The sequence below is a fragment of the Xenopus tropicalis genome, chromosome 5 (assembly GCF_000004195.4).
Source record: "Xenopus tropicalis strain Nigerian chromosome 5, UCB_Xtro_10.0, whole genome shotgun sequence".
Classification (NCBI taxonomy): Eukaryota; Metazoa; Chordata; class Amphibia; order Anura; family Pipidae; genus Xenopus; species Xenopus tropicalis.
In genome coordinates this window covers 50685054-50973411 of record NC_030681.2, presented here as the reverse complement: position 1 = coordinate 50973411, position 288358 = coordinate 50685054, and the positions used below count along the sequence as shown (strand labels likewise).

General features: G+C 38.1%; 8 protein-coding genes across 20 annotated transcripts; 4 read left to right on the top strand and 4 right to left on the bottom strand.

The window, feature by feature from the left end:
* The first annotated feature begins 29143 nt into the window (after window positions 1-29143).
* On the top strand, window positions 29144-34236 carry MGC107884 (protein). 2 transcript variants are annotated; one of them, XM_012962950.3, is made up of 4 exons: window positions 29144-29225; window positions 29356-29574; window positions 31699-31906; window positions 32776-33926. In XM_012962950.3, exons 2-4 carry the CDS (start codon window positions 29436-29438, stop codon window positions 33209-33211), a joined length of 783 nt encoding a protein of 260 aa, XP_012818404.1. In that variant the 5' UTR covers window positions 29144-29225; window positions 29356-29435; the 3' UTR covers window positions 33212-33926. The 2 variants fall into 2 exon arrangements, with proteins under 2 accessions (XP_012818404.1, NP_001015730.1); NM_001015730.1 differs by lacking the exon at window positions 29144-29225 and having other exon boundaries at window positions 29417-29574; window positions 32776-34236.
* Window positions 34237-59415: 25179 nt separating this feature from the next.
* On the bottom strand, window positions 59416-152921 carry wdr27 (WD repeat domain 27). 3 transcript variants are annotated; one of them, XM_002931515.5, is made up of 25 exons: window positions 152634-152921; window positions 150737-150918; window positions 146988-147129; window positions 145625-145749; window positions 144656-144769; window positions 144466-144517; window positions 143634-143704; window positions 138670-138790; window positions 136125-136254; window positions 135593-135696; window positions 134428-134492; window positions 125631-125764; window positions 124653-124723; window positions 119765-119843; window positions 117004-117075; window positions 116669-116775; window positions 111861-111950; window positions 102013-102134; window positions 92704-92837; window positions 91884-91981; window positions 91562-91683; window positions 89724-89821; window positions 82860-82962; window positions 80404-80502; window positions 59416-60477 (listed from the first exon to the last, which is right to left on the bottom strand). In XM_002931515.5, the coding sequence occupies exons 2-25, from the start codon at window positions 150908-150910 to the stop codon at window positions 60430-60432; spliced, it is 2475 nt and encodes an 824-aa protein (XP_002931561.2). In that variant the 5' UTR covers window positions 150911-150918; window positions 152634-152921; the 3' UTR covers window positions 59416-60429. The 3 variants fall into 3 exon arrangements, with proteins under 3 accessions (XP_002931561.2, XP_017949681.1, XP_031758219.1); XM_018094192.1 differs by lacking the exon at window positions 134428-134492 and having other exon boundaries at window positions 125631-125715; XM_031902359.1 differs by lacking the exons at window positions 80404-80502; window positions 82860-82962 and having other exon boundaries at window positions 60407-60477.
* A 12-nt stretch (window positions 152922-152933) lies between these two features.
* Window positions 152934-156696, top strand: c6orf120 (chromosome 6 open reading frame 120). Of its 3 annotated transcripts, none has more exons than XM_012962884.3 (2): window positions 152934-153044; window positions 155159-156696. In XM_012962884.3, the coding sequence occupies exon 2, from the start codon at window positions 155186-155188 to the stop codon at window positions 155747-155749; it is 564 nt and encodes a 187-aa protein (XP_012818338.1). In that variant the 5' UTR covers window positions 152934-153044; window positions 155159-155185; the 3' UTR covers window positions 155750-156696. The 3 variants fall into 3 exon arrangements, with proteins under 3 accessions (XP_012818338.1, XP_012818339.1, NP_001004942.1); XM_012962885.3 differs by lacking the exon at window positions 152934-153044 and adding an exon at window positions 153242-153387; NM_001004942.1 differs by lacking the exon at window positions 152934-153044 and adding an exon at window positions 153272-153323 and having other exon boundaries at window positions 155159-156611.
* A 1983-nt stretch (window positions 156697-158679) lies between these two features.
* phf10 (PHD finger protein 10) lies at window positions 158680-196181 on the bottom strand. Of its 5 annotated transcripts, none has more exons than XM_012963078.3 (13): window positions 196022-196178; window positions 189257-189381; window positions 187825-187955; window positions 187128-187211; window positions 183395-183528; window positions 180801-180854; window positions 180562-180711; window positions 178645-178754; window positions 177843-178002; window positions 177071-177226; window positions 164849-164957; window positions 161097-161285; window positions 158680-159445 (listed from the first exon to the last, which is right to left on the bottom strand). In XM_012963078.3, the coding sequence occupies exons 1-13, from the start codon at window positions 196157-196159 to the stop codon at window positions 159360-159362; spliced, it is 1626 nt and encodes a 541-aa protein (XP_012818532.1). In that variant the 5' UTR covers window positions 196160-196178; the 3' UTR covers window positions 158680-159359. The 5 variants fall into 5 exon arrangements, with proteins under 5 accessions (XP_012818532.1, XP_012818533.1, XP_012818534.1 ...); XM_012963079.3 differs by having other exon boundaries at window positions 180828-180854; NM_001030472.1 differs by having other exon boundaries at window positions 159101-159445; window positions 196022-196054.
* A 22327-nt stretch (window positions 196182-218508) lies between these two features.
* Window positions 218509-243628, bottom strand: ermard (ER membrane-associated RNA degradation). Of its 3 annotated transcripts, none has more exons than XM_012963739.3 (18): window positions 243522-243627; window positions 241458-241626; window positions 238646-238785; window positions 238394-238495; window positions 237269-237358; window positions 235950-236047; window positions 233475-233611; window positions 232705-232819; window positions 231470-231572; window positions 230794-230823; window positions 230296-230364; window positions 229519-229689; window positions 227703-227789; window positions 225894-225970; window positions 223388-223516; window positions 222081-222299; window positions 220314-220427; window positions 218509-219014 (listed from the first exon to the last, which is right to left on the bottom strand). In XM_012963739.3, exons 2-18 carry the CDS (start codon window positions 241624-241626, stop codon window positions 218846-218848), a joined length of 2019 nt encoding a protein of 672 aa, XP_012819193.2. In that variant the 5' UTR covers window positions 243522-243627; the 3' UTR covers window positions 218509-218845. The 3 variants fall into 3 exon arrangements, with proteins under 3 accessions (XP_012819193.2, XP_002931563.3, XP_031758125.1); XM_002931517.5 differs by having other exon boundaries at window positions 243526-243627; XM_031902265.1 differs by lacking the exon at window positions 223388-223516 and having other exon boundaries at window positions 243526-243628.
* Window positions 243629-243645: 17 nt separating this feature from the next.
* On the top strand, window positions 243646-250458 carry pdcd2 (programmed cell death 2). Its single transcript, XM_002931489.5, has 6 exons — window positions 243646-244007; window positions 245673-245918; window positions 247324-247479; window positions 247851-247972; window positions 248891-249004; window positions 249222-250458. Exons 1-6 carry the CDS (start codon window positions 243698-243700, stop codon window positions 249381-249383), a joined length of 1110 nt encoding a protein of 369 aa, XP_002931535.1. The 5' UTR covers window positions 243646-243697; the 3' UTR covers window positions 249384-250458.
* A 5258-nt stretch (window positions 250459-255716) lies between these two features.
* tbp (TATA-box binding protein) lies at window positions 255717-267964 on the bottom strand. Of its 2 annotated transcripts, XM_012962993.3 has the most exons (8): window positions 267842-267964; window positions 265590-265730; window positions 264645-264964; window positions 263400-263487; window positions 260042-260133; window positions 258667-258834; window positions 258227-258321; window positions 255717-256484 (listed from the first exon to the last, which is right to left on the bottom strand). In XM_012962993.3, exons 2-8 carry the CDS (start codon window positions 265638-265640, stop codon window positions 256405-256407), a joined length of 894 nt encoding a protein of 297 aa, XP_012818447.1. In that variant the 5' UTR covers window positions 265641-265730; window positions 267842-267964; the 3' UTR covers window positions 255717-256404. The 2 variants fall into 2 exon arrangements, with proteins under 2 accessions (XP_012818447.1, NP_001016339.1); NM_001016339.3 differs by lacking the exon at window positions 267842-267964 and having other exon boundaries at window positions 255731-256484; window positions 265590-265731.
* Window positions 267965-280415: 12451 nt separating this feature from the next.
* Window positions 280416-285799, top strand: psmb1 (proteasome subunit beta 1). Its single transcript, NM_203662.1, is given in 6 exon segments — window positions 280416-280585; window positions 282170-282277; window positions 282813-282894; window positions 282991-283120; window positions 283883-283989; window positions 285509-285799. Coding segments are annotated over 6 exon segments (720 nt in total). The 5' UTR covers window positions 280416-280478; the 3' UTR covers window positions 285695-285799.
* The last annotated feature ends 2559 nt before the right edge of the window (window positions 285800-288358 follow it).

The window sequence follows — 288358 nt, the reverse complement described above, 5'->3', positions numbered from 1 at the left end:
CATGAAACTTAATAGCATTACCAGCATATTTGTACTAACTTCGGCAACACCCAACACAGTGCCTCAGGCCAAAAATTACAGTGTGGCTAAAAATACAATTTTTAATGAAAGAGCGGGATTTTAAGACCTACAGCATACCACCAGCACACAGATGAACACATGCAGAATGAAATGTAATACACAGCTGTATGCTCAAAATCCATATGGTGCATATAGAATAGACTACACAAGTTATTCCAAGCATAGTTTTATATGTTGAACAAATAACAAAATCCTACAATAAAGATACACTTCCAAAGCAAACTGTGGAAATTTTTATGCATGAACCTATATTTACGATGATGTGAAAAAAAGTATAACTTTGCAATATTAGATTCAGCTGAACTTGAAATTGCCATTTGGGTCATCAGTAGCTGTTGGTTAGTAGTATGACTGCAGTATTAGAAGGAATATGTGGTTTATGGTTTGCTGTTAGTACAATCTAGGCTATCTTTTAACTAGGAGTTTCTGAAAGCTAACTGGAAGGAATAACAAATCCATTTACATAATCTTTGATCTTTGTCATAGAAATTTTAGATACACTTAAGCCCTGGTGTAAATGCGCACCCAGATTTATAATTTGCAGCTGTGGAATTCACTAAAAAATCAAACATTTCCAAATGGCTCATCTTTGGCCTTCCCTTTAGTCAAGGGATATAGGTCTGAAAAATCTTTCTGTATTGACAACACTGGTCTAATGTGTGACACATTACATAATTATACAAAGACATCAGAAGTTAAAAAAAACTCATGGCATCAAAGGCGTGGTTCGCCTTCAAGTTAACTTTTACTATGTTACAGACTGGCCTATTCTTAACAACTTTTCAATTGGTCTTCATTTTAAATTTTTTATTGCTTTTGAGTCATTTGCCTTTCATTTCTGACTCTTTCCAGCTTTCAAATGGGGATCCCAAGCAGCCAAAAAACTGTTGCTCTGTGAGGCTACAATTTTATTGTTATTGTTGCTTTTTATTACTTATCGTTCTATTTAGGCCCTCCCCAATTCATATTTCTGTCCCTTTGTCCAACCACTGACTGGTTGCTAAGTTAAATTGGACCCTATCAACCAGATAGCTGATAAAATTCCAAACTGGAGAGCTGCTGAACAAAAAGCTAAATAAGTCAAAACGGCAAATAGTAAATAGTGAAGGTCAATTTCAAAGTGTCTCAATAGTGTCTCGAAGTGTCTCCCCTTTAATGTAAGTGACCATACAGAAAATTTATTTTAATACTTTTTTGTGGTCCCACCAATTCAAAAGCATTTCAGTGCTTTTACCACTTTTTTCTGCTTTTTCCACCAAAATTCTGGCCTGGTTTTCCTACTAATCGCCATTTGTCCTCTGTGAATGTTATTTTGAAATTAAGTCACACATGATGAATTCTCGGCCTGAGGATAAACCCAGGCTGACTATCTGCCGTTACGCTCCTAAAAGCTTCTTTATGTACTTGTTGCTGGAGCCATTGCCTCGGCCCGGGTACAGACATAGAGAGTGGATTTTGACATGAAACTGCAAACTGCGTTGATTCACAGACCAAGAATCCGCCATGTGTGGCAGTAGCCTTATTGTGAAACTAAGCAGTTTAAATACTAACCACATGGATATCTTGTCCTGGATTCTTATGTAGAGAAATCACACAAATTTTTGAGATTCAAGTTATTCGAATGAGCTATTTATAAAGGGCAATTATATAAGAGCAGCAAGGGGCCCCAGCATTCTGGTGGCACCTGGGTCTCATCCTACCCACAACAGGGACTAGTAGGGACATTCAACCAGCTGTCAAATATTCCCCAGTTAGGGTTGCCACCAGGTCATTATTTTAATAACCTCATTGGTAAAAAAATGTTGCTTTTAATTGTGACTTGGAGATAAAAACATATTAAGGATTTTTATTTTTGAGAAAAGGGTCATCAAATGTGGAGATCAGTTGATCATACTAAAAGTTAATGTAAATATAAACTACCCCTTTAGCTAAATACAACTATTTTATCACTGTCCTCAATGTCACAGCTACCACTGAATAATTCATGTGTTCATCTAGGGAAATCCCTGAAGTCTGGGCTGTATACTGTCACTGAGCCTTGTAGTGAAAAAAGTTGAACCACATAATCTTTTTCTGGTAATGGTGCCAGCACAGCTTACTTTGGAACTGTGACTGCCCTAAAGCAGCCAACAAAATCTGTCACATGACAGGCTATGAGTAATATTAATAATAATTACAGTAATAGTAATAAAAATATAAGACTTTTGAAGCCAATGACAAGTCTTTACAGATTTTTTATAGGGCTGTACACTTCAGACACCAAGGCCTTAACAGACAAGAATATAAGCATATCTATGTAACTGTACCCAAATCACCTGACATTAATAAAATATAAAATTGTTGCCATTATTTTGCAGATACCTCTGTCTATTACAAGGCTTTATATGTTGGGCCTACAGGGGTGTCTGGGTCAGTGTCTTTTAGGGTAAAGAAAGCAGTTCCAGAAGTTGCTCTCTTAAAGGCAAGTGCCTGCAGTTTATTCTGTTACACAACCTTCGTTAACAAGCACAAAATGAAAACAAGAAAATGAACCCTTGCACCAAGCGCTGGCAAAACACAGTTAGCAGTCTAACTACAGTTGGGTGGCTTTTCTAACTCCAACTTAACTAAAGAAAACAAAATCATTACAATCACAGATTATCAGCCCCCACTGGAGTCTTCCTAAAAGACTAGGTCATCTTCAGCAAATACCAGGAGCTTCTCTCATCACAGTTGTGCTACCACAATGATGCCAAAATGGTGTGTGCACTTTGTCACAAATTGGGTGCAATTGCATCAAATATTTTATGCCTGGTATCTGGTATTCGGCATGTGAGTGACCTGTGCACCCTATTATTTTGGTGCAACTCAAGTGCAGCAAGTGATGCAGGGTGCTGAGGGAACCCTGGAGCTGCTGCATGGTCAGGAGGTGGCGGTTGCTCCCCTGCATCTGTAGGTGCAGTAGCACCTGATTTGGAATGGAAGGCAGAAAGGACTGAGCAGCAAGGAGCAAGTACAAGGAGTGCATTTTGACACCTTTATTGAAAAGTGGTTTCATGTGCAACTGACTGCAGGGAAATTGTGAGGACCACATTTTTATAACATTTTTATAGGTTTCATCTTAATTGGTTTTATACAGTGTGAACAGTAAACAAACTAAAAAACAAAATATACAAGTAAAGGATCCCTTATCCAAAAACAACTCATCCAGTAAGCTCAAAATCACAAAAAAAACCCATCAGGTAAGCCTCTGATCAAATATGTACATTTATACAATCCAGCTGCCTGTTGACTAGTGACTTCAAATTCCTGAGGGAAGGAGATAATGGACATATCCAGCATATTGCAATCATTTTTTAGCATAGAATAGCAGCAATCTCATTAGGCCTCTTATTGTTTGTAGGCTGTAGGACAATAGGCTCAAGAACCTGTGGAAGTGCTTTTGATTTTAGACCATTCCCACATCCAATGTTTCAACTGATCCCACTGCTTCGCTGCATCTAATAAAGTTATCATGATTGAACACGGGCAGGTTAGTTGCCTGCGATAAATCTGCTCAACCTAAAATGCTTTCCCACTGGCAGTAATGTAAATCATTGGTAGTAAAACATGGGTGACAGATCTCCCTTAGGGATGCAGTCATTTAAAATGTATGAAACGTTCTCTAGCACTGTTAATTTGTACATCTCAGTCATCATTCATCCTTTAATACAATAAATCATATGTAGTAAAATAACATTAAGCTGCTCTGGATACCTGGAGAAATGAACTACAGTGACATGTTTTATATATTGTAAATATGATTTGCTTCTGCTTTATTCATATCTTTTTTCCAGCTTGAATGCAGTTTAGAAAGAGCTTCTGCTGTAGGTTACAAGTTCAAAAGCTCAGAAAAAACAACTGTGTGAACTCTGAAAATGTTTAGTCATCTGCACGATTAATAAAATAAATATTTGGCGGGTTTGTGGGGAAATGATTTCAAAATGCTGTAAACTGTTAATAGAGTGAGATCTACCAACAGGTGTACTCATTTAAGTTTCAAACAGTCAAGGAAATTTGGCAGTTTCTAGCCCATTTGTTAAATGCAAATGGTATTTTCCTAATTTGTAAGCACAGCATTAGAACCTCATATAAATTCTCCACGTGATAAAGGATTAGGTATTGCAACACAAGATATGTGGAAACACATTAGTGATCCATTGAAAGTAAAGTTGAGAAAAGGACAATTTGGATAATTTGTGGCTTAAAATGAAACCATGCAGTTTATTTCTGGCGATTTTGAGAGTCCACTTATACATGGCAAGGGTTAATAAAAACCTTCAAATGGTTCATTAGTTTGTACTCACAGGGCCGCAGGTAAGTGCCCAGTGCAGATGGATAGCATCAGGTTGCGTTCATCTGCGTTCAACACTTGTGCCCCAGTGAGTACAAACTAATAGGAAATATAGGGCTGCCTTTAAAGGTATAGTGCACCTTTCACTGAAATTGTCCTGACAATACATCTCTGTTCTACATATGAAAATCAAAAGCTGCACAAAGAATTGTGGGATGTCACCTGTCTTACACTTCTTTATAGCAAGGTGACATACAGAGGGACTGTGAACTTGCTGAGAGTCATTGCATATTTGTGTTGTTGTTGTTGCACAGAGTATATGGAGACCCTTTAAGCACAAAAAATATTCAGTTTAAAAAGGTGACAATTTTGCTTTAGCTCAATACTGATATGTGGGCTGTGTTGGCAGTGTAATTAAGTGTGCCTTCAAAATCAATATCTCAGCAGTGATCACATTCCGTTACAAATGATCAGCACACTGCTGGGGAGTGGGAATCACCTCCATCTGAGAGACAGCCAAGTAAAATATAAGTCACTTTGTCCTTGCTTGCCCCTTTCTTTGCTTTGCATTAAGTTATATCTGAAATTCAGAACAGCCCAAGGTTACCAGATGGTCTTATTATTCGGGGAAGCTTATAAAATCCAGTTACAGTAAGGAGGCTCTAGCATCTGTCCAAGTGTTTAATTCCTCATGCCAAGTGTAAGTTTGTTAGGATTTGGACACATTTGTAAATTGATTGGTAGTGAAGTGAACAAAGTGATATTTTGTTTACCAAGGATTAACCATCATTACTGTTTGGTAAAAAAAAGAGGTGGAGGATGAGGATGAAACGCAAGTGCTAGACAACCAAGAGGAGCAATTTTGTTAACAAAGGCAGCACTGTATTGATCCAGAAAGCGCAGGTCCTTCAGGTCCATTATGGAGTTCATTTAACTAAACTTTGGGTTCTCACAGCATGGCAGTGTGCAAAGCGTGAAAAAATATGATGCCTTGGACCTATTTCACTATTGCTCCTTGCCTCACTCTTGTAAATTAACCTTTATCAATCTGACTGGTTCTTGGATCAGCAGTACAGTGCAGCGGCAGTGACATTATCTGACTTGCTAGACCAAGTCATCACCATGCAGACAATCAGAACTAAATTACAGGGAAGTCTGTTGTCATGTGTATATAGAGTACATTGTTGATGCCCTGTAAGCCTGAAAGGGTAACTGATGTCTCCAGTACAATGGTGATTAAGCAGCATACCTGATTAAGCATACAGCATACAATGCAAATTATTATTAACATTATTGGAGTCCATTACACTAGATTCATTAAGAGTAGAACACTTTATCAGTGATATACGATTCTTTCTGAGCAGAACATATAGTTAATGTAGAGAAATGCTGAATTTCTGAGCAGGGGTTACATTTTGCACTGAAGGGGGACTTTGCAACTCTCAGTTGAACTTTCTGGCAATAAAACTGAGGAGCGTCTATTCTCAGAGAACCATTGTAACTAAACAAGGCAGACTGGTTAGTCAGTGCTTGCTTGTGAGCCCAGAACTAATTCCTTGTTCATCTGTTTCCTATTAGCTTCATAGCAGTAGCAGTATGAAATGCAACACAGCCATCTCTTGCTATGAACACTGACATTACACTAAGGTTGCCAAAGTGAACAAAGAGCAACTTAGATATTTTAACCATGTTAATGGCAAATCAAACCCCAGCTTTGAAAATCAGTTTGATGGAAACTTTTTGGAATATAATTATTTGGGCATTTGTACTAGAGGTTTTGTTGTTGCTGCTCTTGCGCTTTTTTTTAAAGCCAGAACTCTTTGGGCTCTTCATATGAGCTAAGAGACAATATCCTAGATGCCAGGACAAGTGGAACCTTGTTATAAAGAATAGGAAAAGAAACATAGAAAACAACAAGATGTGCAGAAACGGATACATTTCCATTAGGAGAGTGTGTTTTATATCTGCCATCACCATTCTTTGGAATCCACCACTGTAGGAACAAAAAAATCTGTTATTTTATTCCAGCTCTTTCCTATAATTCTGGTCCTTATAGAATTTGTAAATGGAAAAAAATGAAAGTATTAAATTATGAAAAGGCCATCTGCCATAGACTCCATTATAGGAAAATAATTTTAATGTTATAAAGTTATTTACTTTTTCCTGTAATAATAAAACACTACCTTGCACTTGATCCCAATTAAGACATAATTACTCCTTCTTGGAGGCAAAACAACCTTATTCGGTTTAATTAAAGTTCAAATGATATTTTAGCAGACTTAAGGTATGGAGATCCAAACTATGGAAAGACCTCTCATCTGGAAAACCCCAGGTCCTGAATATTCTGGATAACAGATCCCATACCTGTATTTTGATAATAACGGGTGAACAAATTTGCCACACGTCCAAATTATTGCTTATAAATTGCTTTTAGATTAGCTTTTTGAATTCTTACCTGTGCAGCATGTATGCAGTGTTTTGGGTGGGTACTAAATCATGCATCATTTGGGAAAACTCACTACACGTTGTTAATGCTTTTAATTTAATGTTCAATGAATTTAAGATGAATTATATTATGTTAATATGCACATTTCACCTCTGTGTGCACTAGAATTTGTGCTATAGCGTCACAACATGTGGACAGGTACAAATCTCATCACACAGATCATATATAAAAGAAAAATACACAGGCAGTTGGTGTTAAAGGACATGTAATGCTGATTAAGGCTGATGCCACACGTGGCGTTTTTACGCTGCGTTTTTTCTCAGCCTAAAAACGCCGCACAAGCCACACATGGCGTTTTTCAGCCTAGTACTGGTGACGTAAGCAAATCCCGTTGCCATGGTGCTAATAGTGTGAAATAGCAAAAAACGCCGCGTATTTCCGCTAGGTCTGGCAGCTGCCTTTGCGTATCCATAGGAATAGCTTGCTTTGCAAGTACTGGCGTATTTCAGCCAACGCTTGAAAAATCCGTGCTTAGGCGTTTTCTAGCGTATTTCTGCTTTGTGTGGTTTGCTGCGCGTCTTTTCAAGCTATTTCTATGGATGATGATATCAGGCGTTTTTCAGCCGCCGAGAGAATTAGAAAATACGCAGCGTAAAAACGCCACGTGTGGCATCAGCCTTACATAGAGACTCTGCTCTAGCTGTCTGCTCCTATTTTTTTCTCTTAACCTCCTCTCCTGAGCTCAGCTTAAGCATTACAGTGCTCAATCAAAGCAAGACTTTTTATCAGTAGGTTCTGCCTGTGTAAGCCTGCATTCTTCAGTGCATGAACTTTTACAACTGTAAATATCTCAGAGGGAAAATGGTTGCCAGGTGAAAGCGGCTATTTGTTTTAGGAAAATGTGATGGTGCTGGTGAATGGATGGTATATATACAGTACAAATGGTGCCATTTAGGTGGGGGGATGTGCAGGAGATATACAAGTTAAAAGAATGTAGGCTACATGTCCTCTAATGTGTCATCTGCTTAGCCTAACATTAACCCTTTCACTTGCAGTAACATCTATGTTGTAGTCAAAAAAGTTACAGAGTACCAATAATGTAGGTGATGCATTTCTGCATTCCATGCAAATAAATGTAAAAACCAAACTGCTCAGCAACACTGGTTAAATAACCTTTATATTACTGCAGTAATGCATCTCTGCTGGAATATTTTTATGTTCAGTTTTGCTTTTAGAAAATGAATGCGATTTCAAATTGAATTAGAAAAAAAAGCCTGTAACCAAATGCAGCGTGTATAAACATATGAATAACCGTTAGCATAGTTTTCCCAGCTGTTCTCTTCTGTAGCGCAGGGAAGAAGCCTTGGCTTGGGGTCCCTGGGTACAGAGGGTGCTTTATCCTGTGTTTTGTATCCTGGATTGAAGGTTGCTGACAGTATATTAGTGGAAGTTCAAGACTACCAGTGACCCTCAAATGGACTTCCAAATGCACTTCCAAAACATTTTTTTTCCTGTTCATTGGTCCCATGTTTTACATTAACCCTTTGACTGCTATGCTGAGCTCACACTGTACATATAAACAAAAAAAGCACCTGCCTTGTAAATTGTAAATAATGAGAATGTTATAAATTAGATGGAGATATGTCTGTGTGTTTGTCTGTGTGTTATCTGTATTTTACTGGTATGGTATTTTTATTACCCAAAAATATTTGCTTTGTCCTGATGGCTAGATGCACAGACAGGCTGATTATTATGCCACAAACTCAGCTATTCCTATTCACTATGAGTGGAATGGACAAGTGGTTAAGCCTGAAACAGACTACAGTCATACTACAAATTACAACTACAGAATACATTTTGGAAATGTGAAACACCCTGTAATTTGCTGGTGAACAAAATAATGTAGTTTCCGTTGCTGTCTCAAGGACAGGATTACACTGCAATATAAATACACAGGGCTCTTAAACACAGACAAACTGTGAACCCTCTGGCAGTGTTGGGCTGGCCCTCTGGAATACGAGGCAAACTCCCAGTGAGCCTAAGGGGCACATTTACTAATCCTCGAATCCGAATCCCGGATGGGAAAAAAACTGATTGGAAAATAAAATTTTGCCATTTTTTTGTTGCCGCCGCGATTGTTTCGTATTTTGCGTGACTTTTTTGTCGCGGTCACGACTTTATCGTATTTTGCGCAATTTTTTTGTATTGAGCAATTGTAAACAGCGGAAAAACCTATCCGAATTTTTTGCGACGGCGACGAAAAAGTCACGGAAAATATACGATAAAGTTGTAACGGCGCCGCAAAAATTGCGCAAAATACGAAACAATCGCGACGGCGGCGAAAAAAAATCGCAAAAATACTGATCATTACGAAAAAATGCATTCGGACGCTTTCGGACGTTTGTGGATTAGTAAATGTGCCCCTAGTGTCAGTAAGCCCTCCTATTATATTATATATGGCCTATTTCATGGTCAGTCAGATTGGAGAGTGGGTCTATAGTCTAAGTTTTTCGGGGGGGGGGGGGAACCTGGCTTCACAATGCAACACTGCCCTCTAGAATAAACTTGATTATAGGCAGGAAACTGCTACAATGAGGCAAGATAAGAAACCTGCCTCAGACAGCAGTGTCCCACAAGTTGCTACAGGGTGGCAAAAAGCTGCTCCTTATTAACTTTAAGAGGCCAAATACCAGTTTTAAAAGTTTTAAGTAATTTTCTTCTATTGCATACAGCGCAATTGTGATCCCTGCACTAGAGATGGCAGCATCCAGAAAGCCTCTTAAGGGCAGCCATGGGCCAAGGAATTCCTCTTTCTTGGATTGCAAAGGATAAATCTTTGGTAGGAAATTAGAAATACACTCCAGTATACTATAACCATACATTTGAATGAAATGTATACGGATTCAAGGATTAAAATATACATGCTTACATGCCAATATGTGTACATTTTAAGTTTTTCTATTTCATTTTGTGCTTATAAATTGTTTTTTTATTTTATTAAATATAGTTGTAGTTATGTTATCCTGATTACCCTGTAAATCCTCTGGATATTGAGCTTTTTTCTGTCATGTTACAATATACAAGGCTGAGCATTAAGTTCTAGCAAATAACTAGTGATGAGCGCGCAGCTATTGTTTCGTCGCCCGCGGCTATTATTTTGTCGTGCGGCTATTGTTTCGTCGCCCGCGGCTATTATTTTGTCGCATGGCTATTGTTTCGTCGCCCGTGGCTATTATTTTGTTGCGCGGCTATTGTTCCGTCGCCCGCGGCTATTGTTTTGTTGCGCGGCTATTGTTCCTTCACCCGCGGCTATTGTTTTGTTGCGCCACTATTATTTTGTCGCCCGCGGCTATTATTTTGTCGCGTGGCTATTGTTTCGTCGCTCGTGGCTATTATTTTGTCGCCCGCAACAATTTTTGGACGTGCGGCAAATTTTTCCGTGGCGAAATTTTTCATCCGTTTCGCGAAACAATCCGCCAATGGTGAAACGCGGAAATACGCCGCGAATCCATGCCTGGCGAAACTTTTCGCCCATCGCTACAAATAACTAGAACATCTAGACTTTCTCATAAAATAAGCATTCACTTGTCTAATCATTTACTTTCAGTTACTTAATAACTCAATGCAAATTACAGAGGAAAACATTTGCACTATTTACTTCAAAACACTGTACAATTATTATTTCCCTACCCTAAGCAACTCAGTATTACTGAAGTTTGTTTACCTAAAATAATTCTGAAAGGAAAAATGCAGGCTTTACAGTGTAACTAATTGATAATTCACTTTCCGTATCATGCGTCTGTACTGAAAACTTTTGGAAAAAAACTGTTTTAAACAGTTTTAAAGGGGTGATTTGAAACAATGAGCAGTGTATTAAGAGAGCCAGAACACAGCAGCCCCGTTGCTATGGATTGGATGTATGTACCCTGGTTTACATACAAATATTACAGTGACTACATGAAAGGGATCTTTTGGATCTTTGCAAAAGCTTTCCTGGATGACTGAGGATAATAAAATGTCTATTGTAGATCTGAGTTCTCCACATAAAAGATTAGAAGCACTTAGTTACTATATTTCACAGGATTTCATACCTACATCTTTATCCTCCAAGAGCAATATGCACAATTTGAATGCAGATCACCATTTTCCCCACAATAAAAGGAAAGGTTTTTCCCAGAATTCTGGTATATTAGCATGTCTTCCGTATGTGTAAGTACCGACTTTAGTGCGAAATAGTATAGGTTTTTTTCAAAACACCTACAAGTTGCAGCGAGTAGGTTTTTTTACTGTTCTTTTATGTGAATGGTGTCACTGCCAGGGATAGAATAATGGCATTAATGTCCAGTTAAGTTAATAAATAAAGTTGGACACAGGGTGATCATAGAGTGTATGTTATGTATTATGAAGTCAAACCATAGCACTGTACAGGAATGTCCTCTAGTGTCCAAAAGAGGAAAAATTACCATTTAAATATATATTCTTGCACAGATTTAGAGTTACAAAATATTTGTTTATTTCATTGGGATTTTGTAACTCTACATCTGTGCAAGAATAGATAATTTAATGGTCATTGCTAATCTGCTAAGGTAACCTAATTTCAGGGTTCCCTTCTAGTCATATTCACAATTTGTTGGAGCAGGTCGGGTAGAAGAAAAGAATGAACTGATACAAGTACCTTTTGCATCAATTTCAGCAATTTGCAGTTGCGCTTATGTTCATAAATAAGTCCTGCACGCGCTTCTACCAGAAGTAAAGGGTGCTTCATTGCTTTTTAATGAGCATACCATTTGTACTCCAGGATCAGATTCAAGCACTCAAGGCAGATCCTTGCTTATAACTGATGAACCCCAGTGGTATCGCAATACTCCAATTACTTTTTCATGAACTGCTGTATCTGGTTGAGTCAAACAGTAATGGATACATAATCACTGCAGGAGACTTTTGTGCAATTATGCTCATGCAGTCAATTGCACAAAAAATTCATTCATTCAAAGGTGCTTGTGTCAAAATTCACTTTTGTATAACTGCGCTCGGTGCCTCTGCCCTCCTCCTGTCTCCTGTTCAAATTGAGCGCAGTTGCATCCATTGACATAGGTTACCGTAGCTACGCTGGAGCACCAGCACCTCCAGACCAGGTGGTAGCTCTAGGGTTCCCACAGCGGCCTGCATAAATAGGTGGACCACAGATGCACCAAAAGAATTAGGCACACATGTCACTTAATCTTAAAGGAGAAGGAAAGGCTTAGTCACTTGGGGATGCCAAAATGTTAGGAACCCAAAGTAACTTTAATCGCTTACCTTGTACCCCGGGCTGGTGCCCCTGTTGAGAGAACAGCACCAGCCGGGGTAGCTGCAAGCGGCTCTTCTTCCTTGTTCGCGCGCTTGCACATGTGCAGTAGAGTGAAAACCCAAACTTTAACAAAAAAGTCAGCTTTTCACTCTACTGTGCATGCGCCGGCCCAGTGATTTTGCCGGCAGAAGGAACAAGTAAGGAGGAAGCGATCACTACAAGTACCCCGGGCTGGTGCGGTTTTCTCCTAACAGGGGCACCAGCCCGGGGTACAAGTAGCGATTAAAGTCACTTGGGGGTGCCTAACATTTTGGCTTTTCCTTCTCCTTTAAACTGCATCCACTGCAGCACAGTAAGTAAATGGCCCCAGGGGCTGATTTATGATTGCTTGAGCCTCCAGACTTGAGTAATCAGTTACTGAAATCGTGTGGGAGTTCCTAAATACCTGCATGGTTTCTGTAACCAATTACCTTAGCTTTATGCCAAATGTATTTTTTCTCCCTAAACGGATTTTTGGAAACACAAACTCGGCAGGTTCAGGATGTCCTACATGTTTTCAGTAAGTGAGCCTGAAAGCTTGTGCAATCATAAATCAACTCCCTAGTGACTAATAATAACTAGTAGTAATAAGTCTAAAGCACCTCAGCTTTTGAATAGTCTTTTCAAGTCATTTGTATGAGTGCTGCAACATTTTCAAGATTAAGTCCAGTCACTTTAGGATAAAGGGGTTGTTCACCTTTAAATTAACTTTTAATATGATGTAGACCAGGGATCCTCAAACTTTTTTAGCAAGTGGCCGGTTCATGGTCCCTCAAACTGTTGGGGGGCCAGACTATACTCCCCCCAACCCTCCTCTGCTCCAGCTCCCCCCTGCGGGGTCAAACTATGGCCCATCCTCCCTCTCCCTGCTCACCTCCCTGCTCACCCCTCTAGCTCCCCACTGTGACCTTTCTCTTCCAGCTCCCCCTCTCCATCCGTCCTCCCTCTCCCAGCTCCTCCCTAACGCTTCCCACTGAGTCTTCTCTCTTTCAGCTCCCCCTCTCCGTCCGTCCTCCCTCTCCCAGCTCCTCCCTAACGCTTCCCACTGAGTCTTCTCTCTTTCAGCTCCCCCTCTCCGTCCGTCCTCCCTCTCCCAGCTCCTCCCTAACGCTTCCCACTGAGTCTTCTCTCTTTCAGCTCCCCCTCTCCGTCCGTCCTCCCTCTCCCAGCTCCTCCCTAACGCTTCCCAATGAGTCTTCTCTCTTTCAGCTCCCCCTCTCCGTCCGTCCTCCCTCTCCCAGCTCCTCCCTAATGCTTCCCACTGAGTCTTCTCTCTTTCAGCTCCCCCCACATCGTCCATCCTCCCTCTCCCAGCTCCCCCCTCTCACTCCCCACTGTGTCCTCTCTCTTCCAGCTCCCCAAACAACAAATGGGAATATGAATAGTATAGGGCCTGCATAGAAAGATACGTAATAAAAAATAACAACAAGGACAAAATTGTAGCCATACAGAGCAATAGTTTTTTGGCTGCCGGGGTTAGTGACCCCCATTTGAAAGTTGGAAAGCAGCAGGAGAGAAGGGCAAATAATTTAAAAACTATAAAAAATAAACAATGAAAACCAGTATTTTACATTAAGTCCAAAATTATGCATAAATAATATAAATCTGAAGATGATTGACTTGATCTCATGTCAAATTTACAAACTACCAACTGGCAAAATGTACATTTCTCAATAAACAGAGATCTACCCTTCATATTAAGAGGAACTGGAGATGCCTAGCCTCCACACTCAGTATCCTTTACTTACCCCAAAACATCATGAAGAAAGAAAGTAGCAGATGGAAGTCACCAAAACAAAAAAATATTTACAAACAAGCAAATCTCTGAAACCATATGGGTCTATATTACAAAAATATATACTGACATATTAGTGCCTAAGCTAATAAAAACACATTTAAACAGGGATTGTTTGTCCATACATTGCAATATACTTCAAGCTGGCCAACTCTGTCAAAGTCACCCCTGGTCTGGCCAGTCCTACACTCAATTTCATCTGATTCATTAAGAATTCTACATACAGTTTTGATAGGGACTGAGTATTACCTGCAACTTGCTTTTTATTGTCCACCACTGGGATCATCTGACTGTAGCTATGGATGATGGGAGCTGCATTAGGGAGCTGGCCACTGAACTATAATAAAAATGTATAGCATAAGAAAGTTGCTCTCATCACTTAACATTTATAAGCACTAGGAGGGGGTGCAAGGAGCCTGCAACCACAAAATTCTCACAGACAGAGACAAGTGTTCCTCGAAAATTCAAGGTATTCAATTTTTTTTACCACATTAATAAATTAGCGAGCATTCGATATGCAAGTCTTTTCAATTTAGATAAGCAATCTCAAATTCACAAACTTGAAAATTGATAAATAAGCCATAAGACATTTTGTGCATTGTCTGTCCTTTTCCTGCTTGCATTGCACTTTAGAGAAATAGCCTATTTGTACATTTTTCTTATATTCCATCCAAAACTTCTTTATTACATTATTACACAAAACAGGTGTAAATCTTTTCCTTGCAAGTTACAGATTTAATTCTCTTAATTATTGTCTTTGTCCTTCTCTGAACTTTTTCTGTTTACATGTGTTTATGTTAGTACATGGCCTGCCAAATTTGTAACCTTTCACAAGGTTTGGTTTAGTGAATGATTTATACAAAGGCATAATAATGTTAGTATTTTTATGCATTCTGAAATTTTATTAAAGGAAAACTATACCTTCAGAGTGACTACGTAGCCAACAGATGTGGGAATGTGGGAGTAAAAGATAGAACCTAAGACCTAAGAAGACCTAACATGTATGGGTGGCCTTGGTTTGTTTGTGCGCACTTTGAATTGTATGATCCCAGGGGTGGCCCTTAGTACTTAAAATGCTAGTTTGATATTTAGGAGTAATCAACAGCACATACTACTAAAAAAATTATATTTTTATAAAAATGTATGTATGTATGTATGTGTACATACGCAGCGCTGCACAATCTTACAATATACCAAATTACACACAGGGAGGACAAGTGTTATAATAAATACAATAAATATATATATATATTGTGGTAGAATGGCCCAACAAATGAGAGAAAAGGTGAGTTTTCCCTTCAAGTTCTCCATAGTGGGAGATGTAATCTCTAAGGAAGAGGATGATAAACAGAGAAGGTTTAAAAGTGTGTGCTGTCTGGCCCTGAAAGCTATAGGGTTCTGGATAGAACAAGCAGATCAGGCGATCCATTCCAGTAGTCCAGCTCACCTATTGGAGCTTACTTTTCACAGGAAGGCTGTCCTGTGGAAAGGTACATTATTGTATAGGCAGGTGTGAGAGGGTCTCTCAGAGCAGGGCACAGAGCAGGAAGGATACCTCTCTGTGTTAGGACTCCCAGAGGGGCTGGGGGGCTGCCTGCCACTGCCAGAAGCAGAGGGAGCCCAGACTTGAGAAAGCTGCCAAGAGACTGAGGATCTAAGGAGCTGAAAGGAAAGCCAGGAGGCTGAGCTAATCCCCCAGAAGTGTTGTGAGTACAGGGGTGACCCCAACATTTGTGTTTTCCCACTGGTAGTCCACAAGGGGCCCAGGTTAGTGAGGGGACTAATCTAATGTGTGAAGGTAGCGCCCAGAGGGCAGGATTTATTTTTATGATTTGTTTTGTATGCTGAAATGGGCACCCCTGTATAAATAAAATGCCTTAAAGCCAAGAAAGTGTCTGTCCTGGATCCCGCTAGTTTACAATATATATATATATAAATACACACGGAGTAAGTGCCATGTGGTATGAGACACAGTAGGAAGGAGGTACCTGCCCCATAGAGCTTACAATCTAAAAATGGTTTATTTAGACAGCAGTTTAACATATGAGCTGCTTTATGTGATATATTATTATAGAGCCCTACACTGTTTGGGGTATAGGTTTCCTTTTCCTGTTTCACATTCTGCCTTGTGCATAGCCAGCTGTAGCCAAGCCAGATAAACACTATGGGGCCGATTCACTAAAGGTAGATAAAACGAGCGCTATTTATAGCATGCTTTAAAAATATTATCACTTCTTATTTTTTGCAAGTTAACGATCGATTCACTAAAAGGACACTTGTCTGAATTAAGAAGCGATGTTCTTGGCATTATTTATCTGCCGATGAGAGATTTTAAGTGATGCTGCGTGCAATATTTTTAGCCGCACCTGATATTAGCGCACGCTATTACGCACGTAGCAGTTACTTTCTGAAAACTACTTTTCTGAAAATTTCCCTGAAAACACAAGCATGCATCACTCTAGGACGATCACATACTTGAAAAAAATCCGACTGCAAACTCCATCTTGTCACCACAGACAATCACCAGCTGCAATTTTGTTCAGTAACGCCTACTCCTGGGAGGCGTTAAGTAACAGTAATTATTGCCAAATTTTACACGTTTAACGCTTCATATGTGTTTGTGAATCATGTGTTAGTATTCTTTCTATGCGATAATTACTGCAATGTGATAAAAATAACGCATTGCGATATTGCGCTTCTTGACTCATGCGATATGAGTGATAACGCATGCAAAATTACGTTGCTGAATCGGTACTTATTTATTGCACACTTTTTATAGCAAAAAAGTATGCGATAAGCGTTAACGACCTTTACTGAATTGGCCCCTATTACTCTTTTACATTTAGAAGGTGGGTTATTCATTTTCAAGTTTCTTTTGTAAAAACTACCATTTGAAGACAAAAAATTGCAACTAGAGTTTTTTGTCTTAACTGCAATCATATTTATGTATGTTAAATCTTTAAAAAAAACACCTTGAATATCAATTGCCTGTATGCGTAAAAAAATCAAATATCTTCTCAATCACAGTTTTTTTTTCACCACAAAATGAACCTCAACTGCCATTACAAATGAGCAAGCTTTGTAGGCTCTGTAGGGAAATCTTTGAATTGTCATTTCTAGGTGGAATGAGAAAAAAATGACTGAATAACCCTTCCAAAACTTTCCCGTCTTGCCTCTGACCCAAATTTCAACACCCAATACTAAAAAATTGCAAACAGCACAGGAATGAATACTGTATGACCACTGCATTTGGTTCTCTACATGCTTAGAAAGGTAATACAAAACACAGAGGTTTTTCTGATACCATATTCACAGTTTTACTATGAACAAAACAGAATTTCAAAACTTTACCATTGAGTTTTATCTTAATGTCTGTGTAGAAGCATATATATATATATATATATATATATATATATATATATTTATGTAGCAAAAAAAGGGAAAGTTGTGCTCAACCACTAAATTTTAAACCATTAGGCGGGGGTGCAATGAGGTTGTGACCACAAAATACATACAAACAAAGGTTTGATAAAGGTCCTAATGAGGACCGAAACGTTGGTTTTTAAACAATGAGTTTTCAATAAAAAATTTTTTTTGAATTTTAAGGGTGTGCCGGCCATGGATTATTTCATGCTATATATATATATTTATGTAGCAAAAAAAGGGAAAGTTGTGCTCAACCACTAACTTATAAACCATTAGGCGGGGGTGCAATGAGGTTGTGACCACAAAATACATACAAACAACAACAAGAGATCCTCTGCACTCACCCATTATCAATATATATAGGACATTAAGTGATTCTGTGCATTAAGCTACTAAGAAATGCCCTTCCCTTTAAGCAAAACAGGGATTGTTTGTCCATATATTGCAATATACTTCAAGCTGGCCAACTGCGTCAAAGTCATCCCTTCCCCATTTGGGGGTTTTAACCTTGAAAGCAAGTAAGTTGCAGGTAAAACTTAGTCCCTTTGTTAAATGTATATTGAAGCAGTAGAATTCTTAATGAATCGTCACTGTAGGACTGGCCAGAAGGGATGACTTTGACACAGTTGGCCAGCTTGAAGTACAGGGTATATTGCAATGTATGGACAAACAATCCCTGTTTTGCTTAAAGGGGAGGGCATTTCTTAGTAGCTTAATGCACAGAATCACTTAATGTCCTATATATATTGATAATGGGTGAGTGCAGAGGATCTCTTGTTGTTGTTTGTATGTATTTTGTGGTCACAACCTCATTGCACCCTCACCTAATGGTTTATAAGTTAGTGGTTGAGCACAACTTTCCCCTTTTTTTGCTATAGCTTATACAGGAGCAGTGGCCAGCTTTATGTTGTAGCTCCCACCCTTCCCAGCTGCAGTCAGGTGATCCCAGTGGAGCCAATAAAAGGGCAACCAGATGGGGGTTTTAACCTTGAAAGCAAGAAAGTTGCAGGTAAAACTTAGTCCCTTGGCTAAATGTATATTGAAGCAGTAGAATTCCTAATGAATCGCTTAAGTCAGTGTAGGAACTGGTCAGAAGGGATGACTTTGACGCAGCTGGCCAGCTTGAAGTGTATTGCAATATATGGACAAACAATCCCTGTTTTGTTTAAAGGGAAGGGCATTTCTTAGTAACTTAATGCACCGAATGTCTTAATGTCCTATATATATTGATAATGGGTGAGTGCAGAGGATCTCTTGTTGTTGTTTGTAGATATATATATATCGTTTGTCCTGAAGAAGGCTTGAGTCTAAGCCAAAATGTTGAATTAGACACCATTTTGTTGCGTCAAACAAGTCCTGTGAGTGTGGTTTGTTTGTGCTGACTAATTATGTTATTTTAACCATGCACCCAGGCAGTACCTGGAGTTTTCTGTGTGCACCATTCCAGGACTTTTAAAATATATATATATATATATATATATATATATATATATATATATACATATACTAAAATGTGGTGCAGTAGTTTTCCCTTATAAACCTTGTCCCTACAAACAGTATTCTGTGCATTGTTGCATTCTAATGAAATTGTTTCTAAAACAATGTTCTCAGTTTATGTACAGTGTTGTAAATGACAGTATGTCTAAAATAATGTATGAAAGCTGTTTGAGACTGGCTGGATCCTGGGTTACATGAGGATATCCTACAGATGTCACAACTGTGCAGGCTTGGAAAATGCTGTAACTTCAAGGGTGATTATCTTTAGCTTCAAGTTCAATTTTGCAAACTGACTGTTTTTTCTTTTAGAAAACTGTTGTGGGCAAATACTTATTGACCAGATTGATATATCATTTTAGCATGGGGATGTGTTTCACCATCACTGCTCACTGAGAATAATGTTGTATGTAGAACACATTTATTTTATTTGTAGATTTTCCAGTTCCGCCACATCAAGACTTATCTTGATACAATGTGTCTCTTATACCAGCCCTTCATTTAACAGCATCCACTCACAAATGTCTGCAACCTGTTCCCAGGGCCGGAACTAGGGTTAGGCAGAAGAGATAAATACCTACGGTGCAACGCTGGGGGGACACTAGCCACATACCACTTCTACTTCCCTACTCCGTGCCCTCATCTGCCCACTGCTGGTCCATTGCTGGTCCTGGACTCCTGGCGTTTAGCACTTGTCCTGGCACATAGCGCTCCGAGCCCTCGCCCGCAAGGGAAGGAACACCCACATGTGTGTGCTGACTGTGGGGGGGGGAGCACAACAGAAGAGGTGGCCAGCCACATCACCTAGGCCATTTGATAAATACGCTTTTAAAAATCCCATAGGAATGAATAGAATTTAGGTAACTTTTTATATATTAAACTTTAAACTCAAATCTTGATAAACCAGGCCCTATATATTGCCTATTTACATCTTTATTTTTAAGAAAATGGTTTATTTAGATGAAGCAGGGTTTCCCACATTACATACTGAGCTGTTTTATAGGATTTATTTTCATAGAGACCTCCACAGTGTTGGACTGAGATGCCAGGGGCCCACCAGAAAACCTCAAACCACGGGCCCATTCTCCAAACTATTTTTCCTCCTCTTCTCATTTAACCTATTTGTCCCACTAGTCTATTTTCTTTACATACTATAATCTATTCTTCAATCTCTGTTTCCAAGCAAAAAAAGGGAATGGCCATGAAAGACCAAATGGTAAGAGGCAGGAGGGCCCATTGACACCTGGGCCCACCGAGAGTTCTCCTGGTATGCCTGTGGGCCAGTCCGACACTGGACCTACATTGTTTAGGGGTAAATTCCCAGTGCAGGGGGTGCAGTCTGGTGCGAACAATGCAGGGGGTGAACAATACAGGGACTAAAAGGTGTGAACAGTACAGGGAATACATGCTTAATCAATACAGGGAGATTACAGCCTAAATCAGAGGTGTGAGCAATGCAGGGGGCCAGTTCATCTCAGTACTGATATTATTTAAATCTTACACAAAGGTAAGCAGTCACAGCAGCCAGAAAGGTGGGGGCCACACTGAGGGGGGCCGTGGGCCGGATGCAGACCATGGGCTGACAGTTGGACAGCACTGCCTTAGGCCAATGTTACATTCTGTTGAATGGGAAAAATGCTGCCTGTTATCTACAATGGGAAGTTCCATGTTTGTGCAGATAGGGACCTAATTAGTAACAATGTGAGCATTTCTGACCAGTAGTGGATCCAATGCTGCAACTTTGATAGTAGGCAATATAAGCAGACGGCTGCAGTCATTCGTTTTTGACCCCCTAATGCATGCTTGTGAAGCCCAAAAGTATTCCTTTTAAGGGCTATAATTTTATTATTATTGATACCTTTCAGCAGATGTCTGGTTGCTAGGGTACTGTTACCAGTTACGCCAATCCATAGAAGGCGGGGGAGGCACATGAATGTAAGGGTGTGTCTTAATATCACTCTTCCACATTTGAATGTGAAATCCCTACAGTGACCATCACCCATTTGGGTTTTTGTTGTGCAACCACCATTAATGTGGGTATGGTCTTAAAAACTCTTGTGATAATATTGGTGTGGTTTTAAGTGGGTGTGGTTTTAAAAAGGGGAGTGGTCAAAAGTGGCTTCCATTAGCAGCCCTCCACTATGCAGGCCAGAAAAATTTTGGCCCTTGGTACCACAGAAGTTGGACAGCGCTGACCCAGGGCACCCAGCCGGCTAGGCCCGGCACTGTTTCAATATACACCAGCTGTGCAATGCAATTCTATATAGTGCCGAAAGCAAAAAATCTGTATAATGGGCAATGCCAGTGGTTACAGTTGTGTTTATGTGTTCAGTGGTCTATGTCCTCTCATTCTGGTAATTTCTGATGCCCAACTCTATAAATGACTGATTTCCAGTGATGGAAATGCAATTTTGTAGCAGTTTTAACCCATTTCTTGTACAATGTAAAACCAAGGGCTAAGGCTGACAGGATTATGGGGGAACAGGATCATCTGTGCTCAATACTTAGCATATAAGCCTGGGGGCAGTATAGGACACTATGGAAAAAATCAAACAATAATAGTGACTTATGCACAGTTAAAAATATAGAGCAACTACAATAATAATCCATGTATCTATCCTATGTTGGTGTAGCCCACCAGGAAGTGATAGTAGGAAAGACTAAGGGGCTGATTTACTAACCCACGAATCCGACCCGAATTGGAAAAGTTCCGACTTGAAAACGAACATTTTGCGACTTTTTCGTATTTGTTGCGATTTTTTCGGCTTCTTTACGAATTTTTCGTTACCAATACGATTTTTGCGTAAAAACGCGAGTTTTTCGTAGCCATTACGAAAGTTGCGTAAAAAGTTGCGCTTTTTTCGTAGCGTTAAAACTTACGCGAAAAGTTGCGCCTTTTTCGTAGCGTTAAAACTTAAAAGGTGCAAAGTTTCGCGTAAGTTTTAACGCTACGAAAAAAGCGCAACTTTTTGCGCAAGTTTTAACGCTACGAAAAATCGACAGATTTTACGCAACTTTCGTAATGGCTACGAAAAACTCGCGTTTTTGCGCAAAAATCGTATTGGTAACGAAAAATACGTAAAGAAGCCAAAAAAATCGCAAAAAATACGAAAAAATCGCAAAATACCGATCATTACGAAAAAAACGCAATCGGACTCATTTCGACCCATTCGTGGGTTAGTAAATGTGCCCCCAAGGGTAATTCATGGGTGACTTTAGATGCCCATTGTAGCACTGCATACACTGTCTTATACAGTATGGCTGGAGGCTTGTGGGCATGTGTGGCTGGTATTTTAGCTCAAATGGCCATCCTGCAGGCTCAGTTGTATTTTACAGGTCACTTAGTGACAAGTAGTGAAAAGTAGTGTCTTAGTCTGGTCATGTGTATTGCAAACCCATAGGTTGTAAGCCACTCACAAAAGGCATTCCATGGGGCCCTAGTCTAGCCGATGACTACTAACCAGATGAAAGATTTTCCCACTGTGATTTAATGATACATCCAAATTAGTCTGACATAACAGCTCTGGTTTCACAAGCTTTACATTTCCATTATATTAGAGCATCAACCACAGTTGGTATTCCATGCCACTTTAGGGAAAACATAATGGTGATCTAATGGTACATTTTTTGTGGGTTTAGAACAAATATCAGCTGCTTTTAAAGGGGGGGATGAAATGAAATGAAATGAAACCTACCGGTTTTTAAACTCCATTGTTTACAACCAAAGGGATCAAAGATAGATTTGGATTTGGCTGCATTTTAATTTTTTTTTTATGCTCTTAGTTCTTTTTAGTGTTTTAAGCTATGTATTTGTCATATTTTGGATATATGCTGTATGCTTATTTATATAATATTATATGTATAGGATAAATATAGATATTTAAATGTGTACAATAACTATTTTCGATTTATTATTTTTTAAATTACTGTACACTCTTTGGTATTGGTTTTCATGGTAATGATCCAGTGTTGTTTTGTGCAATGCACTTTGCCTGTATACGTCGCTGGGTACTTATTATATATGGGTACTATATTGTAAGTATATATATATATTTATAATTATTATATAGAACAGAGGCTTGAAGTGCAGAACTGATACCTGAAAGCAACCTGCCATTATGAGACAATTCAATGCTTGGTCAATCTCACATGTGACCAGGGAAACCAATGAGTAGCCTTTATGGGTAACACATAATTATGCTGGAGTAGCAATTAAGTATTTATGCTGTCTACCCTCCTGAGGAAGTGTGGTGGACCATGTGATACATGTAAAGGATGAGGATAGCTCTCCAAATGGAGTTTTGACTGCCTCTATTGTACAGTGCTAATTTATTTTCATATTCTGTCAGTATTATTGATCAGGGCATTTTATTCCAAATAAAAGCTGTGTTTCATTATTTTGCATTTCTCCTCTTTGGCTTATTAAAGAAGAGGTTTGATTAAATTTGACTCCTATTTATTCTGCACTTGTAATTAGCTGTGGGGGTGAACTAAGCCCTGTGACTGAAACCAATGCCCAGGTCAGGAAACACTTATCCCAAGAAATGCTACCATGCAGGGGACGACCAGAGGTAAATAGTTAGGATCACCATATGGGGTTTACCATGACATGGTATGGTGGATTACCAATTTTATGATCAGAATTTTGTAACTAAAAACCCCTGCTTTATGAAAATACATGCACTAGCATAGATACTAAATTACTTATAAAACAGGGGACCAGGGAATGTGCATTGGTCAATCCCCCTTTCTCTTTTGTATGTTTGTAATTAGGTGTTCTTACCATTGTGGCACAAGAAATTGTTTTCTGAGCTTCCCTGCAAAGATTATAAGTGTATATATGTATATATATATATATATATATATATATATATATATATATAACCAGGAAATCACCAGAACAGGGCTAGGAAGGGCACTTGAACTCAAGAACAAGGAACTAGGAGGAGACTCTGAGACTAGGAACCAGACAGAATCATGGAACACAGGAGGGCAAGATTATGGCTTAACAGCTTAATGATCAAGCCAGAAGCAATGATAAGGGTCAGGCTTATAAAGAGTCTAAATTGATACTAATATCTAATAATAATTGATAATAGACTGCACATGGCGATAATGAGGTAGGCAGAGAAATGGAGCAGAAGGTTAGAATACAACACCTCCAGTGGCTCAGCAAGTAAATGCACCAGCAGTCCATGGATCAATCCCAGCAATTTCTGACATATATATACATATATTTCCTGCATAGGAGTACATGCAAAATAGAGATGTAGCTGAGAATGAAGGCTAGTTGATTTACACTAGTTTTGTAGCTAAATCAGCAGTAGAATAATGAAAGCTTTTGTCGGTTACCATTGCTACACACACCTGATGGTATTTGCATGCAATGTGAGCCTACTCAGGTACATCTGTACCTGAGATGTCTCGCCCCAACCTCTTCTTCTGAGTTATTTTCATTCATGCCGCTTATTAAGCCTCTCTGTAGCACACGTCACCTCAGTACTGCCATGGAGGATTGGACTGAGTTCATCTTTATGCATGGGGCTTTTGGTATAGTTTCCATCATTCCTACTGCAGGTCTGCCTGTCCACTTAAGACACAATCTTGGACACCACTCCAGATGCTTTAGCTTTAGCAGATGCTGCATCATGAAGGAGACAGGTAGATGTTTATAACAAGGTTAAGGGCTCTGGCACATGGGGAGATTAGTCGCCCGCGAATAGGGTGATTTGTCATGGGCGACTAATCTCCCTGTGTGCCAGAGCCCTTAAGATTTAAGTCAAATTGCATTCCATGTCTAATAAGCCCTGTGCATTTGCAGAGACTGTGGCTGTTTTGTTAAAGGGGAGGTTCACCTTTAAGTTAACTTTTAGTATATTATAGAATTGCCTAGTCTAAGCAACTTTTCATTGGGTCTTTCTTATTTATTTCTTAAAGTTTTTGATCTATTTGCCTATTTCTGTGCCCACAGCATACCTTTATCATATGATCTGCCAGCCAGTTCATCAGTACTATAGCAGAAATGGCTTTATTAAAAATATGGTTTGTGCTGATGAAAATGCTAAGCATACAATGAACAGTGAAATAAATCACCAATAAAACGGTTTGACATATATCTCTTTTATACCATTTGTCAAATGGTATAAGAACATTTGTGACCCATACAGTGCAATGTATTATATGACATGTTTATAGTGTATGCTACTATCATTTTTATATATTTAGGCAAATCTAGCTTATTCTGGAGCCTCTTGTTCTGTGGCACTGAGTAGAATTGAAATGCTGCAATCTGGATGGGTTTCATTTTACATTTATATGAATATATTACAATGGTCTTTTTATGTATTAATCATGGAAAACTGACATTTCTAATCAAAGTTTAACCGCAAGCAGTGTTAATCAGTTCACATTCAGCATTCAAATGTACCTGACACAGAGAGAAAATAAAGGCTTAAAAGCTTAGATTTATTGCGCACAAGGTAACTCTAGAAGAAATGACATCCACTCTTCCTTATTTTCATCCAGACCGTATATTTTAGTTGTCAACTTCTTCAGCCGTTTCCAATTACTGAGATTGGTTCTTTGACCATAGATACCAGACTATTGTTGGAGACTCTGATATAGGAAATAAATAAAACTTCTCAGCAGCTTTGTGTAGTGTTGCAATTAGGAAGCAGAGCAAAATTCCAGGTTTTATCATAGACTGAACAGTCTATCAAAAAAACACAAGGGGATGATTGCATTTCTAGAACCTGTAACTCTTTAGAAGGTACATTGCAATGTAATGCATCTCAGTGACAGCCAGGCATGCTGGATATGTATTATGAAGCATAAGATACTGGTGACAGTCGACTGTAAATATATTGAGGTAAAAATGTACTCTTTATATCGCCATACATAACAGTAGCTGTTGATAATTCTATCTAGAGCTTAGCTAAAATGCCAACACGGTGCTTGCAATTGTTGTGGTAATGGCTTCTTCTGTTGAGCCTGGTTGAAAACATTTCCATACAGTAAATTATGTGAAGGACAGCAGACAGCCAGAAGAGGAATGCTGGTAGACTGGCGTATGCTGACATATTTATAGCATCAACCTTACTGCTAGGTAACTCTTGACAAATGTTCTATATGGCAGCTTTGGTCAAATGGGGATTCAGGGAATTTGATACTAGCAGAATAGGCTTCAGTGCTGTGGAGCTTTATACAACCTGTACTTTCAGAGAAAGAAAGAACAACATTTTATGCAATAAACAAGATTAATATAAAATGTACTCATTAAATATTGCTTAAAATTTATGCCCCATCAGTTACCGCTCAATGTGTGCCGCTGCCCACACGCACTTGGCCAGCATCAGTTTGGATGCCATATACAGCAATAACCAGGAAGCATTGAGGTGGAAGATGAGTAGTGAAGAGCATATTAGGAACCTGTGTTATGCTGGCAAACAAAAGAAGAAAGCTGGCTTTCCATTGGTGTGGGGTAAGAAGGAAGACAGATGAGTACAATAAAAGGTCCTGCATAGGATAACTATGACCTTTGTTTAGCTGTACTTACTGTATGTGGACCTTTCCTTTCTTCGCCCCTTTCTATTTTTTTTTTCTAGAAGCAGTTTATCCCAAAAAAGCATACTGTTGAAATTTAGTTCTGGAAAAGTATTATGTGCCTTAAATAATTTCTTTAATTTAAAACCTGTGTGCAAACGTTCACCATTTGTCGTTTGGGGTTGAAATATAATATCTTTTCCAGGATGTAACTGTATTTTCAAATATTTTCTGTAGAAGAAATGAATGATCACAGTGGAAAAAGGAGCCTCAATGTTGTACACAGACAACATCAAACGTGTAGCGGTTTTTAGTGCTCTAAAGTACAGATTCCAATAGCCACATTATGGGATAAACAAGAAGCAAAAACAGCTGATTTCCAGCATTTTAATTATTTTGAACAAAATAAAATGTATTATGAATTCTGTGCATGAAATGTGTTAAGATGTTCACTAAACTGGACAACAGCACATTCACACATGAAGTTAGTCAATAGGTGTAAGGAGACAACATTTGTTGCAGTTATATAGCCAGAGAAGGCATCAGAAAATGGGCATCTTCCTGGCTAAACTGATCCAAACTCAGATGAATAGGAGTGGGACTAATTAGATAAGTAATAGACTGTAAGAATGACAGAGCAATAGTTTTTGAATACAGGGCAGTGTCTCCATCTTAAAGCAAGAGAATTAAAGAGCTTATCTAAAATAAAGACCAAATAAAGAACTCTGCATGGGATTAAACTGACACAGAATGGCCATATTTGTGCCTCCGTATTGCCATATCTTGTTTGGTCTTCTGTTTGATAAATCATTTGACTCTTCTTCCAATAATCTCTGCTTCACAGACTAAGTTGTTTGTAAAGTGTGCACATTGGGTATTGGGTATACCTCACTTCACTGCCTCTATGGACTTTACTAATTCTATGGGAGACTACATTTTCTTAATTCAGTGATTTGTGGATTATGGGTTTCCTGATAAGGATCCCATATCTGTACCATATTCTTCGTTCTCAACATTTATAGGCAAAGATATTTGTTTCATCTTCTATAGGCCTGAGTGCAAATTCTTTCCAATGCAGATATCCTATGTGCTTTCCATAAAATGCCATGTTCCTAAGCAGAAGGAACTCAAGCTTCGAGAGGCAGATGAAGACTAGGTATATTGAATGATATTTTCTTTTCCTCTAATAAAATCCAGCCATCAACCCTAGCTCAACTTTTAGCAGTAGTCCAAAAGCATATCGTATTTTCTGCATTTCTTGGTCTAAGGAATGTAATGGAACAGAAACAGAGAAAGAGAAAAGGAAGGTTTTGTACTTGTCTTGTAGCCAAATGTGTCTCATCACTGGATCATATTTATTTCTAAGTATTGCAAATGTTTGTTTTGTGCAAAGCATCATCTATTCAAAGTCAGGGGGAGCATGAAATTAGTGGAAAATGCTGCACTTTCAGAACCTTTCTGTGCTATTTGATCCATGAATACTGTATGCAGCAAGAGGGAAGACAAAAAGAGAAATAGATATTACCAAAAAAAGGATCATGATTCATATATAAACAATTGTTTGTTCGGTACCCAATAGACACTAATGCATATTAAGCACCTTTTCTTGGAATCATATATATTAGTACCTTCTACTTGAACAATATGTTACATACAGCACTGTGTTTCAGTACTACTTGTGAGTAAGTTACTACACCTGACCTTGGGCTTCTCTAGGACTCTACAGATCTGACTTTAAAATACAACATCATACAGTGATAGATGTATATGTAGTGATGTTATGAAAGTAAAATAATAATATAATAACGTTCAAACTATGTACACTGCTTAAAGAACAAGGAAAGATCACTTGGGGTGCCAAGTTGTCGGGAATCCCCATTAATTTTAGTCATTCTCTTGAAGCCCCACACCACTCACTTCCAGACTCGACACATTCTCCCATCGTTCACCGCAGATGCCACGGTGCTGCAAGCTCCACTCCCCCATCCCCACTGCCGAAAGCAAGCAATAGGAACTTTCTAGATTTTCCCACTGGAATAGCACTCCCCCCTCAAGTTGCTCCCTAGGCACTTGCCTGCCCTGACTAGCACTAGTTCCATCCATGATTGGCAGAGGCAGCAGCAGCAGCAATTTATAAAAACAAGAAGGTGGTGTGAAAAGCATGAAAGAAAATGGCTGATTGTTGCCTTTTTAGCACTTTGCACACTGCCTTCTGTTAGGTAGATGATCCCTATGGTCTCAGATAACAATATATATATTTTAAACATGATTTGCCAGTAGGTAAATCTTACTGGTTGGAAAGGTACAGCTGACCATCCTTTCTTCAGGGCTCATGAGGACAGTCAACCCACCATCACCCAATCAGCTGCAAAAACATATAAAATTAACCTAGTCTAGCAGACGAGCCTTTATTGTATAATGATCTCCAGTATTATCATTATTGGGGTGTGTTTAACAGGGTAAGATAAGTATTGGCTTTTATTTTTCTAGGTTTAGGAAATGAGAGTCTTAAGATGAGCAACGTAAAGGCTCTAACAGAACCTTTGCCCATGATGCTTTAGGCTGACGTAAGTTGGAGTGCGAGAGACCATTACAATGAGTCTTAGGAGCTCCACAAATTGTTCTTATTCATGAAAAAATTGGCAGCGTTTAGTATTCAGTTTACTGTGTAACACAAAGAATCAGTGGTTTAAGGCTGGGGTCAAAGTATCTGGCAGGTGAGAGAATCATTTCAGACACACTGCAGTTTATCTTTTTCAGGTCCTGAAATCATTTCCTTCAATATCACAGGCTTTTTCAGGTGAGCAAAGGACAGATCTGTTAGTTGTAACTCTCTGTTCGCCTTCTGTGCCACTGACCTGTTTCAGTCAGTCCATTAACCTGTGCTTTATTTTAAATAAATCATTAACTTGGCCATCTTTTCTCTCTAGACATTCGGAGGCCTCAATATTGCAGTTCCCTTTCAAACTGTCTGTTGCAGCTTGTAACATAGACTAGATTAGCCGGCAGAATGAGTTTCACTGGAGGGGAAAGGTACCAGTCCAAGTTTGATCCAAAAGCATATTTAGCTTCTTTTTGCAGTCTAGGAAAAGGAAGAGATAAAATAATGAATTTCCGCTTTCAGAAGTGTTTTGAAACATTTGGACCAGGTATGTACATTAGTAACTTATCTCCTTTTAAAGGGTATAAATGCGGCTTTTCAATCTGCCTTTTAACTACTTTGGGGGATGCCATCTCATGGCCTGGACATTCTTACACTCATTCTTACACACAGGACATATTTTAGTCTTCTTTCTCCTTCAGCATAAAATTAACATTTGCTATAATGAAGACAATGAGGTTCTGAGACACTGTACTACTTTTTTTTAGTATTTAGCTTATCTTACCATTTTGACTCTCTACTAGTAATCTTCAATTTTACCATTTAAACCATTTGGGACCTACCAACGAGGATTTATTCAGAATAAAAATCTAAATAATCCAAAAACTACAAATAAATTAAGATCAATTAGAATTGTCTTAGTACAACATTGTGTATTAGAGTAATGTAAGGTGAACTGCCCATTTTATTATTAAAGCCTACTTATTTTGATCACCTAAGCTGTAACTGTAGCTCAAGACAATCCTACAATACAGAGATTTATTATTTACTAAATACAAAAAAATGTTAGTGTTGTTCCTAATCTAAATCCAGGGCTAGGTGTCATCTTACTGGGAACTTTATGAAAAATAATTTATACCTCCATGTAAATAAAGGATTATAATTAGCATATCGACCATTTTGTCATCATCAAGGATGAGTGGGTGTCATCTATCAACACTGGGCAACTTTGCTCATGGGAAGTAACCAATGGCAACCAAATCAAATTGCTTCTATGGGTTACTGCCCATGGGCAGTTGTCCTTCTGTCCTACTTTCCATCTTAATATTCTAATGGGGTTTCTACAGTGAGACTTGTGAAGCTGTGTAATTCTCTTGCTGAAGTTGTTGTACTGCCTGAAACATTAGATAGCTTCAAGAAGAGGTTGGATGGCTTTTTAGCAAGTGAAGAAATACAAGGTTTCTGAAATTAGCTCTTAGTACAAGTTTAACCAGGGAATGGTTTGACTGCTATTGTGAAATCAGGAAGAAATTTACCACAAATTTTCCAGCACATGGGAAAGGCTTCTGTTGTTTTTTTTATTTGTTCCTTCCTCATTAGGAACAGCTAACAGTTAGGCAAGTTTCATTTAGATATAAAAGTTTAAACTCAATTGATGTGTGTCTTTTTTAACCTATGTTACTATATTCCAAAGTAAACATAAGCTACAAAGTTATTATTTGCTACTTCCCCACAATAGTGAGGTTCAGTAACCTTCTTTATCCCACTGAGGTATAGTCACCCAAGACAGACCGTAATGCAACTGTCAAGGCATTGCAACATCCGTACCTTAGTAACTTAGGTTAAAAAAAGACATGTCCATAAACTTCAACCTTTTATATATTTTTTTTCAACCTTTTATATTACATAGCTGTAGGTAGAATGACCTTTAATTCTTACAGTTTTGTCCTACTTCCACTGGAGAAAAAAAATATATTTGAAGTATATCTTATCTACCCCGTACATCTTACACTTTTATATTACAACTGTGCATCATTCAGGACAACCAGGTCCTGTATACTTCTGTGCCCCCCCCCCCCCTGTACCTGGGTCTAATGTCTATTCTTACATCTCTACATGCGCCTTATCAAGGAAGAAAAAGTGTTGATTGTGATAAGTTAAACAGAACACAGCCATTTTAGAATATGCAAACTAAGTTATTATTCACTTGTTTGTTAACAAAATGAGTAGATCATTTCCAGATTTGGCCACCCATGTGGAAGGCCACATTGAGCTGATCTAATAGTTTGGCCTCCAGAGTCTGGTTAGGATGTCCTTTTAACCATCTATTTGTGCCGATACACTACTGACTTGGTCAGCAGACCATGGTGTCTCTGAATTGCAGGGACCAAATCTGCAACCCACTACTATATAAATAAATAATACAAGAGCCATGAGTATCCTGTAAATTATATCCTTATAAATTGTGCTTAGTAATGTCATGAGTTATAATTGGTGCTTAGTGATGTAATTTGTCACATGACTCACTGATACGTATGTATTATAATAAATAATGTACCCCTTGTTGTAAAATATGAGGATATAAGGAGTTACATGACCTGTATAAAAGCTAAAAGATACAGTGAACATTAATTTAATCTACATTATTTTCATTTTACATCTCACTCACTAGGTGGTATCAGAGGAGACACCTTGATTGATATAGGCACTGGTCCTTCAATCTACCAACTGGTTTCGGCATGTGAATCTTTCAAAAATATAATTGCCACAGATTTCACTGACAGTAATCGTCAAGAATTCCAAAAATGGCTGAAAAGTGAGCCAGGGTCATTTGATTGGTCAGAAACTCTGAAGACTGTTTGTGAGATAGAAGGTAACAGGTATGCAAGTAAGATGTATAAAGTCATTTTAAAAATGTAAAAAAAATGGAGCTAATAGATGGCCACAACACACTGTTAAGAAATAACATTAGTTTCCCTGTCTGTATCTCCTTCGCTACAACCAAAAGTGCAGTTTCTTAAACTGCACCGCTCCAACCAGTCAGTAAATTGTTTACAATGAATGACCTATTCCTAGGCAATGATACAATAGTGTGAAAATTGCTTGTCATGCAGTGTAACACTGTTCATTCCTTTCAACGAAGTACTAATATCCAAATAAGTTTCTCAGTAGCAAGCTGGAACTAACTACTGCTTTTGATAAATAATACATTGTTTAAAAATCTAATGTGCACGACAGCTTACTCACTGTTTAACATTCCCTTTCCAAATGCTCATTTATATCATATCACCCATGAAAAAAAGGTAACATGCCTTTGTTTGTTTAATATGACAGGTTCATGTGCACAATATGTATATTTAAATTCAAACATTCAAGAGGTTTCAGTAGCAGCAATGCATGCCAAGAAGTTCTTAGAGAGAGAGGCCAACATCTTTTACTTATTTGAAAGGTGTGCATAGTTGCACAGTGTCTGTATATAGAGATGTATTGTTAATGTTTGGGAACATGATGAGGTTAATGGAAGGTAAGGGATAAACCAAAGTGCAGGGTAACACCAAGAAAAGGCAGCCATTTTTACATTACCTTCTAAGCACCTGCAGTTTCAATACAAATAGTTTTAATAACAATCCCATTATCTTATGTAACACACATGCTAGATTTGTTCATGGTCCTCTATATTTCAGTTTTTCTAGTAGCTTTAATGTATTTATTTCTTTATCTCTGTGTTTGTCTTTTTATGGTTAAACAGAGAAAATTGGAGAGAAAAAGAAAATAAGCTACGAGCCACTATCAAAAAAGTTCTAAAATGTGATGTGACAAACAGTAACCCACTGCATCCAGAGGTTCTGCCCAAAGCTGATTGTTTGATCACTGCGTTGTGCTTGGAAACAGCTTGCAAAGACATTGATGCTTATAAGGATGCAATGAGAAACATAACCACACTGTTAAAACCAGGAGGCCATCTGGTAGTTATTGGCGTACTTGGGGATAGTTTTTACAAGGTTGGCAAACAGAAGTTTTTCTGCTTGCCATTGGATGAGGAGACAGTCAGAAATACTGTGTTAAATGCTGGCTATACAATTAAAGAACTAGATGTATTTCCTATTGATAATATGTCATTACATGCTGACATTACTGATAGCTATGCTAATTTTTTTCTGGTAGCCAAGAAAAACCTAACATAAATATAAATCAATGACAAAATGTTGAACAAGCAATATATAGATACCTGCCTTGCCTCACAACTAAAAGCAACCCAAATGAACTTTATTTTGTGCCACATTTTAGGACCAGTAAGCCTATAGGGCTGGATTAGACTTCATCTTTAATTGTAATTCTAATTTTGGATAGCGGCATTGTCTTTGTTTTTGAATTAGCTTGTAATAACCCAGAAATAAATGCAAAATGTGTGATCCAGTCATGGAGTTGTTACACGTGTCAGTGTCTGGCAGAACTGTTTGCACTCCCTGACTAGAACGTAATGGGTTGTACCTATACTTTTATGCATAATGAAGAGCTGGCACATGAAAAGTATATGAGTGTACAATGCACACAAGCAGCTTCAGAAACGGTGTACATTAGGCTTTCTGCTTATTGTATTAGCCCAGCAATACAACATTCCATCTTTCCATGTATGGTCTAAGGAGCAGCCCATCTTTATTCTCAGCATGGATCAACTCACAATATATTGAGAAGAAATTAAGTTTATATTTGTCAAATGTAAGGACAAGCAACAGGTTTGTGCAAAGATAGCAAGTAATTCCCTTCACTGCTAGTAGAGGTGCCAACTTTTCTTGTAAAAATTACAATATTAGTACTATTGATATAAGTATTGTATATAATTAAACTGCAAGCTTTTGTGAACCTAATTGTGCCTGATAAACTTTACGATGAACGACACTGCTTCAGAAAGTGTATACTGGTTAGCATTCCTAAATTGCAACGCTGGGGTTCTGGGTTTGTTCCAGCCAAGTACTACCTGCAATGAGTTTGTATGTATTGCCATGTGTCTTTGTGGGTTTTCTCTGGTTGATTGGCTTTTGATAAAACTGCCCCTTACTTTTATAGGGGTAGGAACTTATGTGAAAGATATTCAAATCTTCAAATAAAGCCCCCCAAAAAATATCAGCACCATATAAATATATATATATCACAAAAAATAACCGTTACCGCACTCACAGGTCTTATTAAAGAAATATTTATTCAAAAATTGTGTCTAACGTTTCGGCTGCCACTGCAGCCTTTCTCAAAGGCATCCTTGATTTTTGATTTGTCGAGAGTGCCTGTTACCATATTCTGTAAATATATATATATATATATATATATATATATACATACACATATACATATAAAATGTGTGTTTTAATATTAGATGCCTATTTTTTCTGTCCTCTGAAAATACTATTTCTGTTTGTTTTGCAGAGAAAATATACAGTATATACTGTATATGCATGTATATAGCTATATATGTTTTTTTTCACAGTTTGCCCAGTGGTGCTGGAGTATTTAGATGTATTTTAATGCTTATTACAGGGCTAGGATATCTTTTATTTCTGGCCAAATCTAAAACATGGGAAGAAAGTACCATCTCTTAATAAATTACCACATCAAGTTATCATCATAATTACTTTCAGGGTCGGACTGGGCTGCTGGGATACCTGGAAAAAACCCGGTGGGCCAGCAGCCCAGACCTGATCCTTGTTGCAGCTTCCCCTGGCCGCCGATGTCCTCCCCAGACGCGTGGGGGGCACCTTCGGGGGTGCGGGGCCCCAATGCGGAAGCCCCAGTGGGCACTGCACCCCCCAGTCTGACTCTGGTTACTTTACATAGAAAAAATACACAACCCTTTTTTATGTATTAACATAATGAAATATACTGTATATAATATACAGCATGTAATTAGCTATTTATAGAATATACACAAAAAAATAGGAACATAAACACAAAAAGCAATAATAATAATATAATATATACATATATATATACACACACACACACACACGTCCACAAAGTCACACAATAAAGACCAGGCATACATCAGAATAAGGCATACACTAAATTTAAAAGAACTACAATGAATTCTGTTTATTAAAACTCTGTCTTCAATGACTTGATATTCCTGGTTTTCAAAAGGGCAGCCTGAAATAATGGACTTATAGTTTTTAATAAAAAACAGCTGTTTGATGGTGAAATGGCTGCTGGACTGTGCCAGACTCTTACCTTTGTCTTGAGTCCACATTCCCTATTCAACATTAGGATCCAAAAGAAAATTGGATCAGCATTCACAAAATACCACATCATTTCTCTTATCTGTAGAATGTGACTTAGATTAAGTTGGGTTTATTTTAAGAGACAAAGCTGATAAAGGTTATGGAAGGTCTCATCTACGAAGAAAGGCTGGCAAAAACATTGATAAGAAGAAGTTAAAGGACAAGAAAAGTAGAAGTCGAATAATATTTTAAATGAATTAAATAATTAGTATTACACAAAAATGCCAATAGGCACAGCAAGCCAGTAACATTTTCTATTAGAAATGCAGGTTACTTTAGCACTGTTCCTGCATGGGTCATATGACCTACAAGGTGTCATGGTTGACCTTGTCCTGTCAGACTGTATTCAGCCGTTGCCAGAACACTGTGTTGTTACAATGGAGGCTGATTTTCTACTGAGTACTCTGGTCTTATGAACATTATAGTGTGCCATTTCACCACAGTTTGCATTCAATAAAACTGTGAGTGGTTAAACAACGCGCATGCAGAGATATCCCAACCAGAAGAGTAAAATGAATTAAAGATGGCAGCTGCTATCTCCATGTTTAGCTATAACTTCACAATGCAGAGAATAGTTGGCGTTTCAGGAGAGCATCATGTTCCCTACAATTTGACAGCAGGTTTAACATAAGACTTTACTTTTCCGTTTAAGCGGGTTATGATAGCTATGTATAAATAAACAATGTAAAAGAGCACCATACATTAAACTCTTTGGTACTTTATTCACTAGTAGATCCTTTCACAAATCACATGGGGCATCCATTGGCATTAGAAGAATGGAGGCTTCATCCTAAGATGCAAAACTTACAGAATAAAAACATATTTCTCCTCATCCGAGCTGCTACAGGCATTATCAAATGGGTCAGGACCGAAAAAATAATCCCTTTGCTATTTAGTGTGGGTCTTCATGATCCCCTATAAGGTATGGGATCTCTAATCTAGAAACCCAAAATCCAGAAAGCTCTAAATTACAGGAACACAATCTTTCCTAGAGGATATGTTAATTAATTAATTTTAATTTTTAAAATTTAATAATAGTAATAATACTATCAAGTACAATACACTGTTTTTACTAAGCTTCATAAATCCATATTGATGGCAAAACAATCTTATTGGGTTTATTTAATGTTTAAATGTTTTTTAAAAGACAGTACGGAAATCCAAAAATGGAAAACTATGTATCCAGAAAACCTTAGGTCCCAAACATTCCAGATTTTAGATCCCTTAACTGTAATAGGAAATTAGATTACATTAGATTAGATTCAACTTTATTGTCATTACACATGTACACGTACAAGGCAACGAAATGCAGTTTAGGTCTAACCAGAAGTGCAATTAGCAGAAAGTACAGGATAAAGGTATAAGTTCTAAGTGCATTTAAAGGCATATGTGCAGGGAGAAGCTATGGGTACTTATTACAGAAGATTCATTAGTGAGCATATATACAGATTACTAGTAACCATGCTTATGAATTTACAATGGATGAACCGTATATACAAATATTATTAACTGTAGTCAGGAATTTGCAGATAGATATGAACATAATGTACAGGATATTATGTAAGCTTAGTATACAGATGCAAGTAACTATAATTATAAGTTTACAGTGTATGAACAATATATACAAGTTGCTGTTAGCTATAGTTAGGAATTTGCAATTAGCAAATAGATATGAAAATAATCTATTTGCAAATTGCAAATGTTATTTCCTATAATAGAAACACCCATATCTGGTTCTGAACCATGTTTTGGGTTGCAGAGCTGATTTTGAGAGACCCAGAGTTCAAGGTTCAGGATAGATATGTGGTAAAGCAGTTTCTGGAGCTGTAGCCCAAGTTAAAATATTAAACTGCATACATTGTTTATATAAATACAGTTCCACTGTAAATGAAACATCTAACCTGGTTCTGGTAACCTTTTCAAGATAAAGGTGAAGCCTGTTAGATTTTAGATAAGCAGTGAGGTGTGATACACAACGTATATAAACATTTTCTTGGTCTCTATTAGGAATAGAAAGGCCAATAGTTCATAAACTAAACTCAATATAAAAAATGAAGACCAATTGAAAAGTTGCTTAGAACAGGTCCACCAAAACATAATGTGTAGCCCAATACTGTTATCATCTGTTGTTAACTAATTATGATATTTAAGGTACATTTTCTTACATTTGTATCAATTAAAGTTCTAGTTGCTATGTATGAGTAAAAGAAGAAGGGATTGGGAAAGAGATTTTGAGATATTTCTTAATACAAGCATACCAAACACATATCACAGTGATGTATAGGGTGTGAGTATATCTTATTTTAGCTCCATCCACCTTTTAAATTATGATGGGTGAATTGGTCAAAAATGTAAATCCATGATCACCAACACTTCAAAACACATCGAAAGCACAACTTTTATTCTTCAGCACAAAAGAGAAAGACCACCCTGCTGAGCAATAACACATGCCTACTCTACATATTTTGGCAGAAGCAAAAACAGGGAGATAGCAGCCAAGGAACTCAGAAGCCTGACAACAGGAGAAGGGAGTTAGAAAGAATGCACATTGGACTCTGAAAAGAAATCTGACCCCATCTCTTCTTGGATGTCAGGAGTCCAGTTTTAGTAATGCACAAAAACAGGCAAGATTCAACAAAGGCAGTAAAACAAAGAAGCATATAATAAGTACTGACACCACACTCAGACAGATGCTTTTGCTAGGGTAGCCCTATAAACAAACTCAGTCAATAGTGTTGGCACTGTAACTAAAAAGCCATTGGAAGATGAGTACAACTCGACTCAACTGTCTGATTGAGACAGAGCAGATGTGGAGAAGAACAAGGTCTTTGTTCACTGGCTTGAAAACCAGTAAAGGTGTTGGGACTGATTAGTCACCACATGTGGGGTGGGGCTTGGAATGAGCTCTGTCCAGGAAGTGGGAGGAAAGGCTGCAGCAGCTGGAAGAGCAGAAGAGAAACACTCAAAAGACCCCAGTGAAATATTTGCATTTACTGGATTGAGTTTCCCTGTTAGTGGCACTAGTAAAGAGCAAGTTTCCAGTGGACCAGTCTGTTCTGGTATCAGAAGAATAACCTTTAAATTGTTTTTTTGCATATGTTGTGTGTGAAATTACAAAGTGCCTTGTCTTCTGCTGTGCATTAAACACAGGCATTGACCTGTCTGAAGTTACACTAGGGGGCAGATTTACTAATCCACGAATCCGAATCCCGAAAGGGAAAAAATCGTATTGGAAATGAAAATTTAGCGACTTTTTCGTATTTGTTGCGACTTTTTCGTCGCCGTCGATTTTTTCGCGACGGCGACGAAAACGCCACGGAAAATTTACGAAAAAGTCGCAAAAATACCGATCATTGCAAAAAAACTTTCGGACCGTTCGTGGATTAGTAAATCTGCCCCTAGGTGTCTCTGTCTCTTCATTAGAAAGAGACCACTTCTGCCAAATAGTTGCATCTATGCACATTAACAAAGAAGCACAAACTGCAATAGAACAATGGAATCATTTTATGTGAGTACAGATGAGTATTTATATTCCAGAACCAAAACATAATAAAGTTGCACCAAGAGTATTTCTCTTAAACTATATGCTAGATCAGTGATCGCCAACCAGTGGCTCAGGGCAACATGTTGCTCACCAACCCCTTGGATGTTGCTCCCAGTGGCCTTAGAGCGTGTGCTTATTTTTGAATTCTTGACTTGAAGGCATGTTTTGGTTGCCAATCAATATAGGTAACCAATATAGGCTGACAATCAATATAGAGGCTAAAAAATAGCCAATAACAGCCCTTATTTGGCACCCTAAGAACTTTTTTATGATTGTGCTGCTCTCTAACTCTTTTTACATTTGAATGTGGCTCAAGGTACAAATAATGCATACCCATTTGAGCATATATACAACCAAACATAACAGACTGGTATTGACCCATTAACGCTTCTATATTTATATTGTTTGAAGTCACCTGTCTTTATATACCCAGCAAGGATGGGGCAAGAAACATGATCTGGGAAGGACAGGGTGTTTGGGACAGAAAGGTTGTTGTTGGGCTGAGATTCATGTAATGTTGGCATCATGTGTTTTTGTTGAGATCTGTCTGTATCTGTTGAATCAAGAGTAAAACTAAAGGTTAAGACTTGCTTGAAGGGTGCGTTAACCGCTGACCTAAACTCTATTCCTATGCCTACCATTCCTAATTCTCCCACAAAAGATAGCTAAACAAGGACAGGGTCATAAAGTGTACAAGACCAATAGGAAGGAACTGAAAGGAACTAAAAGAATTATACACTTCACTCCCAGTTATGCTTGCCTTGGAATGGTTCAATACCCTAGGGGTCCCCAGAAGGCAGTTGGCTAATAGCCGAGGCCCTGGGCCCTTCCAGCTAAGAAGGATGTGGACCTATTATTGGGACCTTGGACAGATGTGTTCATATATTTACTTCCAGCAAGAGGATTTTTACATTAACCTGCCCTATATGTCTTGCTTTTATGTGAAATATGAGGTCATCAAATAACTTACATGGCTGATTGAAAGAAATTGATATTGAGTAACACAATATCACAATAACTTCACAGGACCAGATGAAGCTATTAAAACAGTAACATGGCAATTTTCCATGTTTGGAATTTATCACCTATATACACATTAATCTATCAGAGAAGCTCTTCCAATGCTGAACTTTGTTTGTTTTTATGGTATAGGGTATTTTAACCTTAGAGGTATATAAATAAAATGTACATTATATTTTATGTTTTGTTGCACATAGTTAATTACTATGCTGAGATACTTGGGACCTGCTGGAATATAGTCTTTAGTTGGTGTGGTGGGTTAAGGATATAGTTACCCCTTGGACGGGGGCCATATTTTGTTAACAAATGATGGGGTAAATCATACTCAGTGGTCAGGAATAAATCAAAATCATTATTCATGTGACTTTGTTCCTCCATTGGTGTGGGACATTTCCAGTAACATTCAATCATGAAGACTAATGCCTGATTTAAAAGCCACCCACCCATGTGGACTTCTGTGTTAATTGTAATAATTGGCAGAAACAGGTTAGTACTGTGGTCCATAGATTCATTGGTGGTCTGGTAATGAAATAACAAGTTCTGTTATGCCTGTTGGCCATGTAGGAAACTATATGGCCCTTACTTTTTAAGGCTGAGAAACTTGATTAAGTCAGTGTTCACTGAGATATCAAAGAACATTTTAATATGATAGGTCTGGATAGTTTTTAAATGTATTTCCAAATGTGGGGTAATCTTGGTTTGCCTGTAGTAGCAGGCATAATAGTGAGTTATATACAACACTGCTATGCAAATGATGAAAAGTCCTTAGTCCTGTATTATTGTGCATTGCTTTTTCTAAAGGTGGAAGATTTAGGAAAGTGATTGTTTGGATGGCGTAAATATTCTTATGAGGAGTGTTTATTGCACTTGGCTACGTCCTGTAAACAAAATGAGTAACTTGTTATGATGAAGATGACCTGACCCGTTTGATGGGCATTCAATAATAATTTGAAGGCTCTGTTTACGTTTGGAATATCTGACTACTCCAGTAGGAATCCTGTGATATTGTAGGAGATTATCCAGCCGCAAGCAAATTTGCCTCATCACTGTCAGGCTGCTAATATGATTCTAATCAAAAGCATTTTCATGCACATGTTTGAAGGCTCAGAACTCCCAAAATCAAAATTTTACTTTCTGATTCCAGATTTTACCCTTTTATATAAACTGAAGTCCTGACAGAAAGTACCAAACAGTCAAGCAGAGGACAAAAGTTTCATGACGTTTTAAATTGGCAAAAACAATATATTTGTATGCCAAAAAAAATGAATCCTTTTGGCATCTATAGCCGACAATCCTATCATGTAGCATTACTACATTGTACTTTCTTAAACATCAATCAGTGAAATTGATTTCTGGGTATATAAAACCCTGCATTTTTTTAGATTATATATAATGTAATTTAGAATACAAATATTTACTGGGCATGGAGTGAGGGTAAGGGACACAAACCCCCCTTCCCTAATTACAGCTGTCACATATGTTACTCCCACTTGTGTTTTTGTGTTTGACTACAATAGGTCCAATAAATAACTAAACTTGTTTATTCATTTGCAGGTTTGCAGTCTATAACTTCACCACTCAAACCTCACTGCTGCTAAACTGGCTGATGACCAGCTCTTAAGTTTTCATGACAATGCCAGCCTATATTTCATTTGACAGTATGGAGAGTTCACATTACTCTTTCTGGGCACTTTGGTGGCCATTTACTAATGGTTGGATTTTTTCTCAATTTTTAGTGCTAAAAGTAGCTGAAAAAATAGTTGCAACTTTTTTGAGATTTACTATGCAACAAAACTGCAACAATTCCGAATCCAAAAATACTTCATATAAAACTTGTCAAGTCACAACTTTTTCTCACACATGCTTTTAAAGTTCAGATTTTTGATATCAGACATTTGTGGAAATGAGTTGACTGAGATCAATTTGACTATGATCAATCTTTCAACACTAAAATGACTAAGGAAAGCCCCTCTCTCCTCATTGGATGTGCGACTGACCAATACCAGCTGAACACTTAAAGAGGGAGAAGAGTTCAGTTCAGTTAGTGTAGGAATGCCGATCTAGGCTGCAGGGAGTTCAAACTGGGGTAAATGGGGAGGGCTGTAAAGGTGAGAATAGAAGATTGAAGGAGAGATCAACATGAGATATGAGGAAAGGAGGAGCTATTGCACATGAGGGAAGAAGGAAACTGAAGCAAAACATTACCCAATTGGGGAACAGGAAGGAGGAGAGAATGGCACATAGTGAGTTGGGCAGGGAGTAGACAATGGCAGATAGGGAAAGGGGATTAGGATAAAGGATAGGCACCTGGGGGGGAAATGCACATGTGGAGACTAGTAAAAACGAAGAATGGTATAAGGAAGAATAAGAATAACTTGCTTCACAAGATGAAGTTAGGAAAGGGACACCAAAAGAAAATTACACATTGGAGCAAGGTGGCAAAGGGTGAGCAAGAGAGAAAAGAGGCAGAAAGAGACCATGATAAGCTCAGTGGAAAAGTGGACATAGAGAAAGGCTATATATAACTCAAGCAAAAAAAGTGCAGGAAATGCAAAGGTGAATGGGGAAGGACCAGACATAAAGGCTGGAATGGAAGGTAAATCAGATCTGAAATGATTTATACATGGATATAAGAACGGCAGGGTTGGCACTAAGGGCAACAGCAGCACCAAATATAACACACTAAAATATTTATTTTTATTTTATTAAATGAAACTTTGTGGTAATGGCCTTGAGTTGGTATGGTCAAGGGCGATTGAGCAAAAATAGGACTAGGCAAGATATACATTTCTTTGCATGCTAGGCATTGATAGGCGATTTCACTTTAAAAATCTCATTGTAACATTATTACAGTTGTGCTCTGTATTAGTCCAAAGGAATGTTGCATGATGGGATACAGTGTTAACAATTTCAGTGGGTGGTTACACTGTCAGTGGCAGAGGGCTCTATACCAACTACTGTATGTTTGCTGCTCCTTAAAGAAGAAGGAAAGGTAAAAACTAAGTAAGCTTTATCAGAAAGGTCTATGTAAATACAGCCATAAGCACTCACAGAAACGCTGCACTGAGTCCTCTATCAAAAGAAACAGGATTTTTTGTCTCCTTTTTTGTAAACATGTTGTTCGGGTGTCTGACTTCCTCTCTCAGAAAAATCCTTCAATCCCTGGGCCAGAGTCTGCACGGTTCTCTCCTCTCTCCTGTTCCCTACTCCCATAAGAATGCTCCCTTAGGAATCTGTGATCTGAGCCCCAGACATGTACACATTCAGACACCTTTACAGTTCTGTCCATAATGTGGCACCATTGCATCTTTAATCGACCCGATGGGGGTGTGGACTTGGGTAGTTAAACACTGGCTATGAATAGAAAAGGGTTCACAGTACATTTATGAACAGTCACTGAAATTAACCTAAAAAATATGGGGTAAAGTGCAGAAAACCTAACAGTATTTGCATCTGAGCACAATTAGACTGAAAAAAGTCTTTTTACTTTACACACCCCCTGTGAGAGGACTTTCCCTAGTTACACAGAAAGCAGTGCAGATGAATGCAGTTAGTTGCTTTTATTTTATTTAATTCCCATTCCCATTGCCTTTACTGGAACTTGAAACAGTTTCTTAAATTAGATGCCAGTAATTAAGCCATTGGGCTAACACCTAGGAATCAAGTGCTTACACATGGGATGTGTAAAAATCCTAGTAGGATAGAACAGAGAAGCTCATGTTAATTGGCCTGAATGAAATCAGCATTAAATGTAAGGCTCCAGTAAGTTTATCCCTTTTGGCTTCTGAGAACATCATTTTCTTTGTAGAATGGAATGACACCATAACCACAAACTAAGCACGCTGTGCGATGTTATCTATTGTAGTCAGATTTATGCAGGCTGCTTTATATGTTCCCTATTAAAAGTCGGTAAGACTATGCTTTTATTTTCCACTTCTGAGAATTAATTCAAATGCTCATCTAACGTTAATAAAATATACATCAATTATCAGAGGCATTTCTCCTTTATGAGCATTCCCCTTCTTATTATCTAAATGCACGAGCAGGAAATTGCTGCTTTCAAGGTTTGACTTGTTCCTTACATGGACATGTGTACAGTATATATATTATTGCTCTCTGTACAAAGGGTTAGGATTGGGTCAGCAGAAGTATTGTTACTGGTAATTTAATGCTTTAACAGAACAATAAATTATAAGGGCCATGTGTCAGCTGGCTTGGCTATTACGTGTGCCTGAACAGCTGAACTACAGAGAGACAGTGACCCGACTTTCTACTGTAGAACTTCTGCAAAAGGGCACCTGAAGATAATCCCAGGCCTCCCAATCATGCAGGCTGTGGGGACCCCATACAGCTTTATTCAAGCAGAAAATTACACTGAAAAGTTCTATCATAGTAACTGTAAAAAAAAAGAGGCCCGGCATGCATAGATGAGCTCCTCAAATCATTCTTACCACTGAAAAGTTCCACATCCTCGCAAAAAGAAGAGACATTTTTAGAGATTTTCAGACTGGACAGGATGCTTAGATAGTCTGTCAGATCTGACTGTTACCAAACAAATGTATCTTTGCCTGATGTGGCCACTCACCAGAAGAGGCGCCTATGCAGGCTGTTGGTAGAGGATTCCATCAACTTGCCAAGGTGGTCCTTGCCACAATGGGATTTTTAAACCTGTCCAATAGATGTCTGGCCAATTTTCAGATAGGCTAGTGGATAGTGCCTATACATGGGCAGAAAAGCTTAAAAAATATTTTTACTAATTTACCAGTATTCTGTACCACCATAGAAATCTGATATTTGCATATCATTCTTCATATTTCCTTGGCTTCCCTATAGTCATCTTGCCATAAACGATACCCCAAAGGTGAGCATATTATGATCAGTACCTAAGTTTCACATAAATATGGTACAATTTGTTTTATATAGAACCCAAATAGGCATATTTTACACTAAATTGTGTACTTGTTGTGGCAAAAAGTTATAATTCAGTATGTGTCATGTACAGTATACAGCCTGCATGAAGGAAATGAGGATTTTAAAAATAGTAGAAATGTTCCTATAATACTGTATATATTTCTGATAGGAATTTCCTCAATCTTGATTTTTGGGTGGCTGATCAGGGAAGAACTGATCCAGATTTTATTTTTCTCAGTTTGGTTCATTTAGGCCAACAGGTTATTAGGAAATCCTGCATGAGAGGACAGATAGTTGGGAAGTATTTGCCATTCAGATTTGAAACCAATGAAGGATTCAAATCCTGGGATGGGAGGGGGGCAGTGGGTTGCGCAGCGGTCGAGGTGGCCAGCTGGGTTGCCTAGGACATCCGGCCAGCTACTGTACTAGTAGCTTGGTGATATCAACGTGTTTACGGAAGTGGTGGTGAGTTTTATTGGAAAACTAACGGATGACACCGTACAAAAAACGATCATCCGAACGTTTCCCAATCAGAAGCCGTGGGTGGACACAACAATCCGCGAAGCTCTAAGATCTCGCACCGCTGCCTACAACGTGGGTCTTGCATCGGGGGACATGGACTTGTACAAAATCGCCTCTTACAACGTTCGGAAGGCGGTGAAAGAGGCAAAGCAACGCTATGGGAGGAAACTTGAGTCACAGCTCCAACAGAGTGACTCTAGGAGCCTCTGGCGGAGCTTAAGGTTAATAACTGACTACAAGGCACCAACATCTGGTATGAAGATTGCGAATGGGACCCTGGCAGATGAGCTGAACACATTCTATGCTCGCTTCGAGTCTGCAGCTAAAGTCGGTAGCGATGCTAATGCATATGGTATAATGCATACTGACGACTCTGGCTGCAGACAGGAAGAATCTGTCAGCACCGGTAACACGTTCATCATCTCCGAGCACGATGTGAGAAGAGCTTTCAAGAGAGTGAACCCCAGGAAAGTGGCAGGACCAGATGGCATATCAGGTAGAGTCCTTAGAGCCTGTGCAGATCAATTGGCACCTGTATTCACAGAGATATTCAACATTTCCTTATCTCAGTCAGTGATTCCCACATGCTTTAAGGAGTCTATTATTGTCCCTGTTCCAAAGAAACCCATTCCTACTTCCCTCAATGACTATCGTCCTGTAGCCCTCACCTCAGTAGTGATGAAGTGCTTTGAACGTCTGGTCAGGGACTTCATCATTTCTTCATTACCCAACTCACTGGATCCACTGCAGTTTGCATACCGCTCGAACCGCTCTACGGATGATGCCATCTCTCATCTTCTCCACACAACGCTATCTCACCTGGACACTAGGGGGGGGAATTATGTGAAAATGCTCTTCATTGACTACAGCTCTGCATTTAATACCATAATTCCCTCCACACTCACCACTAAACTGGAGTACTTAGGTCTGAGCCCATCTCTGTGTCAGTGGATCTTCGATTTCCTAACTGGAAGACCACAGGCAGTAAGGATGGGGGGTCAGGTCTCAGCCTCCCTTACTCTCAACACTGGTGCCCCTCAAGGCTGTGTTCTAAGCCCCCTGTTGTACTCTCTGTACACCTTCGACTGCGTAGCCACCACAAACTCCACATCCATCATTAAGTTCACTGATGATACTGTTGTGGTGGGCCTGATCTCTGATAATGACGAGACGGCCTACCTGGAGGAGGTTGGAAATCTGGTGAACTGGTGCCAGAGGAATAATCTTCTTCTGAATGTCAGTAAGACAAAGGAGTTGATAGTGGATTTTAGCACTAAGCAGGTGAGGAATTACCAGACCCCCATCATCAACAAGAGCCCAGTGGAGAGAGTAGATAGCTTTCGATACCTCAGTGTTCACATCACACAGGACCTGTCATGGTCATGTCACATCAATACCGTGGTGAGAAAGGCGAGGCAGCGTCTCTACCATCTTAGACGCCTGAGAGGCTTCAGGCTGCCCTCTAGGGTGCTTAGGAACTTCTACTCCTGCACCATAGAGAGCATCCTGACAGGAAACATCTCAACCTGGTTTGGGAACAGTAACATGAAGGACAGACAAGCCCTACAGAGGGTAGTACGATTAGCTGAACGTATCATCTGTATCAAGCTCCCTGACCTTCAATCGATCTACAATAAACGTTGCTGGACCAAGGCCAGGAAGATAATGAAAGACCTCAGTCATCCTGACAATGGACTGTTCTGTCTATTGCGGTCAGGAAGGCGCTTCTGCTCACTGAAAGCCAATACAGAGAGATTGAGAAGGAGCTTCTTCCCGCAGGCCATACGAGCTCTCAATCATAACAACATCACATGGATCTAGGAACCATTGGGAGCTTCTGTCAAGGATTAAGTCTCTTTTATTTTGCACACGTGGGACAATTGCACATTGCACTTTTCGCACACTGCGAGGTTGAACTGTAACTCTTGCACATTATCATGCCAACTATTTGGCCATGGTTCTACATTGCACTACATACATTTCAATTATTGCATTATTGTGTTCATTTATTTTATTTTATTCTATTCTTTTTATTCTTAACTTCTTATATTCTATATTATTCTAATTTTGAGGTCATTAATAGTAGTCGTCTAAGCATTTCACTGCATATCATAATTGTATGACTGTGTATGTGACAAATAAAATTTGAATTTGAATTTGTTAGCTGCTGTTAAATAGGTTGTATTTGATTAGCTTCAAAACAATGAAAATGTCTGACGCATGGACCTAAGCAAATGCTAAGATGCTGTGAATATGCATGCAGTACCATAAGATAGACAAATCTGCGATATTGTAATGCCAGTGTTACTGGACCAGATGACTGAGCCATGTGGCTATGGGTGCGGGCCATATGGACGGACTATGGGCGCGGGCCCCGGTGGGCCCTTCACCCCCCAGTCCGACCCTGAGCGCAAATGATTGTAAATCTTGCAAATTCATGTAGAAGTCAATTTGAGTTGCCCTTGGTAAAATGTAAGTAATTTTTTCAATTCAAATTTTCCATATTTTTGAAAGTTTGTAGACCCATTGAAAATGATTAATAGAATATAAATTTGATGCATTTGAGAAATACGCAAACATTCTAGTTTGGAAAAATTTCAAGCTTTTTAATAGATAAGCTTCCCCACCCATAGTCCCATCTACACTGATTACATACATAATGTTTCTCTTTGAGTTGCAACCCTTTTAAACAGCTCTTGAGCTTCAGTAACAATCTTGCAACTTGTTACCTTTTGTATCCCTTTAGTACAAATTCACTACATACATGTTAACTATTTAAAATGTAATTTTTCAGTCAGATTTACTTGTGAAAAGATGTGAAAAGTTGAACTGCCGATACTTCAAATAATCCATAGAAATAGAAAACACATTTTTTTCATTCACATATTTCTGTATCTTAAAGTAAGAACCAAGTGCAGTACAGATGAAAAACACATGCACAGCCTAGGACTTGGCAAAAAGATCAAGCACATGAACAGGAAGGGGAAGGTTATACTGTATATACGCCTGCCAGTATATTCAACTGTCCATTAGAATATCAGTCATGCTATTTCAGAAGGTTTAAGAACTCACGAGACCAGGTTTGCAACCCATTTGTTCTCATGTCAAAATGATGCTGGCAAATTATATTGGTAAACCTCTTTCTTTGAATTAATCTGTATAAACATGGCCTTTTCATTAAAACCAAACAATATATAAATATATATATCAGTCTTTCTAGTGTCTGCACTCTTATGCTAAAACATCCCGTTGTGCGATGTGCTCACAATAAAGACACTGAATTTTATTAAGTTATTATTACGTTGTGCCGATCTGAAAATACATTTTGTATATATATATTGTATATAGTATTCCGCCATGTATGCAGATTCTTAACAATTAAAAAATCTAATTATACAAACATGATGTTAACGAAAAATACTGTATTATGATAACCGCTGTAACAAGAACTTTGATTATCAATCAATAAAAACAATGATAAAAAAAAAATCTAATTATATGAATCCTAAAGGAGGACCTTTCTTGAAGTAAATCTGTATAAAAGATGGCCTTTTAAAATAAACCATTAAACAGTCCATACAGTACCTCCCAACTGTCCCAATTTTCCCGGGACAGTCCCTCTTTTGACAGCTCAACCCACAGTCCCGGATTCTTACTGAAAAGTCCCTCATTTCCCTTTGATCTTCTGCACTGAAGCTAAAAAAGATACAAATTTAATTAAAAGTGGCGTTTGGCAGAGAGCCCAGAAATCTTAACGAGCGTCACTTGCACTTAGATACATTGTTTCTCACTTTTAATTAAATAAGTGGCTTTTGACAGAAAGCCCAGAAAGGTAAAAATCCCCCCCCCCCCCCCCCCCCCCCCCGCTGCATTGAGATACAATTGTAACTAATTAACTAAACAGGTCTCTTGGGGGAACTGAGACTCATAGCTTAAAGGACAATTTCACCTTTTTCAGCAAAACTGTAATAACACATAAAACAAGACCCCAAAACCCCCAGAAATGTGTTCAAACTTTAAATAACCTGTCAAATTTAGGCAAATCGGAGTGGTATTTAAGGGGATGTGATCGCAAAAATGGGTGCAACATTTGTTTTTGTCCCTCTTTCTGTCTTCAAAATGTTGGGAGGTATGCAGTATAGTGTGTACAGAGTTCCCCCGTGTATGCAGAGTCTTCACAATCAAAAAAATCAATGTATATGAATCCTAATGGAGAACAAAGAAGTAAGTGAGAAATACTGTACATTTCTGTACCAGCCCAAGGCAGCCACAGCCCTTTAGCAGGAAGATCTGTGCCTCTGAAGATGCCCCAGTAGCCCCCCCATCTTATGTATGCATAATACATTTCCCTGAATTTTAAACCCTGAAAACTTAAAAGGGGATTCTACAGTATTTGTTTTAAGGGTTTAGCTCTCCTTTAGGCTGATAATTTATTTTATCTGCATTTAACAACCACACAAGAAGTCATTTCATGCCATGCAGTCTTAAAATAGAAACCTCACTTCAATTATGTGACTATATTGTTCATACCACATTGATTTAATGTGTTTTTTGTTTCTGTGTTTTCATTAGCAATGTTAAAGGACTCAAAATAGCAGCCTAAGCATTCTACTCTGACATGGGAGCTATAAATCAAGGAGTCCTGGAATTAGTGGGGGTACATCAATTTATCATTTGCCAGAGCAATAATAAACTATGGCGCAGAGCCTTTCTAATTTTCTTGTAAAAAGCAAATGATCTGTGATACACTAGAGACCAACACCAGCGATATTAAAAAGTTCTCTTCTATGCCGAATAAAAGGAACGCATCTGTAATGTTCATTAGGGTTTCAGGAAAAAATAAACAGAACAAAAATAAACAGGGGTTTATCCTTTGTACACAATAGCAAATCTATGCAGTTTGTGGGAGCAATGTAAAAAAAAAGATTGGGCACAGATTTAAGTGTAAGACACTTACCATACGTGGCAAGAAGTCCATATTGGCATAGGGCAGTGTAAAAGCATTTGTCCATATTTAAACAGCTATAATGCCAGATCACTGTTGATGCCAAAGCACTAAAAAAGAGCAACAACAGCATAAATGAAGTTCTGTCTGTTTCTTCTATGGATAATTATTGCAAAATGACTGCTTTTGACCTCAGGTGCTATTAAAGGACAAGGAAAGGCTAAATCACTGGGTGGTGCCAAATGGTAGGCACCTCCCCCCTTACCTGAAACCCCTGCCGGTGTTCCTGTTACTAGAAAATTGCACTGGCCAGGAGTTAATGCAGGCAAATGATCCTCTTCCTTCCTTCTCCTTTAGACGAGATTCCGGGGCCCGCGCATGCACAGTTGAGCAAAGCCGGCTTTTTTTGTTCACTTTTCAATCTACTGCACGTGCGCGAAGACCAAAGAAGGAAGAGCATTGCTTTGTTGCATACGCCCAGTTGGGGGGGTACCTAACATTTTTGCACCCCCCCCTCACCTAACAAACACTTTCATTGCTGGAAATTGCTGCACGGTGTTCCTCACACAGGATTTTCAGGAGGCACAGGCCAGACTTGCTTTTACCACCTGCCATAGAGAAGGTTAGGCAGTAAGGACACGGCCTTGTATCCTGCTACTCCTACTGCCTACACACTTTCTCTCTCTTGCCCCCAGCAATTTGTATGAAACACAGTATTTGCTGTACACTAAAAAAACAGCAACCTGCTTTGTCAGGTCTGTCCTTAGAAAATAATCCCTGAAAACATGGGTATAATTATATTTTTTCTCAAGCTCTTTTTTATTGTGGGCTTTACTTTTTTACATGGGCGATATGAGGTTCCCCTTCGTCTAGATTTATGTTCCGTGTGACAAATTTAGCTATCTAGTTGCTAATTATTATTATTTAACACCCAGGGTAACATTCAGCAGCCATGCACCTATGTTTTATTTACAGCAGGGTTTCCAAAAAACAAGGCACATTCCATTTTAATAAGCAATATGCAAACAAATATGCAAACTGATCCAATATCTGCTTTATCTTGTCCTTCGGCTACTATTAGGTAACTGAAACCTAATAAAGGAAAGTAATACACACTCTGTTTCCCTGGTTCCTACTTCCTGCACAGAAATCATCCTCACAGCCCCTACCCTCTTCTACGCGTGATCCTGGCTTTTCCAGCCTCAGCAACCCACCCATAGGAGTACACCTGGAACATGGTAGGTCAGGTACAGAGTCTCTCCCTATTCCACCATGGATTGATACACCAACATGGTGAGAGCCACAGTAGGAGTTTAATACTGTGAGAAGTGCCAGAGAGGGTTCCAATAGGGTTATACTTGATACATTTGCATAATATTCCGCATTAGACAGAGTTGTAAAGAAAGCACCAAAGATTAGAATTCTTTTCAGATCTTTTTCTTTAGGCATCTTATTTACTTAATAAAAGCACTCTGCCTGTGTCCTTGTGCTTTTTATATCATAATGGTGGAAATCCTTGGTGATTACTAATATCCCTATATTTTTAAAACAGATGGTATACTGTTCTCTATATAATACATAATAACTATGAATAGCCAGTAAACTGTAAATTGTATTTAGTGGTCAACATTTATAAACATGCTACTGATGTCAATTATGTCACATGACTCACAGAAACTTGCATTTATAACAAATAATGTATCCCCCACTTTAGACGTCAACCCCACCACCTGCCATAAAGTATATTTTACATGAAATAATTATGGAACTATGAGGTGACTTCTAATATCCTTATATTAAACAGTATGGGGTATATTAGTCCTTGGTCAAATCTGTAAGTTATTAATTCTTGACATTTTTATTCGCTTTATAAATAAATGTTTCAAATAAGATTGTAGATAATCATATTATTGTCTTATGTTCACAGTTAAGGTTTAAGGAAGTTAGTACAGTACACTAAAGCAGGCAATAGTCTGTCAATAACCAAAAAGATATGGTATTTATTTGCAGATTATATCAGTACTAGCATATACTATAGCTACATATAGGCAGAAATAAAACAATTCATGTGGTTCTTTGATGTAAGCAGAGAGACTTTCATATGGTGTTCCTGTTATGCAGGGATCAAAACCTCTTTGAAATGTATTCTGCTAACATACTTTATTTGTGCATTAATAGCATTCACTATTATATCAGTCCTTGCGGAATGCATAAACTGTAGCAACATTTTATGACACTGATTTAATGTCAGTTTGTCAATAGCAAATGAAATCCAGAGCATCTGCTCTCTTTCTAAGGTTCTAAGGGTTTAACTGAGAATAAGGTGAGAACTGACAAACCTGCGCAACTCTACCGAGTACTTATTAATGACCCATAGCAACCAGTCAGCAATTAGCTCTAATCAGCCAATTACAGCAAGGCATATTTACATACAACTGCAAGTTGGACGCCTGTAGTGGAAAAGTTACTTAAAGAAGAAGAAAGGTTTAATGAAATGTTGGGCACCCCCCAATGATTGTAATCACTTACCTGATAACCGTGACAAGTGCTCCTGTTAGCAGAAAACTGCAATGGCCTGGGGCACTTGTGAGGAATGATCCTCTCCCTGCTTCTTTTGGCTTTGAGTGGTTGTGCTTGCGCAGTAGCACTCTCTCACAAGTTCCCCAGGTCAGTGCAGTTTTTTGCAAAAAGAAGCACCAGCCCAGGGTATCGGGTAAGTGATTACAATCACTGGGGGGTCCCTTACATTTATCACCCCTCCAGTGCTTGAACCTTTCCTTCTCCTTTAAAGGTTTGAGAAGATCACATTTATATTCTGGAGAATGGCATTATAAGTAGTAATCAGATCTGATTAAACAAGTGTCAGATGGATTATTACCATAAATGCATGGTAATGCACTTGATTGAGAAATTTATAACATACATTTTATTTTTGCATTAACTGGTATGGGCATACGGGGCTTTCTCGGTCAGTTGTATTTTTACTTGTGTTGGCAATGGCAGGTGTGGCTTGTATAGCCAATTCCAATAATTAGAAGGGGTATCCATATACCTTTAGCCATTTAATGTAAAACAATAAAAGTGCCTATGTTTGCTGCTGAATTAGAAAACACAACAACAAGTAATATTTATGAAAAGAGAAACTAGAATACTGTATATTATATATTCATTTAATTTAGCATAAAACTAAACAAATTTGGCAGGAATGCACACTTTAAAATAAGTTTAGATTTGTCTAAATAACTAGACTTGTTAGTGACTGACTAAAAAGAAATGAATACATTACTGATATATCTTGTCATACAGAGAATACTTTTCACTCCATAAGACATGCATAATACATTCAAAACATTTTCCTGAAGAAACCAGCAGATTTTCTATATTTAAACTGCATGACTATGCTGGAGAAATTCCCAAATCCCTGCGTGTAAAATTTTTCACCTAACATGAACTCCTGACAGATAATTTTCCTCTAGGAATATAGCTGGCATTCCTAAATCTAAATTAGTCTATGGTACAATTGTTTTTTTTCCTTTGGCAGTGTCCCAGATATGAGATAACAATTACTTGCAACAAAGGGTGTATTCAAAAAGCACAGACTTATAGAATTTAAACACTTTTTTTATTCCTCTTTCATTTTAACTGCCAAGTTGTCACTAGCAGCAGAGCATCAATATCGCATTATTGTATGCAGGCATATTTTATGTCTGCTAATAGGATCAATACTAAAATGAATTTTTGGAAGTTTGCAAGTTGAAGTGGGGACATTCACAAGCAATTAAAGCCAAACACACACAACTTTTTTGATCTTTTATGCCACCCTACACAAATCCGTTGAGCCTCCTCCTGTCACAGTGCCAGCTTGTTGACCCATGGCCCCATCTTGTCTCCTATATTAGTAAAAAACAACAAAATGATTCATTGAACCTCCCAACACACTTCAACAATTCAAATCAAAATATAAAATGTATTAGTTCTTTTAAGAGTAAAGTGAGTCAGCCTCCCTAGCCCTAAAGGTGGCCATACACGTAGCAATTTTCGATTTTTTAATCGACCATTGGTCGCCCAAAAGATCATTCCCACCCTCCACTGATGTTCAGGCCTGAATCGTCAGATATGGAGGTAGAAACAATAGAAATTCTACCTCCTTCTTTCGATTCAGCCCTGAACGTAGACTTTTCTTAATCTTTTAACCTGGCTGATCAACGAGTCGACCGTTATCGGTCGCCTCTCAAGCCGCCATACATGCACCGAATAGCGTATGAAGCGAGGTTTCTTACGGTATCATTGGAGCATGTATGGCCGGCTTAAGGATCTTTGGCTTGTTCACGAATCTGGGCCTGATCTACAATAACCCCAACTCTTCTCCTGACTTTATCTTCTTCTACTATCTTCTTTTGGCCACACTCCCTTTTATTCACATTCAGTAAAACCCATGCAGTAAAATCTATGTTCTCTTATTTGCCAAATGTAACCCCCTTGCTGTAAATGAAATCTGGCTTCCCATAACAAATACTGCCTGCTGCCCTTTCACATTTGGCAGTGGTAAGAATATGAGGGGTCATTCACACTTGCCTAACACCTATGCCCAGTTACAAGGAAGGAGGAATCCATCTATATCCTCATTCCTCATTGACTCCTTCCTCATTCATTATTTAGTCATCATTTGCCTGAGTTAGCACTGTGGTGGGTTTTACCATCAGCCAGTAGAGGGTATTACTTGATTTATGGGACATAATTTTCAAAAAGTGAAAGTAGAGCTTGTCACAGCTTGTCAATAGGGAAATTCCACTATTCTCTGTTTGTTTCTATGGGAATTTTGGAGGTGTATTTAAAGGTGATCTCTCAATTTTACTCTGATAAATATACCTCTCAAAAACCCCGTAGAAAAGCAGACTTTAACTCTGGTGAGCTCTGCTTTTACTCTTTGATAAATATGCCCCGAGGTGTCAACCATGTAGGCTAGAGACTAAAATCAATCATAAACGTAAAACTGTTCTGTACTACAAGCACACAGAATAACACCTTAATGGAACAGTAACACCAAAAAAAAAAATTAAAGTGCATCAAAGTAATTAAAATATAATGTACAGTTGCCCTGCACTTGTAAAAGTTGTGTGTTTGCTTCAGAAACCCTACTATAGTTTATATAAACAAACTGCTATGTAACAATGGAGGCTGTTGAAACAGGCCTAAATGGCACAGGTTAAATAGTGGATAACAGATTAAACCATTATAATCTACAGTAGTTTATCTACTATCTATCTATTATCTGCTATGTAGCCTAAGCAATTTCTCCTTTAAATTGCTGCCCCTACAGCTAGGCAGCAGCTTATTTATATAATACTATATACCAATAGTAGTGTTTCTAAAGCACACCAGTTATACCAGCACAGGGCAATAGTACATTATATTTTATTATTTTAAAAGACTCATTTTATGGTGTTACTGTTTCTTTAAGTTCTAATCAGTGTGATTTCAAGAACAAAACATGGGGTCAGAAGTGAAATTCTGAACTAGCTGCAGCTCTACTCACTACAGTGTCAGCATATATCTCCTGAGTATGCATGCTAACCTACAGAAGAACTGGGCCATTATCTGCCATTAGAGAGCTATTAAAGGAGAAAGAAAGGTAAAAACTAAGTAAGCTTTATCAGAAAGGTCTATGTAAATACAGCCATAAGCACTCACAGAAATGCTGCACTGAGTTCTCTGTAAAAAGTTGTGTCTGTAATTCCTGTGCCAGAGACACACAGCTTTCTGCTCTCTCCTGCTCCCCCCTCCCTCAAGAATGCTAAGAACTCACTCCCCCCCCTTAGGAATGTGGATCTGAGCCAATCAGCAGGAAGCTGACTCATAGTCTTGCTAACTGAGCATGTTCACTTGGTCTGTGTGTCTGTGCAGGAGTGAGGCATTATGGGAACTTTCTTTACACAGCTCAGTGTTTTTTCTTCCTGTTGGCTTCTGATCTTCTGAACAGGAGAAATATGGGGAGACTTAAGGGCACTATTGAAACAACTGAAGGTATGCCCCCAGATTGAGATTAATTCTTTATTAGCCTTTCCTTCTCCTTTAAAGCACATGAAAAGCAAAGCAAAGCAATAGGCAGGCAACAGGGGTTTTGTTATAAGAGGTACTAAGTTTGCCCAAGAGCAGCATTCAATAAGCAGGCAGCATTTACTGGTCACCTGTTTAAAAGCAAACATCTTATTGGTTGCTATGGGTTACTGTTTCTGGGCATAAGTGCTTTTTATTAGGGATGAACCGAATCCAGGGTTCGGTTTGGGATTCAGCTGACATTCAAATGCAAATTAGGATTCAGATTTGGTTCAGTATTCGTCCGAATCTTTCACGAAGGAATTGGAGTTCAGCTGAATCTGAAAACAGCGCATTCGGAGCATCCCGACTTTTTATTACATATGGCGGCTAGCCCTCAAACACTATAACAATATCTACATTGCTTTGTTTCTTTCTTACAGAATAATTGGTACCTGCATCCTTACCTGCATGCAAAAAGATTTTTTGTAGCTAAAAAGAACAGCAGAGCCTACTATGCCCAGTTCTAGTAATTTAACTACTGACGCATGGGTCACTAGGGAGGAAATTCAAAGGAGACTTGAACATGTAAAGGTAAACAAAGGTCCAGGGCCGGATGGGATTCATCCCAGGGTATTAAATGAGCTGAGTGCTGTGATTGCCAAACCTCTTCACTTAATTTTTCAGGATTCATTGAGGTCTGGCATGGTGCCGAGAGACTGGCGGATTGCTAATGTGGTGCCGTTATTTAAAAAGGGATCCTGTTCTCAGCCTGAAAACTATAGGCCTGTTAGTCTGACATCAGTAGTAGGAAAACTTTTGGAAGGGGTAATAAGGGATAGGGTACTTGAATACATTGCAGTTCACAATACTATTAGTTTGTGCCAGCATGGTTTTATGCGTAACAGATCTTGCCAGACTAATTTAGTCGCCTTTTATGAGGAGGTGAGTAGGAACCTCGATGCTGGAATGGCAGTTGATGTCATCTACTTGGACTTTGCTAAAGCGTTTGATACAGTACCTCACAGAAGGTTAATGATCAAATTAAGGAGTATTGGCCTAGAACATAATATTTGTAATTGGATAGAGAACTGGCTGAAAGATAGAGTACAAAGATTGGTGGTAAATGGAACATTTTCTAATTGGACCAGTGTGGTTAGTGGAGTACCGCAGGGGTCAGTCCTTGGTCCTTTGCTTTTTAACTTGTTTATTAATGACCTGGAGGAGGGCATAGAGAGTACTGTATCTATTTTTGCTGATGACACAAAATTGTGCAAAACTATAAGTTCCATGCAGGATGCTGCCGCTTTGCAGAGCGATTTGACAAAATTAGAAAACTGGGCAGCAAACTGGAAAATGAGGTTCAATGTTGATAAGTGCAAAGTTATGCATTTTGGTAGAAATAATATAAACGCTAACTATCTACTGAATGGTAGTGTGTTGGGGGTATCCTTAATGGAGAAGGATCTAGGGGTTTTTGTTGATAACAAGTTGTCTAATTCCAGGCAGTGTCATTCTGTGGCTACTAAAGCAAATAAAGTGCTGTCTTGTATAAAAAAGGGCATTGACTCAAGGGATGAAAACATAATTTTGCCCCTTTATAGGTCCCTGGTAAGGCCTCACCTTGAGTATGCAGTGCAGTTTTGGGCTCCAGTCCTTAAGAGGGATATTAATGAGCTGGAGAGAGTGCAGAGACGTGCAACTAAACTGGTAAAGGGGATGGAAGATTGAAACTATGAGGTGAGACTGTCGAGGTTGAGGTTGTTTTCTCTGGAAAAGAGGCGCTTGCGAGGGGACATGATTACTCTGTATAAGTACATTAGAGGGGATTATAGGCAGATGGGGGATGTTCTTTTTTCCCATAAAAAAAATCAACGCACCAGAGGTCACCCCTTTAGATTAGAGGAACAGAGCTTCCATTTGAAGCAGCGTAGGTGGTTTTTCCCGGTGAGGGCAGTGAGGTTGTGGAATGCCCTTCCTAGTGATGTGGTAATGGCAGATTCTGTTAATGCCTTTAAGAGGGGCCTAGATGAGTTCTTGAGCAATCAGAATATCCAAGGCTATTGTGATACTGATATCTACAGTTAGTACTAGTGGTTGTGTTTATAGTTTGTGTATGTGGGTGTATAGGTTGGTGGGTGTGGGTTAGGTGTGCTGGGTTTACTTGGATGGGTTGAACTTGATGGACACTGGTCTTTTTTCAACCCTATGTAACTATGTAACTATGTACTATTTCTATTGGGGATTCGGTTTGGATTTCTACCCGAAATAGTAAATTTGGTGTATGTTCTGCAAAACGTGGTCCCAAATTTACTGGAGCTTTTCAAATAGTAGCTCAAATCAAATCTGTTACTTACCATCTTGAATTGCCAGCAAGTCTAAAGATTCATCCAGTCTTTTCATGTTGCACTACTTAAACCTTTTGTTCATAGTCCGTTTCATGCACAAGACTCTTCTTCTCCACCCAGTGCCGGGCCAAGCTGTTTGGGCGTCCAAGGCAACCTGGTCGGTTTGGCCCGCTCCAACCAGCACCCTAGGGCACACCCCCATTGTTGCGCCCTAGGCAGGTGCCTCTTCTGCCTACCTGGATGGCGTAGGTGAATTTATTGAGAAGAAATAAGTGACTCTCAACTTTGCAGAGGTATCAGCTGAGTTCCATTGCCAACATCATGATAACCTTGCTTAATGGCCCCCAGACCTTGTAAGTTGTGTCTGCACCAAATAGGTGCCATCAGAAAAAATGTATAGGATCCCTGTGACTGCATTTCTTTGCCAGTTTTTGTGTGGGTGGTTCTGATTCTGTGTTTCCATAAAACTGTCTTGGCGTGTAGTTCAGCCATTTTCCCCCTCTCCTTAGCAGCTTGCAGGATGCAGGTAATTCTACGTTTCAGTGTCAGCTAATGCTTTGCCTGCCTAGATTAATATATAATACTTGTCCTCATTTCTTGTACTTATGTTCCTGCCATACTTTGAATAAGGGAATAATCACCTTTCTTTTCACTTTGTATTTGCAGGTCTCAGCCATTTGGATATAATTATTGTTACCCCTTATAAACATATGCTTGTGCATATCCAAACATTTCTTTTACATTTCTTTTCTCCAGTTGTTTCATACTATTAGATGTAGGTCTGCTCCAAACACTCAATACACAAGTTTCCTTTATTTTTAAGGGAAAAACATTTCATACCATAGTGACAAAATTATCAGAAAAACATAACTTAAATAATATAATTGTGAAATACACACCTGTAAAATCAGGTACAGAAAACATGTTTGACAAAAAGCATGCACTAGAGTGGAATCTAGGTGATACACTCAGAAACTAAATAACTGAAAGAATGCACCAAGGTGGACAATGTTATTAGCATATTAAGAAATAAAGGCACATAATAAAATCTAACAGAAACCTGCTTTGAAATCCAGGAATGCATTACCAAATTAAGCAGTCTAGATTCCACTTTTATCTCCTAGTCTGCACTTTAATCTCCACACAGTGATGTGTGCTCTGTCAGGGGAGGTTTATAGGGTAAGTTCATCTTTACATTAATGTTTAGTTAATAGCAGTTACATCTTGATGGGCCTCTTCTAAGCAACTTTTCATTTGATCTTCATTAATCATATTTTATGGTGTTTGTAAACCATTCTAATATGGCTTATGATTTAATAATCAACCCTGCAGCAGCTTAACGATAACTACGCTGTACTTGTACTTGATGGTAACTAAGCTGCATGAATCCATATTGGTGGCAAAACCATCCTGTTGGGTTTATTTAACAATTAAATGTTTTTTTAGCAGACTTAAGGTTTAGTGATCAAAATAATGGAAACGTCCCTAATCTGGAGGAACCTGAACATTCTGGATAGTAGATCCTATCCCTGTTGTTGGATTAAATATGCTATAATTTATGTACCTCTCTTAGTCATTTTCCACTTTAACATAAAACCACAACCTAGTTGCTATTGTGATGTTAATTCTAGAAACCTTATATCAAAAAGTTAAAAATGTCAGAAATAAAAAAACATCTAAAAATTGTCCATATAATTACCATCTTCCATGTTAATAACAGTTGCTATCTAAGTGAACTCCTTTCCATGCAGCTCTTTCTCTGCAAAATGTAGAACACTGAGTATGACAATGACAAAAATAACATTTGTCAAGAAACAAATATTTGGAGTTTTCCATCCAAGGTAGCAGTGGTTAACTAAAAGTTAATAGAAAAAAAACACATTAAAAAAAGTTTTCAACATTAAGAAATCAAAGCAAGACAAATGCATTGTGCAAAAAGCATTAAGTGTATAAAACATGATAAATATCATATTAATAAAAAAAACAACAATCCATTATATAAACAAATTTTGAAACTGTGCCATATACATGTCCACCCTATGTACTGCCACAGTGAATTAAATGTAGAAACTTTTCAGAAAAGAGATTAAAATTTTACTGAATCAAATGATACCTTTTTTGGGTATATACGCCTTAATATTTTACAATAATAGCACACAGCCATAGGTATAGGTATGCATATAATCTAAGAAAAAGAAACTTCATGGTAATTAAAGTATTGTACAATGAGGTAGTTGCTTGCTTTGCAAGTTATAACAGATACACTGATGTGACCAAACTTGAGGTTTGTTCATTTGACATGTGCTGCCAAGCTTATGCCACAGCTATTTTCCATTGCTGTTTTACTTTGGAGGGTTTCAGGACTCTGGTCTCTTTTCCACAATGCATACCTTATAGGATGTAAATCATTTTGCCTGACAAGCTTAAGACTCCTGAATTCTCACTGTGCCTCAAAGAACTCTATGGCAGCACATTTTGGGTTACTATATTTCTACAGGAAAATGTGCTGGTCCAAAGACATTTTTTTCATGCTGACTGGATATTTCTATACTCTAAAGGTTGTTCATCAGTCATTAAAGGAACACTATACCCCCAGAATGAATTCCTAACCAGTTTATAATATGTTAAGTGACCTTTTAAGAATCTTGCCAAACTGGAAAATATATATATATATATATATATATATATATATATATATATATACATATATATATATATACATATATATATATACATATATATATATACATATATATATATACATATATATATATACATATATATATACATATATATATATATATATATATATATATATATATATATGAGTAAATATATATATATGTATATATATATATGTATATATATATATGTATATATATATATGTATATATATATATATATATATATATATATATATATATATATTTTCCAGTTTGGCAAGATTCTTAAAAGGTCACTATATATATATATATGAGTAAATATTGCCCTCTGACATCCTTTCCCTTGATCCACCATTTAGTGATGGGCTGTGTGCTCCCTCAGAAATAATGCAGCTCTAATTGTAACTGAAAGAATTGGCTGATGTGGCTAAATATACTCCCTCCTACATGTTTAAGTGATACTGACTAGATACTCTAGAAAATATTATTGTACATTAAAAGTTACCTATAGGTCATTGTTTTTCACTCATAGGGCTGCTTTTGTAAGTAATTGTTAGTTGAAGTTCCTAAACCTGACTGTTTTGCCAACCCGACTTTCCCTTCTCAAACTGTCAGTTATAGCTTCTAATGCTAACAGACTACTGCTGCACAAATATGGCAGCCCCCTCATAGAGGAACATGGGGGATCAGATAGGTAATATAAAAGCGTCGGGGAAATACTTTTATGGCAAAATTATGAGTAGCATGCAAAGACAATATTAAGACAGATGTAAAAAAAAAAAAGATTTATTTCTGGTGTCAGTATCTCTTTAATGGATAAAATGGTGTGGCTCATAAGCAGTTAATTCCTTCATCCATATGTTCATCTTTCCATTGCATTGGTAGAGTTTTAAGCTTTTGTAAGCATGCGATTGTAATGCATTCATGCCATAGGGAGTGCAGAGTTTGTTCTTATCAGTAATGGCCAAATGCAAAATACACCAGTATTCATGTTGATATATGTAGGTTCAGTGCTGGAATTGGGGAGGAATACAAAGGGATGTCATCCCTCAACTTCTTTATTTCAGTAAAATAGCATCTCCTCAGGGGGTTACAAGAGTTTTAAATCCCAGAACTTTTTTATTGTAATACTGCAGCATTCATTTGCTCATCTCCACTTCTTTGTCCAAATAATGGTGCAAGGAAAAAAAGCATATAGGTTATAAAAAGGGAGAGAAGTGGAGATGAGATAGAGATATGTTATACAGATAAAGAAGGTAGAATAAATGAGGGAGGGAGAATAAATGAGAAGCAGAAAATAGGGGAAAAACAAAGAAAAAATGATGCTACATATTAAATAATAAGGGGTTATTTTATAGAATATGCTGTGCTATGACACATAATACGCAGGCAGGGTGCTGTGTTTCTGTAAGCTGATTTGCCAGCTAAGAAAAGTCATGTGCACAATTTTCATTTTTGGGGTCCCTAGATATTATAGATCTATGCATACTGAGTATCAACTGTTCAGCAAAAGGAAATAGCAAAATACCTTTGCCATGCTACGCTATGCACAGTGGACATAGCATCCTCCACTTTTTCCACCTCAGTTCAAGCATTACAACACTTAGGGGCCCATTTATCAAAGTACGATTGGGTATGATTAGAAAATGTTTTTATTTTTTCTAAGTTTTAGAACTGTGCGTATTTTCTACGATATTTTCGTTCATTTGTGCGACTTTTTCGTACTTTGTGCAACAATTTGTGCAATCTAAAACCACGAAAATAAGAATGTTGATAAATCTGCCTCCACAGGGCAGATTTACATAATGTTAGAGCTCACAGAGAAAATTTCACCCACCTCTATGCATTCCTATGGGATATTTAGTAGGTTATTTATCAAATGGTGATATCTAACTTTCACTTTTAAAAAACCCATAGGAAAGAATAGAAAGTGGGTATGTTTCTCTGTAGTGAGCTCTAATGTCCTATTTTGATAAAGCTGCCCTTAAGCTTTTTTTCTACCACAGCTAAACTTACTTTTTAAAAAAGCTGAATGCCTCCACATTTTAAAAAAAATATATGATTACAAAAAGCATGAATACGTGTTTCGATCCCCACAGGATCGTCATCAGTATCTATATATAGCCAAAAATGTAAGCCTATTATACCTTATTGTAAAAAAAAAAAAATACATGAAACCTACATAATTGCCACATTTCTCTACCAATTACCAAGGTGAAACATTTACCACTGAGGAAAGAAAAATAATCCCAACAGTACAGGTATGGAATGCATTTTCTATAATAGTTGGCATCTGGGACTTCTGGATAAAGGGTATTTCCATTATTTGGATCACCATACCTTAAGGCTACAAAAGAAAAACATTTAAAAAGTAAATAAACAGGATTGTTTTGCCACCAATATGGACCCATGCAGCTTAGTTATCAAGTACAAGGCACTGTTTTATTATTACATAAAAAATGCTGAAACGGGTCAAAAATGGCATGACTATATTTTTGAGCTTTCTGAATAATGGGTTTCCTTTAAATACATCCCATAGCTCTATAAATGAACCATATGCATTGCTCAATTCTATACTGTTGGAGTGCTCCTTTGCGGATGAAGCACTGGGTTATCAAAGCCATATGCTACCAATGTGTTCCTTTTGCTACTGAGACTTATATATATAAAGATAGGCACATTTTCCCTTGAGACACAAGAGAGGTATGAGGTTTCCATTCAAACAACATCTTGTTTGGGTTTAATCTGCAGTTATCAAATGACTGTGTTGAAATATTTCCTGTTTAAGAAAGAAAGAGTGGAAAAAAAATCTTTGAATTGGATTAGTGAAATATACTAAACCTGCTGTATTCTCTGACTGCTGTGATCCCATATACAGCAGAAACACATGATCAATTCCACATTTACTTCATGTTGCTGATACAACATTCACATACCTTAACTGCTACACAAGGAAAACTGAGATGATCTATAAGAAACAGTAGAGGGAATCAGTCCTCAAATATTTTTGGAATGTGCAGAAAGGCTAACGTTCTATGTTAGAAGTGCACAGAGAGCAAGTTTAAAAACATATGTTTAATGGTAAACAATATTTTTCATTAGTTACCTATTTCATTTATCATGAGGGTAAAATACAAAATAATTCCCATAATATTTACTGTAAAATTGACTCTTAACCAAATCCATTTAAAGCGGAATTAAGAATAAAATCTTTGGAGGATAATTTGTAGTTTATTGACACTTCAAGTGCAGTGTTTATGTACAGCCCACAACATGACTCAAAAACCACTATATAAAACAAAAACTACTGTGAAACCTTAACAGCCTCTATCTCCCTTGAGTAATAAAATGCATAAAATACACCCAGGTGCAGTAAGCCATAGCAGATTTTTGCTTGTAAATGTTTCTCAGCTTCTCCGTTTCTCTCCGCCTACTGCCTGCTCACTGGATCCTATGCCCTCATCACTACTAAAACAGTGTGCCCCTGCCCTTACTCCAGCTCTTACTCATATTCAATTGCTCTCTGGCTTCTGGTACTTTTCCCTCTCTATTCAAACAAGCATGTGTAAAAACCCATTCTTAAAAATGCTACACTGGGCCCATCCTGCCAAACTAACTATCTTCCGGTCTCTCTCCTGCTCCTTAAATAGGTAGCTTTTGGCAGAGAGCCCAAAAAAGTTAACAAGCAACACCTGCACATTGATAAAATAGTAACTAATAAGCTAAACAAGCCTCTTGATGGAACGGAGACTTGCAGCTTAAAAGGGAAATATCTTTTTTAGCAAAACTGTAATAACACATAAAACAAGACCCCAAAACCCCCAGATGTTGGGAGATATGATATCACCCCCACTCAACCAGCAGCCGAGCATGACAATGCTAAAAATGCTTCTATGCCCCAGCTAGTGGTAGATATCAGACTAGTACTTAATAGTTCAATTCCCAAATCCAGCCATGACTCCTCCAGTTACTTTGAGTAGGAGAAACAATAGGTTATCTGAAAGCAGTTGCATTGTGAAGTTCTAGATCTTTCAGGATCAGGAACAATGACCTGAGATGGCTGCCTATACACTAAAATTGCAACTAAAATTAAAAGGGTTCGAAAATAAAATTTTAAATGGTTGAATGAATTATTTTGCAATGTACACAGTGTTATTTAGTAATAAAAACTACACCATGACAAGCATGACAGAATGGCTTTAAATTTCTCAGAATATGTTCTCTGCTTCACAAAGAACAATCACTTGAATTAGATTAAAACAAAATATATCACCTTATAGCAGTAGCAAATACATTCCAGTTGCAGGAGTCGATTTCTTAATATAACAGTAATGGGTTTTTCTGCCAAAGGCCCTTCTGAAGCACAACGAGTAAAGATGTTTGTCTGAACAGACAGACTTGTGGTCTGGAAATGAGCCACGTCCTGATCCTCTGTTACACAAAATGTCTTTCTTGTCATCAGTCTAACTCTCTGTTATAACAGCCACAAAGGCTATCAGTATCTGTGCATGTACCAACCTCTGGATTACAAACACATATATTCTCGGTCCTTGTGGTAAAGCAAAATGTAAAATTAGGACAAAGTTAAAATTAGGACAGAGCTTTTTTCAATAAAAATGGTCCTAAGCAAGGGGATGAATTTTTTGCTAACTTTTAATGCATGATTATTGAGGACAACTTCCTTTGTATACACTTTAATATTGCCCTCTGGTTGGGTACACCATCAAATAAACATTTTTCATTGCTTCATTTTTATTCCAATTGAGAGTAAAATTATAGAATCAAATGCCTACATAGTATCAGTGTTTTGAAACAAGGACAAATTACAGGAAAGGTTATGAGGGTGCCCAAGTTGTTTGTGATTTTTATCATGGTGTCCAAACTTCATAGATATGACTAGGCTACCTGCCACAAAAGCTCAATATTTCAGACGGATATTTGTTGTACTCATCTTATTTAAGGGTTTTTTTTATTAACCAAAGGATAGCTATAATCAAGTATGCACAGTTGTTTGAACCTATTTATTTTATTGGGAAATGTATTATTTATCCCCAGGGTTTACTGGAACGTGAGAGGAATGGATACATTTCATAAGTGCATGTAGTTGTTCTACTAGGTTTAAGCAATAGAAAAGTCCCACCGAATATATTAAGGAACAAAGCATGTTGCACCATCTGCAGCAGAAAGCAGGGTAAACTGAAGATACATTCTTGTTACTCTTTTAATTAGGAAATACAATATCCTGAACTTGTATTCAAGCCTATATTGAGGACACCTGCATTACAAAGAACACAATTCATCCACTCTGTTTAAATACCCGCCTATGATAGCCCGTGCCACCTTAAGAGACAGTAAGGTTATTGCTTGCTGTCCTCTGCCTTTACAAGATATTAGAGTGGCATTCTTAAAGTGCCCCTCCTATGCTTTTATTGGCATACCTGGCTCCACACACACACTGTTTAGCGCCATACTGCAGTCCTCTTATTGCTTCTTATCAGTTCACTGATTGAATGTAAATTATTATGCGTGACTACTTTATACGACCATTGTTCAATTTTAAACAACATTTTTTTTATAACTTTACTGAATTACCAGAAATGTCTCTTAGTTAAAGCGAGTTACATTAAAACAGATATATTTAAAAAATTGTTAAGCATATGTGAATAGAACTAACATTCAACTAATGTTGAACGTTAAGAAATGATTAAGAAATACAAGTAATAGGAAATTAGAAATAAGTGAGAGAGGAGAAACAAAAAGAAGTAAATATACAGCCTAACAATTGTGTCCAGGGTATGTCACCAATCCGTACTGCAGAGCATATGACTAAAACAATTTAGGCTATGGTTTTATGTATGTTAGCTAGCTGGCATTTGCTGCAACCCAAGAAGGGTGAAACTGTTCTGTAGTTTGGAATCTTTTGCTTTAAAGACCCAGTGGGTGAGATTTAGCCTAAAGGATAAACCCATGTAAATTAGATTTTCAAGATGATTAGTGAATCTTGCATTCTGAGAGTATTCTATATTATTTTCCATCATGTATAACAAAAGTGCTCCACCTGGGTGTGTTAGCACAGAGTTTTGAAATTCCATATTGTTTTACTGAGTAGGTGTGGCAGTCTCAATCTCCATAAGCTGGAGAAAGCTTTCTTTCAATTGTGGAAAGGTCCTCTAAACATTAAATAATGTTCTGAGATAGTATTAATACAGCTTTGTAAAGGGAGATCTTGAGGTAGGTACTTTGTATTTAAAACTAACTAGAGGTGTTCTAGGGGAAACCAACCAAAATGTCCTCATGTTCTCCTGTTTCTAAATCTAGCTACTTTTTGTAGAATGTTGTAGAATTTGCATCCAATTGAGGTTTTTAATAATGAAGCTCTATAATAACACTGCAGATGTGATATTCTAAACCCTCTAGTAGATATGGGTTGTTGTAAGATCTTAGTATTAACTTGTGATTTCTTGCCTGCCCAAATAAAAGAATTTATCTGTGTTTGTAACATTGTGTTGCATTCCGGGTTCCTAAAATGTGTGACATTATCATTCTCCACAATGGGGTGTTGGGGAATAATCCATGGTACTGTTTAATGGCTAATGCAGCATTCCAGAGATACTTCATTTAAAACAACATTTTTTTTGTACAAGAATATTCAAGGCCAATACATACATTTGTTAAATGCCAGGTGAAAAGAGGCTATTTACTGATGCAGAGGAAAGATAATGATACATTCTTTGGTCAGATATACATGAGCTGAATTCCTTTCTAGCATGGTATTTGTAATAAAAAATGTTCAGTACATAATTTATTGGCTCATGACCTAATTCAAATTCAAATTATAAATGTTTATAGGTTGAAACAGGCTGTGGTGTACAACACTGGGTTATATCTGTTCATTAAGAAGAAATTTACTTTAAGCAGTGGGTGTTTGAATCCCAACTACAAGTAGTATTGATCAAGTAGCTTTTGTGTGAATCATATCAGTGCTACATTTAATTCATTCTAAAGTAAAATTTGAAATTAAAAACAAAACAATTAGAGGTATCGATCTTACAGCTATATTTCCTGGTATAATCTTAAAGCACTGATAATCACCTTGCATATTGCTTATATTAAAAGCATAACAGTCACAACAAATGGGTAAAGGGAGAGTGCTGTATTCCAGTAATTATCTGCCTCAAAAGAATCATGGAGCAGCTTCAGTTTCCTTGTTTGTCTTGTTTAGTTAAATAAAAGTATAGGAAAAAAGTTATGTTCAGCACAAATCCTATCCATAAATATTCATCAGCGCCTAAATTGCAATGATATAATATACAGTAACTGGAAATATGCTTTTAACAATTTGATAGTCTTGGTTTCCAGATACAAAAGAAGTTTATTCAGAGAATAATCTGGTACAAATATACTTGTGTACCACAAAACAATATTTATTGGAATTATAATAATCTATATAATAATCTATGAAGCCCTGCTGAAGAGAATAAAAATAATGAGCCTATTACTACCCAGACATAATCCAGAGATCACCTTCAATCAGTGTAATTTCATATTTTGTTATAATGGGAAGCATTCCAGATGCCATTAATAATCTTTTAGAAATGTAAGATTTCAGATTGATTTAAGAGAAATGTGTCTTGGCTCAGTTCTTCCTAAGTACAAAAAGTTCTTGACAGAAAATGAGGGGAAAATCCAATATATAATCCCAACTAAATATAAATTTCCAGGTAGTACATTTTCAGAAAAGGATTAACTGTTACCCAAGTCTGTACAAATCTTTGCTTAAAGGTGGAGAATGTAATTCCTTTAATCATATTACATCAAACAATCTTATAAGTTAATACTGTCCATTACTTTTAACAAAATATGGTCCAAACTGTGTTTTCCGATAAGTGGTGATAACATGTTACTGTTTATGGAAACTACAATACTGTATAAGCAATGGGAATATAGCATATGAAGAGCAAGGAGTATATTACAAATGAAATGAGTTAACCAACTATGCTCAAACCAAATCAGTCTAGCACCCCTTAAGGGTAATTTTATGTTTTGCTTATTTTTTTTTTTTTTAACTAAATATATATATTTGCTCTAGAACTCTGCTGGTCCATAGGGCACTGAGGTGAATGTTTACAAACACCTTAAATTGGTTTGTATGGGCAACATCACTGGTGATATTTATTTCCAGTTTTAGTAAACATGCCAAAAGCACAACTACTGCCTTCAGTTCCACATCTGTGGGCAGACCACAAAGTCCTGGGCCTAGGGCAGCATGCCGCCCGCTGACAGAATCTGCACTGGGGACTGGACTTGAGATTATTACAGCTGTTTGATTTTCCCACCTGCCCAGTCCCCAGTGCAGCCAATTGGTTGAATGGCAGCAGCAGTAGCAGCGAAGCGGACTATGTAAGGAAGGTACAAGTGGGTGGGGGTGTGTGTTGGGGATGTGAGCAGCCTAGGGGTGCACCAGGCTTAAATCCGACCCTGATTAACTTCAATAGGATTAAGAAATGTATAGGATATATGGGATTGCACTATGAATTGCACGTGTTTAAGCAAAAGGTTATGAGAACGTGGTTCTGATGGAATACACTCTCATGCTTAGTTAAAGGTTATCAGATTTTTAAATCCAGGAGAAGCTGTGGTGGCATGGTGTGCTAAGCTCACTGTACAAAGTTATATATAGGCTATGCCTACATTTGAACTACAGATCCCAGTACCCTCTGACAACAGTGTTAGGTGGTGATAGGAGCTGTAATTAAAAACAGATGGATCACAATGACACATTATAAGGATAATTTACAACATAGACTTTGCACTGAGCATAGTTCCAGAATTTCTGTGTTGTTGCAGTCACAAATGGGGAACTGAAGCTGATATAAATCACAAGCAATTGAAATTAAAGTTTTTCAAGTCCAGTAGACAGTGTTTCTGGTGTTAGCATGAGAGTGATGTGTACACTCTATTTTTTTAGACACACGGCACAGTGCCAATAGCTCCAAGGTTCCTCTGTATCAACAGGTGCAACTGCGCTCAAATCGGAACAGGATGCAGGAAGCAACACAGAGAGCACTGAGGGTATTAAAATAATAACACCTATATGGTGATAAAAGTATGGCAAAAAAGATTGATTAAATAAATAAAATTGTTTTTATACACATATGGACTAAGTGAACAAATCTGTATCCAAAGACACACCTAAGAAAATAACCTGGTTATCACTCCAAGTTAACAATTACGTTATTTAATGAACACCGGTGTTATTATATGTATACATATGTATGGGTTGTTAACTTATTGTAATTGTGAATGTTTTAAACATAAGGGAGATCTTTTTGCACATTGAATTGTCAGTAAGGTATTATTTGGTGGACATCATAGAAACTGAGGCCTTGGTTGGTGAATCTTAGAAATTTTTTATTCACTTTTTGCATTAATTATTTATTCATTTATGCTTCTACTATATTGGGTATGGCTGAAGTGAGCCACTTAATAGGAACTCTGATATTGTTATTGCCATCTAAAGAGTGGTCATTTGTTAAATTTTGTTAAAAAAGGGCACTCTCATTATGAGTTGATTTGGTTGCTTACCTTGCTGATGCTTGATTGGCCACTGAAAGTAGAGGTATAGCGGGTATTCTACGCATTTCTTCTGAAACTTACTGGATTATTTTGCCTACTTGCTGTTCTGGACCCCCTTTCTTTCCTCTTTACACATAATCTACCATCCCACTGTATCTTTAACAGTAAGGCAAAACAAACGCTAAAGTACAGACAAACTGGTCATCATCTGTCACCTAAGAAGTATATAAAATGTTCTTTCCTTTGTTATGAAATGATGACAACTCTGTTCCAAATTTAATGTAAGCTTACATATGATACACTGAAAGAAATAAACCCCCCCTTCTGCCACAGTGACTTGATGAAAACTATACAGCTGGGTACAAAAAACTGGAATTTACTGACACTGAAATGTGTTACTGCTAGCTCACAAAAAGCAACATTTTCCTAGATGTGACTCGCTTATAATATGAACTCATTTTTCCATAGGCGGATTTTCATGAAGGAGCCTCCCCAAACCTAAGTCCTTAGTAAATTTACCTGAACTTGTTTGCAATATAATGCTGTACAAGTTTCTAACTGAAAATGGAACGTAAGGGAGGTTGCAGGTTAAGATCAGACATCAGCGTATCACTAGCAGGGCTGTGTGGGGACAGGAGGGTTGTGATGTGAAGAGGTGCAAGTATAAGGCAATAATAATCCAGCCTTAATGTATGCCACCTTTCAGGCTAGTTTCTGGTCATAGTCTGCTACTCTTCCCTGCCATCCTACCCAATCTAACATTAGCAGCACGGAGTGGCTACAAGGAGCTGAAATTACTGAGGGAAAGCAATGCAGAGAGCTGGAGAAGGTGCTTCTTTACCTTATTAGTAAGATAAGCACACATATATTCCTTTATATATTATTATTATTATTATAATATATATTATTTTTATAGTCTTGTACTATATCAGAACTGAAGGAGTGCTGGCAAAGTTTTACATAGCTGCAATAGATCTAATGTTGAGCTCATATAAAGTAGAAGTACACCCAAGAGTTAAGTCTGAGGTGGAAACTGATTCTTTTGGGGCTATATAGATTAATCTTACTATGAAATGATAGGGAGTTATAAAGGATTGGGCTGCTAGACATATAAACTCTGTTAAGGCTTATGGGAGAAATGCTGAGCTGGAATTGGTTATTGTGGGGGGCTTAAGTTTTGGAACTGGAGATATTAAGCTGATAATGGTTGGACTGGCTCGTAGTTGACAGAAAAATGCAAGAGACAATCTGTAGAACTTAAAAATGAATGCTGCCACACTCACTGCCCAGTGCCATACTTGTGTTGATGGGGGGGACCCAGTAACTTGTATGGGGCCCCAAAGTTTCTGATGGCAGCCCTAATAAAAAAGTCTCTTATGTTCTGGCACTTCCCACTGATTGGCAGCTCTGTTCCTGTTTGCCCATCCTGTTTCTAAACTATCTACCATTATGTCTGTCAATATACACATTTATAAAGCAGAAACCATACATGATGTAAGAGTGGCCAGCCAGCCTTCTATGAAAAGTCTTTTATATAACCCACATCAGGCTTTATTGGGTCCAGCTTGAATAGCCATACAAGCACCTGCTTTCAGGTCAAACACTTTTCAAATAGATGTTGTGCCTATTTTTATGTTATGAATAGTGCAGCACAGTTTTCAGATTCATTCTCTCTACTTATTTAACAGGCCCCCAACTCATACAGGTCTTGGTGCTAGCAGTCGGCTTTAACCCTGCATGTTTTGTTCACACAGTTATGGAACTGAACAGAGTTAAAAAAAATTTCAGCTGTAAAGGACTAATGCCACAAAAAATTAATGATTTTTTTTCCTGTTACCCTAACTGCTCCAAACTGCATTTTTACTTCAGTATTTTAAAGTTGTCAACATACTGTATGTGTGTGACAAAATTTTTTAAAAAATTGTTCATGGCTCTTACAGACAAATGTTTTTCCCTGCGTTTCCCTGTGCTGGATCTTTCATGTGTTTCAGCACAGGAAGAAATTCAGGCCTATATACCCTAGTAGGCTGTACTCTTTGCGGCACAGGTAAACACAGCAAGTTGCATTCCACCTGCATTCAACGCTTGCCTTTGCCACAATGACTACAGTCATCTAGGAAATACAGGCCTGCGTTTCTTTTTGTGTTCCCCTGTGCTGAAACACATGCAAGATCCAGCGCAGGAAAGCGCATGTAAAAAATGCTTGTCTGTATGAGTGTGGTAACTGTCATTGCATAGATACTTAACATTTTTAGCCTCCCCAAACAAAAATATTACTATCCACCTATGCATTTTTCATATCCAAGCTCCTTTCTTTCCCTGAGAGAACACTCTATGTAGCATACCCCCCAACTGTCCCGCTTTCCGCGGGACAGTCCCAGTTTTGATAGCGCATCCCACTGTCCCGGATAGTTCCATGAATGTCCCGCATTTCCGTAATAGATAACGTAAATGCGGAACATTCATTGTGGTATCCAAGACAGCGTGATGCGCTGGCACTCCTTCTTCTCCAGCGGCTTCTCTGTGTATGCGGCTCCTTGTGCGGTGGTGACAGGCCCTTTTATAAGGTTGTGCCCCGTGCGTATTGACGTCACACGTACGCACGGGGCACAACCTTATAAAAAGGCTTGTCATCAACACGAAAGGAGCTGCATATGCAGAGGAGCACTGTGTATGTGGGGGGACTGTCTCAATTAGGGGCACTGTGTATGGGGGGACTGTCTCAATTGAGGGCACTGTCTCAATTGGGGGCACTGTGTATGGGGGGACTGTCTCAATTGGGGGCACTGTGTATGGGGGGACTGTCTCAATTGGGGGCACTGTCTCAATCGGGGGCACTGTGTATGGGGGGACTGTCTCAATTGAGGGCACTGTCTCAATCGGGGGCACTCTGTATGGGGGGGGCTGTCTCAATTGGGGGCACTGTGTATGGGGGGACTGTCTCATTTGGGGGCACTGTGTATGGGGGGGACTGTCTCATTTGGGGGCACTGTGTATGGGGGGGACTGTCTCATTTGGGGGCACTGTGTATGGGGGGACTGTCTCATTTGGGGGCACTGTGTATGGGGGACTGTCTCAATTGGGGGCATTGTGTATGGGGGGACTCTCTCAATTGGGGGCACTGTGTTTGGGGGGGACTGTCTCAATTGGGCGCACTGTGTATGGGGGGGACTGTCTCAATTGGGCGCACTGTGTATGGGGTGTACTGTCTATGGGGGCAATTGGGGGCACTTTCTTAGGGGGTACTGTCTATGGGGGCAGTTGGGGGCACTGCGTATGGGGGCACTGTGTATGGGGGTACTGTCTATGGGGGCAATAAGGGCAAAGAATTAAGTTACCCGCAATAAATCTCCTTTTTCACAGGTGACTAAACTCCTCCAAATGTCTGTGGGAAAACATATTCAGCATCTTCAGGCGACTTCAGAAAGAAAAAGTGACGCATATTTTTCCCACTAGCAATTTACTTTATTGACGGTGGGAAGGCATTTGGGAACCACCAAGTCAAGAAAAAAGACAAGAAATACAGACAGTGAAAAACATCACCACTGGCGAGAAGAGAAGAGATAACACCAAGGGAGCTGGAGATACATGATCAGGATAGAAGAGGTACCACTAGGATCTAAGAGGACAGGAGGGGTGCAAATAACCAAGAGTGCTAGAGAGGTAACAACAGGTTCCAAAAAAACAGACAGGAAGGTATGGTTTTAGAGGCAAGAGAGGAACCACTAGTTAAGCAGAACAGAAAAAAAAATCACTGGTGTCCAAAACGTTAAGCCGACAGAAAAAGGAGAGGTTGTAGACTGTAAACAAAAGCTACAATTTTATTGCTAATTTGTATTACTTATCATTCTGTTCAGGCCCACTCCTATTCAATTTCCAGTCCTTATTTAAACCACTGCCTGGTTGCTAGAGTAATTTGGACCATAGCAACCAGATACCTGTCGAAATTCCAAAGTAGAGAGCTGCTAAACAAAAACCTAAATCATTCAAAAAAACAAACAATAAAAAATGAATGCCAATGGCAAATTGTGTCAGAACCCTCTCTACATCATACTAAAACAATATAAAGGTTATTTGAGGAAGTTGTATTTCTTTTTTAATGAACATTTACACACAGCTAGTAGCATAGGTGCCAGCTTGGCACCACAGAAAAAAAACCTCTAAACTAAACTAAAAACTTAGTTTCTGCACTGTTCTGTATCCCGGGTTCTGTTGTAATCAGCAGTGCTCTGATTGGATATTTCTTCTTGTGGCTTCTTTAATCAGAGCACAGCTCTCCTGACAGGCAGTAAAACTGACCTGGGTTTTTTTTTGGCACTGTTTTTACTTTTGTCATTGATTTGTTCATTTCTAGTTAGTTACAGTGGAGCCCTCATGAGACTGCATAGCTGGGAAACAAACCAATATTTTGTATCAGTGCCAGTGTTATAGTGCAAGGGCCTGAATATCTGCTATCTGTACCCACTGCATCTCACTGCACATAATGTGCTGGTTTTGAAAACATAGACTGCATTTCACTGTATATAATGTGACTGGGATGTCAGTACCCACTGCCATTCTCACTATAAAACTAAAACACGTTTAAGCTAACTGATCACAAACACAAATGGATGGAGAACCCCTCACAGAAGTGCATGTATGAATACTATTACATCCCAAGCATTTTAGAGTGAAAAAAGCACTTTCACGCAGTATCCTTGGAAGTCGCAAGAGGTAGTTGGGGGGTTCATTTTTACACCTGCAGCAAATCTACTATGTCTCATATAAACTTTAGGTCAGTCTATGTATAGACCATCTTTAGCCTCCCCAAACAAAAAAAGTCACCCCCTGCCTATGGCTAGTAGGAAATTAGAAATTAGAATTTAGAAATGTTGGCTTTATTATTATTTTTCTTCTGTTACTAGGAAAATCAGATGTTTGCTTGAAGCAATGCATAACTTTTACCCACAGTTTAGGTATAACAAATGATTTGCCTGCCACAGGCCAGCAGCGTTTAAAATAATCACACTGGCACTAAAGTAATTCTGGAGACTTCAAAATAATTCAGTTGAATTTCATTCAGACAGTTTTCTTGGCTGTTATTTGATTTTTCCATTAATGTAATTGTGTTAAAACAACACTTTTTTGTATGTGGAATCAGCTATGTGAATTACAGATTTATGAAAGTGATTTACAATTATGTGACTTCTTGACTAACATCTTACATATTTTTCTTTATAAAGAAAACAGACATTTAAAGCTCTGTATACTAATTTCAACTACAGAACCTGCATTCTGTACAATCTGCAATTACTTGGCTTTAACAATATACTAAGGGGTTAACACTTAAAGGCAAAGACATCTCTGTAACGTTTCTCACACATATCAAACACAGCTGCAATGAATCTGTTTAATCATACTTAACATTTTTATTATATTTGTTGAAGGACAGAATAAAAATTCACCTGTAAATGAGAAATTATTCTGTTTATTTTAGGCTGGTGGTGTGAATGATTTCACCAAGTAAGTATTTTTGGCTTTTTGTTGCTTGGTAAGTGGAAAACCTATGCACTCCCGAAAAAGCATAAGCTTCATTACAAAATAAATTGATATACTGTACATCATATATATTTCTTAAACACTAGCAACACTGGGAATTTGAAATATTCAGTCGGGACAAGCAAGGGGTCTTAATTACCCCAATGTTTTATTTGCAATTCCAACACACCTTTCTAGCCCTATTTGCCTCAAACAAACCAGTGTTACCACCAGTGGACTTCTGATGGACAGTGGATTCTGATGACAGTAACTTAGTTTCTACAATCCCTGCACCCTTTCCTAGTCGTTTCAGGCTTCAGAGTTAAATGCAGATGACTGGGATGAGAGTACTTCAAAAGCACATCAATTTTTAATAGCAACCAGGGACAGACTTATCCAATTTAATATGCTACATCACCTCTATGTTACCAAACTATGCCTTAGTAAATCACCATCCCAAAAATGCTCTCCCCAAAAGTCTGTCTATTTGACATATTATATAAAATGGTTCCAAACAGTGCCAAATAGGATTTCTAAAGGTTGTTACAATTCTATGCAATTTCAGAAAATTCCAGTGGCTTGCTCTTATACACAATTATTATTATTATTATTAACATTTATTTATAAAGCGCCAACATATTCCGCAGCGCTGTACAATAAGTGGGTTTCATACATTGGACATACAGAGTAACATATAAAGCAATCAATAACCGATACAAGAGGTGAAGAGAGCCCTGCCCAAAAGAGCTTACAATCTACAAGGAGAAAGGATTGAGACACAAGGTGTGGGAATGGGCATGACCAGAGTTGTGAGAGGTGTGGCACAGGTTTTTACTTTTAGCAGCACACTGAGGCTATTTTAAAGGAACAGTAACACCAAAAAATGAAAGTGTATAAAAGTAACTAAAATATAATGTGCTGCTGCCCTGCACTAGTAAAAGTTGTGTGTTTACTTCAGAAACTCTACTATAATTTATATAAATAAGCTGCTATGTAGTCATGGAGGCAGCCATTCAAAGGAGAAAAGGCACAGGTTACATAGCAGATAACAGATAAAACACTATTGTATTCTACAGAACGTATCTGTTATCTGCTATGTAACCTGTGCCTTTTCTCCTTTTTTCCAGCTTGAATGGCTGCCCCCATGGCTACACAGCAGCTTATTATATAAATTATAGTAGTATTACTGTAGCAAACACACCAGTTTTACCAGTGCAGGGCAACAGTGCATTATATTTTTATTACTTTAAAGCTCTTTCATTTTTTGGTGTTACTGTTCCTTTAAACTAGATTAGGGTAAACTTCTCTAAATAAATGCATTTTTAGAGATCTCTTGAAGGCAGAGAGATTGGGAGAAAGTCTGACAGTTTGTGGACTATATGCTTCCTCTTATTCCATTAATCTATCTAGCTGCTAGAGGATGGTCTAACAGCAATGTATTCCCCTATATTAGACTGTAAAATGATAAAATGGTAAAAGGAAGTTGGAATTAGCAATTAAATGTGTTCATAGATATTGTCATGGTCAGTATACGGTGAAATTAAGTATTAAACAAGCAAACTACAGACAAAGATCCTAGGGAATTCAACAGCTTAAAAATGAGTTCATCCCTGCCTCCCGAAATTCAGCAGACCCAGATATGAAATTTACCTTTCTTGTTTAGGATTTCCTTGCATTTCAGTAATGAATAATTTTGCATTCCTAATTCAATCAGATGCTTATTTGTTCTTACATGCTTTCTAGTAGAAGGGAAAATATGTACAGTCCATTCTTGAGAATGTGTTTCCAACATAAATTTCCAGCGAACAGCATAGAATTTTTTCATTCTCTTTTTAAGTGGAAAATTAAATAGTTTTATTTGAATGAAAAAAATATATATAATGTACAATGCATTTTCTAAATAATTTTATGACCTCCTACTAAAATCTCAAACTGTTCTAAATAAAACTTTGCAGTAACATTTGCCACTGTTATGCAATATTAGTTCTTAATTACAGCGATTTAATCAAAAGTGTTATAGGTATCCTGACAGTATGAAAGTCTCAACAAGCCAATAGGTTGGAGACCTTCCTTGATAGTAGTGGCAAAGAAAATCAAAGTGAACTTCAAGCAACTGGACATTTATTTTACAATGAGATTGGTTTCTGGGCAAAAAAAAAACAAGAATCAGTATATATATTAGTACTCATAAATATTTTAGAAGCTTACTACAGCTTTCATTGCTCCTGGAAACAAATAATGGTCAAACATATTAGAATTTTAAAATTCTGAGACTGCACTACAAATCCTTATTTTACAAATAGGAGTTTGCCAGCATGGTGAGTGTTTGTCTATGTACGCAGGGGCTAAGTTTTACAATACATGAATAGGGAATCAGGATGAATTCTCATAAGTTTCATATCTTCCGCATTTATAAAAACGTTCCTGACAGTCATAAAGGTTATTAACAGACTGACACATTTATCAAACATGAAACCTGTGCCAGTTCTTAACACCATGTTTGACTGCTTTCAACAGTTGAATAGCATTCTGATCTGTTAGGTAAAAGTACTTGGTGCTGCTCAATAGCATGAAAGCTGTCATTTTAGCGGGTTCTTGGAGCCTTTAGTCACATAATATAGTTTCAGCAATGTACTCTACAGGTTTTATCATACAAATAACTAAAAAAATAACTTTTTTAGAATTAGACTTAAGTAGGTCTACTTGGAGGAAATTTAGGAAATTATTATTTAGGAAATATTTTAGAAAATTATTTAGGAAATATTTAGGAAATTATTTGTAATGAGTGGGGGGAGTAGATAAGTGACAAGTAAGTAATGAGGAAGGAGGGTCCAGGTAGGCAGACAGAGAAAGTACATGTGCGCAGTGCCCCAACCGTTGTGCCCCAGGCATGTGCCTCTTCTGGATTTAAAGATAGATTTTTTTACATACAAAATTTCAAAGCTGATACCTGGGCCAATGAAAATAAATGCACATAAGCCAGTGTTTTGTGTGTGTCAAAATGCCCTTAACAGTAATTTACTCCAGAAACTACATATTCTGAATATGTATTTGTACTTCCATTTACTAAACTTCAAGTTTTTGCTAAAGTTTTTACAAAATTTCAACTGTGCTGCAGAAATCAACAGAATCTTCACCTCACACATTGCTCTTAGGCACAAAAAATAAACATAATAATTCAATAGATATTCTGAATAGTTTGATAACCTGTTGCATTGGTATTTACTGGTTCTTCTCTGTGTTAAGGCAGGTATAAATTGTTTGTTATCTGCTACTACCAGCTATGCACTGCAAAAACAAGGCAACTGGAATAAAGGTATAGTTTTTCTGCATATGTTTGAAAGGCTGAATAAGTGTTTCCCCAGACAGTATGGTGTGTTTCTGTTTCTTTTATAATCATAAAACTGTCAAGCTATGTCTCCTAAAAAATCCACAAGTGGTGAAGGATTAAGCCTCTAATACCAATGTTTTAGTTGTGGCAATCCCTCTTCTATAAAAACTAAAGGTGGGTGGAACCAAACCTGTGACTAAGACCAATGCTTTGGTCAGTGCAGGTTTGGGTGCCAGCCCTTAGGAAGCATATTGATGAGCTGAAAAAATCAAATTTGGGATTATTTTCTCTGCAGGTGAGTCCCTGTAAAGGAATATGATTACACTATACAGATTTGTTAGAGCAAATTCAGACAGGACATCTTTTTTTCACAGAAAAGAACAAAAGCACTAAAGGGCCAACAAAATAGGGCGACCAGGCACCATGTAGTCAACAGACCTCTACCTGTGTGCATGCTCTGCTGCTGTCCTTCAAATGGAATCTAGTTTCAGAGTGATACAAGCACCTTCAGCAGCTGCTTTATAATTTGATCTTGGAAAAGCATAATATACAGGAGTGCAGTAATCTCATTGGCTATGTAATATATTCATTAGGCAACATGTATATGCATCAGGTGTAAAAGCAGTCTCATTTTCAACATGAAAAGCATTATTTCTCACGTTTTTGTTTTAAGTATAGCAAGAGAATAACATACCTGTGGTGAAGATGGATTGAATGCTACATTGATAACAGTCTCTGTGTGTCCTGAAAGCTTTTGCAGGTATGTACTGGAATGAATGTCATATAGGTATGCCTACAGCAAAATAATTTTAATATTAAATAAACTGTTCACGCAATAAGTAAACTGAAACTAATGAATTCTCAGAAACCCATTATCCAGAAAGCTCTGGATTACGGAACGGCCATCTCCCATAAACTCCATTATAAGCAAATAATTGAAATTTTTAAAAATGATTTCCTTTTCTTTTTTTCTGTATTAATAAAACATTACCTTGTAATTGATCCCAACCAAGATATAATTAATCCTTACTAAATCCTGTTGGGTTTATTTAATGTTTAAATAATTTTTTAGTAGACTTAAGGTATGGAGATCCAAATTTCAGAAAGACAGCTTATCTGGAAAGCCCCAGGTCCCAATCATTCTGGATAATAGATCCCATACATGTATTAAAGTTTGCCCACGTACATCATTTTACTTTCAGATGGAAATAATTCACAGATGAAGATAAACTTTTGCATGTGAACCAGAATCCTGATCCATTTTCTCCCCTCTGAAAACATATGGTGACCTTTTCCTTGCCCTTGGCATCAATTTATGGTGCAAACATGACTGCATTTCTTAGAATATGTATAGTTGATACCCCTGAATATGTATGGTTGATGCTGGGCATTGCAGGCTCAAAGCATGCACCAGTCTAGAATACCAAAAAATCCTTATACAAGTTGGGATACAAGTCAGCTTTATTGTGCTTTTCAGATGTAACCTCACTGTCTGCTAATTAGGTATTGTGCAAGACTGCCTATACTTACACGCCTAAGATTGGGCAGCTAACTATGTATATCATACCAGAAAAATATAGCATGCACTCACGAATCCACAAGTTGGCGGTTTAGTAAAAGAAAAAAGTATTACTTTATTACAAAGACATAATGTGTACAAATAGCCTTGGGTGTTGTGTGCATAGATATACTTAATCACAGGCTCATAGAAAAACAAGGAATGGAGGGGACGATTTACTAAAAGTTGATAAAACGAGTGCTATTTATAGCATGCGTTAAAAATGTTATCACTTCTTATTTTTTGCAACTTAACGATCGATTCACTAAAAGGACACTTGTCATAATTAAGCAGCGATGTTCTTTGCATTATTTATCTGGCGATGACCGATTTCAAGCGTTATTTTCCGCCGCACGCAATATATTTCGCCGTGTGCGATATTAGCGCACAATATTACGCATGTAACCATTACTTTCTGAAACCTACTGTTCTGAAAATGACCATTTCCCTGAAAACTGGAGGATGCATCACTCCAGGACGATCACATACTTAAAAAAATAAGACTGCAAACCCCACGTTGTGTTGCCAAACGCTCACGAACCACAATGTTGTTTAAGTTAAGTTGTTAATATTCGCACAGATTAAAGCAATATTTTGCGTGTTTAACGCTTCATATGTGTTTGTGAATCATGCTTTAGTACTGTTTCTATTCGCTAATTAACGGCATGCGATAGAAATAACCCTTTGCCATAGTGCGTTTTTTTGTGCATGTGATATGCGTCTTAACGCTTGTGAAATGACTTTGATGAATCGGTACTTAATTATCGCATAAAGCATGCAATAAGTGTTATCAACCTTTAGTGAATAGGCCCCCTTATGTCTTATGTAATAAAGCAATACTTTTTCTTTTACTTAAAGGCCTACTCGTGAATCTGTAAGTGCCTTCTATGAATTAACTCCTAAAACTGAAGGTTTGTGCAGCCAGACTTCACTTTTTTACTAGTGAGCCTTATCTACTATGTAGGTAGGTGGCACTGATGAGCAGGTGGTGGACTCCATAACGAATTGTAGCCAATGAACATCTTTGAGATCTGGGCTGCACATTAAGCATAGGTGTAAAGGGGAAGCTGTAAGGGTGAGTTAATGGCTAAAATCAAATATTTGAATGTATTACTTTGAATAGGCTGAAGTTTATAGATGTTATTAACACTATGCTACAACATAAGATAAATAATTCTCATAATAGTTCCTCTTTAACAGTACTGTGCATTCCCAATGCCAGAGGCTTCTGCAGGAGGAAGAGGGGAAGGGTAGTTGAGGTCACCAAACTCAGTTGACTGCTTGCAGTTAAGTTTGCTTATTGTTAGGCATGGTGCAGAAATTTTAATGTAACATGCTTGGGATCTGTTTAAAGGTGTCTTCACTTAAAACATTTTCATTTTTGGTTAAAACTGCAAGGATGAGTTTAGAAATGCATTTCATCTCATACACATACATTAAATCCAATCATAAAATGATTGTATTTTGTTAAAACCTTTCCAATACAGTGACACAAAAGAAGGTGCAGACAACAGAAAAAATAAAGTACAGTGTAACAGTAACACACACACAAGCAAAAAGAGCACACCCAGTATATCAACATGTTTGCTTACACTTCTGTCTTCAGAGCCACATGCTATGAACCTCCCGCATGGACTAATAGCAATTCCACATGGCTGACTACGATTTATATGACCCTCAAATCTGCGAACACACCTATTGGAAAAGCAAAAGATATACAAATGGTAACCAGACAAGTAGTTTCAGTACACTGTAGTTATTTTAGATTAAATGAACTCTTTATTCAAAATTAAGAAGCATTTCAAGCCCAGTTAATTCTATCCAGGATGTGGTATCCTTGCATCTGGATCTTGACAAACTAGCAATCCAGGCATCTTAGTGGCAGAAGAGATTTAGGGGCTGATTTTCTAAAATTAGTTTTTTTTGCTGGCCTTCAAAGTTGTATAAACGCAACATGGTTGAATTAAACTTGATTATTGTTGTATTTATAAAATGTTATGAAAACACACCCCACTTTGCAGTTATTTATTTGTAAAAAATGTTTGGAATCATGTATGATTTTCCTTCCACTTCTCACGTGTACACCACTTTGTATTGGTCTTTCACATGGAATTCCAATAAAATTGATTCATGTTTGTGGCTGTAATGTGATAAAATGTGGAAAAGTTCAAGGGGGCCGAATACTTTTGCAAGCCACTGTATTTTCTAAAAAAAAACTCGGGTACAATTTAAAAAATCCTTAATGTGGATAAATGTATAGGCATAGATTTACAGGAGGAGGGAGTTATTCTTCCACTTTACAGAGCGCTGGTAAGGCCCCATCTAGAATATGCTGTTCAGTTTTGGTCTCCAGTGCTCAAATGGGACATTATTAAATTAAAGAGGGTACAGAGAAGGGCAACTTAGCTGGTAAAGTGTATGAAAAGTCTCAGAAAGACTGGCCAAGTTAGAGTAGTTTACATTGGAGAAGAGGTGCTCAAGGGGGGATATGATAACTATATATAAATATATAAGGGGATCATATAATAATCTCTCTAATGCTTTAATTACCAGTAGGTCCTTCCAACTGACATGAGGGCACCCATTCCGATTAAAGGAAAGGAGGTTCCGTCTAAATATTTGGAAAGGATTTTTTACTGTGAGTACTTTGAAGTTGTGGAATTCTCTCCCTGAATCAGTTGTGCTGGCTGATACATTAGATAGCTTCAAGATGGGGTTGGATGGCTTTTTAGCAAGTAAGGGAATACAGGGTTATGGATGATAGCCCTTAGTACAAGTTAATCAAGGGACTGGTCCAATTGCTATCTTGAAATCATGAAGGGCTTTTTTCCCTTAGAGAGGCTTCAGATGGGTTATTTTTGCCTTCCTCTGGATCAACTAGCAGTTAGGCAGGTTATATATAGCCATTAAGGTTGAACTTGATGGATGTGTGTCTTTTTTTCAACCTAACTTATTATGTTACTATGTACATGCTTAAAACATGAGTATAGCAATATAGTGTAGAGAGATTTTGCTAAAAGTCCCAAAACCTAAAGAGATTGTATAATAGAGTTGGTAGAAGTACTGAATCTTCCCAAGTTATAATTAAATAAATAGCTTTATGAAACCTATATATGTATGTTGCAGGCATTAGCTATAAAATCTCTGGGCTTGTTTCTGAAGAGAGCCCTATTTGGTTGCACTAACACTAAATTAGTAACCTTCTGACCAGCAGCACACTAAATAACTGAACCGTAAAAGGTTATTATTTTGTAAAATTCTAAATTATAAGCATTACAGTAAAAAATGGCAACATATAAATATTACAAAACTTGTTATTCTATTGTGGTCTGCATTAGCAGATGTTAACCCCTATGGCATTCATCAATAAAATCTAAAATTGTTGGGATCTATATCATATACAAGGATCTTTATTTTTATGGTTTCAACCCAAAATTGCAGCCAATTAAATCAATATATTGAAGTGGTATGACTACATGGTATAATTAAATCCACTGCCAAAACATGAAGGCGGCAACCATCAGTTACTGAAGTTCAGTATAATGATTTCTATGGCTGTTTTCTATAGCAACTTGCCCAAGAAAAGCCAAACTTATATACATTTCTTAACAGCTCTCTTTCTCTCTTGCAGACACTTGGGACACATCTCACATCCTAAACAGTCAATCCCCAAGGCAACAATAAATGAAGATGAGCACACTTGACATTACAAATGTTTTTACCTACTTGCAATGCACCTAAGAAATCTTACAAGCCCTGGCCAGTGTCCTATGCTAAAATGTGCATTGATTTGTATATTTTTCACTTTCCAATGCCATATGTTGTGCAATAGCAGAGCATCCTCCTTTTCATCTACCTATTACATAGTTACATAGTTACATAGGGTTGAAAAAAGACCATTGTCCATCAAGTTCAACCCATCCGAGTAAACCCAGCACACAACCTATACTAACCAATCTATACACTCACATACATAAACTATATATATACAACCAGTAATACTAACTGCAGATATTAGTATCACAATAGCCTTGGATATTCTGCTTGTTCAAAAACTCATCCAGGCCCCTCTTAAAGGCATTAACAGAGTCTGCCATTACCACATCACTAGGAAGGGCATTCCACAGCCTCACTGCCCTCACCGTGAAAAACCACCTACGCTGCTTCAAATGGAAGCTCTGTTCCTCTAATCTATAGGGGTGACCTCTGGTGCGCTGATTGTTTTTATGGGAAAAAAGAACATCCCCCAACTGCCTATAATCCCCTCTAATGTACTTGTACAGAGTAATCATGTCCCCTCGCAAGCGCCTCTTTTCCAGAGAAAACAACCCCAACCTCGACAGTCTAACCTCATAGCTTAAATCTTCCATCCCCTTTACCAGTTTAGTTGCACGTCTCTGCACTCTCTCCAGCTCATTAATATCCTTCTTAAGGACTGCAGCCCAAAACTGCACTGCATACTCAAGGTGAGGCCTTACCAGGGACCTATAAAGAGGCAAAAATATGTTCTCATCCCTTGAGTCAATGCCCTTTTTTATACAAGACAGCACTTTATTTGCTGTAGTAGCCACAGAATGACACTGCCTGGAATTGGACAACTTGTTATCTACAAAAACCCCTAGATCCTTCTCCATTAAGGATGCCCCCAACACACTACCATTCAGTAGATAGTTTGCGTTTATATTATTTCTACCAAAGTGCATAACTTTGCACTTGTCAACATTGAACCTCATTTTCCAGTTTGCTGCCCAGTTTTCCAATTTTGTCAAATCGCTCTGCAAAGCGGCAGCATCCTGCATGGAACTTACAGTTTTGCACAATTTTGTGTCATCAGCAAAAATAGAAACAGTACTCTCTATGCCCACCTCCAGGTCATTAATAAACAAGTTAAAAAGCAAAGGACCAAGGACTGACCCCTGCGGTACTCCACTAACCACACTGGCACAATTAGAAAATGTTCCATTTACCACCACTCTTTGTACTCTATCCTTCAGCCAGTTCTCTATTGTCTTTTTATGTCATTCTAAAACTTTTCCCTTCTAGTTTCCACTTTTCTTTCCACATTCTACATTTTGTTTCCACTCTTCATATTCACTTTATTAGGCTGCTGCGTTCTCTTGTTTTCTCTATCTACCATCTCCTCAACCCTGCTGTCCTCCTCTGTTCTGCCTTTTCTTTCCCATATTGTCTCATTTTCACCAAATCCTCTTTTGTGTTTCCCATTTCTCATTCTCTATGTGTTTCTCCTCTTTATTTTGCTCCTGTTTCTCCTTCCTCTAGTTTTCTCTTTCGTACCTTATCTTCTCTTTCCTTCTTACCGCATTCTAGTTTTTCTTTACACCCTTATATTCTGGACCCATTTTATTTTTTTCTGCTTTGCTATATAAGCCTTCTGCCACATTCTTCTTTTCTCCCCTTCTCCTTTAAAATTTCCTGCTGTTCTCCACAGATGCACTTTATTTCGTACTGATGGATTGCTTTTAATTAGAGTTGTTTATTTGTATTTATATAATTATTAATTTTTCTATGTTACAGCTCTTTTGATATATATCACCCAATGCCCATTTTTTGCACACAACCAACTTATTTACAGTTTGGATTTTTGCAGGGTTAATTTTGCTTGCAGTTTATTATTTTAATGCAAGCGCAGATCAGGTTGCTTCTGCACCCACTTTTGTTTTTATAGTATTGGAAATTTCATTAAAACAAACTTTCATTTAACAAGGAGAGTGAGGTTCCTCCACATTGCCCTCATTCTACAATGAAGAGTTTTGAATAAAACAGTTAAGGGGATATTTCAATTTAAACTTACTTTTGGTATCATCTGAGCAGTAATTTGCAATTAGTTTATTTTTTATGTGTGTTTTTTAAAAGTCAAGCTATCTGTAAGAATAAAATATATATAACATTTGGATAGAATAACAGCACTTAAACAACCTTGCTAGGAAAAATAAAATAGCTTTTTAAATTACAAGATTGAGATATAAAGAGAAGGAAAGGAATTAATCAAAAAATACAAAATAAAGCATTCAATCTGGAAGGCACTTAACCTAGTCTATAGATAAGTCTATGGATAAATGTATCTAATCAAAGCAATCATATGGTTGCGCCTGCTAAAATATCTAAGAACTCTATGTTTTACTCAGCATTAATAAATGTAAAACCTAATTATAAATTATTATTTGTATTCCCTTAAGGCTGCACGGATATGGGTAATTTTGTCCCAATACTGTCTTTGATGCATGAAGCACCTGTTAGCACTAGTACTGGCTGTTCTTAATCAATATGCACTCCAGTGTTTTCAGATATGAACCTCCAGTTCTCCAGGCATCAGGTTGGTTTGTGGTATTTCAGCTTTGTTTACCTTTCTCCTAAAAGATTTCATTATATGAAAGTGCATTAAAAGCAATTATAGTACTAATGGCAAAATTATTTTTGGTAAAAAGTGCATAGTTTTAAATGATATAAAATGAAATAATAGGAAACTGAAAAGGGAACTATTTTGAGTGATCTGTTGTCACCATTCATCTCCTTCTCTTGCAGAATATAGTACCCAACAACTTAAAAATGTAACACTTTCACAGGTAACACAATTTATTGTATACAGAAAGGCATTTTGTGTACTTGTGCTCTCAGAGTAATACCTTTGCAGAACCTGAGTTAACCCAGTTCTTTAGCAACCAACCACAGAATAATAAGGAGAAAATTAGCAATTAATTTTAAACTACAGAACTGAGCTCCCATGTTTTAGGACAGAGGATTGAAGACAATGAGTGGATGCTTACATTTCCTGCAGTAGTATGGTTTACATTACCAAGTCATTAGGAAGACATATGATATGTCTGACATATAAGACCTCCCTATAGGAAACTTAAAAACCTGTCAAAGCAGTTTTTATATTCTTCATTTAAAAGCTTCCTCACCTGAGAATAAGGAGATTATTAGCAGGATATCCAGAATAAGCTGATGATATCATTGCTTCAACATTTACCATAAGAGAATGTGATGACAGTTCTAGCTACTGGTTCAATTTTTTCCATATATAAATGTAAAAAAAATCACAGAATATCCAAAGTTATTACTACTATCTATAGAAGGAATATGCAGGTTATACACTTTGGTAACACCAAAAAATGAAAGTGTTTTAAAGTAATTAAAATTTAGGGGCCCATTTATCAAAGTACGATCGCTTCCGAATACAAAAGTATTTGTACTGTGCATAATTTTTGCTACTTTGTTCGTTAATCTGCGCACCTTTTTTAGTAGTTAGTGATAAAAAGCGCGACAAGTTGTGCGACAAAATCGTATTTGTCGCACCCAGTACGAAAGTTTTGGATTCATTCAAGCTTCCTTATCGTGACTTTCCTTGGGCCAGGTTGGAGCTGCAGAGTGCCATTGAGCCCTATGGGAGACTTTCCTTGGGCCAGGTTGGAGCTGCAGAGTGCCATTGAGCCCTATGGGAGACTTTCCTTGGGCCAGGTTGGAGCTGCAGAGTGCCATTGAGCCCTATGGGAGACTTTCCTTGGGCTGGGTTGGAGCTGCAGAGTGCCATTGAGCCCTATGGGAGATTTTCCTTGGGCCAGGTTGGAGCTGCAGAGTGCCATTGAGTCCTATGGGAGGCTTCCAAAAACATGCACAGAAGGATCAAAGTCAAAAAGGTTTTCCCGCCGTTTACGATCATTCGGATACGAAAATTTCATGACTTTTAAGCCACAAAGATTTTGTAATTTTTGTGGACAATAAACTGTGTAACTCTTGGCAGTGGCTTCTAAAGCATAAAGGGTACGCTCACATTTTCTAAAATATATTTTGAAGTATCACATGAACAGTAACAGAAAAGAAAATTATGTACTTTAAGTCTTGGAAACTTACCACTCATATTGCCTCAGTAGACATATTAAATTCAGGAGGGAGTACATAGAAAAATACAAATCGTACTTGTAATTCAGACTTTAATGAATCAGCCCCTTAATGTAATGTATTAGTGCATATCTGTACCTTATAATATAATCATCTTTAAAGGAGAAGGAAAGGGTTAAAAGAGCGACCCCATAACTGGAAATGCCTTATGTCCCTGTAGCTGATCGCTATGGGGAGACTTAAGGCCACTATTGAGACAAATGAAGGTATGCCTGCAGCTTGAGATTAATTCTTTACTAGCCTTTCCTTCTCCTTTAAATAATTCCCATAATACAGATCTGCTGTGTATAACCAAATATTAGGATTTAATATAATTTAGTAAGAAAAAAAACACGGTAAACCAACTGGTGGTATTGTTTGCATTCCTCTGAGAGTATATATAAAAAAAAAGGTAAACTGGCTGGATTTTTTTCAGCTTCAATGTGTCATTCTAGATTATAATTACATGCTGTATGCAAATGCCTAGTCAGTTTTATTTAAGTAGATTCACAAAATAAAAGCCTTTACATGTCCTAAGTCAAAACTTTTTTCCCTACCGCAGTGTTCTCATGTCCCAAAGTTTCAGCCCATCTCCAATGGCAGTTGTTACAAAGAGATTGTATGCTTCAGATGCTTGGGTAGTAAATGCAGACCCCTATATTAATATTAGAAAAATGACAATATAAACAAATTTGTAAAGAATACATCTTAGCTCTTTAGTATCTTTTCTGGGTAATGTTTGATTTGTTAATTAAAATTTTAGCTATTATAATAGGGATCTGAAGGGAATTCCAAGGACTGTGGGGAAAATCCTTGATAGTAGAATTGGTGAAGGTGGTAAATCTTTAAAGCAAGAGACAGTAAGGGTCCCCCAAAGAGGGACTATTAGCAGATTGGAAAGATGCAGAATGGATAAAGCACACAGGACAGAATGGAGCAGAAACAGGCCACAATAAACAGGCTACACATACAAATCCAAGGGACTCAGTCTCAATGCTCAGACCAGAAATCAAGTAAAAGGAAGGGTTTAGATAGCAAGGACACATGATTGGCTAGATCTAAATAGCCTATAAGTCTGCTGGGATTTGACACACACATCAGGTAAGACAGATGATAGAAACCTTTCTACTAACTGCTTGAACCATTGGTGAGGTAAGGGTGGCAAGAGTGGGGGAAGTCCGTGGTTCAAATCACAGCTGAGCCTTACAAATTGTTTCCAAGTACAGAATAAGCAAAGCAGACAAGAGCAAGCTTAAAGGTTGTTTCAGTTAAAACACAAAGATAGCATCCAAACAGTTTTGGCAGCAATAGACAGCTCCATGACTTTAAACATTATGGCCCAAATACACTATATGCCATAACAAATCCAGACACATTTAGCAAAAATTATCCATACAATCCATTTAGCAGTCTTTTTTATGGAAAAAATGGTCTAAGGCTGTTTTCCATAATTGTTGTAGGGCATCTGGTAGAGCAGTGTTCCCCAACATGTTGCTCACCAACCCCTTGGATGTTGCTCCCGTGGCCTCAAAGAAGGTGCTTATTATTGAATTTCAGGAAAGGAGGCAAGTTTTGGTTGCATAAAAAGTATAATGCCAAACAGAGCCTCATATAGGCTGCCAGTCCACATAGGGGCTATTAAATAGCCAATTGAAGCTCTTATTTATACCCCCAGGAACATTTTTCATGCTTGTGTTGCTCCCCAACACTTTTTCCTTTTAAATGTGGCTTACGGGTATAAAAGGTTGGGGATCCCTGTGGTAGAGTGTTGCAAAATTTCCCATAAAATCTTCATCATAGTGCTGCTCTCCTAATTTTTGCAATTCATATCCTACATTGGTGTAGTGTATATCTGATAAATAATTTCAATATTTTAATGTATCTGAAGGTTTAACTTCTTCCAGGCCTTATATACGCACCAAAAAAAAAGTTCACAGGAGAACCTATTTCTCTATACACCCATTTCTCAATATAAATTGGAGTCAAACTTTAATAAGCTTCACCAAAACAAATTTGATTGTATACGTTGTACTAAGACATTTATTATTTTCAAGAATGGGTTGCTTCTAAGGGTTTGCTATTTTGCCTCCACTGAGGCCTCCAGTGATTTCAATGGTCTTGAAGGGATCCAGCATTTCCCTAGCTTCAAATCATTTTGCTGACTGAGCACAGAAACGAAGCAGCAGCAGTAGAATGAATGATACTTGAGAATTTCAACACAGTTAAGTATTTTACCATATTATGCTGCAGACTTCTGCCACAGCCCTGTGTTCTCACATAAATGGTAGAATTTACAAAGCACAGTGGTTTACTGTTATTTAATGATGCATGTGTGCACTGAATGACATTCAGTAAAAAACTAAACACTAAAATATAAGATGCCTTACAACCTTACCTTATTCTGACAGATTTGGTGTGCAGCTCTTGGATGGACATCTCGAATCACAGCCACACTGCGGTTTAAGTTGAGATCAAAAATCTCTAATGTGCGGTTACTTCCAACTGCAAGGACAAGATCTAAAAGCACTTATGCTCAGGTAGTAACAAGCAAATTTTTTTAAACAACTGCCTTTTTTGTGCTGGAATTTTATGCAATCATCTTAAAGCAATACACAGCTACAAGTTACAAATACAAGTTAGTAATGATAACCCAGATCAATACTTTATGCTTCTACAAGCACATATTTTCTTGTATGAAGACTACAAGAAAAGGATACAGGAGTAAAAGTCATTTACTGCTGAAAGCCCCGTGATCTCAACTGCTGTGTCCATCTGAAACTTCTGAACTGACTTGCACCAGCTCTTTTGTTTGTACCTATAAATACAAATGACAAAATTTAGTCATGCTATCCATTGAGCCAAACTATAATAATAAAAATCTCCAATAAAAATCATGTAAATATTTTAATATACTAAGATATAATCCATTTACTTTTTGTAATCAACTTATTTGTAAATACAATAAAAGTTAGACAGGAAACATTTTAGGCTATTGGTGTAATATAACAAGAGAATTTAAAATACTAAAATATTTTAATACAATCTTTTTCTGCCTAACAGTTGATGAAACCCCTTACACACATATATAAAAGACATATATAAAAGAAAAAACATTACACACATATACCAAAAATATATTCACCGTTATAAAACATATAACAGTCATTAGTTTGTTCCTCTGCTTTTCCAATGAATCTACTACTGCTGATGAGCATTTTGTTCCAGACTTGCAGGGAATACAAAATGCATTATTCTGAAATATTATAATGGTTTTCTCAGCTGAGGCTTGACATTCTTTTCTTTCTTTCTTTCTTTCTTTCTTTCTTTCTTTCTTTCTTTTCTTTAAAGTGCATGCAAGTCATATGCCAAAATCTGTTTTCAAGCCTCTTCTCAGTAAAATGGCTCATATTGAATGTGCATCTATAGTAAATTTCCTCAAGTTATTTTTAAAAACACCCACATCTTGCTGTTATAGGAGAAGAGGCCACATTATGCTTTGCTTTTGTTACAATCATGTTTTAAACACAATTAAAGTACCTCTTTAAATCATCCTTGACCTCATCTAGTGAATATTTCAGGAGATGAAACTCAGCTCCAGATGACAGCAGAATAAAGTTATCCATATAATAAAACTGTGGGAATCGAACTGGTTTAGAAAACATTCCCTTCCCCTAAAAAAGAAAAAAAAAAAGAAAAAACTTTTGTTTTCGCATATTTTGACACAACACAGCTTTTAAAGTATTACAGACAACACAGAAAACTGCCATGCAAACGAATAACAGTTTAGTTATTAGACATCTATATTGTAGAAATTAGCGAATAGCTAAAGTGCCACATGTGGTTTTATTCATACATTAGCTACTTTATTTATACTTACTTATACATACAGTGGCTTGCAAAAGTATTCGGCCCCCTTGAACTTTTCCACATTTTGTCACATTACAGCCACAAACATGAATCAATTTTATTGGAATTCCACGTGAATGACCAATACAAAGTGGTGTACACGTGAGAAGTGGAACGAAAATCATAAATGATTCCAAACATTTTTTACAAATAAATAACTGCAAAGTGGAGTGTGCGAAATTATTCAGCCCCCTTTGGTCTGAGTGCAGTCAGTTGCCCATAGACATTGCCTGATGAGTGCTAATGACTAAATAGAGTGCCCCTGTGTGTAATCTAATGTCAGTACAAATACAGCTGCTCTGTGACGGCCTCAGAGGTTGTCTAAGAGAATATTGGGAGCAACAACACCATGAAGTCCAAAGAACACACCAGACAGGTCAGGGATAAAGTTATTGAGAAATTTAAAGCAGGCTTAGGCTACAAAAAGATTTCCAAAGCCTTGAACATCCCACGGAGCACTGTTCAAGCGATCATTCAGAGATGGAAGGAGTATGGCACAACTGTAAACCTACCAAAACAAGGCCGTCCACCTAAACTCATAGGCCGAACAAGGAGAGCGCTGATCAGAAATGCAGCCAAGAGGCCCATGGTGACTCTGGGGGAGCTGCAGAGATCTACAGCTCAGGTGGGGGAATCTGTCCATAGGACAACTATTAGTCGTGCACTGCACAAAGTTGGCCTTTATGGAAGAGTAGCAAGAAGAAAGCCATTGTTAACAGAAAACCATAAGAAGTCCCGTTTGCAGTTTGCCACAAGCCATGTGGGGGACACAGCAAACATGTGGAAGAAGGTGCTCTGGTCAGATGAGACCAAAATGGAACTTTTTGGCCAAAATGCAAAACGCTATGTGTGGCGGAAAACTAACACTGCACATCACTCTGAACACACCATTCCCACTGTCAAATATGGTGGTGGCAGCATCATGCTCTGGGGGTGCTTCTCTTCAGCAGGGACAGGGAAGCTGGTCAGAGTTGATGGGAAGATGGATGGAGCCAAATACAGGGCAATCTTGGAAGAAAACCTCTTGCAGTCTGCAAAAGACTTGAGACTGGGGCGGAGGTTCACCTTCCAGCAGGACAACGACCCTAAACATAAAGCCAGGGCAACAATGGAATGGTTTAAAACAAAACATATCCATGTGTTAGAATGGCCCAGTCACAGTCCAGATATAAATCCAATCGAGAATCTGTGGCAAGATCTGAAAACTGCTGTTCACAAACGCTGTCCATCTAATCTGACTGAGCTGGAGCTGTTTTGCAAAGAAGAATGGGCAAGGATTTCAGTCTGTAGATGTGCAAAGCTGGTAGAGACATACCCTAAAAGCCTGGCAGCTGTAATTGCAGCAAAAGGTGGTTCTACAAAGTATTGACTCAGGGGGCTGAATAATTACGCACACCCCACTTTGCAGTTATTTATTTGTAAAAAATGTTTGGAATCATGTATGATTTTCGTTCCACTTCTCGCGTGTACACCACTTTGTATTGGTCTTTCACGTGGAATTCCAATAAAATTGATTCATGTTTGTGGCTGTAATGTGACAAAATGTGGAAAAGTTCAAGGGGGCCGAATACTTTTGCAAGCCACTGTATAAAGCAAAATTTGTACATCTAGGACCTAGATTCTAGGTGGTTAAGGTGAGGAGACAGCAATGTACATAAATGTTGCCACCTGATCATATTCTACACGTAAGGGTTTAATGAGCCAAACATGTTAAAGGACAAGGAAAGGCTAAGTCACTTGGGGGTGCTAAAATGTAAGGCACCCCCAAGTGACTTAAATCGCCTACCTTTTACCCCGGGCTGGTGCCCCTGGCATTTTGGCACCCCTAAGTGACTTAGCCTTTCCTTGTCCTTTAAGTACATTTTATGATCAATCAGTAAAGTAATTATTATTATTAACATTTTTAAGCAAAAACTTTAGAGCTTAATAGATAAAAACTCACCCACGTTCTATTCATTCCTTTGGGATTTTTAGAAGCATATTTATCAAATGGTGAGTTCTAACTTTCACCCATTGATAAATGAATAGAACATGGGTGAGTTTTTCTGTTGTAAACTCACATTTTGATAAATCTGCCCCTAGATAATAACACATAAAATCCCATCCTTGTTCTGTTCATTCCTATTGTATTTTTGGAAGTGTATTCAAATGGTGAATTCTTTCACCCTATAATAAAAACAATTCTAAAATTCCCCTAGGAATGAAAAGCTATGCAGAGCTAAATGAGGGTAAGCTTCTCTAAAGAAATGTATTTTAAGAGCTCTTTTGAAGACAGAGGTGTAACATTACACCCATATATAATCTCCACCTTATTATTATAAAAGATCACAACTTTTGCTTGACTTAAGTCTGCCAATTCAGCACACTGCATGAATTATCTCACCACTATCTATAACAATGTGAGGTATTTTGTAATACACAGCATTAAATTATGTGTTCATATTTTCTTACTTACATCATATTGGTAAAAGTAGAGATCTTGTGCTTTTAAATGATGACAACATACTGAATGTACAGACTGCAGAAGACACTATCAACTACAACCCCATACTGGCTAGCACTGCATCAACACCTCAACAATTTTAGTATTCAATTTCATTTCTCACAGCTGGTATAGTAATGCTCTTTGGCATACAAGAGTATGAGCCTTTCCAGTTTTCCTGCATGATAATATCTGAGCGGGAGGACATGGCAAAGCTGACACAAGATACTATTATTGCTATGCTGTTTTAATGAAACCACTGAGCTACCAATGCTCAAGATATCTGTAAGTCAGCATAATGAAAAGTCTACAGTGGTTATTTTATTTCCTTTTGAAAATAATAAAGCTTACTATTTCGGGAATCAAGAATTTGAAAAAAATGTGCACAAGTCTTCAATGAATAAAACAATATTGCATTTTTCCCATCTAATGCCATCTAAGCATTGTATAAATGATAAAGAAAGAAAAACATAAGATAATACAAAAGGGGATCGCAGTTGGGGCAGATTTATGATTGCTCAAGCCTTTCAGCTCAGTCAATCCTAAAGGAAACTATGTATGAGTTAATGACTTTTTAATGCACCACTTTTTTTTCTTATTCCAAATATATTAAAATCAATAGATGTTTTTTCTCACTCCTACCATGCATCTTTTTTTTTACATGTGCGATTATTTTACACGCAACTTTTTTACGCTTGTGACTTTGTTCTCTCCAAATACATTAAAAACAATTAATGGTTTTTTGGGCGTATTTTTTTGTTGTGCCACATTTTTGCCGCATTATTGCTATGGCAAAATGTGGGATTTCGCCTTGAATTCATGCCTGGTGAAAAAATGTGCTCATAATTGTTGAGGTACCTTTCCCTAGTGGTTGTTCTTAAGTAAGAAAAAGATAAGGATTACCCCTAATAAAGGAGCTCATATGTTTTTATGATAGCACTTTCAAGCAAGGTAAAAACCTCTCAAATTACCATCAGATAAATGGTTAATACTATATACCCTCTAAATTAATAGTATGACAATGATATTTGCAATTGGTCTTCATTTTGTAGTCAGTTTTTTAAAAAGATTTCACCTTTTATTCAGCATCTCTCTAGTTTGAAGCAAATGAAGAAGGTATGATGACATGACAACTGTACCAGCACAATGCAATGATGTCATAACTGGCTGGTAAGATCTTGGCAAGTCCACATTGTACCCCCATCCCAAGCTTAATTGGAAAATTCCAGTGAAAAGTCTAAATGAATTAAGGAGCATTGGCATCAGATGCTGACTCAGAAGTGTCATATGATACAAAAGAAAGACCAGAAACAGTACCCTTTAGGCAAGTCACAGGAGTTCAGGAAGAGGATTAGTTTATCCCACATCACCCACTGGAGGGACAGTACATGGGTTTAGGTACAGGGTCTATCAGAGGGAGCTTCTATGGCTCTTTACTCGGGTATACTAAAGCTTTTTGCTGAATAAATAAAATGTTCTAGGTGGCACTAATGTTGTGAATGCCAAAATAACTTTCCTTCTCGTTTAAGCCAAAAAATTCTATTTTGGCCATCCAAAAAAATATTCTTCCAGTATCCTTCTGGTTTGTCAACATGATCTTTAGCAAACTGTAGACAGTCAGCAATATTTCGGGGGGAGAGCAGCTTTCTCTTTGCTACCCTGCCATACACACCATTGCTGTTCAGTGTTCTCGTGCTGGTGGACTCATGAACATCAACATTCCACAATGTGAGACAGGCCTACAGTTGCTTAGAAGTTACCCTGGGTTTCTTTACAACCTCTCAGACTATTAGACTCCTTGCAGTTGGGGTTATCTTTGATGGTCAACCACTTCTAGATAGGGGTAACAACGGTCCTGAATTTCCTCCATTTCTACACAAGCTGTCTGACTGTTGATTGGTGGGGTCCAAACTCTTAAGAAATGGTCTTGTAACCTTTTACAGCTTTATAGGCATCAAGTCTTTTTCTGAGGTCCTCAGACACCTCCTTTGTTCAAGCCATGATACACATCCACAAATGTGTTGTATGTGTGATCAGGCTTAGTTGGATCCCCGTTCTTGAAATAAGACAGGGTCTCTCACTCACACCTGATTGTCATCTCATTTACTGAAAACACCAGACTTTGATTTTACCTTCAAATTATATGATAATCCTAAGAATTTACTTGTTTTGCTACACACAGATGTTACCGGATCATGTTTTTCAATAAATACATGACCAAATATAATAATTTTTGTTTCATTTGCTTAACTAGGTTTTATTCATCTACTTTTAGGACCTGTTTAAAAATCATATGATGTTTTAGGTCACATTCATAAAAAAAAGGGTCCGCAAACTTTTGAGAACCACTGTTTATTGTGAATAACATTATTATAATTATTATTATAATTATACCTGGTGTGGTCCTTTAAAAAATAGCTTTCTGCATCTGTGGGTTTTTGTTTAGTACAAATCAGGAACCTATATAAAACTATAATACTGGAACATTTGGGGACATGGGACTTTTAAAATCATTCATATAAAACAATGTGTGATTTGTTTAAGGAAAACATGTAATTTGCTAATTTTTGGGTAATTTGCAGCCAAATATCTTGTTACAGAAGTAGATTTACAATCAAAGAATATTTAGAAGCCTGAAAAAAAATCTATGCTCCTAAAGTAAAAGAAGTAAAAATGTCAAAAAATAGTCTGGTATTTGAGAAAGCATTTGAGGAAAATACCCTGGTAATGAAATGATTCATCTGAGACTTGAATTGCATTAGTTCATTAAATTTTTTAGAGAAATGCTAAGCAAGTCAAAGAGGCAGACAGGCACTGTAAGCAATAATATTTTTTAATGCAAACTAATTATATATGGCTCTTTTGCAAATAGGATATCTTGAAATTACATTGGAAAACATGTACTCAAACGTAATGCATTTCCTAGAATGTCCTTTTAAAAGACATGGTTTCAAATATTTTTATTATTCACTTCTTGTTTAAAGCCACTGGGTTTTTAATCACTTTTCCTGGTATCCTGCCATCTCTAATTAGGATACATCAGTGTTTTTGCTGGAACTTGGATACCCGCTTCTCTAAAGTTATGCACTGCCAACTATAAAAGCCTGCCTTGCTTCCTCCACAGCTGACATCTACATCAGTCAGAGAGAGAGAATAGTCCATGTGTGATGGTTAATTATAGGTTTAAGCAAAAATGGTCCAGACGGACCATAAGGTCTGCAGCACCTGAAAATACATATAGGTATTTAACATCTTGAAAACAGTCAAAAGTCTAGAGCAAATTATCCAATATAAACAATACAGTGCCTGAAAGTCATATTGCTGCAAGTACTGACTGAGTAAAGCAGATATTGAACAGCTTCCTTTACAAGGAATAACTTTAAAATGAGCCTTAGAAAGATTTAAACAGTCAGTTAAAGAGGAGGGTTGATCGAATTTACTCTCTAGTAAAAATCTTTACTTCCTAATTATATTAAACATTACAGGTAAAAAAACATGTTTCCATTTCATTTAAAACAGCAGTTTATTTCAGTTCCATTCTACTATATCACCGTTCCTTTGCTCATGATTTGCTTTTCCTCTCCAATACACAGTGACTTGCTGCACCCCAACCCTGTGCCCTGAATACAGCATGAAAAAACAAAAATGAGGGATACCTTACTCAAACCTATAATAAAGAAGTATGGGGACAACAGCAATAGATAACAAAGGGCTGTGATACAATAAACCACCACTGGCACTCCAAACACTGGTAAGGAGAAGGTACAAAATACAACTGTTGTACAGTACCATATTAATGTCCCAATATCTTATTTAAAAGTTAAAGGAGAACTAAACAAAATAATTAATATGGATAAAAACATCATATTTTCTATACTTTAATTACTGCACAAACCTAAAGTTTCAGCATCTCTATAGCAGCATAGAAAGTGTCTGTGACACTCACAAGCTCAGTGGGCTCTGGGCAGCTGTTGAGAAGCTAAGCTTAGGGGTTGTCGCAAATTATCAAGAAAATAAGGTAACCTCATTAGACTCTCAAATAACAAGGCTCATCTTTTTTACAGCATGCACTATTCAGTGAGGTCTGAAACCTTTCTCCCTGCACTTAGTCTCATGCAGATTCTGTACCACAAGCAGCTCAACTTCAGCTTTCTCAGCTACTTCCTCCACCAGCATGAAGCTCTGCCTCCTTTTCTTTGATGAGCTCTCCTTCTCTCTCTGAATGTGCAGATGGTCAAAAAGGTGTCTGCTGCCTCTCCTCTAATGGAAATCAATCAGGCATGTACAGTAGATACCTCTTTGCCTCTTCACAGTCAGAGAGAGAAGGGGAGCTCAGCAAAGAAAAGGGGGTGGAGCTTCATGCTAGAAAGGAGCACACATAGAGCTAAAGTTGAGCTGCTTGTGGTACAGAAGCTGCACAAGACTGAAATCAGGGAGAAAGGTATGTTAGGGTAAAGGGTAAAGTATGACCAAACTCTAATTCTTATGCCTTTTGTACATATATTGTTTATGTTTCCTTTATATTACCATCTTACAAGAGTCTTTTCACCTTTAAATTAACCTAGTATGATGTTTAATGGTGACAATTTGCCATTACTTTTCATTAAAGGAGAACTAAAGCTTAACATAGGCTAGAAATGTTGTAAATTATGTTTTGTGCCTCTGTACCAGCCCAAGGCAACCATAGCCCTTTAGCAGGGAAGATCTGTGCCCCCAAAATGCTCCCAGTAGCTTCCTAACTTCTTTTTTGCTGATTCCCTGCACATGCTCTGTGCTGCTGTCATTTGCTGAGTTTAGGGACCGACTCACAATATTCTGCATATATAGGATTTAAATGTTACAATATAAGGTTAATCAGTAATTAACACAGATAATTGTTGCACGGCAACTCTAAGACTGATGTCAGACGAGGTGTAGGGTGGATATTTTCGGGAAGCGGAAAAGCGCTTGCTGAAAAATCCGCCCTACTCCTCTTTTTTATGCGTATTTAGGCTACATGTGCCTGCACCCGAGCGTATCTCATTCATTCTGGTGCAGGCACATGTAGCCTAAATATGCATAAAAACCCGAGACTTTGCATTCTCTCGCGTTTTTATGCGTATATTGGCTACATGTGCCTGCACCCGAGCGTATCTCATTCATTCCGGTGCAGGCACATGTAGGAGGCGTAGGACGGATTTTTCAGCAAGCGCTTTTCTGCTTGCCGAAAATATCCGCCATACGCCTCGTCTGACATTAGCCTTAACCAATGCTATTAGCATCAGCCTTTAATCATCAGCACATTAGGATCAGCTTATACGACAGACAAACCTCATTTTATTTGCTTGATAATTTACAAAAACCCCTAAACTTAGCTTCTCAACAGCTGCTCCGGGGACACTGAGCATGTGAGTGTTGCAGAGTGTCCAGTTTGTCCAGTGTGCTCACTCCCTGTGACAACTGTAAAGGACTGGAATTTTACTACTATAGAGATGTTGAACCTTTAGGCTGGTTCAATAAGTTCATTATGTAAAATATGGCATGTCTAGCCATATTCATTTTTAGGGTTTAGTTCTCCTTTAATATTTGTTATGGTTCTTAAATATTTAGCTTTTTGTACAATTTGAAATTTACTAATTTACCATGAGAAAGTAGAATATAAATTAGACAGGGTCTGAATAGAAAGATCATTTATAATAAGAAAACTAACAAAAACAATATAAACTGTAGACTCATAGAGCATGGCAGCTTGGATCACTGATCCGCATTTGGAAGTTGGAAGGAGGCAGAAAATAATTTAAAAATGACAAAAAATAAAAAATTAAGATGAATAGAATGCAGTGAATTAAACAATATATAAAATACTAACATATAAGTCAAAGGTGAACTACTGTTGTGAACTAAAACTAAAATATAATTTCTTATAACAGTAAATACTGTTATTTGAGTTAAGGGCAAGTTCAACATGGTCTTACTACACAGTCACACGTTTTTTTCTGGGGTACTTGATTTTAATTGTACTACATTAGAATGCTAATAGGCAGTGCACGACTCACGTACAATGAGGGGCCTTGACGTGGCACGTGAGCTTACATATTTTGGCCAAAATGTGGTACTAACACCTCAATTTTTGTACACCACCAATATACATACAATAAGTTACCCAAATAATTACCCCTCAGTTGCAGCTTATAAATACTTGGAATAGTCAATAATCAATAGTAATATTGGTCAAGTACCACAATAAAAACATTCCCCCCCTCCCCCACCCCAAAAGAAAAAAACAGGAGGATAAATATGCCAAGATCATATTACTTTGTTAGTCACTACTGATCAGGGACTGCAAGTCTCTGCCTGTTCCATTTGTTTATATATTTTACAGATGCTTTGTTTTTTGTTTTTTTTTAAATACTGAGAGAATGCAAAAAATACAAACTTTTTCCATTAACTAGAATTCTCAAGTCTAAGTTTCTAATTACCATAACCAAGACAGGATCTGCATTCTTAACACTCCAGATCTTCAACATACTGTCTTCAGCTGAAGAGATGAGCCAATTGGAATCCTGACTCCAGCCCAATCCATTCACTGTACCATCGTGACCTAAGGAACACAAGTTTTCTATTTTTTATTTTATTAATGTTACTGAAAACTTTCATTTTATCTGGATACCTGGACATAACATTTGAAACATTTGATTAATATTTTCATGACATCATTTTTACGGTTGGAGATAGTTGCCTTAGAGTAAATTATATCACACAGTGTAATTGTATATGAACAATTTCATTAGATATCTGTATTGTGTGCTTAAACTAAATACAGACTGTTTTGACAATATTATTATTTATTATTAAGAGTCACAAAAAAGACCATATCTTAGGGAGGTGACAGAAGGAGAGATTAGTCGCCCCGTGACAAATCTCCGTTGCCGCGGGCAACTAATCTCCCTGCAATGCCATCCCACCGGCCGGAGTGTAAATCGCCGGTGGGATGACATATGAGTCGCTGCGATTTCCGGAAGTCTCCTGAAGTTGCCTTGAGAGAAAACTTCGGGTGACTTCTGGAAAATCACAGCGACGCGTAAGCCATCCCACCAGCGATTTACACTCCGGCCGGTGGGATGGCACTGTGGGGAGATTAGTCGCCCACGGCAATGAAGATTTGTCACAGGGCCACTAATCTCCCCGTCTGTCACCTCCCTTAGGGTGAAGATACACTGAGCTCCTAGTAGCAGCTACTTTTTCAAGGCTACTAAACTCCAGAAAATACCCTGCCATAGACAATACTAAGGGGCACATTTACTAATCCACGAACGTCCGAAAAGCGTCCGAATACGTTTTTTTCGTAATGATCGGTATTTTGCGACTTTTTCAAGCGCTCAATATGAAAAAGTTCTTTGCTTGTTTATATGTACTTGGGCAAATAAAACACAATTTTTTCACGGCTTGCATCTTCAGTGTGCTACTGGATTTTTTTGCTGTTGGATATTGACCCCCATGCAAGGTGAGGTTCTTCCAGTATTTGCACCTGATACCCGCTTGGGTAAGTTAACAGAGGGTTGAGCTCCCCAATACTGCTATTGCAATATGAAAAAGTTGTGACAATTCGCGAAAGTCGTAATGGCTATGAAAAAGTCGCGACAATTCACGAAAGTCATAATGGCTATGAAAAAGTCGCGACAATTCACGAAAGTCATAAAGGCAATGAAAAAGTCACGACAATTCACGAAATTTGTAACGGCTACGAAAAAGTCACAAAAAATAAGAAAAAGTCGCAAAATGTTAGTTTTCCAATCAGAATCTTTCCCATTCGGATTCGTGGATTAGTAAATCAGCCCCTAAGAATTGCCTCTGCTAAAACACACATAGAGACAATTATCAGTAAATTATCAGCATTGTCTTTTTTAGTTGCCATGGCAAGTAGGTGCTACTAGTAGCTCGGTGTGTCTTCACCCTTAATGGTAACCTTAAAACTTTCCTTTAAATACTATCATATGGCAGACAAGTTGGCCATAGGCCCCCCAACCTAACTTAGCACTAAGTCAGATTTTGGGTGATTGGACTAACTACACAGATAGCTCAAGAGTGCTGATCTGTTTGTTTGGGCCACAGCTCATTCCACTTCCATGACATCCCATTGACACCCCAAGAAGGAGAATCAGCTATTTAATTCTCTCTGTCCAGAAATACTGCAGCCAGCATCATCTGTTGAAACTGCCATTAGAGTTTCTAGGAGCCGTAAACACAAGAACCAGGATTTGCTGAGAAACATTAAACTTAAAGTGATACTGACATGAAAAAAATAATTTTTCAAATTATGAATCTACATAAAAAGTTACCTATAGGTCATGTTGATCTTTTTTCACTGATAGGGCTGGTTTTGTATGTAAGTGTTGCTTGAAGTTCCTAAACCTGACTGTTTTGCCAACCTGACTGTCCCTTCTCAGCCTGTCAGTTACAGCTTCTAATGCTAACGGCCTACTGCTGCACAAATATGGCAGCCCTCATAGAAGAACATGGGGGATCAGATAAGGAATGGAAAAGGATCAGGAAATACTTTTATGGCAAAATTATAAAGCTCGTGCAAAGACATTGTTATGATAGATGTAAAAAAGGTTTCATTTCTGGTGTCAGTATCTCTTTAAAGGAAAACTATACCCCTAAACAATGTAGGTCTTTATAAAAATATATAGCATAAACAAGTTCATATGTATAACCCTGCTTCATCTAAATAAACCATTTTCATACAAATACACTTGGATGAGTAGAGAAGCTCACACAGCAGATGACATAGCAGGTCCAGTTACTATAGACTTTTAAATTATTTATGCCATGACCTAGATGAATATACTCCTCCCCAAACCCAGGTGGATGAACAGCAAGGCCAAAATCTGGACCATGGCGATCATATTAACATTTACACCTCAATGAGTTTCAGCAACTCATGGTCATAAGGCCATACACAGTGATAGTGATAAAAGCTGTTGACCTCAAATCGAGTCAGCAGCTTATTGGTACATGTATGAGGCCCATGGGAGGTCCTGACCAATCTTTATCTGCCTGAAAATTGTTCAGATATTGTGGGGTAGGTTTAAAAACCCTGTTGGGCAAAGACCCCTTTGGCGAGTTAAAGTGGTCCTTTACCAAAAGGTTTTGTTATGCACCAAAACCAATGATCGGATCATTCCAATTTAGCTCACTATGTTGGTAGTCAGATGGTTAGAAATCTGCTTATTTGGCGAATTAGCCAAACAAGTGACTCTTACCATGTTCCATGAAACTGTGTTTCAGAGTTGACAAAACATGCCCTGGTGGATGGACCTTTAGGGGGCCTTCTCCCAATGACCCAGCTGTACCCCTATTACAAGTTACAATCACTAATCTATCCTACTGTGACAACTTTGTTATAAATGGTATTGACTGGTAGATGGATTTTGGCAGTTTTCACTCAAAAAAATGCAGAATCTGTGTACTGTTCAGCTTGTCAGGGGACAGGGGTTCTTTTCTATAAATTGTCCTGTGGGGCAAGATTCTGCATCACCTGTCATATGGCTTGAAACATGACATGTTTCTGCCAGCCAGTGACCTCCCTCACACTTTGATAACATATACAGCACAAAAACTGGCATCTTGGCGACAATACTATTCTTTATTTTAATACTGGCAAACCAACTGAAGTGTGCTCCAATTTGCACCAAATTCACAGTAAGAGCTGCAAGAGATGAATACTGTAGATGTTAAAGAAAGAACAGGCACAATCACAAACATAGTTTTCATCATTTAATTCTTAAACAGATAACTGCATTTAAGACAATATTTTGGTCACCTTTTTATATATGTATCCTACAAAAACTGTTTTGTATAACTGTTGTACGTTCAAACGTGGAAATCAAAACAGGTCCAATTACAAATAAGACATTTGTGTTGAATACAAACCTAGAGGGAAAATGCTATTGAGGGAACATTGGTTAACCTTAATCTGAGAAAACAGCAATATAGTACAGGTATAGGACCCATTATCCAGAATGCTTGGGACCAAGGGTATTCCGGATAAGGGGTCTTTCTGTAATTTGGATCTCAATACCTTAAGTCTACTAAAAAATCAATAAACCATTAATTAAACCCAATAGGATTGTTTTGCATCCAATAAGGATTATTTATATCTTAGTTGGGATCAATTACAAGGAACAGTTTTATTTCTACATAGAAAAAGGAAATCACTTTTAAAATTCTGAATTATTTGCTTATAATGGAGTCTATGGGAGACAGGCTTTCCGTAATTCGGAGCTTTCTGGATAACGGGTTTCCGGATAAGGGGTCCGATACCTGTATAATATTTTTGTTCTTGTGCACTAGAGTTCATAAAGCCATGATCCAAATATCATGGAAAGCAATTAGAGCCATATAAAGGGCTAACTACAATATATAAGAAATATGATAGCAAGTGCTTTAGTGACAAGGCCCTTGAGTCTGATTTTGGCCTGAATACATCAATAAAAGTCATGTCCAACAAGAATTTTTCTACAAACGCAGATGTGTGTATAACTTAATGAAAGGATAGTCTGTATGGAAACCTGCAATCTATTACATGAACTGCCATCATTTAAGTAAAAATGCAGTTAATGCAAATATGGAGTAATTTAAAACAGATAACTATGATGCATAATTTAAATATACAACAAAGTTAACACAGAAAGAGAATAGTAAACATCACGGAAAATGTATAATTTAATTCAAAAGTAATTGGAAGCATGCACGGCCCTTTTTCGAGCTGGTTAGAAATGAGCTATGAAATACTTAACTATATAAAACGTGTACATTATTTAATACCTATTCTTACAGTCTCAGTTGAAGGAACAGTATCAGTAAAGCAAAAATAAAAGAAGAAAGGTGACCTGTTCCTGCTTTCTAACTGGATATTCTATAACTGGATATACTGTATTTGTCAAACCCAATTTAGTTATTTCTTCTGTTTTATTTATTTTCACAGTAACAGCTTGGTGGGCCAAGAAGCCTGTGAATAAGTTGCAGAATAACAGTTCAAAGGTACCAATTAAAAGTAGGTTGGGGCCCCATTGCCTCCTGTATGACTGCAGATAGACATGTATAAAGGCTGAACTACACAAGAGTTTTGTTGAATGTCCTTGCATTAACAGATCACATTCACACTCTAAGTCAGATATAGTTGCTCATATATAAATATAATTTAACTGATATTTAAATCTATTCTGTAAACCACACAAAGGATGTGCATACAATGCAGCAGTCATTAAGAAATGCTCAATGCTGCACCTTCATGCCATCAAGCTGAATAGGCATTTGTTTCTCCCTGAAACACACTAGGGGGCAGATCAAGGGGGGGGGGCAGACAAAACCTTGGCACCTTAAAGGAACAGTTCAGTGTAAAAATGAAACTGGGTAAAATAGATAGGCTGCACAAAATAAAAAATATTTCTAATATAATTACTGTATATACTCGAGTATAAGCCGAGTTTTCCAGCACTCAAAATGTGCTAAAAAATGAATCCTTGGCTTATACTCGAGTCCAAACGAACTGCCTTGGCTGATCACTTACATCACACCCCCTACCTGCACCTCCTAGCACGGGCCTAGCATGAACCATGGGCGCGCGGCGCCCACCCACCCCCCCCCCATGCGGCGCGGGGCCCACCCCGGCCTCAGGGTGCGGTTCCTTCGCTCAAGCTCACTCAACGGATGTGTAGGTAGGACAAGTAACATGTCGCACGGGCATGTTGAGGACCAAGTAGGAATGGCATTTTAGAGGTGGTTCCTCTGGGACTGGCTACTGGGTCTCTCTCATTTCCCATCATCTGACCCATAGAATATACTTGTGTTTTTATCTAACAGAATTTGTTTAATGATAGCCCACCTGGGGTGAGGTGGAGCTGAATATTGTCAAAGCCAAGCAATACTCTGTAAAAGTCAAGGGCTGAGTTCCCCGTTAGTAATGTGTTGGCAGTGCAGCCCTTATGTTATAGCAGTGTGGCAGGAGAAGCAGTAATTATAGAAAGATAAATACTTATTTACTACACTTGTGGTGGCCAAAGTGTAGCACACTGCTGTTATGTATTCTGCAGCATTATTACTCCAGCGGGTATGGCATAACATACAGTTACGGCAACATATCCTAGCAGGACTATCATTACCTAGACACTACAAAAATTAAATGAGATATTAACCTGTACAACCTTGCATGTGGTTATCTTATGTTGGATGTGCCTCATTTTCCAGCCCACACCTTGTGTTTATTAATATGGTAGTCATGTAAGCACTTGTGAGTGTCCTTTTATTAAATAATTTGATTATTGAAACTTAGCAGTAGCGGCTGCATTTCCCACCCTAGGCTTATACTCAGGTCAATACGTTTTTCCAGTTTTCTTAGGTAAAATTAGGTACCTCGGCTTATATTCGGATTGGCTTATACTCGAGTATATACGGTAGTTAGGCAACAATGTAACCTATAAAGGCTGGAGTGGGCAGTTGTCTAACCTAATGGGCAGAACTTTACTTCCTGCTTTCAGCTCTGTTAGCAGTTAGTAACCAATCAGTGACTTGAGGGGGGGGGGCATTTGGGACATAACTGTTTAATAGTTTGCATTTGAATCTGACCTGCCTGCTCACAAACTAATGGAACAGTTATGTCCCCTGTGGCCCCCCTAAAGTCACTGACTAACTAAGAGGTTAGAGAGCTAAAAGCAGGAAGTAGTGTTCTGGCTATTATGTTAGACATCTGTCCACTCCAGCCTTTATAGATTACATTTTTGCCTAATTAACTATATTAGAAATATTTTCAAGTTTGCACAGTCTGTCTATTTTACCCAGTTTCATTTTTATACTGAACTGTTCCTTTAACACTTTAAAAAAAAATAATAATTAAAAAAATAAACTATCAGACTTTATCTGCTGAAATGTACAAATGTGCATTACATCACAGAGGGTCAGATTTTGTAGTCTCATAAAATCCATTGCTGTCCTTTGCAGCTGCATGTTGAGATTTTTTGTGGGACAGTTAAGGCTATCCAACCAAATTCTCCACTGTATTCCAGCCCTCAGATCCTACTTTACAATGACAGCAGGTAACTAAAAAATAGAAGACTATAACCTCAGCAGGCATGTGTAACAGCAATATTATTTTGGTAAAACAATGCAGTCCTCTCTACCAGTAACCTTTTCCAGAAATCATTTACTGTAACTACAGCACAGAGTCTTCTGGGAGAACATCCACTGCTTTACTACTCTCAGCTGGAGATGAAACAAACTCTCTTTTAATTGCAAGGAAAACTCATGGGTCCATTTTTAAGCCTTATTAGAAGATTGTTTTTATGTTAATCCCTATGCAAACCTATGTGCATTTCCTGTTTTATATGCATTTTTTATGTACTTCAATTGGCTCCTCTTCTCGAATGTAAACAAAAAAAGGAATTGATGCGATAGTCAGCGCTGATTAGCAGTATTAAACCTCTTATCCATAGTCTATAGATACAGATTTGTAACCCTTACAAACCTCCTATCTAGGCAAAGACACTGGAGTCTTGATACTGCTATAGTATATGTCTGATTTAACCCACTTCAGCTTTTCCTGCCTGGATATAAATTCTAAATTTGCCTTAACTCACCCCACTGGCTTATATAGCCAACACCTGAAAGTATTAGTGCAAATAGTTTTCAGGGAAACCAAATCTGGAAGTTTTTCATGCAACAATCGCCTGAGAAGTGCTTAGCACTTCCAGGTAACTGCCATAGAGATCAATGGGGCAATAAAAACAAATGTTACAATATAAATAAATGTTGCAATTCTATTTGATGATCCATGTTAAGCAAAAGTAATATCCACAAATGGCTCAAGGTGGATTCAAATTCAAGTTCAAAAGTATTGACAGACAATGTATTCAAATACATACAAATACATTGTCTCTATAGGGCACTGCTCTTATACAAACAATGCAATGATCTATAAAGTAAGAGCAGTCCCATATTGTAAAATCAGTGATACAAATGTATTCAATAAAAGTTATGCAGTGCTTAAATTGAATTTAGACTACGGTAAGCACACCCCTCTTCTTTTCTTTACTTAAATATGCTGCCATCAAAACACCAAAAATCTGTCAAAGTTTGCTGCTAAAAGCAACATTTATACTGTGTTTTAAAAGACTTGGAACAAATTTGCTGGGCTTACTACTCTCTAGTGTAATGGCTAAGTGAATATGGTTCTATTGGTCTTCAGTTACACATTAACACACAATTTTGCTGGGAATTTTAGTACATCAGTAGGCAGTGTAGAACTGTAAAATGAGGTTCCTTGATGTGGCTTGTGTGCTTACATATCTTGGTGTTTTCCAGATAAAGTTTTTTTTCCATATTTTTGCACTCAACAGGATTGTTTTATGTCCAATTTGGATTTATTTCATAAAGTATATTGTACCCTGTACAAACAAACAATTTTGAAAACTACACTAGCTTAAAGTTTCAGAATCTCTATAGCAGCAATGATCCAGGCCTTCAAGCTTCAATCCATCTTGGATTCAGTTAAAAGTGCGACATGCGTGCTCTGTGTGCTCTAAGCTACGCTTAGTAGTCATCACATATTATCAAGCAAAAAATTAGGTTCCTCTCATTTAAGCTACAGATTGGGACTGATTGAAAGGACTGATTATTAAATTCTAATGCTAATTGCACTGGTTTTGGAGCCATGTAGTAATCAGTAATTCAGTGCCACATAGAAATTATCTGTATTAATTACGAAAAAGCCTTATATTGTGACATTTATATTCTAAACTTTTAATATAATGTTGGTCGGTCCCTAAGCTCAGTAACTGACAGCAGCACAGAGCATGTGCAGTGAATCATCAGAAAAAAATATGGGGAGCTACTCGGGCATCTTTGGGGGCTGCTAAAGGGCCGTGCTTGCCTTGTACAGAAGCCCCAAACATAATGTACAACATTTCTGCCTTCTAGGCATTAATTCTCCTTTATATCTTACATTTCACTTCACTGAAACACTGAAAAGTGATATTATGATGTCACTTTATGTATAGTTCAAGCACAATAGGTATTTTTGTCACAAGGCAGTCTTAAACTACCAATGTCAATAAAAACAGCAATTGCTGCCCAATTACCTGGCATTGGTTGTGCTTGGACAGAATAATTATATTACAGGTATAGGACACATTATCCAGAATGCTCGGGACCAAGGGTATTCCGGATAAGGGGTCTTTCCGTAATTTGGATCTTCATTGCTTAAGTCTACTAAAAAATCAATAAAACATTAAATAAACCCAATTGGATTGTTCTGCCCCCAATAAAAGGTAATTATATCTTAGCTGGGATCAAATACAAGGTACTGTTTTATTATTACAAAGAAAAAATCAAATCAGTTTTAAAATTCTGAACCATTTGATTAAAATGGAGTCTATGGGAGACAGGATTTCCGTAAGTCGGAGCTTTCTGGATAACAGGTTTCCGGATAACGGATCCCATACCTGTATACCAAAAGCTTGTTTAAGAGGAAAATGTTACCACAAACAAATAATGAAATGATAAATTGTGTATACAGAGAACTAAGCAATGTACTGCATGAAAAAATGTATTTCTATAATTTTTAAGCTGTTATTATAAATAATAACACAACCTAAACTGATAGTGGGATGTGTGATCTATTATCCAAAAAACATTATTCAGACAGCTCTGAAATATTGGAATGCATTTTTTTTTCTATTAATGGAGAACTGTGATTATTATTAAAAAATCATAAAACTGTAGTGAGTGTTTGAGTAGATCTGTTTTACAAATAGTCTTTATGATTTTTTTCTTAAAGGTGAAAATATAACCCAAACAACTGCACGACTGCTTGGGTGATTAAAGCACTTCAAATTTCAAGTTAACAAACGAAAAATTATAAACCGCACAAGTATTAAAAATATGATCATTCCAGTTTCACACTATTTTAGAATGTCAGTATCTGTATCATTTTACCAACGCTAATTCAGCATTAATTCCCCTTTTAAAAATGATGAGCTGGTTATGAAATGGAATGCTGCTAAAAATATATTTTTTCCATTCAAAACAGACCACAAACTGATGGTTTGGAAAGATCTTAGCTTTATTATAATATGGTTTTTATAGACACATAGATGCATAAATATTTGATATTTATAACGAAGAACATAAATGTATAATTCCCTGCTCCCTAAATAGGCCCTGTTGAGATTGTGAATCATTTATTTGCTGTGAAATCTCATGCAATATATCCATTCATTTACTATAATATGTTTTAATTTCCTATGGATACAGTCAAACAAAAGCATACCTGCAAAAACCGATGGCTCCCCGCTAAAATCAGAACTGAACAGCAAAATAGATTTGTCAAATAATCCACATGCAAGTTTCTTTCCATTACCTAAGAGGGAAAATATGACAATGGTTGAATCTGCATAAACAATTTTAAGAAATATTAAAGGGGAACTCCACCCAAAAACAACTTAAGCTTTCTGAAAAGTAAACATAATTTTAAGCAACTTGCAATATACATCACTTAAAAAATATGCACCCTTTTTATGATTATTAATGTAATAATATGGTTTGGAACAGTTGCCTAAGCCTGGCCCCCTGTTCTCTTGCTGATCTGGCTACTTTGAGACTCAAATAAAATATAACAATAGTTGACTGTCCTCAGCCTGCATCCTCCAAATCCCACAATCCCTGCACACATGATAAGGAAAGGAACATCACAATGCAATGCATTCTGGGTTATGTAGTTCCTGTATGCTGTCTGTAAGCTGTGGAGTTTTTACAATTAATAACATCAGTGTTTTAGTCCCTCCTCCCCCAGGGCTGTGGAGTCGGAGGCAATTTTGGGTACCTGGAGTCGGAGTCGACAAAAAATGAACCGACTCCTACTAAATTTAAATGGGAATAAAAAAAAAAATAAAGCAAGTTTTAATGTCCCAATTCACAAACAGTCATAATTAATTACTTCTCTGCTATAAGAATAAAGCCCAATGCACACAGTGCATAAACGAACACGCTGAGTGACCATGAAGCTTTTAATTGGCTGTATGCTTCACTAAATGGGACGTAACGCACAGTTACGGTGCGGCAGCTCCACTGCGTCGGGTTCCACTGGGAACCCAGCCTAACTCTCACTGATAACTAGAAATACCTGTATACGTGAAGGGAATGAATAGTCAATAGTTTAAGACTGAAGCTTTAAAACATTTGAAAAACTGCTGTAATTCAGCTGTAATGTTAGCTTAAACTTTAAACATGACTATGGGATTCTAGGGAAATAATTAGAAGTAGGAGTATAGATAAAATTGTCTATCAGTTTATTATCAGTTCAGTCGTGTTTTAAGTGCCCCTTCCCACCTGCCCCTTCCTAGATTATCACAGTGCTGTCCAACTTCTGCGGTGCCGAGGGCCGGAATTTCTCGCACATACATGGTGGAGGGCCCCTAATGGAAGCCAGTTTTGACCACTCCCCCCTTTTAAACCACATCCACTTCAAACCACACCCATTTTATCACAATTGTGGTAGTGCAGCAAAAACCCAAAGGCTTGGTCCTCACTGCAGGGATATCAACCATCATTCATATGTGAAAAAATTATATTATGTCATATTAAGACACACCCTAAAATCCATATGACTCCTCCTCCCCTGTGGATAGCACAGCAACCCCCAGCATATAATTACACACCTTAGGGACCATTTAATGGCTATTTCCAACTGCTAACAAACTCCCAGAACAAACCCCTGCCAGGTTCACCTCCCACAGGCACCATAGGGTAGAAAGAGTATATGGCACACACAGGCAGCACTCTGCCTGCCCTACGCTACCTGTGTGTGCCATACTCTGCCTGCCCTATGCTGCCTGTGTGTGCCATACTCTGCTCTACCCTGCCTGTGTGTGCCATACTCTCCGTGCCATATGCTGCCTGTGTGTGCCATACTCTGCCCTACCCTGCCTGTGTGTGCCATACTCTCCCTGACATATGCTGCCTGTGTGCCATACTCTGCCCTACCCTGCCTGTGTGTGCCTTTGCCATACTCTCCCTGCCATATTCTGCCTGTGTGTGCCATACTCTGCCTGCCATATGCTGCCTGTGTGTGCCATACTCTGCCTGCCATATGCTGCCTGTGTGTGCCATACTCTCCCTGCCATATGCTGCCTGTGTTTGGGTCCTACGGGAGAAAAGCGCTTTACAAATGGTTGTTGTTGTTGTTGTTGTGCCATACTCTCCCTGCCATATGCTGCCTGTGTGTGCCATACTCTGCCTGCCCTTCCTGTGTGTGCCATACTCTGCCTGCCATATGCTGCCTTTGTGTGCCATACTCTGCCCTACCCTGCCTGTGTGTGCCATACTCTGCCTGCCATATGCTGCCTGTGTGTGCCATACTCTGCCCTACCCTGCCTGTGTGTGCCATACTCTCCCTGCCATATGCTGCCTGTGTGTGCCATACTCTGCCCCACCCTGCCTGTGTATGCCATACTCTCCCTGCCATATGCTGCCTGTGTGTGCCATACTCTGCCCTTCCCTGCCTGTGTGTGCCATACTCTGCCTGCCATATGCTGCCTGTCTGTGCCATACTCTGCCCTTCCCTGCCTGTGTGTCCCATACTTTGCCTGTCATATGCTGCCTATGTGTGCCATACTCTGCCCTACCCTGCCTGTGTGCGCCATACTCTGCCCTACCCTGCCTGTGTGTGCCATACTCTGCCTGCCATATGCTGCCTGTGTGTGCCATACTCTGCCTGCCATATGCTGCCTGTGTGTGCCATACTCTGCCCTACCCTGCCTGTGTGTGCCATACTCTGCCTGTCATATGCTGCCTGTGTGTGTCATACTCTGCCCTACCCTGCCTGTGTGTGCCATACTCTGCCCTACCCTGCCTGTGTGTGCCATACTCTGCCCTACCCTGCCTGTGTGTGCCATACTCTCCCTGCCAAATGCTGCCTGTGTGTGCCATACTCTGCCCTACCCTGCCTGTGTGTGCCACACTCTCCCTGCCATATGCTGCCTGTGTGTGCCATACTCTGCCCTACCCTGCCTGTGTGTGCCATACTCTCCCTGCCATATGCAGCCTGTGTGTGCCATACTCTGCCCTACCCTGCCTTTGTGTGCCATACTCTCCCTGCCATATGCTGCCTGTGTGTGCTATACTCTGCCTGCCATATGCTGCCTGTGTGTGCCATACTCTGCCTGCCCTGCCTGTGTGTGTGTGCCATACTCTGCCTGCCCTGCCTGTGTGTGCCATACTCTGCCTGCCATATGCTGCCTGTGTGTGCCATATACTCTCCCTGCCCTATGCTGCCTGTGTGTTCAATACCCTCCCTGCCCTATGCTGCCTGTTTGTGCCATACCCTCCCTGCCCTATGCTGCCTATGTGCCATACTCTGCCTTCCCTATGCTGCCTATACACAGGCAGCATAGGCCAGGCAGTACTTACAATGTCTGAGGTGTGAACAGACAAACAATGTGGGTGATTACAGCCTGAGCAGGAGGTGTGAACAATGCAGGGGGTGAACAATGCATAGATTAAAAGGTGTGAACAGTACAGGGGATTAGATATTTAAATAATACAGAGGGATTACAGCCTGAATCTGAGGTGAGAACCATGCAGTTAATCTCAGTACTGATACCATTTAAAGTGGGCCGCCAGTTGGACAGCACTGCATTAGCATATTAAAAACAGAGGAGTCGGAGTCGTGGAGTCGGAGTCGGGAGTATCAGAAACTGAGGAGTCGGAGAATTTATCTACCGACTCCACAGCCCTGTCCTCCCCAACCAGGATTTCAAATGATGGTGAAAGAGAAGAACTGTTTTGCTGCTGGATTTCAGCATTTAAAATGCTATTTATTCATACTTTTTGATCTGTTACAACCATACGTTTATGAGGGGTTCTGTGTTGTGTGGGGCTCTTTAACAAATATTGGTTTAGAGGCCGGGGTTCCCCTTTAACCCCAAACCAGAAACCAGATTTAAACATATTAATATTTGTATCTGGCTTCTTAAAAATAAATATTTTGCATGGATTAATCACCATATCACTGTTAACCTAATGAAGTCATCAATAGCCCATAGACTAGTGGTATGGACATAATACCACTAGTCTATGGGCTATTGATGACTTCATTATATGGTTATATGGATACATAGGCAAAGATTTCAACAATCCTTTAACCCCCCCCCCAAAAAAAAATTAGCATTTTAATTGTCTATAGCAGTTAGAATGGAGAAAGTAAACAGAAATTAGTCAATGGTTTTAACATTAGTACCAAAGAGGAGAAAATACTTGTCAGTATTTTTCCAGACATCCCGAAATGGTGGGCTAATTCCCTAATGGTCTGTTGGGAAGATATTTTAATGGCAATACAGCAAAGAACATAATTATGTTAAATAGTTCATAGATAACAAATTATTCCTTGTCATGGTCTTTGTTTCTTTATTGCCTTTGGAGAAATGTATTCAAATGCTTTTGAATGTGTACAATTGACGTAAAAACTCCTGTTTGTTCTAAAGCAAGGACCTTTTTGTCTCCCTCTAGGGATGTGATAGCAATGTCTGTATTTGACAGAAAAGGTATGAAAATGAAAAATGTTCTGTTTTATCTTACAAAACATCTTTTAGAACACTGTGAAAATGTATGGTATTAGTCCTCATGCTGGCATTTGGATAAAGATCCGCTCTTTATCAAAAAGCTCTTGATCCACCCCTCTTGTTTATTTCCTACTTAAGAATTCTCTCTACATCACCCAGGGGCCACTGAGCACTGAGCTAGAGAACCTTCCATCGAGGGTTGCTGCAAATGTGTGCACATGCGCAGGGAATCAATATTAATATATATATATATATATATATATATATATATATATATATATATATATATATATATATACATACATACATACATACATACATACATACAGCTATATAGGTATATACATATATATATATTGGAAAATATGGCAACAACATTTGCATTTTGGCTTATCCCATTCCAAGTAAAGGAATAAGCTTTGAATATACAAAATGCTACTGACTACCCTACCCTCTTGAATTTTTAACATTTCTAATAGCTAAATGGTAAAAGATAACAAAGTGATATTGAAAAACATACCTGAATACTGAATGCAACTGACAGCTGTTGGCTTATTAGCTACAGATATCTGTTTCCAAGGAATGTTCGGGCAAGAACTTTTCAGAGGATATTCTTTCATTATTCCGCTACAAATGGTATATATAAAGGTAAAATTGTATTAAGTAATCTAATAGGTTAGTAGGATTTTATATAACTGTATTAAATATTAAGAATTATGTTTTGTTGCCATCTTTCTTGCCTATTAAAAACCATGGTCATTAAGTATTAATTTTCCCATCCACTGAAAGGTGCAGCAAGGTGGCAACCCTAATAACAAGTTAATATATTTCAGCTTGGATGCAATTAATGCCTACCTTGGATTGTTCTTCACTTTTGAAGGCTCGATAGTCTTTTTTATGTTGGTTTTTGGAGAAAACATTTTCATTCTGGTGGTTTATAGAAAACATATTTTAAAATGGTTTACAGTTTTGAATTCTGATCTAGACTAACAAAGTCAATAGAAATTACATGTGGAACTCTCCCCTGGTATATAAGTAATTATATAGCGAGATACCAACAGGCTTTTTTTTTTCTAAAAGCAGGTTTTGTAAGTAGTAAGTTCAGAATCACACTCATGGTTTCTAAAACGGATTCCTAAATATGCCCTTATATATATATATATATATATATATATATATATATATATATATATATATATATGTAATATATATCAGATATCATCAAACTATATATATATCAACTGACATGGTTTTACCAGGGTGTTTTAAATCTTTGGTGCCATTATATGTTTCATTCTATCTCAATCTACATGGCATATATTCTTGAGTAAACACTTCTAGATTTTTAGCTCTAAAGACTTTATATTGTAGTCTTTGTTCTTACATTTAGCGAGTTGAAACATGCAAAATTCAATCTGAAAATAAACTAAAAAAGAAAAACATAGTGCCACATTTAGAAAAGACTTGTCTTCATAATTTCTATGTTCCAGCTCAGATTTACCAACATTCTACTGAAATCAATTGGAACTGGATATTCAAGATTATCTTCTTTAAAACGTGAATACTAGATTTTTTTTTTTCACCTGACTCCTCCACCTTATTGGTGGAAAAAGCATGGAATCCTGCTATTTCAGAAAATAACAGCACAAGTTTGAGTATACTTCTTCAAATGATTTTCTCAAATTCAGCCAGATTTGAGGAAAATTGAAATAAAAAATACAACTATTTGTATTGACGTACTGGGACACTGAGGCAGCTATTTTAAATTATTGCTTTTCAAATTCTGTCACTATACAAAGCCATTCAGTTCTATAATGTAATTTCTGTGGTTTGACTGGTTCTGGCTCTTTAAGTAAGTACTTTCTATAAAGAAAAACATTTCAAAATGTGCATTATTAATGGTATTGTGTGTGTGGCCAGATGTTTAAATGTACAATGACACTGACAATGATCATGGAGCTTTTAAAGTGAAGGCTGTACAGTATTGTCAATATTATTCTATACACTTGCATGAATGTGAAAAAAACACTGAATATATTTATGCTTGTTTTTTTGTAAATGACTAAAAAAGTAAAGTACTGCTTTCTTTAAGGGCCCTGTCTTACAGGAAAGGAAATCTCCTCTCCTGCAGGTGATAAAGCACCCAACAATACCTGCTCCTTCACATTAGTTGGAATTACTGCATTTTAAAAACATAACTTGCGGCAATCTCAGGTAATTGCCCTAAAATGCAGAAGGAGGCAATTTTAGGGACCAACCAGTCTGTTGACACATTTTATTTTTACCCAAACCTCACCCTAATTACCTTTAAGTTAGTCTTTAATGTGTATCTAGGAAAGCAAATAGACCTTTACCCCAAATGTTACTTTTACAAATATAAATAAGTGCAATTTTCAGTGTATGCTCCTCACTTCAAATACCTCGTGTCCCAGGTCAAATAAAGTTCAATAAATTACTCCAAAGTGCCCTCTTCTGCTTTAGACTTAGCGATGACGTCTTATGAGGAAAAGAAGAATAAAAGAAAAGAAAAAAAAGGAGAAAAAAAAAATATATAGTGTAATACTGTTATTACTTCACAATGTGCACTCTCATGTGCTTTTTAACACCAGTGATTACTTTTACTTATATCACCCTTTTGTGCCCAGTTGTGATATCCCTTTCCGATTGCCAATCTACTTACAGACCCCCTTGGGTTTATATGGCATCCAATTGGTTCGCTTGTAGCTCTCGACTCTCTGCTTTCCCACCTCTTAATTTCAGGCAGTGTTAGGAACCACTTCACATAGGTAAATTTCCAACTTTAGCAACTTTAGGTTAATTCCACGACCTTTCTGTTTCCCTTCCCCTTCTGTGCATTTAAAACCGAGTAAAGGAAGCGCATGTCAGGAGTCACTGGTATGGATCAGGTGGCTGCTCCTTTTACTTTCCCTGTTCACGACCTGCAGTGTCGTTCCTCGGTTCAGCAGTCCTGCCCTGTATAGTGCTCCTCCTCTGCATCCTCTCTCACCTCTGACGCGTTTCGCCACTTCCGGCTTCCTCCTGAGCAATCGCTCAGGATGGTGATATAAGTAAAAGTCATCACTGGTGTTAAAAAGCACATGAGAGTGCACATTGTGTAGTAATAACAGTATTACACTATATATATATTTTTTTTCTTCTTTTCCTCATAAGACCTCATTGCTAAGTCTAAAGCAGAAGAGGGCACTTTGGAGTAATTTATTGAACCCAAATTTTACTGTAGCTCATCTTTAGTCTGGTGTAACCCAGTCACTGCTCTTGACAACAAAGTCAACAACAGGCTTTATTATACAATACTTAATTTGTTAGTCCCCAAGTTGCTACTTGCAAAACTCCCTAGCTGGTATAGATCCTCTGTCAGCCAACAATATAAGCCCAGAATATCAACTTATCTTGTACCCAGCTGCAGACCTAGAAAACTCTACTGAAGCATCTGATATAATAAATTTCATTGTGTTTAGAGTAAAGTATTCAAAATTATCTTTTGAAAAACATGGCAAAAGTGTTAAGCTCTTTGTAAATATTTACAGATGTAAGGTTATTTTAAGATAAAAAAATCAGCAATAACTAAATAAATAAATGGGAATTCCTTGCCTACCTTGGTGCTGCAGAGTATCCAGAGGACTTGACTTTTTTGTGGAAAACTAGTGGCTGATCCTTTAAAGTGTTCTTTACACCTAACATTAAAAATAACTTATTTTATCAATCTGATACCATACAACAGTGGTAAATGATCCAAGAGGAACCCTGAAGTTACCACCTCCACCTAACCAGGTAGTAGCCCCAGGGCTCTCACAGTGCCCTGCGTCAATAGGCACAGCACACTTGCGCACTTACATTCTGAATGCTGGAAATTATGCCAGAAGTACTTCCAAGCAACTGCATCCAATTCGTGACGAAATGCATGTCCAGTGGCAATAATTTTGCTGAATCAACTGCATCAGACACAGTGCAACTTTTAATGCAATGCCCACTTGCATCCGCAATGGTGGTTGCACTGTGGAAAAGAACATGGCAATTGTGCTCGAAATTGCAGTTTGCCTTACTGAGTCTAGGGATGTAAATGAGCCCTTGTGTTTTTTGCTAACTTTTTTAACCTATGTGTCGGGACCCAAAAATGGCTCCCCAAACTGTACAGGGTTGGTTTCCATGATCATCTTTAACAATGTGTAATTTTTATTTCCAGAATATGGTAATTAAAAGGAGGTGCTAACTAGGGATGCACTGAATCCCGGATTCGGGCCAAATCCGCACTTTTTTTAAAGGATTTGTTTTTGGCTGAACCTGAATGGCTGAACAATTTTTGAAGCAATTTTTAACACCTTCCGATTCGGTTCGGGATTCGGCCGAATCTTTCAGGGTGGGTTCGGGGGTTCGTCCAAATCCAAAAAAGTGGGTTCGGTGCATCCCTAGTGCTAACCCACTAGCTTATTTGGGTTCCCTGAGAAAAGAAACCCTGGTATAATAGAGAGAATCCCATATCATGTCTTTATAAATGGCCACAATTTTTTATACTATTATGAAGATGGCTGAAGGCTACCGTTTAAAACATCTTAGAATTACATTATGTGGTAGCTGGAATTTACAACAAGGATTACTAAAAAGAGATGGAATGTGGAGACATGGCCTAAAAATAAAAAAGTTAGGTTAACTTTCTGTTAGTCAGTGACATTTCCACATAAAATTGAATGAGACATGAAAGTGAGAATGCCTTTCACTCACACCAGTTAACCACAAAAATGCAACATGAAGAACCAAACCATTGCTCTTTAAAATTAATACAGATAGTGCCAGTGAAATATGTAAGCATTAAAAGACTTCTTAAATGATCGATGAACACACTTAATTAAAGTGAGACACTAGATCAACTGTTCCCAGAAATGGAAAAGCAATCTGTTATCTGACCACAGGACAATCCATGACTGTTTTTGCGAACATAGCTAGGCATTTTACCAAATGCATTTATGTTTCAAGACCCTTGTACTGAACTCAGTTATATTTTTTCAGATTAACCATTACACAAGGTTTGTAAAATATAAAGTAAAAGATATTTATTTTAACAGAAGCCGTATCATTTTTCACCACTTTAGTAACTTACCAATTGAGAGTGAGTGTTTCATCTTTGTAACCTATAAAACTACATCTTTAAGGTGAACATCCCCTTTAAATTCCAAATCTAATCTGATACAGCTTCAGGCCCATATCTACTCAGAATAGTCTGCCAAAGGGAATCAAAAGCAATTTTAAAATTATCCTTAATAATCTTAAACCATACAAATGTGTAATTAGTAAAATATACTTGCTAGTCGAATGCCAGGCAACTTGACTGAGTTGGCAGCCTAATGTATATGTAAAGTCCCAAAGCAATGGTTTACTTGACTGATAGCTGATTAGGCCTCCATCAGATTATGATTGGGTTGAATTTATAATTCTGGTGGATTATAGCAATGGCCTTTGAATATGTTCCACACTTGATGACTCTACATGGGTCCACTATAAGATCTAATTTTTGACATAAGAGACAAATAATCAGATCAGCCTGATCTGGTACACGACTTGGGTGGCCAAATCAGATAGCATTTGTGTGGCCATCTTAAGTCAAAACATTAAGCATTAAAAAACATTTGCAGGCACAGATGTCAGACTTTTAGTTGCCTAAATGCTTTCAGTATGTTCAGGGACCTAATGAAATCAAACAAGCAGCTTCATCACAAGCTTTAAGCTTTTCCTAGAAACTAAAATTTTAAGTAATAACTGTTCTATTTGATTATTTATACATAACTATCGAGCTTCATACTACATTTTAAAAACTCAAACTTTAAACTTTTTTTTAAAGATTGCCTTAGTGTTCTATAGTACTTATAAAAGTACTGTACTAGGATGGTTAGTTTGCTGAAGAAACCTTAGCCTAGATATGTGGTGGACAAAATCCTTATATGGAAAATAAATTTGCTTCCAGTTTTATATTATACAGCCAAAGCAGTCGTGCTAGGTACAGGTACTCTAATGCTATTTATGCCGTACCAGGACTATCCATTTCACATCACAGTTTTGTACCATTCTACCCTTTGTTTAAATGGTAACAGTTAACATTGCAACAATTAAATTATGCTTATTGTAAAGAAATTATGATTAATTGCCTTTTCATAGGCTTAAATCTTTAACCACTAAACTGCCAAAGATCCTAAAATTTAAGTTCTATAGCAGCTGCAATCCTGGAAAGATGGCTTTTATAACTGCACTTTTGCTCCCCCCTTGCCCCCTAGGCAATGCACAGACACATGGGTCTGCCCCAGACATTAGCAAACACATGAAACCATATTAAATTATTTTAAGGGTAATGTGTTGAATGCCGATGGCAACCACATGTGGTAAACCGAAACAGCTGAAGAGTCGCATTGGATGCATGGGTATTGTAAAGGCATTACTGTTGTGAACCCAAGCCACTCTAAAACTATACTGCCAGCAAGCTTGGCAAGACAAGATGGTATAGGCAGTATCAGATCTCCTGGACAAACTATAAAGTCATGAAGCTTGAGCTTGGATTAGCACCTTTTTCCTGGTCCATTCCAGCCAATGACATAAAGGGTGGGGACAGAGCTGTTCATTTCAAGTACCCCCACCTAAAGGATGTTTGATTATGTACAATATCAAAAAACTTGGCAAAACAAAAAAAACAATGGCAAAAAACTTGTGTGTCAACCTTCCCGTACACTGATGTGAAAAGTTACTTAACTGTACTTTGCGGATAGGGCATACCACATGTGCCCTTTAAAGCTATGCAGTATTTCATTATTGGGAAACACCCCAACAGTTGTGCCCATGGGGGAAATTTAAGGGTAAAAAGTATGTTTCACTAGGATGAAGGGAACCCCTCAGTGAGCTCCAGGATATGGATTTCAAATAAAAATTGTAGTACTTCATCACAATAAAAGGCCGTGGGACAGCACTGGCCATGAAATTATTTGTAACAATGGAATGCTGTATTAATGTGCTGCTGATAGAAACAGGCTGAATGGCTGACTTGGAAAAGTACTGATCGCTCCATTATTTCCACCAAATAATGCCCAGAAAGTCTGTCTGGTGCTTCAAAGTAGTGATGGATGAATCTGTCCTGTTTTACAAAAAATTCTCTTTTTCTTTACTGTGCAACTTTTTTGCATCCATTTGAGTATATGGGCATTTTTTCATGGCAAAATCTGCCAAAACATTTTGCTTATCATGACCAATGTCAGTAAAAGACATTGCCAGGACCACTACTATGCTATGGCATTCATCAAAGCAACAAGAAAAAAAAGCTGTCTACTCCCACTTTTGAGCTCATAGATCACCATAAGAATGAAACCGTTCCTCTTAAAAATAAAGGAACTTTATGTTCTGTGCCCAGCTATGATATGTAACTTTGAGAACCAAGTGGTTCGTGTATATACTACTACAGCTTGTACAGACTGTAACATTAAAGGAACAGTAACACCAAAAAATGAAAGTGTATAAAAGTAACTAAAATATAATGTGCTGCTGCCCTGCACTGGTAAAAGTTGTGTGTTTACTTCAGAAAGACTACTATAATTTATATAAATAAGCTGCTATGTAGCCATGGAGGCAGCCATTCAAAGGAGAAAAGGCACAGGCACATAGCAGATAACAGATAAAACACTATTGTATTCTACAGAACTTATCTGTTATCTGCTATGTAACCTGTGCCTTTTCTCCTTTTTTCCAGCTTAAATGTCTGCCCCCGTGGCTACACAGCAGCTTATTATATAAATTATAGTAGTGTTACTGTAGCAAACACACCAGTTTTACCAGTGCAGGGCAACAGTGCATTATATTTTTATTACTTTAAAGCTCTTTCATTTTTTGGAGTTACTGTTCCTTTAACCTCACACATGCATTAAGAGACTGTAAACATTTTCACCTTAAGATTATGCTTTGGGACGCATTCATCAAAAAGTGAATTAACGGTAAAATATAGTTTGTGGTACATTTATAAAAAAAAAAAGTGAACAAACCGTTTGCTGCATTAACCAGAGGAAAGCTCCAAAAATACTTAAGTCAACAGAGCTGTAAAAAACTATACTGCATGGTTTGTTCTATATATGCATTCTCATCTTTAAGATGCAGCAGTTAGCCATTAGATGGTACATAAATTAGATGCATTAGAGATGCACATATTTCTAAATTAGAACAAAATTAACAAACTGGCAAACCAGAAGTTTAAGAACAGTCCAGCAGTATAAGTGTTCTTTTAACATTCCCTCAGAACATATTTATCCAGCATACAGACATTTCAATAATTCTCACCTAAGTAAAAATGCAAATTAACCCAAGTTATCCCATTACATTTTGTAGTGCACTGTAAGAAACCTTATTACAGAATCTGCAGCAAGGTACACTGTAATTTGGACCACTTTGAAAATAAAAAAGTAGGCAGTAATTTTCTCTTAGCATGGATGTTGTAAATTTACATATCGGTTTTTACTAACCACTTTTCTTGAGACTTTTAGACTTTATTGATGCTTCCAAGCGGAGTGGAGATGTTAATAGCAGAGGCTCACTAAAAGAAAACAAAAACAAAATAAACAATGTTTTGTACAAACAGAAGATAGGCTTAGGTTTGCATGTTAACAATGGTGCAAAGTTATAAAATTCCCTAGTTTTATGAAAAAAAGATAAGTAATGTAAAAATAGTTTCATTACAGTTGGGTAAGTAGCATCTTCTTTATGTACATAACTAATTAGTATAACAGAAAACAATCACAGAAAAGAAATAAAACATAAAAAACCATATGAAGAAACTGCTAAGCTGCAAAAATTATGTTTTGCAAATAAGTATGCTAAATAATAGGAGAAAATGTAATGGAAAATGCTTTTAATACACACATTTTTACCCTTTAGTAAATAGGCTCTTGAGAATTACTAGATTAGAATGAGTAGAATGAAGAAGGTGGTGGTGAAAGAAAAAGGAGAGCAAGACAATGCACTTAAAAGAAGTGATAAAGAGACTAAAGTGATAAAGAGGCATGGACATAAAGGATGGCACTGTGAAAAGTGATGGAAAGAAAGAGACAAAATAATAAAACTATGCACTAGTAATTATGTAAAACCATAATTAGCACAAACAGCAATGATGATGTGGGTTTCCAATCTCAGTGGGGTATAAGATATTAAAACCTCACAGGAGGGGAAAGTGCAGCACAGGTCAGTGCTAGACAGAAGTGTCATTATATGTGCATAGCAAAGTAGAACTTGTAAGAAACCAGGAAAATACAATCTCTTTGTTTTCAAACCAGTGATCATTACCATCTGCCAGTCTACTCTACATACCTGAATCCATGTACAATGACAATCCAAAAGTATGGTTTAGGTGAATGAAAAGCCATTAGTAATACAAAGTGCTTTTTGCAGCATAATGTGATGCCTTTAAGATTGCCCCTTATTATTTTTACTGAAAAAAATGGTACCTTGAAACAATGGAGAGATTGATGACTGGTCTACATGTTTGTATTCCTTGGTGCTGTGATCTCATCAACGTAAGTGCATCAAATTCTATAAGTGAAATTTGATTGCTGAACATTGCAGTGAGCAAACAGTAAACCTGCAGTCGGATGAACAGATAAATCTATCGTCAAAACCAAGTGATTCCCAGTGTCAGCAAAGGGGGGGTTGGGTTATTTGTACAATTTGGCTGCATATTTGACTCCTAAAGTTGTTGTGTAAGCTATAGCCCTATGTTTTTCATTATCAATACAAATATATATATATATATATATATATATATATATATATAAATACTTTATGGCTAGGTTAGAAGATCAGTACATATATCATGATGTGGACTTCACTGAACATTGTTTGGCTTGGTGGAGGTACATCGATGATGTCTTTGTAATCTGGCGGGGTGACGTTGGCTCCCTGAAATGGTTCCACAATAGACTGAATGTTATACATCCTTCTATCACTTTGTCACTTACTCATGGGGGCACATTTACTTACTCACAAACGGGCCGAATGCGTCCGATTGCGTTTTTTTCGTAATGATCGGTATTTGGCGATTTTTCGGAAAATTATCGCGACTTTTTCGTTGCCATTCCGAATGTTGAGCAAAATCTGGCGATTTTTTCGTAGCGTTAAAACTTGCGCAAAAAGTCGTGCCTTTTTCGCAGCTTTCGCGCCGAGTACGAAACATTCGGATTCATTCAAGCTTCAGTATGGTGACTTTTCTTGGGCCAGGTTGGAGCTGCGGGGTGCCATTGAGTCCTATGGGAGGCTTCCAAAATCATGCTAAGTCTGAAAGTTTCACCCGCCGCTTACGAGCGCTCAATACGAAAAAGTCGTGACAAGATACGAGCGAATCTTAATGGCTACGAAAAACTCGCGTTTTTTCGCGCAAGTCGTAATGGCTACGAAAAACTCACGGTTTTTCACGCAAATCGTATCGGTAACAAAAAAGTCGCGACAATTTCCGAAAAGTCGCAAAGGCGCCGAAAAAATCGCAAAAAAATACGAAAAAGTCGCAAAAGGTTCGTTTTCCAATCGCAATTTTTCCAATTCGGATTCGAATTCGTGTCTTAGTAAATCAGCCCCATGATCTCCAACAAATTCACTTTTTAGATGTGCGAATTTATAGAAATGTTGAAGGTTGTTTGTGTACCTCTTTATTTACTAAACCAACAAATCGAAATCAAATTTTGCACTTTAAAAGTCAACATCCATCACATACAAAAAATGAAATCCCGGTGAGCCAACTATCTAGAGTTAAGAGGTTGGTGAGTGAAACAGGGGAACGTGAAATACAGGAAGATAGGATGTGCCAAAAATTTCAGGAAAGGGGATATCCCGAGAAGGTGATTAGTAAAGCGCAGTATAGAGTACAGAGGAGAAAACAGGGAGGTGGGCAGATACATTTTGTCACACAGTACTCTGACTATAGTGAAAGTGTTGCTCAAATATTATGTAAACATTGGTATATTCTTAACCCTTTAAGTGCCAGCCGAATTCGTCATTTCAGTTCCCCCCAGTGCCAGACGTTTTGTAAACATTCTGTGCTCTCTCAATGTAGGGGCTTTTACTGGGGGCAGGGTTAAGTTTAGGTAGGCAAACTATATATTGTTTTTTTCAGGAGAACCTGAGCTTTCCAAATATACCTGAGTTTTTGTGTATTTCCACTTCTGGAACAAGATTTAGAGCTTGAAATACAAAAAAAAAAAAGAAAAAATGCTATTTTTCATGATATAAGGATTTCTACCAGAAACATATTTTATTTTATGGACAAAAATTCAACTGATTTGGAAAGCCTCATGTCTCCCGAACGTGGCAATACCTGATATGTATAGTTTTATTGAGATTTCTGACTTCTATAGATCAAAAACTCCCAGCAGTAAATTACTAAATTTTCAAAACATTACAGCAGAATACGGCATACTTTAAATTCCAAAGCCAAAAATCCTGGAATATTAGGTTTACCCCAGGAAACCATACATTTTTGAAAACTACACATTCTGACGAATCCGAAATGGGTAACTATGTCTTCCAACTCCTAAATACCAAACGGCAATGCTTTACTGAATTTAGCATTTTCTATAAAAAATTATGAAAATTCTAAAAAATCACCTCAAATCTTCCATTTTCAAGCACCTTATCTCCCACATAACATTAGGTACGAAGAAAACACACCCTAAATATGAAAGCCAGGGGTCCACTGAACAGTTTGATGCCCATTGTGCATAGGATCACCGATGTATCTGGAATTTAGAGACCCCAAAAGGAAGTTAGTACATACAAATTGCCCAGGAGATCTCTTTAGCTACTGAAAATTCAACACATTTACTGCATTTTCTGTGGGGTAAAAACACAAAAAAATACATTGACCCCCCAAAACCATATATTTTTGGAAAGTACACATTCGGACGAATTCAAAATTGGTACCCATGTCTTTCTACTCCAAACTACTGAGTCGCAATTCTTTCCCAAAATTGCCAGTTTTGATGAAATACCTAAAAATCACATCAAATCTTCCACTTTCAAGCACCTTATCTCCCACATAACATTAGGTACCAAAAGAACACACCCTAAATATGAAAGCCAAGAGTCCGCTGAACAGTTTCATGCCCATTGTGCATAGGATCACCAATGTATCTGGCATTTAGAGACCCCATAAGGAAGTTAGTGCATACAAATTGCCCAGGAGATCTCTTTAGCTACTGAAAATTCAACACATTTACTGCATTTTCTGTGGGGTAAAAACACAAAAAAATACATTGACCCCCCAAAACCATATATTTTTGGAAAGTACACATTCGGGCGAATTCAAAATTGGTACCCATGTCTTTCTACTCCAAACTACAGAGTCGCAGTGCTTTCCCAAAATTGCTAGTTTTGGTGAAATACCTGAAAAACACATCAAATCTTCCACTATCAAGCACCTTATCTCAAACATAACATTAGGTACCAAGAAAACACACCCGAAATATGAAAGCCAAGGGTCCGCTGAACAGTTTGATGCCCATTGTGCATAGAATCAGCACTGTATCTGGCATTTAGAGACCCCATAAGGACGTCAGTGCATAGAGATTGCCCCAGAGGTCTCTAGCTACTGAAAATTCAACACGTTTACTGCATTTTCTGTGGGGTAAAAACCCAAAAAAATACATTGACCCCCCAAAACCATATATTTTTGGAAAGTACACATTCGGGCGAATTCAAAATTGGTACCCATGTCTTTCTACTCCAAACTACAGAGTCGCAGTGCTTTCCCAAAATTGCTAGTTTTGGTGAAATACCTGAAAAACACATCAAATCTTCCACTTTCAAGCACCTTATCTCCCACATAACATTAGGTACCAAAAGAACACACCCTAAATATGAAAGCCAAGGGTCCGCTGAACAGTTTGATGCCCATTGTGCATAGGATCAGCACTGTATCTGGCATTTAGAGACCCCATAAGGAAGTTAGTGCATAGAGATTGCCCCAGAGGTCTCTTTAGCTACTGAAAATTCAACACGTTTACTGCATTTTCTGTGGGGTAAAAACCCCAAAAAATACATTGACCCCCCAAAACCATATATTTTTGGAAAGTACACATTCGGGCGAATTCAAAATTGGTACCCATGTCTTTCTACTCCAAACTACAGAGTCGCAGTGCTTTCCCAAAATTGCTAGTTTTGGTGAAATACCTGAAAATCACATCAAATCTTCCACTTTCAAGCACCATATCTCCCACATAACATTAGGTACCAAGAAAACACACCCGAAATATGAAAGCCAAGGGTCCGCTGAACAGTTTGATGCCCATTGTGCATAGGATCAGCACTGTATCTGGCATTTAGAGACCCCATAAGGACGTCAGTGCATAGAGATTGCCCCAGAGGTCTCTTTAGCTACTGAAAATTCAACACGTTTACTGCATTTTCTGTGGGGTAAAAACACAAAAAAATACATTGACCCCCCAAAACCATATATTTTTGGAAAGTACACATTCGGGCGAATTCAAAATTGGTACCCATGTCTTTCTACTCCAAACTACAGAGTCGCAGTGCTTTCCCAAAATTGCTAGTTTTGGTGAAATACCTGAAAATCACATCAAATCTTCCACTTTCAAGCACCATATCTCCCACATAACATTAGGTACCAAGAAAACACACCCTAAATATGAAAACCAAGGGTCCGCTGAACAGTTTGATGCCCATTGTGCATAGGATCACCGATGTATCTGGCATTTAGAAACCCCAAAAGGAAGTTAGTGCATACAAAGTGTATACACTGCAATATAAGCTACCGGCATGTGCATTATGCGGCATAAGACCCCCTAACAGTAAGGAGACCCTAGAAAACTATACATTTTCCGAAAGTACACAATCTGACAAAACAAAAATGGGTAAATACATCTTTCTACTGCAAACTACCAAACTACAAAGCTATGCTAAACAGAAAGATTTTTTTGACATTTCTGAAAATTGTCACAAAGCTTGCATTTTACCCCATTATGTACCCCCACATTTTGTACCGTATCAACATAAAACATTCTAAATATGAACGCCAGGGGTCTACTGAACAGTTTGATGCCCTATATGCATAGATTTACCAAACTATGTGGGGTACAGGGGCACCCAAGTAAAAATAGTGCATATGAATTTTCACATAAGATGCTTCGGCTCATGCAGTTTTTGCACCCGGTATGTGTATTATGTGCCATACGACGCCCTAACAGTAAGGAAACCCTAGAAAACCATATATTTTCCGAAAGTACACATTCTGACAAAACAAAAATGGGCAAATACATCTTTCTACTACAAACTACCAAACTACAAAGCTATGCTAAACAGAACGGTTTTTATGATATTTCTGAAAATTGTCACAAAGCTTGCATTTTACCCCATTATGTACCCCCACATTTTGTACCGTATCAACATAAAACATTCTAAATATGAACGCCAGGGGTCTACTGAACAGTTTGATACCCTATATGCATAGATTTACCAAACTATGTGGGGTACAGGGGCACCCAAGTAAAAATAGTGCATATGAGTTTTCACATAAGATGCTTCGGCTCATGCAATTTTTGCACCCGGTATGTGTATTATGTGCCATACGACCACCTAACAGTAAGGAGACCCTAGAAAACCATATATTTTCCGAAAGTACACATTCTGACAAAACAAAAATGGGTAAATACATCTTTCTACTACAAACTACCAAACTACAAAGCTATGCTAAACAGAACGGCTTTTATGACATTTCTGAAAATTGTCACAAAGCTTGCATTTTACCCCATTATGTACCCCCACATTTTGTACCGTATCAACATAAAACATTCTAAATATGAATGCCAGGGGTCTACTGAACAGTTTGATGCCCTATATGCATAGATTTACCAAACTATGTGGGGTACAGGGGCACCCAAGTAAAAATAGTGCATATGAATTTTCACATAAGATGCTTCGGCTCATGCAGTTTTTGCACCCGGTATGTGTATTATGTGCCATACGACCACCTAACAGTAAGGAGACCCTAGAAAACCATATATTCTCCGAAAGTACACATTCTGACAAAACAAAAATGGGTAAATACATCTTTCTACTACAAACTACCAAACTACAAAGCTATGCTAAACAGAACGGTTTTTATGACATTTCTGAAAATTGTCACAAAGCTTGCATTTTACCCCATTATGTACCCCCACATTTTGTACCGTATCAACATAAAACATTCTAAATATGAATGCCAGGGGTCTATTGAACAGTTTGATGCCCTATATGCATAGATTTACCAAACTATGTGGGGTACAGGGGCACCCAAGTAAAAATAGTGCATATGAATTTTCACATAAGATGCTTCGGCTCATGCAGTTTTTGCACCCGGTATGTGTATTATGTGCCATACGACCACCTAACAGTAAGGAGACCCTAGAAAACCATATATTTTCCGAAAGTACACATTCTGACAAAACAAAAATGGGTAAATACATCTTTCTACTACAAACTACCAAACTACAAAGCTATGCTAAACAGAACGGTTTTTATGACATTTCTGAAAATTGTCACAAAGCTTGCATTTTACCCCATTATGTACCCCCACATTTTGTACCGTATCAACATAAAACATTCTAAATATGAACGCCAGGGGTCTACTGAACAGTTTGATGCCCTATATGCATAGATTTACCAAACTATGTGGGGTACAGGGGCACCCAAGTAAAAATAGTGCATATGAATTTTCACATAAGATGCTTCGGCTCATGCAGTTTTTGCACCCGGTATGTGTATTATGTGCCATACGACCACCTAACAGTAAGGAGACCCTAGAAAACCATATATTTTCCGAAAGTACACATTCTGACAAAACAAAAATGGGTAAATACATCTTTCTACTACAAACTACCAAACTACAAAGCTATGCTAAACAGAACGGTTTTTATGACATTTCTGAAAATTGTCACGAAGCTTGCATTTTACCCCATTATGTACCCCCACATTTTGTACCGTATCAACATAAAACATTCTAAATATGAACGCCAGGGGTCTACTGAACAGTTTGATGCCCTATATGCATAGATTTACCAAACTATGTGGGGTACAGGGGCACCCAAGTAAAAATAGTGCATATGAATTTTCACATAAGATGCTTCGGCTCATGCAGTTTTTGCACCCGGTATGTGTATTATGTGCCATACGACCACCTAACAGTAAGGAGACCCTAGAAAACCATATATTTTCCGAAAGTACACATTCTGACAAAACAAAAATGGGTAAATAAAACTTTCTACTACAAACTACAAAGCTATGCTAAACAGAACGGTTTTTGTGACATTTCTGAAAATCAAACGAACAAGAACTATGCATAACTGAAAATGCTATAAAATGGCTAAGCATGCAGTAAAATACCCCAAAATCCACCAAAATCACAGAAAATGTAGTAGAAACACCAAAATAATACACAAAAGATATTGCGCAGTGCGGTTAGCGAATACACTATCCGCAATGGCAATAAAACATTTTTTTCAGGCAGGAATAAAAACGATGCGATTAGAAAAAAAAAAAAAATTGTGTAAGTGTGTGTGTACATTAGGTAAAATGTGTTTTGTGTGCATGTATGCAAGTAAGTGTGTGTAAGTGTAAGTGTTGTGAATGTTTGAAATCTCCCAACTCCCCTAAAATGTATGTGTTTGTGTGTAAATGTGAGTATAAGTGTGTATTAGTGTATTATTAGTGTATTATGTGTGTGTATGTGTGTTTTTGTGTGTTTTTGCCACTTACCTGTGTAGGAGATCGTGGATCAGCAGGGAGACACACGCAGCACGAGTCCGGCAGTGAGTATCAGCAGCAGGAAGGAGGGGGGCCAGCAGGGGGGGGAGCAGAGAAAGGCAGAAGGCGATCGTGAAATCCAGGAATGGATTTCACGTGCCTGCCTTTTGTTATGGGGCCCCTGGGCGATCGCGCCCCAGGGGCCACTCGTTCCCCACCTCTGACTATTGTCTGGAGGCTGGGGAACGAGCGGGGAGCGAAGGAGCGGCTTGAAAAGCCGCTTCTCCGCTCCCAAACCCGGAAGTGCCCCAGGACGTAGAATCTACGTTCTGTGGCACTTAGGTCCTTTAGTACCCAGGACGTAGATTCTACGTCCTGTGGCACTAAAAAGGTTAAAAGAGCATATCCATCGGTACAGGAATTTGAGGCACCCCCTTTGTTCTCGTATCGTAAGGGGTGAACTATTGGATCCTCAGTTACCTCCACTGTACTTAAAACTAAGAGTAAGCAATGCCACACATTTTTGGGAGTGAAAACTAAGGGTATGTATCCATGTTTAAATTGCACACAATGCCCATATGTTTTATACATCCACATATGGGGCAGAAGGTGCAATTACGAGGGCATTTCACTTGTCTAACAAAATATGTAGTGTACGTGTTGACCTGTCCGTGTGGCCTCATTTATGTAGTTGAGACCACACAGATGGTAAAATCTGAATTACTTGATTAAAATGGAGTCTATGGTAGACAGGCTTTCCGTAATTTGGAGCTTTCTGGATAATGGGTTTCCGGATAAGGGGTCTAATACCTGTATATATAGTCCCAGCACAGGAAGCACACCACATACCAAGTTGTAACTGCCCGGGTACTCATGCAGAAAAATACAAATAAAGGAGCAATAAAGGCCAGCACTCACGGGACTTTGTGAAATAACTTGTCAGCAAAAATAAATGATATACAAAAAATATCTACATGGTTTTTTAGGGATAAATAAAAAACCATGTAGATATTTTTTGTATATCATTTATTTTTGCTGACAAGTTATTTTACAAAGTCCTGTGAGTGCTGGCCTTTATTGCTCCTTTATATATATATATATATATATATATATTCTAATTACACAAAATGAAAAAGTAATATAACGTATAATGCAATAGTGTGGATCAAACATGGATGCAACATGACACCTTCTACTCTGAAGTTTGTTAAACTGTCTTAATTTTTTGGTTTTTGCAGATGCAGAAGTAACAAGATAAATGAAACATGAGACCATGTGAGTAAAAAGTGAGAAGACAAAAAAATAGAAGAGGTAGAGAAAAATGATTTAGGGTTATTGTCAAAAATATTGTGTTCTTTTTCTAAAGAGGAAATTAGGGGGGCCCAGCACTAAATCAAATGCTCTAATTGGGTCTTCTAGTTTTTGGCATTGGCAATGTATTAATTTCAGCATTCAGTATACATTTCTAACCATAGTTTATAATAGTAACTAATATGCACCAAATTAAACATAGCATACCTTTGTGTCCACATTGCTTGCCAGTGCACATGATCCAACCAACATGATGCTGAGGTTATCATAATCTTTCAAAAATGTTTAGATTTAAAAATAATTACATTAATATTATGACAGTACAATAAAAATATAAAACAACATTTTATTAGTACTATTTTGGAATCTATCCTACATAGTTACTGTTATAGACCAGTATGCTGCATATAAACCATATTTTGTAACAGCAATAAAGTTTAAGTAACAGTCACAGTAATCCTTACTGGAATCAAATAGAAGAGATTTAAGAAATTATACCTACGTTGGTGCTTGAAAGCTTCTGATCCCTTTTGAATTTTCTAAATTTCTGCATAAAAATGACCTAAAGCATATCCAATAGTGGATGAACTGCCACTGAACAGAGGAGCAGCATAGAATCTTTAAAGGAAAAATATACTATGCCCACACAAATTTCTAGCCTATTCCTTCCTACTGTATGTCCTGGCACTGTAAGTGCCTGCTTTGTGCCAAGAACGACATACTTTGTACAAAAGTTTGGAGATTGTTTGTCACAAATGTCATCTCTACCCTATATTGTCCAGTGTTCCAATTTAACATCTATGTGTCTAAGCATTCTAATCTTTCTACACACAGAATATTTCTTTCAAGGAGAAGAAACCTGTAATCAATGTTACACCTACAAAAAGCTACATTTTGCTCAAAAGTTTGGTATGCCATTACAATATTTAACAGTTTTCCACTTCATGGAACTGCTTGAGAGGGTAAAGTACGGTGCAAATCTAAGGGCCACAGTACACTATATTGTTGGGTATATTGAAAGCCATGTGTTTGGGTTACTAAAATAATGTAGCACCAATTATCACAGTCTGCCATTGCCCTTATGCTGAAAATATTGAATTGCACTTAATACATTTATCTTAACACCTGACATTGCTTCGGTGTGGGTGAGAAATGCCTGAAAATGCCAATGCGTGTGATTTCAAGCAAAATACCTGAGAACCATTCTGTGTGCCTAAGGCCTAAGGAGACAAACCACTGCTCATTTAGTCAATGGTACAGTATATATATATATATATAGAAGAGCCCTTTTAGTAACATACATGCAAAACTACAGCAACCAATCAGCAAATAGCTGTGAAAGGGCTACTAGAAGTTAGAAAATAAAACATACCATTGAAATTTAAGATAGCTTCAACTTCACAGTTATCCATGTTAATTAGAAGGAAACCAGTAGAACTTGCCACCCACAGTAGTCTGGGATGTCCAAAAAGGGAGCTTCAAAGTAAAAAATAATCTAATGAAGAAGAGTATGTTCTAATTCAGGCTGGTAAAATGATGAATTTATTTAGGGGCTAATTTATTAAAGATAGAACTGGGAAATAAAGAAGGATTCTCAGCAGTCAAGTTTCATTTTGGATTTATCTAAATTGCACATCCCAACTAAGCAGCACTGTGCACCAATTCAATCAAAACACTAAATCCCCAATAAATATCACATGCACAGAGAAAGCACTTGCACAAATAAATTAATACAACCCCCTTGGTAATATTTTACTATTGCTACCACTTGCTAAAATATAACACAGGTTAGTAAATCAGCCCCTTAGAGTAAGGATACATTGATATATAACAGAAACAATATGTACAACCATCAGGATAACTTTAGTAAACTAAAATACAAACACTATATTTTATGTGCTTACATTTCATCCATCAAAAACTGTTTAGATTTGTCAATATACAATACAGGAAAACTGGAATCCATCATTGATGTGTCCTTATCTTTACCAGAATTCCTCCACAAGACATTTTTTATTTCAGATGTTGCTAGACCTGTAAAATGAGAAATTCACAATATGCATGGGAAGAACAAAAAAAGTCTCTAAAATGCATTTATTTTTGCATTTAAAACAAAATATTTTTATAAATTAAACCCAGTGCTAGCGTAGTTTAATACAATATTAATATTCTTGTTCTAGGATCTCTGGTAAACAAAATATTGTTTTAAAAGGACAATGTTTTCCAGTGATGATCTGCTTTTAATGAGAAAGAGGCTGCAAAAAAAATCCTTGACAGGTTAAGCAAAGGACGAGCATGGTACCGCTGTGTATGCCTTGGTCCCACTGACTATCAGACTGCCAGTGATTATTGTGATACAGTGACCCAAGAAAAAGGCCAAAAGGGGACTTTTCTCCATAGTGGGAGATATTCTTACTAAGCTGAAAATGCTTTCTCTTTTTAAATGACTTTGCGGTCTGGTCTGGGAATCTGGAAAGAACAGGCAGACTAGGCAATCCATTCCACTACCCCAGCACAAATATTGGAGTTCACTTTCCACAGGAAGGCTGTCCTGTGGAAAGGTATTTAATTGTATGGGAAATGTGTGGAAGGTCTCTCAGAGCAGGGCACAAAGCAGGAAGGCTATCTGTCTGTGTTTGGAACTTCCAGAGTGGCTGGGGGTGCTGCTTGCCAATGCAAAGAGCAAACAAAGCGACTGAGATACTGAGTCTGAGGAACTGAGAGGAATGCCAGGAGGCTGAGAAATTCCACCTTAACAATCATCGCGAGTACAGGGGTTACCCCAACCATTTGTGTTTTCTTACTGGTAGTACAAAAGGGGCCCAGTTTAGTGATGGAATTCATCAAACATGTGACAGTAGCGCAGGATTTATTTTTACGTTTCTGATTTTGAATTGATCGCCCCTGTGTTAAATAAAAAGTGCCTGTGTCTGGATCCCGCAAGTTTATATATATGAAATTATATTTATTTGGTTATATTGTTAAAGGTAAGATATATTCCTATTTTACCCTCAGCCAAACAAATTGTATATTGAATATCAAACTCAAGTTTTTAATTTTAAGATACCGCCTGCATGATTAAACACTTGTTTACAAAGGTGGCTTTGCCATCATGGAATAACTGAAGCAGCGATGAGTTCTCTGGGTTAGGAACACAAATTATCTTTATGAGCATGTTAATGGAGGAGGAAGAACTTTGTACCACTGGTAGCTGACAACAAGTTTTTTGCTGTGGGAGGAAATTAAAGAAACAAACACAGAATTACTCCAATGTCCTACAATTACAGTCCACAATGGTCATTCCATATATATATATATATATATATATATATATATATATATATATATATATATATATATATATATATATATATATATATATATACAAAATACAGGATGAAGAGCACACCAAACTTAGAATGCGATACCTGGGTGCCAGAGCAGCAAGCATAGAATAGAAGTAAATAATGTCGGCACTCACAGGATTTCCACAATAATACTCACAGGCAGTAAATCATGTTTGAAAATGCAATCAGGTGAGGTTTGATTGGTCCAACGTTTCAGTTCCCTTACTGGAACTTTCGTCAGGGACATCAACAGGTGGATTCATAACAATAGCAATGAGATAATGCTAGCTATTTGAGTTTAATTCCTAGATGCCAGCCTCATAAATCATTAAGTTGGTACAGAATATAGTCCAGATCTTGGTGGCATAGTTATCCAGTTCATACCAAGGGAAATAAGGACAATAAATATGCTAGCATTCCTTTTAACATGTTTTGGTGCTGACGAGGACATGATCAGTGTAGTGTAATCAGTGTATTTGGTCTTCTTTGTACACAGCCATGCATAGTAATTTTACAATATCGTTTTATCTATTTTAACTAGCCTTTCAAACCTCCCTATTCTCAATTCCTTTAAGGGTTCTGTCACTTCGGGGTTGCAGTTAAAACCCTCGCTACCTACATTGACAGGCCTTTCACGCATTCACTTTAGGTCTGGGAATGTGCCTCAGGGTTTTCCATTAAGGTCAATGGGATGCAACCACTACATACAACATAGATGCCCTCAGTCAATTTACCCAAAAAGTGTTCTAGAACATAGTGTTCCCTTTTCCTTTATTGAAAAGTGTTTCCTCACAATCCCCAGATGAATCCACATTTTAATATTGGATACATTTTTACAGTTCATTCAGATGTTGGATATTACTGATTCTGCCATAAACATGTTAAAACTGCAATGCTATAAGATATTCTTTTGGCAAAAAAGGAATAGTCAGCTGACAAGCAGAAAATACTAAAATCAGAAAACTAAACTTGCTTTAAAGCAAATATAAAGTAATTTTCATTTACATCTCTTATTATTTTACATATACACTTGCAGATCACTGCAGAAATGTCAGTTACAAGTTTAATTAAATACAGAGTAAGGTTAGATATTAATTATAACCTGATTTTTCAAGTTGTCCAGATTCTGGAAACTGCTGAAGAAATTTGAGTTTTTCTTTCTGAAGATCAATTTGGCACACAGAGCGAAAATGATGGTCCTCTAACAAACTAAAAACTCGAAGCTAAAATATAAAAACACAATTAGTTTCACAGCATAATAATTTAGCACTTACAAATATATACAGTATATAAAATACAAAATGCAGCAGAACCTCTATACAATACTAAGATGAATGTAGCAGAGACATAAAGAGTAATTAAATAAGGGAGCAGAGACTAAGGGGTCCATTTACTAACCATCTGATTTTTTTTTCTCAATTCGAATTTTAGCACTAAAAGTTGCGTAAAAACTTTGACATTTTACTATGCATCAAAATGCCTAAAAATACAAATCCGACAATACGCCAGCTAAAACTTGCAGAGATCAGGTAGAAGTCAATTGCAGAGGTCCCTTTCTCTTTCCTCAATATTAAACCTAGACATCAAACTGCTGGCTAAAATAATAGCCTCAAGACTCAACCAGTTTCTGGGACAACTCATCCACAAGGATCAGTCAGGATTTATCCCAAAACGACAGGTCACTGACAATACCCGCAAGATCATAAATCTCATAAATATAGCAAAAATAAAAGATGTTCCCTCCATGCTCCTATCACTAGACCTAGAAAAAGCATTTGATTCTGTTTCCTGGCACTATCTGTACCAAGTGTTATCTGCCTATAATTTTCCTACCCCTTTCCTCTCCGTGGTTAAGGCCCTCTATAACTCCCCTATAGCTAAAGTTAGCCATATGGGGTTTCAATCAGACGCATTCAAAATAAGTAGAGGGACCAGACAGGGATGCCCCCTGTCCCCTCTACTATTTGCCTTAGCACTCAAACCCCTAGCCCAACAACTAAGGCTAAACAAAAAGATTTCGGGTATAACAGCGGGGGACTCTGAACATAAATGTACATGTATGCTGATGATATAATAATGACAATGTCTAACCCCATGACTTCCCTCCCATATTTATACGAGACTCTCTCTAACTTTGCTAAGATTTCGGGGCTTAAAATTAACCCCTCTAAGTCAGAAGCTTTAAGCATAAACCTTCAGCCCCACCTTAAAAAACTATTAGAAATTAATTTTGAATTCAAATGGCAAACCAAATCCATAAGATACTTAGGAGTATTGATATCAGCCGATTTCAGATCTTTAGCCAAGGATAATTATCCCAAAACAGAACAAAAGATTTTAAATATGGTAAAGTCATGGGAAAGACTTAAACTGTCCTGGCTCGGGAGAGTAACCGCACTAAAAATGTCTGCCCTGCCCCTACTGTTATACTTGTTTCGCACGCTTCCAACCTCCCCCCCTAAGGATTACATAGAGAAAATGCAAAAGACTTTTACAAAATTTGTCTGGAACGGGAAAAGGCCGCGAATTAATCGCACTACAGCTTGCTGTAACCGACACAAGGGCGGCCTAGGCATCCCTAATTTGAAAGGATATTATACCACAGCACAATTATCCCAATTGATACCATGGCACCTATCTGAGGATAAGCCACTATGGGTAATGATCGAACAAGACTCTCTGCCAAATATATCCTTAAGGAACATATTATGGACAACCCATTCCATCCTTCAGATACAAACAAATCCCATAGTAACCCATCTTGTTAGGCTCTGGGATAGGTCAAAGGAACCCTACAAACTCTGTTCTCCACATAAACCAGCCACAAGCTTTATTAACAATGCAGACTTTGATCCAGGCCAATCACCAAGAGCCTTCCACTGGTGGAAACAATCCAACCTGTACACTATATACTCATTAACCAGCTTTAATACACTTCTGCCATGGCCAAGACTCAGGGACAACTACAAAATCCCACAACAAGAATGGCTCCACTATTATCAAATAGTAAGCTACATCAGATCTCAATATAAAGGCAAACAATTCCCTCTACCCACAGCTTTTGAGAGATTATGTCTGCAACTCACTACATTTAAAGGAGCACTATCCTATCTACATGATACAGTAACCCACCTAACTCCAATTAAGGAATTAAAATTTGTACAAACCTGGAAAAGCACGTTACGCCTATGCTTTGACGAGGCCACTTGGCGGGACATCTTCAAAAATACAGTAACATGCTCTATAAATGTGTTGACTCAGGAAACTTCCCAAAAGATTCTACATCAATGGTACCTGGTACCAACTAGAATCTCTAAGTGGTACCCCTCGGCATCCTCACTATGCTTCCGAGCATGCAACCAACAAGGCACATTTATGCACACTTGGTGGGATTGCCCAGTCGCAGTACGCTACTGGATCAGAATTTATACCTTAATAACGGCAGTAACAGGCCTCTCATTAAGAAAGAGCCCAGCAGAAGCCTTACTTAACAAAAATATCCCCTGTGGCAATAAATACTTGAGGAAACTAATCACTCACATCTTCTCGGCGGCGAAACAAACAATAGCTAAAGCCTGGAAATCTGCAACACTGGACATAAACTTTGTTAAAACTAGACTTGATAATATGCTAATTATGGAAAGGCTGACAAGCATTTCATCAGGCCAATTAAAAGCCCACTACAAAATTTGGGCCCCCTGGATGATTTACAGAAATATCTCAACACACCCATAAGATTAACCACATCAACCTGGAAAGGACACCTTCTAAAAGTGTACCGAAACACTAAAAGACAAGACCTGATTATTTACCTACAAGACTGAAGTCGGGCAAATATATACCTACAAAAGCTTTCTCCCCAATTTTACTGGCTATTTTCTCATTTTATAATATCGTCTGTGCCTATTCTTTTCACCCTGAATTTCTCCCTCCCCTTTCATTCCTGCCCCCACCTCCCCCTCCTTTTTCCCTATGTTTATGACTATTTTATATACCTGCCCGGCACCCTGGGATAACCCAAAAGGTGCTCCTTTGTACACCATTATTTTCAATCTCAAAATAAAAACATTTAAAAAAAAAAAAAATTGTTAAAGTTTGAGAATTCAGTCTTAACAGTAATGTTCCATTACATTTGTACTTCCATCATTTTTTTTCATTTTTCCCTACATAAATGTTATTTTTCAATATCAATGAAATGTGTTCTCCAGTTTAGATTTGGCAAAATATCACTATTCCCTATGGGAGGATGGTGACCTTTTTATGGCAAAGCAACAGACAAAGTCATCTGCATTCAAGTTTGCTGATAATTCTGTTAAAATGCCATTGAAATAATGGAAAAATAATTAATTTTAGAACTATGCCAACAATCACCACATTTATGGAACGAAAATGGCATATTTATACAGCTGTATACAAAAATGGAGTTAAAAAAAACTAAGCCATCACATTATTGCCACAGTAAACTATGTAAAACTTCATATATTTATAAATGTTCTATAATGCTTTTTCCCTGTACATGCAGCTAAGTGATGAATTTTGGTGCAAAATTAATCTGATTTTTATACCACTTTTCATGCCAGAATTTATATGCATACATATTTTGTCACATCAGTATATTGCATATACAGGTATGGAATCTCTAATCCGGAAGCCCAATATCCAGAAAGCTCCAAATAATTAGAAAGCTGTGTAAATATATGCTGGGGGCAATCCAATCCTACTGGGGTTATATAACATTTAAAATTACAGAAGAAGCCTTATTCAGAAAACCCCAGGTACCAAGAATTATGATCCCATATATGTATTACAACATTTGAGCCACTTGTCAATTTAAATCATAAATCTGTGGTTACTGTGGTATCATATGCTTTTTCAACACAAAGGTAAACATATTAAATACATCAGTACTTTGCTAGCAGTAATCTATGCTGGATATTTAGATAAGTCATCTATGTGCATCCTGAATGCACTATATTTCTTCTAAATGTGAGCTTTTGCTTCCCTCTGCTGTAGGTTTGAGGTTCAGCAAAATATAACCAGTAAAGTTACATTTTATTGCTGTCTGTGTAAATGACACACCCACTGGTATATGTCAAACCATCTTAGGTCTTAAATCCTAGGGGGCTGATTTACTAAGACACGATTTCGAATCCGAATTGGAAAAATTCCGATTGGAAACGAACATTTTGCGAGTTTTTCGGCGTCTTTACGATTTTTGCGTAAAAACGCGAGTTTTTCGTAGCCATTACGAAAGTTGCGCAAAGTCGCGATTTTTTCGTAGCATTAACACTTGCGCGCAAAGTCGCGCCTTTTTGTAGCGTTAAAACTTAAAAGGCGTGCCGTTTCGCGCAAGTTTTAACGCTATGAAAAAATCGCGACTTTGCGCAACTTTCGTAATGGCTACGAAAAACTCGTGTTTTTACGCAAAAATCGTAAAGACGCCGAAAAACTCGCGTTTTTACGCAAAAATCGTAAAGACGCCGAAAAACTCGCATTTTTACGCAAAAATCGTAAAGACGCCGAAAAAAATCGCAAAATTACCGATCATTACGAAAAAAACGCATTCGGCCCGTTCGTGGGTTAGTAAATGTGCCCCTAGGTCTTCTTGTTTGTCACGTCATCTGCAGGCAGGTTATTATTTTAGTACATTTGTGTGGGTATTCCTTTTGTTCAGCAGATTATAATTAAGGACAAAGAACATGAAGTCAGCCAGTGCTAGAATGCTGTACTCATCTCATATAATTCAAAACAAGTTGGTATAACTCATCCCAGTCTGAGCAATATGCCTAACTTACTGCTAATTTTCTATTCTGTTATGGACCCAAAAAGACCTGGATATTTATTTTGACAGTTTATTCTGCAAAAATTCTCTGATTCCTCAAAATTTTATTGACCACAATCACATGCAGTCACAAAAATTTTAAGAAGCTGGTTGCTAAACTAAATGCAGATGAATCCCATTCAAGAGATGATTTTTAAAAAAAATATGTTTTATATTCAAATTGCAACTATTTGTACAAGAACTGTTTTTAAGCTGCAGTAAAAAGAATACAAGTTGCCGATTACCTGGCCATCAGCACATCCAGTAACTAACTGCTGTTTTTCAGCATCAATGTACATCTTCAAAAGGGGAAAGGCTGTTGAAACAAATTTTAGGAATAGAAAATGTGGTCATGGTAGTACATACATCATGGAGAGCTGCTCTATTTCTCAACTTGTGCTCATATATTTACTATACTAAAACAGGTTAAACATTTCTTTCTAAAAATGAAAACCCAGAACCAATTACCATACATGAGACCCAAACTAACTTTGTAATGAAGCAGTAAACTGCTTGTTAAAGGACACCCAAATATTGTCTTTTGCATAGTAAAACAAAATGTAATTTTAAGCAACAATTTTCAGCAGTTTTGAAGTTATTTGCAAATGGCAATGTTACTGAAAGCAGTGTATGTCTGATTGATTATAATATTTCTGTCTGTTTAAAAAAGGCCTTTTTTAGCATTTACCCATTAAGCCGGACCTCTGTGTGTAAAGTGTTTTACATCTGTCGATCCCCATTCATCTCAATCTAAAGGTATTTTCAGATGCTTTGTCTGACATTGTGCTAAGAGCTGAATTTCCATTTCCTAACCAGAAAAAACTGCTTTTTCTTTAGAGTTATGCTTTCTACACAAGAAAATGTACCCCCCTCCCCCCAAAAAATAAGGGATACAGCAGTACCAATTGCTAATGTATTAAAAACAATAACAATATTTATATCACAAAGTGTGAATTACCACTTGCTTGTGGGTCTCAGCTCCTACTTTCTATTGTATTATGATTATGAATGCTATATGTTAATATGTAAAAACAATATTTAAACAGAATCATGCAAGGAAAATAATATCCAGAGCACCTGATAACACTGCAGACTGAAAAACCAGTGATTCAGCATGATAATCCCACACCTACAATAACAAAATTTCAAATAGTTATACACAACCGTTGACTGATCTAAAAAGTCATCACTAACCTTTATACAAGAATACAGTAATGCAGTACGCATATTGTTGTAACAATTTAAAAAGCAAGTTATGTACTTTTACCTTAAATGTTCTGTCCTCAGAAATGGACACTAGAAGATTGTCTTGCCAGTCACAAAACTTAGCAGCATTTACTGGGCCTAAGTGTCCTGCTAGTTCTGCTAGAACATCCTCACACTATTTGTACAAGAAAAGGAAAGACAGATTAAAGCTTAGATTAGTATATATTCATTTTCTTTGTGCCTTTCATTTAATTATTAAACTCTATGTAAAAAAAACTCTTTAGTGGCATATTCTTATTAAAATGGCAACACAGGCAAGGCAAGTCATTTGATGTGGTGAAAGCAATGTTAACCTGATACTCCTAAAACATTTACTTATTTACAATGTATCATGCGGTGTAAAAAAAAAACAAAGATCAAATACATCACACATCCTTACTCATGGTCCGAAGATATGTAGTAAAATGCTAATGGTGTAAAACAATGGTGACATTAATAAAAATACATAAAAAAATACTAAAATAAATAAGCCAAGTTTATACCACTTTTGACAGCGTATTTTTGCAGCATGAAACTGAGCCCCTAAATGTCATTAAAACACAGCCATTACACCTTGGTAATGTTAAATATGACTTCTTAAAATACAATTACTGGGGCTTTAACTACATAATATCCCAATATGTCAATATTTATAGGCCATATTTAACTAGCTAGTATAAATAAATTAAGCAACTGGACTTGTTAAGTAGTTAGCCATTAGCCATATATAACTGTTTGTCTTATGAAGTGATTAACGTTCTGCTTTCCTTTTAATAATAAAGAGAGGATCCTTGAATTCTTTAAAGTAGTTTATTTTAGTTTAAACGCCTTGTAAATATGTTCTTGAATTGCATCTAAAGCCAATGAAAAAAATGCCATATCTAGGTAAATAGCAAACGTTGGTAAAGTGGTTTCTACCGAGATCTTGATTTATATGACAGTATTCTGCTTAAAGTTATTTAGTAGAAAGACTATATAAAAATGCACCAACCTCTGCACTAAGAATGAGTATTTTGTTCCCTGCACATGCTGCTACTTTCTTCAAATCGGGATGGAATTCTAAATCAACAACTCTTCCTGGAAGTGTTGCTATTACATGTCCTTGAGGAACACACCCTACATAAAAAAAACAAATACTTCAGAAAGTGGTAAGAAAATGGAAAGAAAAACTGTAGCTATCACAGAAACGCTGCATTGAGTTTTCTTTCAAAAGAAACAGGATTTGTTATTTCTTTGTTTTCCTGTACTAGAGACACACAGCTCTCTCCTCTCTGCTGCTCCCCCCTCCCTCAAGAATGCTAAGAACTCACTCCTCCCCCTTTGGAATGTGGATCTGAGCCAATAAGCAGGAAGCTTCCTCATAGTCTTACACACTGCCCATGTGTACTGGTCTTGGTCTTGGTGCAGGAGCGAGGCATTATTATTATTATTATTATTATTATTATTATTTACAGAGCTCAGCGTGTTTTTTGTTTTTTGTGTTTTTATGAGGCTTCTGATAATCTGAATGGGAGAACTGAAGGTATGCCTGCAGCTTGAGATTAACTTAAACTTTCCTTCTCCTTTAAACCTACTGTATTGGTTTGTCTTTCAATTACAATGTACTGTTATATATAGTGTTGTGCAATATGTTGACGCAGAATAAATGATCCAATAAGTAATAGCACAAGTTTACCTTTAAAAAACATAGAATGTTATAGATGGACCTATCATAAGCAAATTTTCATTTATTGAATTGAACTTTAGTTGTTCAACGGAATATAACAAAGCAACCAAAACAATTTACTTTGAGCCTTAAGATTTAGAGTTATAAAGTTTTTCTTTAATTTCAGCCCCTCTAAAAAAGTATGTATAAAAAAAAAAAAAGTGTATACAAAAGTAAATACATTTTTAAAAATCACTTAATGGGCCTTGTGTGTATAAAGACAATTTTCACTTACCTTTTTTAAGTGCCAATATAGCACTGTATTTAAAGGTTAAAAATTGTTGATGTACAAACAAACCAATATAGAAGGAAAAAGGGTTTCCAAAATATAAATTTATAAATGTGTCAAAACATTTCACACGATATGTTTTTTGTTAAATCAGATGACACTGATAGTTTGCTATGATTTGTAACTTGTTTATTTTTTCAGTATTTTTCTCACTTCTTGACTCTGAGATATAATCTATACTTTAAGTCTAGAGGAGTGGAGCCGCATTGATTATTGTTCCCAATATTTATTTTCCTATTACTGTAATACTACTTGTGGTTGATGGACATATATATGTCAGCATGTTACAGTACTATGAGACATTTGGCAAAGTTTACAGTTCTTAATTAATCAATGAAGAACCTCCAATACAAAACTTACCTTTAAGCAATGAAGATTTACATTCCTTAATGTTCCATAATATAACATAATCTGGTGAAGCTGAGCAGACAAGCCAAGGATTCATTACATAACTTAATGTTACTGCAGTTATTGGTTGATGATGACCTTTCAAAATGATTGGCTGTTAAAAAATCACAACATATGTCTCAATATAGGCCCAGGTATGGGATCCCTTAACTGGAAACCCTTTATCCAGAAAGTTCCGAATTACAGAAAGGCCATCTCACATAGACTCCATTATAAACAAATAACTCTGATTTTTAAAATGATTTCCTTTTTCTCTGTAATAATATAACAGAACCTTGTACTTGATCCCAACTAAGATATCATAAATCCTTATTGGGGGCAAAACAATCCTATTGGGTTTATTCAATATTTAAATGATTTTTAGCAGACTTAAGTTATGGAGATCCAAATTACGGAAAGATCCCATACCTGTAGTTTGTGTCCCTTATGTATTATTAGTTTAAATTATTGAAATCTTAAAAAGTTGGTGAAACTATTAATAAATACCACAAATTAGCTATTACAATCATAATCCATATATGGGATCTATAATCTGGAATGGTCGGGTTTTGGGATTTTACAGGTAAAAGCAAAGCTATTTTTGCTCTATGTGAAAAAGTGAGAAACAAAAACACATAAGTATACATTTGGATTGCAAGCAGGGAGAGACATATAGGGAGGTGGGTTATGCAAAGGCTATACAAACCAGAAACAAACTAGACCTATAGTGTAAAACAGATTCAGTTTACTGTAGAGAAAATCAAAATCATTTTTAAATGTAAAAACAGTGCATTAAACACAACTATGTGCAAATTAAATTAAAATGTTATCCATGGACTACAAATTATTTTGTAATTAAAGCAAAAATATATAAACTGAAGAAAATGTAAAATAGTACATAGCATTTGGCAAATTTACTTTCTGGTGGATTTATGAGAAACTTAGGGGCCCATTCATCAATGTATGAATCTGAATCCCGAAATTTCTGATGATCGTAAATGTCACGAAAATTATTTTCGTTTCAACATAAAATTTCGGAACTTTCGGATCGTAAGTATGAAATTTTCATATTGAAACGATCGTAAAAGTATTGGCAATTCGAAAGTCACAAAATGTTTGTATCCCAACAATCGTAAACAGCGCAAAACCCTTTTTGACTTTAATGCATGATTTGGGAAGCTTTCTATAGGACTCAACGACACTCTGCAGCTCCAACCTGGCCAAAAGAAAGTCACGATACCAAATACAAAACTTTCGTACTCATTGCGACAAATACGATTTTGTCGCACAAATTGTTGCAAAGTACAAAAAAGTTGGGGAAATTAACGAAAAAATGCAGAAAATACGCATAGTTGTAAAAGTTAGAAAAAAAATGCAAATTTTTTTCTTATCGTAACCAATCGTACATTGATAAATGGGCCCCAATATGTCCCCATCAAATAAGTAAGTAAAAATCATGCAAGTCCCAAGTATACTAAATTCCTTCTTAACATTAAACTATGATCCTAAATTATATTCAAAACTTATCTTAGAATACGGACTACAAAACTATCACTTCACTCATCTGGAATGAAAACACTGGGAGTAAATCTGGTTTTTATTTTTAAAGGTCATAGATTACTGGGCCAGAGGAAATTTTTATCCCTGAGCATATAAGGCTATGTCATGACTGATTAAGTTTCCAATTCATATTGCTGAATGTTAAAGTTTTTTCATAGAGTATCTGCTTTGAAGCTGTCCCTTAACATAAGGAAAGGGGAATGGCTGTAGATGTTGGATTTCATCCACTGAAGAACTCTGATTAGAGCAGGAGTGGGGAAAACATGTATAAGCCACAGCTGAGTGTCAGAAATGTATAAGAAGTCGTGAGAATTGTACAAAGCAGTCACAAAGGTTGCTATTATTATAAATAGTTGCTTTTTGGCCAAAGTCTGTTAAAGCTGATTCGTTACATAGTTTTTAAAATGTTCCAAATCCACAGATCACACGTCTCTAGCATACTGAAAAACAAGGCAGTGGAATATGATTTCTAGAAGGAGGCAGTGAAAATAAATCTGTATAACTAAAACAATGTTGTTAAGAGAGATTGTCAATACTATAATACTAATAAGGCCATAAGAAATCATAAAAATAGAAAATTCAAGGTTAAAATTAAAAAAAAGTATTCATGTGGAATTCATGTGGAAAAGAAGAAGGGGATTAAGTAATTGTCTGCTACATTCTGATTGACAGGTTAGTTCAACAGGCAACACAGAATTTAAGAAAGAATGATTTAAAGTATATAGTAGGTAAAAATCCTTGTTCCATAAGAGATAACCATTATTACAAGTTTTGTGCTCTTATGCAACAATGTCATCCTTTTTAATGACCATCTTTTCAGAGTTTAGCATCAAAAATGTGGGTTGTATCTACTTGTTTGCAGTCTAGCTTGATCTTGCGTTGGTTGTTGACTGATTCTTGCTCCTGCCTCTTAACTTTTAAAGCATATTTGGGGGCTGATTCATCAAAGTACTAGTTTGAATTCCGAAATGGGTAAAATTCATATTAGATACGATAGTTTCTGATGATCGCAAATATCACGAAAATGCTTACGAAAAAATAGTATTCGTCATGATAATATCATATTGGCGATCCGAAAGTCATGAAATTTTAGTATACGAATGATCGTAAATGGCGGGAAGACCTTTCCGACTTTGATCCTTCTGTGCATGATTTTGGAAGCCTCCCATAGGACTCAATGGCACTCTGTAGCTCTAAGCTGGCCAAAGGATAGTCATGATACTGAAGCTTGAATGAATCTGAAACTTTCGTACTCGGCGCGACAATATTTTTTTTTAACAATGTCATGTCATTTTTGCTGCACAGTACGAAAAAGTCACGCAAATTTGCGCAAAAAATCGATGAAAACTTGGAAAAAATACCTCCTGTTTAGGAACAGATCATAATTTGATAAATAGGCCCCTAAGTGTTCTTTTTGCCACTGATACTTTTTTGGGAAGTCAGGAAATAATAATATTCACGTAGATGCTGCTTTATATACTCCATGGATTACAAAATTGTTTGCAGTTGGCCTAAATGAATTTGAAAGTGGTGGATGGCAATGCTAAGTCCACAAAGCCTTAATTTTCAGCCAGTAAAGATGGAATTAAGAGAAGTCCCTGACACTGCAGTTACAGTATTTTGAGTTTGTAAAGTGTATCATGGCACTGGCGTAAGTTTCCAGAAAACCTATGCATTTCCCACCACGAAAAGCACAGGGACATCAACATGGAACAAGGTGAAGGTTTTCATGGCTTTCTCTCGATATAACAAATTACATATATATCCGTCTGCATGGTACTTTGATTTTGCTATCCATAAATTGCCAAAGTTTTGGATATTGTTACTGACACACTTATAAGAACTTTGTTTCCCATTATAGATATTTATCGGTTACGCCAATTTGCCTAGCAAGTATATCTTTAGTGTGACATCTGCTTTAATTTCAGTGAAAACTATGCATGAAGTTTTACTGGTATCTATCAAACAGTATGGCAGCTGCGATCCACAGAGACAAAAATACAAAAAGGAGTCATATGCTTAAACTTTAAGAAAATGTTATATAATGTGAATATTTTAGGGGATATTATATCTTAAGCAATGATTGTTTTTGAGAATGTAAGACAGAAAACTAAAATGAATTGATGCAGTTAACCAGTTCATATGGGAAAAAAATATTTTACCTGTTCGGTAGGATTAGATATATTCCATATACAAAGATTATTTCCATTAAGAGGAAAGGCACAGTATTGAGAGGTACAGGAGATCTGTACATGTGATACAGGAGAACTAGATACAGTGGATCTCCTCTCTCCTATTACAACTGGACAAGGGATATTATGCAGAGCTTCTGTCATCTTTAAACCTGTAGAGAAGTATAGGATTATATAACATTTGCGTATTTTGCTTACATTTGTAAAAGTCAGTTAAAGTACAATTGAATGGTTTTAGTTTCAATTTAAAAAATAATCTCATTTAATTAATGTTTTCCCTATCGAAGCATTAGGGTGCAGTCAAGAAAGCTGTAGGTGGCTCAAGGCACACTGGCCCACAGTTGCAGTCAATCACAAACTGAAATGCAAGATTTTATACTTATGCACAGCAATATGCAACTGGCCACAGCCTACTATTAAACAACAGTTATTAGCTGTAAATAATGTGCTTCCATTCATAAGTCAAGCTGCTTATGCCTCCCGTTCAAACATTTAGATTGCCTAATGCCAGCTGCCATCATCATTCTAAAGTGATGCCTTTCACTTAGGGGCACATTTACTTACTCACGAACTCACGTTTTTTTCATAATGATCGGTATTTGGCGATTTTTCGGAAAATTGTCGCGACTTTTTCGTAGCCATTCCGAATGTTGCGCAAAATCTGGCAATTTTTTCGTAGCGTTACTACTTGCGTGAAAAGTCACGACTTTTTCGCAGCTTTCGTGCCGAGTATGAAAGATTCGGATTCATTCAAGCTTCAGTATGGTGACTTTTCTTGGGCCAGGTTGGAGCTGCAGGGTGCCATTGAGTCCTATGGGAGGCTTCCAAAATCATGCTAAGTCTGAAAGTTTCGCCCGCCGCTTACGAGCGCTCAATACGAAAAAGTCACGACAATTTCCGAAAAGTCATAAAGGCGCCGAAAAAATCGCAAAAAATATGAAAAAGTCGCAAAATGTTTGTTTTCCAATCGGAATTTTTCGGATTCGGATTCGTGGGTTAGTAAATGTGCCCCCTAGTCTTGTTCGGATAAGGGTAGGATTGGGAAGAACCTACAATTACTTCCTTCCTTTTATACAAATTCTGGCCTGGACAGCGAAAAACTGTAAGGTGATGGGGCCGATGACATAAGTGGGCTGATAGGGTGAATAAGGACTGGGTTTAAAAGACTTGGGTTAGCAGGCTACAGGCATTGAGGCAGATGGGGTGCAGAAGCTGACAGGCCAGGAGTTGAACAATGTAGAATTACAATTTTTTCTGTTTGTACCTTACTTGCAAATTTGTAATTTGTGACCTTGACTAGTATTTAAATGGCTAGAACCAGCAGTGTTTCTAGGGCTGAGGCAGCAGCCTCAATGCCAACTCCCCTAACAGGCTCTGCGCTTACCTCTTCAGCATTGGAGCTGGTCTGGGGGGCCACATAGTTAGTGCTACAGACTATTTGTGCTCCCCACACTAGCAGAGACAAATTTCTGTTTTAAAGAACGTAAATTCTGCTGCAAAAAAGGTGCCATGCACTTTTTTTTTGCACTGGAGGAATCGAAGAGCTTGCGCAAAAAAAAAAAATAATAACACATTATACATTCATTTAAATATATTTAGTTTTATTGTTACTTTTCTTTCAACCCATTGTATTTTAAAGCGTATATCTGTAAATTGTAATGTAAACTGTGCAGGGCAACAGTACACTTTATTTTAAATACTTTGTCACTTTCATTCTTTGATGTTATATTTCCCTTATACTCAGTAAAACTGCACAACTAATTTTGCAGAGTCAACTGGTGTCATGCACATTTTTCAAAGATAAACAATCCTATAATCAATTCTATAATCACAAACTCGCTATCAGAATGTATATGAATTCACGTACCTGTGTTGCATACCGTAGGAAACCTTATTCTCTAACACGCTGCACAGCTGTGTAACTAGGCAACACACTACGCCTCAGCCAAAGTACGGCAAGTGAGATGTCTCAATTAACAAAATGCGCAATGCGTTGCTTATTTTTTACAGACAACGCATTGTTAATAAACAAACACCGCATCCGACAAGTGTAGATAACTTTTATTACCCTGCGTTTGCCTTTTTCTATCACCACTCTTATTTTATGTTATAGTTTTAGCCCATCCTCCGCCATGTGTACTTCCTACCAATCCCTCCTCCCCTACATGGACTTGCCTATTGCACACTTCCTTATTCTCACAAGGCTCCGCCTCCTAATCGCTGCTGACTTCTCAGGCAGGTGTACTTTATACTTTCTGTGCTCTCTGACCGCTTTCTGGTGAGTCTACGTCTGTTTGCCTGCGGCATTTTGCTTTATATCTGAAATACCCAACCTGCCTGTTTTCTCAACCTTACGCAAACTTTAAAGTTCTGTGTTAAAGACTGAGGGGAGGTACCACGATTTATTTAGGAGCTTCCATTTGTGTCCACACCCACAAGGCGGCTACGTGATGCGTCACTGCGCTTACGTATATTCTCGTGTGATGGGACTTGTGGCGTTGGGATATTCTGTAAGACAGGGGGCTAGGAGCCTGCAGTAAACAGTTTCGCAGGAGGTGTAAGTAGCGATCCTGTATTGCGGGCTGTGTTTGGGCAATCGGTACTGTTGGGCAGTATGAAAGGTGGGTAGGGGAAAGAACACGCAGGCACCCTAGCAACCAAAATCCCTCCAGATGTCTGTAGCTCGCTGACAGCAGGGTGGCCGGTACTTGTAGTAAGTGCAGGACAGCCGGGTTCCTGTAAAGACACCAAACCCGCCGCCCACCCCACCATGTCGGCCCTGCTGCAGACTCCTAATAGTTTGCTGTGTAAAAGGCCGTGTACAAAGTTTATTTCCCTTCCATCTTTTAGTGGGTATTGTTTAATAACCGCTGAAGGGCAGCTCATTAGACTTGGACGCGATTTTCTCTGGGCGACTGAGTTGCACTAACTTGTCAATAACTCACGGTTCACCATAGCTATTTACTTACACATGAGCAATTGCCCAAAATGTGGACAGTGCTGTCCACATTCAATGGTTATTTTCCATAGGAGTACAAGGCTGGGGGCCTTCAAATCTCTTTAGACAGCCTTAATGTAGGAAAATGTTAGTTTTTTTAATTTCATTTAAGGGGTGGTTCACCTTTTACGTTAAAGGAACAGTAACATCAAAAAATTAATGGGTTTTAAAGTAATTAAAATATTATGTGCTGTTGCTCTGCAAAAAACTGGTGTTTTTGCTACAGAAAAGCTACTATATAAATAAGCTGCTGTGTAGCCATGGGGGCAGCCATTCAAGCTGGAAAAAAGGCACAGGTTACATAGCAGATAACTAGTAGATAAGCCCCATATAATGGGGGTTTGTCTGTTATCTGCTAAGTAACCTGTGCCTTTTCTCCTTTGAATGGCTGCCCCCATGGCTACACAGCAGCTTACTTATATAAACTATAGTAGTCTTTCTGAGGCAAACACACCAGTTGTAGCAATGCAGGGCAGCAGTACATTATATTGTAATTACTTTTATACACTTTCATTTTTTGGTGTTACTGTTCCTTTAACATTTAGTATGTTATAGAATGGCCAGATCTAAGCAACTTTTCCATTGGTCTTTATTATTTATGGATTTTTAATTATTTGCTGCCTTCTGCTGACTCTTTGCAGCTTTCAAATGGGGGTCACTGACCCCATCTGCCAAAAACTATTGCTATGTCAGGTTACAGTTTTATTGTTGTTACTTTTTGTAACTTGTTTTTCTGTCCAGGTCCTCTCCTATTCATATACCAATCTCTCATTCAAACCAGTCTCTGGTTGCTAAGGTAATTTGGATCATAGCAAACAGATAACTGTTAAAATATCAAACTAAAGAGCTGCTGAACAAAAAGTAAAATAACTAAAAAAGGACTTAAAAAATGAAGACCAATTGCAAATTGTCTACACCATACTAAAAATTAACTCAAAGGTGAAACAACCCCCTTTAAAGTGGGTTAAGGTATGTTTTATGGCAGCAACATCCTGAATAGAGTAAGTGCTGTCAAAATCTGTTTCAGAATTCTCTTTCTCTCTCTTATCCAGACTGCGACTGAATCCCAGCCCCCCTGGCCATTAAAATATGCCTTGGCATTTCAAGCACAGAGGCCCACAAACCCAATAAATAGTGAGTGTCTGGCATCTTACAGCAGCCCCCCTGATATTTGCCAGAATCCACAGATTGCCAGTCTGGGTCTACTGTGTTTGTTAAAACTAATATGTGCTTTGGTTGTCATGTCAGAAAACAAACACAAAATATATTTTATGGGAAAACTGTATCCCTTTCAGGGCTGATTTTGCCTTGGCAGTTGCAATTTGGATTTTTTTTTTACCTGACATACCGTTGCCTGCAATTTATCCGTGTTTTACTGCCTTTCTTTTGCATAGGATGTTGAAGTTACACCCAATAACGCAATGGTGGAATACTGGAAAAGAAACTTCTTTATGGTTTTGGTGCTGCAGGCATTTTATTTGGCTAACTGTTTAACAGATGAAGAGATTCCTGAAGAATGGTTGCTCCTCCATGTTCTTCAAGGGCAAATAGGTGCTGGGAATTACAGTTATCTGAGATTAAACCATGAAGGGACTATAATACTGCAGGTGCAGAGCCTAAAAGGTGATGCTGATATATATGTTTCTTCTTTAACCCTTAACCCAACATTTGATGATTATGAGCTACAATCAACAACCTGTGGTTTGGATAAGATCACCATTGCACATCACTTGTCCCGGCCTGTGGGCATAGGAATTTATGGCCATCCATCTCACATGGAAAGTGAATTTGAGTTAAAGGTCTACTATGACCGAACGGTGCGAGAGGACCCTTTTGCCGATGCATCTTATGACCCAGAGGTGCTGGAGGCAAAGCAAAGACAACAACAGCAACAAACATCTCTGGATTCATCTCAGGAGGAAGAATCAGTTCTACGGACTATATTAATAGGGGTTTTAAAAATAGTTCTTGAGCTTCTTTTCTAAGCTTTATTAAACTTGAGCTGGAATTCGGTACATTTGGAAAATTTATTCAGCAAAATAACTGGAATTTTCTATCAATAAACATAAAAGGTTAAGGATTTATACACAAAATGGATAATCCTATTATTACAAATTCAGCTATAAAGTGATATTGCCACTTAACTGCACCTGGCAGTGAAATCTTTTTAATGGCCCCCACCATTGCCTAAACTGACTGGGGACCTTCACCAGACCTTTATTTGTCTGGTTGTGTTTGTCCCTTGTTATGCCCCTCCAGTGGTAAACAGCTGAGTTTACCTTTATGCAAACACTATACAGGGCTTCTCCAATCTTATACTATATGAATCCTAGTGTTTTACCTTACTTAGTATTTATTTTACAACCCATACAGATATGGCAATGTTTCTTGCCAGTCCTTACCATCTTCAGCATCAGCAACTACAGCTCATTTTAGAGGTGTGTCTAATATGGCACTTAACATTGTATTTTAGACTGCTACCAATGCCACATGAAAGTTAACAGTCTTGAAATGTACAATTAGAATAATTGGGTTATTCTATAATTTGCTTATACTTCTAATCACAGTGGGATGTGACTGCAGTATTTCTGAAAAATAAAATTATGCCCAAAAAGATAGGGCATGTAACTAAGGAATCCTTTTTCATTTGCTTACAAAAGAATCACAGATTATGAGAGTTCTATTTTTGTAACAGATCTGTAACCTTTAATATTCTGTTTAAAAGATTTATTTTTAATTCAGTTATGTATTTTGCATAATGAAGAAAACCAACTGGAAGTTGTTGGTTTGAAACCAGTTTTGTACTAACTTCATATTGGGAATAAACCGTATTTGCTGTGGTTTCTACATAAAGTATTGAAATGATGTGGGGGGAAATAATTCTGTTGTGGTTTCCTAAGTAAATCTCAGTTGGCTTTGAGCTTTTTCTTAATGGTCTTTGTGTATGTTTATTAGCCAAGACAAGTGGCATTGTGATAGTAATTGTTGCTCCCATTATACACACCACACAGTAAATGGGGGGAGTTGGTTTCAGGAAAAAAGTCCAAGCCGCTAAATGAAAGATTATGGATTCTACCCATAATAAATGTATGCTTTATTCCACTCTTTAGGGTTATAGGGCTAGTTTCTGTTGGCAAATGCAGTGGGCTCTTTTTCCCATAGTTATGTGTAAAACCGCTTTAATTAAAGGAGAAGGAAAGGCTAAGTCACTTGGGGGTGCCAAAATGTTAGGCACCCCCAAGTGACTTAAATCGCTTACCTTTTACCCCGAGCTGGTGCCCCTGTACAGAGAGAACAGCACCAGCCCGGGGTAGCAGCGAGCGCTTCCTATTCGCTTGCGCAGTAGAGTGAAAAGCCGAACTTAAACAAGAATGTCAGCTTTTAACTCTACTGCGCATGCGCCGGCAAAAGGAAGGAGGAAGCGCTTCCTACAGGTACCCTGGGCTGGTGCTTTTTTCTCCTAACAGGGGCACCAGCCCAGGGTACAAGGTAAGCGATCTAAGTCACTTGGGGGTGCTAACATTTTGGCACCCCCAAGTGACTTAGCCTTTCCTTCTCCTTTAAGGGCTCGTACTCATAAGACTATTCCACCACGGGACGCACATAAACAAATGTATCCTATACTTCCTAATGTGCTCGTCCTCACACAGGTGCATGTAAGCGCTGACCCCAGGTGAAATGCAACATCCCAGTATCAATCAGCACAGTTGAGTTGCAGTATAATAATAACACACAGAATACCAGAAATGACGCCAGCCAGACTTTGAAAATATTCAGTGTGTGATTTGCAATGAAGTGAACATAAGTGCAGTTCCATCCGTTTTGGCAAATTGGTAACAATTGGGTAGGTGCATTGAATTTGATTTGCACTTGAAATAGCACTCACTGCACTTGTGGAAGTAAATGAGCCTATCATTGTATATATTCTACAGTAATGCTATCTAACATCAGCTTTTCAACAATTTCCCACACACTGGGGCCCATCATTTTTAACTGCAGGGGGAGCGCACACCAAATTAGGCTGTAGTTCGTTTCATATCTACATTTTATTTTTCACTTTCTTGAATAAACAGAGTTCTAAAACAATGGTTTATAGAATGCCACAAGTATGGATTCATGTAGCTTAGTTACCTTCAAGTACCACTGTTACTGTTTTATTATTAGAGAGAAAGGAAATCATTTTTAAAAAATTGTTTACTTAAAATGGACTCTATAGAAGATGGGTTTCCCATAATTTGTAGCTTTCTGGATAAGGGATTGCATACCTGTGCTTACTCCAGGACCACTATTAGAATAAAGCCATCTTGTGGGACCTGGAAGACTGCCCCTCAAAAATGTAAAAATTAAAAGTAATGCACTAATTAACTAGTAAATCCTGAAGATGGTTCATGAAGCACACCACCAAACAAAGCTCAAATTAAACTGGATCTTATTAAAGGAGAAGGAAAGGTAAAAACTAAGTAAGCTTTATCAGAAAGCTCTATGTTAATACAGCCATAAGCACTCACAGAAATGCTGCACTGAGTCCTCTATCAAAAGAAACACAGGATTTCTTGTCTCCTTTTTTGTAAACATATTGTTCCAGTGTCCAACTTCCTCTTTTAGAAAAATCCTTAATTTCTGTGGCAAGAGTCTGACCAGTTCTCTCCTCTCTCTCCCCCCTCCCTTAGGAATGTGTGATCTGAGCTATATCAACTAGACTGCAAACAGGAAGCTATTAAAAATGGCAGCTGCTGTCTGAACCAAACAAAGGAAGCTTCTAGGGCTCTTTACTCCGGTATGGCAATGCTTTCTGCAGAATACATATATTGTTCTAGGTGGCACTAATGTGGCGAATCTATTAAACCTGAGAGTCTGAGATTTCTTACATATATCTTGTAATACACACAAAGAATGAAAAACTCAAAGACATGGGTTATAAGTGGCAAATTTCATGTTTAGTGGATATTTTAAAATGTAATATATTTAAGCAGCACAATCAACTAAAAAAAAATATGGTCCCATTTCATATCTGCACATTTAAAGAGAGTCTGTAAAAAATTAATAATCCCACAAAACCATGTTATGGCATTTTATGGGCTTCGGTCAGAGGTTTCTCCTGGTCATAAAATGTGTGTCAAAATAAATATGAAATGGTAGGAACCTCATAATAAGATGTTGCATTACCATTTTCTTAGACTAGTAAAACAGAGAAAGTATTTAGTGACCGTTCTGCAATAGCGTATCAAGCACTTTTCCAAAAAATCTAACATTACAATTTAGTGGTTCCTGATTTTGGATCTTGATCACAAGACCTTCAACTATTTATTTGAAAAAAAAAAAAAACACTTTGACACTTAATATATATTTTTATACCTATTTTTTTTTTTAAACAATATTTAAAAATGTACAATTTTCCAGCCATAAGTTGCATTATCAGATTTCAATATGCCCAAGAAAGATAAATAAAATTCCAAACATTTATTATTTGTTGTAAAAATGTGGAAAAGTAGTACACAATAGGGTTGGTTCCCAAAGCACGTGAGTATCTGGTCATGTAGCACCATTTTTAAAAGGCTTGTGCAACTGACACCATCAGAGACCTTATAGCTCCCATTATCCTTCTTTACTATTTTTCACCTTTCTTGCTCCTTTTTTTGGAGTAGATGGGACATTCTGACAACAATCACAAATCCAGCGACCTAAACACAAATAGAAAGTTGTTTAACAGCAAAACACTAAAATTGGATTTAACAAATTGAAACACAGTAAATATTAACAATACTATATATATATATACCACAACGTGTTAAGGAAATTTGCGCAAAATGCTTGTTTAACCTAAAAATGCTTCCTTGCTGATAATGCAGCTTTTTATGGCATCACAGAAGCACAATCTTATCAATGCAGGGTCGGGGTCCACTGAACCACCCATAAAGAAACCTCTTATGTCCCTGTTAAAATGAGGCTTACCCAGCTTAAGAACTCAACAGGGAACAACTTGCAGAACTAGGATTCAACTTTTGGATGGAGACAGAGCTTTTCAGAAGCTACATGAGCAGGGAAGCCTGCACGTAAAGGGGTGGTTTACTTTTAAGTTAACTTTTAGTATGTTATAGAATGCCCAATTATTAGCAAATATTTCAATTGTTCTTCATTTTTATAGTTTTTGAATTAGTGTCTTTGCTCTTTTGACTCTTTCCAGCTTTTAAATGGGGGGCCGCTGACCTCCGAAGCCAAAAATCTATTTTTCTGTAAGGCTTCAATTTTACTGTTACTCCTTATTACTTATCTTTTTAATTAAACACTCTCCTATTCATATTCCTGCTGCCTGGTTGCTAGGGTAATTTGGACCATAGAAACCAGATAGCTGCTAAACAAAAAGCTAAATAATTCAAACCACAAATAAAATATGAAGGCCTATTGCAAACTGCCTTAGAATAGCACTCTACAGCATACTAAAAGTTAAAGGAACAGTAACACCAAAAAATAAAAGAGCTTTAAAGTAATAAAAATATAATGCACTGTTGCCCTGCACTGGTAAAACTAGTGTGTTTGCTACAGTAACACTACTATAATTTATATAATAAGCTGCTGTGTAGCCATGGGGGCAGCCATTCAAGCTGGAAAAAAGGAGAAAAGGCACAGGTTACATAGCAGATAACAGACAAGTTCTGTAGAATACAATAGTGTTTTATCTGTTATCTGCTATGTGCCTGTGCCTTTTCTCCTTTGAATGGCTGCCTCCATGGCTACACAGCAGCTTATTTATATAAATTATAGTAGACTTTCTGAAGTAAACTCACAACTTTTACCAGTGCAAGGCAGCAGCACAATATATTTTAGTTACTTTTATACACTTTCATTTTTTGGTGTTACTGTTCCTTTAATATAAAGGTGAACAACCCCTTTAAAGTCTGCCTTCGGCAGGCAGTTAAGTACAGGCCTCTTCTATTGCTTGAGGCCTACAGACCGGATACCACCACAATTTTTGAAGGCTGTCTAAAAAAAAAACAAAAAAAAAACAGTATACTTTGCTCCAGGTTTTTTTTGCACTTTGGCAATTGAACCCATATTATATCTTGTATTAATTCTTACCAGATTGCTTTGTATTACGTATTTGTTTCATTTGTGTGTGTGCTACTGATTGCTCAGTAAAAATAAATATCCTCTTACAATAGAAAAAAAATCCCGACATACAGTTAAACATTAAAGGCTGGATATTATAAATTGTAGGAAAATAATTACCCAGATTATATCATAGTGTCTTGCTTTTTAGTGTCCATTTAATGTCTGAAACATGTGAGCACATAATAAAGATGAATAAACATTAACAAGGATCATTTTCTCTACCTGATGGAAGAGCACCAAGCCCAACACAGAATGTATGGTATCCACGATCGCAAGTGTCACAAAACATCATTTCTTCTTCATGGTGGGGCTGCCCACAGATAATGCATGTTTTACATTCCATACACTGCCAAGGATATTTTTTTATTACAGTAACAAGCTCTGGTGACATATCCAGACATGAGGGATGACCTAAATTTAAAAAAAAAAAAAAAAAAAAGTGGAAAAACATGGATCTCATCATAGTCTATACTTTCAATTTAAATAGGGGCAATATTAAAAAAAAGAATGTTATACAAGATGGCAAATGTTAACCCAAGCTTTGGTCCTGAAAAAAATCTATTAAGTAGCACTAAGTTTACATGTTACATAAACTTTTTCAAATGTTGCTTTACCATAATTTAAGGAACATTCCCAATTTAGATTTAGTGTCCTCTTAAACAAGGTTGCATAATAAATTAATTTTCCATTTGTCCATTTCTTTACTTTTCCTCCCTTGCTTCTATGTATGTATTACTGGCTCAGCCTGTAGCTTTTAGCCTTGTCTAAACTATCATTGCCTATTTTACTGGCTGCCAAAACCTTGGCAAAACAGAATGCAACTTATTTTACAGTCAACAGAAAGAGATACCTTCCACCAACCGACACTATGCCACCACAGGAGTTATCCTGTACTAAGCACAATTATGCATGCCAATATACGGGTGTAAAAGCTCTGTAAAAAAAAAAAAAATTTTATTTTTCAAAGCACTAAAATGCAAAATTTATTTTCCTCATTAAAAAAAAAACTAAAATATGCAGTAATTAAAGCCTCATTCTTCAGGTGCTGAAGGGGAGCCCTGAAAATAAAGACTAAAATGAATTCCAAAGAAGTTTAAGTAATACATGGCAAAGGGATACAAAACTATATGCAAATGTTTGGATTTCCCAGTGGACACTGCTGGTTCAGATATCAGAACTAGTAATAGGGAGCTGTACAGTATATTAGAGAGTAAGGATTAAATACGTAACTGTATACTTCAATTTTGCTTAATGTTTTTTCTAACTAAATAATGTCCCATTAAGCCCAATAAAACGAATTGAGTTCAGTGCTTTGAAATAAAAATATTTCAATGTAGGATTAGTTATTCAGTAAAATGAGAAAATCGCTAAGATCTGAATGGTTTTGCAACCTTTGTTTTGTATTTTGTTGGTTCTAAAAAGCTATTTGCTGAATATAATCAAGAAAATGTCCTTACCTCTGCAGTATTTGGATTCTGGTAGTGAATCTGACCACACAAAAATACCCACACAAATAATAACTTGGAACCTCATTTGCATACAACTGTACAATATTCATCACCTGTGACTACAATTTAATATTCATACCAAAAGGTGAAAAAGTAAAGTCACATAAAAGTGAGGCTTCTGTTTCAGCAAACCATAACCTAAGGCCATGGCAAGTAAACATGTGGGGAAAAAGAACTGGCATTCTGCAAAATCCTAAATTAATTTGGTATGCATTATTTTGGCAATTTAGCAACTGCAGAGTGCATTGTTAAAAGGACAGCAGCTTTCACACAACATTGTCTCTGCAGTGCAAATTACTATACACGCATGTGTTTAATTAAATTAAAATAAGAAAGCTGAAATGACAAATAGTGATTTAGGAGTTATATTGTGATTAGTGTAGCTCCACTTTGACCAAGTGAAATGGCCAGGAGTGACTCCTACAGGTGTCTGCAGATGGCAAGATACCACAGTTCCTAGGGATATGACACACCTGTTTTTAATGGCACTTTTGTCAGGAACAAAAAATATTTCAGATATCTCCAAAGTTTGAATTCTCCTGACTCTCTAACCTCTTATTCAAAATGGATTATCCCTTTAGCTTTATATACTGTACAACATCAATCTACTGATTAAAATGTACATTTACATCTCTAGAAGAACTTTGGCAGTGCTGTAACCAACACAATGTACATTTCACGGACTCTCTGGAACATAGCAGCTGCCACAACTTGCCACAGGCAATGCACAGTGATAAATCATGACATGAGCCTTAGTATAAACACACATTTTTCAGCCCCATATTATTTATTATATAATACATTAATAAACTATTCAGTTAGGTTCAGGGATGAAATTACCATTTATGTAGCAGGCAAAAGGTTGAACAGAGTGCACAATTGTAAAAGGAATGTTTTAACAAGTGATGGATTAATTCTCTTGCTGATTCCTGGAGATGAATAGCGCAGAATATTGATGATGGCTACATGGTTTTAATTTTCTCCATTTTTGCAGTTCTTCCCTAGAGAAGCAAGTGAGCCTGCTTAATGCAGATTAATCTGGTAGACATGTATCTTATGTTCCACCTGTTTAGGGTCCATATTAATTCATATTTCCAAAACTGGTGAGATCTGGGAGATACTAACAGTAACACATTGTTATATAGATTTATACAGCGTCGGACTGGGTCTCCTAGGGCCCACCAAAGAACCTAACCCTGGGCCAATTACAGGAATTGTACAAAACAGCATAGGTTTTTATGTAGGCCCGCAGTGGGATTTAGAATGGGCTGATGGGAATTGCCCTAGGCCGAGTCTCACCAGGGGATCCTCTAATACTCTGGTAGACTTTGGATTTATACAGACACATGTAAAAAAAAGTCACTAGGAAAAATTTTAGAGCTCTAAAGAAAACAAAGATGGAAATATCTGTCAAAATGAACCCCCTGTGCAGGATTCCTTTAGCTAACTTTATCAAATGAGTGTTATATTCACCAAATTTTTTCAAGTGCTACCATCACCATAAAAGGGTTCACATTTTCTAAAAGCAATATTATTACGCTTAATGAGGAACTCCACTCAAAAATAACTTGAGCTTTTTGAAAAGTAAAAATAATTTCAAGCAACTTTGCAATATACATCAATTAAAAATATGCAGTCTTTTCATAACTTTTAATGTAAGAATATGCTTTGGAACAGTTACCTAAGCCTAGCCCCCGTTCTCTTTACAATTTGTACCACCAGTCTTTTAGTCCCTCCTTCCCTGCCAGGATTTCAAAAGATGCAGAAAGAGAAGAACTGTTTTGCAGCTGGATTTCAGCATATAAAACAATCTTTATTTATACTTTTGAAAGGAACAGATTACAGTGATAGGTATATTAAGACTTTATGTGGTCCGGAAGCTGGAGTTCCCCTTTTAATTAAAGATCTGTTTCACAAGTCTCTAAATATAAATATAGAGAACCATATTTTTTAATGATTTCAGTAGGTTAGGATCTCCTGAAACCATCCACTAAAGGTAATTGGCGATAATAATGGGTTCTGTATGACCTGGGGCACATTAATTTTTACAGTCTCATGTGCCTCTATGCCTAAAATACATAAATATATCATATCTGAATTTCTAGCACAGCAGAAATAACACAAAATGTAGTAATTCTGAGGCAATAATATGACTTTCACTAAACCAACTTTAGGGCTTTTTATGGCAGTTTTCTTAAAGCCATACACAGGACAATACTGTATGCAGACTCAGCCACACCTGACCATCTTGGAGGCCCTTGTATTGTCCAAGACTGAACTATATCTATCAAGGCACAGTCAAATGTCCATTGAGATATCTGGGGAATCAGTTGAGGGCCACATACAGAAGTAGATATTGTTGTAGGTCAAATGAGGCAACTGAAGACCTGAGAAATTCCTTAAAAACGTATATATATATATAATAAACAAATACAGTGTGTTGAAATTGAGCACATCTTCACTTACCACTGTTATCACATTGGGAGCAGTGTATTAGTCTCTCAGACCTTCCTTTCTTGTTGGCGTCCTTACCCTTCAGACAAATTCCACAAATAGCATTTGGATTGGACTTTGGCTGGAAGGGTAGAAAAGGGCTATAAAATCATGTAACAGGAACCCAAAAAGGGTTCACTAGGATCTTCTACATTAATGAGAAAGCATACACTATGTATGTATAAAATGGGTTTATCTTCCATTTTTTTAACCTTATGTAGACCATAATGTGTGCAAGCATAGTAATATATGCATATTAAAAATACCAATTGAATTATATATAAAACAATTGAAGATTTTATATTTCCAGTCTTATCCATCCTTCATATAAAACTTCAGAGCATTTTGATCCTTATACAGGTATGGGACCAGTTATTGGGAAATTCATTATCCAGAAAGCTTTGGATTGGGGGAAGACCATCTCCCATAGACTCCATTATAATCAAATAATTTAGAATTTTAAAATCATTAACAATAATCAGTAGTTTGTACTTGATCCCAACTAAGATAATTAATTGGAAGCAAAACAATCCTATTGGGTTTATTTAATGTTTAAATGATTTGTAAGTAGACTTTTAAGGGACAGTGATCGAAATTAAGTAAAGACCCCTTATCTGGAAAACCCTAGCGTGTCCCAAGCATTCTGGATAATAGGTCCCATACCTGTAACATTTTTACTGAAAGCTGTGGGGATAGCCAGGACTGTCAACTTTTTCCTTTACACACAAAAGCTAATATGCAGTACAATGTACATTTATGCCATACATTTAAGGCAAAATAAATTGATAAAAATCCCACCTACAATCAAGATTAATTCTTCTTGAGAGATACAGATCAGACGAAAAAATTATTATATATCCACAGCACACAATTTGAGGGCTAACTTAAACATAGAAATTAGTTTAAAAATACAGGTGCCTGTCTGGAAAAAGCAATACAGGTTCCCCCACACAAACTGCTCACCGCTCAAATCTTTTGGTCCAGGTGCAACCTGCCCCGGACCCTGCGCTCAGGTGAAAAAACTCACGGCCAGGGGTAACTCACTTCCAAATAAGAAAGCATTATGCTTACCAGATAGTCCTGTTGACCCGGGTGCTCCTGCCCCGAGTCCGTAGCCAGGGGACAAATCTCGTCACAAAAGTTCACACACTGGCAGTGCACTCCAGGTCAGCATAAAAAAGCCGCAACAGGTGATATTAAAATCGATCAACCTTTATTTGCACATCTAAAAAACACAGCTTGAGGTCTTACGCGTTTCGTGACAGCGCACTTCCTCAGAGACCTTCCTCAGAGGTCTCTGAGGAAGTGCGCTGTCACGAAACGCGTAAGACCTCAAGCTGTGTTTTTTAGATGTGCAAATAAAGGTTGATCGATTTTAATATCACCTGTTGCGGCTTTTTTATGCTGACCTGGAGTGCACTGCCAATGTGTGAACTTTTGTGACGAGATACAGATCAGATACCACAGTTAAAAACAGTTCTCAATAAAACAAGCCTTAAATCATTATTAATAGCCTACACTCAAATACTGTGCACAAATTTCCTTTAGTCCTAAAATCAAGATTCCGTTACACAATTATGTTATTGTTCCCTTATTTGAAATTATGTTATGGAGACAAGGCAATATAAATTATATCCAGCATAAAGGGAGTTGTGCCCTAAAGAAACTACAAAACAGAGATTGTAAGTTTACTTATCATCTGATATCCAATAACTAAAAAAAGATCTAAACACTGTTGCTCATCCACACCTTAAAGGAAATGTAACACTAATTTTTTTTCAAGTAATAAAGCTATTCTACCGTGCACCAATAACTGCCCTATCGTGCAAACCACTTAGTATTTTAAATGGTTTAATAGAAAATACCTGCTAAAACTTGGCTTCCTGTCAATTGAACTATGGCGATAAGGCGAAGGAAGGAGCTGCATCCACTATGAGAAGATCGATTGATCGAGCCTAGCCTGACTCCTTCCTATACAGAAAGAAGGATAGGCTTGATCAATCGATCGTCGTATAGTGGATGCAGCTCCTTCCTTCGCTTTATCTCCGTAAGTTGAATTGACAGGAAGCCAAGTTTTAGCAGGTATTTTCTATTAAAGCATTTAAAATACTAAGTGGTGTGCAGGATAGGGCAGTTATTGGTGCAGGGTAGAATAGCTTTTTTACTTAAAAATTTTTAGTGTTACTTTTCCTTAAAGGAACAGTAACACCAAAAAATGAAAGTGTATAAAACTAACTAAAATATAATGTGCTGCTGCCCTGCACTGGTAAAAGTTGTGTGTTTACTTCAGAAAGTCTACTATAATTTATATAAATAAGCTGCTATGTAGCCATGGAGGCAGCCATTCAAAGGAGAAAAGGCACAGGCACTTAGCAGATAACAGATAAGCTCTGTAGAATACAATAGTGTTTTATCTGTTATCTGCTATGTAACCTGTGCCTTTTCTCCTTTTTTCCAGCTTGAATGGCTGCCCCCGTGGCTACACAGCAGCTTATTATATAAATTATAGTAGTGTTACTGTAGCAAACACACCAGTTTTACCAGTGCAGAGCAACAGTGCATTATATTTTTATTACTTTAAAGCTCTTTCATTTTTTGGTGTTACTGTTCCTTTAATAGTTGAAGGATTACAATTCCAAGAATATTTCAACACATTAAGGCCATATCACGCCCCTACAGGCTTGGCATTGGCCTGTTACTGCACAGAAGCGTATTTCCCTGTCAGAACTCAAGAGTTGCCATCCGACAGTTGCATTGCTTTGGATGGAACTTTCCACGGATGGAAAAAAAATTCCATGTAGTTTACGTATCCTATTATATTCTAACGTGCACGACAATATGCAATTTGTCGCATGTGTTTTGTCGATCCGACAATCTGTGAAAGGTCGAGACAGACTAGGTGATTAGTTGCTCCAATTGCCCCCCCCCCCCTAAAAATTGCAGCGACTTGTACCATGCGGTTGCAGCGATTTGAAGATTTTAGATTAAGGCTAATCACCCTATCTTTGCCGATAAGTGCTCATGGAGTTTAGCCCTAAGGCTAAGCATTTACATTTTTTTGCAATTGCCATTTAGAAATAAAGCCGAAAGAAACCACACTGCACCAGAGCATAGCATAAGCTTCACACAAACACAGCTTTAAAGAAACAGAACAAAAATCTTTAACGCAGAAATGAAAGGATTTTTGTTCACAAATGTTGCATAATGGCTATATTGACTTTCTTTTCCATTTACAATGTGTATAAAAATGTATAAAAGTATTAAAAATTATTATAGTGCAAAAGATACGGTGCATATGGTATACTGAATAGTAATGCAATTTTTTTTTAAAAAAAAATGGAAACTCTGCTGAATCATGTTTTCTTTAAATAACTGCATTTTGAATCACAGTTTACACCATATACCAGCACAAAAAGAATAGGGGCCAGGTGTGTTTTTCAGCCTGCTAAAAGCTCTTGTGATCGCCTTCTTTGATTCTTATCTACTTGAATGAAAAACACGTGAAAGAGGTGGTTTTACTGCTAATTTATAGTAGACCAGCCAAGACATTTGACTAGTTCTCATTGCTGATACCCAACTGCATCTGCAGAAAGTCATTTCTATATAAACTGGCAACTATGCATTGGAGTTTACATAACTTTAATACATGTGTAGAGCAAGCACCCGTTAGGGCAATCCAAAGAAAATGCTTCAACTTCACCTGCTTCTTCTGAAACAAAGATCAACCATATGATTTACAGATGGACCGAATCCTGGATTTTGTTTAGGATATGTACAAAATTGTCACCAGATTCAGTTTTGGCTAAACTGCACCTATTATTTACTAAATAGGGTTTATTTTTAGTCAAAGATTTGGCCAAATCTAAATTATATATTGGCTCAATCCTAACCTGTAATTTTTGTTTGCTATGTATACAAATGCCTTACACATTTACACATCACTCAACATTCTCATCTTAAAAACGAAAAAAATTCTTGGCCACGCAGCCGCCACCCAAACTCTCTACTGATTAACCTGCATCCCCATAAACAATAACAGTGGAAGATAAATCACACTGATGAATATTAAAACCTTAAGCCATGTTCTCTACATTGGTAACACATAAACTCACTAATATACTAATTATATTTTATTTTAATTGCAAACGGTGGCCATCCTCTAGTTAGGTAGGTAGTTCTATTTTGTTTTTGTGATTTTTTATTTTCAATCTCATGTTCTGAGCAGCATATTTTAATTTCCTTTTCTTATGGTGTGCAGCTTCCTGGTCTATATTATATATATATATTATATATATATATATATATACCTATATACCATTGGTTAATTGGAGAATGTCTCACAAAATCTGTAAAGGCTTAACCTCATGAAAATGATGACAAAGGCATTCAGAATGACAGTGATGCCATTTATTTCATAATGAAAATAAAGCATTTTCAACCTGTATAATACATGTTATAGGTGAAATTAAAATCAAATCTAACATTTAAAAACGTAATCACTAAAAAAATAACTGTAATGTAAGCAAAGATAAATGCATAAAACATTACTTGCTGGGACACTTATTCTATAGTATATAGTTAACTTTTCTTTATTTAAATCAACATCTGAAGTTAGAGGGTCAGTTATTGGAAAAATCCAGTCCTTACCTACACTATTTTATATATATATATATATATATATATATATATATATATATATATATATATATATATATATATATTTATTTATTTATTTATAATATATATATATATATTTATTTTTTAAAGTATTTCCTGTTTCTCTGTAATAATAAAACAGTACCTTGTACTTGATCCCAACTAAGATATAATCAATCCTTATTGCAGCCAAAACAATATTATCAGGTTTAATTACTGTTTAAATAATGTTTTAGCAGATTTAAGGTATGGAGATCAGAATTACAGAAAGACCCCTTATCCGGAAAACCCCAGGTCCTGAGCATTCTGGATAACAGGTCCCATACCTGCATAGCAATGTAGCAATGGAAAAATATATTATTTTAAAAAGTCTCATGTTCCTTTAGTTTATAGCTAAAGGTCAGTATTAAGTAAGCATGTGTCCAACAGGATTCCTTCTAAACACTCCATACCAACAATTACGGGCAGATTGATCAATGTGTGAGATTAGAGCCTACCAGAGAAAAATTCAACCCCTTTCTATTCATTCCTATGGGATTTTTAGAAATGTATTTATCAAATGGTGATCTCTAACTTTCACCCACTGATAAATAAACTTCTAAAAATCCTATAGGAATAAATAGAAAGCAGGTGGTGATCTCTGGAAAATCATCAAACTGCAATTATAGCTCGCCATGAAAAACTCACCCACTTTCTGTTCATTCCAATTAAGTTCTTTGATAAAGTGTATTTATCAAAGTAAAAAGTGACCTGGATTAAAAATGCAAAACCTATGTTATTTATAATTTAAATGGACTTTTATATTTAAAGCAGGATTTCTTAACCTTTTTTCTGTTTAGGTTTCGTTCAATTTACAACCCAAGAATAGGTTTCAAAATATTTAAACATGGAATTTTAACTACTATGGTTAATTACTGGCCCCATTTAGGGGAATTAACCTTAAGGTTAAGAATCCCTGATTTAAAGGGACATGATAAAGACATACCTTACTGTATGTATTAATCATCCCATCATTGTTGGTTGCCTTTAGACATTGTTTGCATTTGCTTACACTAAAAGTAATTATGTACAATAACTTAGCTAAGTATATATTTCACTAGGAAAATGTTCTTTCAATGGATTTATTATGTCATTTTTAAAGGGATACAGAGCTAGTGATTGGTTTAAAATATGACACTGATACATCAGAGCACAGGGTGTAATGAACCTTTGAATCTTTTTTATGCAGTCTCCTCCCCTTCTAAATTATAAAATACCTAGGAAAAGTGGGCCAGAGACCTGCAGTCTCTGTTCTGTTGCCACAGCATATGGGGAGGAGAAATTAAAGTAGCAAGCAGGTCAATTTTTGACACCAGCTTCAACTTTCTTTTGCAGCCCAATGCTAATATCTGGTTTAATACATAGGTAGAATATATAGAAAGATAACAGAATAATTTGCTCTTAGACATTTTTAACCAATAATGCCAGTACAAGCAAAAATGTGTATCAACTTTCACATTCTAAAAGATTTCACAGTATATACGCCACATTCCAAAACTAGAAGTGCTTCTATAAAAAAAGCATTTCTTGAAAGTCTGTTTCTTAGTTATATAGTCACAGAAATGAAAATTATCTTTGCAAGTAGTAAACCCATAAGTGCTTGGCAAAGGAATAAGAGTTAAACATTTCCTTTAAAACATTACCTAGTTATCATTGTATAAATACACATAATTAATGAACATAAGAAATTAACTATGCTTAAAGTATAAATCAAATAATTGCACAGCCAAAAACTCCAGCATTCTGACTCTCCTTCAAACATCATGTCTCACATAAACTTACAGAACTGGGAATCTCCAAAATGCACAAAAGTCAGAAACTACATTAACTGAGACTGCTGGCAACCCATTAATTTTTTTTTTTTTATAAAAGAATGTAATCACACAATTTTTGTGTGAATTGGCACCACTGATTAAAGGTACTTGCATCTAAAGCTGCTCCTTGGCGCCAGTCTGTTTAGATGAATCATGAGCACAACACAGGGGAATGCTGGACCTACCCAACCTTGAAGGTGGCACAGGGATTCCCACAGGGGCCTGTCTGAATATATGCAGCACACTTGTGTCTAAAGAATCATGCACAGATATTATTTTGTTACTGGGCACCTAAATTACATTCTGACACAAGTTTCGCATTACGAATTACACTTGGGATTCTCCAACCCCACTATGCGGCAGAACTATGATTTTGACATTTGTAAGGAGTATAAATAGGGTAGTAAAAAGTGGATTAGCCTGTGTCTGGTCTGGGCCTATTTAGGAAATAGTTAATGTCAGATGTTTTATGGTATGTTACCATTCAACCAATAATCAATCGATGAAAATCCACACAATCAGTGAACAGTATAAAATAATATTTAAAAAGTTTAGTGGAAAATGTGACCCAGTTTTATGCAAAGTTCTCAGTTGGCACAATTGGTGAGATAATGAACAAGGAAGGCTGTAAACGGGCTTAGGTCACCTGTCTCCAGTGACAAATAATATGCTATACTCTCTATAGCTTGTCATCTAATTTAAAAGTAAATAATAGCATAATCTGTGTGAGTTTCCAAAAAAGGGGTCTATTAACCTATTGCTTTTCAATTCTGGTAATAAGCACAAAGGAAAACTGCTCTTATAATTAATGAAAATTAATTCTCTAGTGTAGGGCTGTCCTAAAAACTGACGGCCATTAGAGGCCTTCTATGGTATTTTTACAGACCCTGGCTATGGGTGGCATAGACTGTAGAAGTATTTCATTACATGGTAACAGTTTAATAACACTGCACTATAACAATTATCATTAACTTACTATGACTAGTTACTGACCTTGACTAAAAATCTTTAGGTGAACCTTCAGAAACGTCTCCAATGCCAAACCAGATTAATTCTTTCAGATCTTAAAGGCACACTTACCTGTTTTTGAGAGAATAATGCATACTGCTTGTGTTGCAGGGCTTTAAAACATGTTCATGACCTTGCTTGTAGATTCTGAATTGTCCTGTCTGTCCTTGTCCCCATGATCCTACCTCCTACCAGTGCCATCCTACCATTCTTGGTTATGTGTACCAGCACATCAGCCCTAGTCTGTTTTGCAAATGCATGGTGTGAAATAACTGAGGGTGTGACTAGAACTAAAGCAGCCAAAAAGGTAGAGAGAAGGCATAGAAATGCCAGGGAAAAAATCAGCCAAAATTGCTAAATTGCCTGTGTCTGGCATTCCTTAAAGCAAACTTACCAAGGAATATTTTAAAGTCGAGTGCCTTTGACAAATATAGTGTGAACTATTTTAGTCAGTTAGAGCTCTAGGTAATCAAACACATAATTTACCACAAAACAGTCCAAGGAAATGTATTACTGAGAAACACACAATTCTCAAAAAGCCTAATTTGTCAATACAGGGTATTTAAAAAAAATAATTTCTTAAAACAAGGGAAAATAGTTATGCCTACTTAACCTCTTGGACCTTAACCTATGGATACGCTTTTCTACCAATTAACGAAAGGCTTTTAAATTAACAAGATTAAAGTTGGCCACTCATACAAAAATATAATAAATCAAACAAATTTTCTCTATGGGTCCCTGGGCAATTTCAGCTAGATATCAGATGGGGAGGCTCATCAAATTGGTCTCAAATTGACCTTTAAGGTGGCCATACGCATTACAATTATGATCTTTCCTGCAAAAGATTGTTTGTTTTCTCGTTAAGAGCTAAATTATCAATTCTGCAGGTAGGAACAAAAGAATCCTACCTCTGACAATTCAGCATTAATGATTTGTCAATGTTGCATCCTGTCCATTCGGCGAGACAACCAATATCTTTTGCTTTTGCCTCGTCTCCCACCAAACATGGACCAAATATCATACAAAACCTTGTTAATATAATATTGGTGCATGTATTGCCACCTTTAGACACCAGATTTCAAAGCCTGTCATGCGGTCATGCAGAGATTTATCGTGGGCAACTAATCTCTATGTGGGACATTAGCCTTAGTAAATGGAGGGGGTAAGTATGTTATAACAATATCACAGTTAATGGATTTCCAAAGTGAGAAAGATTTTTCCCTCAGATCTTCCCTCAGTATGCTAGGCAGAAAAAAGCAAATGTGAAGTTTAAGTTTCCAATACACCGTACATATCAATTTTTTTTTCTTACCAATATAAAGATAGAGGCTCCAGTTCCATCTACTGATTCTAATACCACTGCACTGTGTTTTCAATGCATCAGTAGCCAGAGGAAAACAAGTATACATGGCACAAAGGGTGAAGTCATTCTTGTATGCACCTGGTATATTCCAATTGGCTCCTGCTGCACTCAGAAGACAACACAGCCCCTAAGACTCCTTGAGCTTTGTACACAGGGCCCTTTAATGGAATCTGCCTGTCACCATTAATAACAATGAGTGGCTACACAGCCACATTGGGACAGTTCTCTGCTAAACATAGCCATCAGAGAATACATGTCATGTACAGTGGATATAAAAAGTCTACACACCCATGATAAAATGACAGGTTCCTGTGCTGTACAAAAATGAGACAAACATAAATCATTTCAGAACTTTTTCCACCTGACCTATAAACTGTACCACTCAATTGAAAAACAAACTGAAATCTTTTAGGTGGAGGGAAGAAAACTAAAAAAACTAAATTAATGTAGTTGCATAAGTGTGCACACCCTTAAACTAACACTTCGTTGAAGCACCTTTAGATTTTATTACAGTACTCAGTCTTTTTGGGTATGTCTATCCGCATGGCACATTTTGACTTTGCAAGATTTGCCTACTCTTCTTTGCAGAAACATTCCAAATCTGTCAGATTATGAGGGCATCTCCTGTGCACAGCCCTCTTCAGATCACCCCACAGATTTTCAATCGGATTCAGGTCTGGGCTCCTAGCTGGGCTATTCCAAAACTTTAATCTTCTTCCGGTGAAGCCATTGCTTTGTTAATTTGGATGTATGCTTTGGGTCGTTGTCATGCTGAAAGATGAACTTCCTGTTCATGTTCAGCTTTCTAGCTGAAGCCTGAAGGTTTTGTGCCAATATTGATTGGTATTTGGAACTGTTCGTAATTCCCTCTATCTTAACTAAGGCCCCAGTTCCAGCTGAAGAAAAACAGCCCCAAAGCATGATGCTGCCACCACCATGCTTCACTGTGGGTATGGTGTTCTTTTGGTGATGTGCAGTATTGTTTTTGTGCCAAACATATTTTTTAGAATTATGGCCAAAAAGTTCAACCTTGGTTTCATCAGACCATAACACCTTTTCCCACATGCTTTTAGGAGACTTCAGATGTGTTTTTGCAAAATGTAGCCTGGCTTGGATGTTTTTCTTTGTAAGAAAAGGCTTTCGTCTTGCCCCTCTACCCCATAGACCAGACATATGAAGAATACGGGAGATTGTTGTCACATGTACCACACAGCCAGTACTTGCCAGATATTCCTGCAGCTCCTTTAATATTGCTGTAGGCCTCTTGGTAGCCTCCCTGACCAGTTTTCTTCTCGTCTTTTCATCAATTTTGGAGGGATGTCCAGTTGTGCCATAATTTTCTCCACTTGATGATGACTGTCTTCACTGTGTTCCATGGTATATCTAATGCCTTGGAAATTCTTTTGTACCCTGACTGATATCTTTTAACAATGAGATCCCTCTGATGCTTTGAAAGCTCTCTGTGGACGATGGCTTTTGCTGTGGGATGTGACTAAAAAAAATGTCAGGAAAGACCAACTAGAGCAGCTGAACTTTGGGATTAATCAGAGGCACTTTAAATGATGGCAGGTGTATGCTGACTCCTATTTAACATGATTTTGAAGGTGATTGCTTAATTTGAACACAGCTAAATCCCCAGTTAGAAAAAGGTGTGCACACTTATGCAACCACATTATTTTAGTTTTTTTTTTTTTGTTTTCTTCCCTCCACCTAAAAGATCTCAGTTTGTTTTTCAATTGAGTGGTACAGTTTATAGGTAACATTAAAGGTGGAAAAAAGTTCTGAAATGATTTATCTTTGTCTCATTTTTGTACAGCACAGGAACCTGACATTTTACCAGGGGTGTGTAGACTTTTTATATCCACTGTACACTAAGCCTAACATAGTGGCACATTAGCATGTTCCCACAAATTTTAATATAACATAAGTTCTCTCCAATAAATTGTTTAACTCATTAATAAAAGGTTTTAACCTTAATTCTTTATTACAAAAAATATACAGAATATCTGACAATAATATTAGGTATTGCGTTCTACAAAATAACTAACATAGCCTATATATGCATGCTATATAAAGGATGTCCTGCCTCAGGCCCTTGAGTGGATATTGCCAATATCTCTCAACAGCTTTAGGTATGCGTTGTAGTTCAACAACTGTTGGACATCCTTGTGCAATAAGACACATGCACCACAGCCTTGGACTCTTATGGGACTAACACTGTAGAATATAGAACAGGAGGCTATAATTTATATAGGCATTCTTTTCTATATATTCTGTAGCCAAGCATGCCCATGTAACACTTTTCCTTTCTAAAGGAATATAGATAGAAACAGTTAGATGTATATGTGTGCACACACACACACACACCTATATATTATAGTCTAAAAGAGGAGAACTGCTTGTAGAAAAACCACCCTGGAGTATGTAAACATAAATCAGAATACACACACTGTACTGCACTCAGCAGTAAATTATGACAATCTTTTAAAAAATCATATTTTAGTTGAATTTCATCAGGGACGATCCAGTTAAATTTTTCAATGGAACATCCCCAAAGAAGGTGACTTGTGATTGACTGGAACATTATTGGGGAGGGGAGGGGTGTATGGGCATGTGTATTGTTCCTGCTGAATATATTCAATATAAAATTAGCCTAAAGTAAGCTATTTTACAGTTTTGAGCAGTAAAAGCCAGAAGACATCTTAGCTAAAATGTGAATTGCAAAGCCATTCTATGCCAGCTTGTCAATCACAAAACGAAACCGTACTTCCTTAATGAGGAAACACATAACGGATATTCCACAATAACATTTTTAACATATCTAGACCCTCTCTCAATACTTAGTGTTCTCTTACTGCACAACAATATATTTTTGATAACTAGTAAGAACAAACCCAGTCCTGAGGGAGTAGCAAGGCACACCCTTATTTTGGTGCAGAGGAATGTTGGATGTGCATCGCAATGAAGAACCATCTGGGAAGATTCTAAGGCTCTCTATTAGGATATGCCTGTTGAAATCCCTAAAGAAATGAGTTCAGGTACAGAAGTCACTCCATAGACAAGGTTATGGAAAAGCCCCAGGTTAAACAAAGCACAGGGGGAGATGCAAATGAAAGAATGGAGAGCATGGAAAGAGAAAAAGCAGAAGGGCCAGAACAGAAGGAGCAATGAGAGGGAAAAAAATCCATGTTCGGAAGAAAAAAATGAAATGTTATAACAAAAAGAGAAAAAAAAATGAGATGCAAGGACAAAAAGAATATTTCAGGGGGAAAGCCTGGTCATAAAGAAGCCGAGTCAGGGGCTTTTTTCTTCTACCTTGTACCCGGAGACAGATTTGGACAGTACAGAACGTTTGGAGCCTTCCTTTCTAGGAGTTGATGATTTCTCTTTCACTTTTGGTCTTGGTTGTGGTGTCTCTTCTTGGGTGTCCTGCGTGTTATCACTTTCTGACATATTCACAGAGGAACTGTCCTACAAAAAAACAAACTTTAAATAACTTGGTGAAAATTTAACCAAATTTTTCACAATGGAATTTTATAGCCATTATGTAGTGAATATTTACAGTTTCCCCTGTTCAAAAGCCCATATTAACCAACTAGTAGTTGACTTTTATTAGCTCAGCGAACACAGAACAATGAAAGTAAAATGAAAGGGATTACTGCCAATTATTGGACCGGAGCAACTTTTCTGCATAAGTTTTGGACCCTTGTTATATTTCAGCACGACGTGCCACTACATGAACTACCAGAAAAATATTTGTTAGCACTCGCCTAGATTTTAGTTATCTACTGCAGGATTCTTTGATATTGCTTGTTTCAGTCAAAAGTAGCAACGGCTAGAGACCACCAAGACTTCAGTGCTGACACCATGGTGATACTTAATTGACTGCTGGTGGAAATGTTTTACACAATTTGTGGCATTTTATTGTACACAGTCTTTTGAGCATACAAAGGAAATGAAAGTAACACCCTATAAACACAAATATTAACTAAACACACTAGGACCTGCAACTATACTGTGATTCACAGAAATCCAGAGTGTATTCCTGCAAGAAGAGAATTAAAAGAAATATAAAGGAATTTCTTACTGATGATACTTTGTTTTTCTTCTTTTCACTTTTCACTTCTTCCACCTCATCAGAATCTCCATCGCTGTCAAGTGTCAGTAATTCAGGGTCTAAGGGGTCTAGAGGTGGTTCATACAAGGCTGTGTTAAGCGGCAAATAGCGGAGCTCATTTGGGGAATATCTGTTGTAAATAGAAAAAAAAAAAATTTAAAGGTTTGATGGGGAAATTAGCACTTGTGGTAAAAAAAAGTAAGTTACAGTATTGAAGGATGATCTGCAATTAGAAGCAACAGCAGTTTTTAGGGAAAATGTACATTTGGACCTTGTGCATTAACATAACGACACTGTGCAGGGTCACCCCTTGCAAAATAAAAAATAAAAAAAATTATATATTTATCTTTGGAGGGGCCTGGTGTGCACTGCCACATATGCACCACCGCCACCCACCCACACACCTGCCCACTGCTATAGTTTGCAGCAGGTGTGCAAATTCTCAGAGGCAAAGTGAAGCACTCACAATGCTGTGAAAATAGAAATCTTGCACTTGATCTCTATCAACATACAGAACCCCCACCCACAAAATTAAATATCTTAGTGCTGCCATTGTTCTAACACAGTTCACTCAATAGTCTTCTTGATGATTGAATATCGTTAAAAGATCTCTGTGGAAAAAGCCAAATCATCAATAAATGTTAGGCCAACAAGAACACAGCTGTCAAAACCACAGCATCTGCAATAAAAAAACAAAGATAGGAAACAGCAATCTGGGGTTAACACAGGGATTAAGACCTTTGAATAAAGAGAAAAAAAAGGAAAAAAGTACCTTTTATAGTACTCCTGAAATTGTCCAGGTATGAGGGAAACTGGATAAGGACTCACTTTTGTCATTTCAGAAGGTAGAATTTTGTACTTTCCCTGAGGTACCTGTATTACCTATTTTATTAAAGAGAAAAAAAAATATCAGATTAACTGATTAAAAAAAGATACCCTAGAATGGATTCAGATGAAACAAATTTAAGACAATGGTACACGAGGTGCATTTTTGCTTGAAATGTGGGTCGCAAGCACTGGAATCCCCACAAGAGAATCAGTAAAATTGTGCAACCTTAGTAAAATGCATCAGTTTCACATGATAACATGCTTTAATTGATTGCTTACTTTGATTTCAATGCTTAATTATGGAGGCGTATTTTTAGGAGTTTTGTCTTATGCTTTTAGACATGGGCAATAAATTAACCACTGCCCATAGATTTATTTTTAAATTGCATTTCATCTCACAGTTATGCTAACCTACTTCTGCAGTAAATTGCACTAGGGGGATAGATATACAACACACGTAAGGTATTTCACTTGACAAATATATAAATGACCAAACTGTTAGCATGCACGGACTTGCAGATGTTGAATAGATTTAGATACACTTGCACTTATTTATTGAGCGTGTTTATTTTAGTTTGATCTGTCCTTCATTTAAGTGTGGATTATATCCCTGTATGGAGGAAACCAAAACATTTAAAGAAAGGCCACAATCTAGGAAGCCTAGACCTATCTTTATTTTGGTGTGGTAGGCTAGGTGCTAAGTAAAGAAAACGGAAAAAACTAAACCAAAACATATTAGTTAAAAAATAACATGTAAAGCAGTACTGGAAATACTTATTTCTGTTTATTTGAAGGCATGAACACATTAGCTTGCAAAGTGGAGGGTCTCTGCTCACATGACAACTGTGGTTCCAGGTAAAGCTTTTCATACCGTATTAGCCAGTGGAAAAAGTTTTAGGGTAAAACTTTTTTTTCCAACACAACTCTAATTCACTAAAGAGCTTAATACATAAAAACTCACCAATGTTTTTTTTTTTACCATAGTGTGATCTCCTTGCCAGGTTTATTTAAAAGAATAAAAGGTATAATAGAAAACAAAGCATGTGTGCCAACTAGAAACATAGTGACACATAGAATTTCAAAAGTATATGGTGACTGATAGAGAATTTACGACAAATCCTTGTATGTACCTCCACTCCAGGAACAATTTAAAAAATCATTTAAGTTGCAAGAGAAATAAGACTGCAAGGCCTTAAAGGAAAAGTAACACTAAAATTTTTTAAGTGAAAAAGCTATTCTACCCTGCACCAATAACTGCCCCATCCTGCAAACCCCTTAGTATTTTGAATGCTTTAAAAGAAAATACCTGTTAAAACTTGGATTCCTGTTAATTGAACTAAGTCGATACGGCGAAGGAAGGAGCAGCAATCACTATGCGATCGAGTCTAGCCTTCCTTATGTATAGGAAGGAGTCAGGCTAGACTCAATCAATCGTTGCATAGTTGATTCCTGCTCCTTCCTTCGCCGTATCTCCTTAGTTCAATTGACAGGAAGCCACAGGAAGCCAAGTTTTAACAGGTATTTTCTTTTAAAGCATTCAAAATACTAAGGGGTTTGCAGGATAGGGCAGTTATTGGTGCAGGGTAGAATAGCTTTTTCACTTAAAAAATTTTAGTGTTGCTTTTCCTTTAAAGAAGAGCCTGGTGGCTCGAAACATGCAGTGAACAATAAAATGCTTTGAGCATTGCTTCTGCCTCTTATTCTTGCAACTGTCTCAAATTATTCACACAGAATTTCAAGACCTAATCTTGAATCTGCTGCAGTTCTTAAACTGAATACAGTACCACAGTTTGAGTATGCCTGATCTAAACAGATCTACTGGCTTATGCTAATGGACAAAGCAGTAATTAGCTCTTCTTACGTGTGTCTGTAAATCAAAATAGGCTCTTCTTTCTTCCATTCTTTCCCGGTTCAAGTTGCTGTTGAATTCTGCGGCTTTCTTGGCAGCTTTCTTAATGTACTCAGGAACTTTGCTTGCTTCAACCTTCTGTGTGTTTTGTTGTTGCATTTGCTGAAAAATAGATGTCCTCTTGTTAAAAGATGCTGTGTCACTCAATCCAAAAAATGAAAAGAATCAATTTTCAGTAAAACCGTCTTTACTTTCCCTGTTTCATCCTGATCACATACTTCATTCTGAATTTCTCCAGTAGTTATCTGTTATGGAAAAATATTAGTATAAAACAAATTTGTTCTCCAAGTCTTAAAAGTAATCCCTAATCGAAATGGCCCAGTAACACCAAAAAACAAAAACTACTGAGTGATGTACCAATTTTCTATCCTGCATATGTAATAGGGATGCACCGAATCCACAGCTTTAGAATTCAGCTGAATACAGAATCCACCACAAAAGTTTGCATGTGCAAATCAAGGAACCAAAAAAGAAAAAAAAAAGTTTTCTAATTCAGGTCATGTGATCATTAAAAATGTATTGTGATAAATAGGGCTTGGTTTTGGTTTGAGCAGGCCCTAAGAATTAGTTGCATTTAGATGAATCCCAAACCAAATCTGTGTGTAAAAAAATTATTATTTCTTTTTTTATTGCAGCATCTCTGCTATCATGTACACAGATGTTTTGGTCTCAGTACAGTAATAGTATTTTTTATACAATGGGAACTGTTGTTGTCAACAAAATACCATGCAACTGAGCAATTTATGTGCACCCTAAGAACAATCTCTGAACACATATTTGTCTTCTGCCTAAAATTTGCTCAAACTAGTTTTCACATTTAGTATTTAACTGGAATATATTTCTTAGAACATGGTAAGAAACCTTTTTTTTTTTCCTGTTTTTGCAGATGATACACCTATACATACATATCCTATTCTAAAGCCACATTGGCAAAAAGTACACTAGAATAACTTAATGTTCTTCAACACTATTATGCTCAGCTCTAAATTCTTAAAAAAAATGCTATGTTTTAATTATTCTTTTTAAAAAAACCATCAGCTCTGCCCAAAATATTGCTGGACATAAAGAAAATGCTGTGGTCAGTGGCAGGCCAAGCTGGCTAGGTGCCTAAGGTAACCCGAGGGGGGGCAAATTGAGAAGGTGATAGAGGGACGCTTGTCCAGCCCTGGCTGTAGTATTTCATTTTAGGGGAGTTGTTCCACAAGCTGATTCAAACAAGATGTTTCCCAGCAAATGGATGTGTGGCATAGCAATGTGGCCACTGGAATCTTTAGTAATAAAAAAATTATTTATTCTTAGATTGTGAGATTTAAATGGTTTAGTTTGCTTCCTCAGCCTAACATTGTTTCCATGTGTAATGAACTCAACCATGTGGTTTATCTGTAGTGTATAACAATTTGCTGACTCAAGCAATCAGTCAGTTAGAGCACATTAAATCAGCCTGTGATTTACAACATGTGTGTTTGCAGCCAGAACTCAGAAATAGTTAAATAATTATACTGTAGGAAAAATACAGTGAAGATTATTTGTGAGAATAAATAGCTATAATTAGTGTGAGGTTCATGAAAAGTATTCATTTTCATAGCATTCCACAAATTGTTACCTGCCTAATTGAAGAGGATGTGATCACAGCGCATCTATGTTTAACAGAACACGTTTAAACACTTGCTGGGCCACTATAAATTAGGGCTAGTGGCCTCTGAATGCTTAAAACCTTAATTGTCAAAGTACTGAACAATTTGTAGATCCTTTACTAACTTGTATTTTGCCACCCATAACACCATTACTGAGAATGGTTTTGATACAGCAAGAGTCATGTGAATAAGTTTGCATTTAAGAAGAAGCAGAACAGGCATAATCACTGTGAGTGCCAAAATGTTAGGCACCCCCACAGTAATTATATAGGGAATAATGTACCCTCTATTATATAGGGGGTATGATATTCCTTCAGATTCTTACTTTTATATGGTCATGGAACTCCTCAGTGAATATTCTCATATTTTACAACAGAAGATACATTATTTTGTGTAATACATGAGTTTTAGTAAGTCGTATGACAAATTACATCACTAACACCAATTATAAATTGTGATATCACTAAAAATTGTTTATAACCAGTGGCATAACTATAGAGGAAGCTTCCTCTACAGAAGTGAAAAAATACCCCCCTCCACAGCTGCTTTCCTACGTGCAGCCATGGAGACGGATGGTGGTGGGGTTAGTCCAAGTAGGGAGGTGTGTGTGCTGGGCCCTTCCAAAATATTTTTTGCAGGGGGGTCTGGCGCACCTTAGTTATGTCACTGTTTATAAAGATATAAGTACAAGGTATTCATGGCTCTTGTGTATTATAATGCACCAGCCAGGTGTGCTACTGTAAGAGCACCATGTTGCCATCTTCTTCTTCCTGGACCCCCTCTAATTCGAAGAAAAAAAAAAAGCTGGTTTTTCACTCTAATCACTGGGGTGACAAACATTTTGGCACCTGCCCAGTGATTATAACTTTGCTTCTTTTTAAGTACGTTATATTTAATGTATGGTTTCAGGCCATCTTCCCATAAAATATTTTGCCTGCAGCTCTTGTTAAAGTAGACATGTTTACTTGTGAACATTTCAACACATTCAAAAAAAAAAAAAAAAAGAAGACACTAAGATGTGCCTTTTTATATTTATTGGATATGAATAATTCATTTCACTGGATTTCACTAGGTTGCTGTATAATGAGTATATTTAAATCAGATGAACTTTATTTTATCAGCCCTCCCCAACATAGCCATCCTTTACTTACAGAGTACTCTTTGTAGTGGTCTGTAATACGCTGACGTTCTTTTTCTTGCAGTATGACAGAATACTCTGCATGCTTGGCTGGATACTCTTTTATCATGAGATCTATTACTTCATCACTTCGTAAAGCTGTCAGACCTGGAATAAATAAAAACAAAAAGGTATAAAATGTCAGAAACGATGCTTCAACATTTCAACACACTATTATACTAAGCACACTTGTCCAGGTAAACTCCAAAAAGCATACCAGGATTTTTTTTGACCCAATCGCATACACAGAAAGCTTTTTTTAATGGAAACCACTTATAGTTAGAAGAAACAGATTAATGCACAAGTTGATATCCTTAAAACACATTCAAATATTTAAGCAAGTTATAAATTGTTAATTAAAGTGGATATTATCAGGGCCTTGGACTACTCTCAAGGCTTTAAAGAATTAGTAACACATGGAAATATAATTGCCCTAAATGCATTTAATACACCAAATGAAGGTGAAAAAAAGTCAAGGAGAGAGAGAGAGAATAGGCAAACTGCAAGGAAAAGGGTATAACTGAAACATTAACTAATATAATAATACTAATTGTGTAGTTGAATAGAAATGGGTATCTTTATTTGCTAATATGGAGACAACAATTACATAAAGTAGAGCATATTAAATGTAACTGATACCATATGCTCTACTACATGTAACAATAAATGTATGCTTCCCAGTTCTCTTCTGGTTTGTTTGTTGCCTTTTAAACTTTTTTATTTTGTACTTATATGTTGGACATTATGATTGCAGTAGACCAAAGGAAAGCAGACTCTGTAGTCTGACTGAAAATGGACGCTATGGGCCTCAAAACTTGTTGTGTGACCGATAAACTGTGCGGTTTTGTCTACTTTGCTACTTATGCTACTGTGCTCCTTTTTTTTTAGCCTAATAATGCTTGGAAGGAGTGCTTTCACATGCCACACCTCCTCTGATGAAGCAACCATTGGTGCGAAACGCGTTAGGAGAGTGGGTACCATGAGACCTTTCCATTGTTTGGTATAGTATGGTTTGTTTCATTTGAAATTGTTTGTTTTATTTTGAGCCATTAAATGTTAATTTTATCTCACTGAAATATTTGTTGTTTGACCTATCTATACACTCACATACACAAACTTATATATATATATATATATATATATATATATATATATACCAACATCAGTACTAATTGTAGAGTTTCACTATAGCCTTCGATACTATGCTTGTTCATCCAAGCCCCTCTTAAAGGCATTAACAGAATCTGCCATCACAACATCACTAGGAAGGGCATTCCACAACCTCACTCCCCTCACTGTAAAAAACCACCTACACTACTTCAAATGAAAGGTCCATTCCTCCAAACTAAAGGCGACGCCTCTGGTGCACTGATCCCTTTTATGGAGAAAAAAAAGCATCCCCTATTTGTCTATAACCCCCTCAAGGTACTTGTAAGAGCTCTGGCACATGGGGAGATTAGTCGCCCGCGACAAATCTCCCTGTTCGCTGGCGACTAATCTCCCCGAAATGCCATCCCACCGGCGATTTACATTGTCGCCAGTGGGATGGCATTTCGGGGAGATTAGTCACCCGTGAACAGGGAGATTTGTCGCGGGCGACTAATCTCCCCGTGTGCCAGAGCCCTAAAGAGTAAGCATAACCCCTCTCAAGCACCTTTTTTCCCCAGACAAAACAACTCCAACCGTGACAGTCTAATCTCATAGCTTAAATCTTTCATCCCTTTTACCAGTTCAGTTGCAGTCTCTGCACTCTCTCCAGCTCATCAATATCCTTCTTAAGGACTGGAGCCCAAAACTGCACCGCATACTCATGGTGAGCCCTTACCAGGGACCTATAAAGAGGCAGAATTTGGTCTTCATCCCTTGAGTCAATGTCCTTTTTTTTTTTATACAAGACAGCACTTTATTTGCTTTAGTAGCCACAGAATGACACTGCCTAGAACTTGTTATCTACAAACATTCCCAGATCCATCTCAATTAAGGATCCCCAAACTACCATTTAGTGTATAACTTGCATTTATATTATTTCTACCAAAGTGCATAACTCTTTACTTTTTAACATTGAATCTCATTTTCCATTTTGCTAACCAGTTTTCCAGTTTTGTCAAATTGCTCTGCAAAGTGGCAGAATTGTGCGATATAATAAGTTGGAACTTATAATATCGCACAATTTAGTATCGTCAGCAAAACCAGAAACAGCATTTTTTATGCCCACTTCCAAGCAAAGGACCAAGGAAACAACATTAGCCTAATTAGTAAATGTTCCATTTACCACCACTCTTTGTAATCTATCCTTCAGCCAGTTCTCTATCCAAGTACAAATATTATGTTCCAGGCCAATATTCCTCAATTTTATCATTAACTTTCTGTGAAGTACTGTATCAAATGCTGTAGCAAAGTCCTGCTCACCTTCTCATAAAAGGCAACTAAATTAGTGCAGCAAGATCTACACATAAAACCATGCTGGCACATAAGTATGGTGTTGTGATTTGCAGTGTATTCAAGTATCCTATTCCTTATTACCCCTTCCAAAAGCTTTCCTACCCCTTCCGAAAGCTTATAGTTAGTAGGCTGAGAAGGGGATCCCTTTTTGAATAACGCAACAACATTAGCAATTTGCTAGTCCATAGGCACCATGTCTGACCTCCATAAATCCTGAAAAATTAAGTGAAGAAGTTTGGCAATCAATCACAGTCCTAAGTTTAGTTAATATCCTGGGATTAATACCATCTCGTCCTGGACCTTTGTTTACCTTTATATGTTCAAGTCTCTTTTGAATTTCCTCCCGAGTAACCCATGCATCAGTAGTTTTATTACTAAAATTTGGTCTGTTAAAAGGGAAAACTTTATTAGCTGGCTCCTCAGTTGTGCAGACAGATGAAAAATAAAAGAGTTCATAATTTCTGCTATTTCCCCTGTTTTCATCAACCAACTGACCCCCTGTGATAATAAGGGTCCCACCCCTTCTTGCTTCATTTTTGTACTATTTACATATTTAAAAAATAATTTTGAATCCATTTTACTCCTAGCTGCAATACTCCTTTCCATCTCTATTTTAGCTTGTCTGATAGCTTTTTTGCATGTTTTTTTTTTTTGCTTCCTTGCACCAGCTAACTTAAATGCTTTAAAAGCATGTTTTTTCTTACCAACCTCGACATAAACACTTTTATCCAACCATAAAGATATTGCTAAATATGTCCTTCCTTGCTTACAAGGGGAATTTATGGACTTGTATAATTGTTAGCAACATTTTATATTTTTTTTTTTTTTTCCCATTTGAAAAGATTTTATTTATTTATTTTTTACAGAAAAGAAAAAGAAAAAAGAAGCAGGCATATTAAGAAAGCATTCTGTACAGTCTGGTTAGTATATTAACAATAGTCCAAACAATGACTTTAATGTTAGGCCGTAAGTAGACAGGTAAATAATCGTACCAGCCTTATGCATTAGGTTGTTTCCTGTAACATTTTATACTTTTAACAATTTTCAGCACTTTCTCTGGATAACTTTTAAAAAAATATAACATTGGGCTTTGGTTACATAAAATATTAGGATTTTAAGGTAGTAATGCTTAGCTTAGAAGTGAGGGCAAGATGCAAATTAGGCAAGGAGACATTATAAAGAGCCACTGCTTGAAAAAGGTACATGCACAACACAAAAAGCAGCTTTAAAAATATTTATGATGATGGAGAAAGCATGGAAAGTACCTAAAGTGCATTGAGTTTCTGTAATGACATTTAATTCCCTCAGATATAGTTTTTCCTTGTGAGACAGATCTCTTCTCTCTAAATCTTAAAAAAAAAAAAAAAAAAAAAGAATTAAAAGAATTTTAATTAATTTTATCAGATAAAATGACACACAAATAAATTAAGGGTTATTTACTTCTACATGGTTACATGGTTTCCCCCCCATAAGCAGTAATAAACTAAATAAGCTATCTTGAAGTCTTAAGGGGATCTAAAACAAAACAAAATAATCATTTCCCACATTAAAATAACGAACCAAGCATAATTCAGCATCTTTAATTTGTTTCAAGCACTTGTTATGTGTTCTGTCTTTTCCATGTATAACTTTCAGAAGTGCAGGAGGTCCAAAAATATAGGTGTTCTGGGGTTTACCTACTGTCCAAGGCAGTGTTTTCCAGATTGTTGAATAAAGCAAGGCCAGGGCTGTCCCCTTTACCTCAAAGAGTACCAGATATGAAAAAACATAACTTCCCCCTGGCCTATCTGCTTTGCAAAAAAGCTGCAAAGTCCTCCAAAGAGCTAAAACTTTAGTACTATTGAGGTACAAAAAGTGCTTGAAATATGGAAATATATGCATGTGTATATGCCATGATCTTCAAGAGCAATAATACACAATCAAAAAATAATCATAAAAGTCAAAACAGCAAGATATAATTACCTGGATATTTACGCTTAAATGAGGTTACACCCAAATATTCGCTAACTTGTTCTTGTAGCATATAGTATTCCCCGGTTTCATCTGGAGGCCATTTGTATTCAATAACATTTTCTGCTGGGAAATAGCTGGACCTAATAGGAATGAAATAAACTCTTTGCAAAACTTTGGTAGTATTTTACATTTTATAAAGAACTAAATACTACAAACTTGATAACACTTCTCAGGCATACATTACCTTTTCCTGGGTAAGAGCTATGTACTTCTCATTTAATGGTGGTAAACGGTCAAACCTGGTTTACACAGGCACTAAATAGATTGTCTAGCAAATCCAGTTGTCAATTAAGATTACAAGAATGATATTTCCAGCAGAGCTGGGGTTAGGAAGAACAAATTAATATCTGCTAAACCAGTGCTGTCCAACTGCTTTAATACATTGGGCTATTCATTCAATATACTACAATATGACACTATGTGGAGAACTTGAGCAGCCATTTAAAATCTCTTGTAGAGCCATCAGGGATAGTGGGTCTTAAAGGAGAACCAAGCCCTATCCCATTACCAGCTTTTCCTCCACCCCTATCCCTGCAAGAGCTATTCTGTCTGAAGCCTACTTGTGTGCGGATCTTGTGGGAGCATGCGCATTTAAAGCGGATTCAGGATGTGGATTCAACTGCACATGCTCTTCCAAGATCCGTGTCGGTGTTCTAACAGAAGAGGATAAGAAAATGGGAAGATAGGAAGATGGTCCCTTTGGACTTCCCTGCACAGCACTAAGTCTCAGTCTAAGTTGGACAGCCCTGCAATAAATAATTCTTCTTATTTGCAAAGACTGGAAGTAAAAATGGTCATACTCAGTCAAACACGTACTGGTAATTTCCCACAAAACTTTGTTGTTTGGTATGTGTATGGATGCCTGGCATGTTTTAAAAATGTCAATGTTTGTCGCACCGGCAAATGAAGAGATAAAGAGGAGATACAGCCTGCCTCAGACTGCATATTAAACCAATCCATAATGACAATGACAGTAATTTCTCTATTATCACCCTTTCACTCTTTTTCTGCTTTTACTTTCTGCCACATTTCCCTGTTTTGCTTCACTAAACAACAAAACTTTCTATTCTGCTTGCCTCACTTAATTTAATTTCACACAGTGCTACTTTGCACGTCCTTTGCTCTTCTTTTACACTTCCCACTCTCTTCATCTTCACTTTCCACCTTATTTAGAGTCCAATTTGCTCTACTTTCTATTTTTATGCTCAGTTCTTTCCCTGTTAACCTTTTGCACACTTTTTCATTTTTACTCTTTTGTTTGCACCATCCCCTATCTAATCTGCTTAGAATAACTTTTCTTTGGACTCCTGTTATTGACTCTGATGCAGTGCTGTCTGAAAAAGGCATTCCTATAGAACACAAAAATAAATCAGTTAAATACCCAAAGTCTTGGTTTGAATTTTCACAACTTGGGGTGCTGTCTCCAGATGTTCGCCTTCGTTTAGCTGGCTGACTTCCATCGTTTGAATTCTCTTCTGTGTCTTTTGTATCATTTGAATTGTCTTCCTTCAAAAGAAATATATGTACATATGTTAAAAAGGTACAAGACAGCTTTGAGTGAAATCAATCTGATTTATGTTATGTGTTTATAATGTAGAAAAAAATAAGTATATTGGTATAAAAGTTGTCTGTAAAATTAAATTGGCCTAAAGTGATACTGACTAACTACTTTTCAAAATATTACTGTATGTAAAAAGTTACCTATAGGTTATGTTGATCATTTTTCACCGACAGGTCTTCTTTTGTAAGTAATTGTTAAATAAACTTCCTAAACCTGACTGTTTTGCCAACCCGACTGTCCCTTCTCAACCTGTCAGTTACAGCTTCTAATGCTAATAGACTTCTGCTGCACAAATATGGCAGCCCCCTCATAGAGGAACATGGGGGATCAGATAGGCACAGTAAATGCACTGGCCAAATAAGTTTTATGCAAAGATATAAAGCTCATGCAAAGACAATGTTATGATATATTTAATAAACAGTTTAATTTCTGGTGTCTGTGAAGGTTCTCATTCATCCAGGTCATGGTATTAGTCAAATCAGCTGAACTTGCTGTGTTTTTCTTGAAGACATTTTGCTAGTCAACTATACAACTGGCTTTCTGAACTTTTATGAACTGAGAAAGCCAGTCGGATGACTAGTGAAAAATCTTTAAGGAAAACATAGCCAGCTGATTTGACTATAAATCTCTGAAGAAAGCGGCTCGCAAAGCACCATGGTCAGCCAGAGAATGGATAAAACTCGAACTTTATTTACATTCTTAAAAACCCAGAACGCCTTAGGCACAGACCAAGCACAGAGCCCTGAGGCACCCCCACACTAAGCGGAACCGGGGTAGAGGATTTGTTAGTAAGAGTGACAGAGAAGGAGCGGTTAGAGAGATAGGAAGAGAACCAGAATGCTGCTTGATCCCGGATACCCAGAGAATGGAGAATTTGCATAAGAATAGAATGGTCGACAGTATCAAAAGCAGAGGAAAGGGCTAGGAGAATGAGAACCGAGTAGCGTCCTTTGGCCTTGGCAGTCTGGAGATCATTTGCCACTCTACATAAGGCAGATGGCCTTGGAGTGCGCAGGCCAAACCAGACTGCATAGGGTCCAGCAGATTATGGGTGCAGAGGAAGTTAGTTACACGAGAAAAGACAAGACGTTCCAGGAGTCTAGAGGCTACGGGCAGGAGAGAGACAGGACGGTAGTTAGAAAGGCAGGATGGGTCCAGTGTAGCCTTTTTAAGAATGGGTTTGACACATGCTTGTTTGAAGAGAGAGGGAAAAGTACCAGAAGCCAGAGAGGAACTGAATATGTGGGTAAGAGCTGGAGTAAGGGCAGGGGCACACTGTTTTAGTAGGGATGAGGGCATAGGATCCAGCGAGCAGGTAGTAGGCGGAGAGGATCGGAGAAGCTGAGAAACTTCAGACTCTGTTACGAGACTGAAGGAGCTGAATAGGGAGAGGAGATTTAGGAAGGTTGAGATTACTGGTATCTGAGGGTTGGGAAAATTGATTGCGGATAGAATCGACCTTGCTTTTAAAGAAGTCAGCAAAGTCCTGGGGGGGGTGTTCAGATATGATTGATTCATTAGGTGAGGGATGAAGTAGCGCGTTAAATATGGAGAATAAGCGCCGCAGGTTTGATTTATTATTATTTATAAGTGTGTTATAGTATGCTTGCTTGGCCTGGGATAGGGCAGTATTGAGGCACACCATAAGAAATTTATAGTGGAGGAAGTCAGCTTTAACGCGTGATTTCCTCCAAATGCGCTCAGCAGATCGTGCACAGGAGCGCAGAAATCGCGTCTGAGGGTTAAGCCAGGGACGGGGATTGCGGGCACGACTGCGTTGGGGCTGCAGGGGGGCATGGGTGTTAATTGCAGATGATAAAATTGAGTTGTAGGTATTTACCAGTAACTCAGGATCAGAGGAAGCACAGGAGGAGGAGAGGCTAGAACTAAGAGAGTTAGCGAGAGCAGTTATATCAACCATTCGCGTGTTGCAAATCAGGGTTTTAGGCTGAGAATTAGAGGGAGAATGAGACATGTGCGAGATAGAAAAGGAGATAAGATGATGATCTGAAAGAGGAAAAGGCTCACTGTTAAATGTAGATAGATCTAGATTTTTAGAAAAGACCAGATCTAGAAAATGACCATCCTTATGGGTAGCTGTATTAGTCCATTGCCGGAGATCAAAGGAGGAGGTTAGATGGAGAAATCGAGAGGGCCAGGGCTGAGAGGGGTCATCTATATGGCAATTGAAGTCGCCTAAAATGATTGCAGGGGTGTCAGAGCATAGAAAAAAAGAGAGCCAGGATTCGAAGTCAGAGAGAAAAGTAGCCAAGGATTTTGAAGAAGGAGGTCTGTAAACAACTGCCACCCGCACAGAGGGAGGGTGGAACAGCTGAACCGTATGCACCTCGAAAGAAGGAAACCTGAAAGTAGGGGGTATAGGGATTAGTTTAAACCGGCAATGAGGGGAGAGCAGAACCCCTACCCCTCCCCCACGGCCAGTAATGCGGGGAGTGTGAGAGAATGAAAGGCCGCCATAAGAGAGAGCTGCCTCAATAGCATTATCATTCTGAGAGAGCCAGGTCTCTGTTATGGCAAAAAGGTGAAAAGACTTGGAGCAAAACAGATCATGAATAAAAGCGGCTTTGTTAGTTACAGAGCGGGTATTGAGAAGGGCACAAGAGAAGGGGAGATAAAAAGAGGAGAGAGTGGGAATGTGAATAATGTTAGACGGGTTAGCGGTTTGTGAGGGTTTTACCAGAGGAGAAGCATTGCGTGGGCGATAGGAAATGGGTATATGGCAGGGACCAGGATTGGGAGAGATATCACCTGTCTTTAACTTTGATCTCTTTTATAAATTGTCTAATTAGACTGTGTTAGTACACTATATAAATTTTACTGAATTGGGTGTATTCTTTGATGATTTGACTATAAAGCAGTGATCTCCAACCAGTGGCTTGTGAGCAACATGTTGCTCACCAACCCCTTGGATGTTGCTCTCAGTGCCCCCAAACCAGGTAGTTGTTTTTGTATTCCTGATTTGGTGTCGAGTTTTGGTTGAATAAAAACTACTACCTAATAAAGCATCCTGTAAGCTGATAGTGTGCATAGAGGCTACCTAATAGCCAATCGTAGCCCTTATATGGCACCTCCATGAACTTTTATGATGCTGCTGTTGCTCTCCAAGTCTTTTTACATTTGACTGTGGCTTATGAGTAAGAAAGATTGGGGACCCCTGCTATAAAGAATATTTTTAAAGGTCACCAACCCCAAAAAGTAAAAACCCCTTAAAATGCATTTAAAGATCAGAAGGGCCTCTGCAGAATCTTCAAATAAAATATTTCTTGACAACAATTATTTGTGAACCCTATTTGTCAGACCTAAACTCATTTTTAGGGTAGTTTTAGTAAATAAGTAGAAGGGGCACAAAAGTACAAGGAGACCACCATCAAACATTTTATCTGCTATAACTTTTGACTAAAGTATTCCCAAGAAAATGTCAGTCTGTTAATTTTAAACCACTGGAAAAAGTCTACTACACAACAATTTAGAACTTATAAAGTATTACTTTTTGTTACTTTTTACCATTTTGTGATAACTTATCTGCTCCCATAGATATTGGATCAGGGTTGTGCAACTGGACCTATTTTTTACTTTCGTTAGCACATACCATTTTTTTTGCCTGCCTTATTACAGTTATGGAACCTGTTATCTGGAAACCAGTTATAGAGAGAGTTCAGAATTACGAAAAGGTCATCTTCCACAGACTCTATTTTAAGGAAGTAATTCAACTTTTTAAAAAAATATTTTCTTTTTCTCTGTAATAATACACCAATACCTTGTATTTGATCCTAACTAACACATAATTAATTCTTATTGGAGGCAAAACAATCCTATTGAGTTTATTTAATGTTTAAATTATTTTTTTAGTAGACTTAAGGTATGGAGCTCCAAATTAAAGAAAGATCCCTTCTCTGTAAAAACCCAGGTCCCTAGCGTTCTGGATAACAGGTCCCATACCTGTATATTCAAGTTCTCCTGATCGTGGGTAAAACAATCATTATTTTCTTAGGATGGCTGCAGGGGGTCCACTGGAATCATTTAAACAGCTCTGCTCATTTGGTCTTAAAGACCATATACAAATGCAAGGTAACTTTATATAATAATTCAATGGAATGTTTACAAAGCCGTATCATTTGTTCATTTTACTGGCTCTTTAACAAGAGCAAAAATGATCTCTCAAAGCAAATGTTATTTCAGCTCAAGAGAATAAAAGACAACCTAAAAACATCTAGTTATCAGCCTTTGTAACTTAATCTAAGTAGTCTAATATGTATAAAATCTAGCCAAGTTCCAGACAAATTAGCAAAGGTTTTAACCATAGCATAAGGGTGAAGACACACAGAACTATTTACTGATAAATGTCTCTACATGTGTTTTAGCAGAGTTAATTCTCAGTATTGTCTAGGCAGCATATCTTCTAGAGTTTAACAGCCATGACAAATAGCTGCTACTAAGTAGCTCCATGTGTATTCCACCCTTACAGTTAACTGGCAAGAGCCTCATCTAAATTTTACAACTCGCTATACTTTGCTGTGATCCGCATCTCATAATTTGTATGTTCAATGATTCTGCATGGGTTTCCTCCAAAACTCCACAATATACAGGCAAATTACCAGGTTCCTGATAAGTAGCTCTTTATCAAGAGTTTAACATAATAATGCTATAAATAAAACATATTAACAGTAATCGCCAGACTTAAAGGAGAAGGAAAGGCAAAGTCACTTGGGGTGCCAAAATGTTAGGCACCCCCAAGTGACTTTAACCGCTTGCCTTGTACCCCGGGCTGGTGCCCCTGTTCACAGAAAACAGCACCAGCCCGGGGTACCTGGAGCGGATCGCTTCCTGCTTCCGTTGGCTGAAATGCCAGCGCTCAGCGCGTGCGCAGTAGAGTGAAAAGCCGACTTTAATGTTTAAGTTCAGCTTTTCACTCTACTGCGCATGTGCGCGCAGCGAATAACAAAGGAGGAAGCAATCGCTGCTACCCCGGGCTGGTGCTGTTTTCTGCGAACAGGGGCACCGGCCCGGGGTAAAAGGTAGGCGGTTAAAGTCACTTGGGGGTGCCTAACATTTTGGCACCCCCAAGTGACTTTTACTTTATTTCTCCTTTAAAGGACAAGTCAACCCAAAAAAACAACTTCTTGCTTAATAAAAGAGCAACTTTGCAATATACATTCATTACAAATGTGTCATGTTTTAAAGTTATTTGTACATTATTGCTTTCAAAATAACAGTTTGCCTGTCCTTTTCTATGGTCTGCCCTGGTGACTGGTTTTAGCAACAATCTAACACAAGCCAGCAGACTGATAGACCTGCCTTGCTGGGGGAGACTGGCTTTTGCAACATTGTTTAAAAGTGTATAACCAAATGCTGCTTTCAATAGCAATAATAGTTATAAATAACTTTTAAAGTACTAAATTTTTAAAAATAAATCATATTGGAGAGTTGTTAATGTATTCTTTTAGTAGGCAAAAAATATATATATATTTTTTTTTAACGTGTGAAATTGCTTCTTCCTACCAACCACCTTACTGGGCACAGAGGAATTTAATTTGCAAGTATTAAGACTAATTTATAAATGCATGTGCAAAAGTGCCATATTTTTTGCCCACAATGCTGAGTTTCCACCCAGAATTCCAGCAACATTGGTCCTGTGGAATTTTAAGCACTGGAGTTCACTATTTTGCTTTTCAACATGCCCAATCAAATGGGTCCTGTGCTGTTTAAGGTGGGTCACCATGGTACCAAAGGTTACAGCCATATTCCCTCTACAATTATAAATGGCAACTAATTACCACCAAATTTTTTTTTTTAAACAAGCAAAGAAATTTCTGCAAAATTTCAGCCCCAGCGCAAAAGATTTTCAGTAACTAATGTATTACTGTTCCTTAAAATGAAAGTGGGTACAACAGCTAACTAACCTATGAAAACCAATGGAAAGAGTCTGAAAACCAGTGGGAAAAAAAGTTTTTGACAGTATTTAGAGGGTAATTCTATCTAAATGCAGTTTTAGAGGCCATTCAAAACTTTTGCTCTTTTAAAATAATCCAGGCTCCAGACAGTGGGTCATTACATTGTGTAACTGTGTCTGTGCTACAGATTATACACTGCTGTTGGCTAAGAAATGGAACCTAACAACACACTGTATATAATAAAAAGCATACTGCTCGGCTAGCCAGTCACTTTGTTACACTCTGCTATTGATATAAACAAGAGACAAGGTATAAAAACGTTGTGAGTGAGTTGATACGAAGCCTATGGAGCACTACAGTTCCCTTTACATGCAGATAAGTAGGGCAGATTCTGACATAGCAAAACAGAGACCTGAAGTGATTCTCTATACATGGATTGCATCAAATGTATAAACTGAAAAAAGGCCGTAATTCTATAAATAAGTATATATATGTATATGTGAAGAGGTGCGCAGCCATAAAACACACTGTATACCTGGAAAACAAATACAGTATGCATGCACCAAACCTGCAACACGCATGCACCAATTACAGGCGCCACAAAAATAGTAGCAGCACGCTTAGCTAGCACACACAGCAAACCCACAGAGAAAGCTAAACATGAATATGTCACCTTTACAGAGGGCGGTGCAGGGGTGGCCGGTTCACTGTCGCACAAAGGCTTCGCCGGAGAAACAACGGCGGCCATTGCCAGATATACAGGAAGCAATACAATTACTGCAGGGAGAATGGATAAACCCCGCCCCCGCATGCACGCTGCCCCAACAAGGAAGCTCCGCCTACCCCACGCTGACTCGCTAAGAGGAATGTACGAAGTGTAACTAAACAAGGGTTGTGTATATATTTACAGTGAAAGCCCTGCCCCTTCGGGTTATAGGTTGCGTGAAGGGTGGCAGTGGTGTGAGCTCAGTAGAAGCTGGGATATAAAAACAGAGGCAAAAGATTGACTAGACCTTTATTAAGGTCTTAAGACTTTTCCTAGGCGTATACTATTCTGCTTGGTTGTACACGCTTAGGCTAATGCCACATGGAGAGATTAGTAACCCCAGATAAATCTGTTACCTCAGCTGCCTGCTGCAACTTTGGAAAAAACGAATTGATGTTTAGGCCTTTCCACCAGCCATTCCCTTTATTGTCAGTGGAAAGATTTATTGAGGAGATTGGTCATCCGCCTAAGCAGAGATTAAGTATAGTTTAGCCACTAAAAATTCAGCACTTTCCCTGCATTTTCTGTGGGGTAAAAACACAAAAAATACATTGACCCCCCCAAAATCATATATTTTCAGAAAGTACACATTCGGGCGAATTCAGAATGGGCACCCATATCTTTCTACTCCAAACTACAGAGTCGCAATGCTTTCCCAAAATTGCCAGTTTTGATGAAATACCTGAAAATCACATCAAATCTACTTTCAAGCACCTTATCTCCCACACAACATTAGGTACCAAAAGAACACACCCTAACTATGAAAGCCAGGGGTCCGCTGAACAGTTTGATGCCTATTGTGCATAGAATCACCAATGTACCGTATATACTCGAGTATAACCCGAGGTACCTAATTTTACCTAAGAAAACTGGAAAAACTTATTGACTCGAGTATAAGCCTAGGCATCCATTTCTTTTAACACACCTGCACACTAGCTTGTGTCCAAGTAGTAAGGGCAAAGTAGTAAGGGCAGCGCCGGATTACTTGTCCAACCAGCCAACCATGTTATTTTAATTTGGGTGATTAGGTTTGCAATGTCATCCAGCTGTCTGTACCACAAGCACACCCCGATCAAAGGTACCTGTTGTTATCCCGCTCGCACCCCCCCCCCCCGTGCAGCCCGTACGAAAGCGAGCCAATGTTATCCCAAGTATTTTTGCTTTCATTATTTCATTATACATCACTAAAATAGAAGTAATGTGCCTTTGAAGTTGCCTTTTGTTCTACTTTAATAAAAATTTCCTTACAAGCATAGCATAGCATAGCCCTTTTAATACAACTACAAGTACAAAAGAGATAAATGCAGCATGTGCAGCCTGTACGAAAGCGAGTCTGTGCTATCTCGCTCGCACCCCCCCATGCAGCCCATACGAAAGCGCAGGGCTGTTTGTATAGCTAATCAATAATGCACATCACATAGTGATTATAGAGGCTGAAGTATGTCAGACAGCACATTAACTTTAGAATACTACAGTGCTACTAGTACGTAGCCACACGCCAACCTTCCCCCGTGGCCGTGCATGCATGAATATAAGCCGAGGATTACTTTTTGAGCTCTTTTTTAGGGCTGAAAATCTTGGCTTATACTCGAGTATATACGGTATCTGGCATTTACAGACCCCATAAGGAAGTTAGTGCATAGAAATTGCCCTAAAGATCTCTTTAGCTACTGAAAATGCAACACGATTACTGCATTTTCTGTGGGGTAAAAACACAAAAAAATACATTGACCCCCCCAAAACCATATATTTTCGGAAAGTACACATTCGGGCAAATTCAAAATGGGCACCCATGTCTTTCTACTCCAAACTACAGAGTCGCAAAGGTTTCCCAAAATTGCCGGTTTTGATGAAATACCTGAAAATCCCATTAAACCTTCCAATTTCAAGTACCTTATCTCCCACATAACATTAGATACAAAGAAAACACATCCTAAATATGAAAGCCAAGGGTCCACTGAACAGTGTGATGCCCATTGTTCATAGGATCACCGATGTATCTGGCATTTAGAGACCCCAAAAGGAAGTTAGTGCATACAAAGTGTATACGCTGCAATATAAGCTACCGGCATGTGCATTAGACCCCCTAACAGTACAGAGACCCTAGAAAACTATACATTTTCCGAAAGTACACATTCTGCCAAAACAAAAATGGGTAAATACATCTTTCTACTGCAAACTACCAAACTACAAAACTATGCTATGACATTTCTGAAAATCGTCACAAAGCTTCCATTTTACCTCATTATGTATCCCCACATTTTGTAACATATCAACATAAAACTTTCTAAATATGAACGCCAGGGGTCTACTGAACAGTTTGATGCCCTATATGCATATATTGGCCAAACTATGTGCCGTACATGGGCACCCAAATAAAAATAGCGCATATGAATTTTCACATGACGCTCCGGCTCATGCAGTTTTAGCACCCGGTATGTGTATTATGTGCCATAAGACTCTCTAACAATATGGAGACCCTAGAAAACCATATATTTTCTGAAAGTACACATTCTGACAAAACAAAAATGGGTAAATACAACTTTCTACTGCAAACTACCAAACTATAAAGCTATACTAAACAGAATTCTTTTTGTGACATTTCTGAAAATCGTCACAAAGCTTGCAGGTTGCCATTATGTACCCCACATTTAGTAACGTACCAACATAAAACACGCTAAATATGAACGCCAGGGGTCTACTGAACAGTTTGATGCCCAATATGCATAGATTTACCAAACTATGTGGGGTACAGAGGATGCCAAATTGAAATACAGCAGACAAAATGTCCATGTGCAAAGACAAGTAACAAAGAACAATGTGAAATGCAATAAAATTTATAAAAATAAAAAAAATCACTAAAATCATTTTTTTTTTTTTCGGAAAGTACACATTCGGTCAAATTCAAAATGGGCACCCATGTCTTTCTACTCCAAACTACAGAGTCGCAAAGGTTTCCCAAAATTGCCGGTTTTGATGAAATACCTGAAAATCCCATTAAACCTTCCAATTTCAAGTACCTTATCTCCCACATAACATTAGATACAAAGAAAACACATCCTAAATATGAAAGCCAAGGGTCCACTGAACAGTGTGATGCCCATTGTTCATAGGATCACCGATGTATCTGGCATTTAGAGACCCCAAAAGGAAGTTAGTGCATACAAAGTGTATACGCTGCAATATAAGCTACCGGCATGTGCATTAGACCCCCTAACAGTACAGAGACCCTAGAAAACTATACATTTTCCGAAAGTACACATTCTGCCAAAACAAAAATGGGTAAATACATCTTTCTACTGCAAACTACCAAACTACAAAACTATGCTATGACATTTCTGAAAATTGTCACAAAGCTTCCATTTTACCTCATTATGTATCCCCACATTTTGTAACATATCAACATAAATACAACTTTCTACTGCAAACTACCAAACTATAAAGCTATACTAAACAGAATTCTTTTTGTGACATTTCTGAAAATCGTCACAAAGCTTGCAGGTTGCCATTATGTACCCCACATTTAGTAACGTACCAACATAAAACACGCTAAATATGAACGCCAGGGGTCTACTGAACAGTTTGATGCCCAATATGCATAGATTTACCAAACTATGTGGGGTACAGAGGATGCCAAATTGAAATACAGCAGACAAAATGTCCATGTGCAAAGACAAGTAACAAAGAACAATGTGAAATGCAATAAAATTTATAAAAATAAAAAAAATCACTAAAATCATTTTTTTTTTTTCGGAAAGTACACATTCGGGCAAATTCAAAATCATTTTTTTTTTTGCCTAGCAATATCTGCGGTCAGAATAACAGTTTGAGTATTTTGGCTTGGACAAATAAGTTTTACAGACAAAGTCAAGCGAACAACAACTATGCATAACTGAAAATGCAATAAAATGGCTAAAAATGCAATAAAATACCCAAAAATGCACCAAAATTACAGAAAATGTAGTATAAACACCAAAATAATACACAAAAGGTATTGCACAGTGCGGTTAGCGAATATGCTATCCGCAATGGCAATAAAACATTTTTTTCAGGCAAGAATAAAAACGATGCAATAAAAAAAAATTAGTGTTTAAGTGTGTGTGTACACTAGGTAAAATGTGTTTTATGTGTGTGTGCAAGTAAGTGTGAGTGCTGTAAGTGCTTTGAATGTGTGAACCCCCCAACCCCCCCAAAAATGTATGTGTGTAAGTATAAGTGTGTATTAGTGTAATAAGTGTGTGTTTGTGTGTGTATTTGGCACTTACCTGGACAGAAGAATCTGGAGACACACAGGAGAGACACAGGAGAGGCTGAACGATCTGTGAGTAGGCGGTGCAAGAAGGGGGGGCAGAGGGGGAAGCTGGGGAAGGGAGAGGCCACATGCAAAAGCCACGTGCATTGCCTGGCCTTTCATATGGGGCCCCTGAGCGATTGCGCCCCAAGGGCCAAGCGTTCCCCCCTTGTGCTCGTTGCCTAGGGGCTGGGGAACAAGCGGGGAGTGAAGGAGCAGATTGAAAAGCCGCTCCTCCACTCCCAAACCCGAAAGTGCAGCAGGACGTAGAATCTACGTACTGTGGCACTTAGGTACTTTCATACACTTCATACACGTCCTGTGGCACTTAAAGGGTTAAAGGAGACATGTTACAATTAAGAATGCACCAGTGCATTAAACCCCTCTAAATGTAGAAGAATTTTATTTTAAATGTTGTGTTTTGGACTGATCCTGGGCTGTCCAACTTCTGTGGTACCAAGGGCTGAAATTTTTCTAGCCTACATGGTGGAGGTCCGCTAATGGAAGCCACTTTTGACCACTCCTCTATTTAACACCACACCAATGTTATCACAAGAGTTTTTAAGACCATACCCAAATTAATGGTGGTAGTGCAGCAAAATCCAAAAAGGCTGATTTTATATATTATATTATGTGATATTAAGACACACCTTAAAGGAGAAGGAAAGGCTAAATCACTTGGGGGTGCCAAAATGTTAGGCACCCCCAAGTGACTTTAATCGCTTACCTTGTACCCCAGGCTGGTGCCCCTGTTTGGAGGAAACCGCACTAGCCCGGGGTACATGTAGAGGTAAGAGCTCATCCCTTCTGAGAAATGTTATGCCAAATCAATGTGGCTCTTGGGAACCTTTCAAAGTCAAACTAGTTTTAGACCTACCCAGAGCATTAGTAATATTAGTCTATTCAGTTAGTGAACTGCCATCCCACCAACTGAATGTAAATCACTGGTGGGATGGCATACGCGGTGCGGCGATTTGCCAAAACCTCCGAAGTTGCCTTGAGAGGAAACTTTGGCGATTTCAGCGCCGCATATGCCATCCCACCGCGCGGCGACTAATCTCCCCGTCTGTCACGGCCCTAAAGGGAACTTCTAAACACTGTTTCCCCCACCATGCTTATTGGGGGAAACTGTTTTTTCATTTTTATTTTTTTAATGCCCCACGCGAGAGCTTAACCACCCTCAAACCAAGGATCAAAAGTGGTATAAATTACCAAAAGAATTCCAATTCAGGAATGATTTTTATAGGAAAGTATACATATTTAAAAAGCATGAATTTCCCAACCTCACGGAACTGATATCCATATAGGCAAGTATATCAGCTCTTAACTGGGTTGAGTAAATTTTAAGGCAAAAAGAATACTGGCAAATTTGGATCACTGGATTCCTGCAGGGCCCAGAAACTACTAAATGTTTTTATGGGAAACTGTTATGTTATGAGTGACTTGCAATAAAGAACATAATTACACTGTAAAGAACCAAGGCAGTGGCAGACATGCATCCATCACTCCAAGCTGTGACAGGGGGAAGTAGTTTATCAAGGACTAAGGAAAATGTATCCCATTTGCTCCACATATATTGGGGCTGTGATGCTGTACACCATTACATTATGTATTTGTATTCCCTGTGGCAGACATAGGGGCAGTGTGGCAGTGATTGGGGTAGATAATCCGTTCCCTAAATAAGCCTTATGTTAAGCTCTGGGGAGTGCAGCACAAACCAACTCAGTACCTCATGCTTTCCTATTGGCATTGGCACTGGTTATTGAAGAGTAGCACACATTTCCTCATTCAATGAATAAAGGGGTGGGGGAGTGGAGCCAGACACTACTCAAGGCTGCTAAGACCTGGTGGGTCAGTGGTTTTGGGCACAGAAATTCTGATACCTGCACTGATTGGTAGTTGCTTGTGGCCTACCCCCTGAAAGCATAGCAGCATTTAGTGGCGCAGGATGGCAGTATCTTTTTAATGCACACCGCTTCCATAAAAACAAGCTGTATGGTAGGCCCTTATATTTACTTTTAGGTTCTAGCCATTACAGCACACTTTATTACATATAGATTGCTGGGAGACAAGGAGGGCTACCAGAACTCTTTAATGGACTTATGTGTGCCCACCCCTCTAGTAAACCTGATCAGATTTAACTGACGTCTCATTATCTCCATGTTGGAATAGTAAATAAGGCAACAAACATCTCAGTAGTGCAATGTACAAGCTGTATTAGTTGAGGAGGTTCTTGTTAATCACACTCATTGTAGCCAGGGAACATTTTAAAAGAGGATTGAATTTGTTATTTTTTTTCATTATAGTTATATTATTTATTTTTATGAACACTGCACACAAGGCATTTTCTTCCACATATTTAGGTATTAACACTGGGGAGTGAATATTTTGCTTTGGATCTCAGTGTCTGTGACTGTGAAGAGGCAGAAATGTTCAGCTTGCAACAGAAGTCTATTTGGGGATTCCGGGAGCCCAAATGGACATCAATAAATCTTACAATAATTTCAAAATCTAAAGTTGTGTCATCAGTGCATTTACACCATATCAACAGTTTCACTTTGGCTTCTCCTACCTACAAATACAGGAACATGGGATATATCTGGGCTTTGGTGTGACTACAGTTATTATGGATCTTATAGGGATGTATCTGTATCACAATAAAAGCTTTTCTGACACAAACCTAGATGTTTGTTATTAAACCTATGCCTGGCTGCTGCAGCTGTGACACATGGTTTTGGGGTAACACTGATGTAAACAGTGTATTTAACCAATCAGGTGCATTGTCCCGCCTCAAAGTCTGCTTTAGCCTCAGGTGATTGGCTGCCTCCAGTCAGATGCTTAGCATTATCTCTAGTGATTGCAGCTTGTTACCTGCTCTCTCTGTAAGTACATTTTTCAGCTAAATATTACAGCTTTATGGTTATCATTTATGAATAGGGAGGATTTGCTCATCTTGTAGCATCATTTATTTAGCAGCAGGCAGAGATTTCTGCACATTCCCTGTGCCACTGACAGCGCTAAAGAGCCAGGATGGCAGTTAATGGCAGTTGGGCAGCAGTTTCATGGATGGAAATATTAAAACATATCAACACAAATGTGTAGGGATCTGTCAGTACCACTTTGATTAGTTGTGTCTGTTTGTCTGTCCTTTTGAAGTGGCAGTGCCAGATTCTATACTCATTTAGGGGGGTGCCTAGCCCAATTCCAAACTCTGTTGGATGATGGTGGGAGTTGTAGTTTAGTAACAGCTGCAGGGCAACAGGTGCTGCTGATAATGTGTATTTTCTCACACACCTACACTCAGGGGCATATTTATTATAGCGTGTAAGCCAATATCACCAGTGATGTTGGCCGTATCAACCAATCAGCAATTGAATTTGAACGGTCACCTACAATTTAGAAAACAAAAGCAAAGATGTGACTGGTTGTCTATTTGGGGATTCTGGGAGCTGGGCCACAGGTTGGAGCCTAAATGGAAACCAATAAATCTTACAATAATTTTAAAATCTAAAGTTATCTCATTGGTACTTTTACACCATATCAACTGTTTCCCTTTGGCTTCTCCTACCTACAAATACAGGAACATGGGATATATCTGGGCTTTGGTGTGACTACAGTTTTTATGGATCTTATAGGGATGTATCTGTATCACAATAAAAGCTTTTCTGGCACAAACCCAACTGTTTATTACTAAACCTATGCCTGGTTGCTGCAGCTGTGACACCTGGTTTTGGGGTAACACTGATGTAAACAGTGTCTTCAACATTTCATTGTCCCACCCAATGGTAGTTTGGCAGCAGCTTCATGAATAGAAATATTAAAATATAGCAACACAACTGTGCAGGGATCTGCCAGTATCACTTTGGTCTGTTTTTTGTCTGTGTGTCTGTCACTTTGTAGCGGGGCCATAGTTGCTGCTAATGTGTATTTTCTCATACACCTACACTAAGTCAGCCAATTCCCCTTCTGGACCCCACACAATAGAGATGGTTGAAGCGGCCTCAGTATAAGAGCAGCTCCCAGTGGGCTTCAACCAAGAACAATTCCCATCATCCCTTTCTTATTTTCTGCATAACTCACAACATTTAGCAGTATTTATAGCTAATATTTGAGTGTGACCTGTGGATATTAGGTTCCCCCACTGAGCCCTAGGAGGCCTATTCAATACTGGCTAAACACACACTAGTATGTGATAGGTCAAGCATTTAGGAGAATTTAAAGGGACGCTATGGTCATGCCATGTCCATGTTCTGCAGCTTTTATTTTGCCTCCATATTAGCTGTGAAAGATACCAATCTCTCTTCTCTATTACAGGAGAAAAAGTGATGGGTTGCAAGAAGAGTAAAGTCGAGGTAAGGCTGCTCACGTTTCTTTTTGCCCTTTTACCTGGGATAAAGAATATGGTGGCACTGGCATTGGAGGGTGTAAAAGTTCAGGGCAAAATGGATGGAGGGCCAAGATCAAACACCTGGGTCCATGGAGTTCTACTTACATATATGAGACAGATAATTACACACACACTGTACTGATGCACCAAATCCTACACAATTGGCACTTTCATCCTTAATTAATGCCCACAAAATACATTTTTTCATACCCTGGATTTTGCAGTATAATGCCAGAATATTTTTTACCACAATTAATATATGAGAAACAATCATCTTAACTGGTGGGGGAATGTAAGTATTATAATTAAAACTTAATTTTTTTCCTTCCACAGAACTCCATTTTTTCAATCAAGCATGAAAATGCTTTTGTGGAGATCATAGAGATCAACGATGTGCGTGACTCTCTGGTGGAGTTTACTGCCACGTTAGAGCTGCCTGACCACCTGGCACAGCCATCGTTCCTAGGTAAGTGTGATCAATACTAAAAAGCACATTTTAATTAGAGTTGCACATCTGGGAAACCAATTTCAGTTCTGATAAGGACCCCACTACTAGATAATAATGACATCTGTTGTGTTTTTATTCCTGTAGAATCTCCACTTCCTGCTGGGCATGAAGAGGACCCTGGCTCTTCCCACAACATCGGAGGGGCCATTTCTCTTCATGAGCCTGAGGGCTCGGAGCCAGCAGAGACTATCCCCAGGGATACAGCCAGCCCCACCAATTTCAACTGGCTTTCATTCGTAAGTACATTGTATGGGTGTGAAATATATACAAACACACACGCGCTTGTAATTGTTGGATTCTTACTACAGTATGCTTTACCTCTGTAGGATGCCACGGTGGAGGTCCCTGGGGTAGTTAATACTTCAGAGGCCCTGGTGAAGATTTGCGTGAAAGCAAATAAATATGTACCATCATATCAACCACCAGCGATGCCATTTTTATTGGGTAAGTTGGATGATACACTGACTTCTTGAAATTTATGAATTTAATAAATTAATTAATTTATGGTTAATATTATTCTTAGTGCATTTATGTGAATTGTATGGACATTTATGTTTCATGCCAATAGGATACTTATATATTTAAATAGGAGAGTATTTATACTTTTTATAAAGTGTAGGTCTAATATTGTAATATTATAATAAACTGTGTATCATCATGTTGAGACTATATTGTTCCATTTTTGCTTTTGTTTTAGAAGCTCCTGATTGTGATGCTGGCACGTCCAATAACAGCGGACACATTGTTCCCAATCAGGAGCATGAGTCTGAGCCAAAGGAAGATGATAATTCCACCTCTTCCAGTCTTCCATCAGAAGTAAGTAGATTCTACAGATATTATTCTTTATTCTTTGCTTCAAGGGTCTCATTCATTCTCAGTGCTGCACATAAGAAATTCATGCAATGTTTATTCTGCGCATAATACTCATTTGTCCTTTGTTTGCAGCTCAACATCCCTGAATTTGGCTCAGATGTTGCCAATAAAATACAGGGCGCAGAAGGACCATCTACCAGGTATCTGATTTGGGGCATATTCTATTATTTTGGTTTAGAATTGTAAGTTGCTTATATATCAAAATATTAATATTGCCTAATTTGCACTGTTTGTAAAGCTTAATTCTGTTCCCTTTTTATTAGAGGGTAAGATCAGTAACTGGCCAATACCCTCTGGTGATTGGATGCTGCAAAAAGTTACAAAATAAACTGTATATTAGATTATTCTTGTCTAAACATTAACAAAACATATATTACATTTTCTTTAATTTATTTTTCAGCCCTGTTGAGCCCAGATCTCCCTCACTTGATCAATTCAACCTGGGACAAGTGTTGGGAGAAGGAGGATTTGGAAAGGTGAGCGACTCATTGCATAATTAGGTTTTAGTTACTACTGATTTACCCAGAGTGATTAAACTTTCTGTCTTCTGACTCCAGGTATTCCTAGCCGAGCATAAGAACACCAAAGTGCTATATGCCATCAAGGCCCTAAAAAAAGAACAAGTTTTGGAAAAGGGCAACTTGGACAGGTCAGTGATAGGAGAGAGATTAATACTGGCCATATTTGTGTCATCTTTTCTTGTTATATTAAGCTTTATATGTAGGACAGTTTTCTCTTTTTATGTTTAGTATCTATTTTACCTCACATTCCTTTAAATCTTTTGCATTTGGTTATTATCTGCTGTATTGCCCTGTGTCTGTTCATAAGGATATGGTGATAATGGGATGATTTTCCCAACAGTGTCTTCCATGAGAAGGAAATCCTTCAGAGGGTAAGTTCTGCTAACCACCCGTTCCTGGTGTCATTACATGGAACCTTCCAGACGGCGTCTCACCTGTTCTACGTCATGGAATATCTACCTGGAGGTGACATGTGTGACTTTATAAGATCAGTGGAACTAGAAGAACCTGACGTCATGTAAGTAGAATGGGAATCATCTTAATTCTCACACATATCAGCTTATATATCAATAAAAAAAATGTTAAAGTAACTGAATTTTATTTTTTCTCTATTCAGGTTTTACACCGCATGCGTTGTTCTTGGCCTGGAGGCATTACATCAGCTTGGCATTGTCCATAGGTAAGCATTAATAACACTAAAATCATCTTTATTTCCAGATGGAGCTGGTAACACTACTAAGAACACTGCTAATCTACAGTATCTTGTAGCACTGTAATCATTTGCTTGATGTTATTATAAGGATTATATATGTATAACTACTAAACTATTGACTTGGTTTTAATCCAGAGATCTAAAGCTGGAGAATTTGCTGTTGGACCGGGATGGCTACCTTAAGATCGTAGACTTCGGCCTCAGCAAAGACAGTAAGTGTTGCTTATAATTCTGGAGCATACAGGGGATAAGATCAGATAATTAGGTATTATTATATTTAGATATATTGTTATATGTAAGTGGCATAAACAGATCTGAGTGGGTGTGTAGTTTGGAAGCAAGCAGTTAAGGAAAGTCCCTCATTACTTTACATAAGGGCCCCAGATATGCAGTTTCCTCACAGTGTTTCTTGTGTTTAAGGATTTGGATACAGCAACCGCACCAACACCATGTGCGGAACAAGAACATACATGGCCCCGGAGATCTGTCTGAAACTTGGATACGGCATGGCCGCTGACTGGTGGGCCCTAGGAATTACTATGTACATTATGCTCCTGTGTGAGGTAAGCACAATTCCTATATTATCAACTTACACTAGGGAATCATTGCCATTGGTGTTTTATAATATGACTAAACATAGTGTAATAATATGATTAATATATAAGATATAACACTCATTATAATCTCCATATTTACAAGCATAACTACCTATACTCTCAGAAATAACATATCATGAATATTACTGTTTGGCTTCCCTTTATCATTTATTTAAGAAATACCCCCATGGGGCTGTACTAAGAGATGGTATCTGTATGACCAGCTGCACATAAGAAATGTAGTTAAGTATAGAGCCTGCACTAAGTTGATATTGCAACAAATACTTTAATTGTTTCACTAAAGGAATAATTATTCACTTTCTCAGTTACCATTTAACAACAAGGATCCAGTTGAGCAAATGAGTAGCATCCTTTATGATGACATCATATTACCGGAAGACCTATCAGAGGATGTCTCTAATCTAATACAAGAAGTAAGTTGGAAAATAGCTTGTATTTCCTGGGTGGATACTTTCCCAGTAGAATAATAAAATAGACATAAGAATTAAAAACATTAATTTCTTATTTCTAAACACTAATTTCTTTTTTGTAGCTGTTAGAAAAAGATCCGGAATTTCGCCTCGGTTCGGGTGACGCCGGGGCTGAAATGATTAAAGAGCACCCCTTCTTTAGAGTAAGTTACTATTCTATTTATTTTGCTTTACAGACAGAAAAGCACTAATGAATATTGATAAATTCTTCATGTTTAATGTAATTTCAGCTTTACTTTTCCGTAGCCTCGTAATGCATTATAATTTCTTTTTCCAGCTATTCTAGTTATTGGACCAGATACTCATTGTGAAATATCACCTGTCTTTTAGGATATGGACTGGGACCATCTGTTACAGCGAAGAATAACGGCTCCATATGTAATGGACAACGAAGACCACCTGGAGAGCCAAGAGAACCCTGGATGCCAAGCTCCAGCACTGCCACCGCCTGCTGCAAGGATTCCATCAGAGCTGCAAGAGGCATTCAGAGGATTCTGAAAGAACATCCGTTACCGCTAACTGAACATCTGATAAGTAGACGGAATAGATGGGGAGGGTGGAGGGCCAGTCCATATCCATATAAGAAGTCCATTCATATAAAGTGATGCTCAGGTGTCCCACCTCAGTTATCTCTGACTGAGTAGGCTAATGTAGGAATAGTCTTCTCACACTTTGTAGAATATTCTAAAACCTCGCCTGTATAACAGGCAAGTAAGATCTAGTGGCAAGGCGAGAAACAGTGTATTTAGTTAGTTAGGGATTTTCTTTACCTAAAATGTTCCTTAGGTTATGGATAGCACTGGGTTGTAGCCAATTGAGGTATTAGGTAACACACAGGGCCCCTAAAATTTTGTGGTGTGTGATGATCATGATAATTCATCTTGCCTGCTGATGATTTCATCTCTCCTTCTGATGCCACAAAGTTATTCTTTCACTAATGCCTCATAAGCTGCCATTGCTATCTGTATTTCTAGGGAACATTTTAGATTTTACTAGTTTTTTGTAAAGTGATTTTTGCTTGATTTTTTGTTTGCAGTTGTAAAAAGAAAACAATTGTTTGCTGGTAGATTGGCCCAGTTTGCATTTCAATACTGTATGATAGTTGTAGTCTTTTTATTTATTATGAATAGTAATTAGTACTGTGCTGAAGGCATAGCTTAGATGCTTGGAGAGAAACAGGGAACTTGATTGAACTGACAAAGTACTGAGGCTACCTTTATTTCTGGGCAGTATATATTTTGTTCTTAGCCGCTGATCACCACAGCTGCAAAAAGCCGAATGCCTAAACGAACAGCAAACACGATTAGACTTGGCGTCACCTCTTTAGAAAATGCCACAAGCTTTATAGTTGGCATCTCAAATACTCACCTTTCAGAGCAGTGAAGTACAGATGAAACTAAAGGGTTGAAAGATGCTCCATTAAACAGATAAACGTAAGTAAAATATATTTGGGGCTAAATTGGGCTTTTTTCTTCTCCAGTTATTGCAGTTTTGGGGAGAAATTTAAATTTGGATTTGTTTTTTTTATTTCAGGCCAAAGCACAGGGAACTGCGTCCACAATTCTGCATGGCATGGCATCTCCAAATAGGTGTGCACTTTCAAGGAATATATACTGTAGTTTGTGGGGGTTTTTACAAGTAAGGGGAATGTTTAGACTGAAAATCTGCTAGGAGTGCACCTAGAGCACAGCCCCAAATTTGGCTATTGCCCCAGTTTTAGGGTGTTTGGTGGGTGTGATTTTAGGTACATCCATACACATGTTGTATCATTTTGTTCAGAAGAAGTGGCAGATTGATATTTAACAATTAACAATTTTTTTTTTAGTTTAATATATCTGTAAATTCAGTATATAAGTAGTTAAGTTAAATTTATTGGCACAGTTAACCAATGGAGATTATTAATGTAAGTGTGATACTAAATATGGGGCTCTCACTGTTGGGGGGCAGTGAGCATTCCTTATTTGTTAGATTTGGTGTTTGCACACTATTTCCCCCTGCCCTGTAGCAGCAACTGGTTAATTTGCTTTATTAAATATAAAATATATCATTAAATCACCTACAATGTCAATTTAATTATCAGGCTCCTTATACCAGCACTTTAGTTGCCTTTTAGATTTAAATCCTTCTTTGATTCTGTTTCTCAGATGTGAGACACAGATGTGAGACAGAGAGTTGCAACAGTCAAAAGAAATCTTATTCCGCGATGAAGATCATGGATCGTATACTGAACATTGTACCAAACACTCATCGGAGTCTGTGTGAAGAAAGAAGCCTGTACCCCACCTGCAAACTGCCACCCACTTTGCCTCCCCTAATAAGCACCATTTCATACATAACTTGTTTGTTCTGCTCACTTTATGTATATTATAATACAAATAAAAAATATTGCTTTTCAAGAATATCATCTGTGTATTGATTAGAGATCTTGGATGGAGATATTGGCATTAGTCATTGGCCAATGGGAGTCAGAGAGCAGCAATAAGCGAATGATGTGCCTTATTTGCCTGTTGCTATGGATTCCTGGCTTAGCGCCTGCATATGGGTTGCTCATAAATGAGATTTAATGAATTAATGTTCATCTCTCAATAACAGGGCAACACAGAGGGGCCAAAGTATTGGCACAGACTGACACAGAGGGGAGAGGCCAAGATACTACACTGCAGCTCAGAGTCCAGCAGAAGTGCAGTGGGTGAAGGTGGAAGTAAAAAAAAAAGGAAAAGGAATTAATTTCCCAAAAAGAATAACCCCCTGCCCCTGATATGTTAGTTGATTTTAATATCGAGCCCAGGGCATAGAGCATAGAGAAAATGTACTCTCAGTGGAGGTGTGACAATTTGCTGGGAACTCTATACACTATTTTTTGCCTCCATTTTCAGCATTAAATGTATGAATAGGATTTGTGCTGAACACTTTTTCGACCTAATGTTTATTAAGACATATCTGTGGTTTTAAGAAACTGAAACCACTTTCAGTTGCTAACATTTGTTTTTACTGTTTTACTTCTTGGTTTTGCAGTCACAGTGGCACCCAAAATGTTATCTTAAAGGAGAAGGAAAGGCTAAGTCACTTGGGGGTGCCAAAATGTTAGGCACCCCCAAGTGACTTAAATCGCCTACCTTTTACCCCGGGCTGGTGCCCCTGTTTGGAGAGAACAGCACTAACCCGGGGTAGCTGCAGCGCTTCCTCCTTCTGGCTTTGCTCGCTCGAGTGAAAAACCGAACTTAAACTAGTCAGCTTTTCACTTTACTGCGCATGTGATTGTCCGGGGAATTTGCGGCAGAAGGAAGGAGGAAGCGCTCGCTACAGGTACCCCGGGCTGGTGCTGTTTTCTCCTAACAGAGGCACCAGCCTGGGGTACAAGGTAAGCAATTAAAGTCACTTGGGGGTGCCTAACATTTTGGCACACAAAAGTGACTTAGCCTTTCCTTGTCCTTTAAATTGAATTTTAATGTCAATCATTGTTAGTCAGTGGGGCTGCTGGACAGGCTGTTCAGTAATGATAGCTGCGATGAATGACACCTCCCTACAAATCCCGACCCAACATCCCCTATAACAGAATTACTTTTTGCAGCAGCCATTTGTAACTGTAAATTCAGCGTGTGGCTGGATTGGACATTGGCATGAGATTTAGTTGCTCACTGCCCAATCACGCTGCCCCATGAAATAAGAGAAGCATTTATTTCTAATCACTTTCTGTGGTTGGTTTTTGGTGAGTGGTGAAATCTGGTTGGGCTTTGCAGGGGGCATGTCATTTGGAACAATCATGCATTGTAGTCTGAAGGCGTGGGGGGGAAAGAAAATAGTTTAAATGATTAAATTAAATGATAAAACTGTAAAGAGAAAGGGGAGCAATGGGGTTTGTACACTGAGAATGGGAAGAAGGGGATACGAGAAAATACAAGAAAGAATATAAGAGGATGAAGGAGAGAGGAAGAAGAAAGAAGATGTGACATTGGGGAGAGGACGTATAGATAATAAGAAGAGAATATATAAAGTGGAAATGGGTCACAGAAAGAAAGGAAATGAAGAGAAGGGGGAGGCTGTCTAGTTGTACTGAGTGCTTAGCTTTTTCTGTGGGTGAATAAGCATGGGTGTTTATGTACATAATGTACTTGGGATACTGGTATCCCCTGCTTCTCACTGTATATAATGTACTTGGGATATGGGTATCCCCTGCTTCTCCCTGTAAAGAATTTACTTGGGATATGGGTATCCCTGCTTCTCCCTGTATATAATGTACTTGGGATACTGGTATCCCCTACTTCTCACTGTATATAATTTACTTGGGATATGGGTATCCCCTGTTCTCACTGTATATAATTTACTTGGGATATGGGTATCCCCTGCTTCTATACACCCATACAGACATAGGTCATATCTCACCTACAGACCCATACTGACCTATCTATACACTCACATACAGACCCATACTGACCTATCTATACACTCACATACAGACCCATACTGACCTATCTATACACTCACCTACAGACCCATACTGACCTATCTATACACTCACCTACAGACCCATACTGACCTATCTATCCACTCACATACAGACCAATACTGACCTATCTATACACTCACATACAGACCCATACTGACCTATCTATACACTCACATACAGACCCATACTGACCTATCTATACACTCACCTACAGACCCATACTGACCTATCTATACACTCACCTACAGACCCATACTGACCTATCTATACACTCACCTACAGACCCATACTGACCTATCTATCCACTCACATACAGACCCATACTGACCTATCTGTACACTCACATACAGACCCATACTGACCTATCTGTACACTCACCTACAGACCCACACTGACCTATCTATACACTCACATACAGACCCATACTGACCTATCTATACACTCACCTACAGACCCATACTGACCTATCTATACACTCACATACAGACCCATACTGACCTATCTATACACACATACAAATACTGACCTATCTGATCTAAAGGGGGGGCTCTGGTGCGCTGACTTATTTAATTTCCAGCCTGTAGGCCTCAGTGTGCCTACTGCATAGGGCATTGTGCAAATAACGGCAGGCCTCTGTGCCTAAATATGGGGAAAAGGCTTCATAATCTTTATTTAAAAAAAATAATTTGAATAATCATTTGAGAGATAGCAATGACAATATGGGTCAGTCAAAGAATCTGGTTCCTGAGTGTCACAGAGACACTACGTTGGCCATCCCAGGCAAGCAGGTGAGTAGAGATGCCCTCATACACATTTTCTCCAGCTGGATATAGTGCATCGAGTGTTAAAATGCTGGTTAGTGCATTACATGCAGGAAAAGTTTTGGCCCTGCCTGAAAATTCTGAATTTTAGTACATTCCTTCCTGTTGCTACAGATTGTATGGTATTTTCCCTGGAGAGTTATATATCTTTAATTACAGCTCCTTACCTATTGTATTGTGTGTCAGTTTGGCTATTAGTAGCATTACTCAATGCCATTACTGGAAAGTGATCCACAACAATTTGTTGCCACTAATTTTCCCCTGCAAGTTGCTATGGGCTGAAGAGCCCTCAAAGTAATGGAATGAATTCTGCTATTATTAGCTAAAGAGGAACTATGACTGCTACAATAATGTTTCCATGTATCTGTAACCTGGACCTCAAAGAGAGTTTTGTTGGAATATTTTCTGTGTGTTTTGTAGGGGTGATAGCATTAAATCCTCCTGAATCCTCTTTTGTTTCATGCTCCTGTATATATTTTCAGGTGTGTGGAAGAAAGGACAGCGCAAAGCCCCAATGCCTAATCCTAAAACCAGCCCTGCAGAGAGTACCTTTATCTGTCAAGCAATGTACGACGCAGATAAAGCCTTTTACTGCAACAACGTATGCCGTACGTCGTTGGCATTAAAAGGGTTAATGGTGGTAGCGCAGCATAAACCAAAATGGTTGGTGCTCACTGCAGGGATATCAACCAATTGAATAATAAATTAGGTTAAGAAAGGGAATCTAAAAGTTACATCCCACTGATAGGTCCCGAATCAACATATGAATAAACAGCAGAAATTTCAGTGGAATAAAAGCAACAACATTTATTGGCTCAAATTAACAAAAAACTAACATATAAAACATACTATACCAAACGATGGATAGGTGCATCCCAGTGCCTCATGGTACCCACTCTCCTAACGCGTTTCGCACCATGTAGTGCTTCATCAGAGGATATTCATCATTCATATGTGAAAGAATAATATTATGTCATATTAAGACACACCCTTAAATCCATATGCCTCCTCCTTCCTCCCCTGTGGATAGCACAGAAACCCCCAGCACATAATTACACACATTAGGGACCATTTAATGGCTATTTCCAACTACTAACAAACTTCCAGAACAAACCTCTGCCAGGTTCACCTCCTACAGGCAGCATAGGGCAGACAGAGCATGGCACACACAGGCAGCTAAGGGCAGGCAGAGTATGACACGCGTAGGAAGAATAGGGAAGGCTGAGTATGGCACATACAGGCTGCATAGGGCAGGCAGAGTATGACACACAAAGGCAGGGTAGGGAAGGCAGAGTATGGCACATACAGGCAGGGTAGGGCAGGCAGAGTATGGCACACGTAGGCAGGGTAGGGAAGGCAGAGTATGGCACAGACAGGTAGATTATGGCCTTCTGTGCATGCCTGACAGGGCAGACAGGAAGCAGGAACCAGTGCGTGTACAAGAAGTTTTTTTTTTTTTATGCTGGTGCATGAGTCCCTGCTTGTTTCTTGCACAGACAGGTGCAAAAGAAAGGCACTTGTAGAGACTCAGAGTGCGATATAATGAAGAGCAGCATGCATGATTCGGAAAACCAGTGTGTGTGCATCTTCTGGGTGGTATGCTCTTGTATTAGAAAGTCAGTGTGCACCCGTGTAGTTAGAGGGGACACGCCCTGCTTCCTGTGTGACGAGTAGTGGTGGGAGGGGAATGAAGTTCTTGTCTGAGTTCTTAGAAATATGACACCCGTTACGGAAAAAAGCCAAAGGAAGCACAGTACATTCTAAACATAAAAGGTGGCGCTTGATTAAGTTCTCACCTAGTAAATATGTTGTACTATGGGGTGCTCTAATACCATATATAAGTTTTTTTTTATTTTAAAAGTTTACATCTCCTTGAAGGTGGCCACATGCAGTCAGATTTAATATACCGAATCGAGTCCTTCGGGGCTACCAGACTGATATCTGGCCAAACTGAAATTGAAAAGATGCTGATTGGGCAGGTTTGATTCTTCAGTTGGATCGGGGACCACATTGCGTCATTGATGCAGTCCTCACTCTGTTCCTGTCGTAATCTGATTGTTTGGCTCTCACAGACTAATGCAATATCGCTCTCTGTAAATTAGCATATTAGGGGGAACATCTGTTCATTTGGCAACCTCACCAAACAAGCGGATCTTGTAGTAGTGAAAGGAAACATTTAGTACAATTTATTTATATGGAGCCCACCATGAACACAAGCACTCAATACTAACATTTTGGTAATGCCCCTTGTATGTGCAATATAAACAGCTGATGTTTCTTTTCTTTATGGTTTGTAACACTGTCAATAAGCCTAGCACACTCCAAGATGGCTGCAGAAACTCCTACACCAAAAAGATTTACTTTACACGTATAAAGCATTGTTCTGTTGTAGTGACACTTTTTAGTTAAAAGCGTCATTCTGCCGAGATCCCCATTGAAAATCAGAGTGTTTCTTTAAAAGGTCTCTTAGAGGTGACAAAATAACAGCAAGATGTGGAATGAATTTTGTCAGGTAATTGGCCAGTTCCAAAACGGTTTCTAGCTCTGATTGTTATGTGGTCTCATGTTAGCTATTGCAGTGATTTTGTTTGGATCAGGTTTTAGGCCTTTCTCTAATATGATATGGCCAAAGTATTTGACTTCACTTTGTCTCAGAGTACATTTGTCAACACTGAATTTAACCTTTCTTTTCCCTGGACCTGTGAAGCATTGCTTTTAACTTAGTACCATGTTCTTCCAGAGTTCTGCCATACACCAGAATGTCATCAACATATGCAACACCTTGAAGACCTGCCTATGTTTCATCTACTGTTATTTGGAACACTTCTTGAGCAGAATGAATACCAAATGGTCGACGGGTGAAAATGTACCTTCCTTGTGGTGTGTTAAAGGTTGTTAATATAGAACTATTCCTGTCTAGTTTTGTCTTAGATGCTGTGCCATCTAGGACATTAAACGACTTTGATTATGCTAGTCTGCTAGAAATGTCTTCTAGGGTAGGCATTTTATACTGCTCCTGTTTCACTGCTTTGTTTAGGTCTGGGGGGGTCTAGACAAATCCATAGTTCTCCTGTGTGGAGCTTTTCTACTATGACCATTAAATTTACCTATTCAGTGAGTTCATAAACTTTAACAATTACACCCAGTTTTTGCATTCACAAAATGCACATGCTAGTTTATTCTGGCTAATCCCCCCTTTATTAGACTGCTAAAAGTGGACATTTGGCTCAAATGGAAGTCCACAAACCGAGGGTCAACTAAACCCAGGAAGTGTATAGAAAATGCATAGACAGGGTCACTGACACTTTTGGCCTTTAAAAAGCTGTTGAGCTGAGGCCTGCCTAGTAGTAAAAATTGTGCTAATATCTAAGAAACCATGATATAAATGACAAAAGTGCACAGAGGATCACTCTGGATAAGTCTGTACCAATTAATTTTGGATTTACATCTCTTTTAATCCTTGCAAATATTTTTTTTTTTACATTTCTTTTTGTTACAAAGTGAGGTTGGGTAATGATGGGAGATCAGACCTGTCTCACAATTAGGGTTCCAACTCATCCCACAGGCGTTCAGTTGGTTTGAGGTCAGATCTCTGTGCAGACAGTTAAGTTCTTCCACAGATGTGGCCATTATTGTTATGAAACTGGAAAAACTTTGTCAAACTGTTGCTACAAAGTAGGTAACATAGAATTGTCAGGAATGTCATTGTGGGCTGTTGCCTTAAGGTTAAAACCTGAAATGGAACCAGGAGCTCTGCCCCAAAGAATGGCAAACAGCCCCATACAATTATTCTTTTCTTTTTGCAAAACTTTACTGTCTGCAGCATTATGCATCCTGGCAGGTAGTGTTCTCCTGGGAGAAATGTTCCCTCTAAGCATCTGAGGCCACAGCACACAACAAACTGTAGTGGGCACTAAGAATTTTGTATGAAAACAAACACATTTTGTATTCATTCTGACCTGAGCATACAGTTTTTAAATATGAGCACACACGTTTAAAATGTGCAAACAAAAGAATATTTTTACACACATAGGAAAAAAGAAATTAGAGGGAATATTGGGAATGCTAGGTCTCTGTTGCAGGTTTCTGTTAGGAGAAATCTAAATCTATCTTAAGAACTGGAGCAGTTAGCAAAATTAGAGTATTCCAGATTGTCAATAGTAGGGATGCACCAAATCCATTATTTTTGGGTTCGGCCGAACCCTGAATCCTTTGTGAAAGATTCAGCCGAATACCGAACCGAATTTGAATCCTAATTTGCATATGGAAATTAGGATATGCACGTGCTTACAATATTGTTTTACTTCCATGTCCATGTGACCAAAAGTCATATGATTTTAAGGAATTGAATTCGGTTCAGCCAGACACTTGGATTTGGCCAAATCTGAATCCTGCTGAAAAAAGCAGAATTTTAGACAAATACCAAACTTAATCCTGGATTTGGTGCACCCCTAGTGAGTAGGGAGATGTAGAAAGCTCATTTCTATGTAAAGGAAGTGCATGATTATACTCATTCTTTCTAAATGACATGGTAAGTCGTGAGCACCAGCGCTTTGTAGTAAATGCAACAGTGTGTAAATGCTACAGCATTATATTCTATCAAATATTAGGTCTAGGGTGTTAATAATATTGTATATTTTTCATATGCCAAAAGATATTTTGAGTTCATAAACTTACAAGGGTAAAATACCCACCTACTCACATAAAAGCATTCAGTTGGCCTTATGTAAAAAAGATCCGCACTGGCAAAAATAAATATTAATATATATTTTTACACAGATATACAGTTCACAATTTCTCAGATTAAGAGGAAGCCATGATAGTCTGCCTCTGACTTTAAGACACCATTTCTCCATCCTTAGGTTGGCAGTCACCTCCATCCAATGTAAATCCGATTCTATAAGTATATAGCCAATAGTGATGAACAAAACTGTCCCATTTCTCTTGAACGAAAAATTTGTAAAACAGTAGCAAAACTATCTATAACAGTAGCCGCTTTGTTGTATTCTGTTTTGTTGTGATTCCAGACTGAATGCTGTCACATTTATATTGACTTTTTATATTGACGATTGACAACAATGTTGTTATGGCTGGTTATCTCTCATTGTTTGTGGCAATTCATGGTTTTCATTAAACACCCTTATTTTTAAGAGAATTCTTCTGGTTATTTCAATAGTTTCATCCCATCTGTTCTTCTCCAGACTTGTGCAGGAAGACATATTTTCTGTATACTGAAGAATTGATTTTAGATACCTATTTGAAAAATAAATATGGTATACTCATTTCACACAGTTGTATACTCATTATACTCAGTATACTGAATATCATCCCTGTTTTAGTTCTGCAGTTTCAAACTTTTTTTTATATATGTGACCCACATATAAAAAGCTGTATAATAAAAGTTCTCTGCAAATTAATCATAATTATTAAAACATCCATACCTGTTATAAATGTATTTGAAAATCTGAGCTGTCAATCACATATTGCCAGCCCCGCCTCTATGCCTTTCACTTTACATTCAGTGTAGTGTTCCCTGCACTCCTCTTATTCCCCCTCCCTTCTCACGGTCTATAATTGTGTATCCTGTGCATGGGCACAAAATGGCACCTGCCTGCTTTCTGTGATTGTGAATTCTAAGAAATTCTAAGAAATTTAAATACTTTATATGGTATAAGTGTATTTTGCTCAACTAACATGATAGAAAAGAATTTGGAATTATTTATTAGGGTGATAGGTCTCCTTTGAGACATTTAATACAGGCAATTCCACTACACCCATAATAGTTTTCTAATAATTAACCCATTAACTGGATTGTAGCAGGAAATGCCCTGCCATGGGTTCGTCAGGCACAGAGTACACACTAATATATTTATAAGACAATCTCTTCGCAATTTTCTATGCTGTAATATTTTGATATCTTAGCTCATAACTATCCAAACCCCATTTACCAAAGGATGTCCAACTTGTCCTTTCTGCTGCTAAACTACAAATCTCAGTCGGTAAGTGCTGGGAATCTTCAAAAGCTTTAATTAGTATGTACTGTACAGCGCTGCGTACCCTTGTGGCGCTTTATAAATAAAGTTATACATACATACATTACCCAATCTCCATTATAAAGACTAAAGGTGGCCATACACGAGCAGATCCGCTCGCTTGGCGATGTCGCCAAGCGAGCGGATCTTCCCCCGATATCCCCACCTACGGGTGGGCGATATCGGGGAGCATTTAGGTAAAAAAAATAATAATCCGATCGTTTGGCCCTGGGGCCAGACGATCGGATTATGTGGGCGGCAATGGGGCAGTCGGATCGGGGACCGCATCAACGAGCCGATGTGGTCCCCGATCCGACCAGATTTTCTAACCTGGCCGATCGAGATCTGGCCAATTTCAGGCCAGATATCGGTCGGCCAGGCCGATCTGCTCTCCCCATACACAGGCCGATTAGCTGCCGAATCGGTCCAAGGGACCGATATCGGCAGCTATAGTCGGCCCGTGTATGGCCACCTTAATGGAAAAAGCCAATGGAATTGTAGTTACATAATTTTTCCTTACTTTATGTATTTCTGGTAATCCACTAAATTCTTCTGAGGAATCGTGTGTACATTCTGCAGATTCACAATCACCAACATTACAAATAATCGGAGAATAGGAGTTAAGACTTTGATGCTAGGGGGAAAAAAAACAATAAAAACACTGTTGGCTATATACTTTCAAATATTTATACTCAAATATACACAGATCATTAAGTAAATATAACAAACAAAAATAGCTGTATTTATTAAGGCTATTTTGTATGTAATGCATGAATTTTTATTTTATTTGTTTAACCTGATTTTTCCTCCTTTTTATGAAAGATTTTTTTAAAAATTTTTCACTCAAATAAGTTCTTTTATATGGGAATATTTTTCTAGCTGTCTAACTTTGAAAGGGAAATTTTAATTGATATCTGTTAAAGGGACAGTAACACCAAAAAATGAAAGTGTATAAAAGTAATTACTATATAATGTAATGCTGCCCTGTACTGGTACAACTGGTGTGTTTTCCTTAGAAAGACTACTATAGTTTGTATAAATAAAGCTTCTGTGTAGCCACGGGGGCAGCCATTTACAGGAGAAAAGGCCCAGGTTACTTAGCAGATAACAGATAAAACCCCATTATATTCTACAAAGCGTATCTGTTATCTGCTATGTGCCTTTTCTCCTTTTTCCCAGCTTCAATGGCTGCCCCCGTGTTGACATAGCAGCTCATTTATATAAACTATAGTTGCGTTTCTGTTGCAAACTTACCAGTTTTACCAGCGCAGGGCAACTGTACATTTTATTTTAATTACTTTTAAACACTTTCATTTTTTGGTGTTACTGTTCCTTTAAGAAAATCTTTGTGCACATCTAATTCAAAACCCAGAGGCCCCAGTGGGATAATATCAGCTGACAGAACACTGCACAGTTGGCTTTCATCCTCTGCTGTATTTTAAATATGTAAATTTTGACTTTGGAGAAACTCTGTGGAAAACCAGTAAAAACTTTCTCTCATAAGGGTTAAATGTACGTCTCATGTATTTCATATTGAATATATTGCCAGTATAATCAAAGGGACATAGGTGTCACTGACATATTATTGACCGTCTGATGGAGCACTGTCATTTAGCCCAACTAAATGTATTCAATTGCATAAAATTCTACATGTTGAATAGAAGATCTACCAGACTGCATTATGAACTGCAATAGAATTTGTACAATGCCAAGCTCCCTGGCCCCACCTTCATCAAGGCCCCTGACAGAATTTCCTCCTCTCCTGACTAATGGCAACATTGTGCCTATGCCCAGTACTGAGAAGCATAATTAGCACACTTTATGGTTTAATTGCCAAAAAAAATACTGCCTAGCAATGTGTTGAACATTCTCAGTTGGCAGGGGTGCCACCAAAAGGTTTAGAGTATCTCTCTGGTTTTAACAGTGGCAAAGAGCTAAACTCCCTATTTTAAAATTGCTACAAAAATAAAGTATATTCCACAAGGTGTATATGTTTGTATAATATCAAAATAATTGTTTATAATGTTAGACCTCCAACAAAGCTCAAGGTAAATGATTTGTGCCCCTCTCATGAAGAGCGAGTCCTATATTTGTACTGTATGTATTTTTGGATGAGCTCCATTGTCTCTTCCTAGTATTAGATGCTTAATATAAAATATCTTTTCGGCTGCAATACATTTACTGCATACAATTAAATACTTAAATTAGCAGCCATGTCACCACAACCACATACACACAATTTAGCAAATAACTTGTATGATTATGATAATCAGGGAAATGCACTTACCTATACAGCATCCGTATGTAGTTCTGCCTTTGACGGGAGCGTAATGCTTTCTGCATCCACTGTTCATATCTGAGCTCTGAGATAAATATAACATTTCTTGATACAAGGCAAAGCTGTGTGCTTACTTTACGTAGAACACCAACCACCTCCATAACCCATCGATGGCAAAACAATTTCTTAATATGCTTGTTGCAAAGGTTAGTCACAATTGTAAACCACCTGAAATAAATACAGGTAATAACATGTTGAATATCCTTAAAGGATCCTATAAATCTGAGGATTTGGCCAAATCTAAGTTCCTGGCCAAAACAAATCTGAACACAAATCACATGACTATTGGTCCTGTGAACAAGGAAGCAGTGTGTGTGGTTCTGTTTAAGACTTATTGTTTTGATAGTATTGTTTGATAGGGTTCTCATTAAAAATATGGTTGCAATTCACTTATTATTATAGTAAAAGAGAACCATGCTGCTATTGCACATAGGTGCCATTATTTTCCAGAATTGTATTCATATGTCCTATAAGTGGAAAGTACCCCTTGAGAGCATGATTTGGTACAGTTCTGTGCATTTGTGTTTATATGAGCCCCAATATTTGGGCCTGTAAGGCTGTTACACCTGCATATATAGTTACTGCCCTTAGTGTTTCCAGACATTGGTATGTATGTATGTATGTATAACTTTATTTATAAAGCGCCACAAAGGTACGCAGCGCTGTACAGTCTTACAGAATACAAAATTACACACAGGGAGGATAAGTGATATAATAAATAAATACAATAAATACATATATGTATATATATATATATATATATATATATATATATAAGTGCCATGTGGTATGAGACACAGTAGGAAGGAGGTCCCTGTACCGTAGAGCTTACAATCTGAGTGGTTGGGTAACATACAGGCACAAACTGGAAGGTAAGAGTGCATCAGGTATGGGCATTTGCCCTTAAGCGCAGGACTGGGCAAAATAATGTTTTAGTGCTCCAGAAGGTAACAGCTGAGCTTTTTCTTAAAGAGAGTGGGTGAGTTTTCCCTACGGTGACTGTCAGATACATGAAATGAAGTGCAGCACAGAAACAGGTCTTAGTAAGTAAGAAACTGAATGAATGAATGAATGAATAAGTGATACGATGGTTTCTGTGGCATAAGAATAACAGTGTCCAAGCCTATAATGTAGTCGCTTATAGAGAGTACATCTACCCCCTCTGCCAAACCTAACTACTAATTACTTTTTGAGTTTTGGCTCTGGAAGTTAACAGCATTATTCCTGAAACATTATATATGACGCATAAAACAAACCTGTTTGTTAAAAGGCAGTTGTCTAAATCTTCTGCAACTGGGCAATCCTTTATTTGATGTGTGTGTAGGGACATAATATATATTGCTTCATGCGTGAGCACCATTTCAGGGTCTGCAGCGCCTTCTACCCTTAAACACAATGATATTATATAATCCATATTAATTTGTAGATGCATAAAACACTATAAACAATTATTTGGGGATGGGCAGATAATAGTACTTGGATTCCCAGGTATCCCCTAAAATACCATAAAAATACTTTGGGAGGGTGACAAGGACAATATAAGTATGCAATCCTTTATACTCCACCCCAGCACTAGTAGGACAGAATCTGTACACTTCAAACAGTACCCCTTACACAAGTGAAGTGGTAGCAACCAGAATCAAGCCCCAACACAAAGTAGAAATAATACAGACAATAATTAGACAAAGTGCCTAATGTGAAAGGGGTAAAAGAAGATGAGCTCTCTGTGATTTTTTTTATTTCATATTAGTCATGTAGCTGGGCTCTTCTTGTAATATTTTTATTATAACCTTTGGTTTTTGAAACAAAATAAGGATTAATAGCTTTAGCTGACTGGGATTGTGGGATAAAATAAATCTATTTGACGCACGGTGGCATAGCCCCATTGTTTCTGCTCTCGGGACTGAAGTATCCCAGCTTATCTCACAATTTTTTCTATACCCATCCAATTTACCATAAAAAGAATAGCATTGTTGTTAATCCCTCACCCTAACCTGCTCCTGGAGCAACAAATCAGCCAGGTATTGATTGGGCAGGTTTGATTTTCTCATCGGATCAGGGACCACATCGGCTCACTGATACGGTCCTTGGTTCCATGGCTCCTATGCCTGTCATCGCAATTCAATTAGTCCGATATTGCCCACCTTAGATGGACCTATCAGAAAAACATCTGCTCGTTTGCTGACCTCAGCCAACGAGCAGATCTTAACATGTATGGCCACCTTTAGTCTGTATCCAAATTTTAGTCAGATTGTATCAACCCTGGAGAATAACATCTATAATACCTTTTACAATACTGTCTGTTCAGTTAGGACTAATTCAGTTGTCAATTACTTGCTTTTGCCTCTTTGTTTCTCTTTTTTTGGTAACTTTAAATGTATTTTTCTAAAGTTATTTAAAAAAATTATTGTGCAAGAGAATGAATACAAAAAACAGCATAAAATCTGCATAATTTTTTACAAGTCTTTTCTTCCGCTGGAACTTTGTAAAATAACATCATAAAATGTGGCGTTCGGACGCCGACCTTCTCAGTTTATTTTACCCAGCTTTTTACACAGTTTTTTCAGCAAATTCAATTTACAAAGGATAATAAATATGCCCCTACGAGTAGTCAGTTGGCTTATAATAATGGATCAAAAAAAAAGCATGATCTTCCCTGTTACCTTTTATTAGAGTACAAAGAGGTTACCTGGCTCTAGAATATTTGTTCCTATACCCATTTTACCAAGTAGTACAAACAAATAGTAACTGTTCCCTAACTAGTACTGTATAAACAAATAGTAACAGCTTCCCAACTATTTTTCTGCTGATCTACAACACATGCTCTGGGCTGCTGTGACCTTACTTAAAAATATGCTGCTTGAACTGGCTTGAACCAACATTTGAGTTGTCAGGTCCTGTACAGAATATAGACCCAGTCTGCAACGGGTCAAAAACATATAAACACACAGGTTACTGCACTTCGGTGGAGAAGTATTACACAATTATCACTAGCTAGAAACAGCCAGACAGAAAGATGGCAGTTTCAATCCTCACTGGGCCCTTTATCAAACCTTGATTGCCATCTTTTGCATGTCTGTTTTAAGGCAATAAATCAAAACTTTGACACACCAACAAGAGTGCTGCAGTAATTTGTGTATGTGTTATCTGAGCTTAAGGACCAACAAAATAAAGTGTATATACAATAAAAAAAATCATGATACAAACCTGATTAATCATTAATGAATATTTACATAACATGGCAGCATAGTAACCATCGATATCTGCACAGGAATTGATTAATAGTTGGCCCTGGAGCATTGGCTTTAATTAAATGCAACCTCACTTTCTTCTGATGTTTTAAGATTTCTGACAGCTTTGCTTCTTAACAGGAGACCAGAACAAAAGTATGTGCAGTTACGCTGACACTGAAAAGATGGCCTACCTGGATCAGAATATAGACAACTTTAAAAGAATGAATCATTGCTGTTATAAGGCTGATGAACCTCTTTATTGGTAAAGTATGTATATTATATAAAATACCACATTTCCAGCCACACTGGAGTTCATTTAAAATACACCGGGCAAATTTTCACCTGGGCAGTAACTCATGGCAACCAATCAGATTATTGCTTTTAACGTTCAACCAGCTGCTGGCTTGAAAAATCTAACCACTGATTTGTTACTATGGGTTACTGCCCAGGTGCAACTTTGCCCAGTGTTTATAAATGAGGCCCACTGTATTCAGTTTTTAGTCCTAATTTGAAAAGAAACAGCACTTACTTGCTAATTTGTTCAGAATGTTCAGGAGGAGATGGAAGATGGGTCCATTTCTGAAGACTGTCACCGCATTCTATTACCTGTGTATAATAATTTCAAAAGCTTATCATGTTTCTCTATAAAACAAAGCTTTTAATTTTAAGCCTTTCTTGTTACAGTTACACAGTCCACTCCCTATAGCTGTATCATATCAGAGCCATTGTGCTGCATTCACTGAAAACCATTTTAACCAAATTCTCCTTACTGCCAAACTGAGGGGTTGCTTTACTACCATTATATAGAAAGCATTAAGTTACACTGAAGATGATTCATCTTTTTTTCCTCTGCATCTCTTACACTGACTGAATAGTAATTATATCCAACTGATACAGATTTAGGATCATCTTACAGAACAAACAGATGAAACTATTCTTTCAACAAAAATATTTAATGTGGTAAACTAACCTTTTTTTAAATTCAGATTTTTTAGCTCTAAAAGTCGCCAAAAAAAACTTGTGAAGTTTTTGATATTTACTATGCATCAAAGCGGGCTAAAAATCCAAATTCAACAATTCACCAGCTAAAATTTGTTGAGATCATGTAGAAGTCAATGGCAGATTGCTTCTAAACTTTAGAGGTTTCAGATTTTTATGCTGTTTTTTGATGCGACAATTTGGAAAAGTCGCAGTTTTGATGCGACAAGTCGAAAAATCTGAAATATTCACAAATTTTCAATTTCAGGGTTTTTTTTAGTAAATGCCAAGCATTGGTGGAAACATGTTTATTCAACTTTAAAAATAAAAAACACAAGAAATGTTAAGAGTTTTAGTAAATCTGACCCAAAATAGTTCTCGCTGCAACTCTAACCTATATGCGCTGTATCATTCACACCCCCTTACTCATATTAACTTGATAAAGGGCCTTTTATCCTGAAACACATTATGTGTGCAAATAAGAGTTTCTATGGCATATATCTAATGGATTGTTGTCCTGTTTAGTATTTAATTTTAACACCAAGTGAACTAATGTACATGCTTTAGTATTTAAAATAATATTTTTGCTCTCCATAATGAATTCCATATATTTTCTGTATCTGATTTAGATGTGCAAAGTTGATGGATCTGATTATAGATCATAGAGACATCAGATACATTATGCTTAAAGGACATGTAAAGCCTACATTTGCCTACAATGTATATCAGTTGGGCACGTCTCTCCCCCACCCAAATGGCATTATTTGTACTGCATATATCCCCTTCACTTGCCAGCACCATCACATTTTCCTAAAGCAAATAGCAGCTGTCACCTGGTGAAAATTTAAATCTGGAAACAGCCTACACACAGCCTACCCTTATTCAGCATACATTTCATCAAGAATACAGGCTTACACAGGCACAACTGTCTCTGATAAAAGTTCTGCTTTGTTTGAGCTGAGCTCAGGAGAGTTGGTTGGGAGAAAAAAATTGAAGCAGACAGCTAGAGCTGAGTTTCTATGGGAAGCAGCAATGCCATCTCTTCACTGGCTGCTAGACTGGAGGGTGCGTTTAGTAATCTGAGCTTAGAACAACTGAGCATACCCACAAGCCAGGAGTCAAAGCAAATTCCTGAGGGAGGGGGCCAAGTGGGTTACAGGAGGAGATGGAAATCTAAGTGATTAAGGGGACACTGCAGCTTTACTATTAATCTCTGGACAACCAGAGTGGCAGGTATTGAAAGATTTCAGAGAGGCTGTTCACTGATTACATTTTTGTGTGTGGGGTTTGCATGTGCTTTAAAGTTAATCCACACTCTCATTTTTTCAAAACACAATCTCAAACAAGAATATTTGCAAACCTGTTTTTGAAGTAGAGCAATTGGATGGAACACTGATTTGAAGCTTCCAGCAGCCTCATTCAGTGGATTAAATATAGCAGCCATCTCCTGTTATAGGAAAGGGAAACAAAATAAAATGTAAAATTGACAAACACCACTGGCTTCTATGACAAACTTTGTTACTATAAATAAATAAGGGGCAAACCATAAGCAAACACAGTACTGAGGCCACTCATCCATCATTCCATTTATCCTTACATCCAATTTAGACAACAGGCACACTTGTATTATCATGAGATCTAAAGTTGACTGTACATATTACAACTGGAGTGAAAAAGCCGTAACAACTGAAATCTTATATTTTGCCACTTTAACATGCCAGTAGTGACATTTCTATGTTTCTCAGTTACATGTAATTCTATGGGAAAAAAGTAAAGTGTTGCCTCTAGTAAAGTGTTACCACCTCTATCCTACATTGCTGATGACATTTATTTACCTTTTAAAAGGTTGTGATTGACACCATCCTCATTATTGAATGTACCGTATATACTCGAGTATAAGCCGAGTTTTCCAGCACTCAAAATGTGCTAAAAAAGGAATCCTCGGCTTATACTCGAGTCAAGCAGTACCGGCGCATCTGTTGTGTGATGCTGCAGTCACATTGAGCCGCCGATCAACACCCCAGAACCCCCGCCCTGCGTCGCCCAAGCGCTCCAATCCAACAGCTGCATGCAGGCACGGCACGCATACGTAAAGGGGAGGGGTTAGGTACTTGCGAGCGACGTGCCTGATGTTCCTGTACTAAGTCCGTATGACTGACGGTATGGTATGAATGTGAGAGCACGGGGCAGCGTCCGACGGCGCGACGTAGGACTGTGAGTACTCGGGCGGCGCAACTTAGCCTGACAGCGCTCGGGTGACACACGGGGGGGGCAGGTGCGAGTGGTGTTAGCCGGCGGCGAGACTTAGACTGACAGTGCTCAGGTGACACACGGGGGGGTGTTAGCCGGAGGCGAGACGTAGGACTGACAGCCCACTTTTGCATTCTACTTATGGTGTGCCTATTGTGTTTTGGGCCCAATGGCACAGGTATCTGTTAGGGCCAGTAGGATGAAACTGGAGCTTATGCAGAAATGCTTATAAACACATTGCATTGCCAGGGGCTGGCTGGTTTGTGCACTTGGCATCACAACATCCAATACAGTAGCACAGCATATACTAAGTGAAGGGCCCCATTGAAGACGAACTTTGCCTACATATGGCATGACCATGCTCTTCAACCATCTGGGAATGTGTGTGAGCTCCCGGGATCAGATCATGTCTGCGCATGGGTCATGGTCCATCAGTCAGGGGGGTAGGAGCTCTTTTTTACTCCCCGTCAGATTTGGGCTGTTGACCTGAAGGAATGTAATAAATGCATTGGCTTATCCTGTTATCCGGGATATAGGATTGAGAGGGCATGTAGTAAGATATGAGGTAAGCAGAAGTTTTGATAATTGGAATTTCTTATGGTATCAGTTTTGCTTTGAGAGCTTTAATACACTGTAGAACTCTCAGTATCATTCCTGTTACTTACACACTTTTTGTGAGTGTCCTTTTATTAAATAATTTGATTATCGAAACTTAGCAGTAGCGGCTGCATTTCCCACCCTAGGCTTATACTCGAGTCAATACGTTTTTCCAGTTTTCTTAGGTAAAATTAGGTACCTCGGCTTATACTCGGGTCGGCTTATACTCGAGTATATACGGTACCTTGTACATAAATTTGAACATGGTACCATATAAACATATAAGCTCACAGCAGTACAAGACTTGAATATACCATGACTCCTCTCACCTTCAAAAAATCATCCTCATGCCCTAGATGCTTATATAGGATCACCAGAGAAAAACCTAGTAAATGACTGGCTATTTCTTTTGGAAAGTCATCGAGTTGAATTTCGCCATGGCTGAGATGGTCTCTTATTCGTGGACCTTCCTGATGATTCAAAAAGTCCAACAGAAACTCCTGTTGATATGCAGAATATTATTAATAGAAAGCAAACGTCTATTTTCGTCTATATTTTTCTGGTTGTCCACTGGTTTGTTACATAATATGAATAAGTACATTTTTATTATTGGGCAAATGTCTCCTGGATCTCTAATACAATCTATTATATGTTTATCAATCAATATTAATACATTTGAAACTTCAGAAACTGTTCACTTATTATAAAAATGATACGTTCCTATGAATATTAATAGCAAAGTATTACCAGTATTACCAGGAAAGTAATACTAGACCCAGCTGTTTCCTTTAGTAACATTGGGCAGGAGTGTAAACATACTGGGGGCCGAGTGGTCGGAGTGGAAGGGATGGCAAGCAGCCATGCAGGCTGCCAAGCCAAGTATAAGTGCCTTGGGTTCTGCTCTGCTACTAGGCACCTACAGCCATGTTATACTGTGGGTGCTTAGGGGGCAATTTTCTACAAAAAGAAATGTATTTGCAGTTCGATTCTCATTACTTATTCTAGGACAAGTAACCCAAGTATATAACAAGATAATATGAAGCAAATAAAAAGAATTACTTTTATTTTAGCCTACAAAATAAGCAAGTACATTAGAAAACATTTACCATTGCTGGTTCTCCAAGAATGAATGGGACTTGATTTTCAGATTCATTATCCAGTTGTTCAGCCAGGATCTAGGAAATGCATAATACATTATTTCAACAAATGTCCTATAAAACAGGCCAGTAAATAAAATCTTATATTATAAAAATATCCATACATGGAATTAAATGTTTAGTGGTTTTATAATTTAGTCTCCTAGAAACAGAATGCTTTTCCTATCCAGTACATAATGAAGTGATGCAAATACACATGTCCCATTAATACACTGTAACAACCCAATGCCTATCAAGCATTTTCTCCCAATCTTAAGATACTAAAGGCCATAACTTTTTCCCTCTTGCTCTGTACTAACCAACTCAGGACTACAGGAAACTGTAAATACATTCATGTGACATGATAATTTTAGGTTAAAAGAATGGCAAATAACATCCAAACCACCAAAATTATCATATTTATTAAAATAAAAATATTAAAGTAGTAAAGTAATCAGGCCCCCTTACCTCATCAAAAGTAGTGTATAAAACAGCAGACTTGAAAAAAATAAGGGAAAAAAGAATTAAAAATACAAAAAACAAGTATGTAATTTACTATGTTTAAAATACTTTGCACATCAAAGGGAAAAATACTTTTGCTTATATATATACCTGTATAGATTATATCTATCTATCAACTGCAAACAAAATATTCTAACTGAATGTAGGAGTGAATATCATTTCACCACCACTTATGTACAAAAACTATTAAATTCTGAAGACCTTATCTTATAATTGTTATCCAGAGTAAGCCCTTTGGTTCTGCACAGCTGCCCCACTGCTACAAAAGGGCTTATTTATATGTATGGTATTAGGGCTATGGCAATCACATAGAGCTTTTTCAACAGGTAACACCTTGCATTACCACTGTTGCCACAGTAAAGGTTATTTATGGTTAATATTCCCCATAGCAGTATGGCACACAAACTTGTATAAGTGAGAAAACAGATTTTAAATGGGATGTTCACAAGTAATATAAATGTAATCCGTATTAATGTCATATAAATACCCACAAAAATTGTCAAACTTCTTTAAATAGACGTATTGTGATGTACGTGGTTTAGTATGAAGAGAAAAACACATTTGTGTTAAGTTTCTTTGTGAAATACAAATATACCCAAGAAGCAGGAGATGTCTCACCTACCTCAGCAGTAAGCATTCTGTTTGGGCAATTATTAACCGCTGTAAAAACCAAACGCAGACTGCATTCAAGTTGCGGAAGTAACAGAATGATACAATCTGCATACCTGAAAAATACTTATGTAAATGTTACAATTATATGGCTATGCCACTAGATTCATTTTCTATCCTCATAAAACTCAGAATGCAGAAACTGCATAAATCTGAATGTCTACATTACTATAGAATAACCCTGACTGTACTAAAAAATGAAACTTTTGCTTTAAAGGAGAAGGAAAGGCTAATAAAATGTTAATCTCTACAGGCATACTCAATAGTGCCCTTAAGTTTCCCCATATTTTGCCTGTTCAGAAGCCTCATAGAAAAAAAAACAAAACTCTGTAAACAAAAGTTTGTGAGAATATGAGCTGAGCTTTAGCCTATAGGATAAACCCATGTAAATGGGAGCACTGTATTCAGGAAGGACAGACTGGGTGGCACATAGGTAATATTCTTTACCATACACTAACTTTTATATCATTTCTTTCACACAAATTAGGGAAAGCCAGCAGGTACAGGGTGTAGCCCAGCTCTGTACTGTGCCCACCAGTGCTCAATACCCTCAACCCAAGTGCTGTTTCAATGAGCATTTAGGGAGCATGATTCTGCCCTGTAGGGAATAATGTGAGGACTGAGAATGCAGTTGACAGTTTAAGTCAGAAATATAATGGCTTTTGGAAATGGAGAGAAAATGTAAGATTACATATCCCTGTTTGCTTTACTACTTAAAAAAAAACCCACTTACCAATCCCAATATAAAAAGTCAGTGCAGAAATTTGACAAATAGAACTTGTTTTAGTGAGCATAAATTTTATTCTGAACCTCTATAATAATGTTAAATGCTATATTAAATCATTGTGAATCAGAACTGACAAATCCTGACTTTAAAGTTGATTATGGGGCAGATTTATTCATTTTTGTGGTCATGTTTTTTGCTGTGATTCCTACAATTTCTAAAACCTGCATATGTGTAAGCATTCAGGTGGTGAGATGTTTATCCCTTCCCTTATGAAAAAAAAATCACAACCACTAAAATAAATAAACATGCCCATATGTGGATATACATCTTAGAACAATCTCCAGAATGTGTGTCATCTGTTTTACATGTTAAGAAAGCAAAACAATGTAGTACGGATCTATACACTTAGCATCTTGTAATATTATGGAATTACTGTATGAAACCATAATACCGTGTTTTACCTGTTTTGCTGGAACGCGGCAATGGCTTCAATCCAGAATGATGCCATATGTGGCAACACAAATTTAGACTTGGCAATCAATAACTCAGCAGCAAAAAGTGCCTCCTCACTGATATCTGCAAACATTTTTTAAAAAGTGTAAAATGAAAACATTTCTGCTTATATAAAATGACATAGGTGAATTATTATGTCACGTCAGAAATTCCACTGACCTCATTTATTTTTCTAAATTAATATGTTTGTACCACCCCTTACTCATTTTTAAGGTAATTATGTATTTTTCCCTGTGTTTCATAAAGGCCAAGGAAAGGTAAAATCACTAAGGGGGTGCCAAATGTTAGGCACACTTCAGTGATAATAACTGGTTACCGGATACGCGGTGGTGGTGCTCCTGGTTGGTGATAACTGCTATGGCCTGGGATATTTCTGTAAAAGCACCACCATCATGTACTGGCAAAAGCTACGTCAGCCATTTTTTGTAATGACCAGCAGCATAAGCTATAAATACACCTACTAAGCATGTTTCAACGACAAAAAAAAAAAGATAAGTTGGAATGAGCTTATACAGTAATTATGCAAACATTATATATTGAAGAAAGCAGCAAAAAGTAATAATGTATTAGTATATATATATATATATATATATATATATATATATATATATATATATGTGTGTGTATTAAAAGAATATTACTTTGTATCAATTTAATATTAGTTTCACATCAAGAAACAAAAGGTCTAGTGCTCAGAGCTAAATCAAAGGTAACTTACTTGGAAATAAATGCATGTCCTTCAGGTTGTTAAACAGAAAGTAAGCTCTATGCTTAAGTGGTGACTGGGTTTGGGAGAGGTAGGTTTTTAGTAGCTGCCCTAACCCAGCTGTTAACAGCAAAAGGGTGGAACAATACCTTAAAACAAGAACACAGCACTACATTTGTATTTGTCTGCAAAATTAAGTGCACATATCTAAATATGTAATTTATAATTAATATATACCGTATATACTCGAGTATAAGCCGAGTTTTTCAGCACAAAAAATGTGCTGAAAAACTCAGCCTCGGCTTATACTCGAGTTATACGCTGACACTGCTGACATAACGCTCCCCATACTGCTCACAGTACCGCTCCCCGCTGCGTCTTCTATCTGAGCTGGCAGGTGTAACGGAGGACGCAGCGGGGGGGGGGGCCGGGTCAATTCACAGGGGGAGGGGGCGCACGAATGCAACTAACCGCTCAGCAAAGAGAGGACACAAGAAATAATATGGAAAGAATCACCCGTGAATAGTTTTCATTCGAATCATCCGTGAACTGAACGCCACTGAACTGAAACATACGTGAACTGAAGGCGCACATTCGGCGCTCTCTGACTGTGCACGAATCATCCCAGTACCGCTCTGACATTGCTGACATGCTGACAACGTGAACTGAAGGCGCACATTCGGCGCTCTCTAACTGTGCGCGAATCATCCCAGTACCGCTCTGACATTGCTGACATGCTGACATTCGCGCGCCCTCCTTCCCCGCGAATGTCAGCATGTCAGCAATGTCAGAGCGGTACTGGGATGATTCGCGCACAGTCAGAGAGCGCTTCAGTTCACGGATGATTCGAATGAAAACTATTCACGTATGATTCTTTCCATATTCTATCGTGTCCTCTCTTTGCTGAGTATTTACGTGATAAGCAAATCGAGAGCAAGGAACATGTTTTGGATCAAAGATTGGCAGAAATGACAGTGAAGTGTCTCCACAAATCATGACGCAGCTGGGAGCGGTACTGGGAGTCGTATGAGGAGGGGTACGGTATGGAAGCTGCCTCTGTCTGCAAAAGTAATTTCTTTCTATCACCCCCTATTGTGGCCAGCTCTACTAATCCTAATACCATCCCACATACTTGCTAGGGATTATGGTGGTGTTTATTGGTTTTAGTGGCATTGGTTTTAGTATCAGGTACAGAATAATAGTTCTTCTGTTTAATTTTTAAACTTTCCTCTGCCCTACATATGCCTTCCGCAGGGATATTTAACTAAAGAAGCAATGCTATATTCTCATGTAGAGTGTGTCCTGCAGTTTCTAAAAATTCAAAATTAGAATGGAGATTACTATGAACATATGGATATTAACATAACATCATACATCAGTGGCTGTGCCCATAACATCCTTTGTAAGCATAAATGATGCACACTTCATCCCATGGCACAACAGTCATTTGGATATTCAATTAACAACCTCAGCCATATTAAGGGATTCCTGGAAACTGCAATTTACCACAGCACAACAATTTCAAGTTTGATCAACATATATTTATGTTCTCTCCCAGCAGTGCAGTGTAGTAAGACATTTATTTGTAAATGACATAATGAAAAAGGACAAACCTTTCCCACCCTAGGCTTATACTCGAGTCAATAAGTTTTTCCAGTTTTCTTAGGTAAAATTAGGTACCTCGGCTTATATTCGGATCGGCTTATACTCGAGTATATACGGTATATATTTTTTTTTTAACACTACGGGGGCAGATTTATCAAAATGAGAGTTTAGAGCTTAATACATAAAAACCCACCCATGTTCTATTCATTCCTATGGGATTTTTAGAAGTGTATTTATCAAATGGTGAGTTCTACCTATCACCCAATGATAAATATGCTTCTAAAAATCCTGTAGGAATGAATATAATGTTAGTGAGTTTTCATGTATTAAGCTCTAAACTCACATTTTGATAATTCTGCCCGTAAGGAGCTGATTTATCAAAGATCAAGTTGGCGTTTTTTATCAATTCAAGAAAAACTTGGTGAAAAAACATGGATGCAAAAAAAAAGTGCAAGTATTTTCCGAAAACTTTTTTATTGCAGAAAAAAAACTGCAAAAAGTCACCAGAAAAAAACTCAGCAAATAAAAGCTGGCGAGGTTGTATAAGTCAATGGGAATATTCTCTAACAACTTTATTATTTATTTTCTCATATTATTTTCTTAAAATATTCAAGTTTTTTAGCCTCATTAAAAATGAATGGAACAATGTGATTCTCACTTGTGTGAAAAGAAACTCATGTGAAAATATTGCATTTTTTTTTTTTTTTAAATAACGTACTGCTTGAGGAAAAAGAATAAGAAATAAAAAACATTTTGCATTTCGCTGGTGTTTTATTCTTGCGTTCATGTTTTTTTTTTCATAAATTTTAATAAATAATGCCCTAACTTTAACTTTTATGAGTAACCAAAATGGATAATATTGGTCTACAAATTTTCACTCACTTGGGCGAAATCTCATCAGGTGATGCAAATCCATGCCACAATATGTTTCGAAGATTAAGGCTTTCTGGTGAGCCTAGGAATACTTTCAGCACATCCATCTGTTAGGGTAAAGGCATTTGACTTTGAAAACATAACAATAACTGTGGTAAAAAACAACATTCAAATAGTGTCGGTGCAGTAAAATTAATACATAGTGTCCACACCAATCTCATCAAAATGTCATCCCCTTCACTAAATTACATTACTCACACTGATTCAGATTAATCTCAGGGAATGCCTTCCTTTGCATTTTCCTGCAATTTGGGTGAATCACTGTGAGTAAGGTAATGTACTTTCAGCAATTCTTATGTTAGCTGAGGGGATGGCATTTGTAGGCAGTTATGAGTAATATATGGTACTGGTTTCATGTTGCTCTAAAAATTAATACTATCTGTAAAAATGCCCCCTTTATTGGAGTTCCCTATAGTTGCTCTCAGGTCCCTGTCCTTTTTCAAATGGGGTGTGGGGGAGTCCTAACGGTCCCTGCCAGAAGCACAGTAGGAGGGGGATAGCCAATCACAGCCCTGCAGTCACACAAGCAAAAACAAATTTTAGTTCCCTAAAAGATCAGCCTAGTTGCTTATTGGTTCCTATCCTACAGTGCAATGTGCTGAGCGCAGATGAGCAGGGCTAGTGGGTTTTTTGGGAGAAATTTTCAATAAATCAGCCCCCAAAAACTACTTTTTAAAGCACATCCCATCTATATTTAGATGAGTACAATACATTGGCACAATATTGTTTTTCACTGTAAGGTGTCCCGTCTGAAACATGTTTGGCGCATGCGACAAGTGTGTGCGTTCATTCACACGCCATCCCATTGCGTCTGTTTGTGCACTGGTGCGTACAGTTGCACGCGAATCCACACTTTGCGCGTGGTAGTGCACACAAGCCACTATGTGCGATTTGGCACCAAAATTAAAGTTTCAAAGGACGCTGAAGGATGCAGTCATTGCTTGGTTGTAAGCCTAGCTGCTGGTATTCTGTGATTCGATTGACTTCTGTGTTTGACCTCTGCCTACCTGATCCCTGGATTTGCTTGAATACTGCCTGACCCGACCTGTTTTACGGATTTGCCTGAAATCTACTTGTCCTGACATCAGCCTGATTGTCTTGACATTAGCCATATCCTCCTCTATATTGTGGGTTACTGCTGTATGCACATAGACTATACTCACATCTGAGCTCCGCCTTCTTGAAATTCCGGACATTCACACAATATGTCCGCTTTAAAATAACATATGGAAAATAGAAAATTATGGATTTGAATATAATGTACTTACCACTGGTTTACTGAGGATTTCAGCTAGTTCTGCAGATGCAAGCAGATCTCTTAGTAAGAAAGGACATTCCTTTCCAACCATTAAATAAACCTAAAACAAAAATATATTTGTAAAAATATTAAACTTGAAAAATGCCTAGGGACCTCTGAGTGCACTTGGTAACATATTATTAATTAGAGCATTTTAGGAGACGTGTCACCCATTTTAGCACTTAAAGGAGAAGGAAAGGTAAACACTAAGGGGTATGTTTACTAAGAATGGAGATAAATATCACCGGTGATGTTGCCTTAAGCAACCAATTAGGTCTTTGCTTTGATTTCTAACTTGTAGGTGACTGTTCAAATCTTATTACTGATTGGTTGCTATGGGCAACATCACCGGAGATATTTATCTAAAATCTTAGTAAACACGCCCCTAAGTAAGCTTTATCAGAATGGTCTATGTAAATACAGCCATAAGCACTCAGAGAAAAGCTGCATTGAGTCCTCTATCAAAAGAAACACAGGATGACTTGTCTTTTTTGTGTACACATATTCAGTATCGGACTTCCTCTGTCAGAAAAATCCATCATTGCAGGGGCCAGAATCTGTGCAGCTCTCTCCTCTCTCCCTTTTCCTGCTCCCCCTCCCACAATAATGTATAAGAACTCCCTCCCCCCTCCCCCCTCCCTTAGGAATGTGTGATCTGAGCTACCAATGGCTAGAGCTGCAGCAGGAAGCTACCAAGACCACACTAAAATGGCAGCTGCTATCTTAAATGAACAGAGGGAGCTTCTAGGGCTCTACACTCAGGTATGGTAAAGCTTTCTGCAGAATAAATACAGATATAATATAGATATATAAATATAGATATAAATAAATATATAATATTAGCTTGCACTAATGTGGCTAATCTATTGGCAGCAAAATGCCAAAATTACTTTCCTTCTCCTTTAAGACTGAAAATGAGTGCTTGGAAATTAAATTGGCTTAGTAGATGATGAGGACCCTATAACGGGTATGGAACATATCATATCGTTATGGTGTAAAGAACAAGAAGCCAGTACAATAGCAGCAAGGGCTATCATGTAATAAATAATAATGTTTAAATGTGATATATAGAAATGGGAATTTAAATATTACTTACATCACCCAGTGATCGCTCTAAACATGATGTAATTTTCATCATACTCAAGGAGATATTTACACCATTTAAGCTCTTCAAGGCATAAAAGGCTCTACGAAATAACTGCAGAAGAAAAATTACAAAAAAATAACATGGGATAAAAATGGCAGCATTGCAGTAGTGTGTTAGAGAGTATCCATTCTCAGCAAATAACAAACCATTTTCAAAACAAATGAAATAATCAAAAACAATCAATATATTTTGCTCTTGTACCTTGGCATTATCAGTCCAGTGGAAGCACCATCCAAACCGCTCTTCAAACTCTGTAGATGAAAGTGATGCAAGATGTGTATGGATTGCTTGACATACTGGTCCCAGCTGCCTGACACTTTGTATAAAATCCAGACACTGGCCTACAAAAGAGTTAGTTACACAAATGTGCATTATTATATTAGCTACAGTAAACACGTTGACCTAGGAGGCAGCCAATTGTGAAAAAACTTCTTCAGAAACTGTATTAAAACAGTTTTGAGGGAGGAAGTATGGGTAATGACAAAACAATTATTAGTTAACTTTTATAATTAAGCAAAACAAATATGTTTTTTGTAATTAAAAGATTAGGCAGAATACATTTTCAGTACTGATAAGTTCCTATATAAATCCTATATACTGTCCTGAACATGTGTTGAACAAAGGTTCAACAAAGGTGGCCTTTTTTTATGGTTTCCAGTCTTATTCTGAATCTACTGGAGCCCCATATAAATAGGCCTGTTAACCTGTCAAGTTTTTTTTTTTTTTTTAAAAGGCCTTGGGGATGGTGATAGGTGAGTGTGAGAGCACATACACAATCTTAAGGCATTTTTTTTAAGCCTTATACATCCCTGTGACCTAATTGGTAATCCAGACCATTGCTTAAACCTAGTCTGTACCTAGTAGCGGGTGGATATTTATTTCCTAGTACAGATATGGGACCTGTTATCCAGAATGCTCAAGACCTGAGGTTTCCCAGATAAGGGTTTTTTCCATAATTTGGGCCTTTATACTTTAAGGGCTCTGGCACATGGGGAGATTAGTCATCTGCTACAAATCTCCCCAAATTGCCATCCCACCGGCGTAAATGTAAGGAATCGCGACGCCGCGTATGCCATCCCACCGGTGATTTACATCTTTGCAGATGGGACAGCAATTCGGGGAGATTAGTTGCCCACGAAAAGGGAGATTCGTCGCGGGTGACGAATCTCCCCGTGTGCCAGAGCCCTAAGGGGCCGATTCACTAAAGGTTGCTATTTATAGCATGCGGTAAAAATTTTATCACTTCTTATTTTTTGCGACTTAACGATCGATTCACTAAAAGGACACTTGTCATAATAAAGAAGCGATGTTCTTTGCGTTATTTATCTGGCAATGACAGATTTCAAGCGTTATTTTCTGCCGCGTGCGATATTAGTGCACGATATTACGCACATAACCATTACTTTCTGATAACTACTGTTCTGAAAATTACCATCTCCCTGACTCTAGGACAATCACATACTTGAAAAAATCCGACTGCAAACCCCATGTTGTGTTGCCAAACACTCACGAACCACAATGTTGTTTAAGTACCGCCTGCCCCAAATAGGTGTTAATATTCGCACAGGTTAAAACGATATTTTGCGCGTTTAACACTTCATATGTGTTTGTGAATCAAGCGTTAGTACTATTTCTAATCACTAATCAACGCAATGCGATAGAATTGCGTTTTTTGCGCATGCGATATGCGTCTTAACGCATGCAAAATGACTTTGATGAATCGGTACTTAATTATCGTGCACTTTTTAACGCAAAAAAAGCATGCGATAAGCGTTATCAACCTTTAGTGAATTGGCCCCTAAGTCTACTAAAAAAAAATATTTCAAATTTAAATTAAATAAACCCAATAAGAGTGTTTTGCCTCCAATAAGGATTAATTGTATCTTAGTTTGGATCAAGTATAAGGTAGTGTTTTAATATTACAGAGAAAAAGGAAAGCATATTTAAAAATTTAAATTATGTGATTAAAATGGAGTCTATGGGAGATGGTCTTCCTGTAATTTGGAGCTTTCTGGATAAAGGTTTTCCGGATAATGGAAGTGGCAAAGACAGCACCACTCCTGAGTACTTACATTTTGAAGCAACTACCAGAGCATGTTTGTTGATTATTGGAGCATTGGTTTGGTTATCAACAAGGAACAGGGTGGAGAAGTTTGCACTCAGGTCCACATAGTCACTAAAGTGACCCAATATCTGGGTCAGATTATCAAGAAATGAATGACAGTCTTCTAAATATACAGGGGAATCATTAGTGTATAGCTGAATGTTTCCTGGATGGCTCCTATTTTCCTAACTAGTACACCTGAATTCCTCCTTATCAGGGCAGCAAGTGGTTCTATCACAATTGCAAATAAAAAGCAGAGACAGGAGGCTTCCCTATCTCATCCCACGTGTCAAGTTGAAGTGTGGGGAGGGTATTCCATTACCAGCCTTTGAGCCCGAGAGGTTGTCCTATAGCAGCTGAGTGAGTGCCAAAAATCTAGGGCCAAAGTCCATTTCAACAATAACCTGCCACAGGATGGGTCAGTCCACTGAATCAAAGACCTTGGCGACATCCAATGCCACCAAGGCCCATTTTCGTCTGTTGTTATGGTCTATGGCCAACTTGGTAAATAGCCTCTTTTTGTAAATTTCTATGGGCAATCCATTCCAACCTGGGTAATTTCCTGCTGGGGAATGACACTATAACCTCTGCTATTTCTGCCTCTGTGATCTCTGTCTCCAATGCTTCTTCCTGTTCATAACTCATTGTAGGTACCTCTACCCTCAATAAGTAGTCAGACAGCTGCCCCCCATGGGAACCTTACTGGGTCTGATATAGTTTAGTAATGAAAGTCCCGAACACTCTGAACTTATGCCTTTGGACCCATATTCGGTTGTAAACCCAAATCTTAAATTGTGCATAACGAAGGCAAGTTTATTTCAATTTTAGCAACTTCCCATTTTGACTGTACATACAATGCAGAAAATTTAAAAATCAATTTTAGTATAGACAAAATGCTGAAAAACTGACCTGTATCTTTATAAAACACATTCTCACTGAGAGTCTGCCAGCACACTTCATTGTTTATGGTTAGGATTCTTCTAATATCATAACTGCACTGCAGCTCAAATCCAACCTCGCAGACCATATAATGAACTGCTGGAGAAAGGCAGGTGCCAACAGTAAGTGTTTTCAACATCTGAAATACAAAATATTTGCTTAGTATAATAATAAGATGCTGTAGAGCATTTTTAAGGGGTCTGCCACCCAAAAACTAGTTTGGATAGTGAAAGAAAATGTTACTGTTAGAAACTTTCCAATATACATTAATTACACATTTTCACATGGTTTTAAAATTATTCACAAATGTAGTTGCTACTAAATGCACCATTTGTCTTTCTGTTTACATTCTCTGCACTCTAGGCTTTGATTCCTGGAAAAATGTTGCAAGCCAGTAAAAGACCTAAAGGTCACCTGACTCAGAACCATAGAACAGAAAAGGTGAAACATACACAGCTCTTACTAGCAATTATATTTAGGACTCTTACACTTGAGCAGGTGTGTTCCACCTGCTTTTGGTGCTTTTATGTGCCTGTGTCACTATGGGCATTTTTGTTCTCCCCTAGAATTACATTTTATTTTTTTGGGTGGAGAACTTCTTTAAATGTCTACAACAGCAACCAGTGTTGGACTGGGGTGTCAAGGGCCCACCAGAAAACCTTAGACCTTAGACCTCAGACCCACTCTCCAGACCACCTTTCCATCCCTGTTCACTCACTTTCTTTAATTTCTTAATTACTTCTTTTTACATACTATTATCTATCCTTTCCTCTATTTCTTATATTGCTTTTCACATAGAATTGAGTAATGGCCATGGGGGTTGCCCACAATGGACCAATACAAGGCAAATAGTTGGGTGAGCAGAAGAGCGCACTGACACCTGGGCCCACCAGTTTTCCTGGTATCCTGGTGGGCCAGTCCAACAATGACAGCAACTGTTTTTAAATACTTAATTACCTGAATTACAGATAAACCATTGTTATATCTTGAGCTACACAGGGAACTTGAAGCAACTCAGTTACGACCCTCATCGCAAGTATGTGTAACACACATGCATAATAACATAGGATATGGGGAAATGGAGGGAAGTCGCAGGCTAGATGGAAGCACCAAGGAATGCTCATGGAGCCTACTCTGTCTTTGTTACCGTGAAAAAAATGGGGACCCTGCAATTGTGCTTGGAGGCCATCAGGCCAATCTGACGCACCCCTGCTGTCAGTGCTAACTACTGATCAATGTTGTCCTTGTGCAATGTTGCATCTCTAGAGGCCAGTCTTAACCTCCTGTGATAAAAACACTGAAAAAAATGAAGACTGCTGGCTGTGTAAGGTGGTAAAAGGGGAAAGGGAAAGTCTGCAATTCTTACATCACTAAAGTGGCCTGCCTCCTAGTGGGAATGGCCCATTATCCCAGTGTTCATGTGCCCCCATTGAAATGAAAGAAAAGCCACAATCTACTTTCTAGGAGCACTGTCAAAACAATTCTCAAGTCCTCTAGGAAGCCCTCTGTATAAACAATCCCCACCCCCCACCTTTATCAAGACACAGCATCTTTCAGATACGGACCTGCTCATTATACAGAGGGCTATTCAGTGGACTGCTAATTTGTTTTGATTGTGTTCCTACAAACCAGGAAGTAAAATGTGTCTGTACTTTAAAGCACAAGCCATATTTATTTAAGTAATGATGAAAAAAGGAGGTTTATTATAATTTTAGGTGTTCAGCTAAACCAAACCCTGCAAAGAGAGCTGAGACAATGAAAACTGAACCAAATCCTGTATTCCGTGTATCCCTTTAAGACTAATTAAAGCGTGAGAACACAGTAAAACAATTAAGTATGGCATTTCAGTTGAAAAAGTCTGTGTTCATCCAACAGCAAGATGGTATTACCACGGAAATAGGCAATCCAACCATACGACATGTGCTTCCTGCACATTAGTTTAGTAAATGGAGAACAATGCAGCAGAGATTGGCAATCAATAAAATAAGAAATAGCCAACAGCACAGGATCTCACTTATGTGTAACGCGACTTACTTACACTTCCAACAACCGCAAGGTACGCCTCTTCTCACAACATATCTTTCATTCCCTCATCCTTGCCCAAAACCAAAATGTCCGCCGACGGCTCTAGGTCACATGACAGCTGCGCACAAGTTCTTTTTACACAATGCTGTCATTGCGCAGCTTAGGAACATGGTGAATTTGTATATATGACACGTGTTAGCTGCTCAGAAATGGCAACCGCTAGTCAGGTTACAGAACTCGGTTTTCTGCAGGAGACAGAAGCGTGGCGACTGCGCAGCCCTCAGTTCCCCAGCAAAGTCGGGGGGCGACCTGCTTGGCTGGGGGAAGTTGGCGTGCCAGACCCTGCGGCTTTGCAGTGCGGACTGTGTGGGAAGCCATTGGCATTTCTCTTGCAAGTGTACGCGCCTTGTCCTGGCAGTTTCCACAGGACTATTTTCATTTTTTGCTGCCGCAATGGTAGTTGCCACAGAGAATCAGAGACCCGGTGTTTTAAAGGTATTATTTGGAACGCTATTGTGAAAATTCTGGTAATATTTCTTTAACAAAATATTACCAAATGTGGGGCATGGTAGATAGGGGCTCAGGGTTATGCAGGGTTTATATATGTGTCATTTCATACTTAAAAAGTAAGTCAAAAGCAACATAAAGTTCATATAAACAGAGGCACACAGAAAAGGTGGCAGTGAGCCTTGGACATTGCATCTCTATGTTGTTTATACATCTGTTATTGCAGGACTTTTCATAAGTCTCTCTGGTTAAATCTCAATATTCCTACTTTGCAAGTTGCCTATTTAGCTGTTAATGACTGGTGACTTTTGACTACAGTCCTGGATTACTCCTCCATCAAGACTACAAGCTTCTGCTGTTTTCTACAAAAGTCACAGTAATTGTAACCTTAGAGATAACCAGAAGCAAAAGGGTTGGTTGAAAGGTTTTGCAAGTTTATTTTACCCCCAACCCTTGTAACCTTTCCATTTCACTAGAGCTTCAGTGTTTAAGAAAGCAAAAATTGAACATAGTGGCTCTTACAGTAGACCCTAATTCTTATAATACAGGATTAGGAAAGAAATTACATTAACCCTAATTTTTTTTTTTTTATTGGCTACAGGGGTATGGTTAAAGGAGAAGGAAAGGCTAATTAAGAGTTAATCTCAAGCTGCAGGCATACCTTCAGTTGTCTCAATAGTGCCCTTAAGTCTCCCCCTATATTTCTCCCATTCAGATGATCAGAAGCCAAACAGGAAGAAAAAATGCTGAACTGTGTACAGAAAGTTCCCATAATGCCTCACTCCTGCACCGAGAGCAAGACCAATGCACACAGGCCCGGATTTGTGGCGAGGCCACAAAGGCCCAGGCCTAGGGCAGCAGAAATTTAGGGGCGGAATGCCGCCCCGCCGCAACAAAATGTTGACATTTTGCTCCCATACGGAGCAATGGGGACTTCTCCCCACTGCTCAGTATGGGAGTTTAAATGCCCGCACTTGTGTTAGCGCGATGCGGGGGGAGGTGGGTTTGTTTGCGCATATGGGGGGGTGCCTGGATATGAAATCCGGCGCTGAGTGCACATGCTCAGTTAGTTAGACTATGAGTCAGCTTCCTGCTGATTGGCTCAGATCCACATTCCTAAGGGGGAGGGGAGTGAGTTCTTGAGGGAGGGGGGAGAGGAAAACAGACACAACTAATCTTTTGACAGAAGTCAGTGCAGCGTTTCTGTATCTCCCCAAGTTGCCATGAGCCGCCATCCCACCGGCGACATGTAAGTCGCCGGCGGGATGGCACACGCGGCGGCGCGATTTCCCGAAATCGCCGAAAAAGACTCACGACTAATCTCCCCGTGTGCCAGAGCCCTAAAGGGGATGTTAACTCAAAAATAAAATTGTACTTATTGAAAGAAAATATACAATATACATTTGTTACAAATCTTCAATGGTTTTGAGAGTTATTTGTAAAAGTCATGGCTCCCGGACGCTGAATCTGTCTGTCTTTTGAGACTCTGCCCTGTAGTGATATGTGGTTTGACCCAAACCTCTCGCTTCCAAATATATCCAAATGTGAAATATAAATATAAGCTGCCTGCTATCAGTAGACAAGCTGACAAACATTACTTGGGTTGGTATTTTTTTTCATTTAATGCATGTAATTACTTTTGTCTTTACATAGTTTATCGGAATCAGCTGCCCAGGAAGAACGACACCTATTCCTACGGCCCTCCTCCAGAAACAGGCTCACCTGATGGAGTAGGCTACATTAGCTTTGAGTTGAAATGTGGCCTTCGTCTTTGCAGAGTCTGTGGTTGTTTGGGGCCCAAAACATGCTCAAAGTGTCACAAAGTTAATTACTGCAGTAAAGAGCATCAGCTGATGGACTGGAAATTACAGCACAAAAAAGTATGCAATGAGAAGTTTGGTAAGTGCAAACAAAACAATATTGTAAACAGTCCCCAACCTTTTTTCATTGTGGCCCACACTCAGTGTTGGTGAGCCACACATGCATAACATTTTTTTTTTGGGGGTGCCAAATAAGGGCTGTTATTGGCTATTTGCTAGCCCCACTTAGACTGCTAGCCAGAAGGAGGCTTTTCTTGGACTACAAGTCAAAAAAGTAAAAATGAAAACCTACTTCGAGGCCACTGGAAGGTTTGTTAGCAACTGGTTGGGGATCACTAAGATAGGGGCATTTGTTAACTGAGACACTTATTGCTAAATTGTGATATAGTTTTTCCTATCATTTCAAAATCATTGAAGAAATATCACTATTCCAACAAGCAAGTTGCAATGGGCTGCTTTTGAAGTCCAGACAGTTTTAATCAGTAGTGCAGTGTCTTCTGCAGCTCTAATAAGTAGATATGGGTGGGGGGGGTCATTTATAAACACTGGGCAAATTTTCACCTGGGCAGTTACCCATGGCAACCAATCAGCTGTTTGCTTTCATTGTTTTACTTTAGGCTAATGCCAGATGAGGTGAAAATATACGCCAGATGCCTTGTCTGACATTAGCCTAAAGCTGGTGAAGAAAAGCTAATCACAGATTAGGCAAATTTGTACATGGGCAGTAAAAACCAGTGTTTATAAATGAGCCACAGTGTAGGCCCTAAAATAAGTGATGTCACTGATTTACAATGCTTCGCTCACTTGTAAAACTAGGAATTTTGACAGCTGCAGTAGAAACTTTTTGTCCTTAATAACCGCGTGTTGCATAACTGCAAGAAGCTCAAAATGCATTCTAAACACTGTGCTTTAGGCTAATGCCACACGAAGCGTAGGGCTGAAATTTTCGGCAAGCGGATAAACGCTTGCCGAAAATTCAGCACTACGCCTCCTACTTGTGCCTGCACCCGAATGAATGGGATACGCTCGGGTGCAGGCACATGTAGCCGATATACGCATGAAAACGCGAGACTTTGCATTCTCTCGCGTTTTCATGCGTATATCGGCTACATGTGCCTGCACCCGAGCGTATCCCATTCATTCGGGTGCAGGCACAAGTAGCAGGCGTAGGGCTGATTTTTCGGCAAGTGTTTTTCCGCTTGCCGAAAAAATCAACCCTACGCCGCGTGTGGCATCAGCCTTATATTCCAGAAAGTGGCCTACAAGCATGTTAGTACTTATTTTTAATTGATAAACAGTGTTCTTTTAACCCTATACCTAAGGCTGCTCAAGACATGCTTTTCTGTATATTTTAAAAGTAATCTGTAAGTCCATGATATTAAGTTAGCCTACATAATACTGTTTGAACATACATTTAATGTTAATGTTAAGCTATTTATGATTTACAAAATATTTTGTTTGGTTTTATTTTAAATGTCTTTTAGATGTATCTAGTGTTACAGTTGGAGATCATGGGTTTCTGTTTCCTGAATTTGAGATTGTTACTGAACCTGAGGATATGGAGGGTGATGGCAAAAGCGAAGATGAAGAGGATGAAACAGTGACAGAGCATGATACCCAAATTTTACCAGCAGGGATTGGTAATACATCTATCATTTGGATAGTATATATATTTTTGGCATGAGCCCTTTGTTCAGGTTTTCCATATTTTGACCTTTTGTGATTTAAACAAAACTGAACTTTTTTGAAACAGTAATGTAAAAATGACTGATTTATAGTTTTGTTTAAATATATTGGTAACTCTGTGTGGGCCTCTGTTTCTGATCAATATCCATATATTTTGTATACTGGTATGCAACCACAGTGCCATAGTTTATTTCCTTCCAATAAAGCGGGCCAGCTATGGTGAGTTGTGCATAAGTCAGCAAGTTTCCAAATAAATATTGAACTGTTAAAAAGCATAGATATATTGTTGCATTGCACTTTGTTATTTTGATTATTTTTTCCTTAGAAACCTCTGTGGATGGCTTAAATCTTGATGAGCAAGAACTCGAATCAATGGCAAAGCATGAGACAAAAGAAGATATGGTGTTTAGTAATTTTAAGAAAAGTATTGCTTTGGAACCAGAGCAGGTAGAGAGAATGTTTAGTATTACCCGTACTGTTTCCAGCATACAGCTACTTAAATTGGGAACTTTTTAGTGATACAAACAATATTTTTAGAAATGCAATTTAAATGGGATCTGCAATCAAATACAAATCTAAAAATTATTTACGGACAGATTTAAATGTGCCCCTCTTAAATTAAATGTAAGTAAAAAGTGATTTCCCCATATAAAGTTGTTTTTCCTAACCTCAAAATGCCTGAAAAATATATTTTTTATTGCATTTATTAATGTACAAACAAGTATATTACAGGAATATAAAGTGGAGTTCCATGAGCTTATGAAGGTTCAGGGACACACAATTACTGGGTTAAAGGGGTGGTTCACCTTAAGTATGTTATAGAATGGCCAATTCTAAACAGCTTTTCATTCGGCCTTTATTTCTTTTTTTATTTTTTTTTAATGATTTACTGCCTTCTTCCAACTCTTTGCAATTTTTAAATAGGGGTCACTGACCCCACAGCAAATAAACTATTGTTCTGTGAGGATACAACTGTATTGTTATTGTTACGTTTTGTAACTTTTATAAAGACCAATTGCAAATTCTCTACATCACACTGAAAGTTAACACAAAGGTGAACAACCCCAGTGGCTCATGAGCAACATGCTCGTCAATCCACCATACATGCACCAAATATCCTACAAAAACTCATTTCATATGATAATATTTGTGTGTGAATGATCAGCTTTACATCTGAGTGTGGCTCACAAGTAAAAAAAGGGGATCCCTGATGTAGGGTATACATTATCCCTTAAACAGTGTAAGGGTTTGTTTTGCAGGAATGCATCTCCTGTTTTTCCATATGGTCTTTATCAGTCTTTCAATTTATTTGAGGATCTAAAAATGCACCTGTATAAGTATCTAAAAAGATTTGTTTGGTTCCAGGTTTTGAGATACTGCAGAGGTAGTGATCCACTATGGATTTCACACAGGCATATTCCTTCTGAGAAAGATATTCCAGACTGTTCCTGTGGAATGAAAAGACAATTTGAATTTCAGGTAATACATTCTTATATATTTTTCTTTCTCTTTATTTGAAATCTCTGTCAAGTTGTCAGTTAACAGAGGGCACTTAATAATTATATATCATTTATTTATTATAATTTAGCTGTAAATTATGATGGGGCATTTAAGGGTCTGGTAATACTGTTGTAAAAAGTCTGAATGTTTTTTTCTTCTGTTTACCAGAAGCCCTATGTTTTACTTTTTTTGACAGGTTATGCCACAACTTCTGAATCATCTAAAAGTGGACAGCCTTGGAGAAAGTATTGACTGGGGGGTTCTAGCTGTATTTACTTGTGCTGCCAACTGCAGTGGAGAGAAACCATATGCAACAGAGTTTTTATGGAAACAGGATATTGCTGGTGACACACTGTGAAAATGTATATGTATATGGCTTTATCCTTGTAGTTTTCTTTATATGATAAGAAAAGTATATGGTTGTCACTAAAATCTTTTCTGAGATTGTATCTTCTGCTGTGGATAACGGTGTATGGTAAATTCATTTCCATCCAAAAACATGAATGTAAGAAAAAAATCTTACTAGGCTAATAAGGTTTTGATTACTTGCAATTTATAACAATGTAAACACTGTTGATACACTAGATTCTTAGTGTATGCTGTTGCATGCTTGAAATTAAATGTATGCTTGTGCATATTATAACAAACCATGTTTAATAACTTCATAAAGCTTAACAGGATGAAGTGACATTTACATCCTTAAAATAGGACCCACAGAATAGCTCTGTAAGGGTTAAACAACTTTCATTTGAATGTTCTTAGAAAGAGTCTAGTGTCCAGTAATCCACATATTGTACACGTTCACCTGCTTTTGTCTATACTCTAAGAGACACGCAAGTTAGCTATACAAACAAATTGGGTTGATGGCCAGTGGTTGGATCCTAATGTGGGCCAAATCAGGTTGTAGGCAACAATCAGATCATATTGCAAAATCATGGTGATGGCCAATGACCGTATTGGATGGATGGGGACTGCATTAACACACCAGATTTTTATACAGAGAGATGATTTTCCTTGTCCACAACTATGGTGTAATATATATAATGTATATATATTTTATATAATATTATTGAAATAATAAACATACAAGCTACAAACAGGGTCATTACATCTGACATGTGTGGCCATAGTTTCCATAATCTCCATGTTTATTTGTACCACAGATATAGTTTGCTTGTCCCCTATCCATGCACAGCTCCTTCTCATAAGAGTTCATTTATAAAGTGGAAGGCATAGTGCAAATTGCCAAAAAAAAGTTCAATTCATCAGTTTTTTTTTTTTTTTTTTTATAAACTTTGTACGCTGCCTTCCACTCTGTTTGAATTGCTGCTGACCCCATGAATACAGTGCTGGTTGCATTCCCCCTTCCACCCCTTAACTTGTATATGTAAAAACCCTGCTTCATGTAAATAAACAGTTTTCATAAATATATACTTTTTTAGTAGTATGTGCTATTTTTTTTTAAAATTTTTTTTAATAGGCCCCTAAATATGATATAAACTGTTAAGTATTCCTTTTGGGATATAGTTTCCTTTAAGTGATATGGCAGATGGTAAAGACAGTGCTAGCCTGCGCCTGGTAAAGCTGTACCCTGCATCCCATTTCTTTTTAAATGCAGCACAAGGTGCAGTGTGCAGCCAGAACCCAAGCAGAAGTGCTCTGCATGAGCACTAGTGGGTGCAGTCTTGCAGTTCTGCCTGAGGTTATATTGATCTAGTGATCTCTAACAACCCTAAACAATTAGCAAATGTGCAAGTAATTGAACCCCTGGGTAATAGTGACCATAATGTTATCATATTTCATGTTTGTTGCAAAAAAAAAATTGCACGGTGGTAACAAAGCACATTTTAATACAGTTCTGAGCTTAGATTGGGGTGTTAGGTTTTCTGCTTAAAACACAAATTGGAAATAGCTGTCATTTAAAATGATCTAAAATCATTACTTTTATAAATTTATTATCTTAAGTAGTAAATGTAAAAGTGTTAGGGACCACCCTATGCAGCTTAATTGAAAGGTTAAGGTTTGTAATGAGGTAATAACACAGAAAAGACAAAAGTGTGTAATCCGTTCTTTTCCTAAAGGTATTCTGATTCATGATTTTTACAGTGTATTTTTTTTTTCTAAATTATACGGTTTACATAGCAAACAATTTATTCTACCATTTAAAATGTTATTCTTGAACTAACAAATGTATATTGGTGTGTAGGCAGCCATATCGGTGCATTGTGCCTGCACATTAGAACTGCTTTCAGGTAACCTATTGTTTCTCCTACTCCCATGTAAGTGTAGGAGTCCCAAGCCGGACTTGGATTTCTTACTATTGAGTGCTATTCTGATATCTACTGGGAGCTGCTATCTTGGTACCTTTCCATTGTTCTGCTAATTGGCTGCTGGGGGATATCACTCCAACTTGCAGCTCACCAGTAGTGTGAGCACAGGTCACATGGCTGTGGCATCCTGGGAAATGAAGAACATGGCTAGCCCCGTGTGAAATTTTAAAATTAAATATAAAAAAAAATCTGTTTCGCTTTTTTTTTTCCAATGCAGGATTCTGCTGGAGAAGCTCTATTAACTGATGCATTTTGAAATGGAAAAAGTGGAAAATCATTCACCTGGGATATAAAAATATGCAAGCCATGTAATAAACTGTTAATACTTTAGTTACCAGTAGGTCCTTCCAGCAGACATGATGACATCCATTCCATTTAGAAGAAAGGAGGTTCCAGCTTAATTTTTGGCAAGGTAAAAACTAAGTAAGCTTTATCAGAAAAGGTCTATGAAAATACAGCCATAAGCAGCACATAAGAGTTCTCTTTCAAAAGAAACAGGATTTCTTGTGCCAGCATCTCTGTAGCTCCCCCCTCCCTCAAGATTGCTTAGAACTCCTTCTCCTCCCCCCCTTAAAGAGTTTTTGATCTGAGCCAATCAGCAGGAGCTTCCTCATAGTCTTACACACTGAGCATGTACACCAGTCTTGGTCTTGGTGCAGGAGTGTGGCATTATGGGAATTTTCTTTACAGAGCTCAGCGTTTTTTTTTCCCTGAGGCCCATGAGGCTTCTGATCATCTGAACGGGAGAAATAAGGGGACACTTAAGAGACAACTGAAGGTATGCCTGCACCTTGAGATTAACTTTTATTAGCCTTTCCTTCTCCTTTAAATAGCTTCAAGGAGTTGGATGGCTTTTTAGCAAGGGAGAAAATGTAGTGTCATAATACTTACAATGGGTTTCTTCCACACTTAAATTGCCCTTTAATATCCTATATAGTACGTATGTATTAGTCTCTGTACCACTGAAACTTCAATTTAAAGATGAACTAAACTGTAAAAATGAATAGTGCTAGAAATGCCATGTTTTATATATTGAACTTATTGTGCCAGCCGAAAGTCTCAGCATCTTTATAGTAGCAATAATCCAGGCCTTTAGTTGCCACAGTTCTTGGATTGTTCGGTGTGCTCTGAGCAGTCATATAAGCTGACACTACAGGATTGGTTATCACATTCTGATGCAGTTGCACTGGTTTCAGAGCTGCCATGTAATGTGAATCTGAATAAATTACTAATCAACATTATATTGTGACATTAATATTCTATATAAATAGTAAATTGAGAGTCGGCCCCTAAGCTCAGGTAATTGATGGCAGCACAGAGCATGTGCAGTGAATCAGCAGCAAAGATCATGGGGAGCTACTGGGGGCATTTTTGCAGGCACAGATCTTAATTGCTAAAGGGCTGTGGTTGCCTTGGGATAGTATAGAAGCCCCAAACATTTCTAGTCTACTTCTTCTCTAATTTATCAAGCACTGACCCTCATTTAATACACAATCTTACACATACTAAAAACAACCAGATAAGACTGTGCCTTATCTCCAGCACTATTCAGGCTATTAGGGCTCTGGCACACGGGGGAGATTAGTCGCCCGCGATTAACTCCCTGTTTGCGGGCGACTAATCTCCCCGAGTTGCCAACCCCTGCCATCCCGCCGGCGAACATGTAAATCACCGGCGGGATGGCAGACGCGGCGGGGCAATTTCAGGGAATCGTCTTTTTCGGCGATTTGCGTGAAATCGCGCGCCGCGTCTGCCATCCCGCCGGCGACTTACATGTTCGCCGGCGGGATGGCAGGGGTAGGCAACTCGGGGAGATTAGTCGCCCGCGAACAGGGAGTTAATCGCGGGCGACTAATCTCCCCTGTGTGCCAGAGCCCTTAGGTGCAATCCAAGCAATATAACCAAACTAGCTTAACAAGATATTTATTACAAGTATTGCATTCAATGTTGCTGCAAGCATGTGACTGTGTACTTATAAATCCTCCAAAATATCTAAACCTATTTTATGTATGGAACTTCATCTGAATGTTAGTTTATGGATCTCAGATGCATCCTTATACAATGATGCTATTTATTTACACAGTTTTAAAGGACATGTAAACCCCACACACAAAAATTTAATCAGTGAATAAGCTTCTTTGAAATCTTTCAATACCTGCCACACTGATTGTCCAGAGGTTAATAGTAAGGCTGCAACATCCCCTTAATCACTTAGTTTTTCTTTTCCTCCTGTAACCCACTTCCCTCAGGCCCCCTCCCTCAGGAATTTGCTTTGGCTGTTGGCTCCTGGGCATGCTCAGTTTTTATCAGCTCAGATTACTAAACACACCCTTTATTCTAGCAGCCAATGATGAGATGGCATTGCTGGTTCCCATAGAAACTGCTCTAGCTGTCTGCTCCCATTTTTTACTCCCAACCTCTTCTTCTGAGCTTAGCTTAACCATTACAGTACTCAAACAAAGCAGAAATGTTATCGAATACAGTTGTGCCTGTGTGAGCCTGCATTCTTGATGAAATTTATGCTGAATGGTCTGTGTGAGTGTATGCTGTTTGCAGATTTAAACATAACTGATGTGTCAGAAGAAAAATGGCCACCGGGTGAAAGCTGCTATTTGTTTTAGAAAAATGTGATGTGATGGTGCTGGCAAACAAAGGGGATATATGTAAACTGCTTTGGGAGGGAAATTGATTAGGTATGGGGTCCTCAAACTTTTTAAACAGGGGGCCAGTTCATGGTCCCTCAAACTGTTGGGGGGCTGGACTATTGTTCTCAAACTGCCCCCCCTTTCTTCTGCTCCCTGCTGCATCCTCAAACTATGGCCCACTCTTGCTGCCTGCTCCCCCTTCCCGGGTCAAACTCTGGCTCGCTCCTGCATCCTCCCTCTCCCAGCTGTGTCCTCCCACTCCCCCCTGCCAGGGGTAAGGACACAGCAGGGGCCGGGTAAATAACCTTGGGGGCCAGAGCAGGCCCGCAAGCCATATTTTAAGGATCCCTGTATTAGGTTGATCTTTTTTTCCATGCAAAATAAGTAGTATAAGCATTTTTGTTTCCTATACTTCCCTATAAAAGCCATCTCTCTCTCTCAGATTCCACTACAAAAATGGCACATAACATACAGCATATTGAAGTACACATAAAAGTGCAAAAGGGTGGGGGTAAGAAAATGGTGTGATAGTTGAGCTACACAGAAAGGACAAACATGTACATTACTTAAGTTAGAAATAAATGTATTATTTAAAAATAAGGTGTGGGTAGCGCAAAACAAAAATGCAAAGTTATTACAGGTAAGTTATTGATCAGAGCACAATTATTTTGCATTAAGGAATGCTTTCCTATTCGACAACACAATATTTACGTTCAATTATTTTGAATAACCAGAGCGATAGTCTGTTACACTAAGGGGCAGATTTATTAATGCTGGAGCCTCTGGGCTTGAGCAAGTTACTACAACCACATACGAGTTCCTGGATCCGATTACCATGCTTGCTGCCCATCAAGTGGCTTTTTCAAAATTAAAAAGCTTGTCGGCAGCCAGCAGTTTAGGAACTCGTATGGTTTCAGTATCCACTTGTTTGAACCCGAAGGCTCCAGCATTAATAAATAATTTAGGTCCACAGATTTATCTTGTTTTGAAGACAGTCCATAAATATCAGTCTGACCTAAATCTTTGGTAAGATTAAAGATGGTCATACACGTAGCAATTTCCCCTATTGACGTTCAGGGCTGAATAGTCAGCTATGTAGGTAGAAACAATAGGGATTCTACCTCCACTTGCTGATTCGGCCCTAGATACAGATTTTGCTCAGGTGCCTTCTATGGCGCCCAATCAAAATCTTTTAACCCGCCCCAAAAGAGGAGACGACGTATCCGCAGCCTTTGCAATAATCGGTCTCCTCGCCGATCCGCCATACACATACCGAATATTGTGCGAAACAAGGTTTTGTACAACAATATTGATGCGTGTATGGCCAGCTTTAGACAGATTTCCTATCTCAATCGCATGTTGTTGGGGTGATCGGACTCCTCTATCCTTCTCTGACCATATTAACATCACTGTCAAAACTGGTCACTTTTTCTTACGCAATATTGCCAAAATGTATCCCTTTCTTTCTACTGTAAGATGTAGGCTGCTCATGCATCTCTCATCCTATCCAGACTAGACTCCTGTGACCTGCTACTAATTAGCCTCCCTAACTCCAATCTCTCCCCCTACAGTCTGTCTGTAAGCCTCCTTTTGTCCTTCTAAATATTCCAAAGTCTGTGCATCCATTAAACTAACAGTGAGTAGGCACTAGAGTGAGCATGAGACAGCGTTTAAGGTCTAGTTAGCGTAATCACGACAACTTGAATAAAGACAAGGTCCAAACAGAAACATTATAAATTTATTCTGTTTTACTAAATTCTGTGAATCGGGAATGTGTTTGGCACAAAGCAATGTAACACAAAAATAACAGGTTTACTATATTCCTTTGGGCATATAATGTACAGTTGTTTTAGTTTAAATGAACAGATGCTCTCTACAAGCAATTAAGCACAGTACATTTCAATCAGCTTGTAGTAAAAAGGTATTCAGTCACATTGGTTTCTCGGCTTTCCGATAGTTAATAAAATGAAAAACAGAATAATGAGCTGTAAGCTCACATCAATCACAGTACATAATAAAACTTACTGGTTCATATTCGTTAGTTATGCTATGAAGTGCAGAAATAAACCATATTACTAAAGAGCATAATGTATAAACGAAATATATTTACAATAGGACTCTATACAGTACCCAGATTTGCCCATGTTTTACTCCAAAACATATGGAAGCAGATACAAAGTTATTTTTCCATCCTTAATTTCAGCCTTCTACCGTGTAAAAGGGTTACAATCTTGATAAAACCACATTGTTAAAAACAACTTTTAAAAGCCCCACAGATATACTGACTTCAATGGAACACCATATGTAACGGGGTGAATTCTGACACTGCTGCATTATATCCTGTACAAAATTTTCTATTTTACATAAAAACCCTTAAAAAAAATAAAAATTTAAAAGCCAGCAGTTACGTTGTTTTTCTGAAGCCTTTAAGGATAGGATAGATGTTTTCAAATGCTTCGTAGATCTCTGCTCGAACTTTAGCACCTGAAACACAATAGGCAATTGTTACATCCATCATTAGACAAAACACAAACTATGTACTTTTTGCACTTTTTTTTTGTTTTTAATGCAAACATCAACAAAAAAATATAAAGGCAAACAAATAGATAAACAAAAGAAAATAGTTGGGTATGCAGTTAATAGCATGTAAAACCAAAAAAGCAATGATCAATAAGAGGCACAATGAAGAATACCATTGCACCCACAAAAGGTTTTTCCACACATCAGTGGTAGGGAAGGGGGTCACCTGAAAGCCTTTTAAGAGCAACACATTTACAAGCTAAGAATAGTGATTCTCCTATTGATGTTTGTATGTAATGAGATTAAGTAAGGTGTGTTACAACCCCAAGTAAGCATATTTTGGGAGATACATAGACTGGAATTGTAGTAGACACTGATAATGTGCAGACCTTAATCCAGAATTGAGTAACTGCAGGGCAGCTCCACATAAGGTGTAAGAAATTTGCACCTGGTGACTGGCATTTAAGAAAGTTATCGTTAGATGTTGGCTTTACACATACAAATGGGTAATTTATGCCTGGAGTAGGATAAGTATTTGGAGGAATCAACTCTTGGCATTAAATGATACAAGACTGGGGGCTCCCTCCTACCCCTTGCCATCCAAGTCTGGGATAGATTGCTCCCAGCAGCCCTGCAGTGTTTTTATTTTATAGTAGGATAAAATAAAGTCATGAAAGAGAGCGAGTTCTGCATATATTTGCTAAGTAGTAGTAAGTTTTCCACTGGTGATTTAGAAATTGGGACAGGAGACCTTGTCCATTGAGCCCTGGCTACATTTTTTGAGTTTGTAATAATGAAGCCACGCATTTGGAGTTACATCAAAATAAGCCCTGATCTGATCAAAGGGTTTATATATCCCATCTATAAACAAATCACCAAATTGTACTCAATGAGGTTGCCAAAAGTTTTGCAAGTCTGGATTTTTAAAGTGCAGCAACTTGTAATTTTCCCATAATGGGGTGTTTAGGGAGACTCCCTGGTACTGTATGAGTGCTAATGTAGCTTCCCACACCCAAAATACGGTCTCAATAATTGGGAGAGGGCATGCAAAATTATATGGCCTTTCTAAGAATATCTGAGGAGGTACTGCTTCTCGACCCCAACAGGCGCTAAGGATATTATAGGATGCATCAATCTGATCCATACTAATATGTGTTGCAACAAGTTGAGGTACAAGTTGTTTCTCAGATATTGCCTATGGTCTTTAGAAAATGAAATGCCCATTAACCCATTGAAGGGGCTGATTAGGCGATTGATAGTGTGGGGGTGCAGTATCAAGTGGAAATATGGGAGATTTTCAGGCTTGGGCAAATCTCATATGTATTTACTGTCTGAATGAGCTTTGCCAGAGATTCTGCATATAGAGAGTACTTCCCATAAAAAGACCCACTCTATGGAGTCAAACGCTTTAGCAGCATCTAATGACAGAATTACCCTTTTACCCAAGTTGGTATGTGGTATTTATAAACATTAGGAGACTCCTTGCAAATTTACAGAGGTTCACCAACCAGTTTATAATACACCCAAAAAAAACACGTTTTGATGGTGTGTAGTATATATCTCCTTCTTATAAAAAGCTTTTATTTTCATTAAACAAGTACATAAGGAAAAAAAAATTACATGTACTTTTAGCTAGTGTCACCAGGTCAGATCTAGTAGGGGTAAAAATGTATGCATATATAATAGTATAACTTAAATCTGCTTACCGGTCAATACAACCTTTCCAGAAACAAAAATAAGCAGGACGATTCTTGGTTTGATCATTCTGTAAATAAGACCTGGAAACAGTTCAGGCTCATAACTAAGTGCAAATAAAACAAAAAAAGAAAAAAAAAAAAAGAAAAAACACAGTCTGTCAGTGACACATCTTTTGGTACACCTAAAATACGGGCCCATACTACTAGACCACAAGTAAGTATTTTGTAGCAGGAATGTAACCAATATTATTGTAACCAATATTGTTTGTATTATTGTACTTATTGTAATATTGTAAATTGTAATACATTGTAATTATTATAACCAATATTGTAACAGATTATTGTAACCAATATTTATATCACCCTAAGAAACCGTGCTGCTCTTAACACAAAACAAGAAATGCGTTTCATTCTGCAGTCATGTATATGCTTCATCATCAAATTATTACCTGCTAAACTGCTGATGTGTAAGGACCAGTCCCTCTAATCTAATAGGGAATTTCACATCGCAGCTTCCCACCATATTTTGTATTTTAAAATCTAAAAACTTGGCTGGAAACCCCAATTTCTGTACAACTCTGGCATATTTTCTTGCTGCTAAACGTGACTGTTCTTCACTAAAAGAAAAAAAAAAAAATAAAGACAATTAGAGTACAGCTGAATTTAAATTTACATATTCAGGTTGCAACAAAAATTAGGGATGCACCAGAATTCGGTTCAGGATTCAAAGATTCTGCCTTTTTCATCATGGATCCACCCAAATCAAAGTATTTGGCAGAACTGAATCCGTATCCTTAGAACCACGTGAACGCAGAAGTGTAAAAAGTTTTTAAGCGCATGCTTCTGTTTAACCATTCAGTTGCCTGATCTGCATATGCAAATTAGGATTCATCCAAATCTTTTACAAAGGATTTGGGGAAATAGTGGATTTGGTGCATCCCCAATAAGATATATACATGCTATTACTATATAATTCTTTCTATAGAAAAGCTACCATCTTACCTCTGCTAAAATTATAAACATTCTGCAAAAGCAAAGTAAATACGGGGTGTACCAAAACTTATTTTGTTTTTCCTCTCAGTTATAAAGTGTAATTCTGTTTAACAATTTCCCTCCCCCCAGGGAGTAGAATGTCCTGTATATGGGAACCAAAATATCAGCCACCCTGACCAAAGCCTAAATACTGCTGTTTGTGTGTTTCTTGAAAACAGGCGGAAATTTAACCGAGTAGTGCAATATGATTAGCAACCTCCTATACAAAAAAACAAAACCCCAAAAAAACAAGATTAAATGTATTATGAAAAGCAATTTCAATGTTTTGCACTATTTAGTTAATGTAAAAAAAAAACAAAAAACATCCAAACACAACTTGTTGGCTGCCAGTTGGAAAGAGTAAGGCAAATAACTATGGAAAATGACAACCAATTAAGAGTTGCTTGGAATAGGGCATACTTCTTTTACATCCTAAAATTTCAGTTCAAGATGTTTGAACTCTTTGAACTATATTAACAAATTAGCAGGCAAGCTGCTATTTTTGTTGGTAGGTCTTAACAAGGTTGGCAAGGAAGCAACTGGCTCAGTTTGAACTAATTTGTGCATTGTACATTTGACTGATTTGTCATATAATAAAAACATACAGAATCAATAACAGAGTTAAGCACTGGCCTGACAATTAGAAGAATGTCAGGAGTCACCCCACCTTACTCCCATGTGTTCTATCAGCCAACAAATATGTCCTACCATTTCACATTTATTGCTGCACACAAATATACCACTTGGTTACTGATGGATAAACCAATAAGAGTAAACATGGCAGAAACATACCTTTTAGCTCCAGTGCATACCATTTTCCCTGAACTAAATATAAGTGCTGTTGTACGTGGTTCTCGTATCCTCATTATAACGGCAGCAAAACGCTGATTTTTTTTTTTGAAGGAAAAAAAAAAAAAAAGTAGAGACAAATTTACATTATGCATGGATATTATACAATTCCATAAGAACAAAAAAAAAACAAAAAAAACCCACCACATTTCATAAAGGTTGTTTGCTTCTTATCTCTGTAGTGGTGAAAAATGCAAGTGTGCAGTTTTCTAAAAAGTAGCATAAAACCACATCAGGAAGGAAAAGATTTCTGATAAGCATCAGTATATTCATAGTCTGCTCATCCATTTTAATGGGATGTTCATATTCTTTAATATACCCATTTCATTTATGATGCACTGATAATAGGCAAGTACTTCCTGTACAGTTAAATTCCCATCACTCAAATGTTAGGGAACAAATACAACAAATTCATATTTATTTGCAATGTGTGTGCTTTATGTTCCTTCTATAGGATGTAACACAAATGCACTGTAAACAGTATTCCACTACCTAAGGACCACTCTGCCCCAAACTCAGTGTGAGTTAAGGTGGCCATACATTATAGGATGCGCTTATTTGGTGAGATTGCCAAATGAGCGGATCTTTCTCCAATAAGCCCACCTAATATGGGTGTTGTCAGACTAAATTCAATTTTTGGCCCTAGGACTGGTGGGGTCCCCAAACATAGGCAGATAAGCTGCCAAATCAGTCTAAAGTACTCAAAATTGCGCTTAGGCAACTGAAAGCACAAGCTCTCTGACCAGGCTTTAAAGTGGCCAAAGTGTTGGGAGAGGTAATGCTGGGCAGGGGGTGTTTGAGGGATAAGCAAGAAAAAAAAAAAAAAGCATTGTGGTGCTTTATTGTTATTAATACTAAGACATTTGCACATTAAAGACATGGCAATACCAAAAAATTAAAGTGTTTTAAAGTAAAAAAAAAAAAAACACTACAAAAAAAAAAAAAACCTATTTGAAACATTTTATCTGAATGTAGTTTACAAGTCACCTATTTGCTGAATGGGGGTTGCTGAGAAAACATGAACTAGAATAGGGAAATAAATAGGTGAAAGAACAGAGCATGGTGGTGCAGGTAGAACACTGAGGGAAGAGAAATAAGGACAATATCAGATGACTGCAGATGTAGCATTTTTTTTTTTATGAAGGCAATTGTCTCTGCCCAGGTTGTGTCACTAATAGGATTGCTTTTGTTAGAATAATGCTGTTAGCCTTAGAGCACACTATGTGGATGGTCTGCTTTTCCCCCTCACCTGCGTTTTGTATGCAGGCTGAGATAAGTGGATATACTGAGCTGAATCGGCCCAAAAGTATGCATTTACTGGCAGAAGGAGCAGAACCTTTTTCTCAGCCTCCACACAAAATGCAGGTGGAGGAAAGCGGACGATTTGCATAGTATGACTTTATATCCATCCAGGTTATGGCTAAGGCTAAAACATTTGGCTTGTCTTAGTGCAACTATTAAGTTAATGGGGTCAATTTTGTTTGTTTTACCTAGTTTTGTATGATTTTTGAACTGTGTGTGAGCTCAGAATTAACATCCTGATAATTTTATTATCAGTGTGATCGGTCGTTTAGTCGATCAGTCAGGTTAGAATATTTTGTGCATGTATTGTGTATCGGAAAATATCCTTGGGGACCTACAATGGAAGTCACATTTGTATGACTGGTTTCTACTACAATTTCATGTTTAGAACATTCTCAGATTTGTTATTTTTTAGGATGTTTTCCTGCTATTTTTCTTTTAACACAGGCTTAATATAAAGGACTACAGTGATTATCAATTAATGGAAGGTGCACCTTAAAGGAACAGTAACACTAAAAAATGAAAGAGCTTTAAAATAATAAAAATATAATGCACTGTTGCCCTGCACTGGTAAAACTGGTGTGTTTGCTACAGTAACACTACTATAATTTATATAATAAGCTGCTGTGTAGCCACGGGGGCAGCCATTCAAGCTGGAAAAAAGGAGAAAAGGTACAGGTTACATAGCAGATAACAGATAAGCTCTGTAGAATACAATTGTGTTTTATCTGTTATCTGCTATGTGCCTGTGCCTTTTCTCCTTTGAATGGCTGCCTCCATGGCTACATAGCAGCTTATTTATATCAATTATAGTAGACTTTTTGAAGTAAACACACAACCACTGCAGGGCAGCAGCACATTATATTTTAGTTACTTTTATACACTTTCATTTTTTGGTGTTACTGTTCCTTTAAAAAGAGAAAGAAAGGTAAAAACTAAGTAAGCTTTATCAGAAAGCTCTATGTAAATACAGCCATAAGCACTTACAGAAAACCCTGCACTGACTTCTCTGTGAAAAGATTTCTTGTGTCTGTAATTCCTCTGCCAGAGACACGCAGCTCTCTGCTGTCTCCTCTCTCCTGCTCTCCCTCAAGAATGCTAAGAACTCACACCCCCCCCCACCTTAGGAATGTGGATCTGAGCCAATAAGCAGGAAGCTGACTCAGTCTTACTAACTGAGCATGTTCTTTGGGTCTGGGTGTCTGTGCAAGAGCGAGGCATTATGGGAACTTTCTTTACATAGCTCAGCGTTTTTTCTTCCTGTTTGGCTTCTGATCATCTGAACAGGTGAAATATGGGAAGACTTAAGGGCACTATTGAGGCAAATGAAGGTATGCCTGCAGCTTGAGATTAACTCTTTATTAGCCTTTCCTTCTCCTTTAATAGAAATAGGAGTTCCAGTACACTTTTTAAATACCTCCCCTGCATATTTTGATTTTTTATCTTTTCCCATAAACCTCCAGTATGTGCTGGCACTGCTCTTCTAGAACTGCAACTATAACCAAAAAGCCCAGGGAATTCTATTTACAATGATAACCCATCCTCATGCCACTTCTAGGCCAGCATAAAAATACTATGCCCAGTGGGTATGGCAGGACAAAATTACAAACAGGAAATCCTTTTCTCATCACACATTTACAGAATTAAGTGCCATACAATGCACCAGTGTGTTCTCCTGAATGACTTTTACAGATAGATAAGAATATTTAGGGCTGTGACAGACGAGATGATTAGTTGCGACTAATCTCCCCGAAATGCCATCCCACCGGCTAGAATGTAAATCGCAGGTGGGATGGCATACGCGGCATCTTTGAGAGGAAACTTCGGCGATGCTTATGCCATCCCACTGGCAATTTACATTCCAGCCAATGGGATAGTATTTCGAGGAGATTAGTTGCTCGCGACAAGGGAGATTTGTCACGTGGCAACTAATCTCCCCGTCTGTCACAGTGAAAGCAACTATTAGGTGAATAAGATACAACAAAGGCTTTTGTCTTACCTTAGGGTTATACTCTGCATTTCGCGCTCTAAGTGCAATTGTTTTCAGATCCAGTTTGCAGCCAAGATTTACAGTGGACACTATGTTCCTGAACAATGTAAAAGCAGTTATTACAAATCCAAATATTTTTGCTCACTGTATTTAAAGGTATTCAGTCATTAATTTTTATTGTGTACTTATATTTCTAAATTACTGTTTACATAGCAAATAATTTACCATTTAAAATTTTATTCTTAAACCAACAAAAGTAATTTTTTAGTTGTAGGCAGCCAGATCAGTGCATTGTGCCCGAGTCTGAGCTTTCAGAAGGAGCCAGAGCTACTGGACTTGAATTTTTTTTTTTTTTTTACTATTGAGTACTGTTCTGATATCTACTGGGAGCTGCTAGCTTGCTAACTTACATTGTTCTGCTGATCGCCTGCAGGGGGATGATGATATCACTCCTATCTGCAGCACAGTAGTAAAGTGTGACTGACCTTTATCAGAGCAAAAGTCACATGACTGTGGCACCCTGGGAAATGAACATGGCTAGCCCCATGGGAAATTTTTAAAAAGTATTACAAAAAAAAAATTTGCACTATTAGTACTTGTAAAAGTGCTAAACTATTTTAATTTCCCAATTCTTTACTTGTTCTATTTTTCACACATGTTGGACAGATATAGGACACATTAAAACTAGGATACTACTGTACATGCTAAATTACATATCAAGACAAGTCTTTCTCCCTCAATAAAGTTTCACTTTAAATATGACATCAATTCAGTCTCAAGAATGTGGTGTAAAAGTCTGAAATGAGGAAACCGTCTGCATCTGTTTCTAGACCTAATATATACACACACCCCTGGCCTGGTAGCTTTTAAATCTAATATGGACTCCTATATTTTTAAGAAATGTAGCTTTTTTTTTTTTTAAACAAATGTAACACTCACAGGGTAAACAAAGGTAATGCAGCACTGTTAAAATACTCATTAGTACCAAAGGTAAAACAAAGATAAGGTCTTTTAATTTTGACAGGCCACACTCAAATGTGGTATAACAAATAAAGTCATTACTGTCTAAAATTAAAATATGCCAGAATATGTTTCCATTTCCTGTATATCTAATATTTACCATTTGCAGAGTTGTATGCTCTATGGCACTACAGAAATGTACAGACAAACATAAGGATTTGTTGACAAGTGTGCAGATACAGATAATCTGACAAATGATATCTGCAAAATGTCCCCCAGGATGATGAGACTTACTGTAGCTGAGGAACAATTCCTGAACTTTCTGATGCAGGGGTAGCAGGAGTAATAGGGGTCATGGGAGTCATTGGGGAGGGGTATAAGGGTGTATTTCCTGGAAGAGGTGCTGTGGTAAGAGTCTGTGGGTGAAACAGTTGTGGGGTTTGGCCTGACCCCTGATTGCCTTGTTGTGATGTAGACTGCTGGGCCTGTTGTTGTTGTCTTTGCTGTTCTTCCAATATTGATAAACTGTTAGTTGTTTGTACAGGTTGAGGGGTCAGACCAGTTCCATAGGGCATCAACGGACTGAAAATGTTAATCCCTGGAGTCAGAGAACCCTACAGAAATAAAAGACAAAAAAAAAAAAAAAATTATAACAAATTTGCTCTCAAACCCACACACAAGTTGAATCACAAGTTAAAATGGGCTTAGTACATGGGGATTTCTTTAATGAAAATCTTATGGTATAGCCCTGCACATGGAGTAGGACAAGCTAAGGGCTCTTACACACAGGTGTTTTCACCCTGCAGTCTCCCGAATTGGATTTCTTCTCCTTTCCACCACAAGGAAGCATAGGATGAAATGCAGCTCTATATTCATTCACATGCATGAATGAGAACGGAACACATCTGTTTTGTGTTCAAGAGCCCTCAGGATGGCGTTCCTCCACCTATTACGACAAGCGCCCCAGCAAGAGAAACATTTGCATTGAAGCCAATATTGGCTGCTGACTTGCATTTCCCCCCTAAGTCAGTTGGAAGCATATTGGCCTGTGTCTCAAGTTTTTCTTCTATTTTTTCATTCTTCAGTATTGTATCTGTTGTCCAAATTAACCACACCCGGTATACCGTATACCCCCCAATTTAGAAAGTGCAAATGAAGTGAATATTACAATGCTTTTAAAGGCATTTTATTTTATGGAGGGGGAATTGTGGTAAAAGGGAAAAAAGGGTTCACACTTACCTGTGGTGATGCCAACCCCTGGAAAGGGGGTATACTGTTGTTTTGATCCATGTTGCGTTAATTGGAAATCCCACTAAGAATAAAACAAAGTGTGCTGTTCCTACAAATTAAAATAAACCATTCCAGCAGCAGACAAAAATCCTATAAAAAGAAGTTAAAAAAAAAAAAAAAAAAAAAACATTAAAACATAGCTTACATTCAGCAGTTAGCACCTGTATTGGTAAATGTGATAAGTTAACAGTAGGACAGAGGGCCATAACAACGAGCCAATGTGGTCCCCGATCCGTGTTGGGGGTGCCCATACACAGGCAGATAAGCTGCCAAATTGGTCTGAAGGAACTAAATTGGCAGCTAGAACCTGCAAGTGTATGACAACCTTATGTGACCATAGCAAGCAGTAAAGACAACACCATGAAGCTAATCTGCTATTAATCCTACTGTATAAATCAGTGACCCAACAACTAGATGACTGTTTAAAAGAACAAATAAAGTAAAAAAAAAAAAAAGATAAGATGTAGGGGATATTTATAATATTAGCAGCAGCAAATTGCTTGAAATGACAAAAAAAGGTATACTAAAATGGTGTAGTCAAATTATACACTTGCAGATGTCACAATGGGATTCCTTCAAGCAAAATTTGTAAAATGACCTGCGTGTGGTTTTAGTTTCTCCAAATCTCTTAAGGGCTCTGGCACACGGGGAGATTAGTCGCCACGACAAATCTCCCTGTTCGCGGGCGATTAATCTCCCCGAAATGCCATCCAACCGGCGAAAATGTCATTCGCTGGTGGGATGGCATACGTGGCGGCACGATTTCAGTGAAATAGCGGAAGTTTCCTCTCAAGGCAACTTCCGCGATTTCACTGAATCGCCGGTGGGATGGCATTTTGGGGAGATTAGTCTCCCGCGAACAAGGAGATTTGTCGCGGGTGACTAATCTCCCCGTGTGCCAGAGCCCTAAGAAGCTATAAAAACCATAAACGTATTCATTCAGATGTAATAATCAAGCCTTGTTATATCTAAATTCTGAGATTTTGTAGTACAATAATACAAATTTTGCTATATGTGCCCCTAAACCTTTTTCTCTGAGGAACCAATTAAACGCACAAATTAGTTTCACAACACAAGGTTGGTTTATGTACATAACTTAGTGCCTAATTTCCATTGTACTCAGTAAGATCATGCCTCAACAGTACAGGGAGCCGTAGGTTTATTGCTGAGTTTAGGCTGTAGCACTACAGAATGAGCTAGAAAATAGTAGAAACTATTAGACTAGATAAAATGGCTCCAAATCAAATTGGTCAGCTCAAGGCCAAAGAAGCAAATCTAAAATTTGCCCAGCTTTAAAGGAGAAGGAAAAGTAAAATGACTGGTAGTAGTAAATATTATTAGGCATCCTCAGGGATTCCAGCCACTTAGTTTACCTGCTTCAGCAACCCCACCCCCTTTCAGGCATAACCTGCCAGGCTTGGGCAAGGGCATGTGCACTACAGAACTCTCATATTTCTGTACCACTCATACCCACCCTAGACTGTACCATTCACACCCACCCTAGACAGTACCACTGTACCTCTCATACCCACCCTAGACAGTACCACCCATATACCACCCTAGACTGTACCACTGTACCTCTCACACCCACCCTAGACAGTACCACCCATATACCACCCTAGACAGTACCACCCATATACCACCCTAGACAGTACCACCCATATACCACCCTAGACAGTACCACCCATATACCACCCTAGACAGTACCACTCCTATATCACCCTAGAATTGGCATTGGCACAGGTATACCTGGTAACTCAGCAGTAAGTATCCCAGTCTGGTGCATTTCTTGAAGAGAAACCAGATAAGAGTCTAGAATCGTTGGGAGGGGGGGTGCAAAATAACTTGGCATTCTCCTTATAGACTAAAGTTAGTGCAAAGCTTGCAATCTATAATCCCAAATACCAGCATCTTCTATCAAAAGAATTACATTGCTTGTGCAAAGCAGGCCTCGGAGGTGAAGTTAGAAACGCACATGGGATACCATGAGAAACCCAGGTAACAGCAGGGTCACTGGCTTATATATATATTTATATATACACGCCACACATGCGACATTTTAGTCGCTTTTAATGGAACAGAGAGGCTTGACCACCAACGGAACAGAAGACATCGGGATCTGCAACACACATTTTGTATACAAAGGGTAGCACAAACAGTAATAACATAGCAGGCCCTCGGTGAAGCGCAGCCAAACCTACCGTAGCCCCTTCCCTACTGCAGCTCACACTGACTGGCACTGGCGCGCTCGCCTTAAGAACGTTCCACCATTCCACCCGGCGCCACTGATTATTACGCATGCGCAAAGCAAACCCCGCTCAACCAATTGTGGTAATGAGTGACATCACTTCCCGTCGGCACAGCCTACTTTTAAGATTTAAAGAAGACTTTTGTGGGAAGTGTCTACATTGTTTGTGCCACATGACTGAATCCTGGGTGGGCTTTAGCGGCTGTGCGTTGACCCGGCAATGCTGTGTTACACTGTGATGGATATGGGGCTCACTAACGTCTTCAAGTGCATTAAAGGCAGTGGAAAATTGTAAAAAAAAAAGCTTCAAAACATTGTCTCCTACTGCTCCGCTTCCTTTTAGTGGTGAACAGTAATAGTTGTAATGTTAAAAGGGATGCTGTCATGATATTTATAGTGTACTTATAAATTCTAAATTACACTGTTTACATAGAGAATAATTCATTCCACAATTTAAAGTATTATTCTTGAACCAACAAATGTAAGTTTTGTAGTTGTAAAATTGGTGTGTAGGCAGCCATCTCATTGCATTGTGCTGGAGTCTAAATTTCAGAAGGAGCCAGTACTACACATTAGAACAGCTTTCAGATAAATGATTGTTTTTCCTACTCCCATGTAACTGGAGGAGTCCCAAGCCAGACACAGAGTTTTTACTGTTGAGTGCTATTCTGATATCCCAATTTTAGGGTGAAGACACACAGAGCTACTTAGCAGCTACCTGTCGCAGCTACTAAATTCTATTCTGACCACTTTTAGGGCAGTGGAACACGGGTAGTCGCCTGTGATAAATCTTCCCTATTGCGGGCAACTAATCTCCCCAACATGCCATACCACTGGCAAGAAGGTAAATTGGATGGCATACTCATATCTTCGGTTTCCTGAAGTTGCCTGCAAGAAAACTCGGCATTTGCCATCCCACCAGCATTCTAGTCCCTTAGACCGATTCGGGAGCTAATCGGCCTGTGTATGGGCGCTACCGATGGGCCTGCCCGACCGATATCTGGCCTGAAATCGGCCAGATATCGAACAGGCAGGTTAAAAAATCTAGTCGGATTGGGGACCACATCGGCTCGTTGATGCGGTCCCCGGACCGACTTTGCCTATACCCATCGTTAAAATTCGATCGTTTGGCCCCAGGGGTCACTAAAGAGACACAGCACTAAAGAGAGACTGACTTTTATCAGAGCACAGTTCACATGGCTGTGACACCCTGGCAAATAAAGATGATGGGTAGCCCAGTTTGAAATTTCAAAATTAAATTAAAAAAATCAGTGTTTTTTAAAAACGGATTTCAGTGCAGGATTTTGCTGGAGACCTGATATGTTTTGAAAAAAAACATGTTTTCCCATGACAGTATTCCTTTAAGGGTTGAAGGGATTAAAATGAAGTTTCCAGTGTAACAACCTGACTTACATGAAGTGGAATGAACTATAATGGAGGAGGCCCATAATTTTAGTAGCATTTCATTAAGTATCACAGGAAATACAGTGGAGGAAATAATTATTTGACCCCTCACTGATTTTGTAAGTTTGTCCAATGACAAAGAAATGAAAAGTCTCAGAACAGTATCATTTCAATGGTAGGTTTATTTTAACAGTGGCAGATAGCACATCAAAAGGAAAATCGAAAAAATAACTTTAAATAAAAGATAGCAACTGATTTGCATTTCATTGAGTGAAATAAGTTTTTGAACCCTCTAACAAAAAAAGACTTAATACTTAGTGGAAAAACCCTTGTTTGCAAGCACAGAGGTCAAACGGTTCTTGTAATTGATGAACAAGTTTGCGCACATTTTAGGAGGAATGTTGGTCCACTGCTCTTTGCAGATCATCTCTAAATCCCTAAGGTTTCGAGGCTGTCTCTGTGCAACTCTGAGCTTGAGCTCCCTCCATAGGTTTTCTATTGGATTAAGGTCCGGAGACTGACTAGGCCACTCCATGACCTTAATGTGCTTCTTCTTGAGCCACTCCTTTGTTGCCTTTGCTGTATGTTTTGGATCGTTGTCGTGCTGGAACACCCATCCACGACCCATTTTCAGTTTCCTGGCAGAGGGAAGGAGGTTGTCGTTCAGGATTTCACGATACATGGCTCCGTCCATTTTCTCGTTAATGCGAATAAGTTGTCCTGTGCCCTTAGCAGAAAAACACCCCCAAAGCAAAATGTTTCCACCCCCATGCTTGACGGTGGGGACGGTGTTTTGGGGGTCATAGGCAGCATTTTTCTTTCTCCAAACACAGCGAGTTGAGTTAATGCCAAAGAGCTCTATTTTGGTCTCATCAGACCACAGCACCTTCTCCCAGTCACTCACAGAATCATTCAGGTGTTCATTAGCAAACTTCAGACGGGCCTGCACATGTGCCTTCTTGAGCAGGGGGACCTTGCGAGCTCTGCAGGATTTTAATCCATTGCGGTGTAATGTGTTTCCAATGGTTTTCTTGGTGACTGTGGTCCCTGCTAATTTGAGGTCATTAACTAACTCCTCCCGTGTAGTTCTAGGATGCTTTTTCACCTTTCTCAGAATAATTGACACCCCACGAGGTGAGATCTTGCGTGGAGCCCCAGAGCGAGGTCGATTGATGGTCATTTTGTGCTCCTTCCATTTTCGAACAATCGCACCAACAGTTGTCACCTTCTCTCCCAGCTTCTTGCTAATGGTTTTGTAGCCCATTCCAGCCTTGTGCAGGTCTACAATTTTGTCTCTGACATCCTTGGACAGCTCTTTGGTCTTTCCCATGTTGGAGAGTTTGGAGTCTGCTTGATTGATTGATTCTGTGGACAGGTGTCTTTTATACAGGTGACTAGTTAAGACAGGTGTCCTTAATGAGGTTGACTAATTGAGTAGAAGTGTCTAACCACTCTGTGGGAGCCAGAACTCTTAATGGTTGGTAGGGGTTCAAAAACTTATTTCACTCAATGAAATGCAAATCAGTTGCTATCTTTTATTTAAAGTTATTTTTTCGATTTTCCTTTTGATGTGCTATCTGCCACTGTTAAAATAAACCTACCATTGAAATGATACTGTTCTGAGACTTTTCATTTCTTTGTCATTGGACAAACTTACAAAATCAGTGAGGGGTCAAATAATTATTTCCTCCACTGTAACTAGATTTTGCCAGGTCTGAGCCGGAGAACAAAGTTCAGTGAACTCTTTTGCTGTGGCAGAAGTTAAAGTAACTCTAATTAGGTCAATTTGAGGAAAAAATGGTTGGGTCATTGTGAGGAATTATTGGCTTAAAAATGTAAAAATGAATTGTAATTGTAGGGTTGCACCAAAGGAAGCACCTACTAATGTCATTTTAATGCCAAGTGCCAGAGGTGATGTGGTCCTGAGCTGAAATCCTGACTCCCTGTGCGGCTGAAATTATGCTATGTACCAACAGCTCATATAAAAAAATGAAGTGCTGGTACCACACTTTGGGCAAAACTTGTAAGGTAACGTGCCATGTTAAGACCCTTCATTATACTGCTTATTAGTAGGGATGGACGAAATGATTTGCAAGGCGAAAAATACACTTTACTTTGACACATGCGTCATTCCTTTGACGCGGGCCGTGTGATAGCAACATGTGGCAAATTTTACTGTGAATCATTTTGCCCATCCCTACTTATACACATTTTAAAAATAGAAAGATATCACCAGCTTTCAGTCTAACCCCAGTGTAGCATTGACCAGCTGCTAGAATCACCCTTGTGCCTGCACTCAGTCTGTGTTATATTAGTCACTTACCTGTAAGCCTAAGCTGGTGCTTTTCTCCTTCGATAATGAACCAGTAAGAGATACTTTTTTTTTTTATAGTATCATTTTTTATTGTTTTATAACATGGGAAAAGGGGGAGGGATAAGGAAGGGGAAGGGAGGAGGGAGCAACGGAGATACACAGCATTTAGGCACAAATCCAAGTTACATATAGTGATGTGCACATTGTTATACAGAAATTTTAGAAAAAGGAGACATACAGTACAGAGATATGAACTCTAGAGCAGACACATGGCAATTCTTATTCTGAAAGGGTTAGAGCAGGTTAGCATAGTCCTCCATGTTGAGTGTGAAGTTTAGTAGCCTGGGGGCCTCATATTCCTGCAGGTATGCCGGGATTTAGCTCCAGCCATGGGGACCAGATTTTTTCAAATTTAGCGGGGCACCCCCGGGCTTCATATGTGATTCTGATAGAGGGTAGAGCGGTGTTAATAAGGGTCTGCCATGTTTTTACTGTGGGAACATTGTTTCCCAGCCAGTTTAATATTACCGCTTTTTTAGCATAGTATAGGATAGTGCGGAAGAGGGATCTAGTTTTGTTATCTGGCACAAGATCCTCAAGCTGGGCCAGTAGGCATATTTCTGGTGTGCATAGGTTGGGGAGCCCCAGGTTGTCGACCATATATTTTATTATCTTGGTCCAGTATCTCTGGATTGGTGGGCATTCCCAGGCTAGATGTAGAAAGGAGGACCCTGTCTGATGGCATCTGGGGCATGTAGCCTCAGGGTTACGTCCCATTTTTTGCAGTTTAGTGGGTGTCATATAGAGTTGGTGGATGAACTTATATTGTATTAATCTATCCCGAAGTGAGATCAAGTCGGTATATAATACTTCTGTGGTCTCGCTCCAGTGTTCATTGGTCATGTTTGGGGTTATTTGCTGCCATTTACGGCGAGCGGTGTTAAAGGGGGGCGGGATGGAGTTGAGCAGAGTTTTGTATAGTCTAGAGGTTAATTTACCTGTTTGGGGGTTTCTTAATATTGACTCTAGATTCGAGGGGGTAAGCTCTGGCTCCAAAGTTGTGAACTGGGCTTTGAAGGCATGTCGGAGCTGAAAATAGCGGAATACCTGAAGGTCTTGTCTATTTAGTTTATCTCGGAGCTGTTCCAAGGAAGGGAATTTCCCATTGTCCAGGATGTCACCTAGGTAGTTGATGCCCTTTTGGGCCCAATACTGGACGTCTTGGAGGCCCTGAAGGTGCGGCAGATTAGAGTTGTTCCATAGAGGGAGAAAGGGGGAAATGGGGGGAGTAGGGCATTGTAGTAAATTAGTTGCAACTTTCCATGCCTTAACTGGGACGGTAACAGTGGTGGGGCATTTGGGGTAGTCTGAGGGCTTTTTGTATGAAGCATTCTGGACTACTTCCAGTGAGCCGGCTTGGTGTGACAGGATGAGGATTCCTGGGTCCTTCCCGTCAGTATGAATCCAGGCGTGTGCATAATATAGCTGGCTAGCCAGGAAGTATAGGTGTAGATGTGGAAGTGCCAGTCCCCCATCTGATAGTGGAGCTGTTAATGCTTTCCATGATATTCTAGGGGTTCTGTTGGCCCATATGAAGGGAATCAGTAGTGAGTTAATTCTCTGGAAGATCTTTTTAGTGACCCAGACAGGTGAGTTGTGTAGTTTATACAAAAATTTGGGGAGGTAAATCATTTTAAACAGATTTATTCTTCCCCATAGTGTGAGAGGGAGTTTGGCCCAGAAGGTTATTGTGGTCTTGAGCTGGGCTATGAGAGGTTCAATGTTATCTGCAACATATACTGCGGTTGAGGGTGAGATTTGGATGCCAAGGTATTGGAATTTAGTAACCCAGCGCAGGCCATGGGTATCTGCGGGGGGGTTCTGTACGGGGTCTACTGGGAGAATTACTGATTTGGCTCTGTTGATGCGGAGGCCTGAGTAGCTGCCGAATAGGGAAAGTATCTGGAGTACTGCCCGTAGGGAAGGAGGTATCGGCTAGGAAGAGTAGCAAGTCATCTGCATATAGAGCGAGCTTGTCTTCCATAGTGTGCAATTTATAGCCTATTATGTCGGGGGACTGTCGTATCTGCAGGGCAAGTGGTTCAATGGCAAAGGCAAATAATAGAGGCGACAGGGGGCAGCCCTGCCTGGTACCTCTATGGAGGGGGAAAGAGTCAGAGAGAGTACCATGGATTTTAATACGGGCCTTTGGCTTTTTGTATAGCAGTTGGATCCAGCTAATATACTGAGGTCCAAGGCCAAATTTCCTCAGTACTTCCCATAGGTAAGGCCATTCAACCGAGTCAAATGCCTTGGCCGCATCTAGTGAGACCACGGCACGTGAGCCACAGTTGTCATGCTTTATTTGAAGATGAGTATAGACCCTCCTAAGATTGTGAGAGGTAGATTTCCCTGGCATAAAGCCTGACTGGTCCGCGTGTATTAGCAGGGGGGCTACCTTAGCTAGCCTACTTGCCAGTATCTTAGCAAATATTTTAGCATCCGTGTTTATAAGCGATATGGGTCTATAGGAGTCACATGATTCTGGGTCCTTACCCTCTTTGGCTATGAGGACTACGGTGGCCTCGTAGAAGGAGGGGGGTAGCTGTCCCTTTTCTATTGCGTTAAGGTACGTCTGGTGGAGGTGGTGTACTAGCAAAGGGCCCTGGAGGTTATACCAGGCCACCGGGAATCCATCCGGCCCCGGGGTCTTGCCCGAGGGAAGCGCTGCTAGTGCCTCAGCCACTTCCATTTCAGTGATAGGAGCATCCATACGGGCTGCTTCTGCTGGGGGTAGAGTTGGGAACTCTATCTTGTTGGGGAAGGCTGTGAGATCCTCTGGAGTGGCCTGATATAGTGACTGGTATGTGTCCTGATAGTATTTGGCAAAGATGTCAAGAATGACCGAGGGGGTCGTAGCAAGGACTCCATTGGGGTCTCTAATTCTAGGGATTAACGTCTGTGAGTCCCTGGATTTAGAGAGATAGGCTAGCAGTTTGCCTGCCTTTTCCCCCTGATCAAAGATTCTTTGGTTGGTATAAAGTAGTCTCTTTCTAGTGAGTTTGGTATGTGCTAGCTCTACATTTCTTTGTGCTTGACTGAGGAGTTGTTGTGACTCTTCTGATTGCGTATTTATGTAATCTTTTTCTGCTTCCCCATGGGCAGCCTCAGCCTCTTTGACCTCCTCTTTAGATTTATTTCTGGCATTGGCGATTGCACTTATTAAGGTACCCCTGGCCACTACCTTGGACGCCTCCCATAGTTCTTCCTTGGGGGCAGAGCCCTGGTTAAGTTCCCAATATGCAGTGTATTCAGTCTGTGAGGGTTCCCTCACTACTTCATTTGATAACCACAGTGGGCATAACCGCCAATCAGCTCGTCTGGCTTCCGTGGATAGATTTAGTGTTATAAGCAGTGGGGAATGGTCAGAGAAGGCTCTGGGGAGATATTCCGCGGAGACCGTTAATTGTGCAAAGCCGGTTGATGCAAATGCTAGGTCAATTCTGGATAAGGAACCATGGGTTGGTGAGTGGCACGAGTATTGCCTTTCCTTGGGGTGTTTCCATCTCCACAGTTCAATGAGGCTTAAGGCATCTGCCCATTTAGCTAGAATAGTAGATTGGATACCCGTTTGTCCCAGCCTGTCTAGGTGGGGGGCGAGAACTGCATTAAAGTCCCCAAGAAGGCATGTAGGGGCACTGGGAAATGAGGCTATTGCAGTATAAATTTTTCCCAATAAATCATTGTCTGCGGGAGGGGGGCTGTAGACATTGGCCAGTGTTATGAGCTGATTGGCGATTCTGCAATGCAAAACAATATAACGACCATAAAAATCAGTGTTCAATCCCAAACATTCAAACAGTACACCTTTACGGACCAAGATGGATACCCCCCTCACATGGGTTGAGAAGGGGGCATGGTAGGTGTGGGCGACCCAGCGTTTTTTGAGAGACAGAAGTTTTTGGCCGACTAGATGGGTTTCTTGAAGTAGAAGCAGGTCAGGTTTCCAATGTTTAATGTAGTCAAAGAGTTGAGCTCGCTTGAACTTGGAGTTCAGGCCCCGGGTATTCCAGGATATTATGTTTGTATCCGACATGGTAGGTGGAGTAGGGTATGGGTAGCTGAACTAGTGTTCATAAGCATAGTTACAGCACCGGTACGATGCTGCATCGTTGGAGTTGTACTGGTGGCACTTTTATAGTTTGCCATTGTAACTCGCTGGGTGGAGTTGTAGTTCCGCTGCGGGGAGTGGAGTAAGGGAAAAGCAGTGGGGAACAAACAAACAGGGGCCCATAAAATCCCAAACACCCCCCCTGCCCACCCCCCGAACTTGGGTGGGCCTGTACCCATAACAGGAAAACTTTTATGGAGAAGGAGTAGTAGCACTGTGCTTGAGAGCCATTGTCCGTCCTCACCATCCTTAACTGACGCTTCTATGTTAGGTTTTGGTGCCGTAGTGGAGTGATAGGAGCGATGTCATGCATTGGCAAGTAAGTATGGGGTATAGGTGCCCTGGCAGTAGTAGCAGGGTCCTGGGATCCCAAGGGACTTTTCCCGGTGTGTTGGATCGTGGATGGGCTTATGGTAGGTAGTGTTCCAGGATTTAGGTCGATAATTGATGTCCGCCATGTAGTGGGCCTCTGGATCAGCCCGGGTTTATGGAGGAGCTTGCGAGGGCCGGGTATAATGCCTTAGCAGCGTGTGGTATATGCTGGGCAGGGGCACACTGACTGACGCTCCGCCTTGGCCGAGTTGTAGTGGTATTGGGTGCGCGTCCCTCTATATCTTGTGCCATATCGATGCCCCGGGTTGTGGGGGGGCCTGCCAGGTCACAAGGGAAGGCACTTGTGGTTAAATATGGACAAGTTAGTTAGTGCTTAGGAGGGACCGCGGGGGTTCATATGTACTCACGGGTGGCGCAGTGCGTCCTCACTGTCTTGGGGAGCCAGCTCGTTGATTCCCGTGGGCTCCTCTGGAGTCGAGCCAACGATCCGCCTCAGCCGAGGACAAGAAGAAGTGCGTGTTCGGCCCGTCTATGATACGGAGTTTGGCGGGAAATTATACTGAGTAAATCAGCCCTTCGGATCTCAGTCTCCGTTTCACCCCAGTGAAGGAGGCACGCTGTTTCTGGACCGAGATGGAATAGTCGGGAAATAGAGAGATGGGGGCCCCGTTAAAGGTCAGCTGCCCTTTGGCCCGTGCGGCAGACAGGGCCGCGTCGCGATCCCTGTAGTTGAGAAATCTCATGATTAGTGGGCGCGGATTTGCCCCGGGTGGTAGGGGCCTGGTGGGGACCCGGTGTGCCCGTTCTATGACTAAGAAGGGGGAGAATTGGTCCGCACCTAGAGTTTGCCGCAGCCAGTCCTCAGCAAAGCGCTCCGGTTTGTTTCCTTCTGAATTTTCCGGTAGGCCAACTAGGCGTAGGTTGTTACGGCGCAGCCGGTTTTCCAGATCATCCGCTTTGAGCATGGCGTCTGCGACTTGTTTGTTTAAGCGGGATAATTCCTCTGGCATCGGGCGGGTTGCATCTTCCAGAGAAGAGACTCGGAGTTCCACTTCCGATGTCCTCTCTCTCAGGTTTTGCAAGTCCTGTCTCAGGTGCGAGATGTCGATTTTGATAGTGTCTAGCTGCGACGTCATGCTAGTGTGGGAGTCAGTTATCGCCTGGAGTATGTCACGATTTGTCGGCTCCGCATGCGATGTTGGGGCCTGTTCTGCTGTGGGAGGCGTAGGAGACGCTGCACGCTCGCGCTCTGAGATAGACTCCGGCGGTGGTTGAGATGAACTAAGGTATTTGTCCATTTTGGCTGAAGCGGATTTGGCAGTATGTTTCCCCATTGTCAACAGGGATGTTAGTCGTATAACGGGGTGTCGAAGTAAGAGTTCTAGAAGCTGAGTATTGTTCAGGATATTCTGTATGGTGAGGAGCTCACAGCAAACACGTCCTCTCAAGCCGCCATCTTGGCTCCGCCCCCAAGAGATACTTTTAAAGGAACAGTAACACCAAAAAATGAAAGTGTATAAAAATAATTACAATATGGTTTACTTTTGCCCTGTACTGGTACAGCTGGTGTGTTTGCCTCAGAAAGACTACTATAGTTTATATAAACAAAGCTGCTGTGTAGCCATGGGGGCAGCCATTCAAATGAGAAAAGGCACAGGCACATAGCAGATAACAGATAAAGCCCCATTATATTCTACAGAGCTTATCTTTTATCTGCTATGTAACCTGTGCCTTTTCTCCTTTTTCCCAGGTTGAATGGCTGCCCCCATGGCTACACAGCAGCTTATTTATATACGCTATAGTACTGTTACTTTAGCAAATACACAACTTTACCTGTGCAGGGTAACAGTACATTATATTTTAAATACTTTAATACACTTTCATTTTTGGCGTTACTGTTCCTTTAACTCAGGCTCTGCAACCTTAAAGTAATTATTCCTTACTCACAGTGGACTCATCCCATTTTCATTTTAAGGAGATACTGCCATATGTTGAAAGCAACTTGGTTGTTCCTGGGGGGTTGAGTCTGTGGCGATCTTTCATTATATGAGAGGGTCAGCATGTAGCTTTGAGTTTCCATAATAATTGGATTGTTCTGTAAAAGTTCTATTTCGTACCAAGTGGTGTTGTGGAGGAAGTATATTAAGTATCAGAAAGGGAGGTAATATAGGTAAACCAATGTAGGTAAAATTTGACTGTGTTCTAAGCAACCAGATAATTGCTGAAATTCCAAACTGGAGAGCTGCTAAACTGAAAATGAAATAACTAAAAAAACTACAAATAATAAAAAATTAAGACCAATTACAAATTGTCTCAGAATATTACTCCCTACATCATACCAGAAGTTAACTTATAGGTGAACAACCCCATAAGTGCATGTAATGTATAATGAAGAATTTGAAGAAAGAGAAGTAGACTTTGTGAGATAAATGGGAATTTTGATACGAGCGCAGTTTGAGGTAGAATAAGAGAGTTATGTTTCTAATATTGCTGAGGCCTTGTTGTTGCCAGGAATAAAGAGTAGTGCTTCCAATCCAGGACTTGTATACTGACTGGAAAGGATTACTACTTTGCACAACAAAACAGGATGTGAAGAATCTGTCCCTGGTATATATTCAATATTAATTTCTGCAAGCAAAAAAAGATAAAAATTTAAGACCGAAACAGAAAATTACAAATATCACAAATAACAGGTTAATTAAATTCCTCCTCTAGGAGCCTTAGTTTAGAGATCCAAAATCCAATAATACTCATGTGGCAACAAGACTTTTTTCTTATCCTGACCTGGTATTACTTTAATCTTTTGAAATACCAGCCATCTTACTTATGATACTCTGGGGCAGATTTACTAAGAAACGAACGCTCAGAGCATTCATTCAAACGCTCTGAGCATATTTTTGCCAAATTTTTCGTCGCAACTTTTTTGACACCCGCGCAACTTTTTTGTACGCTTGCGCGCCTTTTTCTTATGCTTGCACAAAAAAATCGGAAAGGTTTTCCCGCCGTTTACAATCGTTCAGTACAAACATTTTGTGACTTTCGGATCCCCAATACGATATTATCGTGACTAATCCAATTTTTTTGTAAGCATTTTTGTGATATTTGCAATCTTCGTATCCAATCCGAATTTATCCCATTCGGGATTCGAACTTGTGATTTCATGAATCTGCCCCTTTGTGTTCCTTTTCAGAAAAAAATGTTTAGCTAACAGTTTCTTTTCTTTTTTTGTTAAAAGTACTGTCCACCCCAGCTTTTTGTATTATCCTCCTCTTTGGGTGGTTGGTAGTTTCGAATAGGTGATTTGTGTTCATTTAGGCATGTTTTTATAGATCTACTTGTTTGCCCCATATTGGCTAACCCACAAGGACACAAACTCAAACTATATCCTTTCTATAAGCTTGCCCCTTGATCTGATGCAATTGAGATTCTGTTTCTCATTCACTTTTGGTTTGTCGTTACTTGTTTTGTAACATTTTCAGTTGCAGCTTGAGCTTATTCACAAAGGAGTAATGGACATAGGACTGACAAACCCCAACATTCAGTGTCGAACTGGGGTGGCATTGGCCTACCAAAAAACCTTAGACTGTTTCCTTCATTCCTAACTCACCTTCTTTTTTCTATTTATAACTACTTTGTACATATTATTACCTATCCTTCCTTTCATTTCTTTTTTTTTTTTGTTCCCATATATAAATGAGAAATGACCATGGTATAGGCATACAAAGCAAATGGTTGGGTGAGCATGAGGGAGTTTTTCTGGTATCCTGGTAGGCCAGTCTGACACTGCCCAAAGCAGTCTTGTTGTGCCAGTATTTTTGTCCAGTTAAAAGTCCCTACAAAGCATGTAATGCATACTCTACTGTAAATTGAAGGGAGTTGTGGGTTGCCTAGGCAAATCTGAGGGTCTACATCTGTTGGTAACACAGGGTGTGTGCATCCTATCTTCAAGAAGAGTCTGCATGTCTTAAATATAACTAATAGAAAAGTTGAATTGCTAAACGAAAGACAGAAAAGAATAGATAGAAAAAAAAATAAATAAAGATATACATAGATAGAAAGACGCACAGGAAGCAAACAATTGTTGGTTAATAAATGAAACATACAAGTTATTATTCGCAAGATGTTAATAGTTGACGGTAGAGAAAGGAACGAGTTGGCCGATCTCCAACCATAAAAATGGAAGCAGAGCCGCCTTCATCAGCGACAGATTTTGACCGGAAGGACCTGCGCTTCTTGATTCGAGCGGCTTTCCCCTTAACACCGGAAATGGGTAACAGTAAAACCGGATGTTCTTAGGTAGCCATTCTGAGAGTGAGACAGCATTGGTGATTGCCGGCAGTGACAGGGTCTTTCACTGAAGTGTTTGAAATGTTCTCGTCCGAATCCATTTTAAATCGCGAGCTCAGCAAGAGCATGGATTATCACTATACGGGACCTGTGGAGCAGCGATTTAACCCTTACACTTTTAACGGAGGGTAAGACTGCCGGGCAAAAATATGGGATACCCCGATCAGTAATGGGGTGCTTTTCGGTGCGATTATCCATGTTTATGTTCTTCCGCTCAGTATTCGCAGCAGTATCTGCCGCTTCGCTTATAGAAATGTGAATTGTCATTTGTACATACTTGTATGCATACATGTTGTGTTTAACGCTACCACGTCAGGCAGACTGAACCCCTCAGGCTTTGTGTGTGTGTGTGTATATATATATATATATATATGTCACACTGTTCAAAAGTTAGTTTTTCGCTTTGTGCCCGGCCCTGCAAGTGCGCAGTTATGTGCAACAATTGTTGCCTTGGTTTCACTTTCTGTTTCATTAAATACAAAGTTGTCATCCTGCACTTTGTTAGCTCATCTTGTAGTGTCCCTGGCACTCACTCAATTACTACTGCACCTGATTCTAAAGTAATTGCAAATTAGCCTTGTATATAACAGTCATGTTTTACACTGTATATTGTGAGTCAGTCCCTAAGCTCAAGTAACTGACAGGAATACAGAGCATGTGGTTGAATAACCAAAAAGAAGTTTGATGAGGCACAGATTTTTGCTGCTAAAGGGCTATTGTTGCCTTGGGCTAGTATAAGGGTGATGGCACATGGAAGCTACTAGTAGCAGCTACTTGTCACGGCTACTAAAATAGACAATGCTGATCATTTACTGATAATTGTCTGTGTGTTTTAGCAGAGGCAATTCTCGTTATTGTCTATGGCAGGGTATTTTCTGGAGTTAAGTAGCTGCTACTAGTATCTCATACTGGGGCACATTTATAAACACTGGGCAAATTAGCTTCTAGGCAATAACCAATGACAGGCAAGCAAATGTTTGCTTTCATTGTTTAGCCTGCATGTCGTAGAATAAAGCCAGTTGCTGATTAGTTGCTATGGGATAGTGCCCATGTGCAAATCTGCTCAGTGTTTATAAATGAGCCCCCAGTGTTTATTGTTAGCCTACATCAGTGTTTAAGCTTTAGTCTGCTTTTATCTCTACCTCAAAAGACTTACCCCCAACGTAATAAAGAGAGCTATCCTGGTGCAGTAACCCATAGCAAAAGGTTCTACCTACTTATTGGTTTCTAATTGGTTACTGCACTTGGGGATTCTTAAGCTGGCTATACATTGAAAGATCTTCTCTATGGTGAGGTCACCAAACAAGCAGATCTTTTCTTGATATGCTCACCACAATGACATGAATCGGGATGAGGACTGCTCCAGCGAGCTGATGTTGTCCTTGCCGCAAAATGATTTTAAAATCTGGCTGATTTTTGGGCATATACAGGTCAGGCAGGTCTGCTGCGGGGTCCCATACACAGGCTGATACGCTGCCAACTTGGTCTTAAATCTGTACATTAAATCTGTATGTATCTTTTATTATTGGTGTTTTTAATTACATAAACCCTAAAGACTGTTAGGATTTGAGAAAATGGGATAGAAATGAAGGCTAATGTCTTCTGTTAGGCTGATGGGCTTCATAAATAAAAAATCAACCAATTTGTACTTGGAATAAAATAGGTTTAGGTGAATGACTTATAAATTTATCCGGATTTTTAATTTCTCCTAGGACTGTGCTGGCTCTTGCAGGTGATGACTTTGCTCTTGTGGCTTCTGACACAAGACTTAGTGAAGGTTATAGTATCCACAGCAGGAACACACCGAAATGCTACAAACTGTAAGTTACATTGTAAAGATGTTTCATTTGCAAATTTGTACACGTACAATACATATACAAGCACACACAATCAGCAATCTTTTTGTAAGATAGAGAGAGAGAGAATATCATCATACACGTCACTGATGTGATGTCACATCATCATACACTTACATACAAGAACACAAACAAACTGGGAGGGGAAAATCTTTGAATTTGATAGTACTATTGGTATATGCACAAATATTATTGCACACTACAGAATTTCACAGAATCGGATACAAATGTTTTGGTAGCCCATTAGCCCATCTGTTATGTTAGTTTAATGGGGTCTCTGGCATTCCAAGTCATATGATATATTTGGAATGCCCAAGTGGCTATTTTGAGTAATAGTTCCCACTGATAAATCGCTAGATCTGCGTCCACAGTAATATATATATTTTTTATTTATTCTGTGTGTGAGGTGACATCATATTTTAATTTTTTTTTTGTGTGTAATCTCAAGTGTCTACAAAATGTTTGTATTTATTATTGGTATTTTTTTTTATTATTTTAGAACAGACAATACAGTTATTGGTTGCACTGGATTCCATGCAGACTGCCTCACACTCACAAAAATTATTGAAGCCAGACTAAAGGTAAGATCTGCATTTACTGTATATCAGGCTTTTTGTAACATATGTGAAGTATGTTCTTATCTTAACGGTTTCCCCATATCTGTGTATTAACTCTAGATGTACAAACATTCAAATAACAAAACGATGACCAGTGGAGCTATAGCTGCCATGTTATCCACCATTCTCTACTCTCGCCGTTTTTTCCCTTACTACGTATACAACATCATTGGAGGCCTTGATGAAGAAGGTGAATTTCTGAACTATTTCTAAATTACAAGTATAGTATCACTAGAATCTTCTTTTCATGCAAATGTGTTCATGCCTGTCCATATTGCTTGCAAAGAAAAAAAAAAGTGAAAATATTAGAAGAACAAATATAATATTTAGCCTTTCTCTTAGAACCTGGGTTGCCTCTAAGCTTTAGAAGTTTGCTACAATATCTGCCTGCTACTCTGTATTGTAAATGTTACAATAAACAGTAGAAATCTTTACCTGTACTTAAAAGTTTCTGCTTTAAGAGGACAACAATGATATAAAAACATAATAGATATGGTGTGGGGCACAACCACGCAAATTAATAAACCTATTTATTACCCCAGTGTTTTGTAGCAACTCACAAAATGATTAAAAACATAAATATATCCAAATGTGTGTGTATATATCTTTTACCCTCAGATAATTCTTTCAGCGCAGCCTGTGTACAAACTAAGAGGCTAATGTTACAGGAGTGTTTTTCCCTTAGCTAACAATCACTTGAATGGGAAAAGTGAGTGCTTTTCATCCAGAAAACACCAACTTCCTGATGCTTCCCACTGAAGTAGTAGCTGCACTGATGTGACCATGACTCTTATTCAGATTTGCCTAGTTGATAACCCTATATGATGATAACCTAAATGGACTTGCCTTGCTAACACTTATGTTCCCATAGTTTATTAAGCAAAGGGTTAAAGCCTTTACTTTATGGTTTAAGTCAATGCAATGTTTAATAGTTGATTTATTTATCACAAAGGTAAAGGGGCAGTGTACAGCTTTGATCCAGTTGGCTCATACCAGAGGGATGCATACAAAGCTGGTGGCTCTGCGAGTGCCATGTTGCAGCCTCTTCTTGACAACCAAGTAAGTTACAGCATGCACTTAATGCACGTAATAACCACATGTATGTGAGTAAAATCCAATTAACGTTATGTCACTTAGTAGTAGGACTTGTTACTCCCATCCATTATTTTATTTTGAAAAGAAACTGTTCTTTGCTTCAATTTTTAGTTGTTTTTCTCTTAAGGAAATATCACGGGGGGTGGTTTGTCTGCTACTAAAATGTATCCGGCAGACAAGCACCTACAATTGCCCCGTCTGTCTTCCATTTACTTTAAACCCCCTGAGACTGCAAGTTTGTGGCACAAAAGTGTTTTAGCCAACTGAGAAAGTTATCCAGAGGCCATAGTGCTAAAAGGGACACATAGGGGCACATTTATCAAAGTGCGATTGCTTCCGAATACAAAAAATGTAGTATTTTTTCTAATTTATAGAACTGTGCTTATTTTCTGCATTTTTTTTCTGTTTATTTGCATAACTTTTTCATACTTTGCAACAAAATCGTACTTGTTGCAATGAGTATGTAAGTTGTGGATTCATTAAAGCTTCGTTACCGTGACTTCCTTTGGCCAGGTTGGAGCTGCAGAGTGCCATTGAGCCCTATGGGAGACTTTCCTTGGGCCAGGTTGGAGCTGCAGAGTGCCATTGAGCCCTATGGGAGACTTTCCTTGGGCCAGGTTGGAGCTGCAGAGTGCCATTGAGCCCTATGGGAAACTTTCCTTGGGCCAGGTTGGAGCTGCAGAGTGCCATTGAGCCCTATGGGAGACTTTCCTTGGGCCAGGTTGGAGCTGCACAGTGCCATTGAGTTCTATGGGAGACTTTCCTTGGGCCAGGTTGGAGCTGCACAGTGCCATTGAGTTCTATGGGAGGCTTCCAAAAACATGCACAGAAGGATCAAAGTCAGAAAGGTTTTCCCGCCGTTTATGATAATTTACGAAAATTTAGTGACTTTCAGATCGCCAATACGATATTATCGTGACTATTACAATTTTTTTCGTAATCGTTTTTGTATCTAATACGAATTTTACCCATTTTGGGATTCGAACTCCTACTTTTATGAATGTTCCCCTTAGTTGTGTGTGTATTGATGTCATTTATAAAATATGCTTTTTCCCAAACATGCGCCTTGTACTTGCGGGAGCATCCTGCAACTTCCAAACCTCCTTTGATGAATTGTGCGCAAGTTTATGCACTGACACAAGGGAAGCCTGGAATGTGGCATGTTACATCAGTGGCTACTACTGGCTAGTGGCAAGCGGATTGCATGCTCATACCATGATAAACCAAAGAGCTGGAAGTGGCACCTTCCACACTCTATCAGTGTTGGCCCTATGTTTCACGTGAATGTGCATGGTGTCAGATGAAACTTGACACATGGCCACAATAATGTTGGTATTCTGGCAAAAATGTAATTTGCAGCTGAAAAGTGCACTTATCACCATGCACTGTATAAGTGAGCCTTCTCATGTGTAATTTAAGTAGCAATGATATTGGCGGCACATAAGTGATATGGTTTAATTTTGTTCGTGCTTTTTACTATTAGATTGGATACAAGAACATGCAGAACGTTGAGCAGTTACCTCTGACATTGGAGAAGGCACTGAAGCTCATCAAAGATGTGTTCATATCTGCTGCTGAGAGGGATGTATACACAGGCGATGCACTGCATATAAGCATCGTGACTAAAGATGGCATAAGAGAAGAGTCTGTATCTCTTAGGAAAGATTAATTCACATGCTGTAGGTATCTTCTGAACTCACTCAGAACATTCTTTGATTTCTGCAATTTTGATCTTTTTTATGTTTCTCTAAAAATAAAAAAAAGAATAACTTAAGGTGTCTGCAAATTTATATTCGTTAAGGCATTTTTTTTCCAGTTTATTAGTGTAGTGGGCTGATGATCCAATATACAATGTTTTAGGGACAGATTATAATATACAAAGATGTAATTTAAAGCAGTGTATGGAGCCATTGGGCAGACTGGGGGTCATAAAAAAAAAAAAAAAAGTGCTTGTAGGTCTTCAGTTGGAAAGCTATTCTGTAAAGAATAATTCCAACGTAATGAGCTAAAATGCAATTGTAATTTAAAAAAAGTTATTTGTGAATGTTATTACTACAGGTATGGGATCCATAAACTCGTAATCCAGAAAGTTCCGAATTACGGAAAGGCCATCTCCCATAGACTCCATTATAAGCAAATAATTTTAATTTTTAAAAATGATTTCCAATTTCTCTGTAATAATAAAACAGTACCTTGTACTTGATCCTAACTAAGATATAATTAATCCTTTTTTGAAGGCAAACCAATCCTATTGGGTTTAATTAATGTTTAAACTATTTTATAGTAGACTTGGAGTATGGAGATCTGAATTAGGAAAGACCCCTTATCCAGAAAACCCTAGGTCCCATGCATTCTGCATAACAGGTCCCACACTTGTACTAGAAAGTGGTACCTGTCTGGTTATTTACATTCACTGCATTTCTAGCTCTGGTTCTTAAAATAATGTAGCAGGGTAACTAAGTTTTACAACATTGTTTCAGGAGTCATAGTCAGAAAACAGAAAGGGATAAATAAACAATACTTTCACCCCACACCAGCAGCCTATCAGCAGAACAATGGGTAGGTAACAAGATAATAGCTCACTGACACCTCTGCTGAAGGATTCAGCTGCATGAATTGATAGTACCTTCATGTTTCCATGCTCTGCCCCTGCTCTGCTTTGGGCTTAAGCAAGTGTCAGTGGAGAAGCTGCCCTGTATTATAGTGTGTGGTTAAACTGGCAAATCTGCCCATACTGCCTCATATTCATTTTTAGGTCACTGGCAGACGCAGCACTTTGTCACTCTTGAGAAATCTTGCTTGCCACAGGCAACAGAGAAGATACATCTGGACTGTTCCCTGTGTGAAATTGTGCAGGTTAAACTGAATTCTGACATGACCGCAAAAATACAGAGAGCAACATTGTTGTGGAATTATGCAATAAGCCAGCTTTACCTGTGACTGTTCACATAGCGAGCAATGCAAAGGTATTTTGGGTGCTTTGCTGCTCTTTGGGAGTGTGATTTCCTGTGGGCAACAAGAGGCCCCAATCTTCCATTTTACTTTAAATGTACCAAAAAAAGCAGCCAGGGTAAAATAAGTACAATATATCACTCTTGTAACAAGACGTATCAACATAAGGATCACATCAATAACATGGGACATAATAAAATATCACAAAGGGGTCACACAATTCAGTGTGTATGTCCAAAACACACTTTGGAGTAAGATGCATTCAACATCTGGATGGATTAGAGCTCACTCAACTGATTCCAGCACCAACAAAATAACTCGCTTTGGCACAAGTCTTGCATACAGAGAGAGACAGGATTTCTGGTGATTTTAAACACAGGTCAGAATAATTGATTGTGTTAAGAGATTTTTATTTCAGTATTACACAATATTTCCTTTTTAAATTTATGGGAGACCCACTCTCTCTGGGAACTGCATTGGCATGTTTTCATCCCATTTTCCCTTTTACCTGGTAACTGGACCACCCCTAACATCTGGGATCTGGGAAAGGAGTCCAGGAGGTGCCAGGGGTGTCTGCTGGTGTAGCAATAATCTCCTATCTGTAAGCTTCAAAAAAATAAATAAATAAATAAATCTTTCTTTGAAGCTGCTTGAATATCAAATCCTTAAATGTAGTTACACCAAAAAGTCAATACTATGCCCTTCCCTATGAACAGTAAGAGGGTATTTTGTTCAGATCCTCGACAAATGTCAGGATATTCTCATCAGATCTGTACCATAGAAAAAATTATCTACATAGCATCTAAAATAACTGCTGTGTTTACGAATAAGTGGGGTACAGAAGAACAGGAACAGCACCTCTTGTCTTTGCTGTTCCTGTTCTTCTGTACCCCACTTATTCGTATGCCGATGGAAAGTGGCCATTGGGGAACCTGCACTACTTCTCACAAGGCTTGGTGCTGACTACTACTCTACGAATAAGTGGGGGACAGAGGAAATGGTGTGTCTCATGCCAGTGTATGAGTTTATTGGCATATGTGTGTGCTACACTAGATCCCATCGCAGTTCCACCAGCTGAAGGTGAAAACAACTCTCGGATTTATTTAACACATTGTATAAAAAAAAAAAAAAAAAAACCAAAAGGGAAAACACATATTCTGTCATAGACTATCATAGTAAGGGTTGCTACTTAGGAGATGTCAGACTGCATGAATCCCTGCATCATACGGAATGAAGGTATACAAATTATGAACGTCCATAGTGACAAAAAGAAAATTCACCTGGGTCAATACTTTTAATCACTGTTAAATAAAAAAAAATCCATGGTATCCTGCAGGTTAAGATCTTAGTTCCTTCATTAATGGCTGCAAAAACTTATCTA

Bases quoted from the DNA above. Each gene is read 5' to 3' on its own strand.
- wdr27 (XM_002931515.5), bottom strand. From the start codon at position 150,910: ATGACAGAAGCTCTGCATAATATCCCTTGTCCAGTTGTAATAGGAGAG. The intron at 116,776-117,003 runs GTAGGCATTAAT...TACCATTTGTAG, and splicing joins AAAGTGAAGAACAATCCAAG to CGGAATAATGAAAGAATATC. The intron at 92,838-102,012 runs GTAATTAGAAAC...TTTCTTTTTTAG, and splicing joins CAGATCCTGTCTTGGTTATG to GGGAAGGGAATGTTTTCTAA.
- phf10 (XM_012963078.3), bottom strand. From the start codon at position 196,159: ATGCGGGGGCGGGGTTTATCCATTCTCCCTGCAGTAATTGTATTGCTT. The intron at 183,529-187,127 runs GTACTTTCCATG...TATTTATTCCAG, and splicing joins AGAAACTCAATGCACTTTAG to GTCTGACAGCTTTACGAAGT. The intron at 180,712-180,800 runs GTAAAGACGGTT...TCTATTTTTCAG, and splicing joins ATCAGGATGAAACAGGGAAA to CAAATGCAACAACAAAACAC.
- tbp (XM_012962993.3), bottom strand. From the start codon at position 265,640: ATGGATCAAAACAACAGTATACCCCCTTTCCAGGGGTTGGCATCACCA. The intron at 264,965-265,589 runs GTAAGTGTGAAC...TTATTTCTGTAG, and splicing joins AGGGGTTGGCATCACCACAG to GGTTCTCTGACTCCAGGGAT. The intron at 258,835-260,041 runs GTATGTTTCTGC...TTTTTCTTTTAG, and splicing joins GTATGCACTGGAGCTAAAAG to TGAAGAACAGTCACGTTTAG.
- MGC107884 (NM_001015730.1), top strand. From the start codon at position 29,436: ATGAGTTTCACTGGAGGGGAAAGGTACCAGTCCAAGTTTGATCCAAAA. The intron at 29,575-31,698 runs GTATGTACATTA...CTCACTCACTAG, and splicing joins TTTTGAAACATTTGGACCAG to GTGGTATCAGAGGAGACACC. The intron at 31,907-32,775 runs GTATGCAAGTAA...ATGGTTAAACAG, and splicing joins TGTGAGATAGAAGGTAACAG to AGAAAATTGGAGAGAAAAAG.
- pdcd2 (XM_002931489.5), top strand. From the start codon at position 243,698: ATGACACGTGTTAGCTGCTCAGAAATGGCAACCGCTAGTCAGGTTACA. The intron at 247,480-247,850 runs GTAATACATCTA...TTTTTTCCTTAG, and splicing joins AATTTTACCAGCAGGGATTG to AAACCTCTGTGGATGGCTTA. The intron at 249,005-249,221 runs GTAATACATTCT...TTTTTTTGACAG, and splicing joins AAAGACAATTTGAATTTCAG to GTTATGCCACAACTTCTGAA.
- ermard (XM_012963739.3), bottom strand. From the start codon at position 241,626: ATGTTGAAAACACTTACTGTTGGCACCTGCCTTTCTCCAGCAGTTCAT. The intron at 237,359-238,393 runs GTAAGTAATATT...TTTTTGTTTTAG, and splicing joins TAGAGCGATCACTGGGTGAT to GTTTATTTAATGGTTGGAAA. The intron at 231,573-232,704 runs GTAAAACACGGT...AGTATTTTTCAG, and splicing joins GCCGCGTTCCAGCAAAACAG to GTATGCAGATTGTATCATTC.
- c6orf120 (XM_012962884.3), top strand. From the start codon at position 155,186: ATGGTGGAATACTGGAAAAGAAACTTCTTTATGGTTTTGGTGCTGCAG.